General features: G+C 44.9%; 8 protein-coding genes and 1 long non-coding RNA gene across 15 annotated transcripts in view; 3 read left to right on the forward strand and 6 right to left on the reverse strand.

Annotated features, from left to right (window-relative positions):
- The window catches only part of LOC115079597, a 136,693-nt gene extending 125,864 nt beyond the window's left edge, over positions 1-10,829 (reverse strand). The window contains exon 1 of the long non-coding RNA XR_003853339.1: positions 10,682-10,829. This is a non-coding gene — a long non-coding RNA (uncharacterized LOC115079597). The remainder of the gene's footprint in view (positions 1-10,681) is intronic.
- A 1,147-nt stretch (positions 10,830-11,976) lies between these two features.
- NKX2-5 (NK2 homeobox 5) lies at positions 11,977-17,661 on the forward strand. Its single transcript, XM_029583265.1, has 2 exons — positions 11,977-12,352; positions 13,918-17,661. The coding sequence occupies exons 1-2, from the start codon at positions 12,076-12,078 to the stop codon at positions 14,505-14,507; spliced, it is 867 nt and encodes a 288-aa protein (XP_029439125.1). The 5' UTR covers positions 11,977-12,075; the 3' UTR covers positions 14,508-17,661.
- A 30,177-nt stretch (positions 17,662-47,838) lies between these two features.
- On the reverse strand, positions 47,839-52,262 carry BNIP1 (BCL2 interacting protein 1). 2 transcript variants are annotated; one of them, XM_029583960.1, is made up of 6 exons: positions 52,087-52,262; positions 51,609-51,701; positions 51,384-51,475; positions 50,375-50,473; positions 49,731-49,849; positions 47,839-49,320 (listed from the first exon to the last, which is right to left on the reverse strand). In XM_029583960.1, exons 1-6 carry the CDS (start codon positions 52,168-52,170, stop codon positions 49,124-49,126), a joined length of 684 nt encoding a protein of 227 aa, XP_029439820.1. In that variant the 5' UTR covers positions 52,171-52,262; the 3' UTR covers positions 47,839-49,123. The 2 variants fall into 2 exon arrangements, with proteins under 2 accessions (XP_029439820.1, XP_029439821.1); XM_029583961.1 differs by lacking the exon at positions 52,087-52,262 and adding an exon at positions 51,859-52,073.
- A 9,643-nt stretch (positions 52,263-61,905) lies between these two features.
- Positions 61,906-90,056, reverse strand: CREBRF (CREB3 regulatory factor). 2 transcript variants are annotated; one of them, XM_029583564.1, is made up of 9 exons: positions 89,833-90,056; positions 74,972-75,126; positions 74,323-74,448; positions 72,635-73,721; positions 68,233-68,427; positions 66,771-66,960; positions 66,458-66,531; positions 65,207-65,329; positions 61,906-63,328 (listed from the first exon to the last, which is right to left on the reverse strand). In XM_029583564.1, exons 2-9 carry the CDS (start codon positions 75,083-75,085, stop codon positions 63,213-63,215), a joined length of 2,025 nt encoding a protein of 674 aa, XP_029439424.1. In that variant the 5' UTR covers positions 75,086-75,126; positions 89,833-90,056; the 3' UTR covers positions 61,906-63,212. The 2 variants fall into 2 exon arrangements, with proteins under 2 accessions (XP_029439424.1, XP_029439425.1); XM_029583565.1 differs by lacking the exon at positions 89,833-90,056 and adding an exon at positions 88,809-89,207.
- A 5,844-nt stretch (positions 90,057-95,900) lies between these two features.
- ATP6V0E1 (ATPase H+ transporting V0 subunit e1) lies at positions 95,901-108,417 on the reverse strand. The gene is made up of 4 exons (XM_029583423.1): positions 108,231-108,417; positions 106,430-106,477; positions 98,036-98,166; positions 95,901-96,232 (listed from the first exon to the last, which is right to left on the reverse strand). The coding sequence occupies exons 1-3, from the start codon at positions 108,332-108,334 to the stop codon at positions 98,073-98,075; spliced, it is 246 nt and encodes an 81-aa protein (XP_029439283.1). The 5' UTR covers positions 108,335-108,417; the 3' UTR covers positions 95,901-96,232; positions 98,036-98,072.
- Positions 108,418-110,407: 1,990 nt separating this feature from the next.
- On the reverse strand, positions 110,408-117,449 carry RPL26L1 (ribosomal protein L26 like 1). Of its 2 annotated transcripts, none has more exons than XM_029583421.1 (4): positions 117,341-117,449; positions 116,212-116,384; positions 115,051-115,191; positions 110,408-110,581 (listed from the first exon to the last, which is right to left on the reverse strand). In XM_029583421.1, the coding sequence occupies exons 2-4, from the start codon at positions 116,377-116,379 to the stop codon at positions 110,453-110,455; spliced, it is 438 nt and encodes a 145-aa protein (XP_029439281.1). In that variant the 5' UTR covers positions 116,380-116,384; positions 117,341-117,449; the 3' UTR covers positions 110,408-110,452. The 2 variants fall into 2 exon arrangements, with proteins under 2 accessions (XP_029439281.1, XP_029439282.1); XM_029583422.1 differs by having other exon boundaries at positions 117,337-117,447.
- A 9,261-nt stretch (positions 117,450-126,710) lies between these two features.
- ERGIC1 (endoplasmic reticulum-golgi intermediate compartment 1) lies at positions 126,711-194,238 on the reverse strand. Of its 3 annotated transcripts, none has more exons than XM_029583328.1 (10): positions 194,092-194,238; positions 172,960-173,021; positions 163,874-163,946; positions 150,424-150,518; positions 148,511-148,635; positions 141,150-141,254; positions 138,875-138,935; positions 137,975-138,075; positions 135,864-135,986; positions 126,711-131,343 (listed from the first exon to the last, which is right to left on the reverse strand). In XM_029583328.1, exons 1-10 carry the CDS (start codon positions 194,109-194,111, stop codon positions 131,236-131,238), a joined length of 873 nt encoding a protein of 290 aa, XP_029439188.1. In that variant the 5' UTR covers positions 194,112-194,238; the 3' UTR covers positions 126,711-131,235. The 3 variants fall into 3 exon arrangements, with proteins under 3 accessions (XP_029439188.1, XP_029439187.1, XP_029439189.1); XM_029583327.1 differs by lacking the exon at positions 194,092-194,238 and adding an exon at positions 174,114-174,292; XM_029583329.1 differs by lacking the exon at positions 194,092-194,238 and adding an exon at positions 164,908-165,054.
- Positions 180,830-202,155, forward strand: LOC115079619. Of its 2 annotated transcripts, XM_029583325.1 has the most exons (4): positions 194,220-194,413; positions 197,568-197,639; positions 199,085-199,259; positions 200,096-202,155. In XM_029583325.1, the coding sequence occupies exon 4, from the start codon at positions 200,782-200,784 to the stop codon at positions 201,832-201,834; it is 1,053 nt and encodes a 350-aa protein (XP_029439185.1). In that variant the 5' UTR covers positions 194,220-194,413; positions 197,568-197,639; positions 199,085-199,259; positions 200,096-200,781; the 3' UTR covers positions 201,835-202,155. The 2 variants fall into 2 exon arrangements, with proteins under 2 accessions (XP_029439186.1, XP_029439185.1); XM_029583326.1 differs by lacking the exon at positions 194,220-194,413 and adding an exon at positions 180,830-181,905 and having other exon boundaries at positions 199,085-202,155.
- A 27,388-nt stretch (positions 202,156-229,543) lies between these two features.
- DUSP1 (dual specificity phosphatase 1) lies at positions 229,544-232,234 on the forward strand. The gene is made up of 4 exons (XM_029583827.1): positions 229,544-230,293; positions 230,515-230,654; positions 230,767-230,986; positions 231,352-232,234. The coding sequence occupies exons 1-4, from the start codon at positions 229,924-229,926 to the stop codon at positions 231,720-231,722; spliced, it is 1,101 nt and encodes a 366-aa protein (XP_029439687.1). The 5' UTR covers positions 229,544-229,923; the 3' UTR covers positions 231,723-232,234.
- Positions 232,235-288,358: the final 56,124 nt, after the last annotated feature.

The following is a 288,358-nucleotide window of genomic DNA, read 5'->3' on the forward strand; positions in this document are numbered from 1 at the left end:
GATCACTGTACTGATGGTATGATTGCAATGGACATTGGGAAGATAATTGATAATCGATTGTAGTATTGTTGTATATTTTGTTTGTTTGTGTTTTACGATTATGAATGTTACATTGTAAACCACCAAGAAATGATAATTGGCGGTCTAGACATTTTTAAATAAATAAACGCAGCTCATTGTGTATTGATTTCATTGCAAAGTGACTCACTTGCATATTTACATACTTAATCAAATGGGTAAAAAAGTAGTGGAATGGCTCGGATAGACACCCAGAAACCAGCACTCCTCTACATATATGTGTTACCAGTGCCTTCCGATTCCTTGCATTTATAGCTAAATTTTGGGGAAGGAGGACTTGGATACAGAATAATATTTCTCAGCCTTGTACACTCTGCAGAGGCCACTGAGCTGATGAGCTGTCAAGGGTCATAAAAAATGTCTTCTAGGTTTAGACTCACACTCTCCCCCTTCCCCCTCCCCACAACAGCAGTGCTTGAGCGTTGGCAGCTCAGCCGGCAGTCAGATGGGTGTATTTATAATTTGCTGTGACTGGGAGCTATAGGAATTTTTCCTCCCCTGGAACAAATGCAATCTCTCCCAGCACATAGCCCAGGAGAAATGGATGGGATTGTCCACCACAAAAAGGCCCAGTTGCTCAATTTGCATTTTAGAAAAAATGGTTGGATAGCAAATATATTGCTGCCCTACAGCCCCAAGGCTTTCACCCCTTCTTTATCAACTCTTGGATAATATGGGACCTGGAAGATAATACTGTTGATTACAGATGTGAGAATGAATATATAACAGTAATATAATATAACCATACATACGGGCCGATACAGTAAAATGCGCTGGAGAGCCGACGCTCCGAGACGAGCGCCCACTCTCCCGATGTGCACCCAGGCCACTCTCCTGGGCGCGGGATTTAGTATTCAAATGAGGGCCCATGGTAATAAGGAGGCGCTAGGGACACTAGCGCGTCCCTAGCACCTCCTTATTGGCAGAAGCAGCGGCTGTCAGCGGGTTTGACAGCCGACGCTTAATTTTACCGGTGTCGGTTCTCAAACCCACTGACAGCCACGGGTTCGGAAAACGGACGCCAGCAAAATTGAGCGTCCATCTTCCAACCCGCGAGCTGATTTTTTTTTTTTTTACGATTTTTTATTTTTTTTTATTTTTGGGGCCTCCGACTTATTATCGCTATGATATTAAGTCGGAGGGTGTACAGAAAAGCAGTTTTTTTCTGCTTTTCTGTACACTTTCCCTGTGCCTGCCAAAATTAACTTCTGCCTTTGGGCAGGCGTTAATTTCATGTTGCGGGCGCTATTAGTTTTGGGGGGGTGGCCACGCATTTTCCACACATTATTACCCCTTACTGTATAAGGGGTAAAAATAGCGTATCGAAAATGTGCGGCCAAACGGGGGCTAACGGTGCACTCGGTCAAGCGCACCATACTGCATCAGCCCGATAGTAAGTGGAGGAGTAGCTTAGTGGTTCCAGCAGCAGATGAGAGCCAGGGAAGCCCGAATAAATCCTCTTTCTCCTTCAGATACCCCATGTGATCTTGGGCAAGTCAAGTCACCCCTCCTTGCCTCAAGTACAAATTTCTTTTGATTGATGTATTTGTGGTAGGCAGTATAGCAAAATAAACTAAACTAAATTTAGATTGTAAGCCCTCTGGGAACAGGGACGCACCCTTCCTACCTGAATGTAATCCACTTTGAAATGGCTAACCAGTCACAAAGGGTGGAATATAAATTTAAAAAAATATAGAGGTCCATATTCATAATGAGTGTATTAATATGCATTAGTTATTTGTGTGGGAGGACTTTATGGTAATGTTTGGCAGTTAACATGTGCGATAACACTTTATCACATGTGATAAATAACTACATCTATTTTTACTTGAGAGAGAGAGAGAGGTGGATCACTTTTCTAGTTATAGCACTATAATAGGGTAGACTTCTAACCCAGGGTGAGGGATCAGGAGGTGGGGAAGGCTGGGGGTCAGAATACAGTGCACAAATGTACTTTTCTTTCAACTCTGAAGCACTCCAAATGATACCCAATCTTCACAGGTGTCTACTGTGCTGTTTTGTACCTGTGACGGTGTATCTAAAACTGACCCATCTCACTATATTGAGTCTCTCTCTCTCTCTCTCGGAAATTTGCCTAGCCATGCTCCCTTTTTCCTAACCCTCAAATATTCATTTAGCAGGCTAATTAGTGAGTTATTCCTCTAAATGTCTCAGAGTCTCTCTTAGTGTCTTGTAAATCCTGCATTAGGTTGTACAGGATTCTGTAGGCTTGAGTCCTTCTACCTGTCCAGTCTGCTAGATTATAGGGATGACCCCTTGCCTTGGTGACTTTTTGCATTTTTCTCAAAAGTAAATTTTCCTTTTGGTTATACTACACCCATTTATTCTTCCTTTATTATTTGGAACAGAACCTGTACCATACAGGATATTCAAGTCCAGACCACCATCCCAAATGGGACAAGTCCTTGTATTGCTAGTGAAATAGCCCAGAATAGGTGCATTGGTCAGGAGTTGGACGCCTTCAGCACACTCTCTAGCCTTCCTGCTTCAAAAGTAATGCACTTAGCAGGTAATTTTCTAAAGGATTTACAAGCCTAGAAGTAGCATATATTGCAGCAATTTTCAAAAGCCTATTTATCTGAGTAAACATTTTCAACCCAGTGAAATTTCAAAGCAGTTATGTGCATAAAAGTAACAATTTTATAGGCATAAAATCCAGTTTTATGTGCATAAATCTTTTTGAAAATTACTTCCTTACAGTTTATAAGTTTTTTTCAACCTATCTGGTGCAAAATCAATCAAATTCTTTCTTCCATTTCAACATCAAAATGTTTACAATATACAATGTTTAAAATGTACAATTGTGAGCTTTTGGACACGGATTGGTTCTTCACATTTTCAATAGTGTTAGAGATTCACCTCTCGCTTGCAATCCATTATCATATTGGATCCTATTTTCACAGGTTCTTTTGGAGGTAGATGAGGCTGGCCTTCTGCAAACATGGATTGAATCTGGATCTCAAATTATTTCTACAGATTTAGGGGGAAAGTATGTGCAGAGGCCTCTCAGCTAAGAAAGCTGGAGAAATCCGATGGTCTTGCTATGAAAGGGTTGTAGGGGTTCCAGTATATTATGTTGAAAAAATGTTTATTAGAAAGATGCGCACAAACTACACATAACAGTGTACAGAAACAGAATTTGTACCATTGCATAAGAAACAATAAAGAGCACTTTTTTCCCCCATGAAGGACCTTCCTGGACCCTATATGAAAGCCCCAACCTTATCATACAGGTCTTAACTAAGAAAGCAATATAAAAAAAACCCCCAATAAACACCCGCTGACAGGGTTCCTTGGAGTCGGAGCTCTCAGCTGGCCCCTATGTGAAGACCTGTATTGGAATTGCACAGATTCCCTAAATAAAATGGCTCCGTTTCTCAGCTTCTAAGACAATGAAAAGGAGGAGGAGGAGGTAACAGGGAAACTGGAGAGGTTTTATTCCGGTGCGTGCTTTTCCGCTAACCCTTTTCTTCGATTCTTGCTCCTATTTCGGGAAAGGCCGTGCAATAAAACGAGATGTGCCCGCCTAGCAGGGGTGTCCAACTGTGATAGCCCTAATATAGGGGAGATTGATTTCCAATCAGGGGAGGCCGTGCATGCAACGATATCTCCGGAGTCCTCATTAGGGAGCAGACGGGCTGGGCTCTTTGAAGATCAGAGCTGGATGCCCTTGATTTAGCTTTTTTTTTTTTTTTTTCCCCGGAGAGACTCCCAGGCTCGTTTGTATTTCTATCAGCACTTTCTTTCCTCGTCCCTGGTGCCAGGCAATAATGGGGGTGACCGGAGCTCTCCGTCTGCTCCCCTAATGCTCCTGGCGTCTCTCCTCGGGGCCAGGAGATAACATAACCCAGCGCTGATAACTTCCCCTCCCAGCAGGAAGGAAACGCTATCAAGTTCTGCTTCTCAGCGACAGCTTCGGGCCCGAAAAGGTAGATTGAGGCCTATCTTTCCGTTCATCGCCTCGGCAGAGCCTTGTGTGGGTTTTAGTTATTTTTGTATCGTGAGGGCTTGGTAGATAAGTGAGCGAGGAACTGTGCCTGTAGTTTTCTATTCGGGATGAACTGGCTTTGCGGGCCAAGGATTTCGTACTAAATTCTGGAGTTCCAGAGACATCGCAGGGGCTAGGGAGGGCTGAATGAAGGCGGGCAGCAGCCAGGAGAGATTTTCAATGCTGAAAAACCTCCTGTGCATAAGGATCAGACCAGACCTGGAAAAAAAACCCAATCTCTACATTGCCTTCGAGTTACCTTGCATGTTTTGCTTCAGAAGATGACCCCAGAGATATGGTCATGTAATAAAGGTGTTATTATATCAGGTCCCCAGATAATTCTGTACAGTGAAACTCTTATCGTCAGCACCATTCGCTTTCCCTTTCTGGGTGCTCTGGACACCTGATTTTCAGGGCATGGTGGTGGGGGCACTGGGGGCAAGAGGAGTCGGAGAGAGGCATTTTCTTTTTAAGATCCACGTAGTCCATGAAACATGCATGCAGAATTGTCCTCCCTGATCATGTCTTTTGTTTTGCACCCTCGCCAGACCCAGTATTTTTTTTTTCAGATCTAGGTATGCACAGGCTCCATTAGTTAATTAGAAATGAGTCCGTCCCTCCTAACCTGCCTAAAGCCTGAAGAACAACACAAGTCCAACCTGCTTCATACAGTAAAGAATGCCCAGCTTCATCCTGATCCGGGCTCCGTCTCCCTCTGATTAGATGGCCGTCTATCTCTGGGCACTGGCACAGGAGACGGATACGGGGAGGACCCCAGGTATGGGGCAAGGGTCATTCAAATTAATTATACAGCGTGTCGGTTTCATGTTTAAAGTCCACCTCGTTGGTCCTCAGATACTTTGTCATGAATTCTCCACCCCCCAGGACAGCAGGTGCACGGGTGGGCACGAATGGAAAAGAATCTTTTATTTAAGAAACAAAAGAACAGAACGGATTCCAGCGCTCTCCCAACGTAGTCGCTTGCTGCCATCATGGGGTTTTTTGTTTCCGTTTCGTGTTATTTGTACTTGGGAGCATCTCCCGTGGCCTGCACAGTTTAGGCCAGCGCACAGCTGGCCGCACAGCTGGCAGGTAATATGGACCTTTCCTGAGCTCCAAACCTGAGGTGGGAAACTGAACGCCAGCCAGGGGCGAGATGAGAGGATAATGTTCTCAGGGAGAGGTAAAATCTGCCCAGCCTTATCAAGGATCTGCCGGAGAGCTTTCATCGGGAACGAGGGATTAGCCCTCCCCCAGCCCCTGGAAAGACGAGTTCAATTAAAAGGAAGCCACTTTCGGATCGCCCTGAAGAAAGAGTCACTGCCAACAGGGAGCCCAGACCATTGAAATAAACTCAGGACTCCTCCTTCCCCTTATGTTAGTGTTATTTCCTTATTTATTTCGATTTAGACCCCGCTTTCCGGCACTTCAGAGCGGAGTACTGGAGGTATTTCCGTCCATATCGTTCCTCTAAAAAGGTCTCTCACAATGTACAAGAATTCCAGGGTTGGTTTTTTTTCCAGGGGTTACCAGAACTCTTTTTTTATCTGATAAACTTTTGTACCCATAAAACCCATTGAATTAAGTTCCATTTTCATAGAAAACGCAGTTCTCTCCGTTCCATAATCATAATCAGCCTTTCTACTAACCAGCAACTCTTCCTTCTCTTTCATACCTTGCGCAGTCAAAATGCAAAAGGTTGCACTGCATAATGACTTAATAATAAGTTCTCTCCGTACCATAATCATAATCAGCCTTTCTACTAACCAGCAACTCTTCCTTCCCTTTCCTACCTTGCGCAGTCAGAATGCAAAAGGTTGCACTGCATAATGACTTAATAATAAGTTCTCTCCGTACCATAATCATAATCAGCCTTTCTACTAACCAGCAACTCTTCCTTCTCTTTCCTACCTTGCGCAGTCTGCATATTGCATAATGACTTAATAATAAGTTCTCTTCGTACCATAATCATAATCAGCCTTTCCACTAACCAGCAACTCTTCCTTCCCTTTCCTACCTTGCGCAGTCTGCATATTGCATAATGACTTAATAAGGATCTTCAGAGCAGCCAGGAAGGAGTCGTTTCACTATCTGACTTCCCTGCTACTCATTAGCCCTTGCTGTAGGCAAGCTCCGAAATTGTTTTCAGCTAAAGAGAGTTTGGCCTTCCAGCAATTTATAGAAGAACTGGGGAAACTCGCAGCTTTTTTCCCTAGCACTCAAGCAAAGCCTTAATAGTTTATTTCTGGACTGCAAGGTTTTAATAATGCGCAGCAGTTAAGTGTTGGTGCTCAGCCTCCCGCAGCCCTCTCAGATAACCGCAAAATCACTCAGCTCAGTCGCACTTATGAACGTGATCCTTACTGATCGGGAAGGAGCGTCAAAATTGGTTGGAGTTGGCAAAGTGCAGAGGATATAATCTGTCCTTCCCTGTCCATTCGGGCGGAGCCCTCGAAAGTAGGCCCGAATGGAAGGGGAGGAGAGGCACAAATCACCATGCAAACCGGTGTGATATCGGTATAGAAAAACCAACAACTAGGTGCCCCAAACTTCAGGCTCTAGCCTGCCCTCCACATCAGAGCCACATAGATCCTATCCCAGAAGGGAAGGGGATATGGCTGAGGAGAATTCGGTGTCCACTTCCCCCAACTATGGCTCGGATTCATTTTGGGGGTCCAGTGCCAATGGAATCCAACCCTGGGGCTGTGGAGCTCTAATCTGGATCCTCACTGCCATTGAATGCCCCTTTCTTAGTGCAGGAGCAGGACCCGGAAGCAGAAGCCTCGCTGGACTTCAGGGCTCGCTCCATCAATCAGTTTGACAAAACGCAGACGCCCCCTCTCTTTAGCGGGTGTTTGCTTTTTCGCCAATTATTGCTACAGTGCAACTCTTTTGTTGATACAGTAGTTCTAAAAAGTGCTAATGTTCATTTATCAGCCCAGGACCTCCATTAGCTGTCAGTCTCTAAAAAAAAAAATCTAAACACAAAGCCAACGTCGCAGCCAAACCCCCATTTGTTTCTAAAATACAGTTCTAAAAGTGAGGTAGTGTTGAAGATAAAACCGAAGATAAGGATGTCTGTCTCCAATGAATGTCTCCGAAGGCATTAATGACTAAGCTTATCTTTCAATTTATCCTTATACCCTCTTCCAAAAAAAACACACCCTGCTTGATTGTAAGATAACAATTGTTCCTTCAATTAATATCTGGACATCTAGGCAGAAGTACAAAGCATAAACTATATCATATCCTTGATAGGTGTTGGTTGCCTATTGGAATAACTCAGGTAAATGGCCAGGTACCAAGGGCTGTGAATCACTAGACTTAATCAGCATAGGGAATTTCTAAAAATACCACCTAATCTCCTGCTTCAATTGATATTTGTATAAAATATTCTAGAGCAGATCCTGTTGGAAATGGTTGTTTATTGCTCTCAGTGCAGGAGGAGATGCCTAACCGTCCAGTCCTATTTTCTAAAGCAGGGGTGGCCAGCTCTGGTCTTTGACAGCCACAAATAGGCCGGGTTTTCAGGATATCCACAAAGAATGTGCATAACATAGATCTGCATACAATGGGAGCTGTGCATGCAAATCTGTCTCATGCATATTCATTGCGGATATCCTGAAAACCCGGCCTGTTTGTGGCTCTTGAGGATCTGGGTTGTCAGTCACCCCTGTTCTAAAGGTATTTCCTGTGGCACAGAGGGGACAAGCTGAATTAGGAATTAAAGTACAAAGCTGATTATGTTTATTTATTTATAAATATTTCTAGACCACCTTCCTGGTCTATGGATTGTCCAAAGTCCTTTACAAAGACAACATATGCAATCGTCAAAAATAGCAATAAAACACAAACTAGCAGCGCAACAATATCAAACAAACCATTATCTCTCCAATTCAGATTAGTCACTGACCACATCTAACCACACAGAGTTCTCCTTCCTCCCAAATGAATGGAGAACAATTAGGAGGGAGCAAGGAATCTGTAGGGGAAATCTGTTTTTGCTTTTCTCTAGGCTCAGCAGGCTCCTCTCTTGATAGAAAAACTGGTCCATCACATGTCTGCCTCAGGGAAACAGGTTTTATTGTTCTTTGCTTTTCACACCTCCGGCCTACAACACTTTCTTAAGAGTGTATTGGCTGCAGGTCTGTCCCTCCCTGTATTAGCAAGACACACTGACTGGTGCCTAGGTGCAGGGGATCTCCTAGCCCACTGGTATTCACTCCTAGCCCTCCAGGACCACAGACAGATTGAGTTTTCAGGATATCCCTAATGAATATGCAACAGATAGATTTGCATGAACACAGCCTCCATTGTGGCCTTCAGGGCTGGCAGCGAATACCACTGACCTATCAGGATCCTGTCCAGCCAGAAACAGGGCATGCAATACTATTTATTTATTAGCCTCTGTCCAGCCAATAAACAACATCAAACAGGAGCAACAATCCACGCAGAAAAGCAAAACAAGTTACTACATTGTGTATGGAAGTAGAAAGAGACTGCTCTGGGCAAATGGTCTGAGAGCACAGCAATGTAAGTACTGCACCTGGATATCAGAGACCTCTCCATAGTCGCCAGCAAACAAAAACACTTGCATTTTAGGTTTTGGAAGCTTTACAAAAAATCCTATCCCTCTGAGCACAGAAGTATTCCTTTAGTGTCTGGAAGTTAACATATTAATACAACTCAAATGTTTAACAAAAACTTGAAATTCAGTCACAGTTCCTCTCTTATTAAGCTGGTAATTGATTCATATTCACAATATTGAATATTTTGCTTACCCTACAAAGTATTTATTAGATCGGCTAGAAATTATTTAATTCTCCTCCTTATTTTATGGATGTAATTAACATAGTTACAAGTGTATTTTTTTCCCAGGTTCCAATACATTGAATGAGTTATTTTGGAGTCAGGTTACCGAATCCCATTTCTATTGTCAATGGCTTAATACAATTGGCAATCAGAGCTAATTTAAAGTTCAGCCTTTTTTTTCCAGTTTTCTCCTGGAACTCCTTAGAGATACATCACCCTATACATTAGCACAAGCACCTGCTTATGATATAATTGCAAGCTTTTATCTTTAGACACCAAATGAATGCCAAGAATGGGCCAGTCCTAACCAAGAGATTTGGGGAAGTTGTGACAATTTTATTGGCCTTTAAAAAAACAATGCATTTTTATACAAGGATTTGCTTTATGCTTTTTTTTTTGGGGGGGGGTGTCATCTGGGGAAGGATGGTGTGTATGACGGTCCAAAATCTCAGACAACAGTATCTGTGTGTTTTTAAATAATTGCATGACCTCCATAGTACTCTGTCGTTTCTGGGACCAGTAGGGCCACATCTTCTACCATTAATGCACCATCACAGTCCATTCATTTGCAAGAAAATGTTCATAACCATCTAAGAAGAAAGAACCCCAAACCACTAAATGCACTGTGGAGAAAACAACATTAGAAGAATTAGGTTGAGGAACAGGGCCGGCTATCCCCATAAACCGGACTCCAAACCATTTCTCAGCGGTTTCTTCATATTTTAGACAATGTATTGTCTAAAGAAAGAAACGATTTCAGCCATTTACCCTATACCTCTGAGCGATCATAAAAGTCAAACTGATCATGCAACATGCGTTTTAGGTATTTTCAGTTCTTCCATTCAGCAAGAGAATACATTTCCGGCTTTAAAGAAAAAGCGTGTTTGCGGATAATAGCGTTCCGGGCCCTGTAATGGCCGCATTTCCCCATTAAACAGTAATATTTCAAGCGTCTGTCCAGCTAATCTTTCCAAGTGTCATCGGAAGCTATGACAAGCCATCCAGTTCCCTAACAAACACCATCTTTCGTTTGCAGCAAGAATTTTAATTGAAACGGATGTTGCTAGCAGTCCCCGATTGTAGACAACACAAAGTGACTGACTCCGGTTTCAGTATCGCAAAATAATAAAAGAACAGCTCCGCGAATAGGTAAGTAGCAGTCTGGCCAGGTTTAGAAACGGAACCTATTTCCTAATTAAAACAACCAATGTCAGATGCACTCAAGCTGAGGCAATTGAAATTAAAAAATATATATATATATTGGAGCGTATTAAATGTAGCTTTCAAATTCGCGAAAATTCACGTTTTGCCTTTCCAGTGAAAGACAGATTTTTCTTATCGGGAATGGAAATCGTGTCTAAATAATTGTCAACGTGTATTAATAGGACTGATGAAATCTTAAGAATAAGGACTGTGCCATCTCAAAATCTGAGGCGTTCTGTACAAAACAGGTCAAGTCTAGGCTGCAGGATTTGAAGTGCCTGACAATTTTACAGGACTGCTGTCTGCTTATAACATCCATGCAAATCTACTGCATTAAGTTCAAATACTGACTCCGCTGTTCCTTCTTCCAGGTCGAAAAGCTGAGTATTAAATTGAGTGATAAACTGATTGATAATGCAAATTGAAAAATGCACAGTGCAATACAGTGGATTCTTTTATTTGCTAGAAAGATCATCCGTTTATTTTATAGCAATTTTTGTTATACCTCATGGGAACAAACAAACATCAATTTAAACAAGTGAATTCGTACAACAGACGTGAAAGCGGGCAGGAACTTACCCGGTCACCCGGGACCCGTGAGGCATCTCTGATCCCGGATTGCGTTAAGAGATCACTCGCTCCAAAAGTCATAGCTTCAGGTCGCCAAACGATCGCCCCCAGTAACCCCATTTCCCTCCAAATCTACAGTCTCCAACAACAAGACCCCCCCCCCCCCCCAAAAAAAAATAAAAATAAAACAAAAACAAAAACCTGGCTCTGAATTGGTATTTAGCGCACCCCCCGCTGTTTGTAACTATTTGCGCTGCTTACATCCTGGCAAGAGAGGGAATTCCTGCAGCTTCAGAAACCGCTCCTTTATTTGGGGCTTTTGCAGTATTTTACAATATTTGTTTTCCTTGAGATATTCAATATAAGATGCCTTTGGGCTAGAGTGGAGGGGATTGGCCTCTAGTGCTGTTCCTTTTTCATTAAGATGGCCAAGCTGTGTCAGTTCTTTTGCCGAAGAACGAGTTTATACAATTTGGTTGATATAAGATGTTGTCTGATCGGAATATCTGCGTCTCTTTTAAATTTTATTTAATGCAGTGTGAAACAATTACCCAACAAAACTCGAGTCCGTTTATATACATCACCTTGCACATTTTTAACAATAATACAATAAAAGAAACAAATTAATCTGTCCTGTTTAACTCATGTTCTAAACTGGTAGACTCAGAGCATGATAGGAAAGGAGACTTTTTGTAAGTGTTGGTGATCCCTTTCCAAATATTTAAGCAAACAAAACTAAATCAAAGTTTAATATTTATTTTCACACCTTCTGTTCCAGCAAAGGAACGGATGAAAGCCCCGCGCAGTTATATTATGCGCATTCATTATTCTAACATGTGAGGCATTTCTATCTGCAAACGACTTCATGCATTTTGTGTCTTTTCATTACGATTCAAGTTGCATGAAACTGACATTTTTATTTTTTTTTTGCTGGCTAACTTGCTTTCTCGAATCGCAGCTTGGATTTGGTCATTGACCTGAGGAGATCTGTCTTGGTGCACAAACGGAGGCTTCTCGTGGCTCATCGAAGCCTGTTCGGGAAATTGACTGGGAGGTAATAATAATAATAATAATAATTTGCTAACTAGAAAAGCAGCAGGACCGATCAGGGGAGCGACTGAAGGCGAAAGGCGACGCCGTCCCTTTAAATCCCTGGGGGCTGCCTTTTGGCTGGATGACCATATTAGGTGCCATGCAACTGTGAATCCCTGCGCACGTCACTGCCGTCCCGGCCAATGGGAGGCCGCAGTCCGGCCAACCTGCTTGGCCCCGCCTCGGGCTCTGCTCTACCTGCCAAGCCCCGCCCCCTTGCCTCTGGGTGCGCGTCCAGGCTATGCAGCCGCAGCAGGGGAGGCCTCGCACTGCCCATCCATGCAGCTCTCTGGCCCCCGGAGCGCCCCGCCATGTTCCCCAGCCCGGTGACCTCCACGCCTTTTTCCGTGAAGGACATCTTGAAGCTGGAGCAGCAGCAGCAGACGGCCCCAGCCGGGGCAGAGCTGGCCTCCTCGTGCATGCTGGCCACTTACCCGGGGACTGCTGCGATCCTGTCCGAGCTCAGCCAGGAGCTGGCCCGCTGTGAGAGCCCTCCCAAGGCCCCCCCGGCCAGTTTCAGCACTTCCCTGTATGGCAACAGCTGCACCCCAATGGACCCCCGAAAGGCCCCCAAAGTGGACAGGAAAGGTAACCGCGCATCTCTTTGTAACACTTTGCATTGCAGGATGATGATGAGGGAAAGCAGAAAGAAATGACTCACTGAGGCCTAAGGGAGATCACTGTCTCTTGCACCTAAGGGAGATCACTGTCTCTTGCACCTAAGGGAGATCACTGTCTCTTGCACCTAAGGGAGATCACTGTCTCTTGCACCTAAGGGAGATCACTGTCTCTTGCACCTAAGGGAGATCACTCGTTTGCACCTAAGGGAGATCACTGTCTCTTGCACCTAAGGGAGATCACTCGTTTGCACCTAAGGGAGATCACTGTCTCTTGCACCTAAGGGAGATCACTGTCCTTTGCACCTAAGGGAGATCACTCGTTTGCACCTAAGGGAGATCACTGTCTCTTGCACCTAAGGGAGATCACTCGTTTGCACCTAAGGGAGATCACTGTCTCTTGCACCTAAGGGAGATCACTCGTTTGCACCTAAGGGAGATCACTGTCTCTTGCACCTAAGGGAGATCACTGTCCTTTGCACCTAAGGGAGATCACTGTCTCTTGCACCTAAGGGAGATCACTCGTTTGCACCTAAGGGAGATCACTGTCTCTTGCACTAAGGGAGATCACTCGTTTGCACCTAAGGGAGATCACTGTCTTTTGCACCTAAGGGAGATCACTGTCTTTTGCACCTAAGGGAGATCACTCGTTTGCACCATTTCGTTTCTGTCATTACAAATTGGTGAACTGCCCTGGCAACCTGATTCACTAAGGGTTTTTGCCATGGACACAAAATGGGAGAAACATGAATCTGGCCCTAAAATGAAGGTTTCCCATCACATTCAAACACACTAATAATAATTACAAGTGCTGGCATACACGTAGGCTTCACTGCTGAATATTGCTCCATTCCATGCCTGTTATTAGAATATTCAGATGCTTAGTTTTTGCCTCTAAAAAAAACACCTTTCACTACTTGTTAATAACCGAGGGATAGATGTCCTGTCTTCTGATCCATGACAGGCCATGATCTTAAAAGCCTAATATTTACTGAAATGTAAAAGAAATGTTTGTTGTTTAAAACAAATCTTTCTACCAACGTCCAGCGTCTTCCAACCCAGGATGGATATTTCCCCGTCTGCTTCAAGTGTAGACATTCTTAGGGATGTGCATTCCCTCTTACTAAAGGGTCTTCATGTCTATATTTTATTTTGACGTTGTATTTTCTACCCATCAGCTTCTTCTGTTTGTTAATTATTATCAGGAAATTAAGATTAAAGAAGCGGTATTGAACGGCAAATTCGGATTCGGGCCCAGCACACTTTGGATGTGTGCAATTACTTAGCCGTGCAATTATAATCGAATCAGGAATTCAACGCTCCCATATTTATTTAGTTCAATCCCTGGATGCACCGCCATTTTACCGCATTACCCGTCCTAAATCAAACTACCCAGCAGTGCTTAGGAATTAACATTGAGTGGTTTTTCCTTAAGTCTTGCCCTTCCCTCCCTCTTTGGAAGAACCTCGGAGGCCGCCGCACGCGCAGGGATCGCGCAACCTTATTTTGATTGCTTTCGGTTTGCTTTGCTTTCAGACCTTTGCGCCCTGCAGAGACACCTGGAGCCGGAGAAGGGCGTCCCGGAGGGCTCGGAGCGGCCGAGGCCACGGAAGCGGCGGAAGCCCCGCGTGCTCTTCTCGCAGGCCCAGGTCTACGAGCTGGAGAGGCGCTTCAAGCAGCAGAAGTACCTCTCGGCCCCGGAGCGGGAGCACCTGGCCGGCGCCCTGAAGCTCAGCCCCACCCAGGTCAAGATCTGGTTCCAGAACCGCAGGTACAAGTGCAAACGGCAGCGGCAGGACCAGAGCCTGGAACTGGTGGCGCTGCCCCCGCCCCGGAGGATCGCGGTGCCGGTGCTGGTGAGGGACGGCAAACCGTGCCTGGGGGAGCCGGCGCCCTACAGCTCGGCCTACAACGTCAGCCTGAGCCCTTACCCTTACAGCGCCTACCCCGCCTACCCCGGCCCGGCCTGCAGCGCCAACTACAGCTGCAGCTACCCCTCCGGGCCAGGCGGGCAGCCTGCCCCCGCCGCCAGCCCCCTGGTGAACTTCGGGGCCGGGGAGCTGGGCTCCGGCCCCCTGCAGCAGGCCGCAGGTGGGGCCACTCTGCACGGGATCCGCGCTTGGTAAGAGCTGACCCCGGGGTGGAGGGGGGGGGGGGGGGAGAGACTGCAGCCGGGGAGAGGTCGGCTCCTCAGATTTCGCCCTGTTTTTTCCACGTAAGTTGAAACCTGCAATGACTTTTTGGTATTACACGGAAAAGAATTGCTTGAAGCAAAACCAATTACCTTAGCAATACTAATTAAAAAATGTGCATACTATGTACTTGTTTTTTTTTTTTTACTTAAAAAGTAGGATGAGGTTTCGGTCTATTGCATCAATGTGTTTTCTGTATGTTTGCACCCTGGCCAGTAAAAACAATTTCATCTAAAAAAAACAAACAAACAAACCTTCATAATCTGGAAGGATATGTTCCATTAACTTTGCTCAAATCTAATGCAAGTGCAGGCTTCGGTCCCAACCTTATTTTATAGGCTAGGACCTATTCCTTTTCAAGAAAATGTTATCTTATTTACAAACAAGGCGATACTTCCTAGAGAAAGGGAAATCAGTGCTCGGCTCTTTCCTATTCTCCTGGTAGGCATCTGTCGTTCGAATTTCACTTCCCCATTCAAAGCAGAACGTGATTTTCCTATAAAATAAACATTTGAGTCTACCCTCAATTTAACAGAATACTTTTAGGCATTTATTCATTCACAGATGTATTATTGGATTCGGTTAAATTATGCATTATTAGGAGAGAGAAAAAGTGGTTATTTAAATGCATTCTCTCTTCTGTGTATTTAAGACTTCCCTATGATGTACAAATTGGTGAAATGTGTTGTTGTTGTTTTTTTAATTAAAATGTGGCTTATCATTGACTTCTCATTTTCTTACATTGCGCTAGTTTTATCTTTCTATCTCGAAAAGAGGAATAATATCTGATTACAATGGATGTATAGGATGATGCCTTTTTATTCCTGAACTGACCGAAAATATTCTTTAAAACCCGTCCTTGTGCTTCATCCTTCCGGAAGAAGGACCTCGGTTTTATTGAGGGAGAAAACGGAAAGAACCAAGAAATAGTGGTGCGTTCAGGGGGGCGAAGAAGCGCAAGAAGTTATCCCTTGTAATCGCGCGGTAAAAGGGAGAAATGGGTGCCCCGCCAGCTTTTCACAGAGCTTCGCATTTTATGTGAAAAACTGGTGGGATTGTCCTTTTCTTCCCCCCGATAGTTTGCAATTTATCTAATGTGGGGCCAGGCTTTCAGGATCTCCCCGGTGAGCAGCGTGCACGAGGCAGAAGATTCGGGGCCTCCAATGTGCGCAAAGCCATCGCGGGGATCCTGACAATTAAATCGGCCCTCTTTGTCACAGTGGGGGACTCTTGCCTTAGACCCACAAACGAATAATCAGCAGATTTCCAAGTCGCACGTTAAGATGCGTTTTATCTTTCTGACCTTAACGCGTGGAGAGTTGGCCCCGCGTGCGATGCGGTAACTCTCCCCGAGCTTCATGGACTTTATAGTGAGGAGGAGAGAGATCCTAAAAGAAAACGGAAAGTGAAGGCGCAGACGCCCGGAGCTGCAGGACTCCCAGCTAGGGGAAGGGTCGGGGTATGGCAGCTTTCAAGCCCCTGCCGCATTTCTGAGCCGAGACATTTTGCAGGCAGACGCGCCGATCGCCGAGAGGAAGCAACATTTGCGAGCCTTGCGGTAACGCTGTGCGGATAAACCCATTGCCCGGACAGCTCAGGCAGGGCCCGGCCGTGCCCACTCTCCGAAGGCACTGACTGCAGGGAAACAACAAACATCGGTAATGCGCGGCCGTCACAACATCCTGCAAGTGGCCCAGATGCTATCACTTGTTGATAGGGCAATTAGAGCGGCTGCCTATCTGCCCCATCAGTAAACAGAGCAGGAGCCAGGGTGGCTGGGGCCCAGAGACCCAGGCTGAAGGGCTGGCAGCCTCGCTCCCCTCCCGGCCCCCGGGCCTAAGCGGGAAACCCCCAGAAGACCCGAATAAGGTGGGGGTTTTGCTTCTGCTCGTGCAACGAAAGCCTTTATTTGATAGTAATGCAGCTTCTCATTGGGGCTACCGTGGACATTTCCATGGCGCGCAAGGTTTGAGTCTCCAAGCCAACATTATTTGATTACAATAGTAGTAGGATCTCTCTATGCCCAAAAGCTCAACCGAAATTCCCCCACTCTACACATTCAATGAAATCTGCTCATATATGGTGTGGATCTGAGGGTCCCGGAGTGCCACAAACCGGGCTGGTTTGCAGGCTAAGCACAATGAAGATGTAGGAGGTATATTTGCATGCTGCAAACATTTATTTATTTATTGATTTAGATTCTTTTCTAAATAAATAAATATAAATAAATAAATAAACATCTCTCATGCATATGCATTGTGGATAGCCTGAAAACCACAGGACCCCAGTAGCCAACCCCAGCCTTATATATTATTATAATTCCACAGGAACAGGGACATTAAGCATGATGTCAAGAGGAATTACCAAACATGCATTATATATATTAGCAGGTCCTTACATCTTATCTCATAGGGCTCTGAGCACTGACACAGCACCATTTTGGTAGTCCTCTGGACCATCCCTATATCTCAGGGATGGCCAATTCCTAATCCTCAAGAGCCACAAACAGGGCTGGTTTTTAGGATATCCACAATGAATATGCATGAGATTGGATGGAATGCATGCAAATCTATCTCATGCAAATTCATTGTGAATATCCTGAAGGTTGTGGCTCTTGAGGACTGGAGTTGGCTACATATGATATATTTCTTCAGAAGTAGGACAGAATTCAAGAAGGCATGGGACTGACCCAGAGAATCCTTAGTGAAGAAGAAATGCAGGGGAGGGGGGGAGGCAGGTCAGCTGGGGGCTGTGGCAAAGTGATCCAGCAGTGCAGGGGCAGGCAACTCTGGCCCTAGAATGCCATGAGCCAGTCAGGATTCCAAGATATCCACACAGAATATGCTTGAGATATATTTGTATACCCTTGTCTCCTTTCCATGCAAATGCATCTCATGCATATTCATTGTGGATATCCTGAAAACCCGACAGACTTGTGGCACTCGAGGACTGGAGTTAGGGTAGGTTCGCATTAGGGGCTCATCATTTATTGCACTATTTTGTTATGTTGCTTTTATGTCTTGTTCATTTTCATGACCTGTTGTATTATCTTTTATAATATAAACCACTTTATGTCTCCTTTTTGGGGGAAAAAGGCAGTATAAGAAATAGGACCATGAATTAAAGTGGGCTGCCATAGGGTTCTTATCTAACCTCCTCGCTGGTTCCATAACTTGCTTTGACCTAACTTAATGCATTGCCTAAGGATTCATTTTGAATAAGTACTGAGTGTAGTTCTTCAAATCTAGTCAGAAATGTTTTGTTAAGTATCTTTTTGGATGATAGTTATTGCTGTTTATATACCAAAATATAGAACAAAAAGTTAGCTAAAACCTGCAGCATCTACCCACCAAATACTAAAGAAAAAAAGGATACCACCAAAGCTACTGATGCAATAAAGTAACACAAAATTTATCCATAGAAAAATGTTTTATTATCACTAAAGACATTTTAAATATTTTTTCATATTGATTCATTTTCTATGTACTTTATTGTAATGCTGGCTTTGGTGGTATCCTTTAGTCTATACCTAAATATGAAAGTATGCATTAACTTCATTTTTAAAGCTGTGAAATATGGCATCTCCGTTTCCTCTTTCTCTCATTCTCTCTGCATGCTCCTTCATGTCTTCTAATGTCATGTAGGCTGTTGAAGGGTGTCATAGACCTACCCTGATGCCTACATACAGATCTGTGTGGTGATGCAGGGGGTTACTTCTATAGTAAAATTGTAGATAAAATAAGGCCGTGTGTCATAAATCAGATTGGTAGTAGTTTTCCTACATATTTAAATACTTTTGGTCAAATAATGTCTTGAAAAATCAACCTGGCTCCTACTCATAGATAGGGCAGAGGCAATGAATCTGCAAATGGAATTTAGTGCTGTTGTAGTGAGATTATCCCCAAAATAAAATCTCTTGAGTCCTCTGATGTATTTATTGTCTTGTATTTAGTTACATAAACATATTGTGTTTGTTTTTTTTTTCATCATGTGTACAATAATTATAAACTTGATCCAAAAGAGTACTATCAATCACTTGGAATAAATATTGCTGATGACAAGTCATTGATAAACAAATTGACTCATTATTATGTTGTTCAGAACTGGCCATGGTGTTGGCTGTTACCTTCCATTTGGAAGAGGAAAGTCCGATTGAGTTAACAGTGTGTGTGTGTGTGTGTGTGTGTCAGTCCCTGTTTTATCATATTATATTTTAAAGAATTTTAACTTTATTGTGTTTGCATTTTACAAAAAATGTTATGATACTTTTAACCAAAACACAACTTAGAACTGAGAATAGACAAGTCATAATGATCAAACAAAATCAAACTGGAAGATTTGTGAAAGTTTTCCTTCAATGCAAAAATTGCTCCAGATTTATAAATAGTAAGACTTCAATATTTTCAACTGGAAAATATTTGTGCAAAACAACTTTTGCACTAGAGCTAAATTTTCATAAATCTACCAAAGTGTCTTCAAATAGATTGATGGTTTTCCCTTGCCAAATACACAATTTATCTTTTAGATAGGGATCATTGTTTGGGTTGTATCTCCCAATGCAGATCTGGGAGATTAGAGTTCGTTCTAATGCTTATTTGAAAGCAACATGAAAACTGCAGTCTTGGTTTCTTCATTAAAAAAAGTAAAAATGAAGTTTCCAAAATGCCTTGAGATGGGAGTTAAAAATTGACCTGAGTCACAACACCACCACAAATGGCCCATGGTTTATACACAACAAGGATGTAAATGACTTGAATGTTGCAAAACAGATCTATGCCAGATGCTATGGTTTTCTTTCTAGGAAATAAGATGCATTATTACTTTGCATTATAATGTATTTAATAATTTTTAAAAGTTTTAGCTCGTCTTTCCAAATAATTCTGAAAATGGCTTATGCCGTTATTAATATTCAGATACCGTAATTCATGCGAGTCTACAAACTGTGGCTGCCTGAGGTAAGGTGAGGAAAGAGTGATTGAACCTCATTGCTTTAACCATTAAGCCACTGTTTCTCCTGCTGAAATCCCCCTTTCACACTCCCAGCAGCTATGGACAGAAAGGACACCGTTTATGGGACAGCACTGCACTGTTTTGCAGTTCTGACTGTGAAGAGCCGTAGCCGCTCCTAAGAACTGGGGTAAATCCTCAAGGGCAGAAACCCCTTCTCTCTTCGAAGCTCGGCTCCATCCCGCCTTGGAGCTGCTACCAAGCCCTGAAAATCGGCATCCACGGAGGAGATTTTGGACGGGACACTTTCTGGCTCTGCTTTGGCTCCTGATTAATTTTATTTCTCAGGTACTAGACTTGCACCCTGGTTTCTTTACAGAGGGAGGCTCGGTCGCTGTTGCTTTTTAATGTATTTTCTTTTCTCTTGCACTGTAGCTTTCATAGAAACTAAAGTCTGTTTAATTGTGATCAGATTCACTATTTCATTGTATTTATATTCTAACACAAGAAGTTCCAATTTTCTGTCTATTTTCTTATGTGTTGACAGCTATATTTTTATAATTAATTTAGTCAAGTCAGAAAAATATGTTTTCCCGTTTTTCATCTGGAGTAGGAGATTTAATGCTGGTGTGTGTCAGGTAATATATTGGAGATGGGGTTGCAATTACATATTGTGGGTAATAGAAATGCATGGACGTATGCTTTATGTTACAACTGCCAGGAGAGCAGATTACCAAAGGAGATCTATTTGAGGGATACTTGAGAGAAGAAGCACTGATAAAGCAAAGACCATAGAAAGGATGAGGAGAGCCGGATGGAAACCTAGGAGTCTTCTATTATTATCAGATCTGTGCACTAAACCTGGCACTGACATTCCAGTCCTGAAGCCCTGGGAAAGCAACATTATAGGTTCACACCAGTGATGCTGTCCATCCCTTATAAGTGATGAAAAGGAGTTGATTTGTACAATGCAGCTAGCAGACACCGCAGGGTACTAATCAACTCGGAATTTTCAACACTTCTAAGGTCAATAATTGTTTAATGATGTCAGTTTTACAAGGAATACCTCTGCATGTGTCTGTAACCCTTAACCCCAACCCACCTCCCGAAAACTCACCCCCAGTCAAAGTGCCTCCTTACAATGGTCCCTATATTGAGCATCAGGCTGACTGTTATACTGAGTCTCCCTCCCCCACTACTGATCACTAGACTCTTACACCTACTGAGGAGCTGCAGCAAAGTTACACACACACTGGCTGAGGAAAATTAGGGGTTACACACATCAGCGCTGGAACGCCCATGCCCTGCTCCTTTTCTGGGAATGTTAACAATATATCAAAATTTATCATATAGTGACATATAATTTAATATTGTACATTTTATTTCAATTACAAAAAATATTTTAAGAAAGGTCTTTTCACAATAATTTACATATTGAATATACAAAGGAATACATATTTCCAAAAAACAATTAGATAAAAAAACATCCACACAGACATTAAAAATACTTATTAATTATCTCTCTCATAGTGAAATTATTGTTATCCATTGTTATTATTGAGAAAATTCTCTTTATCCTTCTTTGCAAGACTTTATAATACTCCTGACATGTTTCGCCTTCTCACAGGCTTCTCCTTTTCTGGGCATATGTACATTAATGTACATACACCCTTCCCAGCTATTTAAAATTTGCATAGCTCCCGTACAGCCCATTATGCATGTATGTGGCCATTTTGGGTCAAGGATTTTAAAATCTACCTCGTAGCACATACAAGACAAAGAGCTTGAGACAGGGCGAGGCTCACCTCCTCCCTCCCCCTACCTTCCATACAGCTAGGAAAGCACAGGTGATGGGGGCACTCTTGTCGCTTTCTTCCAGATGGGGCTAGAAGGGAGTATTCTCTATAACCAACAAGACACTTCACTTTGCTTAGCTCTGATGCCTCATCCTCAAACACACAGGCACAAAGAGGATTAGAAATCATTTTATGCATCTCCTGGGCCCCACTTGCCTTCATCGTGCCTTGATTTTGCAGTCACAAGATGCCCAGTCCCTCCTCTCTGACCGAATATTTCATAGGATTCCCTTCCATACTAAACACTGGCCTTGCCTGGCCACACACACTCCTCCAAGGTCAATGCACGGAGTAATGGATGGCACCTGGCATTAGAGCCCACAGCACAGTACAGAGTGTGAATCCTTCAGAGCCAGATCGAAGAGCACAAATCTGATGACCTCCAGGAACTTATAGCTCCATTCTCGCTGCCGCTATCTCTGATCCCCAGCAGATGAAAATCTACCTTGTCAGCCCTTCATGCCTTTATAATCAGCCTTTGCCTGCCCTACCCAGCCTGGCTGTCTGGTATTAATGTCACTGTGCTGCAGATATTATGCAATTACAAAGGCCCAGGGTAACTCTCCCTCCCATGTTTACCAGGATAATCCTGGATTTTTACAATCTACACGGGCTGCATTTTTATGTTTGCCTGAATTATCATCATTCGCTCGGGCAAACAGTTAAAACGCTGAAGGGCCAAAACGGGTCTTATTCCTGCTGAGCTCTCTGGCTCCTTCTAGTGGTCTCATTGGGGCACTGCTGCCTTACGATTGTGAAGGGAGGGCTCTAGCAGCAAAAAGGAGAGGGAAGGAGAGAAGTGAAGATGAGGAGAGGAGAGGGGAGAAAGTGCCAGTGATTAGCTGAAAAAACCCTGCTCGGTCCTGCTCACCGCAACACCAGTTGCCTTCTCTTTGTCGCCGTGGTTGCAATTTGCAGCCAAGGGAATAACATTATTTTACAAAAAAAAAAAGGTAGTTTTGATTACAAAGGATATATAGTGCTACAGTGTCCCTCTATAAACCTTCAGCTGTGCATTTCACAATAGCCTAATTGGGTTATTTGAGTTGCAATACTGCTTTAGGAACATAGCTGCATCCTTCAACATTTGCAATTCAATTAAAAAAATACCTTATGACCAAAAATCATATTGACAATTTTATAGGGGAAAGGCCCTGAAATAATATAGAACCACTGAGCACAAAATTCCAGTTTTTGGACTCCTATGTCCTTCCTATCAAACTTACAGATGAGGACTTTTCTTTGGGGAAATTAGCACTGAGATTGGAGATTTACCTTCAAAGGCAGAAGAGGGTCCGCTCAAGCAGATTTGCGGTTTGGTTTATTTTCCATGTTCCAGATGGCAGCTCTTTAATTCTCCCAGTGAGATAGATACAGCTGTCCAGCACTCCAGCTGAGACCAAGGTGGTTCAACTCATTCCATCAGCTCTGCTCTTTCATCCTCAAACCAGGAGGCCATGGTGATGGAATATAAGCGACAGGAGTCAAGTTAAGGTTGAGCTACAGGTGTCCAGGCCTGGTGGGATAATGAACAAGAATTCCTACTTGCCCACTAACTCCCTCTAGAAATGGCAGATTTCTTGGTGCAGTGTTTAAAGATCAACAGCTACTCCCAAGCACAGAAAAGAGAAATGAGATTTCTAAGACAGACTTTTCTTTCTCCTTGCTTGCCCTCAATGTATATATAAAACCAGAACCTCTGGGAGAATGAAAAAAACCTTACAAGTGTAAGTTCTAAATTCTCAATTTTGCTGATCCAGGGATTTCAAGGAAGACCCAGTCAAAAGTGGGCATTTCATGCTCTCTGTCTTGAGACATTAGTTGCATTTGACTTTAGAAAGCGGTACTGCTATAAAGTGAGGAAATTAGCAGAAAAATAAAAGGAGTAGTTGCAAGGGTTAAAACTCTGCATGAGAGTTGGAGATTTTTTAAAAATACCATCTTGGAAGCCCAGATAAAATGTATTACAAAAGTAGAAAAGAAAAGGTCAGAAGGCGGCCAAAGGATAACCAGTATGGCTCTGAAGAAAAAGGCTATTAGAGTTAAAAACAGAATTTCAAGTCCTAATGACAAAAACAGGAAAGAGCACAAGCACTGGCAAATTATAAAGCAGGCCAAGAGAGAGTCTGAGGAGAGACTCGCCAAGGAGGCAAGAACTGGTAATTAAAATGTTTCAAGTACATCAAAAGCAGAAAGCCTGGGAATGAAGCAGTGGGAACATTAGATGACCAGGAGATAAATATAAGGAAGAAAAGACAGATGAATTCTTTGCTTGATCTTTTCTGTAGGGACTCCTAGCAGAGCCCGTCTTTGTAGGTGATGATTCAGAGAACTGAAACAAATTACTGCGAATCTGGAAGAGGTGATAAATAATAAATCACCAGGATCTGATGGTATTTACCGCAGAGATCGCGAGGAGCTCACATTGAAATTGCAGATCCTTTACTGTTAATGTGTAACCTATCGTTAAAAAAGCCACAGTAGCTGAAGGCTGGCGTGTGGCCAATGTAATGTTAGTTTTTAAAAAGGGCTCCAGGAAACTTTACTGGTGAGTTTGATGCTGGTGCTAGGTAAAATGGGAGAAGCTATTCTTAAATAAAAGTTATTGGGCATAGCCTAAAGGGAAAGAATCAACATGGTTTCAGCATATGGAAGTCTTGTCTTACAATCTATTATTTTTGAAGGTATAAACAAGCATTTAGAAAAAGGTGAGCCAGCTGCTATGGTGACTTCCCCTCCTGGTGTTTTGTGAATATCATAATCGTGGCAGTGCAGGCACCAGCAGCTAAGAGCACTGCTTTCTTATACCTCCAGGGATGGGAAGGGGGGAGGAGCAGTCACGAATGACTGGCTCCAGGGCTTGGGGCTACTCAGGGCCAGCGGAAGCACTAGGCAAGCCAGGTCCGGGCCTAGGGCACTGACCATTAGGTGGCACGAGCAGCAGGTCGGAGTCGGGGCTGCGACGGGGGGAGGGCGGAGCAAGGCAGAAGGTGCCCCCTTGCACCAGCCCTGGGCTACGAGACGGGCCCAGAACTCCGAGAGGTGGTCCAGGTCCCCATCCCTGCTTCTGAGTACCAGCAGAGCCACGATTCCCTGTGGGGGACATTTACATGACTTAGTAACTGGTGGCAGATAAAGACGAAAGGGGCCCATCCAACTTTACAAATAGATGAAATGGTTTTAAAATGCAAAAACATTTTCCATTAAAAATAAACATTTTCCAATCATTCTCATGTGTGGCTTTCTTTTCTGGTCGTTCTCCTTTTCACCATTTCTCCTCTTTTATTACTTTCTGTTCCTCCACCGTTCTTTCCCTTCATCTCATCCTCTCACCTGTTTGCACACCTCCAGTCTGTCCATTCCTTCTCTCTTTCTCTTCTCAGTTTGATCCCTCCTGAAGTCTTCTCTCAGCTTCTCATCCCTTCCACTAATCTCCCCCCCAGCCTCATCCCGTCTCCTGTCTTCCCACCCAGAGTCTCCGTCCTCCTACCCAATCCCAGTTCTCTGCTCTGCTCTACGGCCGCCTCCTTCCTGCTGTGAGCCAGGTGCACCTTGCAGGGTAGCAGCAGCCAGGTTGGGCTCAGTGGGGTGAGCTGAGCTGGACTTGGCAACAGGAGAGGGACATAAGGAGCTAAGGCTTGCCTTGCTTGGTCAAACCAAGGTCCATCAAGTGCAGCCTCCTGGCTCCAGCCATGAGCAATCCAGTTTAAGTACCCGGCAGATCCAGCACCTGCTGCCAGGTCAGACTTGGGGAACGGTGAGGAGAGAAGTGATGGCAAAGAGCAGCCCGGCAGCAGAAGGAAAGAAAGCAGGGGGCAGGAGGGGTGAGCAAGGCACAGTTTGCAGGAATCCCAGATCCAGGGGCAAATTTCACAGTAGGACTTGCATTCTGCAGCAGTGGCAGTGGCCATGGAATTGCAGAATATTGGGGGCCATTCAGGTCAGGGCCAGCACCTGCCATCTTCCACGCCAAGAGAAAAAGGAAACAAAATTGCAAAGGGTTCCAGGTCTGGGACCTGGCGTGACCTGGCAGAAAATCACCAAAGCCAAGCCTTCCTTGTCAGGCCGAAGCAATAGCAATGTGCTAAAAACGTGGGCCCAAACTGGACACAACCATGCTAGAAAGGATGCACTAGGGATAAATAGTGCATCCCTGGCGTGCCCATGGCAGCGAGCGCCCAGGAGAAGTGGCTGAGCAGGGGTTAGGAAACTGGACGCTCATTAATTGAGCACCCATTTTCCTAAGCTGACCACCGGCAAGACTTTTTTTTTTTTTAGGTTATTCCTTTTTTTTTTGGTTCCTCCGACTTAACAGTGCCAGAATATTAAGTTGGAGGGAGTACAGAAAAGCAGTATTTTCTTTGGGGGATCCTGAAGACTTAACACCAACTCCAGGGCTGGCATTTATTTTTGAGGGTAAAAATGTGCGCGTTAGGTGCACAATTATTTTGTACATAAGGGGGCAATAGCTAACAGCCTCATCAACGTGGCATTTACATGCGATGAGCACTGTTAGCTACGCGCTGGTTTGGCTGCACGTTTTGGACGCACTAATCCCCTTATTGCATAAGGGGTCATGTCCACATGTCCAAAACACCCTGGGTTAACCTGTGTGCTAGCCTGAGCGCGTGATATTGCATAGACCTGTTAGTGTGCTATAACCAAGAGTTGCTATAGAGGGGAGTGTTCGAAAGAGGGACTGCTCCATCATACATCAGGGAAGGCAAATAATTCAAAGTTGATCTGCTCTTGCAGAGGTGGGTTTCAGGTTGAGTGGGTGACGGTGGTGGAGGGATTTTGTTTTATCCTATTTCATCCTCTTGGGTTGGTACTTTTGAGACTCACTAACAGAATAATAGCGAATGAGCCTCCAGGCTGCACTGTAATACAGGACAGTTAGTCTGTACACTATTCAGAGGGATGGGGACGGTATGGGTGACTGCTGTCATGGGGATTTGTCTCCACAGTGTGAAAGAGAGCAATAACTGAGCCCATTAGTAAGCACATCAACAATGGCCCCTCTGACAAGAACCCAAAGCACTGAATACATCTGAAAAGGAAATATAATACTAGAGAACGTTTAAAGACGACAGAATTGTTTTCGCTTACCTAAACATTCGTATTTAGTAATCTAATACAGCCTGCCAAAAATCAATGCACAATGTGTAATACAACTAGATTAAAGTGCCGCTCCTGCTGAATTGGGTTATTTCTTTGACTTCTGACCTTGACTGCTTATGTTAAATGTTACTATAACAGCTTCCATTTCCCCCGTCTGTAGCTGCTGCCTCCGGGCCCTACCATGTGGCCCGCTCACCTTCAATGAGGCAGGTTGATGGATCCGCTGGGGATGAGAGGTCAAGTTTATGTTGATTTACAGGTGTCAGAAGTTTATTGATCTAATGAACAAAGTCTCTGAAAGGTCAACGTAATCCTCCTGGGAATGACAAAAAATCCCTCTACAGATGTTCCAGATGTAACCAGATAAGGTGAAGTTTGTGTTACAGAGAATGTTAACAACTAGAAGAGCAGGTGCTGAGGGGAGAACGAAGGGGCTGGGGAGAGCCAAATACTATTCCGACTCTCATCAGGAATCAATGAGGGGCCATGGTACTCAGTGCAGAATCAGAGGTCCAGGAACGAGCCCTTTCTGCCCACTTTTCAAGGTGCATCCCTCAGGCTCCCTTCTTCTTATGAGTCTGAGAGGCTTTCTAGCTCCAAAATGCATTTCAGTAATTGTCTGTAAAATACAACTAGAATGTAAGTCAAGGATGTAATTATCCCAGAGATAATTACAAGGCCAAAGGCCATCCCGGCTGGTCAGCAGTTAGCACCCTGGATTCACCTGCTCCATGGACCGCAGGTGCCACTGAAGGAGCTCCCCATGCCCACTCTGGGATCACCTCGGCCTCCAACTCATAAGGAGCAACAGAGTCAGGCCTGGGTTTTTAGCTCCTAGCTCAAAGCACAAACACTTTTGGAAAAGGATATGCAAAGCCACGGCTGACAGGCCTGCTCATTTTCCTATAGGAGTGCGCACGCGTGCAGCAGACAGTACACACACTAAAGCCATGTAGTCACACGTCACATGCATATGACTGCAGCCAGATGGCCTTTCCAATACTGGGCGCTTTGCAGCATCTGCTGAGCAGGGAAACAAATTGAAAGAAACATCCTGTAACCTTCTCAGAAACATCTGCTTGTTTCTAAGATACAGCACACCAAGCATTAGGCCTGCTACAGATTACAGAGTTTCCTGGAAGGATTTTAATCAGAGGCAGGGCCGGTGCTTCCCTTAGGCAAACTAGACCCGTCACTTGGGGCACCAACATTTTGGAGGCAGCAAAATCCCCCAAGCACAAGGTGCAAAAGTGTGCTGTGCTAGAGCCAGTACTGAAGAAGGGAGCGCTGTGCTAGAGCCGGTACTGAAGAAGGGAGCGCTGTGCTAGAGCCAGTACTGAAGAAGGGAGCGCTGTGCTAGAGCCAGTACTGAAGAAGGGAGCGCTGTGCTAGAGCCGGTACTGAAGAAGGGAGCGCTGTGCTAGAGCCGGTACTGAAGAAGGGAGCGCTGTGCTAGAGCCGGTACTGAAGAAGGGAGCGCTGTGCTAGAGCCAGTACTGAAGAAGGGAGCGCTGTGCTAGAGCCAGTACTGAAGAAGGGAGCGCTGTGCTAGAGCCGGTACTGAAGAAGGGAGCGCTGTGCTAGAGCCGGTACTGAAGAAGGGAGTGCTGTGCTAGAGCCGGTACTGAAGAAGGGAGCGCTGTGCTAGAGCTATTCTAATACTGAAGAAGGGAGCGCTGTGCTAGAGCCAGTACTGAAGAAGGGAGCGCTGTGCTAGAGCCGGTACTGAAGAAGGGAGCGCTGTGCTAGAACTATTCTAATACTGAAGAAGGGAGCGCTGTGCTAGAGCCGGTACTGAAGAAGGGAGTGCTGTGCTAGAGCTATTCTAATACTGAAGAAGGGAGCGCTGTGCTAGAGCCGGTACTGAAGAAGGGAGCGCTGTGCTAGAGCCAGTACTGAAGAAGGGAGTGCTGTGCTAGAGCCGGTACTGAAGAAGGGAGCGCTGTGCTAGAGCTATTCTAATACTGAAGAAGGGAGCGCTGTGCTAGAGCTATTCTAATACTGAAGAAGGGAGCGCTGTGCTAGAGCCAGTACTGAAGAAGGGAGCGCTGTGCTAGAGCCGGTACTGAAGAAGGGAGTGCTGTGCTAGAACTATTCTAATACTGAAGAAGGGAGCGCTGTGCTAGAGCCGGTACTGAAGAAGGGAGTGCTGTGCTAGAGCTATTCTAATACTGAAGAAGGGAGCGCTGTGCTAGAGCCGGTACTGAAGAAGGGAGCGCTGTGCTAGAGCCGGTACTGAAGAAGAGAGCGCTGGGCTAGAGCTATTCTAATACTGAAGAAGGGAGCGCTGTGCAAGAACCACTGCCACAGGTAAGAGGAAATGTTGTGTTGGAGCTGCCACCAATAAATACTTGGGGAAGGGGGGGGGGGGGTGCATGACCAAAGGTTTGCCTAGGGCAGTGGTTCTCAACCTTTTTTCTGTCGGGACACACCTGACAGATGATTCTCACATGCGTGACACACTGACCCATGATCGTCACGGGGCTAGATGTAAAAGTTCAGTTTGCATCCACGGGAACCCCCCTGACCCACAATAATGGATGTAAAGCAGAATTATGACATTCCCCATACAACTCACCCTACAAAAAAGATATTCTGGTTTTGGTGACATCTCAGTAACAGTAACTCAAACTCCTTCTACTTCCAGGCTCAATAGCCCTACTTATGAAAAGACAGCAGTTTACCACCAATGCATGTCCTCTTGAGAAAACACAACAAATAAGACTGATACAAACGCTTACATGCTAGTAAAATATTTCATCTCGGTAACAGACACAGAACCGACCTAACATACTCCCAGGATCTGTAGTATTGCACATAAACTAATCCACACACATTTACACCTGTATTATGGAATACACTCAAACAGGAGCAACCCTATCTATGAAAAGGCAACAATATAAATATTAAATCAGGCCCTAAAAACCAATACACCTCTTATTAGGAAAGCAGAACTAGCAAGCAGCTATAGATCCCCAAACAGAAATAATTGTAAAACTATACTAATAAGCAGAATAAATGTTTCAAAACAGCTATGAACAGAATAACATCCAACAATTAAAAACTATTAAAAACTATTAAAAAATTCTCCAAACACCAATAAAATATTTCAAAAAAAGCAGACACATCACATAATATTAAATAATTAAAATGGCAGTCAATCAAGAAAAATAAACTTAAAAAGCCACCTTTACTTACCCCCTCCAGCAGCTCTCCTGCTCCTCTTTCATGCAGGCCGTAGCACACAGCAGAAGCAGCAGTAGAGGCTAAGCTCTATACTCATGGTCCTCTTCCTTAGTGGCAATAATATTACAAATCCCCGCCACTCTATTGTATTACCTTAGGCGAAAAATACCTTCCTTGACCTTCATAATAGGCATCATTGTGCGGCAACACGTACCATTTATCACTCTGCCTTATTTTTAATCATTGGTCAGTCCCTTTTTTTTACTATTTTGTAGTGCAAATCATAAAGTGCTCCGTGCTTTTTTTGTGCTTTTTTTTTTTTTAAATCCATTTCATTCCACATATAGCTTTTCCTTTTCCCACATTTCTTAAAATCAATGAGAGTATAATAAGATCACTTAACTTGTAAATCCAATATTCTGCATGTTGTTGCCCAAATTTCTTCACATCCGATATTATATAGCAATGTGGCTCTGATTCACACCGCTATACTGTGTCTGTGCCCGACACTGTACAATGTTTCGGACGTAGTTGTCCTTCCTCAAGGGCGATTTTCTATGCTCCGTTTTTCTCCATTATGGCTCTCAGCGTTTTTTTACCTTCTCTTCCCTTAGTGCCCATGACTCACACACACACCCCATACCAGTCATGCCCCCATGACCAGTTTCTGTCTCTCACACACTAATCATCTCCCAGTCTTTGACACACACACCGGTCACCTTCCTGAACAGTTTCTCTCATGCCATACACACACACAGGCTTCCCACTCCCGTGTTCTACTTACATATACGGGCTTCTCACTCTCATAATCACTTTCTCTGTCTCACACACACTCACCAGTCTCCCATGCTTGTTCTCTCCACATGCACAGGCTTCTCATTTCTATAATCACTTTCTTTCTCTCTCTCTCTCACACACACACACACCAGTCACCTGATCTCTCTCATGCATACACACACACAGGCTTCCCACTCCCATGTTCTTTCAGATATACAGGCTTCTCACTCCCATGCTGTGTCTCACACACACCCAGGTTTCTCACTCCCATGCTCACTCTCTTCACATGCACAGGCTTCTCATTCCCATAATCACTTTCTCTCTGTTACACACACATACATACACACACATACACACACACCAGTCTCTCTCTCATTTCCATGCTCGCTCTCCACTGCACAGGCTTCTCATTCCCTGAATCACATTCTTTCTCTCATATTCACACAGACCAGTCTCTTTCTCTCACACACCCCGTCACCTTACCAACCAGTCTCTCGCTCTCATGCATGCACACACACACAGGCTTCACACTCCCATGTTCTTTCAGATATACAGGCTTCTCACTCCCATGCTGTGTCTCACACACACCCAGGTTTCTCACTCCCATGCTCACTCTCTTCACATGCACAGGCTTCTCATTCCCATAATCACTTTCTCTGTTACACACACATACATACACACACACATACATATACACACACACACACACCAGTCACCTGATCTCTCTCATGCATACACACACACAGGCTTCCCACTCCCATGTTCTTTCAGATATACAGGCTTCTCACTCCCATGCTGTGTCTCACACACACCCAGGTTCTCACTCCCATGCTCACTCTCTTCACATGCACAGGCTTCTCATTCCCATAATCACTTTCTCTCTGTTACACACACACCAGTCTCTCTCTCATTTCCATGCTCGCTCTCCACTGCACAGGCTTCTCATTCCCTGAATCACATTCTTTCTCTCATATTCACACACACAGTCTCTTTCTCTCACACACCCCGTCACCTTACCAACCAGTCTCTCGCTCTCATGCATGCACACACACACAGGCTTCCCACTCCCATGCTCTTTCTCTCACATAATCAGACTTCTCACTCCCATGCTTTCCCACATACCCAGACTTCTCACTTCCATGCTTTTTCTCTCTCACACACACACACACATCAGTCATTAATGTCTCCCACTCTCACATACCCATCAGTCACCTCCCTGAGCAGTCACTTTCCTTGTCTCTCACATTTACACCACATCAGCTCTCTGACCAGTTTCTCTCACTCACACACCTGCTCTCACTCACACGCAGGCTGGCTGCTTCTTTCTCTCACTCACTCACTTCCTTCCCACCCCCCGGAGCACAAATGGAAACTGCAGCAGCCTCCTCCTCCTCCTCCTCCAGCCCCCGCAGGCCAAGAAAGTAGAACCCATCGGCCGCGGGAGGCTCCTGCTGCTCTCTCTCTCCTTTCTTGATTTCCGGCTGCTTCCATTGCCCGGGGGCCGATGACGCTGCTGCTGCCGCTTTATCACGCGGCACGGGCCGGCTCTTTCTCCTTCCCGCGCACGACTTCCTGTTCCGGGTCACGGGGGGGGGGGGGGGGCCGCGGGAAGAAGAAAAGGCCCAGCCACGAGTGCCACAGCTTCCTCTAGCCCCGCTGCCGTTCCCGCTGGGCTTGAACGCGCTGACAGCCCGGCGGCAACGGCAGCGGGAGAGACCCGGAGCACGCGACCCACTACCCGGAGCACGCGACCCACTACCTGGAGCACGCGACCCACTAGTGCGTCGCGTGCTCCGGTTGAGAACCGCTGGCCTAGGGCACCAAATACTCTTGCACCAGTCCTGATCAGATTTGCCTCCAAAGCAGAGCACAACCTTTGGGGGTCAGCAGCAGACATGCCCCAAAATGCACGTGGAAAGGTGGCGCAGTGAGGACAAGACGTGAATAATTATTGCGGGTTGCATGGTCCCCGAACTCCCATATGCTCTTTCTTTCATCCCTGGTCTGAACTGGACCTCCTTGGTTTATTTACACACTACTAACACTGGATACGTGCAAACATTTCACACACGCATGAAACAAAGCAACAAACAGGCTTTACCCTATATAACGACAGGAAGAAGATCACCTCCCGTCGCCCCATCCGCAGTACTTTCGACTTTCCAATTCTAGGGCTTCTGAATTCAAGCATTGATGCTGTGATCCAGTCTAGAACTTATCCTTGGCTCATTCTTCACTGACAAGATGAAGGCAGCAGAGCTCTGGAAAGCGCCTCACAAATCATTAAGTTAGTCCAATAAAGAAAAGATCCCCTCCACATCTCATTTGTTGACCTTTAAAGTCTTTCTATCCAAGTGGCCTACCAGGATAATCGCAGGCTATTCATAGTGGTAGGAGGACTCCTACCACTATGAATGGTAAATAGGTAGATTGAATAGGTAAATAGAATGAATAGGTAGACGTCCTCCTACCACTATGAATGGTAAATAGGTAGATTGAATAGGTAAATAGAATGAATAGGTAGACGTCCTCCTACCACTATGAATCATCCTAGTGGTAGGAGGACGTCTGGTTTACAGCGCCACCTGGTGGCTCTTCAGCGCAGTGACTGGAACATCACTGTTGGTAACCTAAATGGCTTTTAAAACCAAAAGGCGCAGGGAAAGCAGTTCTATTTATTTTAATAACTTGTTGAGAAGCAATGAATGATTGCTCAGAAAGAAAAGAAAAAGCTTCTCAATCTCAATAAATGAAACTTTTGCTACATCTTCTACATTTTCGTCACATAAAAATGTGAACTTTTAGCTAAAAGATTAATGTATTGAGAAGCTTTGTTTCTTTTCTAAATATCTCGCCATGCTTCCCCCTCTTTTAGCCTTGGTTCCATAGGAAGAAAGGGCTTCTCAGATTGTACTGGGGTCTGTGTGTGTCTCCCCCACCCTGTATAACATTTGGACGGATTGACCTAACTCAACCGAACTTGGGCTGGAGCTAGGCTGGGGTGGGGGTGACGTAGACCATTCCAGTTTTCAAACGGAAATGTTGTTACAAGAAATGCACTGGCACTAGACCCGAGGGGCCAGAGAGAACGCTGCTCCTAGTTGTTGGCAGGTTTACATTCTTAGTGGCATTTCTTGAAACGTAGCCTTCCCGGAAGCACCCAAAGCCGTGAAATCTGAAGAAAAAGGGGGTTCAACATTCACCTGGAGCTGGGACCTTCAACAGGGCACAGAATGTGGAAAAACCTTTCACTAGATCTGGCCCCCAAATGCTGCTTCCACTCAGAAGCATAAGCTCTAGGAAGCAGGGAGCTTGCGACTCAGGCCTAGGCTGAAATTAGCACAAGAAAGCTGCCTCAGGTCCTGTACACCTCAGTGACCTGCCAGCTCACCTGGGACTTGCAAGTAAGGAAAGCTCTGGAGAAAGCTGCTTCCTTTGCCGGTGGTGAATTAAGACTGAGACAAAGATGGTGTTTTACAGAAACACCGCACACACATTCTGGAAAGTTCCGGTGAGAACACGACACTTCTCGCTCCGCTTCCACGGTGTGTGGGGGGGATTGGATTCAGCTGTCTGCCAACACTGGGCCCCGGCCTTTACAATCCTGGGTACTGATAGGCAGACATAAGAGAAAAAGCACGGGACTGCTTCTACAGCCAAAAGCAGCAGTATCTGAATTATCAGGAAGGCCGCTCACCCCGTAAAAGTGTTGCCAGCAGTAATTTTGTTATGGGTGTGACAGCTGCTTGGGTTTGATTGTTAATATTACTACCCTTAACAGAAACTTGCTGGGCAGACTGGCTGAGCCATTGAGTCTGTTTCTGCCGTCATTCCTATGTTACTATGAAACCTCTCCCAGTGGAACGAAACCTTCCGTGCCCCGTATTCCTTTCCCCTCTCTCGCTTGTTCTATATTTACAGCTTGTGAGCGCCGAGCCTGCCTTGTCTCAGCTTATCTCAGGGACATGGGTCTCATTCCAGTCACCTCACTGAGGCAGACAGCAGCGCGCTCTCTCTCAGCCTGTCACACACCCTGCTTTCACCCATTCTACTACAGAAACTCACCTTTCTAAAGTCTGTATCCAGAAGTAAACCTCACACACAGGGTTTTGGCCTGCCAGTGTCCTCCTACTCCCGTCAGCATCCAGCTCAGTCACATCTGGCCTTGTAGCCCTATGGATCCATGAGCGTTCATTTATTCATCTACTTACAGAGGAATTTTCCACACCATAAATAAAACTATCAAATGGTTTATAATAAAAACATCCATAAAACTATACAAAATAAACAAAGAACAAACATAATCACCTTTTGCACTGCTTAAACCCTTTACCCCTGCAACTCCCTGCTCCCCCACCTCAAGCACTAGTAAACAGGAAAGCCTTAGCATTTTTGATAGCTCCGACTGCTCTACACTTGGTAACATATTCCATAGCTGTGGAGCTCTGCTGGTAAAAGCTCTTTCATTTGCAAAGACCCAGGGGGTTTTCCCCCCTTTTATACACCATCTAGCTCAGCCACTGCAGTGACGGTACTGGACCAGAACCTCATGTGCATGCAGCCTAATTCTGGCCACTAGGTGTCACCAGACTCCCTCCCTCAGGGGCCGAGAGTTCTGCATCTCTGGCCTGCTTGGGGGCTGAAGCCAGACCTGGGAATGGAGCCCCGGTCTTCTGCAGCATGCGACAACACCACGGAGTCACTGGCCCAGCAGCACCCATGAAGCCAGCAGTCATTTTCTCACAGGTGACAGGTCTGGCATAGGATCAATACTGGGACTCAACTGTTTATTGTAGCATAGTAATGATGGCAGAAAAGGAGCAGCTGGCTCATCCAGTCTGCCCAGCAAGCTTCTTTGCTCTATGCAGTTATGATGAGGGTAGTAATATTTACAGTCAAAACCATGGCCGCAAGTATATCATTTGTCGCGCTCGAAGTATATCATTTGCTCGAAGTATATCATTTGCTCGAAGTATATCATTTGTCGCGCTCGAAGGAGCGCGACAAAGGGGCCTGCCCCTTTGAGCGCCCCTTCGAGCAGCCCCCTGCAGACAGCCCAGAAGGACATAGATGTGTGCTCCCTGCACCCTCGGACATCTCTAAGCAGTACCACCGCACGGCTTCCTCGGAATGAACAGTGAAACCCCCGGACGACCAGCCCAAGCAACACCAGGCTAAACAAAAGTCCCTTCCCATAGTGAGGGATCCTTCCTCTAAATGTTTGATGGTGTCCACCAACTTCTCACATGACTATGATAATAGCTGGTTCATCCATTATCCTCCTAACAGCAAGTAACCTAATTGGTTATATTGAAACCAATGTGAACCCTCATAAGTAAGCCAGCATCCATCCTGCTTCACGTTCTTCCAGCTCTCTCCCAACAAGCACCATACTGCACCCAGCCAGTGTCATCTCAGCAAGCTCTCAACAAGCATCCATCCTGCAAGCATTCAACAAGTGCTCAGCAAACAAACAAACATCCTGCAAGCATTCAGCAAGCAACCATCCTGCAAGCATTCAGCTAACAACCATCCTGCAAGCATTCAGCTAACAACCATCCTGCAAGCATTCAGCAAGCAACCATCCTGCAAGCATTCAGCAAGCAACCATCCTGCAAGCATTCAGCTAACAACCTTCCTGCAAGCATTCAGCTAACACCATCCTGCAAGCATTCAGCAAGCAACCATACTACAAGCATTCAGCAAGCAACCATCCTGAACAAGCAACCATCCTGAGCAAACAACACTCAAGCAACAGCAAAACAACTACTCTCAGCACTCTACATTAAAACAAAGACTCACAAAGACTGCCTTCGCCCCTCGGTCCATCAACAGCACTAACGCAGCACCACTACAACACAAGCACTACACGTAAAATGTTCCCCACCTTCCCAATACCTATTTTACAACACAGCCCTGTCAGCAATAGGAAAACCGAACAGATCATTCATACTACAACACAAACGACAGGCGCTACACCGAAACCTTAAATCATTCACCCCATTTTGATAACACCCATCACCCAACTCTTAGGCCTCACTGTATTCTCACTTTCACTATTCAATGCACAATCTCTGTCCAAGAAATCTCTAATCCTCAACGACTATCTCCTTGATACCAAACCAGATATATGTGCTATAACAGAAACATGGCTCAAACCCACGGACACAGCAATTATAAACCAACTTCCCACATCAAACTACGACATCTTCTCCATCCCCCGACTGAAAAAAAGAGGAGGAGGACTCTATTTGCATCAAAAAAAGACCTCGGGTTCATCCAGCACCCATACAACTCAGACTCTAAACTAGAAATGGGTCTCTTCACCTCGGAACACTACAAATCCTACTCGTCTACGCCCCTCCGGGCCTCCTTGAGACAGACCCCTCCCCCTAGTAGAGGAAATCACAACCCTCATCAAACTGGACGCTCCAGCAATTATCCTAGGAGATTTTAATCTGCATGTGGACAATCCTACCCCATCATCCAGCTGTGAATCCTTTCTCTCTGCCCTCTCAGCCCTGGGTTTCAAACAACTAGTTACCAAACCCACACACAAAGCAGGCCACACGCTGGATCTTATCTTTATTAACCCAGGCATCAAACATTCTTCACGCCTCAAAAGCAAGAAGGTCCCTTGGTCTGATCACTCACTTATCTCAACCGCATTCTCATTGAACAAACCCTCCACCTCCAAAGGGCCCTCACCATCTTTCCCATACAGAAGATCCTGCTCTACAGAAGACCTCAGCTCCCACCTAGCCTCTCAACTTCCATCCATTGATCTCTCAAACCCGAACACAGCTCTCCGCTCTTGGAAAGCCATCACAGATTCCATAGCCGACAAGCTATGTCCGCTAGCAACCAAAAAATCACTCCCAAACGCCTCCAAAAGACAACCATGGTTCACGGAAGAACTAAGAAAGCTAAAACAAAATCTAAGACAGAAAGAGAGCGACTGGCGCAAATCCCCAAGCACCAATACACGATCCATCTACAAAGCCACCCTCCATCAATCAAGTCAACTACCTCTAAATCCAAAAGGGACTACTATGCATCCAAGATTCACCACTTAATCTTCGACGCAAAAGCCCTCTTCGCCTATGTCTCCAATCTCACCCAAATCATCCCACAGGAGATTCCCAACGACCTAGCACAACCCAAAGCTGAAGAACTTGCTCTTCATTTTCACAACAAAGTCAACAGCCTTCTAACTCATCTGCCTTCTAATCCCACCGACCCTGCTCTTTACCAGTCTCTTCAACAATCATCCCTCAACAACAATGGTCTGGAAACACTTGAAACCCATCTCTATCTTAGAGATACAAACTCTTATAAGAAGAATGAAACCTTCCTCCCATCCTTTGGATACTATCCCCACCAAACTGCTCCTGGCCATCCCTGACTCCATCGCTAAAACCTTGTCGGACATCATAAACTGCTCACTCTCCCAAGGACTATATCCTGACGACCTCAAATTGGCCTCCATCAAACCTCTACTCAAGAAACCCAAACTTGGATCCTAAAGACCCCAACAACTTCCGTCCTATCGCCAATCTCCCATTCATAAGCCAAGATTCTAGAAAAAGTTGTCAATACTCAACTCTCCGAATACATAGAAGAAAACAAATCCTATTCCAATCACAATACGGATTTCGCAAGTCACTGAACACAGAATCCCTCCTCATCTCCATGTCTGACTTCATATTAATGGGCCTTGACAAAGGCCAATCCTTCCTCTTAATTCTACTGGACCTATCAGCCGCCTTTGATACGGTCAATCATTCCATTCTCACTTCCATTCTGGCTTCTATAGGTATCTCAGGCACAGCTCTCTCATGGTTTAAATCTTTTCTCTCCAACAGAGGCTTCAAGGTTAAGATACAGAACAAAGAATCTTCACGAATGGACGCATCCATAGGTGTCCCCCAGGGCTCCTCACTGTCACCTACACTCTTTAACATTTATCTTTTACCTATCTGCCAACTCCTCTCCAACCTTAACCTCAAACATTTCCTCTACGCCGACGACATCCAGATCGTGATACCCATTAAAGAATCTTACACAAAAAACATTGGTTCACTGGGAAAACTGTCTCTTCGAAATTAAACATCTCCTGGCTAACCTAAACCTAGTTTTAAACTCCTCTAAAACAGAACTGCTTCTCATCTCCCCAGATAATAATGCCATCTCTAATCCTCCAACTATCCCAACTACTACACAGGTGAGAGATCTAGGAGTATTAATTGATAACCGGATGAACCTTAAAGCTTACATCAACAGAACCACCAAGGACTGTTTCCACAAACTCCAAGTTCTGAAAAGAATTAGACCACTCTTCCACACTCAGGACTTCAGAACCATTCTACAAGCTATCATTTTTTCTAAGATCGATTACTGTAACTCTATCCTTCTGGGCCTACCTTCCTCCTATACTAGGACCCCTCCAGATGTTACAAAACGCGTGCGGCAAGATTACTGACAAACTCCAGGAGGAGGGACCATATATCTCCAATCCTAAAAGATCTCCACTGGTTGCCTGTTCACTTTAGAATCCTCTACAAATCTCTTTCCATAATATACAAAACCATCCATCAACACACCCCACTCGACTTACAAGTCCCATTCCAAATTTATAACTCCTCCAGACCAACAAGAGACACACTCAGAGGATCTCTTCAAGTGCCCCCAGCCAAAACTACCAAACACATTACCTTGAGAGATCGGGCCTTTTCAACAGCCGGCCCCCTTCTATGGAACTCCATCCCACCGGACCTTAGACAGGAGCCCAGCCTCCCAACCTTCAGGAAGAGACTTAAGACCTGGCTGTTTAAAAAAGCTTTCCCGGACACCGATTAATTCTATTCAGCCAGATTCTACCACTTCCACATGTAAAAATGTTATTACTAATGTAAATACCTATACCTAATGTTATTCTCTTTCTTTTCTTCTCTCCTCCCAGTTCTATTACCTTGTTATTTGTAACTGCTTCCTTCTACACAAATAGGTTATTGAATTGTTTACTGTACACCCCTGTTATATGTAAACCGGCATGATGTGTTTGCAACATGAATGCCGGTATATAAAAATTTTAAATAAATAAAATAAAATAAAATATCACAGGGGGAGGGAGGCAGGGGCTAGCACTATAGGTTAGGGATGACATAGAATCTAACAGGTAAAGATCCTATATGAGTCTAAATACACTGTCAAGCTGCAAGCTTTCACTTGGATATTTATTTATTTATTTATTTAAAGTTTTTTTTATACCGATTTTCCTGCATAAAATGCATATCAAACCGGTTTACAATGAAACAGAATGAGCAGGAAGTAAAATTCCTTAGTCTAATACATTTAAACGTCAATAATGAAATAATTTTAAACAAAAATATGAACTATTCTTCTTGACAGTGCTATTGAAAAGCTGCATGTATTCAGATTTATTTTTTTTTTTTTTAAATCTCTGTTTTTATAGATGATTATGTGTGTGAGTACTCTGGCATGTATGTTGTCTGTGAATAATTTTTATTCATTTGTATGATATTCTTTAGATTTTGCTGTATAAACATTTGAACTACAAATATAAGCTGATTTGTATTTTACTGTTGGTATAAACTGGTACGCAAGTTGTTTAAATAATGAAAAAAAATGTAATGAGTGTGTTTAGGTTCACTTAAAATTGATTATATACTTACCTTTATTGTTTGACGAGATAATTAAAATCTCCCATTATTACTGTACTGTCTCATTTCTGTTAGCATTTTATCGTCTGTCTGTTCATTGTGGCTTTACTTCTCCCCATCCCATATGGCATTTCTGTTCACCCAGATTCCGCAGTGTATTTAGACTCATAGGATCCCTAACCTATAGTGCCAGCCCCTACCTCCCTTCCCCTGGCAGCCAAGGCATGATCCATCTCTTCTCCCAAGACAAGCATTGATGATTGCAGACAGCAGGGAGTTTTTCTCCTTAACTTTAGGATTCCTGGATAGAAAACCTTCATTGCTGCTGAAGCCTCATCCATCCTAGTCTGGCCTTTCACAGAAACGGAGTACAGATGTTCCAACAGCCTTCAGACCCTCTGGCAAAAGAAAAGGTTCATGGCTCTTGTCAACAAGTCAGGCTCAGGAAGCAGCACTCACTCTGCAATCCGGAACAGCTGAATGGAATCTTTCAGCAATGACATCACTCGGAAGCCATAGGATGGCGCTCAAACGCAAGCCCGCGACCCGCAGCAAACGCAGAACGAGGTCATCAACACAACACCTTCCTCAAAGGCATGCAAACTGCTACCAAGAATTAGGGCACCACTTCCAAAAATCCAGGGACAAAAAAAAGTCTGAGGGTTTGCTTTTTTCTCTGGCCCATGATGCTTTTTTTTTTTTTTTTTAACTAAATGTACACTGTATGCATTAAACATTTCTGTGGGAAGAAGCTCCGGGGGTGATCCGGAAACTGTAGACCAGTCAGCCTGACTTCAGTGCCAGGAAAAATCATGGAAACTGTTCTAAAGATCAAAATCACAGAGCATATAGAAAGACATGGTTTAATGGGACACAGTCAGCACGGATTTACCCAAGGCAAGTCTTGCCTCACAAATTTTCTTTTTTTTTGAAGGGGTGAATAAACAAATGGACAAAGGTGAACTGGTAGATGTGGCATATTTGGATTTTCAGAAGGCGTTTGACAAAGTCCCTCATAAAAGGCTTCTAAGAAAACTAAAATGTCATAGGAGGTGATGTCCTTTTGTATATTTCAAGCTGGTTAAAAGACAGGAAACAGAGAGTAGGATTAAATGGTCAATTTTCTCAGTGGAGGGGAGTGGGCAGTGGAGTGCCTCAGGGATCTGTACTTGGATTGGTGCTTTTTAATATATTTGTAAATGATCTGGAAAGGAATATAATGAGTGAGGTGATCAAAGGAGACAGAATTATGCAGAGTAGTTACATCTCAAGCGGATTGTGATAAATTGCAGGAGGACCTTGTGAGACTGGAAGATTGGGTATCCAAATGGCAGATGAAATTTAATGTGGACAAGTGCAAGGTGATGCATATAGGGAAAAATAACCCATGCTATAATTACACGATGTTGGGTTCCACATTAGGAGTTACCTTCCAGGAGCTAGCCTTCATAGTGGATAATACATTGCTTTTTTAACTGCCACAGCACTCTGAACAGACAATTTCAAACAGAATGTTAGGAATTATTAGAAAGGGAATGGTGAATAAAACGGAAAATGTCATAATGCCTCTGTATCGCTCCATGGTGAGACCGCACCTTGAATACTGTGTACAATTCTGTTTGCCGCATCTCAAAAAAGATATAGTTGCACTGGAGAAGGTACAGAGAAGGGCAACCAAAATGATAAGGGGATGGAACAGCTCCCCTATGAGGAAATGCTGAAGAGGATAGGGCTGTTCAGTTTGGAGAAGAGACGGCTGAGGGGGAATATGATAGGACTTGAAGAGGTTAATGTAAATCAATTATTTACTCTCTCAGATAATAGAAAGACTAGTTTGCACTCCATGAAGTTAGCAAGTAGCTGATTTAAAACAAATTGGAGAAACTTCTTTTTCACTCAGTGCACAGTTAAGCTCTGGAATTCATTGCCAGAGGATGTGGTTATGGCTGTTAGTGTAGCTGGGTTTAGAAAAGGTTTGGATAAGTTCCTTGAGAAGAAGTCCATAAACTGATATCAATAAGCAAGAGTAGCTTGAGATCTATTTAATGTTTGGGTACTTGCCAGGTTCTTGTGGCCTGGTTTGGCCACTGTTGGACACAGGATGCTGGGCTTGATGGACCCTTGGTCTGACCCAGTATGGCAATTTCTTATGTTCTTATGAAAACTGCTGACTCAGTGAGTTCATAAAGAGATGTCATCAAATGTAAACATCAGAACTTGCTCTGTCTGCTAGATTTTTATTAAAAGCTTCACAGAAAGGTCTTGATTGCATAGCTAGGCAGTTACGCTGCTATTGCCTACCATCATTCATAAGAACATAAGTACCACCATGCTGGGTCAGAGCAAGGTCCATCAAGCCCAGCGTCCTGTCTCCGACAGTGACTAGTCTGGATCACAAGTACCTGACACGTTCCAAAATATAGATCTATTTCTTGTAACCCGCTCCCAGGGATGGCAATGGCGTTCTCTAGCGTTCCTGGCTAACAATGCTTTTTGAACTTTTCCTCCAGGAACTTGTCCAAACCTCTTAAACTCTGCTATGCTCGTCACCTTGATCACATCCTCTAGAAATAGTGCGCAACCAAGCTGTGAAATCCGAGTGTAAAAGTACTTTCTACGATTTGTTTTGAATCTGCCGGTTGTTAGTCTCATGTTGTTTTAGTATTATATGAAAGAGTAAATAACCATCCCGTTCCACCCCACTCATGATTGTATAAGCTCCTCTCCTGTCCCCTTCTCAGCCGTCTCTTTTCCAAGCTGAAGAACCCTCACGTGCGTAGTCTCTCATCATAGGAGAGATGCTCCATCCCTTTTATAAGTTGTCCCCCTCCTCTGCACCTTTTCTAGTTCATGATTAGCAGCCATGCGAAGGGCTGCTCTCTTGTATGTAACACATAGGCTTGGAGGGAGCAGAACTGAGAGCATACGGACCATCTGAAGCTCACTGCTGCTTATCACAATGTTTGCCAATTGTTATGTGAAAGATACTTCCTTAGGGATCAGACAACCTTCAGTCTCCCAGATGTTTCTCAATGCATTTTTTTTTTGTCCGTCTCCTTCTCTCCAGCAGTTGAGAACTGAATGATACAAAATGGCTTTATATGCGCAGGAAAGCCTTTAATTGAAAGCTAATTGCAGTTAATCCCAAGATGCAATTACCTCTCAAGAGTACAGATTTGTTTTACAACTGCAGCTGCTTCAAGATCTTTTTTCAGCGCCCACATCTGTAGATTTTGTTAGATATGAAAATATTTAAATGTAATGTGAGCTCTTGGGCTGAAAGAAATATCCAAATAGAATTATTAAAGCCCTCAGCAGCTGGCCACAGCCTTTCCTGCAGGGAAAGAAAGAAGCCTTTCAGCCCAAGAGGAGCGGGTGAGAAGAGGCAACTTCACGGTTTCAAAAAAGGGGGAAAAGCTAAGGTACTCCAAAGACGGAGAAACTGCTTTCTTCCTCCTCCGTGGGCTGTACAGGCAAGTGGAAGCTGTTTGTCGGCCACCGACCTGGAAGCTTTTTGAACTTGCTTCCCTTTCTGCATTGCAGCTGGAGGCCCTCACCTGGTGCCTTTATTTGAGCTCAGCCCCTGAGGGAGGGTCCACTTCCCGACAAATGCAAGTTTAAGAATTGCCACAGGACTCCCAGATCCTGAGCCACACAGCTCTTTTTCTAGCACCAAGATCGCCTCTGTAACACGCCTTACATTATGTGTACAGTACCGTGTACATTGCTGGTGCTTTATATGCAGTATTTCCCATGCATCACTTCTCTGCAAAGAGCAGAAAACCACTAAAGGTTTTAACCTATTAAAGGGCAGGTTTTATTTCTTTAGCTTTCAAAATTAGTGGCAGCTGTAATCACTTTGTTTTATAAGCAATCGGTAACATTTATGCAAGATGAATTGCTAACTGTAGCACTAGGCCATAAGCACATCATTTTTGTGCATAGGATTGCACTCCCGATGTACAAAAAACGTGGGTACAGATTAATGCACCTCCATGCACATCCCAGCTTAAGCAAGGCATTAGCTGTTACTAGAGGGGTGCATAGGCTTCACTCAGGTTTTCTTAACACTGGAGATGCGTAAACTTCCTGTGGCCCGGGTTACTCTCTGGGGATGTTGCGGTGCTGGGGTCTCCCACTCAGATCCTTTTTATGCACGTCCTATGTTCTTATGTCCCGTTTTGTGCTCACAACTTTTGAGTCAGCTACTGCTCCCACATCATTCTGTGTGCACGACTCTTAGCAGCACAACTTCTGCGCCAACTCAGGGTTTGCACACGCTAAGCACATTTGAGTAGATTTTTGTATTTTTTTTTTTAACTCCCAATGCATAAGCAGGCCAATGGCTTCCTGCAGCAGGAATTAATTCTTATTTTAGCATGCGAGCAAAGAAAACTTTGTACTCGTGCCATAGTACATCAGGCCCCGTGTTACTATGTTCATTTTATAACCAAATAGTAAGATGGTCAAGGCTTCTGATGCTAGGGGTCTATAAACTGTAAATGCAGATGTTTCTTTTCTGGCACTTAGGGGTTTAGGGAGGGAACTAAATATTTATCAGTGTTATCAGACTTTGAGCTGCATTCAATAAAAGTTTGACTCCAGTTTTCTTTGTTTTTACTTGCCTTTATTAAAAATTCACTGAATTCATGTAAAAAAAATAAAGAAACCAACCTCACAGCCCCTGCATGCTCTCTCCCTCCCAGCACAGCTCTAAATTTGCGGATCCCTCCAGGAATTTGGTGCTGCTTGCCACCCCGCCTTTTTCTGCTATTGGGCTACTTGGCAAGTGCACTGCACACAGCTGGTGCTTTTCGGTTGTAACTAAAACACCACATTTCCACATCAGGGTATTTTATGGGGGGGGGGGGGTGTTTCAGCTATCACCGAAAATCAGATGCCCTAAACACAGGAAATGGTGGCAGAAAAAGACCAATAAGCCCCATCAGACTCCTTGGTTATTTTTTTATACACTCCTAGGGATATCTCCCAGCTGCCAGCCATACAGCATGACCACCTGCAGGATATCACTCCTCATCTTCCTCAGATGTAGTCACCTTGGGTAGATGAGCATACTTGATCCCCTATTTAGTTCACACCCTTGCCATGTTAAATCACATTGGGCCTCCTAGATCCCATGCAACCTACCACACGGATCCAGCGCCATTGCCACAAAAACTTCTAGTCATCACTGTACGGACACTCTGCCGGACAGATGCCGTTTCTAGTTTAATTCTAGGTTCCCTGAGTAGCCTGCCAGACAGACCTAGCTGCTAGTTTATTCCCTAATCTTAGCCTGCTTCCACGGCCCGGGTTCACCTCCCACTTCAGCTGTTTTCTTCTTGGCTCTCTTTCATGCCCATTTTGTTTCTCCATGATGTCTGACCAGACGATACCAAGGGAATAAAACCGTGATCCAAGGCTTTCAGGTCTTACTATGAGGGAATGAGATGCAGAGAAGCAGCAGTTCTCCACTTGGAGAACATTTCCACCTATTCCTATTCCTTTACATGCCGATCCGAAATGTTCTTACCATCTTCTCACTACAGCTCTCTCTTCTTGGCCCAAAACACAGGAATGGCCATTGATCCAAACTAACTTCCGCTGGTCCATTGTTGCACGAGCTCGGCCGATCTCTAGGGAACTGTACTGTGCTGGTACCAACTTGGCTACCCCTGTAGTCTGCAGTGTCACAAGGCCAATGGACTATACTGGGTTTGAAAATGTGATATTGCGCATAAACACAATTATGTGATTAGCACATTTAAACACAAAATAGGTAATGAGTTGAAGAACCATGCAAATCAGCTATTACTTATGTTCACCCAGTTAATTTTCATCTGTTAAAAGCACACAAAATTGCGTTTTCATACATCTGAGTGGTGTACGTACGTTTCTTTTGTGCTGAAGTCTGTAATCCTGCCCAAACTTCAATGTACAAACATGAATGTAAATTCATTTGCATATAATGTAAACAATGAGAGTGTTAATTGCTCATTTCCACAATCTGCCTCTAGGCCAGGCTTCCATTCTCGCTTCACTCTGTCTCAGCCCGTGCCCTCTTCCAGACCTCCATCAGCACCTTTCCCATGCTGTGGTTCCCAAGTCCACCCTCTTGGAGTTTTAGATCACGAGCCCTAGTTCCAGTCCTTCCTTTCCACGGGAAAAAGTGTCTTTATGCATTAATACCTTTCCTATCTCCCCTGCCTCTCCCTTCAAATTCAGGGCTCATCTCATTTAGGTTTGGGTGCAGACCCTCCATGATTTTGGTGGCTTTTCTTTGGACCACCTCCATCTTGTCTATATCCTTTTCAAGTTACAGCCTCTGGAACTGGACTCTATATTAGAAACATGATGGCAGAAAAAGACCGCATGGCCCATCCATCCAAATAATTCAGCACTAGAATTCCCATCACCTCCTTAGAGATCCCCTGTATTAATCCCAGGCTTTCTGGCATTCAGATCCTGTTTTTGTCTCCACCACTTCCACTGGGAGGCCGTTCCATGCATTCACCACCCTCTCTGTACAGAAATATTTCCTACGATTACTCCTGAGTCTGCCCCCTTCCACCCTCATCTCATGATCCCTCATTCTAGATCCTTTGAATTGAAAGAGACTCCTCTCCTGTGCATGGAAACCTGAGATATTTGAATATCTTTATTATATTTCCCTATCTCACCTTTCCTCTAGGGTGTACATGTTTAGATCTTTAAGTCTCTCTCCATGTGCTTTAGAATGAAGACCACTGACCATGTCAGTAGCCTCCTCTGGCCCAACTCCATCCTGTTTATATCCATTTGTAGGTGCGATCTCCAGAACTGTACTCAGTATTCCCAGTGAGGTCTCACCAGGGACCTGTACAGGGGCAATATCACCTCCCTTTTTCTGCTGACCAGTCCTCTCCCTCTGCAGCCAAGCAGCTTTCTGGCTTTTACCATCGCTTTATCCACCTGTTTGGCCACCTTTAGATCATCAGATACAATCACCCCCAGATCCCGCTCTTCCTTTGTGCTTAGAAGAATTTCACCTCCAATACTGTGCCTTTCCCTTGGGTTGGTTTTTTTTTTACTTTTTCGCCCTTACCTTTTCCGCTACTTCTTTAGAAAGCCTATTAAAGATGAGGCTCCCCAACGCCCTGTACAGAAGTATTGTCACTTCCTTTTCCTCTGGTTTTGCCTCTCCCTACGCACCCAAGCAGCCCTCTGGCTCCAGCCATTGCCTTATCCCACTGTTTCACTATCTTGAGATAATCAGCCACCATCTCCCGCGTTCTCTCTCCTGCTTGGTGCACAGCAGCTTCTCACTCCCCGTTGTGTACTGTTTCCTTGGATTTATACATCCCAAATGCAAGACTGTGCACTTTTTGGGACTAAATCTTGACTGCCAAGCATTCTACCACAGCTTGAGGTTTTCCAGCTCACATCTCTTTCTTTCTGCTCCACTCTGCTGTAGCCCAATCTCCGAGACACTCCCCTAATCACCTTTCCCTGCTCAGAGTGAATTCTTTACCACTCCCCTCTGTCGTTTATCACTCAACCAGTTTCTAATTCAGTCCACCCATCGGCTGCTTAGTTATTGATGGGCCTCTGGGGACAGTATGAAAAGCCTTGCTGAGATCCGAGTACATCACACTTGCCCTTGCTCACATTTACTAGTCTTCTAAGCAAAGAAATTGATCAGATTTGTTTGTCATGATCTCCCTCTCACCATCAATGTCATACAAACCAGCTTGTAGTTTCCAAATTAGAGAGTGATGGGCAGTGAGATTCAAATTAATGTGAATTTGCTATTTGTTACTGAGACTGGGTTTTTTCTTTTCTCTTTTGTAAGGTTTGTGTTTTCTTTTATTATCCTGTGTATGGTTGTTTTACGATTGTGTGTGTGTTTTTTGTGAACTGCCTAGAATTGGTGATAGGTGGTCAAGCAATATTTTAAATAAATAAATAAATAATGAAAAGGGACTACATCTGCCCTTCTGCATAAAAGTGGGAACAGAGAGGAGGCTGGAAAGTACAGGCCTGGGTGGTAGGAAAATGAACGGAGACTGTACAGGACTTAGAATCCAGCAGAATGGATCTCCCAGAGGGAGAGCGTGTCAAACAAATCCAAACACGTTCGAGAGAACTAGAACGAGGTCATGCAAGAATGGCCCAGGACTCTGATTCTTCAGCCAATGAATGAAGAGGAGGAACACCTACTGCATTAATACCACAGCACTGACCGACTGCTACTGTGTCGCCCCAGCCAGGAAGAAATCCTCCAAACAAACTAACCCCCCAATGCAGATTTCTGCCCAACGCTAAATTGTATCCATCACACAGCACCCTCCCATCCCAGGTGCTGAGAGCCACGCAGAGGAGGAGCAGCCGCCCTGATAGGTCCAAGGTCTGAGGTGGGCAGCTCGGCCACTTCTCCTCTCCACACGAGCACCTGCTGGGATGGACTGCTGCCAGACCATGGGTCTCCTGGAGGCCATCACAGCATTAAAGGTTAAGAAAGGAATGGATTAAAGCATACATGGAAATCTTCTCTCCTTCGCTCTCTATTCCTTTCCCGCTGCTACGAGTTCAGCAAGGGGAGTAGAAGAGAGATGGTGAAGGGGAGACATCCACGATGGAAGTTTTTCGAGCACTTAAGCCTGATACATTTCCTGCTACACAATACAAGCTTGGCTAGACTTGTCATGCATCTTCTGTTAGTATTATTTATGTAAAACATTAGAAATATGTCCATCTGAAACATTATATAAATTACTATCTCTCCGCTCCCAATTCTTCTACGCCCCCGAGATCGATCCAGCATCTCCTGACCCCCATTCTGAGTTTCCCAAGGGCCTATCGCTCCATTTGTAGCAGCAGAGCATCTGCCGACCAAGGTCCAGAGTCTGAGGTATTAAGAGCTGCCCAGCTCCCGTAGGACCAGGCACCAATACCTTAAATCGGTTCGCACTGTCTGGAAAACGAACGGGGAAATGCAACGTTACAGTGATGGCAGGAGTCTCTTCTTAAGGATGTAGAGGACAGTGGACAGGAAGAGGGCAAGGGCCAGGAAAATAAGCAACTTGTCTGTCAGTTCCCTGCGGTTGTATTTTGTGATCAGTTTCCGCCCCAGCTGGATTGTCCCCGACATCGACTTAAACTCCTCATTGGCTTCAAGAATTGTTCTGGAGGAGGTGGCTGCAAGGAGAGAGAGTGAACGGTGTTTAGGGTAAGACGTGAGGACTTCCAGCATGCACAGGATCAGAATTCATATAAGGTGTAAAGCTATAGCCCCAGAACGGTGTGCGTAATAATATATACAAACCTAAAGAAAGGCATAGATGTGTTTCATTAAAGATTATTCTCTCTAGTGCTACGTCCTTCATCTTTCACCAGCTCCTGCCAAAATGCAGCAACTCTGAGCTACTGCCAAACTGACACCCGGAACAAGATATTGCATTGACCAAAACACCTCTGAACGCTCCTGGCTATCATCAGCTACCTTCATCCTGCAGATGCCAACCTGGTTTCTTACTGCAGGAAATATGCTTGGAACAGGGCGGCGGCGGCAACAAAGCTCCCTGCCCCTCCCCCACACATTTGGGTACCTAGTGTCTGTACGGTTTCCGCACTCTGCTGCACCTGCTGGGCCATCATCTTACTGACACTCATGAGGCTTTCCGTGATGGCACTGGCTGACTCAGCCAGGTTTTCTTTTGCTGTTTTCCTGCACGAGGGAAGGAAGGTGGGAAAAAGAGAAGGCATTCATTTATTTCAAGAAGAAATCAATATAACAGCATCCCTTTGGAGTAAAGCTCTGATGTCCACCCAGAACTATCAGGGGTAAAGAAAGGGTGCAAAACAAGCGCTGTTCTTAGGGCAGCCCTCCACTCTCCGAGAGCAGGATGATCTTTACAGGTAGCCAGCTGGCTTCCTGCTGAGAGCTGGATAAAGAAGACGGGGGATTTAAACCTCAAGTTCTGATTATTGCCGCTCCCAGTTCTCCTCACTCACTTTGAGCTAAAACCCCAAGAGAAGACTCTCTGGGCCATTTTGGCTTAGCTGCTCCCCATCGGGATGAGCATCTGACCCCTTCCATTGCTCAGAATTGAAATGTGTATTTCGGTGAGTTTTGTGTTTATTCCAACCCCCCCCCAGGGAACTGAGAAATCCTGCAAAGACCCAGCTGCAAAACACATCACAAGAAGCTGACTAAGTACAGCAGCAGAAGGCACTGCCATGCCCAGAGTACCTTTGTCTCACAGAATCACCTCCAAGCAGCTCATCCTTTTCAGAGTTGTCAATAGCAATCTTGCAAGCTAGGTTTGCTTTCCTCCAGAGTGTCTGATTGCTGAAATTTAAGATCAGATCGTTAGCACAGAGGCCCCAATATCTGCACCACATGAGGGGTCTCAACACAACACTGAAGATGAATGCACAAAGCAGGATGAGTAACCCGCTTCCAACGTCCTTTACTTTACAGACTTCTCATACTGAATTTAGAAAGAAAAGCTTGCAGGTCAGATACCTTTAGGAAAAGATTGTAATCCTGTACATTTGCATCTAACTGAATCTGCATCTGGGAGCAAGAAGAATTAGTACTTCTTTCCTGTTACTATTGCTGGAGTAACTTTTTTTCATTTATATTCTGCTTTTCATGACACTTCAAAATAGATTGTAAACTCCTACAGTACCTTAATGTAATCTAAGGGCCTGAGTTCCCATTCTGTGTCTATGGGAAAAATGCTTAGTAAAGGCAGTGGAGAGCGAAGTGATTTCTCCAAGTCATGATCATATAATGAGGATCAAAAATCATTTTGTTTTCCTTAAATCCAGAAAACCCTAACACACTGCACTGAGAAAAGCAATTAATTTAAAAACCTCAAAGGCAACACATAAAAGAAACACATGATTCAATATCTAGTTAGTAAAAGAAACATTGTTCTTACAGGTGTGCTAGTTTATACACAGATTTACTGATCAGTGCTGTTAGGTCTCAATTTGCTATGGAGGTTTATGGAGATAAATGATGTGGGAGAGAAGATGGCTGCCTTCTCATAAGCATTTCTACCTTTACTGCATTACTAAAAGCCTTAAGAACAGCTAAAAACAAGACAGCTGGAACTTCCTCCCTCAATTCTCAGATCCAACACCGGGACCTGAGAGAGAGGCGGTGCACAAACACTTTTCTGTTCCATGACTGCCAGGAGTCCAGGGAATGCCAGAGGATGCACTTCTGCAAACAGCTGCATATCACCCACCTGAGCATCTGTTTCTTGTGATTCTCCATGTCCTTCAATAGCACTTGTTTCTCTGATTCCTTATCCTGCTCTTTAGCCATCTGCTCTAGGTCCTTTAAGAGGAAAATAACCATAAATGAACACAGAAATGCTTTCCAGACTGGGACCCGTATTTATACAGATCCAGGATTCCAGCACTCATGGCAATTATGTGGCTTCGTAACTATGACAGCAGCCACCACTGACCTGTATTCTGAGCCTCAGGTGATGAAACTTCTCCTTCACTTTGGAATTTAATTCTGTAAGTGCGCTCATAGGCCCCGCACAATCCCGGATATCCTGCAAGGCATGTCAAACGCAAAAAGATGATGCAAACACTGTAAGAATGTGGAAGGCTAAAAACAAGCACCACCTTTGAAGTCTTTCAATAAACTACAATCTTTCCACCACAGGTCAGCACTTGCTAAGTGAATAAATACATTGAATTTCTTCATACCGATTCTTTTAAGAAGCAGCATTTTGAAGGGTGGAACATTATGTTTGAAGGAGTGATACAAAAAAGGTGACCTAAAAACCACATGTAAAAGGGATTTGCATGACAAGTTTGAGGGTCGAGAATGATGGAAGAGGGGGTAAGGGGACGCCAGGGGTCAGCGATGCTAGGTCCGGAGGGTGAAGGCAGAGGTAGAGAGGAGGTGCCGGGGTATGGGGAGCCTGCGCTAACCTGGATCAGCGCTTTGATCTCCAGGTCATATTTGACAATCTCCTGGTTGCAGACTCGTACGTGGACATCCTGGGTCGGCGCCATCTTGGCGGCTTCGCTACGGCGCCCGGGACGGGCCAAGGTAGCAGCGCGCAGCAGCTTCGCGCGGTCGCAGCGCCCCCTGGCGGTAGCGCCCTGATCAGGCGGAGAATTAACGGAGTGCTGTATTGCAAGACACTTTAAATAGGCTGCAAACTCATCAGACGAGCCGATGATTTCAAAATCATAAAGCTGCTCATACTTAACCATTTCTAGAGTGCAGAGAGCACGTTAATTTCTCCAAAGTTGCAATTTATTTAACCTGGGATCTCCAGTGACTGAATAGTTGCTCGGATTTAGAGCAATAAACTAGTGTGTGTCTGGCAGCTTGATTCAATTGGTTGGTTAGCTAACTTCCACCCATTTACAGTCCAAACACTACCTTCCTATACAAGCCAGTACAATTAAAGCAAGGGGTGGAGTGTGAGCTTACAATGACATTTTTTTACTTAAAACAATTCCCCCTAGGAGGACACAAATACCACATATGAGTATGACTGCCAGCCCCTCTCCAACAATAATTGTCTACCTATCGATATAATTTACTTCTATATAACAAAATGATGCGTGCCACAGACCCAGCTGGCACAATTTTTATATACCGGCCTATTCTGTTCTAGGCAGTAGTGCCCAACCCAACAAAATATCCCTTTTTAATCTAGAGATTGTCTGTCTATTCTGCTGCAAATAAGCCCTTAGTTTGATTCTAGAAATCCATTTTTTTTAAAGTTCTTATTAACCACTTGCCTGACCCAAATGGGCCACCTATGACCCACTAAGTTGATCGAAGAGTTTGACCTCTCTACCATCCATTTATGCCAGATAAATCTGGAAACTTCCTTAGAGCCTTTCTTTTTGGTAAATGAACAAATATTGAAGTCATGCCAACATGGGACTTCCATATTTGAGGAAGTGGGCTCTTGTCTTCAAAAGCTCATGCTTCAATAAATTGGTCAGTTATAAGATGATAGCAACCTCTTAGTCTGTAGTAGTAAAAATGACAAACATGGCTACCCATCTGGAATTTTTAGTCTTCCAATGGAAATGCATTGTGTAAGAGAAAGGTGAAGCATTAGGGCAGGGTTGGCCAACTCCAGCCAACAGTCACAAACAGGCCTCATTTTCAGGATACTCACAATGGCTATGCATGAGATAGATTTGCATACAGCGGAGGAAATGCATGCAAAACTTTCTCCTGCATATTCATTGTGGATATGCTGAAAACTAGATCTGTTTGTGGCTCTTGAGGACTAGAACTGGCTACCCTTGCATTATAGATTTTTTGTTTTTGGAACGAAAGTGAATGAGAGCTACTAAGGATATTTTGGACTGCATATATGTCTGTTTTAGGAGAGCAGTTGAGTTTCAGTACAGGGGTGTATTCTATGCATCCTGCTGCAGGGAAAGCATTTTTTTTCCTATGTAATGTACATCAGTAGGGCTCTTATTTTTCCTTATATTTTATAGTGTCTTTGTAGAATCTGTTGTATTGTTTTGTAGATATTAAACTATATTTTTAATGCTTGCTATTTTGGTTTACTACAGGGCTTTCTAAACTTGTCCTGGGGACTCAACTGCTAGCTGAGTTTTCAGGATATCCATAATGAATATGCATGAGATAAATTTGCATACATTTGAGCCATAGTATATGCAAATATCATGCATTTTCAGTGTGAATATGCTGAAAACCAGACTGGCTAGGGTGTCTGCAGGACAGATTTGGGAAGCTCTGGCTTAATACCTTTAGCTTCTCATAGTGGTACATATACCAAGCCATTTGCAAATAATGCTAAATCTAAATTTATAAAAAACACTTGATGGCCACTTCTACGGGGAATGTAAGAAAATGGCATGAAAGGACCAAGGCCCCAAGCTAAATACAGTCATGATAACATACACGGGGGGGGGGGAGGAAACAATCCATGTGTCATTTCTAGTCTAACACTCTCTAACCAAACTATCAGTTGAAGGATTGCTAGGTTGTTTGAAGCTCTTGGTTGTGACAAAAGTAATTTTGGATTGCATCAGAATAAAGAATTGACATCGACACATAGGCAGCAGCCAGTCATTACAGCATTTTTCCAATTTTTTTTTTTTATTTCACGACAAAAGATGTTGCATACATTGATAAGTGCTTGAACAGAAGTGCAAAGATTTGGGGGGTAACAGAAAACAACCAAAACAAATGAATTATGCTTGTTTGAAAGGAAATACAACAGCAGCCATTTGAACATTTTCACAGCGTTCATGCTTAGCATCTTGGTAAGAGACAGAGCCAGGCTGAGCGCTTTGGGTGAGCTCCGGTTGGACGTGATAAACCAGTATTGGCATGAAAAACATTCCCTGAGCAACAAGATGCCACCGTTCACTACAGCCTTTGACTTTTTGACTTACCAAAGTCTGTATGGTCATTAGCAATGACTTCAATTTTACCCGAAATGCTGCTGTCTACTGCTTGTCACTGTTTAATTTTGAACCGCCAGCAAGGATTACAAGCCAAGAATAAACAGAGCAGGATGCCAGACATGAAAGCTCCAAAGCAATACATGGACACAATTTTGCCTTTCAGTTCTTAAAAAAAATATCGAATAGCACAAGACAAAAACTTAATTCCTCCGTTAGTTACTAAATATTAAATCATTACAATCTTATGGAACAATTTGCAGTGTATTATCTACGTGTATGGCAAATTCTTGCTGTCTCACAATATCTCTCTAAGAGAGCACAGCATGGCAATTCCTTCTTCTCCATGCAAAAAGCTGAAGATGGTCAAGTTAGACAGGTGACCTGTTGTATCCCAACTATTGAGGTGATTAACTCTGTATTATCCCAAATTCTAAGGAAAGAGAGCATTAGAGTCTGTGGTCTCTTTTATATTCTTGAATGTTGTTTAAGGGTCACACAGATCTTTTTCTGCACTGTGGATACTTCACAGGGTCCTAAACGCAATATGTATAATCATATGTATAAAATCTTCATGCTGAAGCAATACAAAAGGAAATACTTGCACACGCAGGAGAGCATCCTATAGTGCCAGGGATTGCTGAGACGAAGGGAAGGGTATGGAGGCATGGCCGAGTGGTTAGAGCAGGGTTCAAATCCCCCTTCTCTCACCGATACTTCTTGCGTTAATGGGTGGCAAGAGATCACCAGTACCAAATTAGATTGTAAACCCTTTCCAAGGAAAGGACCTACGTACTGCATCAGAATTATAATGCACCTAGAACAAGTCTTTGGCAAGGTGAGACATAAAATCGAAAATTGTAAACTCTTTGATGAACAAGAGAGAGAGAACAATGCTGCAGCATTGCTGCTTGGCAATTTTCTCCACAGGTGAAGAATAACTGGAAAACCAAGATCCAGGGGTAGCGGGCCCATGTTTAAAACCTTATCACATGATGGTAAAAAAGATTCTAAGCCTTCACCCCTTTCTAACAGGAAGAGGAATTGTTCTTGACTGAAAGTTTTTATTATATGTGCATTCCCCTTTTACACTAACATAACTGTGAAATTTAGTGTCTATTAAATATTGTTAAAGGGTACAGGGGTAAGCTCCCCTTCTTCCGAAATTGTAACTTTCAAATTGTCTCCAAGGAATTTTAAATGAAAAAAACAAAACAAAGGAACAGGAAAGCCAGAAGAAAAAAAAAACCACCCTGGTTGCGAGCTGAGCCGCTCAGCGTATTTCTGGGAGCAGGAGCACAGGCCTCTAAACTTTGTTCAGCAGTGAGCTTCAGCATTACCTGCCAGGCCCCAAATCCCACTAACACAGAAGATGGAGGTGGTACAGGAATGAGAGGAGACAGAATGGGAAGATGGAGAACGGAGGACAAACATTCAACCCAACCCCTGTTTGAGTTGCTCAAGTTGAAAAGTCCAGCACTCCAAGCTGCTGGTTCCTTTTCAAGAGAATAAAAAGCAGGCAAGAGGTTTTGTGTTCAATAACCCACATTAGGCTGCAAGAGCCACACTTCCAGCCATTTATTCATTCCTAGAGCAGCTCAAAATAGAAAATGTTGTGGCCCTGCTGCAGGAAGTGGCACAAATGTTTTTTAGTACAATGTAACATAGAAACATAGAAGAGACGGCAGAAAAGGACCCTGCGGCCCATCCAGTCTGCCCAGCAAGCTCCCATACCTATCAGTTACTCAGATGGCCAAGGTCAGGGCTCTTGTTGGTTACTGTTTGAGTCCAATTTCCTTTCCCCCGCTGCCGTTGAAGCAGAGAGCAATGTTGGAGTTGAATCAGAAGTGCAGTATCAGGATTTTTGGTTAAGGGTAGTAACTGCCGCATCGAGCAAGTTACCCCCATGCTTATTTTTTTCCCCAGTGTCCTTGATGGTTGTTGTCTGAATCCAATTCCTCTTTTCCCCCTGCCGTTGAAGCAGGGAGCAATGAGGGAGTTGCATCAACACTATGAAGACTTATTTGTTAAGGGAGGTATCCACCACATCAGCAAGTTACCCCCCCCCCCCTCCTCCCCCTTGCCTTTAGGGATCTCCAGTATTTTATCCCACGCCCCTTTGAAATCTTTCACCATTTTTGTCTTCACCACCTCCTCCGGAAGGGCAGTCCAGGCATCCACCACCCTCTGCATGAAGAAATATTTTCCGACATTGATTCTGAGTCATTGGCCCTGGAGTTTCATTTCATGACTCCTAGTTCTAGTGGTTTCTTTGCCGCAGAAAAGGTTGGTTGTTGTTTGTGCATCATTAAAACCTTTCAGGTATCTGAAGGTCTGTATCCTATCTCCCCTGCACCTCCTCTCGTCCAGGGTGTACATATTTAGGTCATTCAACTTCTCCTCATAAGTCATTTGATGGAGACCACCCACCATTTTGGTCGCCTTTCTCTGTTCCCTTTTGAGATACTGGCTCCAGAACTGAACACAGTACTCCAGGTGAGGCCTCACCAAGGACCTGTACAAGAGGATTATCACTTCCCTTTTCTTACTAGATATTCCTCTCTCTCTGCAGCCCAGCATTCATCTAACTTTAGCTAGCTCCTTGGGACATTGCTTCTCTATCTTTAGGTTGCTAGACACTATCACCCCGAGATCCCTCTCTTGCTCCATGCTCAGCTGCACTTCACCCCCCAGTGCATACAGTTCTTTCGGATTACCACATCCCCAATGCATGACTCTACATTTCTTGGCATTAAAGCCCAGTTGCCATATCTTCTACAGCTCTTCAAGCTTCCTCAAATCACATCTCATTATCTCCACTCCTTTTGGCATGTCAACGCTGTTGCAGCTCTTAGTATCATCTGCAAATAGACAAGCTTTACCTTCTATACTGTCACTCACAGACATTGAACAGAACCGGTCCCAACATTGATCCCTGCAGCACTCAACTTAACACCATTCTCTCTTAGAGTAGTTTCCATTTACTTTCACACGCTGCCTTCTATCCATTGACCAGTTACAAAATCCTGGGTTTGAAATTGAGCTCCTATAATTCTACTCATAGTTAATTCTCTGTGAACACAATTTTAGAGATGTACCGAGCCTACTTTAATATACAGGACAAAAATGTATTACTTCTTCTAATGAAGTTTGCATCTAATTTTTTATTATTCAAAACCCTTTAAAAATCAAGCTGGATTGCACCGCTAGCAGCACTTGTAATTCTCTAGTTACAGGGAGAGGACGGACTTCTCGCTAAAGCTAGCAACTGGCTGCCCAACTAGTGCTAATCTTCCATTTTAAAATAACAGCACCTGCAGCAGTTACAACTCTTCCATGTAGCAGTGATCGCTCTAGTGTCTACAATCATAGGGCACTGGTCAGCAAAGGCCAGGCTTCTCTGTGTGCTAGCCCACACATCACCCCTCTTTTTAACTTTGAAGTTGGAATGAATCCATCCTGCAAAGCTTTGCTACAAGCTCTTAACACTGCGCACCTGCACTTCTGGGGACTGAAGGCTGCTACGCAATGGGGGTTCAGACAGGTAAAAAGCACATTCATCTTCAACACATGAGTGAAGAAACAGCTTTATTAGCAACAGGACATGGCAGGTGATGGCAAAGAACTTTGCAAATGAGAATATTTCCAGAAGTGCTCAGATCCTCATACCTGGTCCACACAGGAATATATTTCCTTTTCTTCAAACTGTCAGCTTGCTGTTTTATGTTAGATTGAAAAAGGCTTTTCCTAAGCAAGCTGAATCTTGCTTTATACATGACAATGGAAAGGGAAAAAAAAACAAACGAATTAAACCAAGACTAGATTATGATAAAACTCATAAAAGTCAAATAAAAGCATTAGTGAAGGGATGCAGGATATGTTTAATTTTTTTTCCTTTTATTTTCTTACACTTTCTCCCCAGCATTCTGAAAAACAATTTAAAACTGGTGCTGAAATACCTATACAGTACAAAATGATGCTCACCAAGGGCCTTGTTTAGAAAGGCGTTTCTTCAACTTTGTGCCTTTTCTGGCAACAAACCTTTAGCACACAGGATCGCTACAAGACAGATTATGAATCGGAGAGATTTGAGGTTCCTTCATGACACTTTTATCAGAGTTCTGACATTTCTTTCCAAAAGGTTACAGATTTTTCAAGGCTTCAGGGAGTCAAACAAAGTTGGTTTTCATTCTGAACATAAGTAAGGCACAATATAAATCCCTATCATTCTCTGACATGAAGGAAAGTGTGTGGGTCATACATGGTAGACTAGAATAAGCAATCCATCACACAGATTTCAAAAGTGTGGCACAGTCCAACGAGGGAAGCTAAACAGCATTGGTTACAGTGGGAATTAGAGCCAGGTTATTTAGTACATTAGAAAAAGAAGAGACAAAATTTGTGGCGAGGAGGGGGTAGCGTGAAAGAGGAAGGAACTAGAATCAAAAGTGTGGATTTCTTTTAAAGTTTCCCCAGACTAAAGTTAGCCCGTTGAAGCAAACACTTAGCAACGCGGTTATTGCCAGATCTCTTGGGACTTCATTCTCATCCGCATACCATGTATGAATGCTGAAACGCTTTTGGGCTCTGCTCATCCCTGCAGACTTCCCCTCCATGAATTTCCCAGAGGATGGGTAAAAAGCTGTTTGTTTGCTTGGCATCACTTTCAGCTTCTGCCACTATCTACCTCAGCCCCTGGCTGTAGCAGGGAAGGCCGGGCAATATCTGGAGTTATGGGCATGGTGATAACCAGAACCAAGAGAGCTGCAGTTTGGGGGGGTTGGTTGGTGCTGGGATGGTGCCTAGGCTTGGACTGTGCTTTCTGAACAAACAGAACAGCACATGCTGTACATTTTCACTACAAACAATAGTATTCCTGTCTCTGGGAGAGCATGGCTGGAAATGGAGGGATGAACAGAGCAGCCACAGTGAACTCTTCTCAGAAGTGTGTCTATAGTTCCATAGCAGAACATGTACATATTTTAGCCATAAATCTGTTCTGTGTGATAAGTATAGCAGATCTTTAATAACAATTGAGGAAGCAGAATATTACTGGCATCAAAGTACAACCATGTCCAGACGGTTTTTAAATGCCACAGAGTCCTCTGGTTAACATGTAAAGCTGCACAGCTTGCGTAAGTCATCTTTAGGGTAGAGTTAAACCAGCAGGGATTTAACTTTACGCCACATTTTACTGCCAGGTTTACATCAAGTATCGCTGCAGCATTCTGACCAGTCCAGAGTTAGCAGCAAATGGCAGGAATAATATAAAATGCAATTCTTTTTTTCTTTTAACAAAGTGCTTTTCTAGGAGATACATACATATATAAATAGGTACAAAATAAAGTGTCAACATTAAAAAGTTCAACTATTTAACTTAATGGTACATAGAAAAACACTGAAATGCGAGTGTGTAGAATCCACTAAACAGATTCAAAAGGATCATGAAATGCTGGCCCACCATGGGATTCTGGTTTCGCAGACCCCGTCAAGCACCGCGAGCCCTTCCAGGAAAGGGAGAGAGGAGAAGAGAAGGAAGCAGCATTTCCTCGGCCCTTCTGATCCCTGGGGAAATAAGCTCAGCAGGTGCTAAGTAGTTCTGGGTGATTTTCGGGTGCGTGGGCTCTGCCATGCACAGTGGGCACAGCCCCTCCCTTTTCAAGGTCACAAACAGTCACAAGTGCTTTTGGCTGCAACAGAGATGAATTGTTTGCTAAGAAAAGCACTGGAGCCTTCTATTCCTAGAAAAATGCTAGTTTTCAGGAACTGCATCAACCCAACCCTTAATAGTTGTAAAGATGAAGAACTACTGGGGGTTTTCTTCCTAACTTGCATAATCTAGACCCCAAATGCCTCCTGGCAGGCACCTGATCTCCCTCCTCTCTGTTAGTCTGCCTGCTGACGAGAGAAGGAAGAGGGATTCCCAGCACTACAGAGGGGCAGCAGAAGCCAGATCAGTGCCATGAGGAGACCCTAACCCCCTCCCCCCCTGCTCCTTCTACAATGTGTCCTGATGCTTCTTTCCCTTTTCCTATAATAAAAAGCCTGCAGTCTTCCTTGTGAGCAGCCTGGCTTCCGCTGTGCTGGGACGAGAATCCCCTGGGGTGCTCTACTCTACAAAGCACAGAGGTCTGATGCCTGCTAGCATCTGGGGGGGGGAGGAGGAGGAGAATAGAATTAGGCCCCCCCCCCCCCACTAAGGAGCATAAGCTATAGTGGAAAGCCCTGCTCTACCCTCTCACCCTGAGCCACAAACCAGCACCCAAGATGCTTAGGGGGAGGGGAGAGGGCATCTCTAACCTGAAAACAAACTGGCAGTGCTGCTTATGACATTGCCTGGGTTTTTCAGTTTCACAATCACTTGCAGCCTAACACTGTCAGAGGTTAGGACCCAAGGCAATGGGAGAGTATATTGGTGGCATCCCTGATTTTGTCCCGAGTGGGTCTCCCATAGAAGCAGTTTAGGAACAACTGCTCGGTGGTGCCAAAAGTAACCAGAGAGCAAGGGAATAAAGAACAGCGAGGACGGAGTTAATCCTGCCGGCAGTACATACCGACTGTTCAGACAGTTCTTCAACCCTCCTGCAGACCAGAATAGAGAAGGATGGAAAGAAGAAAGCAAACCAAGAAAAATACAGAGGGATGGGGAAAGAATAAAGCCCAGACATTAGGACAATGGAAAAAGCAGCAGCCGTGCTCTGGGAACCTGCTGCAGATTCACTGCAGCCCCAGGCCATAAATGTTCTGCTAGCCTCAGGACAAGAGAAGGTCAGACCGTACAACAAGAGGGAGGCGTTAAAAAAGTACACCACACACTAACTGGGGTCCAGGAAACCAGAGAAGGGGCATGCCCTAACCAAAAAAAGAAACTTTTTGGGACAAGAAGCAAAAGTTTCCCCTCTGGATTTTAACACTGACTGAAAAAGCAAACTCCTATGATGGGCTGAAGCACAAATTCAAATGTGTTTGTATTAAGAATCAGAGCAACTACATCACTAAAAAAACAAACCGGAAAAGAATTATACAGAAGACTGGAGAAACTAGTCTTGAAATACCTGTACAAAAATATAAAAATCTACAATATATATATATCTTTTTTGTTTTTTTATAGCCTATGTTGATCCTTGGAAATGTCAGAAGCACAATGATACATCAAATTGAAATAAAGTGGCAACAAAGGAATTAGAAGATCTGTAGCTCTCTCTTTACATACATATGTACATTACAATAAAAAATTAGTTTTTATAGTTTGGTTGTTTGGTGGAAGTATTCTACTACAAGCTAAAGAAAATTTTAAACTCTCAGTCAAAAAAAAAAAAAACACTAGAATAGTTTCCCTAAGTTCAAATATATTAAAATTTCCTACTATAACTTTGCAAAATAATGCTTTTTCTTTTTTTTTTTCTTTTTTTATTAGTAAACTCTACTTCGACACCAACTGATGTACTTTAGAAGCTGGCTAAAGGAAAAGAAAATAGTGTACTAGTCCTTTAGATAATTGGACCCCAAAGCAGAAATAAAAATTCACAGTTGAGTAAAACTCCCTACCCCTGACCCTTTTATTTTAAACTTATTTTTTCTTTTGTTTTTACATTCAGTACAGTATCTTTGTAAGCTGTGCAAAACCTTACGGAGACTGGCAGTTTGCCATGTATTAGTTGCATTTGTCTTTGGTACAAAAAAATAAAAACAAATCACAATAAAATGTGCAAGAACTTGATTTTTTCTTCCGGCCAAGTACCGAAGTTCTAAGGTTTTCAAAGAGATCTTTTGCTTTTTTTTTTATACAATACATAGACTCTGTGGCATATATCTACATTTCCAACATATTCCTATATACATTCAAAAATCTGTAGGAGTTGGAACAAATATGCTTAAACCCCATAATTTTACATTTTTTTTTTTTTTTTTTTTTTACCATTTATACATCTGGTCACCCCAGGGTTTTTATATATCATATCATACAAGAGACTTTCCTAGTTCAGAGCGACAGAACCTTCCCCCTTAATACAAGGCACAAAGATTAGACTTGGGTTTTTTCCTGACTTGCACAGACATTTATACACTGTTTTAAGCTCAGAAAATAAATTCCCCATCAGGCACAGCAGCTTTAATGCCACGTGTGCAATATCTAAGTGAAATTAATGGTAGCAAGAGAAAACTGCCTTCTTTAGGAACAAAATATTAATTCTAACTGTCCAAACCTCAAGAGCTACTGCAGCTGAAAAGTGAGTTAAGTTGTGTTCTCGTCATCCCATTCTCCTCAGAGCATAAGCAGCTGTAATGTTTGGCATTTTCTAAAAACTCTTTTTCACAAGCAAAATAGAATACGTTTTGCTTCCAAAACAAAAATAACTCGGAGACGCTGGTCCTAGAGGAGTTTTTGTGTGTTTTTAAACGCCTAGTTTCAGAAGCTGCATTAAAACTATCTCCTTTATGCCCTGACAATGTTGTAGTTAAGCATCTTTTAATATCATGCGTTAAGCTCACTAGTATTTGTTTGTCTGTTTTCTTAAACCAATGTAACCTAATTTTAAAATGTTTACATAATGCTAAATGAACATGCGGAACAGAATGAGATACACAGTGGTGAAAGTAACAGCACAGAAGGAACTCTGACCAGCCAGGGAGGCCAACGGCACCCATTAGGCCTTGGAGGTTGGGATTCGTAGTCCCACCAGGCCACCGGTGGGATCGCCGTCCGAGGTCTTCTCCAAAACCTGGTTCACAAATTCAGAGGTTTGCCCAGCCACCGGTAGCCCTGAGTGAGGGAAGGGAAAACAAGTTTAAGATGGGGGGTTTTTTCTCTTAGTTTCTGTTTTAAAAAGAAACAAAGCCAAATTATAACACGGTTCCCAGAAACAAAGCTCCTCGGGCCTTCATTAATACTAAGGACTGGCATTCAGTTTTATCTTGTGCTTTATTTACTTAGATGTCTGTGCACTAATCAGAGATGAATTTCCATTCCTGTATTCCACAGTACGGGGAACTGAGGCTCCACAAATGAGTTGGAGTGAGACCTGTTTACTGAAAAACTCAAATACATCTCAGCTCTGCACCTTACAGCAGGTTTGGAAAGCTCGTCACAGACGTACGGAGTTACTCCCAATAAAAAAAGTCTACCTACAACTCATTTGTTGATCCTAATTTTCTATGTATTCAAATGCAATAAATGGCAATTGATTTGTATAAAAAAGGAATTTACCAGTCGACATGACTCAGCCACATTGGAACATAGTTGTGCTTTGTAAATAAAGGAAGACAAAACACAGCCAAGCATGGGATGTAAACCGGGCACATTTCTACTCCCCTCTTTTATATCAGCTAAGAAAAATGAAGTTTCAGCTCTAATATGCACACGATTACACAGAGGTCTCTGGGACAAAGCCTAAAGTCTAATGGAAGTGGATTCAGGAAATCCAAGTTCTGTGCTCTTACCACTAGGCTGTGTCTAAAATCGGGTTCCGTGAGGTCCCAAACCCCTCCGGAGACGCACTCCAGGCAAAACACAGTCGCGCTGAGATGTGGCTGTGGCAAACTTTCCCACACTGAGTGCGTGGTGGCACGTCAGCGTGATCAGGTCTAAAAATAGCCCCTGCAACTACCAGCAGTGCATCCTCAACGCTGCCTCAAGCCCCCGGCCCCACTCACCCAACCCTGCCTACCAGGAAGTCAGGCCAATCAGCGTTTGGCCAACTTTCCTCACCAGCCCTGCTGGCTTATTTTTCTTTTTTAAAGGAACCACAGCAAGCAAGGAAAAGCTAAAAAATACTTCCCTGTCTCTGGATGCCAGGACGACGCTGAAGGTGATAAGGACCCAGAGGGGGATGTGGGAATGGAACCCCAGGCTGTGCCCCCCCCCCCCTCAATCTATAAAGGTCAAGCTAGCTCAGGGATCACCAACCCCCTGCTCTACCCAAGGGATAGCCTACGAAGGAACTTAACAGCTCGTGAATCTTTCCTGTTAGGAATCCTCTCTTCTTCCTACAATTTTTTTTTTTTTTTCTTTTTAAACAAAAATGCCAGACTGCAGGTTTGCACCCCTCCCATCTGCTGGAGTCGGAGAAAATACTGAGGGACTGCAGGTGGCGCTCTCGTTATGTAGCAGGGCCTCAAAGATTTGTTCTCTGCCGCCATCTGCTGGTAGGGATGCAAAAAATGTTCTTTGTATTATGAATGTATTATATGTTATTGTTCAATGTTCTTTGTAAAAAAACCCTGATCTGACTTCCCAGACCAGGGCTATCTTTTCGTTCCATGTAAACCGGACTGATTTGTATTGTGTACAGGAATTCCGGTATATAAAAATTAAAAATAAATAAAAATAAATAAATAAAAACCACTTGTCTGAACTGATCTGGGGAATGCACAGGAACTGGCTATATCCTTACAGAAATGGTGCTTAATGAAGTCATCAAGACTTAACATTAAAAAAGTCATTACAAAAAAAAACAAAAACCGACACACCTCTTAGCATTATAAAAGAGGTGGGAAACCCTTTAGAAAGTAGGGCTCATGAAGTGGAGCTTGATATGTGCCCAGAGTTGTGTTTCTTTTTCAGGAGTAGCTGGAGATGCCTTATTTGTCTCAGAGTGCACAAGAAAAGAAACCTCATCTCACCGGTGCAGGGTTTCCTTACCCAGAGTATCTTTGAGAAGCACGTCAAGTTTCTGTGCCATGTTGGTCCCCTGATCTTCTCTAGGACTCTGCACGCGACTGACAATTTCTTGTTTGATGGAGTTGATTACAAAGAGCAAGTTATCTGTAAAAATAAGATTCCAAAAGAGATTGTAGCAAATCATTCAAGCACCCATGCACACTTGTACATTTATAAACACTATGTGTCTAGAAAAAATATAACCACAGCTCTTAATGTAAACTAAAATTCACATACCTAGTGCTTTTCTCTGCCTTTTTTGTCAAGAGAACCCTTTGCAATCTAGCCCTGTATACAGGGAAATTACAAGACTGTCGTTCTGCATTGTACAGTAATGGGCCTGTACCAGTACAAGTTCTTCCCCCTTTTTAAATGTATTATTTAGAAATTAAACAAGACATCCTTGTAATAGAAATAATTAATTCAAGGCCTAAGGAAAAGAAACTACAAACAAGTAATTTGACCAATACTTTACAAAAAACGTAATCAATAGGGCCTAAAAATCTGCAATAGTGCGGAAATAGGAGGATGGGGGGAGAGAGAAATTGAGAAGAAAAAAAAAAAAAAGAAAAGGCTGGGAAATAGGAAGCAAGCAGCTTCACTGCACAACACAGAAGCAGCCAGGGCTTCATCTGCAGACCAAAAGGGAGTGGTGGTTGGCCATGGCCAAGTGTGAACTCACTCTCTCACAGTGAATCCAAGCCTCGTCTCAGGGTAAGGAGCTCTGCTTCCTCCAAGGGCTGGGAGTGATCCATGAAGCTGCCGATTCCTCAGGGGAGCCGGAACGGATCTATACTGCTAGCTCTGCTCTGCCAGATCTTAAGCCCTCGGTAATGGGACACAAAAAGGGGCTGAATTAGCACAAGTCTGAAAGTTGTGAGCAGGGTGGAAGCCTGGACAATTGGCATTACTGCTCACAACTTTCAGACTTGTGTTAATTCAGACCTTTGTTGTGTCTGTTCGTTGCAGCGTCTTCTTCAGTATCACCCCTTCCCCTTCTATTCCCTGCCATACAGGAGGAGAGGGGGAACTGGATTAGACAGCAGAGTGCTTTCTCTCTTCTCTGTGTGCTCCACCTCTGCCTGCTGACAGCAGATCCACCACAGATTTGTGCACTGTTTTGTATGCAGCCACTTGTTCGTGCCATTGGCTGAGGGTCCCCTGCCTTCAACACCCTCACTGCAGCAGCAAAGCCTTGCCCCTGGCTCTCTGCAGTACAAATATTTTGCTTACCATATTCAGTGTTCAGGCCCCACAACTTCACCTTGTTGGCTTCATACTGAGCTTTCTTCTTTAGTCTGCATGCCCTGCGAACAACGAATGAAATAAAGGTTACACTTCATGTTTACAAGCAGCAATCATTTCTCTCAGCAGAAAGCAGTCCGTTTTCAAATTAACCAGCTATATGGCTGGGAGAAAAGGAAGGGAAGACTTATTACTACTGCGGTAAAAGCCAGAACAAGGCACTAAAGCTGACAAAGAGGAAGTGGGACTAGAACCCACGTCCTCCCTACTCATCTCCAGCAGACGGGGGGAGAGCATCTACCTGGACGCAAGCTTGTTCTTTTCTTTTCGGGACCTCGGTCTGGCAGTTAAAGGAAGCTCGCTGACCGGCGTCAGGTCACTGATCACCTTATTCAGCTTCCTGAGTTCATTGCCGATCTGGAGAAGTTTTCGGGGATTAGGCGTCAGATCTTCTACATCAGTTCTGCGAGATTTTTTCACTGCGTATTTCCCTATTTCAATAAAGAAAGACTTCTTTTATAGGACATACTGAACTGTTAGGTACAAAGCAAAACTGAAAACTAATGTTCCTGCAGTTTGGCCCACAAGAATCGGACCCATTCTTTTCTGCACTTAAATCACAATGGATGCAGCTGGAAGACTGAGACATTGCATTTTAAGTTAAGTGTGTGAGTGAAGCCAGGATGAGAACTGGGAAGCCCTGACTCTGCACTTTCAATGTATTCAATAAAGATTTCTTTCAAAGGTAGCCCTTCTAGTGAAATCGGGGCAGGTTTTCCACCCGGGACAGTCTTCCTTCCAAAAAAGTCTTGTTGGTTTTCGGTTCTTCCTTTGGCCACTGCATCTTCTCACTAACTTGAGTGAAACAACCCACCCCCGTAAGATGATCATCTATTAGCTTCTACAAATTAAACTGCTCACAACAGAGCCTAGTGGAGGAGATCCAGGACAAAACCTGGCTCAGATTATAGGGGTAGGTGGAGGGCAATAAGGTTCTCTTAATCATTGCATATAGTCCTTGGGACACTGACTTGCTCCCATCTTTCCGCACATCAGAAATTATTTGTAACAGAGTAGTAATCCTCTGGCATGTCTAGCAGCTGGTGTTGCCCTAATATACCATGGTCTGCAAGCAATGTGCACGCTTCAACTCTAATCTTTGTACATTTCATCTGTCATTACACAAAGATCCCCTGAAAAAAGGAGAATTTTGAGAGGCATTATTGCATTTGTCAGTATTCAAGCACTAGAAAATAGAAGACCAATGCTGCTGACAAAGAAGAGAACAGCATGTTCTAGACCCTTCCATGACCATTCTGGTTCTGTGGAAAAATAATTGCACTGCAAGATTTTTTTTTTTTATTTTTTTTTTAACTCATTCCAAAGCATTTTACCTTGCCTTGTATTAAGTTTGAAACACAGTAGATATGGGGACAAATTCCAGCATTGGTCACAACTTAAATGACCAGACTGGTCTAAGCCTGGCTCATAGCAGATGATTTTTACACTTCTTCATACAGGAGATACTGGGCGTTAAGTCCATTTGAGGAATGGCACCATGCATCAGATACATAAACCATGACGTGATGTGTGACTTATCTGTGAGATAAGGGTATGGACAACGGAGGGGTGAAGAAATATACTTTTTCACGGGATGAACATATGAACAGATAGGAGAACTGCATCTTTTACCTTTTAAAATACATTCAAAGCACACACACACACACTAAAGCAGCAGAAACGCCCCGGGAGCGGCTTCTCACCGTGATGAAGCCCGTTCTTCTGGTACAAGTTACTTGGTAACGTCTCCCTGTTCCACTCGGAAGGCCTCAGCATTCTCTCCTGCTGCGATGGCAGCAGCTGCTCGCTGTACTCCCAAAAGTACCTTCTCTTGCCTCTCTTCCGCGAGGACACTGCCGTCATTTCCTTTAAGTCCTCCACCGAATCATTTTCATATCCTGAAGGCACAAGTAATATCTTTCAGCACTCAGGTCCTAAAAGCATGGCCACCACATGCCCTCTAGGCACGACCAGCATTGGCTATCAATGCCATTTTCTAACTATTTTCACCTGGAATAAAATATATCAGTGCAGTAGCAGCAAGAGTGGAGAAGCCTCACATGCCAAAGTGCAATCGTAAACAAAGAAATGAGGAAACAATTTAAATCCAAAAGCTTCTGCATGGTATCCTAGTGAAGTCCCTCCTGAAGAAGCCGACTTACGAATGCTAGAACCGATACAGTGCTATCAGCATAAAACGAAAAAAAGATGTTACTTCGAACTTGATATTTAGAAATCTCGTGATTGGATTAAAATTAATATTTTTGATGCAGTGCAAATTTCTTTGTTTACATAAGTTATATCAAGACACCATTCAAAGGAACCTTAATCTGCATTCAGCTCCCTCTAATAAATTCCTGCTAACCCTCACACGGGGCTTGCTATTTGCCAGCTGCAGAGTCCTCAGGCACATGAAGGCCACCTACTATTTTTTTTTTACTTATTTATATTCTGCATGTCAGAGTGGATTGCATTCAGGAACTGGAGGTATTTCCCTGTCCCCGGAGGGCTCACACCCTAAGTTCTGTGAAACAAAAAGGCAAGGGAGAGCAAACCGGCTTGCCCAAGGTCACAAGGAGCAGTAGTGTGATTTCAACCCTGGTTTCCTTGGCCCATAGCCCACTACGCTAACCACTAGGCTACTCCTCCCCTCCTATAAGTGAATGTCTAGGTTAATTTTATGGCAATTCCCTGGACACTGGGGGTCTGGTAGAAACAAGCATACGTTGGATGACCAATTACTGATTAAGGATGATGGCCCACATAGTGATGGGAGTGCTGAAGTTCTATCACTTAGCCACTAAAAGGTTACCAGTGGAATATGCTGTGTGCTGCCAGCTGCCAGGAGGGGAATCGGAGTATGGCCTGGGCCAGCCAGGGTTGGAGAAGCTGTGGAGGTGGGAAGCCCCAGTCGGCACTTGGTGATGACACCTCAAGGCCAGACTGCAGCCACATTACCACATTCTGGAGAGATCCACAGACTGTGGTGGGTGAGTGGGGAAGGGATATAAAATAGGGGGAACACACACACACACTAGGTAGTTGCAAGTGACTTTTTTTTTTAAAGTTTTGTTTTCAATTGCATTAAAAAGACATTCAAGAGCATGCAGTCTGTGCTTGTTGGCAAGCCCTTAAAAATCAAATGTTCCTCCATAACATGAATGTTTCCGAGAGAACTCGAGCACGTCTCTTAAATTCACTGGCACTCCTGCAGTCAACCCTGTCCAAAAAATACCCGACACGGAGTCACTTGGACTAACTTTACAAAGGATGAGACAAATTATAATATAGGTAAAGGGCACTGAAAACCAAACTATGCTACAGAACCTAATATGATGTGCTCCTCTTTAGTGTTAATAGCTTTGAGGGCCTGATGGAAAGATAGAGAATTCTGGAGAAAGAGAGATTTGCAAATATGTCTTTTTTTTTTTTTTTTTAATACAGGCTACAGGGATTCAGATGTGGAAACCTAGCCACATCTGAATCCCTCTGCTCTAAACCTTCTAAAAATAAGGAGTTTACATTCTTGTTAATCCTGAACTGAGAGTGGGAAAGGCTCTTAAGACGGAATGGGAGAGCTAAGAGTCCTCCACCTGCCTGAGCCGTGGAGAATGGACACCAGGTCTTTAGGTGGTGCATGACACCTGAGACATTACGTAACCTTTATCCACAGGTGGCTGATACCTGATGGAGACTCTCTCCCACATGGTGGGACTGCCCCCGGTACAATCATACGGGGTCTTGCAAATGAGCAGAACGGTGCTCAAGCTTTCAGTGGCCAATGATCCCAATGAAGCTTGCCTTGTGTCTATGTCCTTCCGATTTACTGGGGAAATCACTGAAACTATTATTTCACTTTCTTATTGCTGCTAGATGTGAATTAGTTGCTTCTTGATGTAATGTGACTGTCTTCTATGGATTCCTTTATGAAACATCTTTGCAGTAAGTTTTCCTATATAGAATACGATCCAATTAGACATGATATATTAACTTCCTATTTGAATATCTGAGACCCTATTCTCACTTGGCGTACTGTGCTCACCTAATACTGCAGGTCAGATTTTAGTTACATAGATTCACCTTCTCCTCATTTTACTGTGTAGGTACCATGGGAGAGGGGTTTGAGGAAAAAAAAAAAAGTGAACTGCATTAATTTTGATTATATGGTTGATTGTGGGTGCATCGCTGTAGAATGTGGATCGTGGTTGTACATTTGTTTTTCTTGATTCAGTTCAATAAAAAAAACTGAATTAAAAAAAGATATTAGTTAAGCTCCATGGATTTGTACCAAGGTTTAAAAAGTGATTGTTTATATATTAACCAAAAATAATGCCCTTCATGTATGGCGCCAGTACAAGACATGCTAGTTTGCTCATTAGCTGTAGTAATTATTTTCCATCAATGCACACCTTAGTCCAGGTCAAAGAGAACATCTTTATCCAATGGATGCCTGTTTTACACAAGTTATATAGGTACAAATACAGTACTGTATAAAGTCTAGACCAGGAATAGGAAACTCTGGTCCTGAAGTGCCAGAAACAAGTCTGCAAACATCTCATACATATTCACTAAGTGTCCTGAGAAGCAGGACCAGAGTTGCCTGTCCCTGGTCTAGATTCCCTTCCAAAACGTTCATGTTTTGTTGCCTTGTAGCCTGGAAGTAACATGCATTAAACCAGTATTTGTTCCATGCATCCACACTAAAAACAAACAAACATATTCCTTAGAAAATGAAATAGAAATGAAAACATGGAATAACTTGGTTGGATAAGTGTCAAGCCCCCTTTGTACTACTATAGCAATCCTAAATACTTAAAGCTCTGGTGTAACTAATCGCCTTCAAAAGCACTCGCCAAGTGAATTGGCCCCCACCTGGGTTGAACTGCATCAATTCACATGACGACAGGATACATTCAGCACTTCCTGTTGGTTCTCTCTGCTGGTTAATGCATTTCAAAGCAAAGGCCCAACCATGAGTCCCAAGTTGTGAAAAGGCAGAGATCTGGGGATGGGTATGTCCTTGAATATCTCTTAAAGGAGGGTCAAGACAATTAGTGACGGAAGGTGTATTCAACCTGCCTAGATCATGCTGTCCCTCCAAACTGACTGGCTGAGCAAGGAGGAGACTGATCGGGGAGGCAACCAAGAGGCCAATGGGAACTTTGAATGAGCTACATACAGGCTTCCTCGGAAGAGACTGCTCAAAGTGGGCATGTGACAATACTGCAAATGCCACAAATCTGGCCTGCAAGGTACTGTGACGAGAAGGAAGCTCGCTTAATTCCATCTGAACACTCAGGTGATACTGAAGCTATGTGGCAAAAGGTTTGTGGTCTGATTGGAAAAAGCGTTGTTTTGCGCCAACACAGCTCGTCACCCAGAGAACACCATCCCCACTGCGCAGTATATGGAGGTGACAGCGTTTCATGAGCAGGACTTGGGCACTTGTCGGGATAGATGGAACAATGGATTAAAGTACAGAAGTGTCCTTGAGGAAAATCTGATGCCCTCTGCAAGAAAGCTGAAACTGGGGTAGAATTTGCCTTTCTGTATAACTACCCAAAACTCACAGGCAAAGCTACACTGCAGCAGCCCAGTTAGAGCCCTGACCTCAATCCAATCGAAAATCTATAGGATGATTGGTGTCCAGCAATGCTCTGAGGACCTTGAAAGTTTTAACAGTTTTGTAAAGAAAATGTGCTAATACTGACAAATCTAGGTCTGCAAAGTTGGTGGAGACCTATCCAGACACACAGCTGCCACAAGTACTCCCACCAAGTACTGACTAGGCAGGGTAGAGGCTTATAGAATCGGATTTCAATTTTTTGCATGCGTATTTGCTGCCTCCCAATAAAACATTTTTGGTTTTAAGATGTGGAGTATGGTGTGTTGACTAGTGGGGGAAAGATCCATGCAAACCTGGCATGTTGAGAAATGTTCATGGTGCAGACGTTTGTATACACACACGCAAGCACATAATTTATACCTGACAGATATGCTCAGTTGCTAGCAGAAATGGATATCATAATACATCGCATTTTGCACACAGCCAGGACCACATCTTTGCTATGCTAACATTCCGCATTCGGCTGTACTTGAAGGTACCTGGTTCAGAGAAAGTGTCACTGATGTCGTCATCTTTATCATCCTCATAGTCTTCCTCCTCCTCCTCCTCTTCCTCCTCCTCGTTCTCCGAAAGTTCATGTTCGCTGCCAAAGCCCTCATCGTGATCTTCATCGTCAACCTCCTCCTCTTCCTCCTCCTCCTCCTCCTCTTGCTTGCACTTAACTGGCTGCTCCCCTGAACTGTCTGAGACAAAGAGAGAGTAATTGTGCTCTTCTTTCTTTTGCGTTGTGTCTAGCACGGAGGTGCTGGCAGTCAGGCTGCTTTCTTCAGCAGCCAGCCCCTGGCTCTCCTGAGCAGGGATAAGGATGTCCTTTGTTTCTTTAAAAGGCAAAATGGAAGAGCCCCGGCTCTGAAAGGCCTGTATGCCTTTCCTCTCCTGTCTCTTTCCTACTGTTCCACAGAAACACGAGGTTTCCTTCACCGCCTGTACAGGTACCTGGCTGACACACAGCCTGCCTTGTGGAAGCGGGTTAATCTTTACTTTTGCCTTTTTCACATAGTCCTTACACTCCACATGAACATTCACCTTTTCATTACTGTACAAGTTTGTTTTCATTGTCAACTGCGTGCTGGACGTGGGCTTACTTGCCCGCTGAACACAGTCCGGCAAAGGCCCCTCAGCATGGACGTTCTTTGAGGAGCAGACGGGTGCCGCTGCTCGACTCGCCGAGAGCTTTTTTCCTGGTAGGAATGGGGTCAAGGGGTTTGGTTTCATACTGAAGAAGGAATCGGGGCAATAGAGGGAGTCTGAGACAGACTGGGAGTCCTCACTGTTCAGCTGTGCCAGGGTTGGGGTTTTGCCAATGACTTCCTCATCTTGGTAAGGACTTGAAAAGTCATCCAGACCCAGGTAGTCCACTTCTTTTGTTCCCCAAATATCACAGCTGGTTAGTTTGGTGTACTTGGTTAAGTCTTCACAGTATGTGTCCCACTGCTCCCAGTTTGAAGTCAGGACTGTATCGTTCTCCAGAACCTCCGTGTAGGCCTCCAGGTTGTCAAGCTCTTTGCATTCCTCCATAGACAGGAAGTTATCTGTCGGGCTCTGCTGGTAGTTCATTTCCCTGTCCTGTAACAAAAAATCAAGAGAACTGGCTTGAGAACTTATATTGGTAAAGAATTAAAGAAAAATAGGGCCAACACAAAAAAGAATGGCATTTCTGATACCATAGTTGCCTATTTTTTCCTTTAACATATCTACTAAGAGTACACTTACTCTGCATCTCAGTTCCACTACAAGGTACTACCAAATGGTAGAATAGCTGGGAAACCCTAAGGCAGATGGAGCTGCAAGACAACAATGAAGTGGCCACTCGCGTTACTACACTGAACTGTGCTGTAACTCAGGAGTAGCCTGAAGCTAGAAGGGGGGATGGAAGTTTCACAGACATAACTGCAGTCTTGTACCACTATCTAATCTTAGGTACTATTGGACTTCATGGTTAAACAGGGATACTGTGCCTACAAATGCGAGTACTTCTGAATCTAATGAAGGAAGACTGACATCAGGAGAATCCTTGGCTCAAGAGTGGACTGCATAGGACCTACAACAGCAAGTATCACAATAAAGATGTCTCGTTTCATAGAAATATGCTTCTTTAAAACAAAATTAAGTGACATTTAAAAGCTATGCACTGCAGAAGAGAAAAGAGAAAGAAAACACTGCTTACCAGTTCATACATGAAGTCAGGATCCGAACTGTGTGCTAAGAGGTCTGTGCTGATCAGTGTCTGCTCCGAGAACGAGGGGCTCCGAAAGGCATCCCCAAAAGGAGGATCCATTCCGCTTACACAGGGCTGCAACACATGGATTCTTGTGAATAAACTGCTTCCTAAGCCTCTTCCCTGTGCCTTCTCCCCCCTAGATCAAAACATCAATGGGCCTTACTCATACAGGGGTTTCCCCCATTTTGTGCCTGGTGAGAATAAATCTTTACCTAAGGTGTTTAGGAAAATGAGTTCAGATTTCAAGTTCCACTATGTTTAGTTAGGATAAGTAATCCACTCAACAGTTTTTGGAAAACTGACTTCAAGGTTTCTCGAATGGGGTGTGAAAGAACCCAAGGGGTGAAGTGTGACAGCCAGCGAGTTTGTCATGTGTCATCTCACTGGGACAGAACACACTAGCTAGCTAAAACAAGAGAGCAAGCTTAATGCTCTACTTGTACCAGAAACGGGGACAATTTTGTAACTGGCTGCATCAGGCCACTGCCGTATTCCTTGCACATTATCGTGTGAAAAGGAAACCTAGGGCCTCAGCTGCGCACGTTTACGGACTTTTCTAATTAAGAAAGGTGGGGGCTCTCTCAACACTTCTCACCTGAGGCATCTCAAAGCCCAGGTCCCTCACGGTCAATTCCAAACTTCTCGCCTGTCTCCCCAGTCGCACTCTTTCCAGCTTCAGCACAGGATCTCCACTGGTCGAGCAATTCATACAGCAGGGCAGTGACAGCTAGCAGGGTTGCACGACGATTTCTAAGAGTCAGCAAGCATGGAAAAAAAAAAACAATTTTCAACCAAGTCGCACTGTGTAAAGCCTTTGCCCCTTCTCGGTACTTATTCTTTGAAAGATGTGGTGTCAAACAAGTTCAGGCAGATTTCCTTATTACCACCAACCAGCATTTTGAATTTCCTCCTTTCATTTTTGCCAATTTTTTAACGTGAGAATTTTTATTTCTTGGTTAGTTCCATTAGGATCTGGGACTAACACGATTTCTCCCATTATACTCAAAATGTGTACATCTAAGTGCTATCCCCAGACCTCACTTATCTCTGTTTCGCCAATACTGACTGCCTCAAAACCAGAAACACCCAAGGACCACATTAAAAGCAATATTGAATTAGATCCACAAAACTTATTCTAAGAAATGAGAATTTTATTAATTTCTGAAAAGCTTGAGAAGGAACAAGTTACATTCCTGTACATCTCAAGCAATTTTACCAAGACAGTCCTAACAGGAGGCTCTGCTATTTAAAATGAAGAGTGATGCAAAAATCTCTTAAAACTCCTCAGAAATTCTTCTACAAAAATAAGAAAAAAAAAACCACTTTCTGTCCAACAGCCTGCCATACTGTATACTGGGGAATATATGGTTTCTTTTAAAGAGCGTCTATGAAAGTCTGGCCACAGAGTTGCAAACACCACCTAATATGCAGAAACAGCCTATTCTCTAAATGTTGATATTACTGCTCAATACGGACATTAACAAGAAACCATTCAACGAAAGCAAAAGTAATCTGACACGACCCATGAAAAAAAAAGCAGCCAATGGTAAAATATAGGGAGGACAGCAAGCTTAGGAGGCAATAAGGCATCTGAAATGTGACTCATTGGGAATTGTTCTCCTCCAAAAGGATCCTTCTAGCATTACTTTTTTCTTTCACTTATTGTGCCTCTTAAATATAAAAACTAAGTGCTACCTTCTCACAACGTAACAGAAAGCATGTGAGCTTACCGTAAATAGTGTTCTCTGCAGATAGGATAAATTAGCCATGACTCATTGGGCAATGTCACACAATGGCGCTGAATGGACCCATCTAACTAACTCAAGAGTTTTTACTACTGAGCATGCATGGGAGTTCCTGTGCACTGCCTTATGAGCTCCTCAGTCCTTGTAGAACTCAGCTTTAGTCTACTCTACTCTGCAGGGAAGCGAGCGGACAATAAGAAATGCAAATTCAAAACTACCTATGGAGAACAGAGTTTACTTCCCATAAATATACTTTCTCTGAAGATAAGCAAGGCTAAATTAGCTACGATGCTTGGGGAATCCCAAGCGGAGAGTTGCAGATGTCTTTGACAGATCTCAGATGAGCTACTGATGTAGCCATGGTTCTGACCTGATAAGACTTGATAGAATCCGTAAGCTGTAGACCAGCCAGAATATAGTAGTGCACAATACAGTCCGCTAGCAATTAGAAATAGTACATTTGGCCATTTCTACACCCATTCTATTGGGATCATAGGACACAAATGGTTTAGAAGCCTAATAAGTAAGCTAGAGCCCTTTTGTACTCCAGTGTGAAGGGCCTTTTCTCCTTTATGTGCACAAGGTCTTAGAAAGAATGTACATAAAACACACTGGGTCAGACTAAAGGTTCATCAAGCCCAGTATCCTGTTTCTAATAGTAGCCAATCCAAGTCACAAGTACCTGGCAGGGATTCCAAAAACTCGACAGATTCCACACTGCTTATCCCAGGAATAAGCAGTGGACTTCCCCGTCCATCTTAATAATGGTTTATGGGCTTCTCTTCTAGGGAATTGTTTCAAGTCTTTTTTAAACCCAACTATGTTAATAGCTTCACCAAATGCTCTGGCAATGATTTCCAGAATTATGCATGGAGAAAAAAAATATTCTATTTCTCTTAAATATATCACCTAGTAAGTTAATTGCATGTCCCCCTAGTCTTTTTACTTTTTGAAAGATTAATTGAGTCACATTTACCATTTTCGGTCCACTCATTTGATAATCCTCTATCATATCCCCCCTCAGCCGTCTTCTCCAAGCTGAAGAGTCCTAACCCCTTTAGCCTTTCCTCATAGGGGAATCGTTCCATCCCTTTTTCATTTTGGTCGTCCTTCTCAGTACCTTTTTAATTCCGCTATATCTTTGAGATATGGTGACCAAAACTGCGCACACAGGCAAAATAAATCACTAGATCCAGATGAAAAGGAGAAACCAATTTAGGAAGAAACTTCGGGTGGATGCGGAGAACCAGCCTTGTGAAAGAGCTGAAAGTACAGTGATTGGGAAGCCAACACCTGAAATTCACCAATTCTTCTAGCTGAAGTGATAGCCAGGAGAAACACCACTTTCCACATGAGGAACTTCAGTGATGCTAATGGATTTTTAATGAGCTTTCATCAGTTGTGCCAAGATGACATTGAGGTCCCAAGGCATGGGGGATTTAAAAACTGTGGGCCTTCATAAATTTGGAAACCATGGGATAGAAATACACAACTATATTACTAAAACTTTTTTTTTCACCAAGGAGCTGAAACCCGATAAAGATAAGTAGTGAAGCAGATCCTTAGGATCCCGTCTGACACTACAAAGAAAAATGCTTTTTTTTTTTTTTTTTTTAAACATATGCTTTTCTAGTAGGCGGCTTCCGAGTCGAGATCACAATGTTCTCAACCTCTTTGGAGTGTGCCAGAGAGGAAACTTAATATCCATGCAGTCAGATTTGTGAGGTGTTCTGTTTGGATGAAAGAGATGACCTCCTTCCTGCATCAACTGACAATTTGATGAGATAGAAGAATTACACTTGTCTGGGGAGGATCAAATGTGTTCAGTCTTGGAGCACCTTTGGAACAGTACTCACCTTTAATGGAAGTGGTGGAAATGCTTAGATTAAATTTGCATCCCATTGTATGGGAAGTGTCGGGCACAAGCCTGAACTTGTTTGGAAGTATAGAACAAATTTACTTCCCTGTTGCTTTCTGAAGCGAAGTGATCAATGGATGGAAGACCCCAAAGATTGAACAGATCGACTGCCACTGATTGATCCACAGATCACTTGAGTAGGAAAGAGTCTTGCTAATGTGTTGGTGACTCAGGGAAGGTAAGCTGCTTGAAGTGAAGCTCTGTGCCTGATCTTCCATTCCCAGATCCTTTGGAATTCTTGGTAAAGTGCCCAGGACCCTGTGCATCCTTGTTTGCTCACATAGAACATTGCTATCCAATTGGCTCTTCAGGAGATGAGAATTCTGATCTAAACAAAGTGAGTGAATGCCTTTAATGCATGCTAGATGGTGCATAACTCCAATAAGTTGATTTAAAGATGTTTATTGGGGACCATGTCCCTCAAGTCCAAGAGGAATTGTATGCATACTCCACCCCTTGGTGGATGCATCGGTGATCAAAGATACTTGAAAGGGCCTTGCTTGAATGGAAGATCCTACCTCCAGGACTGCAGGATTGAGCCACCACAGAAGGGATGCTTTCATCTCCCTGGTTACTCTGAGTGGGAGAGGTTGAGTCAACTGATCCCATTGGAGACAAAGACCCCACTGGCAAGATGTCATCTTGAGCTTGAAGATGTTATAGCATGTCCTGGACCAATGCCTGGAGACAGAGGACCCTTTTGGATGGAAGAACCGCTTTTTCCTCCAGTGAGTATATCCAGATCTGATGAATTTGATCCCCTGGGTAGGAACAAGGATTTAGGATAATAAAATTATGAAACCCAGAGACTAAAGAAGCTGAATTGTCCTTTCAAGGAATCCAAAATGCCCTCCTGGGAAGGCTCCAGTGGTCCAGATACAGGAAGACATAGATCCCTTGGCCGCATAGGTGGGCCGCCAGTACCGCCAAACATTTTGTGAAGCCTCTCAGGGCCACTGAAAGCCCAAATGGAAGTACTTTATATTGGCTAAGTGTCTTATCCACTGTGTACCTGAGGAATTTCTAGTGTGAAGGGTGGATGAGAATGCGAGCATATGCATCCAAGTCAGAGCACATATTCTGTTCCCTGCTTGAATGAAGGTGAGAATGGTATGGAGTTTGTTCATCTTGAACTTCTTTCATAACAGACTTTTGTTCAGCTTTCACAAATCTAGGATGGGCCTTAATTAGTGACTTCTCATGGGAAGGAAATACTGGGAGTAGAAACCCTTGCCACATTCCTTGGCAGATACCAGTTCAATCACCCACTAACAGAGAAGCAACTGCATCTCAAGTCAAAGCTGAGCCATGTAACCGATCCAGACTGAAGGCTAAACACTGGGAAGATACTGGAGGTTTGCCCAAAGCCTTGTGCATTGATGGCACCAGATGCAACACAGATTACTTTCAATGCTTTCAGCATTGGCAATGGCATTTTTTCTTCAGCACTTCTGAGCGGGATGAGGCTTAGGAATGCAATGAAAAATGCGAAGATTCTGGTGGCCCATGTTTCTGTGCCTTTCAATGCTGGGACCAATGTGGATCTAGAATCTGATACCATGAGCAGCAGAACCTAAGCAAGGAGCTCCTGCTTGATTCTGCACCCGAGGAAGCTCTGCTCTGGGAAGAGGATCTGCTACACCTAATTCCACTGGACCTTGGGGAGACATCCAGCTACATAACAGCTTTTATAATTTGGGTCTAGGCATTTATAAGCAAACTGTATGGCCATCAGGGATCAACATTATCCAGTCACACACAATCTTTGAAACCACTGGGAGTGGTGGTCTTACCAGGCATCATTTATGACAATTCCAATTCTTTTTCCCCACAGTATCTCTGAAACATGCTGTTGAGGGGCTGCAGAGGCAGTAAAGGTAAATAAAGTTTAAAAAAGAAAGGAAGATGCCGACAGGCCAATGGAAACTGTTTTCAACAGAGACACAGAGGGTACACATCCATGCAATAGTGCAGAGGAAAAGAGAAAGCTGGTTCATGAGGCACTGCGCATGCATGGGAAGGAACTCTTGCACATGCTCAATAATAAAAACTCTGAGCTGGAGAGATGGACCTGTTCGGTGCTGTCGGATGACATAACCCCATGTGTCATGGCTAACTTAATCCTGCTTGTTGACAGGCACCCTTGTCCATTAATCATTTCATATTCTGTGCTGTAATTAGGCAGGACTGTTTCAAGATTGTAACTTCTGCCTTAGATACAGAAGAGCTTTATGTGAATGATTAGTGAGAGAGGACAGAAACTGCTGTGTCATGCAAGTAAAAAAAAATAAAAATATATCCTAGCTACCATCACTAGAGTAATATGGAGAAAATGCTTGGTTTCATGCCCTTCCATCCTTTTAACAGCAATATGATTGTTTTGTTCCTATTTCTGCTATTGATATCCTGTAGCTTTTCCTGCCGTATCAACTATTTATGGCCCCTGCTTGTACCCTGTATAAAGAGAAAAGAATGGAGCTAGCCTCATTATACACTGTGTGACAAAGCTGCACTCTTAGTTACAGTTTTACCAAGCGTTTTCTATAAAATGAACCAACAAACCATTTACGTTTATACATAATGAAACACTATATATAACACCGTTTTACAATGCATGAAAACTGGAGACAAAATTAGGCCATGTGAGAGCTACATTAAATAAAGTATACACTGTGAAACAGAAAATGCATTATCTTGACTTCTCAGAATTTATCAGTATGGTCTGCACAGGACTGTCACCCAGTTCAGTGACTCAGAAGTGAACCTCCACATTAGGATCAAACTGAATACTCTAATTAGCAAACACAGGGTCTAATCCATTCTTCTCATCATAACACATTATGATGGCTATTGAAATGGAAACTATCAAAGTACTACCCTAACCCTATAGTTGACATGTTTTAGATGTTATGTTGACCTATGACTGTCACTTTTGTAAACCGCTGTAATCTTTTGGAGCGACAGTATATAAAATTCCTAAATAAATATAAAAATATAACAGCAGGAAACAACCAAGTGGCACATCCAGCCTGCACAGTCATTCCTGCCCACACTGCTAATTTCCAGCCATATAAGCTTAGCCATTTGGAAGGATATGCTAAAATTTTACTCAATACCAAGTCAACTATTCCAATGACATAGCTATGAATTCTAGCTTGGAATCCATTGTCAACTGGACAGATGGCTCATAAAATCATTAGAAACAATACTTCTCAAAGACAAAGGAAGACTTAAAAAAAACAAACAAACCCCGACTACTTATTTTATCAAGATGCAGGCCAAAAAGGGAAGGTAAGTTGCCAAGAGCCATATGGGCAGCAAGAAAAATCCAAAAGATTTTGTTGCCAAGGTCAATTTAGCTGCAACAAGACAGAAATTTGCACCAAGGAATCAACCACCAGAATCAATGAGGTTCAGACTGGATTTCCCTATTAGTCAGGAGAAGAGACCAGAAATATTAAACAAACTGTGAAACCCAGTTTCATAAGCCAAACTTTTTCAAGTCTGCCATTCATCCAAATTTCCAAGCACTCTTTTTGGTGTTACAGCATAGTTCTATCCCACACTCGACAAGTAGCTATCTTCAACTTTGCTGCTCTCAGTTGCTTTGAAATGCAGTGGTTCTTAGCTCTGGCATTCAGTCTTCAAATATGTCTGGTTTTTCCATACACGTGATATTTGCATACATGCTCTAGGACTATGCTAATGTATGTATTTTGCCTGAAGTTGAGAAAACACTGTCATATAAAGATTCCACTACTGTATAAAACTACTTTTGGTAGATAACTGTCAACCTACATCCTTATACTAAGATCATAAATGGCTGGTCCAGGCATGATTTCATACATCATTACACCCCATTTAAAGATACCTTCATAAAACACTTGAACCTTCATGAATCTTCAAGCCAAGCCCGACCACAATGAAGCGCAAACTCTTGTTTTACAAATATCCTCATAATGCCTTTAACGAAGGCAAACCGCCTTAACTATTTTTATATTCTTTTCCAAACTTGCATTTGCTGGAATCTTAAAACTTCCATTAAAAAAAAAAAAGTCAATGCTATCCCTTGTACAAAGCTGAATACTCTTTGCGTGGTGTCACTAATACAGAAAGGAGTTTAGACAAAAAGTAGATGTTTACAGATGCGCCAATATAACTGAACAGCCAGTTCATTTTCCATAAATACAGGAGATGTTAACAAGGGACACTAACATGCCAAAAGTGCCAATTAAAAAAAAAAGTACTATTTGGGAGAAACCCGAGGATTTGCTTGGCATAGAATGGGGTGGGATGGGGAAGAGGAATGTAGGGCCTTTAACCATAATGGATTATATTGCTGGGGCATATTGAACTAAAGGTAGGGGAGCCAACATCTCACGTACATGGCACATCCCATTTCATGAAGACCTGTTCCAATACTGCAGCCCTATGGGCAATCCTCCACATCTCATAGCTACTCTGAGACAATGCCAAGCACCTAATGTGTCCCTCACACAGGAGGCCCATTTAACCAGGCAGGAATGAAAAAGCTGCAAAGAACCCAACAGCACCAGCTCAAGGAAACTCGACAAATGCCTGGGTACAGGAAAATCCTCCTATCAGGCCATGTTACGACAAGTTAGAGAGAGAGAAAGAGGCAGCTAGAGCCAGATAAAAAAAAAAAAAAAAAAGTGTGATGGGAATTTATTTTCATTTGTTTTACAGGGGGAATTTCCCACCACAGTGCTCATTCCCATCAATAGCTGTACTTGCTTCACTGACACTATTAATTATTCCAGGTAGCTCTGCTGGGGGAAGCCGCTTTCTCCTTTAAACAGCCACTCACGCTCTCCTTGGACTCGATCACGCAGCGAAGCCATGAAATGGTGTGTATGACATCATCATTTGTTGCTATGGAAATGAGACATGACTAAGTCACAAATTCTGTATTCTAACTTCACCACATAGCCAAAGAAGAAGCTCGAGAGACATAGGGGATGACCAGAAAGAGGAAAGTGCACGAGAGGTGACTGGCCCTGTGTGTGAATGTGAAAACGTACAGTTCTCTTCCAAGTGGAAATCTCGCCACATTTGCCAATTAAAAGCAAGTCACAGACTCTGGAACAGTGCTTGAATTTGAATAAAAACAAAAATTAAGTCAAGCTGTGCATGGCTATTTCTTATTACAAATTAAGAATTCTCTCTCCCAATGAGATGGAAGAGAAAGGAAAGGCAGGTGCAAAGCCACCGAAGGCACGGCACTGGCAAGGACCAGGAAAAGAGCAAGGCCGAGTCAGTCTCTCAGCAGTAATGGGGTGGGTATGGCAACTGTCAGTGACACACTTGTGAGGTGACAGAATAGAAAACAAACAAAAACATTAATGCACAAACCACTGCAGAATATGACATTTTACCGAGAAAATATTTTTCAGTTAACAATAAGGCTGACACACATGGCCAAATGCTGACATGTTCTCTCTTCTTCACAAGTGGCAATCATGCTTTCAAAAAAAAAAAAAAAGACACCCAGGAGCCGTTACCTCGGATGGCTGTCGGGTTATGAAAATGAACTATCCTCCAGTCAAATCCTTACGTTAACCTTCAGTTCTGCATTTCATATAAAACAACTGGCAGGAGGCAGCAGTTGTTCACTGCAGAAACATTCTGAGTCAGGACTTGAAACAATCCCAGTAATAAATATTTCACTTCTTCCTCAACATATTTACAAACTGCACTTAATACAGACGGTATTAACACGTGGCACAAACCCCACAGAGTGCCATTCTGCCAGACAAACACCACATCCCAAAACCTGTCTCCAGCCTGCACTGCACCTCCACACCATCCATCACCTTGCGGTGATGCCATTAGCAGGGCCCTGGCAAATGACTGGTTCTAGTATTTGTTGTACAATGCTGCAGTTTCCCCAAAATCGGAACAACATTCAATTAATTTGGTCAGTTATCATGGAAAAAGGGCCAGTTCATGACACTTTCCCATTCTATGTACTTTACCCATGTCAGAGTCATACAGTGAAAGTGGAGGTCAAACCTTTTGTTTAAAAACAAGAGTCTGCCTAGTGCCTGATTTCCAAAGTCACATTAATTCTCCGTAGAGAGAAAGAAGAGTTGAAAGGAGCCCAAAAGAGGAGGGCTTTATAATTACAGGCTCATCCGTCTTGCTCTTCATGCACAGGGTCAGAATGAGACAAGTCCCGCTGAAACTACAAAAGGTAACTGAAAAGCAGAACTTGGTGGCCTCAGTTATTCTGATAAGCAATGGAGGAATGTGCAGCAGACTATTTCTCATGGCTCTAGTGCAGTGATTCTGACAGCTGTACCTTGAGAAATCTCCCCTTCCTCCTCCAAACAAGTCTGGGTTTTAAGACAGCCACAAACATATTTATTAGAGGTTTGGTTAGTTTGCATGTTGTGATGAGCCCGAAAACCTGACATGCCTGGGGTTCTTTAGAACTAGATATGGGAATTGCTGTCTGACAGCAACGCAGCTGGTCACCCATATGTTAGGGTTCCAGATTAACCCTTTGTCCATGAGAAGTCAGTGTGACTGCCAATCTGTAGGTAAGGAACAAAAGATGAAGAGACATAAAAGGAAGTAATCAATTCTAAAACGAGCATTTTGGATGTGTCAGTTTGCCACAACATAAGAACATGCCATGCTGGGTCAGACCAAGGGTCCATCAAGCCCAGCATCCTGTTTCCAACAGAGGCCAATCCTGGCTACAAGTACCTGGCAAGTACCCAAAAACTAAGTATATCCCAATCTACTGATGCTAGTAATAGCAGTGGCTATTCCCTAAGTAAACTTGATTAAAAGCAGGTAATGGACTTCTCCTCCAAGAACTTATCCAATCCTTTTTTAAACACAGCTACACTAACTGCACTAACCACATCCTCTGGCAACAAATTCCAGAGTTTAACTGTGCGTTGAGTAAAAAAGAACTCTCTCAGATTAGTTTTAAATGTGCCACATGCTAACTTCATGGAGTGCCCCCTAGTCTATTATCCGAAAGAGTAAATAACTGATTCACATCTACCCGTTCTAGACCTCTCATGATTTTGTATGCCCAAAATGCATACATAACTGGGGTTGGGATCCAGATTCCAAAGATGGGAGAGGCCACTTGTAGTTCACAGAGGTTATTTTATTAATGAAACTAAGAGCCTTCTCCAGGTCAAGGAAGCTGCAGTAGGTGTTTTTAATGGACCTGGACAGTCAGAACCAGCCTGTATTTCACTTTGGTGTCATAAGCCAAGATTTTTTTCCCCCACCCAATTCAGCTTAGCCATGGCAGTAATAGTCCCTGGCCAGATAACAAAGCATATCTCCCTCCAGAACCTGGCTAATGTTGACTAGCCACTAAGTATTACTGTCAATTGATAGCTAAGTCTCCCCCCTGCCCCCCAGGAGCAGACAATGTTGCCTCTATACAGCCCTGGCCAGGCTGGGGAAGTCTCCCACACATCAAGGTACAGCAGTACCTCAGTCACCAGGCCACTTCACTGCACATTTAATAGAGCAATGACAGCAGAAAAGGACCAAACGGCCCATGAGTCTGCCCAGCAAGCTTAAGGTAGTATCTGTTGTACCGTGCTGGTTACCCCCATGTTTCTGCTAAGGGTAGTAACGGCCGCTCTGTGCAGTTAGCCCCAAGCCTTAGAAGGGTAATAATCCTCAAAACCAAGCAACTAGCAACATTTTTACTGGGTGAGGAGCTTTCTTGAAAATTCAGGCAGTGCTGACATGTTTTGCTTATGGACTTGGCCGTAGAAGCAGTCCTGTGCTTTTCCCCTTTTATCTGCGAGGCAGTACCCCAGACTATAAAAGTCAGGGCCCGTGTTGGTTGTCATCTGAATCCAATTCCCCTCCCCTCCCCCACCGCCTGCCATCGTGTTAGTTTCTCAGCAGTAATGGGGCAACATCACTCTTTATACAATAAAATAAAGACTGAAGGCAAATATGAGGCCCTGATATGTTAGCAGCCATAAATACCAGATGTTAGGATTTGTCTTGGATGTAAACTTTCAAGAGAATGTGGAAACTAATGAGCAACCCAGTTCCAAAGATGCTGGAGATGGGACAAAGCAGCAGTATAAGAGCTGCACCAGCTGAAGTGCCAGATAAGTTCAATGCGGAAGTTCAGAATTGTCTTGTTTCTTCCCAAGGCTCTCTACAAAGAAACTGAGCAGTAACCTGCAGCAAGAGAGCAAGCCAAAATAGCAAACTAAACATGATTTCTTCATTACAGTTATGATTTTCATGAGGCAGCATGACATATCCTTTAACAAATTCCTGGTATAAATAAATAAATAAATAAATAAATAAATAAATAAATAAAAGGATCTAAATGACCTCACAGTCTGACTTCAAATTACAATTATTAGGGGCTAATGTTATGACCCAAAGTAAAAACTTAGCAGAAGCAAAGGTAACAGTTCTGTAAAACTAAAATGAAATCTGCAGAGTTACAATAGATGGAAAGAAATAGAAAAACTAAATTTGTCTTGGCTACTCAACATGTGATACCTCAAATGTATTCTTTCAAACTTAACAGTAAAATAAAAGCAACCGCTTTCTCAACGGAGGAAACTCCTGTAGAATACATTGCTAAGGTGTCAGAAAAAATTACAGCTGGTTAGGTGCACCAGTGAAGAAACAGGAAATTAATATATGTGCTTATATCTGCCAACTTCCAAACTAAAGTTACCATGATTTCTGTACAGAAACATTCAGATAAAATAAAATATTGCAATATGGGCCAGACAGGGGAAAAGGAGACTATGAGGAGTTGATAGAAAAGGTAAATACAATCCTGACAAACCTTTACATCGGTATAATGGGGGAATCTGCAGAAGCCTCAGCTTAAAGATGTTAGAATTTAAAAATGCAAAGAGAATCAGTCAGGGAAAGAAAATTAAGAACCTATCCCAGTGAAAGCAAGGGGAAATGGCAAAGGTGAAAGAAATGAGAACGCAGCAAGGAGCAGTTTCATACAAGTTTCTCACACTCCCTTCGGGCCCTGTATTGTCTCCCCCTCAGAAATTATCTGCTGTGTGTGTATATAGATATATCAGAATGTATTAGCATCTCAGCAGTGAGCTTTAAATTAACAGCCACATCTAGAGGATAGGTGCTGCTTGTAAATTTAGTTTCAAAGCTTTGGATTCAGTAATCTGGCCAGATTGGCTTGATTTTTATCATCACTCTTCTCTTCCATTCAGAAGGATCAACCAATGAATTAAAAAATGCCAGGGCATCCTCAAGTCTCTCGCTGTCCCACTAAATCTGAATTTTACCCTAGAACAGAAAGTTTTACTCTTAGCTTCTCTCTCCCTCCTAATTCAGGACTTTTCAACTAGCTCCTAACCCCAAGAAGTGCTCTGAATTACAAGAGCCAAACCACAGAAATCTAATTCCCAGTTAGAACTTACACTTCTCCTCCAAGTTCAAGCCACACAAATCACTCCTTCATTCATAACAGAAAACAAAAGCAAATTATTTGGTGAGAAAGTATATTCTACTGCTTAAAGAAATGAGCTATGGGCTAGAAACTAAGGGATGCAAGTTCAGTTACTCTCTACCACCGATTCTGTGACTTGAGTTGATTTAATTACATGGACAATTCTTCAGATTTTTTTTTTAAGAAGAAAATCCTTAGTGTTAATTTGCATAAATAATTTAGATTCTCTTCTCAACATGTGGAAATGTCTACATAAATGGACTCTAAAGCCATAAGAGATAATCTACAGTCAATAAGAAGCCTCTTACATCGCACCTCAATTGCATATCCGTGCAGAGTGACTAGGTTTAGGTCTTGAATTGGACTTGGAGTAGCAGCAGACTGGAAATCAGGGCTCAAATCTCACCTCTCCCATTGACACTCCTTCTGACCTTGGGCAAGTGACATCACCGTCCACTGCCTCGTGTACAAAACTTGAGTGTAAGCTCTCTAGAGACAAAGAAATATCTACTGTACCTGAATGTAACTTGCCTTGTGCTTGAATTTGGAAAGGTGAGAAATTAAATCTTTAAATAAGTTTTAAAAAGCCCTTCTACTCTTCAGGTAGGAAGGGTTAAGGAGTGCTGCAGATTAAAAGCCTCACGGGTTTAAACTATCTTGCCATGTGAAAGACTGCTGTCTTATTCATTAAGCATAAAACCCTTTTTCATTAGGTACGACATTCACCAGCATTTTGATAATTATTTCATCTCAAACTCTCTTACAGCCTGAGGACTACACTCTTACTAGAACCATTACTAGTTATGTTAACATCACACTAGCACATGGATGTCTTTGAATCTCTTTAATTGACTGCTCCAATCATTCCTCCCTTTACTAAGTCAGCCTACCACTTAGAACCTATGCTCTTTGGGTTGGAAATTCGTTTGATATTGTATCTGCATGATTAATTGTTCCACCACATTGAAGTATCAATGTATTATGCTGTACAGCACATGCAAAATACATATATATTGCCTCTGTTCCAGAAGTGTGCAGGTACAAATATATTTTGGCCAGAGATAATTGACAAATATTGTTACTGCAACCTATTCACTCAGTAACCTGGTCTTCAGTCTCTACCGAAGCTAAAGGTCGGCAACAATGTTAAGCTCAGTGGTTAGAGCAGCAGGCTAGGAATCAGGGAAGTGAGGGTTCAAATCCCACTATTGATGCTTATGACCTTGGGCTAGTCACCTCACCCTCTACTGCCTCAGGTACAAACTTAGATTATAAACCCCTCGGGATAGGGAGATTCCTACAGTACCTTTGAAAAGCAGAATATGAAACAAATAAATAAGTTTGTACTGCTCTAGAGCTTTAGAAAATCCTGGAAACTGTGCCTGGGCAGTAGGTTGCAGGAGCCTTGGTGGGCTGTGTCAGTGAAGCTCTTTAAACTGAGACAAGGTAGTCTCAGATTGTACAAATCCCGAAGACAAACTTCTGCAGGGGATCCTCCACAGTTAGCCACAAAGGAAGGCATGCGCTCAAAACCCCCGTGCTGGGGCTGTGCATGGCCCGGGGGCCACATGAAATAAAGATAGGTTTGTAAACACGGTGCACCCCTTTTCCCTGGGATACAAGCTGCCGCGGTGCAGAGAGCACGAGCTGCCCTTAGAGCATCCCCAGCCCTAGTTCCGGACCCTTTCCAAGCGAGAAAAGGCGGCGACTGCCCCTGCCGAGCTCACACACCCCCCTCCTTCTCCTCCTCCTCCTCCTCACCCAGAAATCCAATATGGCCGCCACACAAACACACAGTGCAAAGCAACGGCCGCGGATCCCGCCCACTGCATGGCAGCCTCCAATCACATCGCTCCGAACGCACCGCCGCCCCTTCCCATTAGCCCCAGCTTTCTGTCACTCAGCCTACGTCAGAAGCCCAAGTTTCTCTTTTCGGTCAAGCTTCCTTGAGGCGACATATAAACAATCTTTGAAGGGCCCCCTATACGTTCGTGAGTGGGTGTGCGCCGGGGAGCCTGGGGCTACCGGGGGAGGGAGGCACGGGCGGGGGCTGCCGGGGAACAGAGACAACGCCTCGCAGGGCGGCAGCAGCGAGTGGGCAGCACGGACGCCCGGCCCACTGCTTACATAACCAGCAGCAGCAGCAGGGCCCGCCTGGCACCCGGGGGGGCAGCACAACCCAGCCCGCATGCAGGGAGGCCGAAGGCCGCCGCCGCCTGGCCCGAGCTCCGGAGGGAGCTGCACCCCACGCCCCAGCCGGCCAGAGGGCCCCAGCTCCAAGCGCCGCTAGCTGTAGCTCGCGAGCAGCGAGCAGGCGGCCGCCGCCTTACCTGCCGGCCGAAGTTGCGGGCCTCAGCCGCCCCACCGCCCAGTCTCCATGCTTCTTTCGGGTTTGTTTTGTTTATGTCCTTCCTGACGGGTTCCCGGAAAGCGCGTGACTCCCCCCTCACGTGGTGCCCGGTCCTCCAATCCCCTGCCTCGCTTCCGCCCGGCAGCCAATCACGGCGCGCTCGGACTGGGTGTCCGATTTCGGGAGCTGGGGAAGTCCTGGGAATATGCACGGGGGGGGGAGGAAAAAAAAAACCCCTCAGGAGGCTTTTAAAGGGCGGCAGTGACCACTGGGCATCCCGCTGGGGCACTGTTATTGCCGTGGGCTTGTAGCCGGAGCCTGAACGGCGCGGGGGAACCTGACATGAGCTCTGAATGAGTCCTGGTCGGGACACGTGGGTGCAGAAAGGAAAACATTTTTTTTAAATTATTATTTTGCAGCTCCGTAGGGCGAGGGCTTGGGCAGGGGGAGCGGAGCGGAGCCTGGGATGCTGCGTTCGCTAGAGCAGCGCGGGCTCAGGGGGGGGCGGGGTCCTCTGTCTAGCAATCCGCGCACTTCTCAGTTTGGGGTATTTTTCCATCCATGGAAGAATTTAGGGAGGAGCTTTTCCTGCACTGCTGCCTTTTTAATTATTGAGGGCACAAGATGCACTTATTGGGGGATCACAGAAGTGGTAAAATCCATGCTGACTTTGCACTATTCGAAATTGGGGACGTGATTTAATAACGTTTTATTTATTTTTCTCAGTCACAAAACGAAGAAAAATGCCACAGTAAAGCCCGAACCTTAGATGCATTCTAATTGCGCAATGTTTTGTTTTTTTTCATCCTATTTTTAGCTAGATCTTAGGGAAGTATATAATACTTGCATAATTATAACATTAGTGCGGGGAGGGAAAAGAATGTTGCATATTCAGGTCGCGATGTAATCACGCAGGTGACCGTGGGAGGGCAGGGTGGCTGCTGCAGACCACGTGGAAAACATGCGACTTGGTGCTGAGTGCAGCATGACTTAGGGGGAGGGAGATTGACGATCCACGTCCCTCGCCGTTTAGTGAGACAATACAGATATACAGGTACTAGTTTGTTTTTTAAATTTAGCTAGATTTTTTTTTTTTGGCAAGCAAATTATTATTATTTTTTATAATCATTACATAATCATGGGCATTAGTATATTCTTTTCTATCGGAGACAGAACTCTTGAATGTTTTCTACCAGTATTTTCAAACGCCATTGTATTCCTAGGACGCACTATAGGCAAAATGCTAGTGAGTCTTTCCCTGGGTGCAACGATAGTACACTTGACTGGCTCACCCTTTTTACAGAGAGCCATTTGGTCATCCTATAGTGAGCTCTTGGGTTTAGAAAATTAGAACTAGGTTAGTCCTGCTTGTTGTACAATTCAAAAAGCACAGCCTTTTTTTGTGACCACGTGCAGATCCTAAATTAATAAGTAATCAATGATGACTTTTTTTCAGGGCTGACCTTAGTTGGTGTGTACTGGGAGGAGTCCTTTCCTGCTGGAGATTCAGGTGAAGGGGAGGGAGGCTCTCTCGCCCAGAGAGCCATGAATTGCACAGCACTTAAGGCCTAACCTAACGCTGTACATTACTGAGCAGGTAATGACTGTTACAGTAACAACGTTCATGGGTATTAGGTTGGAAGTTTCAGCCATTCTCCAAGAGTAATAACTAGCAGCTAGGCTTCAGAGGGGGCTGAGTATCGATGCTTGGTTAGCTGGGCAAGAGAGAAAGGGTTAAAATAGGGAAAAACCATAATAGTGTAGCCCTCTCCCCCTATAAAACAGGAGTCCAACTTTTTGGAGGGCAAACAATTACTGTGTAACTGATTTACATATTCTTACCACCAAGAAAATCTGCACTGGTTTACTTTCTACTCCAGAAGTTATATTACCAATACACTTTCTGTCTTTGTGTTATCATTGGAGAGCCAATAAATGGCTTAAAGTTTAAAAATAAAGGGAATGGTATATTAGATATCAATTTTAGTATACATTGGATTAATTAATCTATGAATCAGCAACCAGATTCATGGTTATTTTTAGTTTGGTGATAAATGGCTACATTTTAAATACATATAAACCCTTCTTTCCTTGGGTAATCTTAAATCCCTCTCAAGTAAGCTTTGCTGTGCAGGATAAGGACTGTGGCAACATTAAGTGTCTGAGCTGTACAGTTTCAAGATCATTAATAATTGTAGATCTGTATTTTCTTACATTTATTTCAGAACAGGGATGCTCTACTAGCAGTAATTTATAGTCTATCACACATGTTATTTGGTCTGGACCCTGTTCCTAAGAGTCTTATAATCCACATCTTTACTCCATTATTACCAACTATTGGGGGTAAAGTGAGCATAAGGCTTTTTCTATGATTTAACGCAGGGGTGGCCAACTCCAGTCCTCTGCCAACCAAAACAGGCTAGGTTGTCAGGTTATCCATAATGAATATGCATGAGATCATGTGCATGCAAATGTATCTCATGCATATTTACTTAGCCTGGAAACCTGGCCTGTTTAAGGACTGGGGTTGGCCACCCCTGATCTAACTCTTGCTACCCTGTTATACCACTGTTAGAAAGACCTTGATCATGTGGTAGGGTGAAAACATGGCATTCATTGCTTTGTCACTTTGATAGCATTATAAAAGTACAAGTTCCTCAGCTTTACTCAATGGATATACATTTGATAAACTGTAACCCTACAATTATTTTTGCCTTTGGCAGGACAGAAATATTTACAAATAAATTAATGCCTTTTTCCTTTCTTATCATGAACCACTTCAGCTATTTGCACTGTATTTATTTGTATAGAGACCTAGGTTTATGACGCCAGTCCACACAGCAGCACCCATCTACACAAATTCATAGTGTTGCAACTCTCTAACTAATATTTTAAAACAAAATAACTGCAGTCAATTATTAAAGAGTTTGAGGCTACATAAGCACTGTCACACGCCCGTCTTTCCAGCCTGCATTCTGACTGTCCAGATTGAAGACTGCTCCTTTTGGCCAGGCATTTGCACTGGAGCAGCTTTGGAAAGGGATCCACATTTTCGGGAGACGCTGATGGAGCAGCATGATTATTCTTTCTGAATTGTAATTCAGTAGCCAAAGTTATTCTTCATCAACATTCATACTCAAGGCTTTTGCATTTCATGGAAACTTCGGTTTAGTGGATGGAAAATATTCCATCCCATTTATCTTTTTTTATTCTAATCACACCGTTCTCTGAAATCATTATTCTTTAAAGATTAAAGGACTAGCACCTACGGAAATTAAATTTCTCTTCTGATGGACTGGCCTGGTTGAAGAAGTGATTCATTCAGGACATTAAACTGGGTCTGTGGACTATGTTCTCCAGGAGGCTGTTCGTGTACTTCAGATCCCTTAGCAGCCAAATCCTGCACTGTTCTACAAGAGAGGTTGCCAACTCTGATCCTCGATAGCTACAGCCAGGCCAGATTTTTAGGATATATGTAATGAATATGCATGACATAGATTTGCCTACAAGTCTACATTGCAGATATCCTGAAAACCTGGCCTGGTTGTGACTCGGGGGCATCAGAGTTGTCCACCTCTGCTATAGAAGGTGTGGATGGCAGTGCCACACTTGGGATGGTCCTAAGTGAGAAGCTGAGGTACGGAGAAATACTGAACTCTTTGAACCAGGTCTCCATGTAAGCGAGTACCACCACCTACTTTTAAGATGGTCCCAGCAGTAGTAGTATAGATTAGTCCTTCAGTATTTTAGAAACATGACAGCAGAAAAAGATCACAGCCCATCCACACCAAGGTTTCAAACTCTACCACTCTCTCCAATAGCCCCTGTACTTATCCTTATGCTATCATGAAATCAGATGCTGTCCTTGTCTCCACCAAGACGCTGTTCCATGCATGCATCCACCCTTTCTGTAAAATAGTTCCTTAATTATTCCTGAGTCTACCCCCCTTCACCCTCATCCCATGTCCTTGTTCCAGTCTCCTTTCTTTTGAAAGAGGCTCACCCCCTGTGCATGGAAGCCTTGGAGGTACTTCAACGTCTACCCTCCCCTTTCCTCCAGGGGGTGCATGTTTAGATCTTTAAGTTTGTCCCCATTTGCTTTAGAACAAAGACCACTGCCCATTTTTCTACTGCAATCTCAGCCTTGGTGATATCATGCTGGTGTCTTACAGAGTTTGCACCCACCCCCTATCTCAGCTACAGGCCCCGGCCATAAACGGCCGCTGGAGCAGTTTGGTTACAGAGGAGAAAAATGACGGAACAAGGAAGGGAAGGGCCTAGGTAGGTGCACATGAAATAGCCTGGCCCCGCATACCTGCGAAAAAAAAGCCCCCGACGTTTTATATACCAAAGTAACTTTTATAGTTTTGCTGTAATAAGCCCTCTCTATATTTTGTTATAAAGAGGGAGCCATGTAACAGCAAGAAAACAAGAGCACTGTGTACAATTCTGGTCGCCGCATTTCAAAAAAGATATAATTACGATGGAGAAGGTACAGAGAAGGGCTACCAAAATGATAAGGGGAATGGAACAACTCCCCTATGAGGAAAGACTAAAGAGGTTAGGGCTGTTCAGCTTGGAGAAGAGACGACTGAGGGGGGATATGATAGAGGTGTTTAAAATCATGAGAGGTCTAGAACGGGTAGATGTGAATCGGTTATTTACTCTTTCGGATAGTAGAAAGACTAGGGGGCACTCCATGAAGTTAGCATGGGGCACATTTAAAACTAATCGGAGAAAGTTCTTTTTCACTCAACACACAATTAAACTCTGGAATTTGTTGCCAGAGAATGTGGTTCGTGCAGTTAGTATAGCTGTGTTTAAAAAGAGGATTGGATAAGTTCTTGGAGGTGAAGTCCATTACCTGCTATTAAGTTCACTTAGAGAATAGCCACTGCCATTAGCAATGGTTACATGGAATAGACTTAGTTTTTGGGTACTTGCCAGGTTCTTATGGCCTGGATTGGCCACTGTTGGAAACAGGATGCTGGGCTTGATGGACCCTTGGTCTGAACCAGTATGGCATTTTCTTATGTTCTTATTTACCATCAACCGCCAATGCAGGTGCAGCACTGGCACAGGGAACAGGTATTTCTCTAACAGGCTTACGTTTCAGAGATTGTGATGGCCCAGCGAGCTGAACCAATTTAATTCCCAGTGCAATTCCACTGACCCCAGCTGATCTCACTCTCCAGGTACTTCTTTGTGCCAAGACCGGGCTTTCGTGTATTCTGTTATTGCTTTTGCCTTTCCACAAAGAAACTTTTTTCTGTGTTGCTTCTAAGTCCTCCCCCTTTGAGCATCATACTGTGACCTCTTATTCTAGAGCACTCTTTCCTCAGAGAAATTTCATTCTAAAATGTATCTAACACCCATCCAAAAGAAATGGGACAGAGCTTGGAGATACCTGAATGTCTCCATTATATCCCCATCACTCTTATCCTTTATGTATACATTTTAGGTTCCTAAAGGTCCTTTCATATAGCTTTTGGTATAGAGCCTGCACTATTTTGATAGCCTGCACTCTAGCTCTCCTCTAGCCTATTTCAGTCCTCCACACTCGTGACCTGTACAGGGATATTACTGCTGTTTTCCTGATGGTCAGACTGATCCCTATGGCCCTGGTCATTGTTCTTTTTACATTTTTCAGTACTTTGAGGTCATGAGACAATCACCTCACAGGTACAGTCCTCGTGCATTTACAGGGTACAACCTAGAAAGCTGCTGTGATGATGTCCCAGCGCGTGAGGTTTATAAATCTTAACATGCCCTTTTGCCTGTGGAGGAAACTGCTGAAGTGGAGCAGAGCTTTCTGAGCCTCCACGGTATTCAGCTGTGATAGATAGGGCTTTGTAGGGACTTCCCTGCCACTACACATTCCTACTTGGAACACAGAAAGACCCAAAAGCTCACACTGGGGCCGAGAATGTAAATCAAAGAATGGCATTCAACTTACAGCAGCCCTCATGCCTTGCATGGGCACCTCCTCTACCACTATGAAGCTTTCCAAGAATGAAACTTGCGGAGAAATAACCACATGCTGCCCAGTTTTCTTTCTTCCGTTATTTCATAACTTTAATTTCAATCATCTTGCAACACACAAGGAAATGTACAGCTGGGCAAGAGAGATGAAGCAGCAGGAGCAGGCCCTCCCCATATCCCCGAAGGAGGAGAAAAACTACCATCACTGTGCAGCAGAGAACAGGAAGGCCCTTTCATGTTTGGCTAAGGCACGGCGACTCGTGTGAGAGAGATCTGCAGCAATATCGCTTAAAAGTACAATCTCATTAAGGCATCAGAGGAGGTTTACAGCACATGAACATCCATGTTAAGGCAACTTCAGAATGAGCCATCACATCGTGAAGAAATATCACCATTCCCTAGAACACAAGAGAAAACAGCAGTGGTCATCAGAAGGCCAGCAAACAGGCATCGGAGAGGTTTCAGTTTGAAGGATTATTTACAAGAAGTGGTGGACACCTTCCTTCATGGCACTGGATGACTGCACAGTGGGAGCTGAGTGGGTAATAGTACAGTTACAATCCATCTGTGAACGAGGACCTCCCCGGGATTTTCTAAAGCTCATGAATGGAGCTTTAGGGGACACTGCTATGCTGACTGTGACGTGGGAACTGCAAAGCTCAACAAATCAGACCACAACATATGCCAAAGCAGTGTTACGGTGAAACATTATTCATATGGAATAGATTGTGGAGGATGAGAAGGTTAAGGGATTAAAAATGTGAAATCCCACTGAGTCAGGCTCTTAATAAAACGTTAGGAGAATGTAGCCAGGTCGAGGCGATACGTTTACTATGTAAGGGAGGCCAGGGAAGCAGCCCGGGCTGAGGGGAATGTTGAAAACCCTTCCTCAGGGAAAGCTTTCTTCTCCTATAAAGAGACAAAAAAAAGGGAAGTGCTGTGTTTTTTTGGGATGAGTCAGGACATATCTGCTTGCAGGGTTAATGAGCTTGAGATCCTGCATTAAAACGGAAGAGCTTTCTAAACTCTGGCTACTCTTTCCACCGCAGCCCCGCGGCAGCAATCACAGGTATGCAAACTGGTGAGCGACTGGAAAGTATTCTCTTGGAAATAAATAATTCAGCGGCGAGCCGGGCAGAGTGAGGGTACTGTCAGCCCAGGCTAAAATCTACCAGCAGTTGGTGCTGGAGCAAAAGAGGGAGAGGCCCGCAGAGGCCAAGGGAGTGCTCACACGACAGGCTTATTCCAGGCTAAATGCTCAATGGAAAGGTCACTGCCACCACTGCCTGTGCTTACAAAGTGCAACATTAAACACCTCCCCTCTTTCTCCCTGAATTGCACCAAAACCATTAGACAGCTGGACACACTACATGGAATAAAGGCAGGGCCTTCTCGCTGATGTAACTGGAAATTCAGTTCTCTCTGCATGTCTAATTACACTAAACAAAACAATATGACGCAGTTAAAAACTCCTAAAGGAACAATTCAAGCTTCTGAGGCAGGCACTTGTCATGTTAAACAAACACAAGCCCAGCACCAGGGTTCTGACATTACCCTGGTTCTATTTCCAGGCTCCGCCGTCCCTACGGATCCTATAGAATGCATTTCAACCCAGCTGTCCCCCAAAAGACATCTAGACTCAAATATTCAAACAAGAAGGCTTTCTAAAGGTGCCTTTGGGTGAACTCTAGGGCCGCCTTCTGGCTGTAAGGCTTCAGGAGGAGGTCAAACATTTCCAAGCCCGATTATACTAGGGAGAACAATCCTCCTTGGAAGGGAGCAGGTTTTAAATGCCATGTACCTGAGCTGAGCAGGGCATCGATTCCCTGCAGACAGACACTAGTACAGGAGGATTTGTTCTCCTCCCATATACAACAGAGAAAGAAAGAGGCCAGCTCTTCAATGCATCTGTTTGCAGACATGCACAGAATGTTTTTAGAATGAAGAAAAGCATTTGCACACGGCCTTTACCCAAGCAGTGTGTCTGTGTATACTGCTTCCCAGCACAACAGTGAAAACATGATAAGAGTGCGAGCTCAGGGACTTGTCTTGTACAAATAGGAACAAAAACATAGGAGGACCCCATCTTCCAAGGAAGTTTCTCATGGGCAAATAGAGGAGAAGCCGCCGAGCGCAGCCGCTCCATAGTTTGCATTCTGTATTTTCCGTTGGATTCTCCTGTCCTGGTGCCATCTATTTACCTGGTGCGCAGGGAGCAGAGCAATGCGATATCTTCCTTTAGGGCCAGTGGTACTTCAGATACAAGATGACCTCATTATTCAGCTGCGGCCCAAAAAGCGGATTCAACTGAGCAAGGATGGCAATCAGCCAGCTGCAAGGAAAAAGAAAAAGCTTGGATGGGGAGGGCTTGCTGGATGCGTATTATGTTTTCTGGAACATACAGACACATGCATGTGTGTGTGTGTGTGTGTGTGTGTGTGGGGAGCACTAAGCTGGATTCTCAGCACCAGCAAGGGACTGCAGGGCACCAGTCACCGTGTCCTCGCAGGCTGGCTCTTCAGAGTCTCTTCTGCAAGGAAGTAAGATAGAAAACAAAGCCACTGTCCCAGTACTGGGCCCAGCCGAGGGTGCCGCTACCAACGGGCTCTGTCTAACTTGCCTCACTAAAACATTTCTGCCCGATTACAAGTTTTGCTTCACTGAGGACGTTATCTCTTTCTGCTTGGGAGTGTGATCGAGCCGTTTGGGTTTTTCTTCTACCCACCTACTCCTGTCTCAAAATCCAGACTATTGCCCTAGTGATCAGTGGTCCCTCACAAATAAGTGCAAAATGAACCCAGACTAAAATTAAAAGACATGGTTGGTCTGTTACAGATTAAAGGGAAACCGATTAGGAAGAATTGTCACTGGGTGGGGAAAATACTGCTTTGTACCAAGAAGAGGAGGGTAAGTGATTTAGGTCACATTTTTTGTCATCTGCATACAGAAAGTTCAGTAAATTGCAGGGGGAGCTTGATTAGTAGCAAGGTTTTCTAGCTAAGCAAAAGGTTTTACAAATGGAGCCCCACTAGATAAGTAAATAAAATGGTTAGATAAACCAAAGTGGCAAGCGAGCAATAGAAGAGGGATTCCGAGGGTGACGGCCACAGCAGGAGGAGGCTCCAGAAACATCGCAGCCACAGCACGCTCACTCTTATCCAGATGGATAACCTGGGTCCGTGTGAAGGAGGGCTGTGGTCAACTCCCTCGGGGAGGAGGCGGCAAGGCTGAAGAGCTTCCGGGAAATACTTATGGACCAAAAGAGGCCAGCTGGACCCGCCGGACTCCAGGATTCAGTCCTGGAAGAGAAGCTGAAACCATCTCGGGAACGAAAACCCCAAAGCCGCAAGCTCAACAACCATCGCATCTTGGAGACAGAGGGTAGCAATGGTCAGTGACTCGCTTCTGACCACACGTCATCCCAGGAAGTGCCAAGATCCAAGCCATTACAGGCCCTGGGACCACCAACTGAGGTTTCTCATCCCACTCATGAGAACGATACTGCAAGGTACCACAAAGAGTATCAAACGTGACTCCATGGCTCTGGGAGCGAAGGTAAAACAGCTCAGTCCTCTCAGTCCTAGGCAGCAGGGAAGGTTGCATTCTGGAGATGAATGAATGGTGTCGATGGCATCCTGGGACCATGGGATGATGTTTCAGAGCAGACTGGCAAACTTGTAGTGGAGGCTTTTACACAAGGATCGTTGGGTGAACAAAGAACTCAGATAAGTAAATATTTAAACCTTTATAGAAAAACGGGAGAAAGGGCGCAGTCTGGAAAGCTCTGAACACTACTAAAGTCCTGGATCTAGAGGCCGATTTGGATATAGTGGCGGTCATAGAGACCCAGGACTGGGCTCTGATCCACTCAGGAAGGAGGCAGCACTGTGGGTTACTCTGGGAAGAGGAACATCCCTGTATCCTGGGCTGATAATCAAAGCTCCTTTCCAGGCAGAAGAAAGAGAGATGTAACTGAAGATGTTCCCAAAACTGAAATCACTTATCAGTAGCACCTCTGCCGGACGTTGGTTGGGAGATCCTGGATGGTGGTGGTAAAGCTGGCGCTTATCAATGGGGAGAGTGTTTCTGATGTCAATCGGGGGGCTCCCCTGGGACCCGGGGATCACTAGATGGTGGGGTTCAGTATTAGAGCTCAGACAGTTGGGGGGTTCATTAAAAAGCAAGGGTCCTACACTGCAAGAAAAGTGACTTTGTTACGATGGGGGAGCAGCTCAAGGGAAACAGAAAAGCAGTCAGCAAAACTAAACGGCAACACAGCTCTGTGAGGAAGGCAGATACAAGGTAGGAAGAAAGGTGGCTTTCTAAAGAAGTAGCTGAAAAAGAAATACAAAAGCTTAGCATTCCTAAACTACAAGAAATGACAGACCAAAGTATCTGGAGAAGCTGAGCAAATCGTCTGGAAAGCAAAGGCAGGAATGGAAGAATAAATAGCGAGTTCGGTAAGAGAGCAACAAGATGTTTTAAGTTATATTGGGGACAGAAAGGAGTGCGAAAACAGGACTGTGGCACTGAAAAGTGAATACGGAGAGGCTGAAGAGGAGAAAGCAGAACTGCTCTGTGAATATTTCAGTTCAGTGTTCACCGAGGAAGGGCTGGGACCAGGGATAACTGCTACAAATAGCAATGGGTGGACCTCAATCAATTTTCAGAAGACATCACGAGGGGCTAGCAAAAGCAGAAGTAGATAAGCGATAGGACCCATCCAGTGGTATTTGGGACGTTCTGGCAGCTCCACTCTCGGACCCTTTTTAATGCTTCTTTAGAGCAGAGACAGAGCTCATTCCTCTTCACAACAGTGAAAGGAAGGTGGAGGCCGTTAGTCTGTTAATTAATGGACATGGTGCAGTTTTTGGAAGCCAATGGCAGCAGGGTTTTACCAGAGGTAAGTCTTGTCAGATGAATTTAATCAATTTCTTGCACTGGGTGACCAGAGAGTTAGCTTGGGGAGAACACTAGGTGTACTGCGCAGCTCAGGGATGGGCTCTAACGTGATCAATTAGATCAGGAACAGTCTACGTAAGAAAGGGTAGTGGTAAAGAGAGTTTGGGGTTACCCGAAGTGTTACCAGTCCTCGGTCCAAGTCCATTCAACATTTTTATCAGCAACACTGCCGAAGAGCGATTAGGAAAAGGTTTCCTTTTAGCAAATGATTGCAAAACCTACAACAGGGAAAGCCATACTGGAAGGTGCGGAAAACATGAAGGACTTTCTGAAGCTTGAGGACAGGTCTAGTTTGGCAGCCAAAATATGCAGGGTCATGCATTTAGTTTGCAAAAAACCAAGGCAGCGGTCCATTACAGGAGGTGATGTTTTGTGCACCAGAGTGGGATCTTGGGGTGATCATATCCGATGATCCTAAAGACAGCAAAAGCCAGTAAGGATGCTTGGGTGAGCGGGGAGAGGAACAGCAAACACAAAAATGGAGGCAATATAACTATGGAGACCGCACCTTCAAAAGGATACAAACAGGATGGAGTCATCCTTCAACCTCTAAAGGAGAAATGCACAGGAAGTTAGAAAGGATCTAGAACAAGGGTCATGGGATGAGGGTGAAAAGAGGTAGGTTCAGATTCCTGCGAAGGTGGCATGGGACAAGTACAGAGGATCTGCGAGGGAAAGGAAGGGACTATAAAGGGACTAAAAACCTTCCAGCACTGCAGGAGGAACCAAACACGTTCTCTGGCTCAGAGGGCACAGTTTCTTTAACTATGAATCATTTGTAAAGCTCCACAAAGAGCTAAACAGCTCCCGGCTTGCAAAGTTTTACCCTGTACATAAAAAGTCTAAAAATAGCTGCCAGATTTTGTCAGAGCACAGCCCCCAATGCCACTCCCTGGGCAGGAGATGAAAGCAATTGGATGGGGAAATGGCAAAAAAACGACAGCCCCAGGACCGGGAGCGCCATGGAAAATTCCACAGAAAGCAACCTCATTTCAGCCAGGGTCCCTGAGCCGAAAAACAAATCCTGAGCACACAAACATTTGGGAGCTGAATGACATTTTGCTAGGCTTTGTGCTTCTGAAAATGATCGACTAATTGAAGCAGATGCTGACCCGGAAGGACCAGGGCTTCTGCACTGCCAGTCCAGGGCCCTGGGGCCAATCTCATGCACTGCCTGCCTTTCACCACAGGAAGGAAATAAGGGGGCAAGAAAAAGCAGAATTTCAGTTCAGGGCATGGACTCCCTCATCTTCCCCACCTCCATCTGCTTGTGATATTCAGAACTATAATCCCAGCCCATCTAATCTTTCAGACGCTTTAAAGCAGCTCAGCCAAGCGCATTGTTTACCCGCGGCTGGACACGCGTCCACTACCCCTTATACAATAAGGGGGGGGGGGGGGTTAGTGCATCCGACCCTCCCCCCTGAAACCAAAACCGCTCATCACATATAATACAAGTCGATGAGGCTAGTAGTAATTTGCCCGGGACACAGAAAATAAAGTGTGCGCCCAATCCACACATTTTACGCTCAGAAATTAGCACCTGCCCAAGAGCAGGCAATTTCTGAGCAGCCAAAAAAAGAAAACACTGATTTTCTGCACATCCTCTGACTTCATATCGTGGCCATATGAAGTCGGAGGAACTAAAAGGTTAAAAACATTTTTTAAAGTGTGCTGGCAGTCAGGCTAGGAAGACCGACGCTCAAGCATCCATTTTCCAAACCCGCCGACAGCCACCTGTCCTGGGCTTCCGCTGCTAAGGAGGTGCTAGGGACGTGCTATTATCCCTAGGGCCTCCTTTTTAGAATGACCCCTCATTTAAATATGGTATGACATATTTAAATGAGAGGTGGCTGGGCACATGTTAGGAAAGGGGCGTTCAACAGTGAGCGCCTGTTTTCCGTGTGACCTTACTGTATCGGCCTGATTACACATAGTGCTACAGAGTAGTGCTCTGGATATTTTTTTTTTTTTTTTTTTTAATAAAATGCATAATGTCAGGAAAAAAAAAAAAAAGCTCCAGCAGTCATATAAATGGAAACCTTCGTCAATAACAAAGCAGTCATTCAACTGCTGTCTGCCAGTCAGTCAATGAGCAGCAGAAGGCCCAGACGTCTCCTCCTGGTCTCCTCTCTGACCTGTCACAGGATTGTTCTGGTATTACAAACACAGCACTACTTGTGTAAGATACATCAATCAGAAAACCCCACCTATAAAGCAAACCTAGCACTAAATAACAGAGGAAACATAATGGCTGTTCCAAGGTTTCTTCTGGACCCCCACCACCCAGTCGGTGACTCAGCTCAATCAACTTCTCTTACACGAGTTCTAGTATCAGTGCTACAAGAGGGTTCTCGCCGTCTCCGGACTCTCAAGGTTCCCAATGCGTGGCTGAAGCTGCTGCCAGTCTGCACTCACATTTTCTTGGGGTTTGTAAGAAGGGTTTTGTGTGCATGAGTGCGTGCTCATGTCATGCAAAGGAGGCGAGTACCTATTTACGGGCAATTCATGGAGCCGCGCTAGCAGGGAGATCAGGTTAGGGCGGGTTTTCAGCGCCTGGAACAGGGCAGGAGTTAGTGATCGGTTTTTTGATGCTTTTGTGGGTCAGCCAAGTGGCAGATAAACTGGTAGAGAGAAGGCAGCTTCTCGATGAGGCAGAATCGCCAATTTGCATTTCATGAAGGGGTTAGATATTGCTCTACCCACCTTCACATCAACTTCTGGACCACTAATTTATTTGTTTTTTTGAAAAAGAAAGGCTTTTGCTCAGAGAATCAATCACGAGCGTTCACAAGCAATTGGGTGTCTGCACAGATGTCTGCGCACTCTACCACATAGGGCCTTGAGCGTGCGTTACTGCGCACATTCTGGCGCATATCTAACATCCGCAACTGTTATTACATCCCGTGTTTCCGCTGGTTTTTGCCCTGCGCACCCAAAAAATCCATACAGAAAAATCAGCGCGGGTCTTATTACATCGGCCCCGATGTATTTTTCTGATTACATTTCAAAGTAGAAAAGCCCTAATTCCACCTACCCGCTCCTTGCATTTAAAAGGAATCTAGGAAAACAAGGAATGAGGAGGACACACAGTGGGAGGTATCTGCTGAGCTCTCTAGGCAGGAGTCCTCTTCCCAGTCACAATCTCTGTTCCTCTTTATGCGGGCATAGCCTGGGCCAAAACCAGTTGAAGACCCTACCTGCGGCATTCAAAAGTGTGCGCAGAAGTTATTTTGAATTTAGTTAGCTAGACAGTCTGCAGAAGAAAGATTGTGCAGCATCAACAGCTGATACAGCACTAGTGTGCCATCAGGCCATCTGCTTGAGCTGCCACAAGCCCGTTCCACTCTGTTTTACAACGCTGGAAAAGCCTCTCTTTCTGTTATGCCGCAGCACTGTGCGGGCATGCAGGAAACACCTCTCTCTCACAATATTCCTTATGTGTTCACTGGACAAATAAAAATAGTATTATGGGTTCAGCCGCTAGCATGTCTTAGAGCTTTATGATATGTGCCCGGTTTAAAATCAATCAGCTCTGTTTCAGGGTAAGCAGAAAACGGGGCCGAGCACACTAAAACCAGGGAAGCACAGGACAGGAGCAGGTTCCATCTGGTTGGTGCTGCAGCCCAGGCCAATCTGAACTGGAGAGGATGAGAGAAGAGGCAGTCGCTCACGACCGGCCTTGTTTACACAACATCTGTACTCTGACTTTTGTCCTTACATAGTTTCCATTACTCAAGGGCTTAATTTATTTAATTTCTGATTTATATTCCACATTTCATAACTGGTTAGCCACTTCAAAGTGGATTACATTCAGGGTCCATAAGTATCTCTCTGTCCCAGGAGGGTTTATAGTCTAAGGCCTAGGTTTATCAAAATGCTATAAATGCAGCGGAAATAGCACCAGCGATAAAAAAGGGGGCATGGTTAGAGACTCTGTAGAGACCAATAAGTAACTTTATTATTTATACCACTGTAAGAGGGGGCACTTAATGTGGGGTAGGTTTGGGGGGGCAGTTTTACATACACAGAGGTCCGAACAGCAAAGCTGACATCAGTGAAGATTTTCTGTCATTTGGAGCGAGTATTTGTACAGTGCACTCTCTACCTAGCTTGACTGAATAAATAATAAAGTTACATATTGGTCTCTGCAGAGGCTCGCGCTCTCTCTCATGTGCGATAAAAACCTTTTCTGTCAAACTCCTTCCACTTGCATAACTAATGCGACATTTCCATATTAGCACGCGGTGCGCTATGTAAGGCACATGTTAGGGCCTTAACACAAAATGATAAATGACCCTGGTCACAAGGAGTGTCTGCAAGATTTGAACCCTGGCTTCCCTGGTTCACAACCCGTTGCTATGTCTTGATGAGGATTTTTTGCACTCCACTTTGTAGCCTCTTAGGAAAGGTGGTTAATAGAGAGAATAATTCCTTGGTTCTCAGGTGGAACTCCTGTGCTCTGGATTTTCTTTCACTTTGAACTATTTTCTGTGGGAATTTTGAGTGAGTGAATAAATTCTCTAAAACCCTACTGTTAAGAGGCAGAGTAAGCAGGAGCAGGACAACAGGAAAGGGCTTTTTTATTCCCTATCTAAATGTGTTTTCTATTCCAATTCCTGGAGGCTGGCAGCTGAGCAGAAGCCAATGTAAAGGCAGCAAGACATCAGAGGAAAACCAATCAATCTTTCCTTTGTCTGCATTACAATTTAAGGCTTGGTGAGCTCAGTGACTTTCAGTTATTGGGGGTTGTTTCCTCACTGAAGTGTGAGCAGATGGTTTCTCCACCACTCACGGTGCTGATAGCTTAGCTCCATGTTCTCACATGTGTGTGTGGTCCTGGATTTCTAATTACCATCTCTCAGCAGAGAACAGCGGGATGGGAGGTAAAGCCAGGCCTGGATACAGATGACATGAACCAATTTGGCAACACACCATTTCTACCATAAAATGACCAGATTACAATACTTAAAATCTACAGGGAAGAGCACTGCATGACCTGCACTGACACTGCAGAGAAGAAACCTACATATACACCTATTCCAGAGCATGGATGGAAGTCTGACCCCCCATGTCATGGCTAGGATAAGGCACCCCCTTACCCCAGACATAAATTCTGACTATGGTCCTCCATCCTCATGGCAGTGCTCATTGCCCTCAGAAAGTACATCATCAGCCTTGACTCCTATCACCAGCTGACATAGGATAATCTTAGAAGGGACTGCATGCTGCTTCCTGGGACGGAGACAGCTTCACTGGCAGCTAAACAAGTCAGAAGAGTTGCAATGATCCAGGATGAAAAATGAAGCAATGATTCACGCTAACAAACCCATCTATATTTCCCATAATAATACTGGTGCAGCATGTGTCATACAAAGCACAGTCTGCTATAAGAAAGCATCTTATCTAAAATATTCTAGGAGGCAGTGAATGTGTTAGAAAGGTTCATCAAAGCCTCTGCAAACCCCTCAGGTGAAAACCCAATGAAAAGGGATCTCTTACAATTGGTAATTACTCTGCATCTACCTGATGTTTATCCAGCTACAGGGATTCTTGTTGCCATTTAGGTCCCTGCACACATTAATGCAGTAGGGCCAGAGCCAGCTAGAAAGTGAAGTAATATTTATACTTACAAAAGATAGCAGCACACAGCACAGGTCACCAGCATTGTATTAATGACACTGCGAGAGAGAAAAAAAAGGGCAAATAAAGTTTCAGAACTCCATCACACTCTACATGTCCTACAACCCATAGCGTTTCTAAAAACTGTCCTCTGCATGCAGGGCAATAATGAGTGTGCGCCCACTCCCTTAGTGCACGCCGATCCACCTCTCCGGGGAGCCCAATGCAAAATGCTAATGGGCTGCTGTGGTAAAAAGGAGATGCTAGGGGAAATTGCATGCCCTTAGTGCCTCCTCGGCAGCAGGCACCCGCGAGAGGTAGCTGTTGGTTGGTTAGCAAGACGGACACTCAATTTTAGAGCAACCCTTTTCCTAACCTTTTCCAGCACCCTGTTTTTGATTTTTTTTCAGAACATTCTAATTTTTTAGTTCCTCTGACTTAATATCGCCACGATATAAGTCAGAGGAAGTACAGAAAAGCAGTATTTTATGGACATGCGTCTAATCGTGGGTTGAGCTGTGCGCTGCAGCCAGCACATGGTACAGCATCAGCCTGTAAGATTTTGTGCAAAGAGCAAGGAATGGGAACAGCACCTACAGAACAGAGGGGAAAGGGACTAATCTAATGCTGGCAGGGCAGACCCAAATGGTTAGTGCTCAGAAATGAGAAGGGAACTTTCCAATCATTGGAACTATCTAGCACAGCATTGTGATCACTGATGATTCTTTAAAATTAACATTATGACAGTACAGCTAACATGGAAATTAATATAAACAGGTGTGAAAGTTGGAATATGCCAGTTAAAAAATAAATCTAGTGCAACACAGACCTCCCTTTTTACTGTTCCACTGTACTAGAGAACAGTAGCCACAGTAAGGAGCCTCTGAAACAGGACCTGACATAGGCACAACCCAAAGATACCAGGTATAACCTGTCCAAGGCTTCACACCATGTCGTTTGAACTGATCTGTGGCTGGATCCCTCCAGCACGCTGTGTGTATTTAAAAGTTACCAGTCACATGATGCTTACTTACTGCACAATAACTAACACTCAGACGGAAAAGGGAACTTCACCCTTCGACACTTTTTTTCTCTTGACCTTGGAATGTCACCAGAGTAGATGACAAAGACAGCACATTTGGAAATAACATCAATCTTTTATACAGCTGCAATCCATGCAACACACACACAACAGGTGCTGCACAACCCATCAGTTCCAAATGAACAAAACATTTTGTCATGACTTTTTAAGCTACAACTGAATCTTATTCTTATTGTCAGCTACTCAGCAGTTACTACAGATCCCAGGCAGTTTGTGAAACCAGCTTTATTCCAATCGGAAGCACCACGAGTGGTCAAGTTTAACAATTATCAGCCAGCAACATTCAGGGACCGTAAGAGGAAATGCAGCTCCCCATTCCAGATGTGCGGGATAGTCCCCAGAGACCGGAACTGGCCGCAGAGGATGCTGGCTCGGCCCGGTTTATGTAGCACAATCGGAGCTATTTATCCAAAATATTCACCTTTCCCCATGAGCTCCTCTCGAAACCGAATTCAGGTCAGCCCGGGCCAAGCGGGGAGGAAGCGAAGGGACTCCTGGCTCGTATCTGCCATCAGACTCCGGCTCTCCAGGACACGTCCGCACAGACGGCCAGGGTTAAGAGGGCTTCGAACTCGGAAATCCCGGCTCGCCCTCGCTTTAAGCGGGTTCACTACAATCACTGCCTCCCCACCCCTCTCGGCTGAACTGCGTCTGTACAGTGCTGCGTAGCTGCGATGGCGCGGCGGGAGCGCTCGGCCCCGGTAACTCACCCTCGGTTCGGGCCCTTGGGGATGAACCAGGGCACCAGCCCGCCCACGATGCCCCAGAAGACGGTCATGACGATGATGGGCACCAGCAGACCCGGGTAGGCCATGGCCGAACAGCGGGGCCGTCCTGCGAGCTCTCCCCGACGCCGCCAGCTGCCCCGAGCCCCGTCACGTGACGTGAGGGGGGGCGGCGCTTGGGCGTCTCCGGCCGTGACGCGCCCAGAGAACCGGAAATGCGTCGGCCTGGAAGCCGAGCCCAGCAGTGGGCGCGCGCCGCCAGGGTAAGCGCATTCGGACGCCTCAGGGAGCGCGCGAGCGAGCAGCAGCAGCAGCAGAGCTCCTAAGCGTCCCCGCACTCCCACAGCCGGGCTGAGGCTGGAGCAGGCACTGGGCTCGCTTCGCCGATACTATAAAGGCGCCGGCAGGCAGGGTAAAAGCCACTAAAGCAGATGGGGTGTGCTATAATACGAGTTTGTGCGTTTGCCCAACATAGAGGCCGATGCAATACAGTATAACCAACGCGCAGGGGGATTAGCGCCTATTTAATGCACGTCCAACGCTGAGTGAATGAGATAGCGCTCATCACATGCACATGGATGTGAATGAGCCTATTACTCATTCACTCCGCATCCAAAAAGAGAAATGGCGGCTGTTTTCATCATCGGCAGACAGGCACATTATGAAAACCGTCTTCAGCATCGTTTTCAGAAGGGGCAGCCGCGACATGTCACGATAGCAAGGAGAGGCTAAGGTCGTGCAAGCAACCCTAGGCACCTTCTTCACTATCACGACCCCCTAATTTACATATTGCATGGCACCCCCCTGATGAGCGCTATCTCATTCACTCCACTTTGGACATGAGTTAAATAGATGCTAATCCACCTATTACAGTAGAGGGTGGATTAGCAGATGGAAAAGCAGGAGCATGCAGGAGAGAGGTGCATGCTATTTAAATTAATTGCAGACTTCCACTGCTTCCTTATCTTCTTCTCAATGCTTCTTGCTCTCATCTGCTGCTGGTAAAGAGGGAAGGGGGCTCTGAATTGGACTGAAGGCTTTTGTGATGGCTGGGAGTTAGGTATATTTTGAGGGTAGATTAGTACAATTTTCTATTGGGACAGTCCACAGACTTCCCCCTGCCACCAAAACGAACACAATTCAGTCACTACTAGCACTGATGTTCACAAGCGTGGGGGCCTGTAATCTTACACAACTCACTGGTTCTGCAAGTTTACGTCATATTGAAGCTGGCAAAATGAGGCACGCAAAGGTAAAAAAGTACTACTTTCTTTCTGCTGATGGAAGCAGAAAAGAAGGGTGAGAACCATACAAAATTTGGTTTGCCACGAGGATTGAATAAAATTGAAAGTGTACCATGAAATAAAAAAGGTTGAGAAGCACTGCTTTGTCATAACAAGTCAGTAAGAAATACTTCCATCCTATCACAATCCCTTTATAATTTGGCTGCTTCAGAAACACATGCAGCCCCCTCTGCTCGTCTCGCAGCTTAAGATGAGGAAGGCGCATCATTAAATCTAGAACATCTTGCTACGTTAGTGCATTTAACACAGAGGTGTTGTGCTCCACTTTGGGTGAATTTCTTCTTCAAATAGTTCAGTAATGAATCAAGGTCTACAAGCAAGCTGTAAGCAAGGTTTTTTGGTTTTTTTGACTTCCTACATTTATGACTAGCTTTTGAGAGCTGTGCTCCCTTTAGGTACACCTGCCCATTGAAGGAAGTATGTAGCCTATTTGATGACCTTCATGTCCAAATAGTGAGCTGATGTAGCAGTTTAAAATGCCATTGCCTACAAGAGATGAAGTGTACCGATTGCTCATGGTGCATACAAGTCAAATCGCACGTTTGTACTGGACTGCTAATGCCAAGGTAGAAGCAGCAAGTGCTCAGACAGACTCCCCCCAGTCCACTTCATTCGTTGCTGTCATTGGGCAGCTGAGAGGTTTACAAATAATAAAATCATATTGCTTATAAAAGTAGATCAAAGCAATAAAATCAATATTGGGATGTTTGGCACTTCTAGGTCATGCTTTTTCAATATTTTATATATTCATTTTCTATTTGAAAATTACCTTCCCCAGCATTTAAATGTTTGTGCGAATTGGTAGGAAATCACTGCATCAGAGACAACGCCAAGCAAGCAGCACAACTGGAGAGAAAGTGAACAGTTTTTTTTTCTTTTATTGGTGCTGTACAGTAACCCACTTTATTCCTGCATCTTCTCAATGCTTTCCTCCTTGTATTTGCCCTTCTCCTTGCCAACCTGGCGAGACTTGGCTTTGCGTTCTAGGATCTTCTTGCGATCCTTGTCCAGTTTTAGCCTGGTGATTACTACCTAAAGCAAAAAGAAAGGAAGATAGCTTATAGCAAATGTCTACCTAAATCATGGTCAACGCGGCCTCACAGCAACACAGAGAGAAACCCTGATCCCATGCTCCTCTGTATTAGTCTGTTAGTTCATTTATTAACACTGTGCTTTGCACACACTTCAGTATGTACTGCTGAATATCTAGATTATACTGAAAAACTGACCTGTGTCAGGAAGTTAAACTCAACAGCTATATAATGCAGCAAAAAAAAAAAGGGAATCTCAGTGAGATAAGGTAGGGCTCAGAGGCCTCAAGAGACATGCGACTAATACTGCGGGCTGCGATTCTTTTTTTCGCTGCTTTATATATTGCACTGGGACTGTTTAGCTTCCTGACGTGGGGCAGTTTTTCCTGTATTGCCAGCTGCTTGTGCCTGGTGCTCCTTCTTGAAAGACTAGGCGATTGCTTTTTAAATCAATATACCTATAGGAAGAATAAATCATTTAAAAAGGTTACTTGCTGCTAACATATCACACAAATGCTGGCTTGTACTGGGATGAAAGGGCAGAGAGGGTTAGGGCCACTGTGAAATCTATTTTAACATCACTCCTATCTCCTGGGGCTACAAGGCAGTGGAAAAATCTGAAATTGTGGGCCCCAAAACATTTTAGGAAGCAGGGTACAATTTCTCTTCCCTTCCCTGGTAACGTTTTGTACTTTTACTCGTTTCGCTACATTTTGTTTTGCTTATTTAGTGCTTTTTGTATTTTTTTTTTCCTTATTTTGCTTTCATTTCCCCCTTCACCTTTTGCCCTTGGCCTCCATCCTCCTCTCATCACCTCTTCTCCCAGCTGGACTAGCCGTGCCAGTAGCAGAAGTGTCTTCATTCGGGCCAACAGCAGCAGCTCCTGGCAGGCTTGGGATAGCAGGAGGTGAATATTTCTAGCCCAGGAGAATTTGGGGCTATAAATGTTACTTTAAGTGACGTTGTACACCAGAAACCAGAGGGCAGTCAACTAAAGTCGCCAAATGGGCTAGCATGCTTCCTTCCTCGTATTCTGCCTAACAAAAGGACTAGTAGCCATGGGCAGAGTGTCACATCCTCACAGCTCTGCAGGGTGACGGGGTTTCTGAAGGTGTGGGTCCAAAGCTATGCGACTTGCCTCAATTGGGTTAGAAGGCAATGAGAACTCAGTTCTGTTAACTGAGCCCCCACTGCCAAACAAAAGGAAGTGAATTGCTGGCAGCGATTGTTTCACTGTCACTAGCCAACAGTTTACACACTGCCCTGCCACACCCCTAGGGGCCTAATTCCTCCAGGTCTTTTGCCACAGACAGACAATGTACGAAGGGGCGGAGTTATGGGCATACTTGTATCAAGGGGGGGGGGGGGTATTTTTAATCATTGTAAATCAGCAAAAACATGCGAGTAAAACTAAAAAAAAAGTTATGCAAATCATTTTTTGCACAAAGATCCTATTGTATGGACGAATCTTTTCTGCACATAAAGCAACTTGTGCCTTTAACGACTGAAAAGGTGTACCAGACAGGTATAAAATTTAAATAGTGCTTGGCCTCGGCCCGAATTAGCTTTGTGCATGTACAACTATCTATCATTCTGTAAGCTCTGGGGTAGGCACTTAGAGTAGCACAAATGTCACCATCAGACAGCACTCGTTATACACAGTTGGCTATCCCTGTCACCTCCTGCGCAAAGCCTGCCATTCACCCCCATACCTTTCTAGTCACTCAGCTCTGTAAGAACTGTCTTGTGCATATCCAGAGAAGCACGAGACAACAGCGATACAGGGTTGTACACATAGCAAGCACTGCATGAGGGTAGCAACTGTGCTCCTATAAATGCCTACTCCAAAGACAGCTTACACAGTTGTACATATAACAATTCTGCTGCAAAAATTGCCTTTCCACAAATGTGTGTGTGTAATGATAAACAGTGTACATACAGTAATACTGGGTTTCTGGGAGTCCTGGGGTACAGTCTCTCTAGATCGGGGATCCCATACTCAAGTACCCCAAAGCTTAGCTAATTTTTTTTTTAATGCTTTATCTTCTAGGTCAGGGATGGCCCAATGCATACCAACTGAATAGTGGAGGCATCGGTGTGCATTGGAGCAGCGAGTGCACCAGTGTTTTGTGTGCATCACACACTGAGCGCCTCAATAAGCCGTGCGTTGAATGCATTGACAGAAAATGTGTTGGGCAAGTCGATGCATCGCGAACGCTGATGCTACTTATGCCAACGCGCCTTGCTTAGAGGGTTTGTGCTTCTTCAGTGTGGGCCGTGATGGCTCCAATGATTGATGCAGCTTTGTCTTCGATGCTAGGAAGCTGGATGGCTCCTGAGTGGACAGGGAATTTTAGAGGAGCTCCTGCCCAACTCTTTTCCCAGCGAGGCAGATGAGGCTGCGTTAAGGTGCAAGGCGAGATTTACACAGTTCCTCTAGAATCTCGTGAGCACGGGGACACACGTTCTTCTGTTCAGGTCATGCTCCGATCTCAGGCATAGGTAACACTTTGTGGCTGACGAGGAGATCCTTCCTGTAGCTAGGGAAGATCTCGATGCTAGTACATGCATCCTTTTTAGATCCAGGGAGCATAGCCAGTCCCCCCTTTTATCTAAAGGGAGATCAAGCTGCCCAGGGAACCATCTTGAACTTTTCTTTTTTTAGACACTTGTTCAAGGCCCTTAGGTTTGGGATGGGACGGAGTTGTCTTGTTCTCTGAAATCAGGAAGCACCTGAATAACCCGCCCTCTTTGCCCTGGTGGCACAGTATTGGGTAAATAGTAATTTCTCCTCCAGTCTCTTTATGGACAGAAAATGATTGACACTCTCAGAAGTTGCTGATTGCCTGGGATGTGAACCGATTGTTCTTTAGTTGCGTATGTATGCTAGTTCTTACACTGACATGCATAGATTACGCAGTATCCTACTGCAAGGTATGTGGAGTGAATTTTAAATTGGATTACACAGATTGCAGCAGTTTTTCATCATGTAATATCTGCAGGCAGGCAGAACACTGATGGTTCCTTTATACCATCTGGTGGGGTGGTCAAACTCATACAACCCTGCATTTATATAGAAGATACTTATTTGGGCTCCTTTTCGCTTGGTTCATGTTTGAAGTGGATTTCTGATATATTAGGTGATGTTTGACAGTAAATATAAATACCACCCCTTTAAAAATCTATATCTTAAACATTTCAACCAGGTTCTCTTACTAATTTTTCTGTAAGTATTATTTACTGCAGGGCTTCCCCAACATGTCCTGAGGACCCCACAGCTTGTCGGGTTTTCAGGATATCCACAATGAATATACATGAGGTAGATTTGCACATCAGAGCCTCAGCATATGCATATTCATTGTAGGGATCCTGAAAACACAATTGGTTGTGGGGTGCCCAGACAGATTTGGGGAGCCCTGATTTACCCTGAGGATTGGTGCAAATTTAGACAAAGTCCTCTTGGGCAAGGACCTACCAACTACACCTGAATGAAACACCTTGAGCCTGGATCTAAAAGCGAGTAATTAAATCCAAATCTAATCCCACAAACATGTGTCCGTTCCCAGGACTCTGCAGCGTGTCCCAATTCCATCACCAGGAACCACGCACATCTGGCATGTGAAGAGAGAGCCCAGCTGGCACAGAATGCATCACCTCATGCCACCGACAGACCACAGGCCCCCAGTATGCCATTAGTTTACATTAGGAGATGCTTTTGATTTACTGCTGTTAATGCAACAATGCACATGCAAACTTAATACAAACCAAAATCAATGGTAAAAAAACCCCCAAAACCCCACACAGCTTTTAACTTCATTCATCAGCTAAACAAAAACTAAAGCGCAGTCAACCAGGCTGAAAAGCTACACATTCTACCCTCCTCTGCACAGCATTTATCACTGCCACACCAGTGTGTCCACGTCTCACATGCAAAGCCATCACTATTCCCACAGCACTTAGCTCTGCCACACCAGTGTGCCCACGTCTCACATACAAAGCCATCACTATTCCCACAACACTTAGCTCTGCCACACCAGAGTGCCCACGGATCACTATTCCCACAACACTGTGTCCGTTCGATAACAGATTCCAAGAGCTCAGCTCACCAATAGCGCATGTCTGAAGTCAGAATATAAATACCCGCTTGATGCCAGAGCACTAACACCGAACCTTTCAGCCATGCCCAACTGAATATATCAACACGAGAAGCCCTGGTGCAGGGGTGGCAAACTCTGGTCTTCAAGAACCACCAATAGGTCAGGTTTTCAGAATATCCGCAACTAATATACACGAGATAGATTTGCTTGCAAATGCCTTCCATGCACATTTATTCTGAATATTCTGTAAACCTTTCCCATTTGCAGCTCTTAAGGGTCGGAGTTGGCCATCCCTGCCCTCGTGCAAGAATCATACGGACGCCAGTCTGCCATTTATTGCACCAATAACCAGTAACCTCTTTCTGGTCCATACCTTGCTGGGGTGAATACCAACATGGACAGTGGTGCCATTGGCTTTATCACGCTGTACTCGTTCAATGTAGATGACGTACTTTTTTCTGTACACTTGCACTACTTTGCCGATCTGCTGACCTTTATAATGGCCCCGGACCACCTGCACAAAAAATTATACAACATCAGTAACTGTCTTCAGACTTGTCTATGCACATAAATAACCAGCTTTCTTGGACACGCAGAAGACAAAATGTCTCATCCGCTTCTGAGGTCAACAACCACATGAGCTGAAAACCGCTCCAATACAGATGAGTTTATGTCCTTCCCGGCAAAAAATCCTTTCTACACAGTGATATATGTAAAGGAAATGTCTCTGAGGGAAGACAGATGTTTAATACCCTCGCCTCCAAAGTTTCATTTATCTGTCTTTCTGTACAAGTAGGGTCATTCTGATATGTTAGAATAGGGGTGCTCAAACTGGTCCTTGGACCTCCCTTACACAGTTGGGTTTTCAGGATATATATATATAAAATATATTAAAAAGCAGCATTCAAGTACAGATCCCCAAGGCTCCACTGTTTACCTTTCTCTACTGAGAAAACTGACAAATTCTGTTTCTGATCTTTTAGCCAGTTTGAAATACACAAAAAGTTCACTGCCTCTTATTCTATGACTTTTTTAGGGGAGCAATATTCAACAGCTGAGTGGCTCAGCTAGCAGTCACGCCACTGAATATACCCGGCTAACTTTAGGACAGGTCAGTGACACAACTAGAGTTTGTCACATAAGTTAAATGGCTAACTCCACTCCTCCCTGGAATGACTCCTACTCATCTGTGACTTGTATGTCTTTAAAATTTGACGGGTTTTGCCATTTAGACGGATAACTGAAAAGTTATCTGTCTAAATAGCATTTAAATTTTGACCTCTTAATTTTCTTAAGAGTCTCTCATGAGGGACTTTGTCAATGTCTTCTAAAAAGCCAAATAAGCTAAATATGACTCACTGCTAGACTCTAAAACTGTAATGCTATTTTATCTGGAAATAAAACTATAATCATCTTAAAAGTGCAAGAATTTGTAGGTTACATCTGTGTCTGTTTTGAAGTTGCTCTTTCCCTAAAATGGAAAATCACTTCTTGGGGGAATGCTAGCCTCATTTAGATCATGAAACACACCTACCTGGACTTCATCATCCTTCCGAATGGGCATAGAGCGGACATTGTATTTCTGCCTCAACTCCTTCGACAAAGGAGAGGACATAGTCTTCCTGCGAATATGAGATGGCGCATTGAAGTGCCTCTTGCGGTTCTTGCTGCGATCAGAGGTAACAAATGGACTGAACTTCATGATGGCTGCAAAAAGAAGGCGGCATATATCGCATACATGAGATCAACTATAACCTTTCCATCTTCCCACTTCCCTTTCTCCAAAATACTTAGAAAAAAATAACACCAGTTGTATACCTCTGCTACCCTAATTTTGCCAATCTTCTCACTGTCAACAGGGCAGACAAGAAACACCTTGGGACAAAGTAGTCAGTTTTGATGTTTACATTTATTTATAGCTTTCTGCAGTGCATCACAGAACGCATCTATTACAAAACCATAGGAAATATCACAAATCCTTCCAGTCTAGGATAGGGGTCAGTATTTCTGTGGATTTAAGGCAAGGTGGCTCTGATTTGATGAGACACTAGATTTCTCCAAGGAGAAATGTCAATTCTACATCCCGTCTACTCGATGCCTTGACATCTATCCTACCCTTTGGTCACAATCTTAAAAAGAGAAGATGCACAGACCCGCCTGGTCTTCTCTCTACAGCCTTATCCGCTGCTGGAAAGACTTTTTCCACTTATCGCTTATTTACTTAACGCTTTTCCAAGCAGAAAGCTCAAAGCGCGTTATAACAGATGTAAGGTTTTCATCTGGAACAGAATACGGGAAATAAAGGCATCGAAGGGGAATCATCAGAAAGGGTTAAAGAATACAGGAAGCAAATATTTCAAAGGAGGTAATGGCACTGGCGCAGGGCCCGGGAGGTAATTGGTGAGGGCACACTGACCGGGGGTGGGGAGGAGGGCGGCAGATCCGGGCTCAGCGTCGCCCGGCCCCAGCTCCGCGGGTTCGGGACTCGACGCTCACCCCAGCGAGGCCCCGCACTTACACCCGCCACCCCCTCTTTACGCACTCCAAACTCGCCCGTCAGCCCATCCCGCCGTGGCAGAGGTGCCCCTTGCCGCGCCAAGCACACAAGAGCCGCGCCCGGCCCGAGATGGAAACGGATACTGCCTCCAGCGCTCCTTACCCACCAGCTCACTTCACTATGGCCGCCGGAAAAGAGGCCCGTAGCCCACTTCCGGCGGCGGACGTCAGCGCGGAGGGAGAGCGAGACGGCAAGAGAAGGGCTGGCAGGAGGTTGGGGGGGGGGGGGGGGGCAGCTCCGCTCCCGACGGCGCCACCTTGCGGCTCCAGCCCGGAAGTGCGGCTCAGTGCCTGGCAGACGCCCCCTCGAGGCTGCAGCTACAGGCCCGCCCGCACGCTCCCCGGAGTGAAATAAAAAGCAAAAATCACGTTTTGAGGCTTTTTTTTTTTTATTTTAGACCTTAGACTTAGCCAAGTATCGGCCTTGAAAAATATAACGCATCAGCCAAGATCATTTTATTTACGTACGTATAATGGGCGTCGTTTTTATTAAAGTAAGAATGCAGACTGCCAGGCATGGGGCTTGGAGTTGCTTAAAGAAGAAGCCCGAGAAGGCTTGGCAGTTTATATACTATGGCTTGTAGCTATCACAACCGATGGATACAGTAATTTAATAAGAGATCTGAGACTAAGTACCCCAGAGAAACGCATCAGGTCTGTTCCAAACCAGTTTCTGTTAAAGAAAGAGCTTGCTGCAGTGCTGCACAACTTCACATCTATATAATCAATTCCATGTAAAGAAAGAGCTTGCTGCAGTGCTGCACAACTTCACATCTATATAATCAATTCCATGTAAAGAAAGAGCTTGCTGCAGTGCCCCCTTCTGCACAACTTCACATCTATAAAATCAATTCCATGTAAAGAAAGAGCTTGCTGCAGTGCCCCCTTCTGCACAACTTCACATCTATATAATCAATTCCATGTAAAGAAAGAGCTTGCTGCAGTGCTGCACAACTTCACATCTATATAATCAATTCCATGTAAAGAAAGAGCTTGCTGCAGTGCTGCACAACTTCACATCTATATAATCAATTCCATGTAAAGAAAGAGCTTGCTGCAGTGCTGCACAACTTCACATCTATATAATCAATTCCATGTAAAGAAAGAGCTTGCTGCAGTGCTGCACGACTTCACATCTATATAATCAATTCCATGTAAAGAAAGAGCTTGCTGCAGTGCTGCACGACTTCACATCTATATAATCAATTCCATGTAAAGAAAGAGCTTGCTGCAGTGCTGCACAACTTCACATCTATATAATCAATTCCATGTAAAGAAAGAGCTTGCTGCAGTGCTGCACAACTTCACATCTATATAATCAATTCCATGTAAAGAAAGAGCTTGCTGCAGTGCCCCCTTCTGCACAACTTCACATATATATAATCAATTCCATGTAAAGAAAGAGCTTGCTGCAATGCCCCCTTCTGCACAACTTCACATCTATAAAATCAATTCCATGTAAAGAAAGAGCTTGCTGCAGTGCTGCACAACTTCACATCTATATAATCAATTCCATGTAAAGAAAGAGCTTGCTGCAGTGCTGCACAACTTCACATCTATATAATCAATTCCATGTAAAGAAAGAGCTTGCTGCAGTGCTGCACAACTTCACATCTATATAATCAATTCCATGTAAAGAAAGAGCTTGCTGCAGTGCCCCCTTCTGCACAACTTCACATATATATAATCAATTCCATGTAAAGAAAGAGCTTGCTGCAATGCCCCCTTCTGCACAACTTCACATCTATAAAATCAATTCCATGTAAAGAAAGAGCTTGCTGCAGTGCTGCACAACTTCACATCTATATAATCAATTCCATGTAAAGAAAGAGCTTGCTGCAGTGCTGCACAACTTCACATCTATATAATCAATTCCATGTAAAGAAAGAGCTTGCTGCAGTGCTGCACAACTTCACATCTATATAATCAATTCCATGTAAAGAAAGAGCTTGCTGCAGTGCTGCACAACTTCACATCTATATAATCAATTCCATGTAAAGAAAGAGCTTGCTGCAGTGCCCCCTTCTGCACAACTTCACATCTATAAAATCAATTCCATGTAAAGAAAGAGCTTGCTGCAGTGCCCCCTTCTGCACAACTTCACATCTATAAAATCAATTCCATGTAAAGAAAGAGCTTGCTGCAGTGCCCCCTTCTGCACAACTTCACATCTATATAATCAATTCCATGTAAAGAAAGAGCTTGCTGCAGTGCCCCCTTCTGCACAACTTCACATCTATAGAGTAAATGAAGTTCACACTTCATTTACTCTATCCCTTTTATATTTATTTTCTATATAATATTTATTACTATATTACTATGTTTAATTGGTTATCTATTCTATTTGTTCCATCATTATTGTTATTGGTCTATTGTTACCTGTTTTATTGTTCAATTGTTCTATGTAAAGCCCCCTACTCTTTTTGGGCATTTAAAAGTTGTATGTAAACCGGATTGATTTGTAGTTCCTACAAGAACTTCGGTCTATAAAAATTTAAAATAAGTAAAATAAATCTATAAAATCAATTCCATGTAAAGAAAGAGCTTCTAGGTGTCTCTCATCCTTCGCCAAGAGCAGCTCCTATTTCTTCATTTTCTCTTCCAAGGAATGATAAACAATGTATGTATTTTAAAAATTATATACCACATCTTGCATTGTAAGAGATTTACAGTATGTCATCCCTAAAATCAAAACAGATCAATACAAACCCGCCCAACATCTACTAATAGATGGAAAACTCCAAAACAAATTACCTAAATCAGTTCATTATCAGACGATATAAGAATGTAAGACTTGCCACACTGGGTCCGAGCATCAAGTCCAGTATCCTTTTTCCAACAGTGGCCAATCCATGTTGCCAGTATCTGGCAGGATCCCAACCGGTGGATAGAGCAGATGTTGCTAACAGCCAAGGATAAATAGTAGCTTTCTTTAACTTTGTCTGACTACTACCAGTGACCATTTAGTCCTACTCTGTTTTCTGTCTTTTGATCAGATTGCAATCCACAATAGTACATTGCCTCCTCTCCCATGGCTTTTTATTTTTCTCAGGAGTCTCTCATCGAGAACTTTGTCAAACACCTTCTGAAAATCCAAATATACTATATCCACTGCCTCATCATGATCCATGTGTTTATCAACCCCTTCAAAAAAAATTATAGCAGATTAGTGAGGCTAGACGTGAAAAGCTATACTGGCTATTCTCCATTAAACCATGCCTTTCTATATATTTTTTATTCTTTAGATTACTTTCTATGACTTTTCCCAAATCAACTGTAGAACCCTTTTTAAAGATTGACATCACATTGCTCACCCTCCACTCTTCAGTTACAATAGACTATTTTAATGATAGGTTACATAGTATTAGTAATAGATTCTTTTAGAACTCGGGGGTGTAAACCATCTGGTCCAGTGATTTGCTACTCTTTAATTTGTCAATCTGCACTATTACATCACCCAAGGTTACTGTGATTTGTTTCAGTTCTTCCCAGTCATCACCACTGAATACAGTTTCTGGCACAGGTATCTCCCCCACATTGCCTTCAGTAAATACTGAAGCAAAGAATTAATTTAGTCTTTCCACCATGTCCTTGTCTTCCCTAAGGGCCCGTTTAACCCCTCGCTCAGCTAACGGTTCAATCGATTCCCTCACAGGCTTCCTGCTTCAGCTACATTTTTAAAAGGTTTTATTATAAGTTGTTGTCTCTATGGCCTGCAGAATCTTTATCCTATTGGACTCTATGCCACCCCTAAGATAAAGCACCAGCTTCTTCTTTGTCCACCAAGTTGATCCATGCTATTATTGCAATATAATTTGTACTCTGGATTAGCACAGTCCCATTGGTTATCCTCTTTCCATCAACTCTTTGAACTGCCAATAGATCTACTTCTTCGTTCAGTGCTATACACTGCACGCTAAGTCTCCCCTCTTAGGTTTTAGACTTCTGGCATTGGCGTCACATTTCAAGGTGCTTTTGTATTTGTATAGACAACTTTCTTAGCAGTGGACAGGGATAATTTGGAATAATTTAACTCAATCTGTTGCATAGTAGGTTGACCAGGCTTCTTATCTGGTATATTCTTAATTAAATATCTCCAAATGCCAGTATAAATAAGTATGTTTTCAGCACCTTCCTGCATTTTGTTTTAGACAATTTTCTTTCCGAAGCCCCAAGGGTAACTCACTCCCTAATAAAGGCTACTAACTACAAATAACCTAAATCATTCAGGGCTTGTTTTTCCATCAGGTGAATTAGGTGGTTTCCTTGTGTGCCAAAACTGGGTGATAAGAGGAAGGGATAAGAACGCAAGAAACCTCCAGGTGCTGCCAATTGTTTAAGGCATGGCCCCTGCACGCATTTTCAAAACGTGGCAGCTATTACTTCCCGATTGCTGTTCTCAGGTATTGTGCCAGTCTGCAAATATAAAAATACTTGTGATTCTGTCACGGGGGTCGCTCATAGAGCTTGCCCTAGCAGCAGCGAGAGAGGAGGAGGGCCTAAGCTATTACCATCATGCAGGGAGGAGGGGAATGGGTGATATGTTAGCAATGGGATGGAGAAAGAATGGTGCAGGATGAGTGGAAGAGAGGGGGACAGAGAGAGAGGATGCTGGGCACTAAAGGGAGGAGGAAGAGAGATTGGGACGTGCGTGGCGAAGTCTTCCTGCACTGGTACGTCAGGCTCCTTCACTCGCCCTGTTTAAATCTCATCTAAAGACCCACCTTTTTGAGGCTGCCTTTAAATCTAAGGCCTGCTTGTCTGCTTTTACTCTCATTAAAACTTTCTTTTCTTTGACAATTGTCTTAGCTCATCATTGTTTGGCTTATTAGAGTCTAAGCTCTATTGAGCAGGCACTGTCACTTTTGTGTGTTTGTCGTGTAGTGGCTATAGAGTTGATCAATAGTAGTAGTGGAGAGAACGGGTGGGCTGTGCTGTGCTGACGGCGAGGAGAGAGGGGGAATGCTGTGGCACCAGTAGGGAGGGTACAAGACTGAAGTTGCCCCTAGGGTGCCTAATAGCCTCCTACGGCCTCTAATGGCAGTTCAAGCATAGATGATGCACAGTTTAGTTTAAAGTCTGGAATAAAACAGATGAAGTAATTGTCAACATTTGAAAGCTCTCATTAAAGATACAACTCAGTCTGGCTCATGGAATGTGTGACAGACACAGATGCAAAAAAAAACAAGGTTGTCTTTTAGGGAAACTCATAGGGGCTTTGCTCCTGAGAGTCCACTGGCAGCTCTGAAAATAGAAGAGGAAAAAAGTGTTTAAACATTTTTTTTATATTTGGCCCAGGCCTTTTCATTGGTAGCAGCAGGCGGGATGAATTTAGCCACCCTAGCTATTGCCCTGGCACCTGGACACTTACACTCTAAGGGGCTGAGGTAAGAAAGAGTTAAAAGTGGGAGCTGAAGACGCAAGCTCAATTTGTTTTATCTCAGGCTGCCACCAGCTAAGCATCTGCTAATGCATCCAGAGTTGGAAAATGCACACAAACAGGAAAGTGTGAGCAAAGAAAAGGCTTAGCACTCAGAAACACGAGGTCAATCACATTTAATGCACACATCATGTTCTCTATGTATTTAAGTGATTTATGTGTACAAAAGTGCTTTCTGCACAGGCTTAGCCTGGAAAGGAGAATGGGCTCACTGAGATCAGGAGAGGGCAGCATTACCTTACTCACCAGGTGAGGAATGGATTCCCTCCCACGTCTGAATCTTCTGGCAGCAGACTGGGACCAGGCGCTAGAGTCTTTAAGAACTGAAAACGGTTAGTTATCGGTTTTAGGTTCATATTCCAGTCTGTGCCTATGGAAAAGCAAACCTGGATTGTAATCGTGGCACAAAATTATTGTAAGAATGTTCCATGGATGGGCTCCTGCCCATAATTAGCATACTTTTTATAAAGGTATCATCTCAGCCCAGGCTATCACTGGCTGACATGAGATGACGTAGTAATCCCTGCTTTTTAGACCAGGGCTTCTCAAGCTGTCCTGGAGACCCCACGGCTAGTTGGGTTTTCAAGATATCCACAATGAATATGCATGATATAATTTGCATGCATTGGATAGTGTGCTACAATAGAGTACGGTGTTTCCCTTCCCAAACACACCCACCCACCCATGAGCTAGTGCTGTTCAGCTAAATATTTGAAGCCACCCTTGCCAAGACTGCAGCCTCAACCTTTTTGTACAGGTAATTTTTACAAAATTTGTGTATCCAAAGGGAGATAAATACAATTTAAAAAAATATAATAATTTTACTTGATAAATAATTGCTTGCATGGAAATACATGGATAAGAATATAAAATAAGGAAAGCAAAAAACAAGTCAGTAACAACTTACATGTACCTCCATCCATAATTAAACAGCATTATGGAGGAGTCAGAAAACACAAGGAGATTAAAGAGAAAAATAAGAATAAAGGAAAGTAGCTTAACATGTGACAGACTAAGTACTGCCAGACTGTATTTACAGACAGCATATGCCCCAATCCTAAATTAACACTGGCGATGAAGTGAGAGGGCTTCTGGAATCAAGAAATGCTCTTAATTGCTCAGGAGAAAAAAATCATTTTGATAGTTACAGCATTTACAAGGATAGCAGCGGGTGGAAGCGCATCCTAATGAAATAACCTCTTGTCTAAATACAAGAAAACCCTTTCTTCTTTCTTGAGTCGCTCATGCTAACTCTGGGAAAATCTGGACAGACTGACCCTGAAATAAAGAGGACAAATTTGTAATTACCTCATAACACTGCTCAGCTCCTGCAAAGATAAACAGGAAACTAGCACAGTAGAACACTCAGTTATTTCACGTGACAAATCCTCAAGAAAATCAGTTAAATTAGGAAATACAAATGAGGACTGAGCATTAGATATGGGGTTAGTTGCACCAGAAGAAACCAGAGAAAATACAATTTATTTATAGTGGCAGTTGGGCAGAATGAAATTTTAATACATCTACATTTTTTTTTTAAAGTCATGTCAGGGGTTTCTCTCATAACTTTAGGAGATGTAAGTTTAAGTGCCTAGTATAATTTGCAAGCTGCTCAATTCTTCTGGATAGCACATTGCAATCCCTAACAAAGGCGGTTTGAAAGGCCTGAATATCCTTAATTTTAGCTTCCATTGCAGAGACTTTATCATCATTAATGGCAATTTGACCAATCAAACATATCACTCATCTGCTCCAATCTTAGAAAGAATGTCAATCTTGGAGGAGCAAGCATGTAGAGATTTCCCAAAGCTTACAATCAGCTCCCACAGGGAATCCAGAGTCACAACCACTGGGCGTACAAGAACCGTTAGAGACCCGCTGATAAAAATGCATACATGTGCATTACAATATTTTAACAAATTGAGTACACAATGAATGTAATAATATAACACAGTAAATGTGATTTTTTTTGACCTGTAAAAGTACCTTCTAGGTACACCTGGCCAGAACCTACATCACTAAACATTTGTACGTATTTTTATGATTTAATGTAACCGAAACTTAATGGCACCTGTTAGAATGTACTATAGTACGCTTACTCCAACTTTACTTATGTGCCTACATGTAAACCATTGCGATGGTATATAACTTAGTGATGGTATAGAAAAGACTTTATTTATTTATTTATTTATTTAATCTTCCCGGGCGCTATTCCATGGAGAGCATGGCCACGGTTAACATCCATCTTATCCGAGGCTAGTGAATTCATGGGGAGAGTTTGAGGAGCGTCGGGGGGAGAGAATTTTGATGTTCTTCAAACGGCTGAGCCGAGCCTTGCTGTACTGATGCTGGTGTCACGCTAGCCCCCTCCAATGCGGTTGCTCCAGCAACGTTACTGCTAGGTGCTGTGGGGCTCCAAATTGAATCATGCCGCCGTGGCAGAGGTGGATGCTGGCCTAATGGGATCAAGGATGCCCGCCATGCTCCTTCACTGCAGACAGCATTGGGATCCTCAGCTCCTAGTTGTACAGTCGAGAGAGGTGTGGTAGATGTAAATTGACTGTTGGCCTACTGGACACAGGATTTCAGGAGGATAAACCCCTCACTCTGCCCTTGCGTTAAGAAGGCATTCTTAAAGAAAATCAATGAAGAAACCATAAGTAAGCCACAGCATGCTCTAGCGTGCTGCCATCTTGACTCTGTTGGGGAGATATTTTTAAAGGACCAGATTTATGCAGGTAAAAGTCAGCACTGAACAGGGAGCTCCCGGAGAACACACAGGCTCTGTGCTACTGCAGCAGGAAGGGAAATGCCAGCCTGGATGCCTGCTTCTATCTCCCATCAGGTTTCTATGTATGGTTGATGTTGCTTAGATTTGTACATTTGATTTTTTTTTTTGTTTAATAGAAAAAGATTCCTTTGCTTTGTGAAATTTATAATGTAATGTGACCACAAACCATTTCCCAATGATCACCACAGGTGAAGAAATTAACTAAAAGGCATGCATAATGCTCAGTGTTAAGGAAGAGAGGAAGGGGTGAATCTATTGACAGTGGCACGTAGGATCACTTTAGTCATTTCATGATAGTTATTGATTGAATAGAATGGAACTTGCAAATTAAGTCCTGTTTCATTGTATTACTTGGAAATACTTGTGATAACGTCTTAGTAACAAAACCATTTTATGCTCCTAAGTTGCTGTAATTAAACAGGAAGAAAGTAATGATCAGGCCTATACATTAATTTTTCCAGTACTTTTCAGCATTACTTGATTGAGAAGGATGCGATTATTTTTTTTTTACTAATGTAGCAGGTCAGTCAGGACCATGAGCACCTTCTCTCTCTCCCATGGGTCACTGCAGGTCAGCAGATATTATTCTGCCTCAGGATGGATGCACTTTCCCTCTTCATCCCATTTACATGACAATTTATGGGCACATTTTGGTTCATAATCAAACATTTTTTTGACAGATGACGCAGAAGTTATGTGGATAAATGCCAACTTTTTAATAGTTTGGGAACTTATCTGGTTAAAGTTTAGCCAGATCTCTCATCATCCAGGTACAATTGATCCAGATAATGCAGGGAGATTCTAGGCTGTTTCTGGGAAGTTAATTATCAGGTTAACTCCGCTATTCAGCCAACATATGGTTAAACCTGGTCATGCCTTAGAGCTGTCCTAAAGTTAGCCAGATACATTTATCTGGCTACCTTTAAGATAGCCATCTACACTCAATAGGCGGCTGCATCACTGAATATCACGCCCGCTCACTGAGTAGATATGGATCTCAGTTTGGTCATATAAATGTGTCCTGCATTAACATTATGCTCCAGCTGTAGAAACTGAGAGCACGAGTTGTTTTCAGGTCACCACTTCCTAGCCCATGCTAAACAGGTTCTTTTTCCTTTTCCAAAGACCATTCCTCCATCCATGATAGGGACTGGTCCCTGTTCATTCCTTCCCATGCAAGAATAGTAGAATAGTTTGGTACAGGAGGCTGCTGGATATAAAACAGCACTACAAACCACCTCACCAATCAGAAACAAAACATTTATTGAGGGAAAAACATGGTTTCAGCGATAACGCCTTTTGGGTTGGGATAGTCTCCCACTCAGGATCTCTACCATACTAGGACTACTGCCCTGGCTGCAGTACCAGCCTCATGACACCCCTGAAACATGCCTGCAGTCAGATTGATTAAACTCCAGTCGTTTATGACAGAAAATCACTTTACACAAGCTATTTCCTCTTAGGTTTTGCATATACAATTTATGGAAGAAAAAAAATCAGGAAAGGAAGAAAGCTTTATCATTTTGTTCTATTTAGAAAACTTTAAAAAACCCCCAAACATACATACATAGGATATAACATTGCAATTTAGACATGGGTCATGGCGGGAGATTTCTTCTATATAAAAACAATTTCATAAATCAAACCCCCTCTTTGAAGTCTGGTATACAAAAGTGCATGAAATCCATTTTAGCAGTAACAATGCAAGAGGTTAGGTTATGCTCAAAACCACCAACCTACAACAATTCTGGGGTGGAAGGAGGAGGTGGTGAAAGCAGGTGGTTTCCGAACACAAATCTGCAGCCAGTTATCCGAGTGAAAGTGTAGGCTCCAGGGCTTACAGCGGAGAGCACCACATTGTCCACGTATTTATTTGGAAAACGTATTTAGATTGTGTTGCTGCCTCTTCCCTGGCAACTCAAGGAAGCTGGAGTTCAGGTAAAGGAGACATTTCTCTTTCTCCAGCAGGATTACAATCTAAGGCCCTAGTCAAGCCTTGAGTTTGTAGCTGCTGTGACACAGCTGTAACACTTCTGGGATAGGCCTTGCTGGCGGGTGCACTGACAAAACGCTTCCACAAAGCTGTACCTGCATGGACGGGCATTTACTAAGGGCCTGCTCTGTCCAGCAGTGAAGACCTGTGCAGTGCATCTCTCAGACCTGGCTCAGATTAGGCCGTGTGATTGCAGACTTTTGCCAGAGGAATAAACTGTGAGGGAGGAAACCACTGCTTTTTTTTGGACATACTCTAACAAGTATACACAGACGGCTCAAATCAAACTCTGTACGCAGCCTGTCGGAAAATTAATTCACCAGCGAAGGCCAAACTGGCCCATAAAAAGGCTAGGCCATTTTGTCAGCAACCATATTTCCTCCAGGTGGCTATGTACAAAAAGTTTTAATTTGGTGCAAAGATAGAATGACCAAGGAATTCCATCTCGTGAAGGACAGCCAGAGTTAGCCCTGGGTTTTACCTCATCATATGCACGTGTGCCTATTGGTTCTAAGAGAAATTTCATCTGGTTCCCATACCCATAGGAAATAACACCTCAAAGCAGTAAAGTATTTTTACATGGAAGTAGAGGACTAGCCTGAAGAATTTCAATATAGGAAGCAGGAACAATGCCAAAACTTGCCTCTATATCCTAAAGGCGGGATTTTATACTCCTGTTGAATGGACAGAATCAGCTCTATATACGGTCCAAGCAGCTGCGAGTCTGCATTTTCTCACAGCAGTTTTAACAAAATGCAGGTATCAACCGAGGCCCCTATGTATTGTGAGTTTGATTATGTGCACATTCATCATGATTTAACAAGCCGTTGAGTGCACAAAAAAACGTGCACACAAATTAGCAATAGCTATTTCTCCCCAATGCAGAGACAGGCACAGGCTTAACTCAGGTTTTCTTAATGTTGGAAGAGAGACTCCTGGCCAGAGGTGGAGTAAAGCTTCTGAGGCTCGTGATGTCGGGGTCTTGTGCATAGGCTTTGTGCACTAATCGTGCTGCATGCTGTGTGTGCACAGAACACAAAGTGCAAAGAAAGCATAATTTAATGCACATTAAGCGTGTGTTTATGTGCCCCTTTTCAAGGTAGTGCACTTTTCTACAACTCCCACTACATTAGCATCACATAAGCTTTCTGCATCAGTAATTATCACCATATTTTTTAGCACATGAGGCAAAATAATGCACTGATGTTTAGCACATATTTATTACGTTTTATTATATCGGGACCTTAGATTGTAAGCCCTTTCTGGGCTAGGGACCTAGCTACTGGAGCAGAGCATATTTGCATTTCATCTCTTGCTTTCTCCAAACAGAAATAAAGGTTACACTGGGCTCTTGCTGTACCCTTAGCCGTGCACGGTCAGCAGAAAGTGATGTATTTCTACAGCAAACTGCCACTGCCAGGCCATGTAAATGGTGCACCGCTCTGCAATACTGACCAGAGGCTGCTTAGAAAAAGAGCAGATGAGACTGCAGAATCTAAGCAGGTGATGTCTCTCTGAAATGCCTACAGGCCCCCCTTCTGCCAAAGTGAAGCAAAAACCCCCCTCTCTCTCAGAAAGGGGAGAATGCCCCTAATAGGAGGCACATTTTACACGGGGTCAATGCCTTAGTACCATGAGCTTATTTCCTGGAAGTGAATACCTCATGTGCTTACTTTGTCTCCCAGCTCGGAGTCTGCATTGCTCCCATTCCTAACCAATGCACACACTGCAAAGCTTTTGGCACCGCAGATGGAATTTTCCCTAATACATAGCTTATTCGTTTTAAAAAACATCTTAAAAAAATGGATTGTTTAAGCATAGCAATTCCTTTCCTATGAAAAGATGCTGTGCGTCTGAATTTAAAACTCCCACTCTGTCTTCTTAATACATTGCAGGACTCCTGGTTAGAAAAACGGCAACAGCAGGTTCCAGACTGAGAACGCGCTCTCTAAGTTAAAGCAGGACTTGTACTGTTTATCAAATATTTACATACCCGAAACTGGGTTTTACCCGGGCTAGGGGACTTTTGAACACCGGTACAATCGGGTGTGGCATTTACATGCGTAACTGCTTTGAAAATGAGCTCCTTTGGCTTTACTTCTTTTAGTAATGGGTTTTAAAACAAAAACGGAATGGAATTTAGCTCAGGATTCGGCGATTCCTGCAGCCTCCAGTCAGTGAAGATCATGCTCAGTGGAAACCAAAAGTAAAACGATCTTCTTGCACCAGTCGAATCAGCAGACCTCTCTCAAAATTAGAGCGGGCAAAGAGCCTGACCCTTCATCAGCCACAGTCCAACAGAACCCTGTGTACGAAGGGTCAGTCCCTTCACTGCAGGCAAAGGTCTTTCATAAGAAGCAGAAGTAACAGCGCTATCTTCATGGGCTCCAAGTGCAATCTATGCTATTCTCTTCTGAGACTGAAACACGTTTTTGGCCAAAAGGGAATTCTGTCTGCAAGTGTGGACAGGCTAGCAAATTAAAGTACATTTTGAAAAGTACGCACATGTCCACACGTTCCCAGACCTGTAGCAGTTTATAGTATACACTCCTTGTAAAACGTTTCAGGCTGGGAAAGCAATATACCTTTGGGTATACAGCCAGCCATCAGTCCCTGTTCTTTACGGCTAAGCGCTGCACACCTCCCACAATACAAAAACAAAACAGAGCTTGCCAGACGTCTGGGGCGAAACAGAAAGCAGGGCAGCTCCATGTCAGGAGGAAACACACTTAGCCATTCTACCTCAAAGGACCGAGGAGTGGAGATATGATGGGGACATTCAAATAGCTGAGAAGTACAAAGAATGCACAAGAACCAAACATGTTTTCAATGGAAAGAAAATTCTAACACAAGAGGACGCAGTATGAGGTCCCGAAGCGGAAGACTCAGGAGCAACATCAGAAAATATTTCTGAGTCAGGAGAGGCGATGAAGATAAAAACAGTAACAAGTCAAAAAAGCAGAAAGAATCCCCAATTGTAAAGACCTAAGGGGAAAAGCAAGACACCTTGTAAAGGAAGGCCCTTCTGTTTCAGAGACAGCAGAAGTCCAAGCGCACAGATGCTGCGAGGCGGAAACTGATCCTCGCCACAGGGAGCATTCCCCATGCATGAACAGATTTCTCAAAATGTAAATTTATCTGTTCAACCCCAGCCCATATGATTTCAAATCCTAACCCCCCCCCCCCCCCCCATGAAAGGAAGACACTATCAGAACACTGACATTGTCTGTGGCTTTGAAAACCAAGGCAGGGGAAGTGATCGGGGTCAGAGGTCATCCATTCTGGGACCCTGGGCGCCATTACCGGAGCACACCAGCTCTACCAACAGTGCCCAACTCGAATCTTTGAGGGTAGCGATGGGAAAGGAGCCTGTGATCGGAGAGCCCACCCCGAGGGGCGCAAAGCGGGAGCATCAGTTCGGCACGTCAGGAGCTCACGTAGGAACTGGACTGGGCCGTAACCACGAGGATGCACTCTGACATACATACAGGAGCAATGAACATTTCCAAACCACACCCATTATTTGTCTAATAAAATGTATACATTGTACACAACTTGCCTGCAAAAATAATCGCCAGTTACCATTTCACCAAGGTAAATACCTCCTCTAAGAATGAGACCCAGTGCAAGATTTGGGGCATTCGAGGATTATTCCGACACAAGAATACCTACTTCATGGGTCTTTTTACACACAAAAAACACATTTATTCCCTCCATAAAAACAACACAGGTCTGCATTTGCTTCTCCTCCTTTTGGAGGTGGCACCGGTGCTCCCTGCTACTGCATTTTCCCTAGCTGGATCTTCCTCCAGGCCTCCGATGCTGTGAAGATGCAAGAGTCCAGAATCCCGGCCACGGTGAACGTCCCGCCAATGATGGCGCAGATCTGCAACACAAGAGCAGGACAGCTCAGCATGAGCCAGAAAATATGAAGAAAAAAAAAAATCTGAAGTGCTGCAGTGTTGTCCGCCGGCATCTATTAGGGGCCAGCGATCAATGCAAACGGTCACAAACATATATTTTCTTCTTGAAAAACTTTACAAAATGTTCTTTTAAATAAAAGGATGCGTTACCCTTCAGGGAATCCCAAAATGGGCTCTACAGTACCAAGGTGGTTTTCGATACCTTCTTTACGGACACTCCTTGTTGTTCAAATACTCTTTATCATTGTCATATTCTGTGCACAGGCAAGTAGTTTCCATAAAAAGGAGAGGAGATGCTATTTCATTGTTGCCCACCGCCTTGGACAGCTTGCTGTTAGTGCAGTAAGGAAGTTGTAATAAATAGATAAACAACAAGTTGTGCGCAGTGCTGCAAGCTGAAATTTGGGACCCTCAAGTAGAAATTTTGCAACAGACCCTAGCTGGTGGGGCGGGGGATGTTCTCCTTCTTACCCCTCATACCCTTTCCCCTCTCATCCATGTGACCTCCCCAGGGTCCCTTTCCCCAGGCCTTCATCTCCCTCATCCCAGAGGGCCTGGGCTGGTTACGGCCGCTAGCGACAGAGCAAGTTTAAATTAAAGGTGTGAAAACCCATCCTGAGGCCTCTCTGCAGGGGCAGGGCCAGTCTGTGGGCGCTGGGCGATAGGCCCCCACACTGAATTTTGATGTCTGTTCGCCTGCCTATGCTTCCAATGCTGCTGTGGCATGAAACTCTCTAACCACGGTGTGGGCTGGGGTTGCTGGTTGGTCCCTGCTGCTCTGCTCGAGGAGTATTTATGCCACTGGCTGCTCCTTAGTGTCCACCCATACATCAGCCGAGTCCCCACGTTCAGGCTGCTGCTTTGAGATCTCCTGCACGGGGATGCAAAGCTGGGCTTCATGCATGACAGCAGGGTCTCGCCTGTTAAATCACCCACCCTGGACATCCTCGGTGAAAAGTTAATCTTGTGCTGTGTTTCTACGGGACAGAGGGAACCTAGCTCTGCTTCAGTAAATAAGCAGAGGGCATACAGGAAAGGAAGCCATTGCTGATTGAAGAGAAGCTTGGAAGTAAATGTGAACTCTTCTCCCCCATCCCACGAGAGGAAATACAGGGCTTGGAAGGTGGAAAGAGAGAGCTCCCCGTTAGCCTGGGCTGGATCCCTACCTGCCAATCGTATGGTGCAAAGGGAAACGGAGATCAGCAAGGGAGGAAAGCTGACAGGGTGAAGAGGCCAGCCAGCCCTGCTGCTTTCAAAAGCAGACAAACCTGGCACACGTTTATTTCTCCGACTCGCTGCTAACAAAGAGGTCCCCCCTCAAAACACTTTTTTTTTTTCCCAATGAGCTGATCACTGAGTTCCTGATTGGAGTGCAAATAATGATAGAAAGAGAACCTCATTTTGAAAGCATTAAAAAAAGACTCTACTTGGGTGTCATCATTAATGCTCCTCAGAAAACCCTAAAACAAAACTACATTTAAAAATCTATTGCTTTATATACAGTATATACATTGCTGAAGTGGCAGACACAACAAAGGTAAATGGACCAGCCACAAGACAGAAAAGAGTCTGATAATAAGGTTTCAGATGCTACAGCCTGCAACGGCTTGTTAGAGCAGGAGGTGTTCTTACACTCATAAGAGCGTCATGTCATGCAATTGGATGAGAAGCTGAACTACGTTCACCCGAGAACGCTTTGGTGTGGAAGGTAAACCAGAGGGAGCCATGTAGTGGATTGTGAGAATTGCAGGCAACAGGAAAGCCTCTTCTGTTAAAGATGAAGTTGAAAAAGATCCAAGTAATGGCGACCAGTTCTTTACTCCGATTTAGCTGGCCAAACCATACATTGCTATTTAAAGGCTTTCAAAGAGAGCCTGAACACAGTGGGCCAGGCTCTTCTGTGTCCCATAGATTTAATCAACACTGCTAGTGTGAGAGAGTGAGCGTGCTCTCCTTACGTTTCTGCTCATCACTGGAGACCTTTTCACATGTAAAGCAACTGGCGGAGCCACTTAGCAGCACCGCACAATGCCTGCAGTTTTGGGATGATCTGAATGCACAATCAGAAAACTGCTGGGGAAAGGTCTGGGCTCCCAGTGCGTTCCTTCCGGTTAGAAGAACATTTCTCTGGTCCCCAGACGTTCACGGGGACAGTTTCCCTCTTGCCCGCGCTGCTCCTCGCACGGAAGTGGATGCGCAGACTGGCACGGTCTCCTCGTCTCAGCGGCTCCCGCTGGAAGAGCCTGGGAAGCCGCATGGCAGCGGTCAAGACTGGCAGAGCTGGGTAAAGAGGAGGCGAGGCCCTCAGTGCACGGCGGCAGCAGGTGCACCTTCCCCCGCTGACATCTGCTGCGTGGCAAGAGGCCAAAGCTCCTCCTTTAGCCTGGCCGCCTCAACGATGACCTCCCGCCCTCCCACCCATCTGCCACCGAGCAGCTAATCTCCTGCAGGAGCAGGGGCGCCTGCACTGCCACGGGGACGAGAGCCCGCTGGTCGCCCTGGAAACCGCGGTGCAGCGGAGAGAGAAGGGGGTCCTACCAGGAGAGTAATCCGCATGGGCCGAGGCTCTGACCTGCAGCAGCGTCTCACTCAGGCGGAGATGACAGAGCCCTCCCTCCCTGCCTCGGAGGCAGACAAACCACCAGCACCGAGGAGGCTCAGCAAACCGGCCCAGATCAATTTCACGCAAAGGAAAGGGCCTGATCCGTGCTCTGGCAGGTCGGCCTGCCCTCCTTCACATCGGGCCTTGTAGCGTCTTTTGCTGCTGAACAGCAGAACTAATCCATTCCAGGGGTGAAATGCCCTTCTGTGGTTAAGGATCGCAAACTCGCCGAGTCAGCAGCCTGGAAGCCTCCCTGTGTGATGCACACGAACCAAGAGAGGTGCTGAGCTCAAGGAGGTCATTTTCCCCACAGGACCTATGCATGCAACTGGGCTTTTGAAGGTTTCTACAATGTGTGTTTACTTTTACGCCGGTAAGAGAAAGTGGCAGATTCAGACCCCCAATATCTCCCAGGCCCTGTATGTTTGCCACCACCGTGCGGCTCTCTAACCGGGAAATCATCAATGGCTGGATACGGTCACATCACAGAGCTGAGCTCTGCACATACAGGACAGGATGGATGCAAGTCCAGCTGCGGCCCAGGTCGCCACAACGCCGGGGAGAATTCCAGAGGCCTCGCTGGTGGCAATTTCCTTGCTTCTCTGTCAGAAGTTTGGCCACTAACATTTGCTGCCATCAGCACTCAGTCAATAAAGAGACAGAAATGTTGCAATTGTAATCCAAACACATTACGTCAATGTCTGTTTAGACGAAGGCTGTGTACGTGCTGTATACATTTTAAGGTGAGAACGTAGCCAGCAAGGCCTCCGGTTTATCGTGGGCTTTCTGGGAGTTGTAATGCTCCATAGCAGTGCAAGGGAGCCGGGTAATCCGGACTTTAACAGAATGGCTCCAGTACCTGCCAGCCTATGCCATGTGCCCGAGTCTACCTGGTAGAATGAATTTTCAACGGGTACCGAACCAAAAATGCAGGTGCTCATCTGCTCTGTGGTCTGGTTACAAGTCCAATTAACAGACCCTAACATTCGAGCAGGCCAGGCAGCAAGGTCTGCTCCATTTGCCTCAGGTCTCAAACTGATTTGGAGGGATTTTCTGTCCTGATTCAGTGAATTTTGTTTTTTTTTATGACTTTTCAGTGCCGATTATAAAAAGATTGCACTGCTATGCCTAATAGTTCCAAACACTGTATTCAGAAGCCAGAAAGCAGGGGACAAGCACAGAGGCTCCTTGCTCGTGGGGAAGCCAGGGTAAAAATCAGAGCTTACATGGTAGGGAGAAAGGGCCAAGGAGTCTGTCTGCTGTGACGTTAAATGCTTCTGGGGCATAGCACGCTATTAGAAGCCTTCCATTGCGTCCACCCATGGTCCATTTGCCCCTTTCAAAAACTGCTTTCACCTGCTGAAAGGCTTCTACTGCTGACCGGTGATGCCCAGAAGTAATGCAGATACTAAAGCATTGCCTTTGAAATTCTGTGAAGGAGCAAGGCACACGCAGTCTCCCCACCGTGGAGACCACTCAAAGCTGGGCAGGAGGTCCCGTTTAGTCCGATGTCATTGGCCAGCCGGGACCCTGCTTCTCAGATTTTTTCTTTTTACCACAAAGACAGACCACCGAGGCAGCAATCCAAAGTGTCTATCTGCCTCTGATACCTGTATAATAATGTGTGAAAGACAGAAAGCCTTTCATCCCTGCGGTGTTATAAACCTTTTTCAGATCTTCCATAACCCACTAAAAAGCTATCGTGCTGAAACGTATACTACCCCCTCCAGAAGTCGCCATGCAGGCTTTCCCTGATTACCAAGAAGAGCAAACTCTGTATACAAGAAAAGCAGCAGAGACACAAGGCTCTCCACCTCAGTTTAATGCTGCTGCCTCTCTCGGGCTCTTGATTAAATATTTGCTTCTGCACCGGTAACTCACCGTGGTGATGAACCTGTACAAGGGCTGCCGCCTCTCTGTGTACTTGACGGTGATGGGACTCAGGTCGTAGCGAAACCAGATGGCAGGGATAATACGTCCTGTGTGGCTGTAGGCCACATACTCCTTCGGAGGGAACCAAGAAGGGGGAAAAAAAGGGCAGAAACATTAGAGAGGGATGCACGACACATTCTGGAGGCAGCTTCTGTAAAGCCCAGATCTCATCACCTGTCTTTATTTCAGTTGGCAAAGCTCGAGTGGGGTTAGTCAATTAGCAAAGAAACAATCACATACTGCAAAGGGGGATGGACAAGGATGCAACAGGAAATCAATCAATAGTAACTGACAGAACTATATCGGCCCAAATGCTGGACTTGCTCATTTTCTGCAGACTACTTTTGCCTGCGATTTACAGGGTAAGCTCTCTGATGCTGCCCCCACACTATTACCTGCTCTGTGCGAGATTGTGATATTCTAAACAGGAAGAGACATCCCACTGCATCCCTCCCAGTCAGCCTCCTATAAATCAGCCAAAAAGGGGGCAAAACTGAAATCCAGACAGCTGGACAGAGCAGAGCATGGGACCCGTTCACAACTCCCCCTCCCCGATGGCCTTCATTCTGGCCTGACACTGCAGGGTTAAGGTCACAGGGGGCAATGCGACAGTGCCACCGAGTCTGCTGCAGGGCAGGGCCCGAAATGAGCACATTGATTAGAAAAGAAAATATTATTTATATCACTTGTCTGACTGCAATGCAGGACGTGAATCTCAGAGGGTAGAAAAAGCAGCCAAACCGCAACTCCCCCTTCCCCCGCCTGTACTTTCATGGAAGCAGCACATGTACACTTTCAGATATTACATAGTCTCCTTATTAATGAGAACAAGTTCTCAGATTCACAGACAGCAACTGAAACAAGGGGCTGCCATTACATGTCTGAGAAACGCTTTCCACGAGTCCATGTTATGAGCAAGGCTCCTGGCACAGAAAGTCACATTCTATGGGGCTTGCCTGCAGTGCAAAACACACACACGGGAAAAGACGTTTGCATACATTGGATTTTTAAATTAAAGCTGTGTACGCAATCTTCTTTTAATATTATCCCTGATAAGCTGCTGGGGAGCGATGGTTGAAATGTCAGCTCTCTTAGCCAGTCCACATTCACTCACTGTTAAGTACTTTTAACATATATTAAACAATGCATCATTTAATCATCTGGCTCCTTTCAGGGACTGAGGTCCACCAATATCATCATACTTTACTTAATAAAAAAACTCAAAGATATTTGCACCTCATTAAGAGGATCATGATTGGTCTGCATGCCTAGTGTGTCACAGCTAAATCTGCTTAAATTTCCACACAACAAATAAACCTTTTGATTATGAATAAATTTACACTTAAATTTCTCTTGGTTCACGAAAGCTGGTGGCCTTTATTCTAAACCTGAGAAATGCAGCGTTTGGAACTCAGCTGCTTGATGACCGAGTAAACGCCACTGGGGTTGGGCCATATTGTTTAGTTCAGTGCCCATTTCTTGGGAAAACATAAAAGTTTACAACGAAAAAGTCATGAAGCGCTCCACGTGAAGGCACTGTCGCCTATATCTGCTGTGCTTCTTGCAGCCCCGGGCAGCAGAATGAAATCCTGCCCCTTTGGGGATAGACAGAAAGTTCCAGCAAATGTTAGAAAAAAAAAATGCCCTACCCATGGGATTGCATTGCTTTTCACTTGAGGCTTGCCTGGGTTGAAATGCTGCTCCCAGCAGTTTGTCTTCAGCCCATCACAGATCCCAGCAGACTGAAAGATATCCTTCCTGAAGGATTTCCCTATTCTTTTTAGTTAGCGTTAACTGTTTTACAGTCACTGTAACATCAAGAAGGAAAACCTTCGCGCCCCTCCCTGGACTCTGAAGAGAACAGTGGGGAACGAGTTTGAAAGCACGACAAAAATGTATTGCACAGCGATGGGAGCTGTGGAGGAAAAACAGCCAAATCCGCGTGAGCAGTGGCCATTTCTGTGTGTGATAAAGAACACAAATATCCCATTCCCCACAAGCAATGCCTGGAAAAGCCTATTCTTCCCCTTCCCCCCAGGACAGAGGCTGCCGGCACTCACCTTATTGCCTACTGTGTACTGGTAGGAGTAGCGCAGCCTCTCATTCACATCTTCATACACCGTGGGGACAATCTTTAATACATAGTCGTGGGAAGCCAGCGCTGTGCGGACAAAGGGTTCAATTAGTAATGCTAGCTCCCTTCCCCCACCATCCAGTACCAGGCACCTGCTGGCTGGCTGCCTCTCTAGAAAATGGGCTTTAAACTGGTCCAAAAAACGAAGCAAGCAATCCCCGTTCTCTGTACGAATGGGGGCAGCAAGACTATGCGCCTACGTCACTGAAAGTCTTCTCCTGTCCTGTGTCTGTGGTGGGAGGGAGGGAGAGCAGGATCAGAGTGAATCAGGTCCCTAGGATTAGGCGTGAAATGGCCAGGATCAAATCCCCCAGGCTCAGGCAGCCATTTCAGCATGACCATCGCTCATCTCATGCTAGTTTGCATTTTATAGTGCAGCTGCCTAATAACTCTTCTGGTATCCCCTGCAGTTTCTATTTATTTATTAATCTTGCCTGCAAAAGGTGCTGAATCTCTTTCATTCATGCACCGTAAGTCCGCAGCCTCATCTGGAGCAGGTTTATGGTGGGATGTCCCTCTCTGCAACTAAACCATAGTTTAGTTCCCGACTCAGAAGTAACATAGCCCTGCGGAAGAGCAGCGTGCCAGGCCCTGCTCTCACCGTAACACCCGCTGGTTGGCTCAGCAGCGGCCCTGCTCACATTCCTACGTTTGCTCAATCCAGTGACCAAGTCACCGTTGTGTCCTATTGAAAGAGAGGCAGGAAGGATGGAGAGGAACAAGAGAGAGTCCTACGCTGCCGGGTCCCATATCCCTTCACTATCTCTGAGCTAGTAACCACTTTGCTGTCATTTTACCCTCCCAGCAGTAAGAAAAGGGTGCGTACGGTTTGACGAGAGCCGCTCTGCTCCTCCCAATGCGTTGAATGCTCCATGAATATTGTGCACCTGGAAACCAAGAGAGAAAAGTCAGGAAGCACAGATGAGGCGTTTGCTGCTGCACCGCATGCAATGCCCATTCCATGTGCACGTTAAAGTCCCTTCATCAGGCACAGCACTTTGACAATTAATCTGTGTCCTAAAGCTCTGGGAAAAGAGAACCCACCATGTACTACAAGGTGCAAAGAAGGGGCAGAGGCAGTAACTGTGTGAGGCCTATGCCTTTTATAGCATCCTGACTTACTGTAAACCCACTTTACATTTATAATACACCCAAAGGCCGTCTCGGTAAACATATCCTGAGCTTTGCAGCTATTATGCACCAATGCAACCTCAGTTCTTCCAATGTGCCCAGAGCCCTGCCCCACTGAAATAGACTGGAAAGAAAGGAATTCGGACAAAATCTCCTGGGACCAGAAATTCCACTGAAACAGATTCCTACAGCAGGAAGGGATATGCAGCCGCTGCCCCATGAACACACACTGCTTGTGCTCTGCCGCACACACCATAGTAATGCCGTATTATGCGCTGTGCAGAGTCGCCCTCCCTACGCTATGTAAATGCAGGGATATGCAGCCGCTGCCCCATGAACACACACTGCTTGTGCTCTGCTGCAGACACCATAGTAATGCCGTATTATGTGCTGCGCAGAGTCACCCTCCCTACGCTATGTAAGTGCAGGGATATGCAGCCGCTGCCCCATGAACACACACTGCTTGTGCTCTGCCGCACACACCATAGTAATGCCGTATTATGTGCTGCACAGAGTCGCCCTCCCTACGCTATGTAAGTGCAGGGATATGCAGCCGCTGCCCCATGAATACACACTGCTTGTGCCTGCTGCACACACCATAGTAATGCCGTATTATGCGCTGTGCAGAGTCGCCCTCCCTACGCTATGTAAATGCAGGGATAAGCAGCCGCTGCCCCATGAACACACACTGCTTGTGCTCTGCTGCAGACACCATAGTAATGCCGTATTATGTGCTGCACTGAGTCGCCCTCCCTACGCTATGTAAGTGCAGGGATATGGAGCGTCTCATCATTAATTGTGGGACAGCAGGTAGCAGCCGTGCTCTGTACGCGATTGACTGGCTCCCATATTGCTCTGTGGGACAGTTATTGTCCCGCCCTCGGGGTGAGAGAAACCGGTGGCACCAGTTAACCCAGAAGGGTACAGTGGCAGGGGAAATAGAAAAGTATACAAGAACTGAGAGAGAGAGAGAAGGAAAGGGACGGAAACAATATCTGGCTCGTTCCCCATTTCCAGAGATCAGTAACCATTGCGCAGTTGTGGTTGGACCCCGTGGCGCGTCTCAGTCTCCGTTCCATATCCCAGGCATTACTCATGGTGATGGGAAGGATGCTGGCGCCATTCCCAAGTGTGGATCGCTTCTCTATCCGTGTCTAATCTCCCCACTCTCGTCAACAAGGCTAGAAATGGCCTGCTTCACCGATTTTACTGTTCAAAATGTTTTGGTTGGCTGCTCCTTTTCTAATATGAGCTTCTCCCTCTCCCCTCCCCCTTCCTTTATTAAAACCAATACAAAAACTTATCTGACAGCAGCAACAACCCATCATCAGCTAATGCCAGCTCTAGATTATAGACTTCTAGCACCATTGCCTTCAAACAGAGCACTATCTGTCCTTCCAGGCTCCTCCTTGGAAGGCACTGCCAATCTCCAAATCCTTCTGCACAGGTTGGGAAGCTTAAATCAAGGATCTCTTTCATCTCTCGGAGTGAAGTACCCGTTAATGGATTATGAAGGCCTGCACAATCCCGAACCCACGTCCCCTCTGTAGAGCGGCAACCTGCCACGAAATCAGAAACGCTAGAACTTGCCATAAGCTCCATCTCACTCTACCGACACCTACGGAGCTGTGCATCACAAACACCAGCGAGAAAACCTTCTCAGGATCAGTGCCAGTCTGGAACTACCTCCCCCCTTCCACATCAGACCAGCCCCGAGCATGCAGTGAAAGCTGCACGCCACAGTCTGTAAAAGACCATTTGATATGCAGCAGAATGACTCTGTAGCCCTGTGTTTTTATGCCTTATACAGTTAAATCTGATGTATTATCAAATGCATGCATCTCAACGCAGATTCTAACCTACTTTGAGCTCTATAGTTGGAACAGCTTGGGATAAACGATGGTCCCTCAAGGCCCGGCTCTTACCCCTGTTTACAGCAATCAGCAGTGCTTTCTGATTGGGGAACTCACCCACAGCGTATCGCCAAATGACAGTTTGTGGATGATGTGCGTCATGTCAGGGTTCTGAGGCTGCGCGGTGGCACTGTGCGTAGAAACGTGAAAGTTACCAGGAACCTAATGAGGAGGAGAGAGAGAAAAAAAAAGGACACACACATAGCTAAGGCAACCTGGAAAAAAAAAAGTGTTCAGGTGCTGAATTCAATGTAAAAACAACATCAAAAGTACTTCATCCTCAGCTCAGATGCAGACTTCAAACATTTCAACCTGAGGCAGCCTGCAGGAGGAATAGCGATGCTAATAGATCTGTCCAGGGAGAAGGCTTTCGTTTATTTTTTTGAAGCATGCACTTAAGCCATCTCCATTGTGGTTTGTCTGCTGCCATACTCTCAGCTGCTTTCACACCCCTTGCTGGATCTTTCAGACATGAGGCGACTCAGTAGTGCACTACCAGACGGAGAACAGGCCAATGCAATACCGTGTGCTGCAGCCAGCGCACAGCCGAACACGCGATTGGACGCGTGTCGATAACCCCCGGTCCAAAGCGAGTCGCTATTAACGCTCCGCACATGTAAAGCACATGCAGATGAGACTATTAACTAATCCCCGAGCCTGGCGTAGAAGGTCTGCTGCGCTCAACGGCGCATTGTGAAGAGCCAAAATTCCTGCTTTCCGTGATCTCGCCTACTGGTATTGTCACAATACTAAATAGGAGAGACCATTAAAAAATAAATAATAATCATTTCTGGGCATCTAACATACGGGGTCCAGGCTGTGTCTGTTGAGGTGGTAGCAGGAGAAACGGACGCTTGTATTGAGTGTCCGTTTCCTAACCGCTGACAGCCAGGTTTCTTAGGCACCCGATGCTGAGGAAGCGCTAGGGATGCACAATTTCCTCCTTTTTATCATGGCACTTCATTTTAATATAAAAATCAGGCATCCAGAAGAGGTGGATCAGCGCGCGTCAACAAAGCGGGTGCTCAGATCATGAGCGTCCATTTATACATGCGCCAACACTGCATGGGCGGTGCAAATCACTATTTTACAGATGCAGGGGAAGGCTCTTCAGCCTGAGGGGGATAGGACAGAGGTTTATGAAACCACGCGTGCTGTGGAACAGTTATGCACTCTTTCCAATACGCGTAGCTATGAGCTCCGCCTCTGAGATTGTTGATGCTCAGACTCTTGACATCCACATGATGTTCCTGTAACCTGGGACTCGTCACCTTCTACAGCCGCATTTCCCGTTGTGCTGCACCTCCGGGCTCTCTTCTCTTGCACCTTCAGCTGCCTCGATTCAAAGTCTGGATATTTCTACGCCAACGACATTCAGATTCTCACTACTTGTGATTTTGAATCTATTTCTCTTACTAAGTTTAATAACTGTCTCCGAGACTAAGAGGTTCTCCAGAAGTTTCAACTCCGTTTCCTTTCCCTATTAAGTCTGCTCAAATCAGAAATGTTACTACTACTTTGGGCAGTTATTTCGCCAATCATATTTCACATTTATTACAGAGTTCATATTTGGTTTTGCGTTTTATTCATCATCATAAAACTTTTTTTGATTCTTTGGATCTTAAGACTAACTCATCCACTCGTTTTATCTTCTCTTGACTACTGTAACACCCTTTTTCATAGTTTAACATTAGTCAAGTGATGGTATAGAATACTGCAGCCAAACTCATTTTTGGAAAAAAAAGGATGTTTGACTTTCTAGCTTGATCGTTCCTTACAAACTGGGCCAGTTACTGTGCACTTCTCAACAGGAATTGCTTGTTTTTACTGTTTCCTAGATACAGTATATTAGGTTAGAAAGTTCTAGAGAAATACATTTTTCTTATCTTGCATCTTGTCTTTGGAATTCTTTGCCTTTGTATATGCGTCTAGAGAAGAATTATTTCAAATTCAGGAAAACTCTGAAGACTTTTCTTTTTCTGTAAGCTTTTCCATCCAGTGAACTGTTTTATGTTTTAGTCAGTTCATTTGATGATTGTTATTTGAGTTTAAGTGTTTTAAACCACTTATGTTTCATTACTATTTTGTTCTTAATTTAGAGGGATTGTGATTTATGATTTACTTCTTTTTTTTAATGCATTTTATAATTTTTACTTTCTGGTTTCATTTGTTTTGCATTATTAGTTATTGTATTTTTTGTTTAATTTAGCGTTGCTTGAAATGTTCACTTGATTATGTTTTATTGTACATTACTTAGGTTACAATTGTAAGACAGATGATCAATCAAGTTTGTAGAAATAAATAAAACACTAAATACTAGGACTCGAGGACACTCCATGAATGTAACCGGTAGCAGATTTAAAACAAATTTTCAGTCAATGCATAATTAAGTTTTGTAATTTGTTGCTGGAAGGTATGCTCAAGGTCAATAATAGAGCAGAGCTGAAATTGGGTTTGGACAAGTTTCTGCAGGACAGGTACATTAATTATTATTTAGTAGGGAATCACCATCTCCTCCTTCTGGGAGCAAACAAGAATTGGACTTTCCTATTAAGATCTGCCAGGTACTTCCTAGTGATATGGACTGGATGCTGTTGGAGACAGGACGTGGGACTCAATGGACTGCTAGTCTGTCTGTCCCATTGTGTTTTTATGAGCCGTGGTCAGGACTGCTGTTTTAATTGTTTTTAGGGAAGGCATTCCCGGAGGCATGTTTAGGGTGAGGGAGGAAAACACAAACCTAGATTGGATTTTTAATCTACATATTTAAAAAAAAAAAAAAAAGTTACCCACAAAACAAATTGGTGCAGAGGCTGCAGATACTTGACTTTGCACCTAGGCAGAAAGTTTGAGATTTTCTCCTTTCTTGCACTATTAATGCGCTGTGATGGGGACCTTGCTTCTGACCCCGACATAATTAGTATGGTACAAGGACAGAATGACTCTCTGGGACGGGCTGTCGTCAGGGCTGCTCTGCACCAATATCCCAGCAGACTGGTATGGACACGCCCAGTAGCCACCAACAGCATTCAGGCTTCTCCTTACTGCTTAAATCTGAAAGCAATATTAAAATAAATCAATCAAACGCAAGCCCTCTTTTGGGGAGTGGGGAGGAGATGTCTCTTCTCAAGCGAAGCTCAGCGTTTCAATCAAGAATGACACTTGCAGAGAAAGTGTGCGGGACCAGGGGCTTCCCAAACCTGTCCTGTGACCCCAGAGCTAGTCGAGTTTTTACAATATCCACAACGAATATGCACAAGATACATTTGCATACATTGGAGAAAAAGCATAAGCAAAATGCGTCTCGTGCATATTCACCGTGGATATCCTGAATAGCTGACCGGCTGTGGGGGTCGGCAGGACAGGTTTGGGCAGCCCTGTGCTAGAGGGGGACACGGAGCCACATTAATAGTAGAAAACGTCTCTTTTAGCTCAACACATAGCCCCCTCAGTGCCTCTCCCTTTGGTGCAGGAGCTTCAGCCTCCTTGAATAAATCCCTGTACCTGTGCATGTAAGGAGGGGCCGTGTTAAGCTCCTGCCTGCATTCACGAAAACACAAAACCAGAACTAAAACGTCCAGAGACAGAATCTAAAATCAGCCTTCGTTGCTCCTCCTGTGCCCACACACACACACACACGTTCCTCACGCCTGCAAGCAAACCATCTCAGCTGACATATCTCCTGCCAGGGCAGCCTCAGGGTCCCAGTCACCATGGCAATGTGAAAGAGCCGGAGCACGGGGCCAACGTCACTGCTGGGTGATGCCATTATCCAAAAGCTGCTCCGGGTGTACTTAACAAGCCGAGCTCTAAAATCTGTTTAGTGCTGCTGTTTGAGTCGCACCAGTCTGCTCCCCTCTGTGACGACAGCTTTTTCCCTGCATGCATCCTGCTGAGGGGTTTTTCAGTGAGAGGGAGAGAGAGCACGAGCGAGTGTGAACGTCAAACTTTGTGGCAGCAGACAGGAGACACTGCCAGGCTCCGGGGCAGGACGGCACTACAGAGCCTTGTAGTTTTTGCAGGTGAACCTCAGATGGAAGAGAAAGCGAAGAGCACTGCCAGACCCCCAGGGGAAGGGGGTGGCCTGAAGGTAGCAAAGGCTAAGAAGCAGCCTGGCACATGCTTGGAAGACGAGGGTGTCTGTCATAGTATTACCGGGCTGCGGCCTTGAGATTGCAAACGATGCATCAAGGAGCAGAGGGGTGAGGATAGTTGCAGTGTAGCCCGGTGCTAGCAGACCGGGGCCTCAGATCAGAAGGGACCGATATGAGGGTCTAGAGGGGTAAAGGCAGGTGAATAGGCTGCACCGTGGCAGATCATTAGCAGGCTGGAACTGCATGATGAAACCCTACACACCGATGAGCTCCGATCAAGGCAATATTGGAAGGCTTTCAGCATGTGATCAAAGGTCGCGTTGTGTACGCACGGTCAGTGCAACAACATGCGAAGGCTGCGTCCTTACCTAGCACCCAAGGTGCTGCAAGGCCAATGTAACACAATGTAAAAAATAAAAACCACATAGCCCAGCAGTGTGAATATGAGCCTCTGTCTGCCACCCAAATCAATGCATCGACTTGACCCTCCCATCCGCTGTGGCAGGACATTACAGTTTATAATCAAGGAAGCTTAATCCATACTTATTGGCAAACATTTTTTTTCTCTAGAATAATAATAATTTAAAAAAAAAAACAAAACAAGCCACTCAAAATGGATGACTGCTCCCATAAAACAACTTGAACCTACACAGACATGGACGGCAGTTAGCTGTTACATACATCCCGACACCTGGATAAACTAGGAAAGCAATAGCTGTGTCTCTCTTAAGTAAGAGCGGTTAAGCGGACAGGAATATGTAGCCTGTGGGCTACTCCCTAAGGGGCAAATGCAGGTGCCACCCTTGTTTTGCCATTAATGTACCACATCAGACAGTCACAACAGGAGCATTACACAGCATATTATCAGGCTCCGGACGCGTTATGCACCCCATAGACAAACACCCCAGATCTGGCCTCAGATGGGAACGGCTGGAATTCCAGCTATGCGAAGTATTTCCAGAACCTTCCTGCTCACCAATTAGACCTCTATGAATTTGGGAACCAGAAGAGTGGCAATACACTTTCAACTTGTAGAGCTGCATTTCAATAGAGCAGCGTAAAAAGGTGGCTCAGTTATGGATTATAATTATATAATCTGTACATAGGACAGGCATTATGATATGGGGCTATGCATAATTTGATGCGTCATTTTAGGGCTGGTATCCACCTACAGGCACAACCATAGCACAAAATCAGGGCACTGCGATAAGGAAGAGAAACTAATGAAAGCCAGCATTTTTTTTAGGCATTAATCTCTACAGAGGACACAACTTTCGAGACCAGAGAACTCTTGTCCTCCAGGGGTAATTCCTGTTCGGCATGAGAGCCTTTTATGCAAATAAATAGCAATACACCCAGGGAAACTGGCCACCAGAACTGCCCTGCCTCGATCCACTTCACCTTACGTGGGGGCTGTAGCCACAGCTAGGGGAGGAGCTCCAGGGGGCATGTACCCTGCACAGATTGTATTTTTAGAGTATGCATGTTATTTTCCATAAAACATTTACACACACAATGTGCAGGATCTTTGTGCTTGGGCATACTTTCCCTTTGACATTTGATATAGTATCCACAGATACTGGCTTGGCACAAAAACAGAGTCTGTAAATTATCCCCTCAACTCAGTCTGCTGCAATACCCCCAATAACCTCCTTTAAATATACATTTGTTGAGTCCCCAACCATTAATGCAGAGGACTCTGTACTCTATGTTTAACTGGAAAAGTTTGCTCTTTAACAAAATTGTTAACTTTGCTATTATATGTATTCAAATAAAACACTGATCTGAGACATAATATTTGCATGCTGGGTTAGACCAAAGGTCCATCAAGCCCGGTATCCTGTTTCCAACAGTGGTCAACCCAGATCACAGGTACTTGGCAGGATCCCAGGGGGTAGAGAGATTCCAAGAATAAGCAGTGGATTTCTGCAACGCTACCTTAATAATAGTTTAAGGACTTTACCTCCAAGAATTTGTCCAAACATTTTTTTTTTTTAAATGCAGCTACACTAATAGTTTTCATCACGTCCTCTGGCAATGAATTGCCGAGCTTAGTTATGCATTGAGTGAAAAAAAATATTTTCTCTTATTAGTTTTAAATCTATTGCCCAGTAATTTCATTGTGCGTCCCCTGGACTTTGTACTCTTTTAAAGAGTAAACAGATTAACATTTATTTATTCCACTCCATTCATTTTATAGACCTCTCTCATATTCCCCCTCAGCCGTGCCTTCTCCAAGCTGAAGAATCCTAACCTCTTTAGCCTTTCCTCATAGGGGATTTGTTCCATCTCCTTTTCTAATTCTGCTATATCTTTTCTTGTGACCAGAACTGCACATAATACTTAAGATGAGGTTGCACCATGGATTGATACAGAGGCTTTATGATATTCTCTCTCGTTTTCTCCTTTCCTTTCCTAATAATCCCCAGCATTCTGTTTGCTTTCTTGGCGGCTGCTGCTGCTGCACACGGAGCAGAAGATTTCAACGCATCATCAACAATGATGCCTAGATCCTTTTCTTAAGTGATGACTCCTAATGTGGAGCCTTGCATAATTTGGGTTACTCTTTGGCCACATTAAATTTAATTTTCCATTTGCATGCCCAGTCTCCCAGATTTGCAGGGTCCTCTTGTAATTTCTTACAATCCTCCTGTGAATTATTAACTTTGAATAATTTTCTCAATCCACAACAGGACACTGCCCCCTATCCCATGACTTTTTAATTTCCTAAGAAGTCTCTCATGAGAAACTTTGTCAAATGCTTTCTGGAAATCCAGATCACTTTATCAACTCACTCACCTTTATCCACATATTTATTTATGTCCTCAAAAAAAATGCTGCAATTTGTGAGGCAAGATTTCCCTTGGCTTTGTCCCATTAAACTATGCCTATCTATATGTTCAGCAATTTTGTTCTTTTAAACTGTGCCATGCAAAACAGTAGAAACAGATGTCAGTCTCACTGGTTTGTAGTTTCCAGGATCACCCCTTGATCCCTTTTCAAAAACTGGCGTTACATTGGCAACTCTCCAGTCTTCAGGAACCATAGATGATTTTAAGGATAGGTTAGAAATCATCATCAGGTCCGCAATTTCATTTCTCAGTTCTTTCAGCACTCTGGGATGTATACCATCTGGCCCAGGTGATTTGCTACTCTTTATTTTGTCAATTTGCCCTAGTACATCTTCCAGGGACACTGAGATTTGATTCAGTTCTGCTGAATCTTCACCTGATGCGCCGAGGCCTAAATCTAAGTGAAATCAGTTTCACTGGGGGAGAGTGAGTCCCATGTGCAGCTGGAAGAGAGGTCGTGGGCTGCTTTTACCTTGTTTATACTGAACCGTCCCTCAAACCTGCAGCCTTCCCCGTCACGGAGAGGAATTTTCATGGAGTTATCAATGTGCCCGACTTCGTGTCTCCCCATCTCATCTTGGATGTCCAGTCCCACCACTACATGGAAGAGAGAGAGAGGTTACCAATCATATACTGTCCTGTCCTAGAAGCACATCCAGTAGAGCCCTGTCTTAGCACTATGGTCATCGATGACAGTTAGACCTGGGTACAATTGGATAAACATTTCATCAAAGAGCAGAACAATCAGAGTTTAACTCAAGGGGGTAAGGACAGACCTGCCACACTAGTGCCTTTTTCTTTTTTTTTAAGGCGATTTGATCCTACAAGTTCTGCAATCACTCTACAGAATAAAAGACAACACTAACGCCACGAGAACAGAGGTGTCTTATACAGTATAAGCTGTGCGGCATCTTGGATGAACCGAATAGTGTGCGCCTTTGATTTAGTTAGTAAGCAAAAGTGCCATCCTGACATCAGCTGCTGTTGTGGAATTGGTTATTCCAACGTACACAAATGACATGCCAGATACAATAGGCAATACATCCGCTTTGTCCACACAAAACTGGCTATCAGCGTTCCTCCTCCTGCACCTGAAGACCCATTCCTTAAACCTCCAACAGCAAACCGCCCACTCAGTCTCCTTCCCCTCCTCCCCAAATTCCTGCTCACACCACCCCAATATCATTCTCTCCACCCAGCACACTACTAATTCTAGCTTCCCCCTAACATCTCCCTCTCATTTTCTCCCCTTTTCCACCTGTTGTACCTCTGATGTCTAAGCCCATCCCTGTAAACATTAGGGCTCTGGCCGTGCCGAGAACAGAATGCAACGAGCACGGGAGGTAAAAGTCATCCCATTCCACACTCACAGGCCTCATGCATGGAAGCCAGAGAGGGCAGGGCCAAGGCTAACTCTGTCCCCATCTCACTGCCTTCTTTCCAGAATACAGGTTAAGCCCTGATGCTTGCAGCAGCAGTAGTGGCAGGCTGCTAGGGAACGAAATCAGATGACTGTGGTGAAGTGTGCCGGGGGGAGAGGGAATGGGACTGGAGAATTAGGCAGAAGCAAGACTGGTCAGGAACCTTGCCACCCCAGGCAAGGGGTGGCAAGGTAGCTGTGTATACAGCTAGGCCTGCTGATAGTCTAACAGGGCCAAAGTATGACAAGAGATGACAGCTGCGGTGTGACTGACTGATGGGGTTATATTGATGCCAGACCATGCTGTAACAGCCAAATAACAGCACAAATTCACTGTCTTTAAATCATAGGTAATGCAGCTATTCTATGAATGCAATGCGGTACAATAAACCAACCAGTGTCAGTAAAAAAAAAAAGACATTAAAAGTAAGATGGCAGAGTGTGCAACAGAGTCAGACTGAAGGACAAATCCCAGCACACGTCATAAGTTCCTGGTAGAGTTTATTATTTCCATAAAGTAAAATCAGTTTTGGCTGAACTCTGGACATGATCCAGTGCTTACGCGGTGTAACCAGAGCACAAGTCAAGGCTGCAGACATACATTAACCCATTATGAACATCTGTCTGCAGAGTCCACAGGAAGCTCAGAGGCGAAGCAATCTGCTGGAGTAATCACAGAAGAAACCCTTTCCTCAAACTGAAGACCACCTCTCGAGAAAGGTTGGAAGTTCCTGAGCAAAGGAAATTTGGATGCACCACTGGAGTAGCAGCTGTAGCCACTGAAGGCCGTAGCTCTGGGTACAGCTACATTTGTCCCCTTAACCCTCAGTAGGCTGCAGCAGGACTAGCCCTATGTAGGGATGGCTTAAATACCCACGACTGGATACAACAGCTAGTAAAAATGAGGCCTTGCAAGAGAAGATAAAGTGCAAGAAGACAGACACGACTTGATAGGAGATACTCACGGTCACAGTGTAAGTTCGGTAAACTGATGTTTAGACTCACATCTATTTTACCTCCGCTGTCCTTGTCTGGGTCATCTACATATAATTCGTTAACTCTGAAATACAAGAGAATTATTTGTCACTAATAAGCAGGTTATATGCCCGTTATCCCCTGCATCAGCACCCTGAGTGAGCCCGAACCCGTGAGATCATGAAGCCAAAGGCAGGGGTGGGCCCGGCGAGTACCTGGATGGGAGACGACCAGGCGCTGCAAACTGCAAGCACAAAGCACTGCACTGTCCTGCCAAGAACGTCACACAGTCACGTGGTGGGGCCAGGACTGCCTGAAGTCTGTGAAAAACAGACAAGGCACTTCCCACCATCACCCCTGTTACTTACTAACGGTGCTCTGGCTGCCCGGTTAAGGTAAAATAAAGCACAAATATTTATCTATGTAATGGAACTCAAACTCTGCTCCATGACGACACACAACAAGCTCTGCTCATGTGAACAGGAAACAGAAAAAAGCTACAGGTACCGACTTTTTCTTTTTACCACAATAGTTTACCAAAAACAAGAGTGGTTTTAAGAACACTGCGCTTGCATTGTTCAGACCTGCAGTCACTGCCAAGGACACCAGATGCCCGGGTTGCACTGGATGGCTTTATGAGCCTGACGTCACGCTCACCTGCCCTGGCTCTGTAGCAGGCCAGCTTTACCTAATCTGTTGGGAAATGACATTTTAGAAGGTACCAGGTCCTACCGTTCTCACACAGACTTTACTGTTCAGTAATTTCCCACAGTCACCGTCAGGCTTGCTCTCCAGCACCTTTGCTGCTAGGGTATTGCAGCCATCTACCTACCTTCTCAATCACACTGTCTCGAGCCTGCCTCCCTACGTCATACCATGACCCCGTGTCCCTGAATTTCTCTCTGGTAAAGAGCACATTCTTGCATTTCACTGAAGCCTATCCTCCCCATCTCTTATTTCCAATAAGTACATGTTGCGTGTCGGGCCTTGCACCAATCTAGTAGGCTCTCTCTGAACTACTTCCATCCTCTCAAAGCCCTTAACAAAGGTTTGACTTCCAGAACAGAAACCCAAGTGGAGCCTCACTAGTGATCTAAGCAAGGGCAATGTCATTCTCTGCTATTGCAACCAAGCATACAGTTGGCTTCTCTCGTCCTTTATTACTGTGCCTGGTTATCTTTAATTTTAAAAAGTCATAAGATTTCTCCTACTTTGCTTTCCTGGTTAATAGTTCTTGCCCTCTGCAGGTCAGATGTCGGGGCACAGAAGGTCTAAGGCACAGCCCCCACAATTTCCTGCAGAGGCCCAGGACCACCATCAGAAGCCATCCTGCCAGGGGCCAAAGAACCCAGGACGAGGCCTGGCATTAGGAGGGGGAAAAAAGTGTAGGATGGGGGGGGGGGGTGGAAAGGCACCTCAAAATTGGAATATCCCTAAAACTGGAAGGGCGAGCACCTGCCAGAAGGGGGGAGCGGGGGACACCATCCATAGGGGCCGATTCAATGGGCGCTCGTGTTCATCCACAGCCCCTGTAAGTTAGTGGCTGTGCTAAAAAGGAAACGCAAGGGAGACATTGTGCGTCCCTAGCACTCAAAAGCAGCGGGTGCTCTGGAGACGGTGGCTGCGTGCGGGTTAGGAGGAACCACCGACAGCAGGAGTTTTGGGGGGGGTTTCTTGAGCCCTTGGCTTGCGGTATGACACCAGCTCCGAGGCTGACATTAAGCTTTCCAGGTTAACGAATGTGCGTTGGGCGCCAGGGGGTTTGCTGCATTGGGGGCAATAGCCAATAGCCTCAGCTATATGACATTTAGATGTGAGGAGTGCTTCTAGCTAATTGCTTCTTTCAATGTGCGTTTTGGTCGCACTAATCCCCTTCTTGCATCAGGAGTTATTCTAGTGTGTCCAAGACGCTCGTTAAGCTGTGCACTAGACTGAGCTCACTATATTGCATCAGCCCCTCAGACTGCAGACTGTCCAAGCAGGTGAAACAACCTCCAGATGGACAGCAAGTTTTAGATGCGACCGGCGTGCACGCTAGCTCACTGATGAGGTCCATTCATTTCATATTAGCACAGCAGCAATGCCAGCAAGTCCCCTGCTGCAGGAAAAGAGGGGGCTTAGTGGTAGCAGAGTAGTCCGCGACACAAAATAGATGTTCCCAGCATCTGCACGCCAGCCCTCTGCCACGTGAGTTCACAATCCTGTTGACTTGAAACCTGGATTAAGAAGTCACTTGAACTTCAAGGTTGGGAGTTTCCCTTTTAAGTTTCTTTTTTGAAATTCTCTAGCTCTAAAACTAATACCAGGTAACAAGTTAATAATAGGCTGCTTAAGGTACTTACATAACTCCACGTGGCCGGTTACCTAGAATACTCGCTATTTGGGTACAGTATCAGTTTAGGTGGGGCACAGTTCAGACTGAGAAAGATAATGACTTGCGAGCACATGGGTCATCAAAAAAATAGCATTTCCAAAAGTGACCTGCTGAAGGACAGCAAATAAAAATAGCTATTAAATGCCCCAGCAAGTGCGACATACTCTATCTCCCTCTTCTCACGTCTAGCTTTATCCATATAAAAGTCTCACCACACACACCTATCTCCCAACTGTTGATAAGAGAGGAATTGGCATGAATTTCCAGTGGCGCTCTATTAGAGCATGGTCATCAGCCTTGGCACTCAGAACAAGATCAAACTAGACTGCTGCAATCTGAACTAAATATGTGTTGTTTACTGCCATATAAAACCATGGCGCAAAGCTACAAAACGTGAGGAGATAGTCAACTGCAGAGGATGTAACATGACCTAGTTTTGAAGAGAGACTTTTGGCGAGTCCAGGGTTCGAACTTCCATCCCACCGCACCTGCAGTATTTGTGGCCTTCTGTTTCCATTTGCAATGGGTACTACAAGCAGCAGAACTCAAACTAGGGCTATGGATAAGCAGGACAGCAGCCTGGGCAGAGAGATCCCTTAAAGCACAAGAAGCTCTCAGGGCTGTAGGGGAGCAGAGGCCCCAGACAGGACCAGTATCTCTACCATCACTTCAAGGACTCTACAGCTGCAAGAGGAGGAGAGGAGGCAGTAGAATAGTAGAAGGGAGGGACCTAACAAAGCAATGGGATGTGAGCAAAGTAAGCCCCAGCTGTAACTATACCAAGTTACACCACTCTTCGGAAGAAACGGTCCTCTGGAACACGGCACACGTGCACTCTGGAACGACAACGAGGACTCTGTTGGGGCCAGAGTTCACAACTTCCATAAAAACATCTTCAGGCCAAAAAGAGTGGCAGTGCCTCAGCTCAGCTGCTGTACATAAAGATCTGCCATACTGGGTCAGACCAAGGGTCCATCAAGCCCAGAATCATGCTTTGCACTGTTTGATGCAAGAATTACTTAGGTCAGGAGGAGATGTTTTGTCTACAGACTGACAAACCCAGCCTTTTGTCTTAATTTCACTTTCACCAATCAAAAAAAACAAACTCTTAGACACCACACACACAAAACGTTCTAAAATTAAGTTAATGACAAAGTCAAACTGCCATTGAAAATCTGAAGCACTCGGGGAAAAGCTTTTCATGATAGGTAAACATCTTTTTACATTGACTGATACCCTGCAGACGTAAAAACTGAAACACCAAAACACAAATGCACCACCAACTTATGCTCTGACGCAGAGAATGGTGGATTTGGATAATAATAGGAAACCATCAAGGCTACTGTAATGATCTCTCTGCTGGAGGTACATTGCTCGAGGCTGGATGCTGAGCAGGGCTAGAGTCAGTCTTCCACCTAGCCAGCCCCCTGGGTTCTGAGGGCCAGTAAGTCTGTGGCGGCAGTACATAGTGAGTCAATACTGCAGAGCAAAGCTGGGTATAGGAGATGGATGAGACAAAGCTTGGTAGAGCCTGAGGCAGGTAAAGTTTGCTACAGGAGCTGGACACACAAGGATGGGGCTGCGATGGACAGAGACAAGGTGAGGTAGTGAGCACAGCCAAGGAACGATATAAGAAAGGCAGAGCAAAAATAGGGCAGGAGCATGGACAGGATACTGGAACAGACAGGACTGGACAGGGTGTGACAAGAGCAGACCAACAAGGTAGACAAGGGTAACACAGAATAAATAACATATAAGCCTGAAGGCAACAAGGCTAAAGGCCACTCGATTATAGGACTGAAGGCCCCTAGGTGCAGAGAGGCCCGGAGGTCACAAGGCAAGGAAAGGAAAGCAGCCATGTAAGAAAGCCAAGAGCGACACAATGAGAAGGCAAGTTTACATTGAGAGGAGCACTGAACGCAGAAGGAGAAGTAAGCTATTGGGGTATATTCTTTAGTGTGTTTGTTTGTCTGTATTAAATAGCTAGTCAGAAGGTGGGAAAAAACCATGATTTTGTGTGTTTGTGAGATGTAAAAGGCTATTTTAGTCAAAAGATCTTCATTCAAATATTTCCCAATCCATGATGATTTAGAAAATATCATACGAATTTCCTAATCGTCAAAAAACAGTTGCACATCTTATAGGAAACAGAAAGTAGGATTAAATGGTCTGTTTTCACAGTGGAAAAAGGTAAACAGTGGAGTGCCTCAGGGATCTGTAACTGGACCAGTGCTTTTTAATATATTTATAAATGATTTGGAAAGGGGGACAACAAGTGAGGTGATCAGATTTGCAGATGGTGATAAACTGCAGGAGGACCTTGTGAGACTGGAAGATTGGGCGTCCAAATGGAGGATGACATTTAATGTGGACAAATGCAAAGTGATGCATATAGGGAAAAAAACAACCTTTGCTATAGTTACACAATTTAGGTTCTATCTTAAGAGCTAACACCCAGGAAAGAGATCCAAGTATCATAGTGGATAATACATTGAAACTGTTGGCTCAATGTGCTGCGGCAGTCAAAAAAGTAAACGGAATTTTAGGAATTATTAGGAAGGGAAAAGCAAATTAAAACGGAGGATGTCATAATGCCTCGGTATCTCTCCATGGTGAGACCGCACCTTGAATAATGTGTACAATTCTGGTCACCGCATCTCAAAAAGGGATATAGCTGCACTGGAGAAAGTGCAGAGAAGGGTGACCAAAATAAGGGGTATGATAGAGATCTACAAAATCAAAGGATTTGAATAGGTTAATGTAAACCAGTTATTTACTCTCTTAGATAGAAGGACTAGGGGGTGCTCCATGAAGTTATTAAGTAGCTCATTTAAAACAAATTGGCAATGAATTCCAGAGCTTAACTATGCGCTGAGAGAAAAAGAATTTTCTTCAGAGAATGTGGTTACAGCAGTTATATCTGGATTTAAAAAAAGAAGGTTTGGATAAGTTCCTAGAGGAAAAATCCATAACTGCTATTATTTTTATGTATTTATTTATATTCTTTTATATACCGAAGTATAGCTGAGTGCCTTCACCCCGGTTTACAGTGAAACAACTTCATACAGAGAACGAGTTATAAGTTGAAAGTAATTACAGATAATATAAATATAACATCTCGGCAAAAAGCAGAGTAGAACAAGTTATCAGTAGGCAATATATAACTTAATTAGAAAAAGGCTTGTTACAGAAATCAAGAAGTGGGATAAACCAAGATTTATCATATCAGTCTGTGAATGATTGCCTAAACAACCATGTTTTTAGTTCTTTTTTGAAGGTTTTGGGATCTCTGATAGAGCTTAGGTATTAATCAATAAGGAATATTAATCAATAAGGAATATTAGCTTGAGATCTATTTAATGTTTAGGTACTTGCCAGGTAATTGTGACTTGGATTGGCCACTGTTGGACACAGGATGCTGGGCTTGATAGACCCTTGGTCTGACCCAGTATGGAATATCTTATGTTCTTTTGAGGCTGGGTTAGATTGGGCTGGAGCTTAGTGGGGCAGACAGTGAGGAGGAGCTTAGCAAGGCTAGAGTCCAAGCTCACAGAAGACTCTGGTGAGTGGAAGCTGCAAGACAGGCCAAGTCAGAAGGCCATTAAGGAGCTCGATTGGGTAGCTTGGGCAGTGGTCACTGGAGGCCTCTGCAGGTAGGGAAGTTGTCATGGTAGTCAGAATCAGGGTACAATGAGGCTGCACAGCAGACAAAATCGTAAAAGCTAAACAGTTACCCACACCCAGCATACAGACTCACAAAATAGTGGAAGACCAAAAAGTCAAGTTATATAATTTCTCTTTTATTGCCACACACCTGAATCACAAAATCTGTTTACAGAGCTTCAGGCTGGGTGGGAATGCTATGATCTCAGCAGAGGTGTAATTGGTATTTGGTAACTGGGTCACAATATGAGTAATTGCCTTAATTAAGAGTCATAGTAGTCTCATGATGAAAGACGACGTCAATGCTGTAACCATCCTCTAGTGAGGTCATATTCCCTTCTTTTATCCTCTGTAATCATTAGTGTCTGCACCATTGGCGAGACCGATTACGCTGACATACCTTTTCATGTAGTAAGGACAGAGGCTCACTTAAAAATAAGGCCATGACTAAGGAAACGAAGGCTAAGCAGTAATAAGCTAAGCATATCCTTAGTGAGAAGATTCACGTTGAAAAGTGCAACTAACCTACTGAATGTAAAACTTATTTCTATAGTGATAAATATTCCGGTACAATAAATCCCTTCCACAAAATAGTTTACAATCTAAGTACCTGATTCACTAAGTCATGAGAAATTTAACTTTGCTTATTGATTTTTGCAGAACTTTTTTTTTCCTTTTTATTGATAACATTTTATAGTTTCCATTTTGTGCATTGCTAGACTTACTACACCAAGCCCTCGCCTTTTATGCATCAGGACAGATTTCCATCTGCTTCCGCCTCATAGCACCCGAGTCCATGGCCTTAGTGAAAAGTTCCATGATTTTTTTTTTTTGTCAGTAAATATTCCGATGGCTGGCAGGCCGGGGTGCCTGTGACGATAGTTACACGGTGCAAGTCAGATGGAAATGTTGTGGCGAGGGAGGCAGTTAAATCCATGGGTGGTGATCCTGACCAATGTGAAGATTTTGGAAAAATATTAAAATTAAGAGAAGCAACGAACCTCAAAAGATCTCCCACCGACTACTCACCAAGGAAAAGAACCTACTTTATTATGACCGTTAGAATTTCAGTGACATTACGTACTGAATTTGTCATTTCAATAAAGTTATGTGAACCTGAAGTGAAGAATTGCTGTTGGCGTCTCATACTTCCTCTGGCCGTATTCCAGTCCTGCTTAAAACACCCACATCTTTCAGCTTGGCTCTCTCACCTTTGACATTGTTTACGCTAACAGTTACGCGATTACTAGAAAATAGTTGTCTACGTGTGGCAACGAGATAGTAAACCCTATACAGCAGGGACGGTCTCTTATGTGTACAGTGCGCTGAACCTCTAGTAACGCTACAACTAGCAGTTGTCATCCAGGTTTGAATGATCAGCTCAGAAGGGTAGGAAAAATAAAACGCACATTAGATAAACAAGATACTGATACCTGTCTGTGTGACCCATTGTAGCCAACTCTAAGCGTAACTGTTTGTTACTTGCTTTGAGCTCTTGGTGGAAAAGCATGTCATAAACAAAAAGGTGATGGTGGAAGTTTCATGAGATTCGGAGTCTATTCTTAAAAGTACGTGGTAATGATCAGGAAGTACCTGCAAGACAATCCCATTCAATATTTTCCCCATTGCAGAAATAGAGATAAGATGAGCGTGCTGCCCAGGTGCTTAGAGAAGAAGGTATTTGAATGCATGTAGAAGCTCATCGCCTTGTGTAGAAAGTACTATAGAAAATTATGTAGACAATTGATGGAGCACAGTACTCTCATCCTATTACATTGCTGAAAAGTTCAATCAAAACAGATAAAAGTAAAAGTGTTTTAATCGATACTGGGAAGATATAGTTTACAATGATGGAATTTTCCGATGGCTGAGTAAGTATTCTCGGTATCCATACACTCAGGAATGAAATACCCTACTGGCCAAAGCACTATCAAGCATTCACCAGTTGTCTCTTGACCTGCCAACAACAATAAAAGCAAATGCATTTCCATTTTACCAAACGGCTTTGGGTACATTTTCATTTATTTGAGAGCCTGCTGGAAACTTCTGGATTGCCTCCAAATGTAATTTTTTTGGTGTTAAAGTCCTCTGTCTCCTCCCCAGCTCTTATTTCCTTCCACTAAGCATCACTGAGGCGGAGTGGCAGATACCCATTGCTTATTCTTGGGATAAGCAGCATGGAATCCGTCTCCCCTTTGGGAGTCCTGGATTGGCCACTGTTGGAAACGGGATACTGGGCTTGATGGACCATCACTCTGACCCAGTATGGCAAGCCTTGCGCCCTTATGAACTAAGAAGCACATTTCAGCTCTATCCTGCACCCTGCCCTTCCAGAGCCCTATGGACCACACATGGGATTCGATCATTTGATCAATCAGTTGTTAAGAGAGCTCCACAAATAAAGGCGCATGCGACTGCACTCTCTTTCAAAATTTTTGCTATTGTATGAAGGGCTTTGCATTATGCGCTCCCCATAAGGCAGGGGACCTTGGGCAGCCACCCCTTCAGCTCATAAGAAAAAACAAAACAAAAACCAAAACTTTAGCATGGAGACAATTTAGAACCTTTTAAGGTGATCCATTCCTCCATCGTCCCTGGAAGAAGTCCTACTACCTTCACAAGGTTACACAAATGCAAACAGCAATTAAAAAAAAAAAAAAGACTTTAGTGTAAAATGTTTATTTAATATGTTGGCAACTCCCCTGGAAACAGCCATTTAAGTACGTCAGCAATTCTGGACATCTTTTTTAAATTGTTCAACATCTTGGAACGTCTTTCTTTTAGACTGGCAAAGGAGTTCTAATCTCACCTTGATGCATGGTCTATAACTGGCAGCTGAAATCAGGTGAAACCAAACCTAGTTTCCTAAACAGAAGTACATGGCAGTAGCATGACAAAGTAAGTGCCATCATCAATTACGAGGCACTCCGCACATCCTAATCCCACACCCTCTTTCTGTGTCCTTCCCAAGGCTACAATCCCCAGAACTAGGTCAGTGCAAGATGCCCACTGAATCTGGCAGTAGGATCTCTTCTCCTTATGACTTCATGGTAGCCACAGAAGCCTCTGCTGTAGTGGGAAAGGTACTCGGACTGCATGCAAATGCTTCTCTTCCCCAAACAGCAGATTCCTGCAGGGCTTCAGAAACGTACAAGCACCAGCCGGGACTCTCAGCAATCATCTCCGGGTACTGGAGAATGGAGAAGGAAACCAGTTCCGCAGGCATCTGCCATCTTGCTGCTCCCCCCAAAGACCTTGAGATTGGGATGGGAGGAACATAAAGACACACCAGGAGAGACCAAAAAGCGTGAGTGGAAAGTGAAAAGCATGGGCTGAAGTCTTTTCCAAGTTAGGAAAGGGGTGGACATAGTACAGCATTCACCCCTCCACAAAAACCTCACAAAAAAGACTGATATTTTCATAACTAATGCAGGGTCATTGATTCCAAGCTGAAAAGTACATAAAAAAAAATACTACAGGATTTCCTAAATTAATGAGTCAAATACTAATAACTGCCTTGAATGGGTCTGCAGGATGATATCAGCCACTCCCAGGAAGTGCCACGAATTTCAGGTTCCACAACCAGAAGTAACTTCCTGCACGGTCAGTAGGGTAAATGTCTGTGGCATAGCTCAGAGCTTACTAAGGGCCTTCATGGAGAGCTATGACTTTCACGACAAAGGTATCAGCCAGACAGAGGACAACTCAAAAGACAATTAAAGCGGAAGCTCAGTGACATGGGGATAAGTCAGAGCAACTCAGCTTGAATTCCTTAGTAGGCCAGTTATGAGCCTGAGGAAGTGACCAAGGCAGGAAATAGGACGGTGGGATTTGTGCTAATGGGAGAAGTCATACAAATGGCACGGTTCCCACTCCCGATTTTCAGTATGTTCTATTGCAACTGGGAATTAGGGATTTCTTTTCACATTAATGTGTGGATTTCAGCTTCCCTCCTGCAATGTCCAAACTGCAGCAGCCACAGGGCCACAAGCAGCTCATCTTTTATATCTGGTGACCTTCCCAGCATCATGAATGCATCAGGCGTCCGTTTTCCAATACATTTTTTTTAAATGGCAGGGACAGAAAAGACTTTGTAAAAAAAAGATCTGTGCATTTCTTGCAATAGATTCTTTCAGAGACTTCCAGGTGAAGGCTGCTCAGTTTGCTGGTTGAAAATCCCTCTTTTTACCTGCTGACATTACTTTCTGGCTGGATCTCAGTGTGCAGTGCAATCCTCTGCGCCCGATGAATCACCCCAAGCTTTGCACACTGCTGAAAGTCACTTTTATCGACCTGTGGACCACGTCAAAGATAGGGTGAAAACAAATATTGCAAGAGAGCAGCAGGCATGGACACAAAGTCCTGCTCGGACTTTCAGAGCTCTAAGCTTTACCTTCTAGGAGCTCTGCCAAGTTTGTCAATGGGCTGGTGAGGAGCCAGCAGGGGGTGCAGCCCCTCAAGCCTAGCGGACTCACTACATTCCTACATCCAGACCTGTTAAACACAAACTCCTCGCACCTGAATGTGGTCTCTGCAGAAAAACCAAATTCCTACAAGAAACAATTCATTCATATACAAAAAGGTTTTTTGTTTTTTTTTTAAATTTGATAGCAAAACAAATGTTGGAACCTCCAAAACCTTTTTGATACCCTTTTCATTTATACAAAGATATTTTTTCAAGAAATACAAAAACTCACACACAAAGTTTCCTGGGAAATCTGACTAAGCTAAAACCACCATAAAAGTGTGATCTTAAAATAGTGCTGAAAGGTCCTGGCAGCTTCCCGGCAGCTTATCCTTCAGAGCTAGCTGAGGGGGGATGCTGAGGGTGGGGGTAGAAAACTCCATGTGCACCGAGTCTCCGCTGAGGACTCTGGCTCGGCTTCTTGCAGTTCCTCCAGGGTCACTCCCTGTGACCTTGGGCAAGCCATTTATCACCCATTGCCTCAGCTACCCCTCAGACTGTAAGCTCTTTCTACCTGAATACTAAGAATGCATTATTCGGAAAGACGGACTACAAATTTAAAATTAATACAACCCTAAGTGAACATACAATGCTCTTATCCCATGTCTGCCTATGGTTTGTGTTACCCTCATTGCTCAGTTTGTGAGTGCTGTCCTCCCTTTGTATCTCTCCCTTCCATCCAGCACCTGCTTCTCCATCTTCCTCATCCCATCTTATTTCTCTCTCGCCCACCCCTCCCCCAGCACCTCTGCTCTTGAGAGCCGCATTACCCTCTCGGGTACCTTCCCATCAGTGCTCCCAACCCCCCATCCTCCACTCTCACTGCAAAGTCCTGAAATAACTTGGCCCCCTGCAAAACCAGAACACGGGGCTCCTGGCTCCATGCAGCTATGGCTTCAGGAAGAGAAGCGGGCATGGCCTGGCTTAGCCCACGATAGCCAAACACCTGGCTGGTTAAGGTTCAGCCAGATCCATAGAGGCTGAGAGCGGGCTGATCTTCAGGAAAACCACTGTAATATGTAAATTAGCCATAAGCGGAGAGTCAGTTTATGTACACGAATGAATATTCACTGCGGTTGTGATAGTGAAGTGCCACAGTTTGGCACCCGGCTCCGCATCCTAAGCTCAATCAGAATGAACAGACGTGTCCTCCCCTAAAGTGACAGCAGACAGATACATTTAGAACAATTCCTGTCAAACAAAAAATATATATATATATATACATATACCTGCCACAACGCACGCTGAAGTGAGACGCACATCATCTGCAGTGCTCCCTTATTCACTCTGCACCACATTTTTAGAAACTTAGACTAAATTACTTTTAAGTGTCCTTAAGCAGTTCCCTGGACTCTCACTTCAATCCTTGTTTAGACATCCCGCAGGCAGGGTATATGAGGTGGGTGAGAATCAGTCCGAGAGACTCTTGCTGTGCCCAGACTGTAAGGGACCTGCCCGGATGTAACAACAAAAGGGCTCACAAGTGGAATTTGCAATTACTGCTTTTATGCCAGGTTTCCTTTGGAGCATTTCCCCCCCCTAGATTTCGCTTCTCCGCAGGGGATTTCAGGACCCTGAAGAACGTCCTCTGTTACAGAGAAAATAAATAAAAGAGTTATGGGCCACTGGCGCGCAGGGGCTAAGCTGTGAGTCAGCCATGTTGCAATACGATTTCTGTGGATTTGCTCAGCACATACAGAGCAGATGAATGTGCACGGAGCAGAAATGCCCCGGCACTTCCTCATACTGATCCTGCCACTTAGGAGGTGCGACGGAGAAGGAAGTTCTGGGCAAAACAGGTTAGCTACAAAAAAAAAAAAAAAGGGTATTTTAACTGAAAGATTAAGATCATTGGCACCAGTTCAATCTAAAAATACATCCTTGGAGAACGGCCAAGTCTGCTGCTCTCTAAACAAAAAAAAAAGAAGGAATAGCAGTTAAGATTGTCCTCTCATTGGTTCTTTTTTTGCTGTTTTTTTTTTTTTTTTTAATTAGTTTCTTTACTTGGGGTTCCAAGGAAATTAAAGATATTTACCTCCAAAATCCACTTTCAATTAATCTTTTCTTTTTACTCTAAAATATTTTTAAAAATTGCACCTGAAAATGAGTACTGTGCCCCCTGCAGTATGAAATGCTCTGGGATCCTACGGACCAAACCGATCCAGCAAAGCAGAGGTAATGCGCCACTCTCGCCAACATGGCCGCTCGCACATTAGCTTCAGGGAGGGAGGCGAGCGTCAAGAATTTAAAAAAAAAAAAGCTAGCTTGATAGTAACATTTCTAAATGATGACACATTATTCTCGTTTACTAAGCATGCTTCTGAAAATAGCACACATTATATGCAAAGCTTGCTTTTAAAAGTCCCAAATGTATAGAAGGCACCAGACTGACATCACCCATAACTGAAACCTATTATTTCAGAAGCAAAAATGGGTCAGACTTGCACCGTATGTTCCCCTCACTGGGAAGCACCAATCTCTGAGGCAGATTTGCACAGCACTGATCCTTGAGGGCTGGCACTAGATCCTAGAGTGGCATTTCCAGAAAGCCGGGAGCTAGCTTAAGGACGCTCCTCTAGCTCATGCCATTACCTTGGCCATTGTTAAAATCAGGCGCGTTTGAGGCCCTCAAGGATCAGAGCTGGTCACTCTGCGTACGGGATGGGTTCCCAGCTCGCTTTATGTTATGATGGCACTGCGACGTAAAGACCTGCCGTGAGAGCCAACTCGCGTCACACGGATCACCTAAAGGGCAGGTAGAGTTGTCAAATTTTCTGCAGCTACTAGAGCCTTGGCTTTGAGGGAGAAAAATCAGTTAACACCGCTAACGATGCCCATTCATGAGGCCCTCACGGAGGAGCATGCATTCAGTCACATGCAGACAGGGCTAACGGCAGCGCTACGGAACAATCAATAGCAAATGGAGCACTTTACTTACATTTCCGTGGTAATGAATCCTGTTAGCTCAGACAGGAACAGGAACATTATAAACAGGCAGCAGCACACAGAAACTGCAAGACAGGCAAGCAGGGATGAGTAAACCAGCAGCAGAGAACATTTTGTAGGCAGAAAAAGAGACTTTCCTTCTCTGTGCGGGCCCAAACCAAGACCTTTATCCCACTTAAAACCCATCCTGCTCATTTCAGCCCCTACTCCGCAGCATGCTGCTCTGTTTTATTTAAGATATGCTCACAGATCCCAGAATGCTTCAGAAAAGGCGGCTGTAAGACAAGCCCCAAAATGTACACAAACATCCCAAAAACATGAACAAAAGCAAAAGCAGCACGAGACAAAAAAAATTAAAAAAAAAAAAAAAAAAGTGTCCCATTTTCAATGGAGATCTGGAGATGCCAGAAACAATCTGCAACTTAAAGTATGCAAGCGACATCACCAAAGTTGCTATCTGTAAAAAGATCTGGGTGATATCCACCTAGAGTCTATGATTGTGCAGAATATAAACACATCTGGGGGATATTCTGATAGATTTCGTTTTACTACTTCAAGGGTCATTACATTCATTTTTAGGCTTCTTGGATTATTGCTATGATTCATACAGAGCGGGGGGGGGGGGGGGGGTAGGCAGTTCCCTACGATAAGGGGGGAGACAGCAAGAACTAGGAACAGGGCTGCAAGGTCCAGAGGACCATTACATTACAGATACACAATACGCAGGCAGGAGAACATAGAGTAGCAGACTCTTATTGTTTGCCATCAGCAGTAGGAGTCTGACAGTGCTTGCATATTTTTTATTTTACATACCACTGTGCATCTCTAATCTACAGTTACAAAATGCATACAACTCAGAGACCATAATTCCTCCATAGAAAAGAGAGCCAGTGCAATATTCTCACGGTGAAAGGAAGAGGCTTTAGTTTTCTTAGGAACTGAGCAACGTTTTGGCGGAAGGGGGAGCCTATTCCGAAAGGATGGGCCCCAGCTTAACTAAATTGGAACCAGGCTGTTGGCACTAACCTTTAAAAAAAGATGCAGAAGCTTTTAAACTAGAACATGGGGGAAAGCCAACAGTTGCTCAGCTGGGCATCTTCAAAGGTTACTAAAATAACAGGAGAGAGCATCCAGACAGAGAGGTTCCAATAAAAACAAAAGTAGTCCATGTGCCTATAAGTAAAGAACAGAGTTAAGATTCCAAATTATCGCTGTTAACTGCTAGGAAAGTTGCATATATGAATACAAAAAACATACCTTGAGATGTCTGTATGCTAATCCCAGAAGTTTAAAAAGTAAGACGGGAGAGTTTGAATGCATAGCCCTGCATGAAAAGGTAGACTTATTGGTATCTCAGAGACCTGGTGGAAGGAGGATAACCAATGGGACAGTGCTGTACCAGGGTACAAATAATACCACAATGGCAATGCCATCCCTATCATAAAGCACCAGCCCTCCTCCTCCAAGCTGAGGTGGAGGAGGAAGGCTGGCACAGAGTTCAACAGGATAAAGATCCTGCAGGAGACTAGATGCATAGTAGAATCTTTATGGGAGGAAATGCCTTGTATGATGGGGAAAGAGTACAGCGGTGGGGATACACTACCATCCACCTGGGCAAAAGGAACACAAGGATGACAAAATGTTAACAAAAATTAGGAAAGCTAACAAATTTGGCAACAAGATAATAAATTGGAGATTTCACATCAGGACTTGCTAGGGAGGTAAAGTTTCTAAATGCAATAAATGACTACTTCATGGAGCAGATCGTGCGGGAACAGACGAGGGGTGGGGAGTCATTTTAGAACCAATTCTTAGTGTAACACAGGATTTGGTGCAAGAATAGTGGGGTCACTCAGCAACAATGATTATAATGCAATCAACTTTGACTAAATGACAGGAAGGAGGACATTAAGTAAGTCAACTGCTCTAGCATTAGCTTTCAAAAAGGGAGATTTTGATAAAATGAAGAAAATAGTTAGAAAATAAAATTTAAGAAGTGCCATTATAAAAGGTTACGGATTTACATCAGGTATGGGCATGGTATTTTTAAACAATATTGGAAGCTCAGATCAGATGTATTCCATGCATTAGAAAAGGTGGAAGAAAGGCCAAAGAACTGCTGGTATGGCTAGAAGGAGAGGTAAGAGAGGCTATTTTACCTTATAGAACTTTCAAAAATTGGGAGAAAAAAAAGAAGATGCAACTGAAGAAAATAGGAAAAAGCAAACACACTGGCAAGTTAGAAGTAAAACATTGATAAGGGAGGCAAAACATTTGAAAAGAAGCTGTCTATAGAGGAAACGCTCACAATAAAACCTTTTTAAAATACATTTAGCATGAAGCCTGTGAGGGAGTCAGTTAGATCATTAGATGATCAAGGGGTTAAAAGGGCACTTAGGGAAGACAAAATTATGCGGAAAGACTGAATGAATTATTTGCTTAGGTGTTTACTGAAGAGGATTGTTGGGGAGATTCCTGTGCCAGAAACTGTATTCAATGGTGATGATTATGAAGAACTGAAACAAAATCATGGTGAACCTGGATGATCTAAAAAGGCAGCTTGAAAAACTAAAAAGAAGCAAATCACCTGGACCAGAGAGTTTATACCCAAGAGTTGTGAAAGAACTAAAAAAATTAAATTGCAAATCTATTAGTAACAATTGATAACATCATTAAAACTGTTTGCTGTACTTGAAGATTGGCGTGTGGGCAATGTGACACAGATCTTTAAAAAGGGCTTCGAAGGTGATTTGGGAAACTATAGATGGGTGAACTTGACTTCAGTGCTGGAAAAAACCATAGAAACCATTCTAAAGAACAAAGTCACACAACACATACATAGACATGATTTAATGGAGAATAGCCAGCATGGATTTACTCAAAGGAAGTCTTGCCTCACTATTCTCCTTCATTTTTTTGAAGGGGTTAATAAACATGTGGATAAAGGTGAACCGATAGATGTATTGTATTTTGATTTTCAGAAGGTGTTTGACAAAGTCCCTCATGAGAGGCTTCTAAGGAAACTAAAAAGTCATGGGATAGGAGACAATGTCCTTTTGTGGATTACAAACTGGTTAAAAGACAGGAAACAGAGAGTAGGATTAAATGGTCAATTTTCTCAGAAGAAAAAGGTAAATAGTGGAGTGCCTCAGATCTGAACTGGGACCGGTGCTTTTTAATATTTAAAAATGATCTGGAAAAGGGTACAAGGACTGACATGATCAAATTTGCAGAGGACACAAAATTATTCAAGGTAGTTAAGTCACAAGTGGATTGTGATAAATTGCAGGAGAGCCTTGCAAGACTGGAAGATTGGGCATCCAAATGGCAGATGAAATTTAATGTGGTTAAGTGCAAAGTGATGCATAAGGGAAAAATAACCCATGCTATAGTTACACAATGTTAGGTTCCATATTAGGTGCTACCACCCAAGAAAGTGATCTAGGTGTCATAGTGGATAACACATTGAAATCGTCGGCTCAGTGTGCTGCGGCAGTCAAAAAAGCAAATGGGAATTATTAGGAAGGGAATGGTGAATAAAACGGAAAATGTCATAATGCCTCTGTATCGCTCCATGGTGAGACCGCACCTTGAATTCTGTGTACAATTCTGGTCGCCGCATCTCAAAAAAGATATAATTGCGATGGAGAAGGTACAGAGAAGGGCAACCAAAATGATAAAGGGGATGGAACAGCTCCCCTATGAGGAAAGGCTAAAGAGGTTAGGGCTGTTCAGCTTGGAGAAGAGACGACTGAGGGGGGATATGATAGAGGTGTTTAAGATCATGAGAGGTCTAGAACGGGTAGATGTGAATCGGTTATTTACTCTTTCGGATAATAGAAAGACTAGGGGGCACTCCATGAAATTAGCGTGTGGCACATTTAAAACTAATCGGAGAAAGTTCTGTAATTCCTTGCCAGAAGATGTGGTAAACGTAGTTTATTATAGCTGTTTTTAAAGAACGGTTTGGACAAGTTCCTGGAGAAGTCCATAAAGTGTTATTAGCCAGGTAGACTTGGAGAAAGCCATTACTTATCCCTGGGTGTTAGCAGCATGGGATCTACCATTTGGGATCCTGCCAAGTACTTCTCAACTGGATTGGCCACTGTTGGAAACAGGATAGTGGACGTGATGGACCCTCGGTTTGACCCAGTATGGCAATTCTTATTTAAGTTTCTTGATCCCTTTTGCTAGTCCTATAAGTCTGAGACCAACACACAGCTAAATAATACAGGCAGCTGGACGAAAGGCGGGGTAAGCAGAACACAGGCCTGTACAACTGACACCTGCTCTAAGCAAACATTGCTCACTCACCAGCACTGTGACTCACTGAGCAGGAGGCAGTTATCAGAAGTATAAATCACTAACCAGCCATGACAACGCACTCCCATCTTCCCATACCACCCTGTACTCTAAACATAAGGGACCCTTCATCTATCTCCCTTCTCCTAAACACATACAGACCCAGAGTACATTATGTCCTGAAAGATATAAAGGCAAGACAGAGATAAAATAATGTCCCAAGAGCAATACGACGAGAGAAAGCAAGCATCCTGTTTGTATGAATTTCTCCTGAGACTGAGATCGGTCCGGCTTGAGCACGTAAAGATAACTTATTCTTAACAGAAACATGGGGGTAACCTACACGGAGCAGCAGTTACTGCCCTTATCAGGAACATGGGGGTAACCTACACGGAGCGGCAGTTACTGCCCTTATCAGGAACATGGGGGTAACCTGCACGGAGCAGCAGTTACTACCCTTAACAGAAACATGAGGGTAACCTGCACGGAGCGGCAGTTACTGCCCTTAACAGAAACATGGGAGTAACCTGCACGGAGCAGCAGTTACTGCCCTTAACAGAAACATGGGGGTAACCTGCACAGAGCGGCAGTTACTGCCCTTAACAGAAACATAGGGGTAACCTGCACAGAGCGGCAGTTACTACCCTTAACAGAAACATGGGGGTAACCTGCACAGAGCGGCAGTTACTGCCCTTAACAGAAACATGGGGGTAACCTGCACAGAGCGGCAGTTACTACCCTTAACAGAAACATGGGGGTAACCTGCACAGAGCGGCAGTTACTACCCTTAACAGAAACATGGGGGTAACCTGCACAGAGCGGCAGTTACTGCCCTTAACAGAAACATGGGGGTAACCTGCACGGAGCGGCAGTTACTGCCCTTAACAGAAACATGGGGGTAACCTGCACGGAGCAGCAGTTACTGCCCTTAACAGAAACATGGGGTAACCTGCACAGAGCGGCAGTTACTACCCTTAACAGAAACATGGGGGTAACCTGCACAGAGCGGCAGTTACTGCCCTTAACAGAAACATGGAGGTAACCTGCACAGAGCGGCAGTTACTGCCCTTAACAGAAACATGGGGGTAACCTGCACAGAGCGGCAGTTACTGCCCTTAACAGAAACATGGGGGTAACCTGCACGGAGCGGCAGTTACTGCCCTTAACAGAAACATGGGGGTAACCTGCATGGAGCGGCAGTTACTGCCCTTAACAGAAACATGGGGGTAACCTGCACGGAGCAGCAGTTACTGCCCTTAACAGAAACATGGGGGTAACCTGCACAGAGCGGCAGTTACTGCCCTTAACAGAAACATGGGGGTAACCTGCACAGAGTGGCAATTACCACCATAGGAAGCTTGCTGGGCAGACTGGATGGACCATTTGGCCTGTTTCTGCCATCATTACTATGAAGCAGGCTTTTGTAAGAAACATTGGCTGAAGTCGGGTTCTGCTTTTTATTTGGCGTTTCATGCTTAATTGAACACTTTAGTTACATTTTGTGTTTCTGACTACACATTTTACTGGACAAAAGGTGGATGACAGATGAGAGCGGGAGGAGGTTACTCAGGCACTTGCTGACACCTTATAACAACTTTTAAGCAGAAAGGCATGGAAATAGGGAGGTACTGTCCCCTTACTAAAGATGTGACAGCTCCCGAGAGAGGCGTTTTCTTTGGGTGCCTGATGCATCAGCTTAGAAGGGAGGGTAAGAAAAGAACCCCCCCCCCCCCAATAAAAATGGACGCTCTCTCGTCAAGTGAGCAGCAGCTGACGCACACAGGACCCGCAGCGGGTCACCATCAGGGCTCAGCTTAAACCAATCCTTTATCGCTGACCGTAGAGAGAGCGTGTGCAGGACACAGGCTAACAGCGGAGACTGTATGGACAGAAAAAAAGTGTTCAATTAGCATAAACTTCAGATTCTTTCCTGCAGATCCAAATTATCCTAAGTCTTAGGATCCCTAGAGAAGCACTAAATGGATGACATCCTCTTGACTGAGGTCTGGGAGGCAGGGAAAACCCTCTACGGTTGGACCTGTTCTTATAGTTTATGGCATATAAAATGGAGCCTGGCAAGGTACAAGCCTCTCTTCATCCTTTCCCTACCCAAAACGATGAGAGGTTCTCCCAGTGACCCTGCCAACCCAAGCATGGAAGAGCCCCACCCGGCTCTCCCAGCCAGAACGCCGCACGTTACTAGCAAGGCAGGCAGCAAACAGAGCAAGCCCACCATGGAGATCCTTCCTGACCCGGCTCCATGCCAGTCCTAAGGGAGGTTCGTCAGCCTAGCAGTGACTGCTCAGATTATATTTAAGCCCTGGGAACTCTTGCACCACCTGTGTTTCTGCTTTTTTTTGTTTAAAAGGCTTAGGAGCACAATAGAAAAGCTAGTTCTCACCTGCCTCAGGCGGTCTTGCCTCGTCATGGGTCTCACCCAGCTCCTGCCTCAAGCTAGAGATCTAGAGGGTTCTCAGAAGCCACGTCTTAGAGATATGGCTAGGAGTGAGGGTATCCAACTGCGAACACTGCTGTACAAAGTGAAGCCACACAATTATAAAAGGTTCCTTCCCTAGACAGGAATGATGTGGGACTGGAAGGTGGGAATGAACCAGCAGCCTAAAATAAAAAAGGCTCTGTATCCCACGACTAACAAAGGGTTAAGTTCATGCAGAATTGGGGGAAGAGCAAACTGCAAAACAATCCAAGATAACAAGATTGCTTAGCAATGGCGCTGGGTAGGAACACAAATGTTACTGAAACCATTTCTAGGTTAAGAGCATTGATTGTTTACTATATTGAGAGTTCAGCTGCCATTTAAAAGCAGTCAGAAAAACAAATTAAAAATAAAAAAACAACACAATCCATTTTTGTCTCTAATTCCCTGTGGGCAGGACCTCTGCTAGCACTCGGTGCCCTGTCTGGGTAAGGATCACCCCTGTAGGGCAGTAAGCAAACACACCCTGTTCAGAGAGGTCCTACCTAAGGAAACCATGAATTAATAAAAAGGGATCACAATTACACTAACAGGCCTCGAGCTACAGATAATCCACACTAAACCAGGAAAACAAAGAATCCTTAGCACCTGCTATCAGAAATCTTGGTTTGAGGTTTAATGCTGTTTTCTAAGGGGCTGAGTCACTGCAGCTGAGTCACTGCTAATTCAATGGCGGTGACCAAAGGAAGGGATATGATGCTACAGAACAGCCGATGACATGCTAAGCAAACTGGCAGAGTCAGAATGACCCAGCAGCAGAGTTACAGGTCAGAGAGGAAAAAAAAAACGAGCATAGGGCTGCATTAGCCATTGAGCCTGAGCTGTCTGCCATGGACGCTGCTGCTGCTGCAGTGGAGATGGCAGCCTCACTGGCCAAAAACCCATGCTAAGCTTAGCGGAGAAGGGATCAGAGTGGAAGAACAGAGGTTCTTCAGTAAATTCAGATTTGGCTCATGATTTACAGATTCAATCTGTAAATCATGAGCCAAAAGTGACTCGCACTTCAAAACTATTATAGATTTCTCAAAAATTGCCACAAAAAAAAATAACATCTCGGCCATGCACCACATTTCATACCTGTGTCTCTGTGGCTGAATCTACACCAAGCGCTCCCCCGAATCCAAGCTACTCCCTTTCTCTCCTCCAAAAGCACATCAAAAGCCCCTTATCCCTAAATCTGGATCCCTTCCATACCCGTGCCCAGCTGTGCCATGGGGGAACACAGCTGGATGAACTCATCTTGTAAGGAGGAACCTGAACACTCGATTCCTTAAAACGGAAGCCGTGTCCTTTCTCCTGCCTGAATAATTCTGGGTGCTCGGTTCCTTTCATTCTACTTAAAAAAACAAAAAAAACCTTGTGATTTGAGCTCCAGGCTTCAGCATCTCGATCTGAAATGCTTGGCATTTATTTTAACTTTCAGCACTTCAATAAAAACAGACAGTACAAGCACCCAACTTCCAAATGAAAGGGGAAAAGGGTTCTGCTAGTCTGACTCCCCCAAAATAAAAAAGGAGACCGGGAAGTTTTCAACTTCCAAACATTACAATGTTCAGCTGCCGCCACCCCCATCTCCACTTCCATTGCTGGCAACTTTGGCATTTTCTCAGCCCTGAAATGAAACCAGGCCTGGCAGAATGTGTGCAAACCTCTAAGCACATCACATCAGCCCAGAGCGGAGCAGGAGTGCCCTGCAGATGCACCAAGGTGAGAACGTGTGGCCACATCAAAGTCCTTACAGATAAAAACTGCTCATCCGAGAGCCCCTTACAGAGAACAGGATAAGAAACGGAGGGACAGCCCAGCTTGAATGGAAAGGACGAGCGAGGGAGGTGGCACCCAGGACGCGTCATGGCAGCGCGCTGCACAGGGAGGGGGCCCAAGAGACGCGAGAGGCTGCTTGTTATGTACAGCGGGACGCGTAGGAAACGCAAGCCTTACAGCAGAGCGTGGAGCGGTCACACGAAGAAGAACAGACGCAGGGTCCAAGGCCAAACCAGTACGCACATGGGGGCGGCTTGAGACCCACAATCCCCATCCGTTTTAAAGAAAGAGGAGGGAGGACTGTGCTAAGTCGGAGTTCAGGCATTCACACCACATTCTTCCAACATGCAGTGCAAACACGAAAGGAAATAAAAGATACAGGGATCCACTGTCTGAGGAATTGTGCAGCTCAGACCTGAAATAATGTAATGTACAGCAAAGCCAAACAGGAATCACAAGCAGAGCAATAGTGAGTGAGTGGTTTGCAGCCCAGCACGGGGGACCATGGTACTTACTGATGGCTCCGGTATAGGTTGGCTGCGTGAGGTCTTTTGGCACCTTGCGATAGATGTCAAACCTGAAATGGCAAAAGCAGGCAGCGTGAGGCAGGTGAATAAGTGCCAGGACGTCACCCCCCCTTCCCAGCTGCACTCAGCAACGCGCCCCAAACTCATAACTGAAACCCATTCGGCAGAACTGCGTACACCCACCTTCTGAGTGCACCTGCAAAGCAACAGAAGGAGAAAGAAAGACAAGGAGACCGCTCTATTACTCAGTCCTGCCCCCATTGACTAAGCATTTTCCCATAGGCACAGAGCAGGCCCTAGGATAAGTATTAGCTCTTCAGCCCAGTTCAAGCCAATGCTCTTAGTGGGGACGGAGCCCCTATTATTGCACACACACACTCTCGCTGTCATGTAAAGCAACGAAGCATGGACAAGAGGGCATCTCCATACTGGATCGCTGTGCCAGGGCACCATTCCATGGGGGAAAGTCTGTGTAATTTACTTGTCCGCTCTTATATCCTCAGGAAGAGCATCCCAAAGCTGTGATCCTGCCACAGAGAGAGAGAGAGAAGGTTCTCGTAGGCATCTCAGCTAAGCATATAGGTCATGCGGACAGCACACCCACAGACGCTTTGTAACTCTTCCATAGGGAGCTGTCCTGTGAATCAGTTTCACCATCTTAATCTGCCAATGAAGCGACTGCAAGTTCAGGGGTAAAGCGATCAGCGAGTTACTATTCTCACGCCTGCCTTTTCAATAACCTGAAGGGCCTTCAGTGGGATTGTAGTAATCTGACATAAAAGGGAATTACAATAATCCAAACCCGACAGCAGTACTGCTTGCAGTATTGTGTGGAAACATTCGTCAGATAAAGTAGGGCTTTCGTTGTTGCATCGGGCGCAGTTTTAAAGGAGAGGTTCTTACTGCCGTCACTTCAAAGTGCAGCACGATGTCAGGCTCTACTGGGACGACAACGGGAAAGGCGTGCAGCGGAGGCGGGAAAGAGATAATTCAAAAGGAAATGGACTCAGCATTATTAATTTACAGAGGTAAAGAGGGGGCAACAGGAGGTGACTGGGAGGGAACTTCCTACCCCCCTACCTCTCCTCCCTGACCCCTTGAAAGGCCCTACCTTTTTTTATGTTTTGTGTTTTTAAACTTACGCCAGCTCAGGAGCTGCCGGCACGCGATCCCCCGGTACAGTGGAAAATGGCCGCTGTACCGGCCGCCTCCAGCTCCGCCCCTTTTCTTCGGCCCGGCTCTCGTACGCGTAACGAGGGTTATGCACGCAGCGCGTGCAAGGCCCAGCCACACGCGTAGCCCTCATTTTTTACACGCGCTGGCCATTTAAAATCGGGTCGTTAATGTTTGGGTTCTTGCCAGGTTCTTGTGGCCTGGATTGGCCACAGTTGGAAACAGGATGCTGGGCTTGATGGACCCTTGGTCTGACCCAGCATGGCATATCTTATGGTTTTCCCAATGTTAAGCATTTGCCTGTCACTGACCATTCATTGCTTTATAGCTCTTTAGACAACTGAGACTTCCAGCAAAGCATCACTCAAGGATATCGATACAGAACCAAAAAAACAAAACAAAACACACCCTACTGGATCTCTGTGGACGATCTGTAGTCCCGCTGGCGAGCAGGCTGCAGATAAGTAATGTTACCAATAAGGCAGAATTCTGAGGGAAGCCTGCCTTGATCCAATACCAGCTGGATGACAAATGGTTAACTCTCACTTGCTGCATACGATTTCAGAAAGCAGCAAAATCTTTTTTTTAGCACTATTCCAGTCATGCCCAAATCCTTCAGATGAGACTATATATGAGACTATGGAGATCCCCCTCAGTATCATCTCCTTTTCTAACAGTTATCAGGTTCAAGCCATCGCTTGTAAGTCCTCATTAAGGGAGCTGTAACGGACACGGTGCCTCTCTTAGCACGGAGGATAAGTAAGCGATGGAAAAACGTTAACAACCAATGCTCTGCTGGGAGGAACAGAGGATAGGCAGATGAAGTGGCAGGCAAAATAAAACTGAATTAGAAATCTTTTGGCCAGTTTAAATCAACAGCCTTTGGGAGCTTGTGACCTTGGATAAGTCACTTCGCCTTCCATTGACTCGGGTATCAACTTAGCTTGTAAACCTTTGGGGATAGGGAAATATCTGAATGCAATCCACTTTCAAGCATCACGAGAGGCAGACTATAAATAAAAAAAAGCTGCTGGAACATCTGGAAAGTGTTTACATTCTTTCTGCATAAACCCAGAATCAGCAGAGTGGTGACCCAGAATTGCTGCTGACGTCATGGTCAGGGCAGAGGAAATAGCAGAGCTTCCTGCTCAGAGCCCACGAGTGCCCAAGGCTCTCGTTCATCACTGCTATAAACAAACAGAGGGCAGGCGAGAGCCACCAGGATCCCACACCACTGGACCATTCAGATACTATAAAAGGAAATCTGCGTGAAGCCAGTGAGAAGCCCAAGCAGCACCCACCACACAGCAAGGCCGGAAAGAGGCAGCATCTCCCCCTGATCCTGCTCAGACACAGAGCAGCTGCGTTTCACTTGCACTCTGCCAGGTTTTTAAAGCAGAAGATAAAGCGAACCTCACTTCAGAAGAGGTCACCCCAGCCAAACTGGCGGTTAGCGCTGCTGCCCGAGCTTTACACGGAGGGAACTGGAAGCAAAAGCAGATTTTTACCATAGGAAACCTATTTCCCCGAGTACTTGGTCTATGCAGCTGGTATTTCCTTTGTATGAATGATGTGATGTAAAATTTAGAAACATCTCATATTTTTTATCCATCCTTCACCAAACTCCCTGAACTTCTGGTCTCTCAAGGAGCAGGCAGAAGGTGGGAGAGAGCAGTTTCCTCCCGCTCATTTGGAACCAGGGCTGGGACCTTCACTCACAGCCGCCCAGGGATTGTTACTCAACACCGGTGAGAGTCCTGGGCCGGGGAAGCCCTCATTCCAGCCATTGGGTGACCCCCTCCACCGCTCCAGAAGCTCCGAGCTGGGATTTAAACCCAGATCCCACCGGGCCGGCCCTAGGGGGCGAACCTTCCTATGGAATAACTGTGTCCGAGCAACCCCTGGCAGGTGATCCTCCTCAGGAGCGCATCAAGAGAGTCCCCAAGGCGTCTCTGAACTCTGCCAAAAATTGTACACATGGTAGGACACAGAAAGGGCGCTGAACTGGCACAGGTTTGGAACTGGTGAGCAGCAGTGCCAACCTTCGAGGCTTCAGCCCTGCAGCTACTGCTCACAAGGGTCAAACCTGTGCTAATTTAAGCCTCCGTTTGCACTCTCGGTTAAGACTTTTTACACGATGCTCCACACCCTTAGCTCAGCGTTGCTGAAGTGGGTACCTGAGGTCACACTCAGCGTTAGTGCCAGAACCTGGGCCTCCCGCTTCCCACATCGCATTTCTTCTAACCATTCAGCTACCCCACTTCTTGGGGAGGAAAAATTCAAGTTAGCTTTTAACAGATCTTTTCCCCTTACGGGATCCCATCCCATCTCTTCAGGGCGTCGCTCTGAACCCCACCCAGCAGGTGCAACGAAGCCCCTTCCGCACACTGCCGTAAAAACATTCATCCAAACCGGGGGCCCTTGTTCTTTTACTGTGCGCACAGCCAGGTCTCCTGGGCGCTGATGCACTATGGTAATGAGCTGCCGCGCTACAGATCAATTGTGCGTCCCTAGCAGCGGGAGCCCAGGAGACCTGGCTGTGCGCACAGCCACGTCTCCTGGGCGCCGATGCACTATGGTAATGAGCTGCCGCGCTACAGATCAATTGTGCGTCCCTAGCAGCGGGAGCCCAGGAGACGTGGCTGTGCGCACAGCCACGGGTTAGGAAACAGAGTACCCTTTTCCTAAGCTGGCTGCCGTCAAGACGGTTTCTTCATGTAGCTGCTTTCTGTGGTTCCTCCTAGTTTGTATCACGACAACACTAAAAGTAAGAGCAGCCATAGAAAGCAGGATTTTTTGGGGGTTTTTTTTTTTAGTGAGCCCTTGGCGCACGGCAAGACTTAACGCCAGCTCCAGGGCTGGAGTTAAATTTTCCATGTTAAAAACTGCGCGTTGGGCGCACAGCAATTTTTTGCATGACAGGTAATAGCCTCACCTACATGGCATTTACATGTGAAGAGCGCTATTAACTACACATGAGTTTGGATGCGCTAATCCCCTTATTGCATCGGCTGTTAGCCTAGCTGGTAAAGCTGCGAGCTAGCCTGAGCGCACGACATTGCAGCAGCCCTAGAATGGCAGATAGCTCTCTGCTTTCAAAGTACTTAATACCTGTACTGCCTGCATGCAATAAAAATCAAATAGACTGACAAGGAAGGGAGCAGGGGGCAATAAGAAAGAGATTAACCCAGCAGAAGGGGGGTTAATACTCTGGCCCATTGTAACGTCGCCTGCCCCAGAAGCAGCAGGCATGCCCAGTTCTGGCACCGTCAGCCCTCCAGGGACTGCAGAGTGTGAGCGGAGCTCGGCACGGGAGGAGCTTTCCTTCTGAAATGTCTACCTTCGTTCTAGAGTTTCCATCTTGGACCGGTTTTTGTACTCCTGCTGTAACCCCTTCTCCAGGCTGCGTGCCATGGTACGAGGGCTGACCCAAGGAGCATCTTCAGTGACCCTCGCTGGCTGGCAGCTGCTGCCTTCCTCCCCAGGCCCAGTGCACTGTCCCTCCAGAATGCCCAGGCCAGACCCCCGTGGGAAGAGCCAGCCCCCTCTTTCAAGGACCTTGAAGCATGAATGGGTCAATGGTTGGATTTCTTGCGGTAATACGTCAGCTGAGGAAGACTTACAGACTAAATTGAAAACTTGCAGTCAGAAGTCATTTTTGTGCCCAAATTTCAAATGACTCATCTGCTTGGAGTTTGATTGTCAAGGCCTCAGGCCTTTAAAGGAAATACACAATTTATTCCCTCTGCAGGGAGAATTGCTAATTAGCTTTTGCAATACCAGTTCCAGGGAAGCAAGGTAAAAAGCACAGCATATACCAGAGATGGGAGCTGCCTGGCCGCATTCAAGGCCAACACTGACCCCCCCACCACCAGGTTTCACTAGTTTTGTCCTCAAAATTCCTTTCTGCGATGGGGGATAAACAAGAACAGAATGACGCGACTGGCCCAGTGCCCGAGTCCGGTCTTCCATTTCCCCTGGCCCGGGCAGTGTTCACAGCTCCTGGGGGAGGCAGAGAGAGGGAAGGAGTCCCAGCCATTGACTGGTGACAACCCTTAACAGACTTTCCAGGAAGCCCTGCTGCGTGGCCCCTGGATACATTAACTTGGGGGTGGCTGTGAGCCCCCCTAAAAAAAAGTGAGGGGGCAAAAAGAATCCAAAAAGAGGATGGGGAGAGATTAAATACTGCAGGAGCCCTGCAGGCCACGACTATGAATCGCCAAACTACAATACAGGACATAGGGAGAGCTCAGTACGATTACAGAAAACGTCAGGGCAACACTCAGCCTCAAGCTCCGCCACACAGTCGCCCGCAGTTGTCCCGTGGCTTCAGGAACAGGACCACAAGCACCAATGCACTTGCAGCAGGCAGCCTGGGTAGGAAAGGTTTCCAAACAGTCATCTTTCAGGGATATTACCAGCTGCCCACTTCTGTGTGGGACAGACCCTAATCCCAGGGATGAGCCATATCCCGCTGCAAGCACATCATGAAATTGTGTAGTCCTGAAGCACCAGAGCAATCCGGTTCCTGCTGAAAGATCTGCCACGTGCATCACGAGGCTGCCTCCACGCACAATCCTACCCTAAAGAGTTATTCCCTGCGTTTGTGGCTGGCACGCGGTAACCGATACAAGTAGAACAGGAAGCAAATGCTAGAAGGGACCCTAAGGTGAAGGAGGATATAACAACTCACAAGGTTGTGTTTCAGGGCTACTGAAAGAGGGAGCCAGGGCTGGCTTTAGGTGCAGGCAACGTAGGTACGGGCCTTGGGTGCCAAATTCTGAAGGCGCTCAAAAATGGAGACTTCTGGGGGCAAAATCTCCCACCCCTGCTCCATAATCTGAAATGAAACACCCAAGATGTACTTGATCACCAGATTATAAAGGTGACGTCAATTAGTTATTACCTTCACGTTTTTCAACTGAATCAAAAATTTTGAAGCTAAATCCCATTGCTATTTTATAGACCTTCCTAACATCCCGCGGTCTCTATGGGCATTTCTGCTCTTTTTCAAGCCGCTTAAGGGATCATCTTTAATCATAGGTCTTTAAAGTCCACTCATATTTTTCTATAAGATATACCCTCCGGCATTAATATGAAAGTAGTAATTTTGCAGTACTTCCCTTTCAGGGGTAGTTGGGGGGGGGGGGCGGGGGTGCAACCTTCTTGGTTGAGGCAGAGTACAGTTCGACGTGTCCACGTTTCGCGTCCAAAGCTGCCTCAGGAACTCCTCTGACTGGATATGATTTCTTCTTTATCTGACTGGGATATCCGCATTTACTCTTTAAAATATGAAACCGCGATCGGGTACATTGCATCGTCGCGGCGCGGGAGATGGTAATAATTAATTGACGTCACCTTTATAAATATTTATATCATTCGCCAATAAATGAAAATAAGAGTACTGCATAATATATTCCTTGATCACCATATGTCATGGTTCTGGCTGCTGATTTACCATCAGTCCTGCAAAGCTCTGCTCTCCTATAGGATGGGAGTTTTGGCCATGCCCTCAGTTGGCAGATCTGGCTGGCTAGCCAAGCAAGTCTCTGGTCCTCTCTGTACCTCGCTGGCTTAGGCTTCCTCGTTTAAGCGAGGAATCAGACTGGTTCACCTTGGTTTAGTGAACATACTGAGGACCTACGTCAGCTGCTTGGTTTTGATTGGCCAGTTTGTATTGGTCAGCTTTAAAATCAATACGGCATCCGGACCAGTTAAGAAATGAAGCTCGCGGAACAGCGTAACTCTGAGTCATCAATTCTTGAAGCAGCATGGAAGAAGGAATCGACGGATTTAAGAGGAATATCCCGAGGAAAGACTGTGGATGTCTGAAACGCGGTACATTGTTTGGTTCACATCGAATTGAACTTTTAGAATTTATAAATTGAGACGCTACTGAGAGCGGATCGTGTTACTAGTATGAACATACAGAGCTCATGGAACTGTGAGGTTAAAGGTTTAAAATCTGGAATTGAGGTGCACATTCTTCAGCTGTCTAAACATGATTTTTCTAAATTATTTTTGTATTAAAACATTAAATTGAGTGAATTATCACGCTGAGAATGGATGGAGGTTGGAGGGTTGATGATTAACGAATGATCATGTTATTACTGGATAGTAATGTTTAAATTGTATGAAACCTGCCACCTTTCTATAGTGGTGATTTAATCTATACAGCACAGGCTGCGGTTTTTTTAAAAAGATTTTTTTTTAAATTCGTTACTAGTTTTTTTTTAGGTAGTGTATACAGAGTTGATTATATTAGGCTTGCCTGAAGCCCTTCCACTCAAGGGGTTTGTATGCACTCCTGTGCGTGCTCTATAAATACATGGAGCACTAGTTGCCAGGGTCAGCGACCTGACATTTTTCTTTTGCATTAAAGTCGATGGTGAACTTAAAGATAGCAAACGGAATATTTCCTTCCGGAGAGATTTCCCTATGTCTGCACCTAAAAGAAACATCTCTAGGCTGCAAGCTGCACAATGTGCTGCCACCAGAATACAGATTTATTTAAAAAAACACCTCAAGCCACGCAGTTCTATTTTTGGTGTCTGGTGACAGCGTGTGCATCCCCCCCCCCCCCGAGGTGTCCCCATTCCACCACCGCACAGGCCTTCCCCAGCACCAGAGGCAGCAGCCGGGAGATTCATTCCTGGGATGCAATCCTCTCCACCTCCTACTCCAGGCTGCTCTTGCCAAGCTTCAGAGGGAGGGACAGCCTGACAGGCACAGGCAGCAAGAAGAGAAGAGGAAAGAGCTGAATACCCAAAGCAGAGCCAGGGGACCCCCACCCCCAGCCAGCCGGGTTTTCTGGATATCTACAGTGCATCTGCACGAGATGGAGGCCCTGCTCCCCGGGAGCAGGCTGCACAGGATCTTGCTGGGAGGGGGCTCAGCTTGCAATTCTCTCGTGCAGGTTTCATTTTATTTTTAGGATACGGAGAGGGCAAGTCAAAGAAAAAAAAAAAGAAAACCAAGGCATCTAGATTTGGAAAAAAAAAACGGTGCTTTTCTTTGGAAGCATGGATTTAATTTGTGTGGGGCTGACTAGCACCTGCCGGTCTCAGCCATCTCTCATCTTATGCTGCTGCTGCTGCAGGGAAACAGGACGGTAATGACTGCAGCCACTACGAGGATGGACACTGTTGCAACGTTTTTTGGACCCAGCAGTTTTCTCCTGCTGCTCATGGCTTCCTCCTCCAATCAGAACCAGGGCTAGTCGGGGGTATTGTACCCCCTATCTGATACTTACTTTAGTTCTGGACAGGAGGAGGTTGAGCATCAGGGTTGCTTCTCAGTCTCTTCACTTGGGGGTCACCCTTGCTTGATAACTGGGACTCTCCCCAGGGCTCAGCCTTCTGCTTGTGCAATGTCAGACTAAACAGAACGTGAAAGACGACCGACATCGGTGCACAGCACTTACTTCACCCCTTTAGAACAGTAGGGTAAGGCCAAAACGTGACCCAACGTGGAGCTCCCTGGGGCCTCAGCAGGAAAGGATTCGGGGGAAAGTGCCTCCTGTTCCCAGAGGTATCCAAAGGCTTCGTGTCGTCAAAGCAAACGCTCAAAGAGAAAGGAAGGTTCCTGCAGCGCCGTGAAACGTCAACATTCCCAGGTCTGTGCGGGAGTCGCTCCCCAGCCTTGCCTTATATTCTGCAGGCCTGTGTGCCCAGCTAATAGGCCGTGCCATCCCTAAGTTTGGATGTGTGATTCAGTCTGGCACACCGGCACGCTGCACACTGAATCACCACCACTTTGCAGGTAAAAAGGGGGATTTTTTAAATAAAAAGCATCCCACATCCCTATTTTTAATAATCTGTCATTTCACGACCAAGGAGCTGTATTATGAATTCATAAAATTGCTGACTAACACTGTATTACCAAAAAAAACCCCACACACACACACACACCAGTTTTCATTCCCAACACTTGTGAGTTTATGAAGAGCTTTCATGGACTGACATGAGGGGGCCTACAGTAATGGAAAAACAAGTAATCTTTGCATCAAACACCTCCAGGGGAGAAGGAAAAATATTTCCTCACTGTAACCTACAAAAGGACGGACAAGAAAAACTAACAAGGAAGTAAAAACGCACCAAGTTAATTCCAGTAAATTAAATTAAACCAAACCAATCTGAGCTAGGCTGTCTGCTCATGACAGCAGACAAGAAAAAGGGAGGAGAAAAGCCTGGTTAGAGGTAAGCACCAGGCGATGCAGAATAGGCTGCTAAGATTGGTGTTTGGCTGTCCTAGAAGGAGCAGCGGAAAACCTCTTAGTAAAATGACACAGGTTACCCATTAGAGAAAGGATTACCGTATGTTTAAGATCCTCACCCTGACGTACAAGGCTATTCAACGTAAGGGCGCAAGTTCTTTATTTATTTTATTTAAAATCATTTCTATACCATCGCAATGGTTTACATGTAGGCACATAAATTACGATGAATGCGTGAATGCGTACTATAGTACATTCTAACAGGTGCCAAAAAGGTTTGTTTACATCATATCATAAAAAGGCTCTCAATTGTTTAGTGATGTGGGACCTGACCATGTGTACCTGCAAGGTACTATTCACAGGTAAAAACCACATTCTCTGTGTTTTGCTATTACATTAGTTGTGAAATAAACTTATTAAAATATTATAATGCACATTTTGAGAATAGTGCTCTGTGCTGGTGGCTCCTCTGTCTATTCCTGTACATTTTCTATTCTCCGGTCTCTTTATAAAAGGCTTGTTTAAAAAGCCATGTTTTTAAACTTTTCTTAAATGTTTTGAGATCTCTTTGTAATCTGATCTCTAGGGGCATTGTGTTCCACTGTGTGGGGCCTGCTAGTGATAAGACCCTTTCTCTCACTTGGGTTAGACTCGCTGTCTTTACTGAGGGAATGGTTACGAGTGCTTTGTTTGCTGATCGAAGGTTCCTGTGTGGGATGTGTACCCGAAGTGCTGTGTTTAGCCAGTCTGATTTTTCATCATGTATTAGTTTCTGTATGGTACATAGGGCGTTGTATTTTATTCTGTGTTCAATAGGTAGCCCATTTAATTCTGCCAGGGTTTCAGTTATATGGTCTCTTCTTCTTTTTCCAGTTAGTATTCTAGCTGCTGTGTTTTGAAGTATTTGAAGTGGCCTTAATGTTGTATTCGGGAGTCCTAGTAAAAGGGCATTACAGTAGTCAGTGCTGGAGAAAACTAGTGCCTGAAGTTCTGTTCTAAAATCTGCAGGTGTTAGTAGTGGTTTTAGTTTTCTGAGGATCATGACTTTCGCATAGCCTTCTTTTACTTTTAGTGATATGTGCTGTTTTAGATTGATTTCTGGGTCCATTATTATTCCAAGGTTCGGTACTTTTTCAGCTAGTTCAAATTTTCTGGTTGTCTTTGAGTATTATTGGTGTTTAGATGATTTCGATATTTTTTCGTTCTAAGTGTAGAAATTATATTTTTTCAATGTTAATCAAGTTCCATTCGGTTTAGCATTTGTTTTATAATGTATAGTACATGTTAGCTAGGTTTAATGTTTTCTCTATTGTGTCATCGATTGGTAGAATTAGTTGAATATCGTCTGCATAAATGTAATGTAAGATTCCCAGTCCTGCTAGTAGATGGCATAAGGGCAGCATGTGTATGTTAAAGAGGATTGCGGACAAGGCTGATCCCTGTGGTACTCCTGTTTTGAGATTGAATTTTTCTGATAATACGTTGTTGATCTGAACTTGAAAGAACTTAATTTCCCCCACTGTACTGGCCCAAGGAAATCTACAGCCAAGTCACTGAGTTATCGCCATTGGTAGAGCTTCATCTGCGAGAGCAATTTGCCCAAGGCTCAGGAGATTTCCTGCACTCCAGAAGCCAGAGACAAAGGCTGTCCTAAACAGGGGGTAATGCACAAAGGCACAGACAGAACAGGATTTACCACTGTTCGGAGCAGCACAGGGGTAAGAACAGGATATACTGGAAATAAATTAACAAAACATCTACATTGTATTTAGAGAGGTGAACAAGAAAGGTGGGAGAGGCTGACAGCTACAATCAAAGGGGCATTTTTCTTAAGAAAGCATGCTGAAAGAAAGAAAGAAAGATTAATCTTTAAATGTCTTCTCAGATCACTGGTTGAGCTAAGCATTTGCCGAGAAGGCCAAGGTTCACAGCTTAGGGCAAGACCAGTGCCAAATGATCCAATTCCGGCCGACCCTCCGTGCAAAGTAACAACGTTTAACTTCCCTGTGCACGGAGGTTCAAGATTAGCCACTTCTGCCCACCTAACATGACCCAGCAAGACTAGAAAAGGCACCGAAAAGCACAGCACACACAGAGACGCAGGCACACACAGAGACGCAGGCACACGCGTCTTTGCTTGTATAACAGGGGATTTCAATTTCACACCCAGTGCTGAGTGGGGGCAGACAGGCAAAAAATAAAGCGAGAAGGCTGAAAGGATGGCAGGGTAACAGGGTCAGTGAGTCCAGCAGTATCTTGCGCCAGGGCTGCCTCTGCAGAAGAACGCAATGAGCCAGATCACCGGACGGCACCACCGGGCAAAGCAGCAGCAGAACCACAAGCCGGCATGGAGATGGCACACGTCCAAAAGCAAAGGCATGCTCGATGGGCACCCTGGCACCAAAATGGGCACTACTGGCGGCAAGCAAGCAAGAGCTCTCAGGGAGGCCTGGGAGAAAAAGAGAACAATTTGGTTTTGTTTAGAAACACGTTGTGGCATTTTATTTATAAGGTAAAGCCCAAAGCGAGCCTGTCCCGATCAGAGCTGCTCCTTAAGTCTTTGGGGACTGCAAACGCCCTTTTCTGCTGCACCGCTACACGAGGTGGGGAGACCCAGAGTACGGATGGGCCTGGGACCCAGTACCCGTTGCAGATTAGTTCATCAGCCCAAGCCAAGGATCTCAGACTCTTGGAAAGGGTCAATTTCATGAACTCTTAATGTACTACAGACAAAATAGGACAGGGTAGGTTTTGGGTTTTATTTTTAATTTTGCCTAGCTCACTGTCACCTCTGGAGAGTCTCTGAGCTCCAAGCACCTGACAGTACAGAGGTTACTGGAGGCCAATGTAAGTGGGTCTTCATTTTCAGCTGTGAGTCAACTTGGCCACAAATGTTACCTCAGGCACCTGTGCCATGGGCCTTATGTAGTCCTCATACATTCAGCCCGGTTGTTACAATTTTAGTCCTTGCTCCAATGGCGCTAGGCCAACTAAACAGGATCCTACACATTCCCCTCCCTATTTACTTCCTTGTTCTGATGTGTATAATGTGTAATCAGGTGGCTGAAAATTAAATATTAAATAAGTTCCCATCTGATTCTCAACCTAAGGCTTCCTAGTAACTCTTGGACCTTGCCAACTGCATAGGATTTTGTAAGCCCACATAACCTGGGGAACAATCCTGCTGCTACAGCCCAGCCATTATGGTACAACGGAGCTTCGGGTTCTTTATTATTTATGTAAAGGTTTTTCTATACTGCTATTTACAGTGGCACACAAAGCCACTCACAAATTTCTTTTCCAGCCACCTTTTAGGGAGTAAAGCACCTTCACATGAACACACCTGGATTACTAATCACATTTATATCTTTTCAATAAAAATGCCAAGTGATAAAGTCAGAAGATTGCACGCCAAAATGTTAAACTAGCCCATTTTATCCACTTTTAATCAAATAACGCAAAGCAATTAGGAAAAAAAAAAAATCACAAAACAACCTCCCACCCTCTATTTGGTTGCAAAAGAATAAATAGCCAAATAAGTGACACTGCAGAGAAAACCCCCAGACAATGAATCACATTCAAAATACTCAGCATTGGGCAAATTTGCAAAGAGCATTATAACCAGAACCGCCCAAATTAAAGCAGTAACTTAGCAGGAAGAGCCGTGGGAACGGTCCTTGCAGTGTGCTCAAGAGAACCGAAGGGCTATATCTATGGCTGCTCGTGTGATGTCCCCGTCATCCACCAAGAAGTTTTCCCTTCCAGTTACAAGTGCATGGGGAGATTTCACTGTAAGCAGTGCCACTACTAACCTGTTTCCCAACCTGGTCTCGTTCCTAGGTTCTCTGATATTATTTCTTATGCTTTACACGCTCATTTTCTGATGGCCACACTCCCTTCTTTTAAACGTCTCATGAGTCCATGGTTCTGGGTTGCCCGTCACTATCACTGTGATGCCCGCAGGGGGCTCAGATGAAGATTCACATGGCAGCGGTCATGCTTCATCTATATCAGCAGGACACACACGATTCTGATTAAAGCACCACAATGCACTACAGTTCTGAGACACCTTGCTAATCATAAAAAAGAAACAAATAGAATATATAAATCATCAGATACTTAAACGGGAAAAGTGCAAACATGGAAGCCTAATCTCGCCTCAGGAACACAGTATGTGGTTTGTTTCTTTTAAACAACTTCTTGTACACCGCTCTCTAGTAATATCATCCAAAGCGGTGAATAACCTCACCGAGAAGTCTTATGTAAAGCCTGCACAGGATCATTCAATAAATAGGCAATGCCCAAAACCATCAAGGAGTCATGGCTACTATCCATCAGAGCCAAGAATGCACAGAGAGCCACAGCGGGACAAACATAACCACCAGGAACAGATTTAAAATATACAATTTCATTGCAGAATTATTAAAAAAAACAACAAACCCAAGACATGCTGTTGGAACGCCAGAATAAAAATACAAAAAGTGTTAGCCCCCTTCCCAAATGTGGGGCAGGAGAGCGAGGCCATGGGTCTGTTTTCAAAATGTCTCCGGCTAGCTCCCGAGGCCGGCGCTCTTCCAACCGAAGGACGCCACGGGATCCGGCGGCGGTCGGAGCAGCTGGGGATTACTTCTGTCCCATCTGGACTTCTATGGCCTTACAGATGGGACAAGATGGGGAGGGAGGGGGGGGGGGGGGATTGGCAGAAGGGGCGAATCCAGTCCCTTCCTTTGGCTTGTTGCTTTGCTCCAATTAACAAAAACAAACCAAAGTGAACAAATGAAACAAACAAAAAAACAAAAAACACTAAACAAAAATCTTTTCTGTGCAGATGCCTAGAATTCATTACAAACCGTCAGAAACTTTCAACCTTCCTACACCAGGGCAGAGAACACCTTAAGGCATCAGGAAAGATCCAGGCCTTTAATTCCTGTCCAATCACCACACGGCCTTTATTCTGAGCATAGGAGGATTAGCGCCTTCATGGATTTAGTCCAATGAAACAGAAATAAAAGAATCTGCTAATGTTTCTGTACCGCATCCTGCTCCACAGCACAGAGGCTGCCACTGAATGAAGGGCAAGGCAACTGCACTTAACACAAAGAGGGTGATGGGGACCCTTAAGAAAAAAGGTACTTTAGAACATTAACACATGCCATACCGGGTCAGACCAAGGGTCCATCAAGCCCAGCATCCTCTGTCCAACAGAGGCCAAACCAGGCCACAAGTACCCAAACATTAAACAGATCTCAAGCTAATATTCCTTATTAATTAATAGCAAGTTAGGGATTTTTCCTCTTGGAATGTATCCAAACCTTTTTTAAACCCAGTACAGTAACTGCTGTAACCACATCCTCTGGCAATGAGTTCCAGAGCTTGACTATGCACTGAGTGAAAAATAATTTTCTCTGATTAGTTTTAAATGAGCTACTTGCCATCTTCATGGAGTGTCCCCTGGTCCTTCTATTATCTGAGAGAGTAAATAACCAATTTAAATTAACCTGTTCATGTCCTTTCATGATTTTGTAGACCTCTATCATATGCCCCCTCAGCCGTCTCTTCTCCAAGCTGAACAGCCCTAACCTCTTCGGCCTTTCCTCATAGGGGAGCTGTTCCATCCCCTTTATCATTTTAGTCGCCCTTCTCTGCACTTTCTCCAGTGCAACTATATCCTTTTTTAGATGCGACAAACAGAATTGTACACAGTATTCAAGGTGCGGTCTCACCATGGAGCGATACAGAGGCATTATGACATTTTCTGTTTTATTCACCATTCCCTGCCTAATAATTCCCAACATTCTATTTACTTTTTTGACTGCCACAGCACACTGAACAGACGATTTCAATGTGTGATCCACTATGACACCTAGATCTCTTTCCTGAGTTGTAGCCTCTAACATGGAACCTAACCGTGTAACCACAGCAAGGGTTATTTTTCCCTATATGCATCACCTTACACTTGTCCACGTTAATTTCATCTGCCATTGGGACGCCCAATCTTTCAGTCTTGCAAGGTCCTCCTACAATTTATCACAATAAGAACATAAGAACATGCCATACTGGGTCAGACCAAGGGTCCATCAAGCCCAGCATCCTGTTTCCAACAGTGGCCAATCCAGGCCACAAGAACCTGGCAAGTACCCAAAAACTAAGTCTATTCCATGTTACCGTTGCTAGTAATAGTAATCCTCTTGAGATTTAACAACTCTGCATAATTTTGTTTCATCCACAAATTTGATCACCTCACTCATCGTACCTCTTTACAGATCATTTACAAATATATTAAAAGCAAAGCACCAGTTTCAAGTACAGACCCCTGAGCACTCCACTGTTTACCCTTTTCCACCGTGAACAGACCATTTAATCCTACTCTGTTTCCTGTCTTTGAACCAGTTTGCAATCCACAAAAGGACATCGCCTCCTATCCCATGACTTTTTAGAAGCCTTTCATGAGGAAACTTTGTTGAATGCCTTCTGAAATCCAAATACAACACATCTACCGGTTCATCTTTGTCCACATGTTTATTAACTCCTTCAAAACTTAGATTGTAAAGCCCTCTGGGGATAGAAAAATACCTACAGTACCTGAATGTAAACCGGTTGTTGTGATATCTCGATTGAGATTGAATGTCAGTATATAAATAAATAAATAAATAAATAAATAAATAAAGTAGGAGATTTGTGAGGCAAGACTTCCCTTGGGTAAATCCATGCTTGCTGTGTCCTATTAAGCCATGTCTATCTAAATGTTTTGTGATTTTATTCTTTATAACAGTTTCATGATTTTTCCCGGCACTGAAGTCAGGCTCACCCGGATCACCCTGAAAAGCCCTTTTTAAATATCAGGGTTACCATGGCCAGTTTCCAGTCTTCAGGTACAATGGATGATTTTAATGATAAGTTACAAATTAATTATAATAGGTCTAAATTTCATTTTTGAGTTCCTTCAGAACCCTGGGGTGTACACCATCTGGTCCAGGTGATTTGCTACTCTTCAGTTTGTCGATCTGGCCTTCCACATCTTCCAGGTTCACCGTGATTTGGTTCAGTCCATCTGAATCTTCACCCTTGAAAGCTGTCTCCGGAATGGGTATCTCTCCAACATCCTCTTCAGTAAACACCGAAGCAAAGAAATAATTTAATCTTTCCGTGATTGCCTTATCTTCCCTAAGTGCCCCTTTAACCCCTCGATCATCTAACGGTCCAACTGACTCCCTTCACAGGCTTTCTGCTTCGGATATATTTTTTACTTTGAGTTTTTGCTTCTACGGCCAACTTCTTTTCAAATTCTCTCTTAGCCTGTCTTATCAATGTCTTACATTTAACTTGCCAATGTTTATGCTTTTTGCTTGTTTTCTTCACATGGATCCTTCTTCCAATTTTTGAATCAAGATCTTTTGGCTAAAATAGCTTCTTTCACCTCACTTTTTAAACATGCCAGCAATCATTTGGCCTTTCTTAATGTGCTTCTAGGATAGTATTTTTTAACCATGTCTATGCCTGTAGCACACTCTACCTTTGTAGCTGCACCTTTCAGTTTTTGTTTAACTATTTTTCTCATTTTGTCAAAGTTTCTCTTTTGAAAGTTTAGCACGAGAGCCATGGATTTACTGTCCACTTCCAGTCATTAATTCAAATTTGATCATATTAGGATCACTATTGCCAAGCAGCTCCACCAACGTTCTCTCTCTCACTAAATCCCGCACTCGACAGAATCAGATCTAAAATTGCCCCCTCTCTCGTCGGTTCTTGAACCAATTGCTCCATAAAACTGTCATTTATTCCATCCAGGAATTTTCTCTCTAGCATATCCCGATGATACATTTACCCAGGCAATATTGGATTAATTAAAATCTCCCATTATTACTTGGCTACTATATCCCGGAAGGTCTCATCTATATCCCTCTCTGTCTGCCACTCTGGCCTCCAGAGATCGGACTTGTTCTCCGAGAGCCAGGAGCTCTTTGCACCTGATGCACACACCCACCCACACCCACAATCTCTCACCGGCGGGTAAAGAATCATACACGGGACACTCTCTATGCAAAAGACTGGGAGGCCCCTCTCTTGCTGCTGGACTGCTGCTTTCATCTTAATTTTGTTCACTTCCTAGTTAAGTTTAGGTTGCTGTTGGCTAGGAATGCATACAATTAGGGTCCTTTAAATTTATTAGTGTATTTACAATTTATCTGGTAGTCATCTACAAAGGGGTGATTCAACTCTTGATAAGGCCTGGGGCAATCCTGTGTTCAAGTTAAAAGGCTGATTACATTTTTAATTTTTTTTTTTTTTTAATGTGAAAGTGTCACATACCTATAAATCAAAAGATGAGCAAGATCATAAAGATTGTTAAACTAAAATTGTTTGTCAACATTCCTGCTTTAAAAACAAGACTTTCTGGTTCTAAGATGAAAAATAATCTTGGAGAATGTGATTGAACTACATAGTTGCCTGTGGCTGCATCTGTTTCACATCTTATCTCCTCCACTACTCACGTGCAAAATACCAACAAGCAGTTCTCCTTTCATTTATACTGCAGGGATTTTTTTTTTTAATTAACTGAAAGCATAGGCTGGAACTTCACAAAATATTGTCAGACCCTGTGAAGCTCACTCCTGCCCTGCAGCACCTGCTGCTATTCCAATACACACACACAGCTCTGCCCACGCACCTCACTCCTGCCTTGCCACACCCCCTGCCATTCCAGTACTGAGACCCTCACACACAGCTCTGCCAATGCACCTCACTCCCGCCCTGCAGCACCTCCTGCTATTCCAGTACTGAGACCCTCACACACAGCTCTGCCAATGCACCTCACTCCTGCCCTGCAGCACCCTCTGCTACTCCAGGAACCACAGATTTTGAATCAGTTCAGTGGAGACTACTTCTGAAATCCTATCAGGAAGGCATATTATTTGCTTTAGAGACTCTACCATCACACTTTCACTGCCACGTAGGAAGGCTGTTAAACATGCCAAGTGGCATGCAAGTTCTTTGCAAACAATCAAGTCGCACAATAGAGTGCCTTAACACATGCACTACCAGATTAATACATTTAAACAGGAAATAAAAATATTCTCAATATAAGGCATCCTATGTAAAATTGTATGATCGCTGGTGAAAATTCACAGAAAAACATCCACTGGTATCTCCATCACCTTTCCACACAAAGTCCTGTACCAGGCTTCCTATCAACAAAATCCATATTTACAGAAGAAATCAATTACAATGGGAACCTGCCTACAGACTGACAGGCAGGTACTGACATGTAGCTATACTGTACAACACAGACCATCTCACTGGCCAGCCCTCTGCAGCATTATTTGACGCAAAAACAAAAACATTGGACTGGCATCCATGGCAGGTTATAATCCACTAGTGACTTTATAGACTGAAGGAGCGCTATGAAGGACAAACACTGCCTGTTTTTGTCAAATCCTATTTCTGATGCCAGGTATCAGTCTCCAGGTTATAGTACACGACTTCACTTTTAGACAAGTTCCAATCCCACTTCTCCCACCCAGTAACTATGTAGCAAAAGTAAGCCACCTTATCTTCCTATGCTTAGCATGCAACTACAGAGTATTGTGAGGTCAGTTTCTCTTGTGCATTACTGTGTATACCAAAAAGTACTATAATGATTAATATAATTAAATTGGGATTACATGGAAAAGATTTCACATTAACAATAGAAAACACTATAACTTTTTAGTACCGCTTTATGTTCTTGCTGAAAGACTTAAGAGATATTGCATTAACAGAGAATTAGTCTTGCCTGCCCCTCTAATAAAGAGCCAGAGGGTCAAAAGTTATAAATAAGGACAATTGGTCATTGGATAATACCTCTCTCATTAAACTTAAGTCAATCTCCACTTCTCAGGCACATTCAAGTCTCTGATCTTTACAGTTCCTGGAAAAGAGGGAATTTATATCTTGTTCCTCCTCTCCCCTGAAAGGTTGCTGGCTCCCCCACGGAAACAGAACTTATAGTCTAAGAATTAGTAAACTGTTGCCCTCGAATCTCGAAGCATGGTAACCAATAGGTTACACTTTAACACACAGTTTGCGTATCACAATCTCCATGAAACAGCAAACCCAGAACTGTATTACAGTCATTTAAAATGCTCCTGTTACAGCAAACTTGCTTCCTAGAACCCACTTTTTGGACAATAAGACCTACAAGCAGCATGCAAATGTGAAGGGGTTTTCAGTCCTCCTTAGAGGAACCAAAAGTGATTTTGTAACACTCTGTTACCATGCCAGATATTACCAGGTTTCAGCACTGTCGCTAGCAATACAAGCATATTCAGTTAGACACCAATTCTCTTTTCTCGAGTTCAGTGTCAAGTCAGTGAGAATCATACCAGGGAGATTTCCAAGCTAACAGTTTTGAAAAAGTGACGGACTGAAGTGCAGATACTGGGTGGTGATACACAGCTGCTCATTCAGCCACAATGTGCTGCTGTTCTGTTGAAACATGTGTCTTTGACAAGGCAGTTCTTGGTGGTGTGTATGTGTGCGTATACTTTGTGCTACATAACATTTTAGTTTTTGTGGGGCATCAGAACAGGATGCAACAGGAAAGTTACTGAAAAACTACTATGCTGCTTCCAATGTAGCTTATTTCTCCATGATAGTATAGTATGCAGGTGTGGCCAAAGGCAGAGCCAAATATGGACAAGAAGAAACACTACAGTTTAAAATCATTTTTAGCAGGTCAGCATTCAGACCCCAGGAGCGGTGAAGTCATGGCCACTGCTAAAGGAGGATGCCTAGCTGCCAGATTCCGGGCTCATGGTTGCAGTGTGTTCTGGAAGGAGGCCTAGTCCATGGCTCCTGGCCCAAGACCACTACTGCAATGACCAGACTAGGTATATGGGGTGGATGATATAAGATATACAAATGATTTAAAATATATTTACTACACAAAGAACAGCATGAGCCATGCTAGGTGAAACACACTTATGGCAAGGACACTTCTTGGAGTAACTAATAAATCATACATCTCAGAAATCGACACTCCTTCTACAAACTGCCTTTTTCAGTGACGGGCTGAGAATTTAGAAAGAACATAGAATAGTATACGAGCCTATAGTGTGAGAGATGCGATCTAGTGCAGTGGTTCTCAACCCACTCCTCAGAATATCCCCAGGAAACATGAGACATTTGTATAGATTGCCTTCATTTACAGAAATATGATCTCATGCACATTCGTTACCGATAACCTGCAAACCAGAAAGGTCCTCAAGGGCCAGAATGAGAGGTACAGAGACAGGGATCAGGGGCACTACAGTTCAACCCCCCTCCTGCCAGTATCTTAATATACCCATCCTCCCCCCGCCCTGGGTTCTCCCATCTCCCCTCAGAGGCTGCATGCAGTGGACTTGTGCAATCGGCCACGTTTGAAGTGATGTTGCTGCAGCACAAGACACACCACACACGCCTCTCACACATACTCAGCCTGCAAGGTCCTGCAGAGCTGAGCTGCAGGTCTAAAGCTGGAATGAAGTCACATCAGAACAGCACAGATGTGGCCAGGTGGGATCCTACCCCAAAAGGGCACCACAGAGACGTGGGTCACCCCAGCCAAGCCCCTTGGCCGTTTGCGCTCTGGCACGGAAAGTTTTAAGCAGGAGCGCAAGTTAGCGACAAGAAAAGGAAAGGAATGTTTTCTGCAGCAGCCACGGGTGCAAGGCTGGAGAAGCGCAGGTGACGGGGCCGGGGCCCCCACTCACCTCCTCAGGTCGAAGGGCATGATGACGAAGGGGGGGAGGGGCGGGGGTAATCCCAGCGGCCACAGCCTGCGCTCCCCACGCTCCGCTGCGCCTGCCTCTCTTCAAGCCTGCCGGCTAGACCCAGCGGAAGCGACGTCACCTTAGGACGCTTTGCAAGAGGGGATTGGACGCCGAGCCGGAAGTCCGGGCTCTGGTTTCCGGGACCGATTTAAAGGGACCGCGGGAAAGCCACGTTGGGGTTTCGGATGAGGGATCGCGGTTGTTGCGAACGTTTCCACTGTCAGACAGGGAAGCTTAATTTACAAAGTTTAAAATACCGCAGGTTTGTCAAATAAGTGAGAGCCCCTCTGTCAGAAGGAGGAAGGACAGGGTTTGGGCAAATCTGTTCGTTTCTCCCGTGTGAGGACGTTAAGTGGGATTTCAGCTTTACCCCTCTCTTTGTAGCATGAACCGGAGATTCCGCATCTGGCACAGTAAATGGATGGGTTTCTTGTCATTAGAATTATGCTTCTTTCTTACGGAATTATCAGTAACTAATAATTCCTAGCAGGTCGGGCCTTACAGAGCCACATTATAAACCGGGCTTTTCTTTCAATTACTTCCCTTAGTCGTACAGAAAACAAAAGATGCACGTTTAAGTGGGGGGTGGGGGGGCGGAATTCGAATAAGGAAAGAATTTTTTAAAATTATAATCATGTCTAGTTTTATTATTTCATACCATCTTTTTCTAGTGTGAAAGAAATTTAACAAAAAATGTTATAAAAAGTTTGATCTTAAATTAACGTACTGGGCATTTATTGATTCCTACAATATCCGTACTGATGTCGTACTAATGCCTCTTGTGATCAGCAGGACTTGCGAGTCCAATATTGGCAGAAGTGATTTTCTTTAAAAACAAACAAAAAAGTACCAAATCGGAGCCAGCTAGGACCCCCACCTTCCACTAGCTGCAATAGGGAAAAGGAAGCAAGTTCAAAACGCTGGAGAAGGTACAGAGAAGGGCTACCAAAATGATAAGGGGAATGGAACAACTCCCCTATGAGGAAAGACTAAAGAGGTTAGGACTTTTCAGCTTGGAGAAGAGACGACTGAGGGGGGATATGATAGAGGTGTTTAAAATCATGAGAGGTCTAGAACGGGGAGATGTGAATCGGTTATTTACTCTTTCGGATAGTAGAAAGACTAGGGGACACTCCATGAAGTTAGCATGGGGCACATTTAAAACTAATCGGAGAAAGTTCTTTTTCACTCAACGCACAATTAAACTCTGGAATTTGTTGCCAGAGGATGTGGTTAGTGCAGTTAGTGTAGCTGTGTTTAAAAAAGGATTGGATAAGTTCTTGGAGGAGAAGTCCATTACCTGCTATTAAGTTCACTTAGAGAATAGCCACTGCCATTAGCAATGGTAACAAGGAATAGACTTAGTGTTTGGGTACTTGCCAGGTTCTTATGGCCTGGATTGGCCACTGTTGGAAACAGGATGCTGGGCTTGATGGACACTTGGTCTGACCCAGTATGGCATATTCTTATGTTCTTATGTGGTGCCCTGCTGTATGCATTTCTTCCCTGGACTCTGATAGGCAAGCTGGTTCAGAAGATTGCAAGTCAAACCAACTCTGTCTTTTGAGTGGCTTAGGATTGGACTCAAAGGCCATAATACACTGATCTCCAAAGACATCTGGTAGGCAGTCTCTTCAAGCTACCATCTCAGATGGATCTGTTATATCAGGGGCCCATTCTGCACGAGGATCTAGGTTGATTCTGTCTTACGGATTGGCCATTGAAGGGGCTCAGTTGTTGAAGTGGGGTTTTTCGCCTGCGGTAATTTTTACTCTTCTTCAGGCCCAGAAATGTTCTACTTCTGTACCCATGTTAGAGTTTGAGGGTCTTTGAGGTCTGGTGTTCTTAGTAAGTACTCAACCACTCAAGGTGGATATTCCTTTGATTTAGGAATTTTACAAGATGGTTTGCGTAAGGATTTGGCCCTTACCACCTTGAAGATTCAAGTTGCAGCCCTGGAGTGTTAGAGGGAGAGTCAATGGAGGGCCTTTGTCTTCCCATCCGGATGCTTCCTGTTTCTTGCAGGGAGTTAAGCATTTTCACCCTTCCAGTGCCTTTGTGGGACCTTAACTTGGTCCTTGAGTTTTTGGCAGGTCCGGCTTTTTGACCGCTGCATGCTCTTTCCTTGTGGCTGCTTACCTTGAAGACAGTTTTTCTGGTAGTAATCTATTCGGCACATTAGGTCTGTGAGCTACAAGCTGTTTCCCCATGAGCCTTTTCTCTGTATGATGCCATATGCGGATCATCTTCAGATTGTGCTCTCCTTTTTGCCCAAAGTGGTTTTGGAGTTTCGTTTGAATCACTCCATTTCGCTGCCTGCCTTGGACAGGGACAGAGATGAAGATGAGTACCACCTTTTGCATTCCTTGGAAGTCAAGCATCATTTAAGAACATAAGAACATAAGAAATTGCCATGCTGGGTCAGACCAAGGGTCCATCAAGCCCAGCATCCTGTCTCCAACAGAGGCCAAACCAGGCCACAAGAACCTGGCAATTACCCAAACACCTAGAAGATCCCATGCTACTGATGCAATTAATAGCAGTGACTATTCCCTAAGTAAACTTGATTAATAGCAGTTAATGGACTTCTCTTCCAAGAACTTATCCAAACCTTTTTTGAACCCAGCTACACTAACTGCACTAACCACATCCTCTGGCAACAAATTCCAGAGATTTATTGTGCGTTGAGTGAAAAAGAATTTTCTCCGATTAGTCTTAAATGTGCTACTTGCTAACTTCATGGAATGCCCCCTAGTCCTTCTATTATTCGAAAGTGTAAATAACCGAGTCACATCTACTCGTTCAAGACCTCTCATGATCTTAAAGACCTCTATGATATCCCCCCTCAGCCGTCTCTTCTCCAAGCTGAACAGCCCTAACCTCTTCAGCCTTTCCTCATAGGGGAGCTGTTCCATCCCCTTTATCATTTTGGTTGCCCTTCTCTGTACCTTCTCCATTGCAACTATATCTTTTTTGAGATACGGCGACCAGAATTGTACACAGTATTCAAGGTGTGGTCTCACCATGGAGCGATATAGAGGCATTATGACATTTTCCGTTTTATTAACCATTCCCTTCCTAATAATTCCTAACATTTTATTTGCTTTTTTGACTGCTGCAGCACACTGAGCTGACGATTTCAATGTATTATCTACTATGACGCCTAGATCTCTTTCTTGGGTGGTAGCTCCTAATATGGAACCTAACATCGTGTAACTACAGCTAGGGTTATTTTTCCCTATATGCAACACCTTGCACTTGTCCACATTAAATTTCATCTGCCATTTGGATGCCCAATCTTCCAGTCTTGCAAGGTCCTCCTGTAATGTATCACAGTCTGCTTGTGATTTAACTACACTGAATAATTTTGTATCATCTGCAAATTTGATAACGTCACTCATCGTATTCCTTTCCAGATCATTTACTGCATTTGGAGATGACTAAGTCTGTTCAGAAGTCTGATCGCCTGTTTCTGCTCCATGGTGGAGGTAAGCAGGCAGCACCAACAGTGCGGGCAGAGATTGCCCGCTGAGTTAAGGAAGTCATTACAGGAGCCTATGTGGCTGTTGAGGTTGCTTTGTGGTATTGTGGGTGGAACTTCATTTGTTGTTGCCTGCTGAAATTTGCCAAGCAGAGACATGGTCATCTTTGCACACCTTTTCCAAGCATTACCGCTTGGATGTTAGGGCTAGAGCGGATGCCGCATTTGTGCAGGCGATATTGACTGGACCGCTGGCAGCCTGACGCCCTTTCCGAGATTAGCTTTGGTACATCCCACTCATTGGGATTGACATGCCCGAATGCTGAGGAAGGAGAAATTACTACAATTCTGATAGTTTCCTTTCCTCTAGTAAGGGTTGCCTGTTGCTAATAATGTTCAAGTATAATCAGTTTTGTCCACTGTTTGCATTTCCAGAGAATACTGGTGGGCTGATGTCGGGATGGGGCTATATAGCCATGATGACAGCTTTTGCTCTGTCTCCATCTGCTGGCAGAGGTGCATAACCCACTTATTGGGAATGACCTGCCTTTACTAAAGGAAAGGAAATTATCAGATAAGTAGTAAATTATCCGTCATTTGGGAATACTAACTGCCAGGAAATGCTCTACCATTTACAAAAGCTTTTTCCTTACTCCAGTCCTCATCAGGGACACAATGTGCAGTTCAAGCACATATTTCCTGCTTTCTGTCTCTCAGATTCCATTGGAGTAGAGTCTTAAGTCCTATAACGCTGCCTCCAGTACAACTCACTGTGCTAATAAGGAGCTTCCTTTTGATTTTTAAGGATATTGTATAAATAATGCTAAAAGTCTTTAGGGAATGTATCAGCTGATTCTTTGAGAATGTGATACTCTCATCCTGCTAATGACTGCAGATCTTAAATCTTCCTGTCACAGTTAAGCACTTCTTATCCATATCACTCAAGAGAGGAGGAGGAGGAGGAAAGGGTTAAAATAGACACAGGAAGCAGCTGCTCAACACACACTAAGCTTCCTTAGATCCTGTTCTTTTGCCTTGGATGCTGGCTACTGGAAAGAGCAGTAGTGATTGCTATTGATGAGACAGATAAACAGCAGGGTATGTGCTATAGGTCAGTAGAGTGTTCGTTATACAGCAGTTATGGGTATATTATGATGACTGTACCACTAGGATAAATACATGGTGGTGTTGGAAGTGTAACCTATGGTTAGATGTGCAACAAAGTGAGATGCTTCAGCTGCTGAACTGAATGCCAAGACCCCAAATTATCTGTAAGTCCTTGCATAAACAACTCTGATGAAACTTACGTTTAGAAATAAATGCACAGGCTTGTGTGTGGCGACAGAAGTTCTGTGCTACCAGGAAGTCACAAGTCCCCACACTGTGCCTGCTCAATCCTCTACATGCTTAGCCAATCGTATGCTACCACACCTCATTCATTTTGTTTTTTAGGTGTGAAAATACAGAAGAAACATCCAGCCAACCTTTCAGCTACATGGCCAAGGGATTTTGGCAGCAGCTGCCATGTAATTATCTCATAGAAACGAGACTGGAAAAACAGACCTGGATTCAGAGGCTTAAGTGCTTCACTGATAAACCAGGTCTGGGGATGTCACAAAACCCTGAGGTATCAATACTTGTCATATAACCAGAAAATATGTCAAGTGTTGCTGCTCTTTTGTAAAGCCAAGTGCTTTGTGTCTTTTTGGTTGTCTGCCATGGCTGCTAGAGCTTGCCTGACTGCAGTAGCGGTGTGATCAGATCACTGCCTGGCTGAAATTTTCCATGTGGCTTTTACTTATCTGTATATTTATTGCTTTCACTGGTGATCTGTCAGGTGTGTTCAGCCCGTTGTAGGCCCAGCTGGGGTCTAGTGCTCTCCAGTATGAACTGCCAGCTGTAGCGGTGCACTGTAAGCGGGAGCCGTTTAGCATGTGCTCATTATTATTCATCAGCTTATGCCAATAATCCTTATAGCTCCTTTATGAGTCAGGAAGGATTTTAGCTCTGGCACTCAGCCTTCTGGATCCTTATCTTGGTAAATAATTACAGATCTGGCTCCGGAGTCCTTTGCAGGGTTTTATTTTTCACATAATAGTTTTTATAACCATTTGCTCTCCAGCGACTGAAGACACGTATCATGTCAAGCTGGATGGCAGTAATCTAAAGTTCCCCCACATGCTGCCTGTCCCAGCACCATCCTGCAGACCGTATTTCAGGGGCTGATCAAGGAGGTAGTGGCCAGGTCCAGTCAGTACCAAAAAGATAATAAACCCAATCAGTTCACAAGTAATTAATGAAAAATAGAAAAAATGTGGCTCGCTTGAACAAAATAAAGTGCACCTTGCTCTCCATCCACAATTCCTTACAGTGTGGTGAGCACTGAGATTTTAAAGTTTTTATTTGCAACAATAAAATAAGAAAAACTATAGAAATAAAAATAAAAATTCATTTTTACCAAAGGAATCATGATTATAATTATGACTACTCCACTGTGCGGTATTTTGGGTGAAGAAACAGGAGTGAGCAACAAGGAATCAAATCTACTCTTTGGGATCTGCACTATCGGAGACAGGATGCTGGGCTCGATGGACGTCTGGTCCGACCCTGGGACCAACAACGTGAAAAAAATCTGGGTGTTACAGGGCCAATTAGGCCCCTGAAGAATTGAACCCCTGACTGACCTATATAAATTGTGAATATGCACATTCAGGATTTGTTAAGCCTTTTGGCTTCTCTTTTCTGTTAAACTTTGTCTTATATGAAAAACTAAACTACTGAATTTTGTGTGCTAGTGATGAGTCTCCGGGGCCCTCAGGAAACCTATAGGCCACCTTCCGCTGACATTTGTGAGCCAACATCTGGCAGGGCCCCTCTGCCCTAGGGCTGGAATACATGGGGAAAGGAAAGGTACCCAGCCTGATTTATGGCTGCATACTGGCAGGAAAAGTCAAAGAATATAAAGCATCTCACAAGACCAACGCCTCAGTATTGGTGGTAACCAAAGACGTTCGATAACATGCCATACTCCAGTGCACTGAGTCCTAAGAGTTATGGACTGCTCTACAGCTCCGATTCATGGGATGACCTCAGGGACGTGAACAGATTTGGTTTTATATTCTAAATACGCTGAGCTTTCTCAACAACGGATGCCGTTAGAGGAGGTGAGCTCATCTGAGGTGCGTTTTTCGGAGGAGATCGTGGTCCCTGCGACGGAGGGTGGTGCAATGGCGTCCACCCCGCTGGGAGGAGGGCAATCCCCCGAGAGCCTGAGAATGGACAGAGGAGGGGGATCTATCCTGGAGATACCACCCGAGATATCCAGAGGTATGGATGAAATTAATATTGTTATCCAATCGGCACCCTTTCCAGTTTTAAAACCTTTGGAAAGGCCTCAAAATATTACCCTAGAATCTTTGTGGCTTGCAATATCAACATTACAAACCTCCTTAATGACAATTTCGGAAGGATTTAAGATAACTCAAGACTCAATATTTAATGTGAAAAAGATTATGGTTGGCCAAACTGAGAGAATAACTTATATTGAAGGGAAAATAAAGAAAGTAGAGGAAGTCCAAAACTCTATAATTAAAGGAGAAGTAATTATGAACAGAAGAATGGAGACGTTTGAGAACGAACTGAGAAATACAAATATCAGAATTATAAACTTCCCGAAGTGCAAACTGATTTCTGCTAAAGAGCAATTTAAAAGTTACCTGAAAGACATAATGAAAATGTCAAATGAAGATATGCCTGTTATAAATAAAGCTTATTTTGTGTCAGTACTTAAAACAAATACAGAAAATCAGATGGAAACGGAAGAAGTAAGGTTAAATATTACGGAGTTTTTGGAGACCTCACAACAATATCAAGTTGAAGGAAGAGGTACCCTGCTGGTCAAATTTATGTCTTCAATGGACAGAGATATAGTAATGAAAAAATTTCTCCAACACAGGACAGAGTTATATTTAGATCAAAAAATGTGGATGTACCCAGATGTTTCGAAAGAAACTCAGAGGAAAAGGAAGAAATTCCTGTCTTTGTTGCCCCAAGCAAGATCACATGGGGCTCAAATAATATTGAGATTTCCCTGTAAATGTGTGATGAGAGTGGAAGGTCAGAGATATGTTTTTTATGACCCTGACCAATTGGGAAATTTTATACAAACACACCACTGGACCTTGGACACAGGACAGAATTAATTCAGCTATAGAATATAGTGCAGCCTAACTTTCAGTAGTTTTTGAAAATATTGTTTGGTTAATATTGCTCTAAACTTAAAAAATGGATCTTCTCTTACTAGTATAAAAGTGAAAAACAGCAATATATATATTATTTCCATTTGTTTAGTTAATATCCCTTTTGGATTAGCATTTTACTGAAAGTAGAACTGTAAAAGAAGGAAAATGTTTAATTTACATTATATGTTCAAGATTACTGTATTACTTGACATTTATGTGAAATGTTTGAATAATTTGAAAATTCAATAAAAACAAAATTTAAAAAAAAAAAAAAAAAAAAAACAAAAAAAAAACTTTGTCTTATATGAAAAACTAAACTACTGAATTTTGTGTGCTAGTGATGAGTCTCCGGGGCCCTCAGGAAACCTATAGGCCACCTTCCGCTGACATTTGTGAGCCAACATCTGGCAGGGCCCCTCTGCCCTAGGGCTGGAATACATGGGGAAAGGAAAGGTACCCAGCCTGATTTATGGCTGCATACTGGCAGGAAAAGTCAAAGAATATAAAGCATCTCACAAGACCAACGCCTCAGTATTGGTGGTAACCAAAGACGTTCGATAACATGCCATACTCCAGTGCACTGAGTCCTAAGAGTTATGGACTGCTCTACAGCTCCGATTCATGGGATGACCTCAGGGACGTGAACAGATTTGGTTTTATATTCTAAATAAATATATATATTTTTTCTCTGGTTTTGATTTACTTGTTCTATTCATACACTTTCTTGTATCTTATCTTCTATTACATTTATACTTTATTCTTATGTGTACTGCAAGTTTTATTAGTCCTAGATTATTATATATACTCAATTTACTGGGATAATAAATGTGAAAATCAGTTAAGTACAGTGTGAAGATAGTTTCTGGTTGTCTGTGGGGATCAAGAAAGAGCCAGCTAGGGATCTCACCCACCCCCTGGCCATTATACCCAGCATGGTGATTCTTACGTTCTTAATCACTGCCAGATTTGTCTGTTCAGATTGGTAACTAAGATGCCAGTTGACACAATGGTTCTAGTCACCTGGATACTTGTCCACTAAAACCATCAATTCCTTGCATATCAGACACCAAGTAGATTGTAATAATGTTTGGTCATTGCTGACCTGGCACAGACTTCTGATCCAGCAGTCTAAAGGTGAAAGTTTTAGTATCCTTGTAGTGTGCTCTGTGCCCAGAATGCCTGTATCTGCTTATAATGGGTTCAAAAGTTAAACTAAAGCACACATTTATTTATTCATTCATTCATTCTTGATATCCCACAATTCATGCATATCAAAGTAGGTGACAATACATTTTGAATACCACAAAATAAAGTCAGCAACCCATTGTCACTTCCAACATCTTCTACCCCGCTTCATCTTAATATAAACTTCAAAACAAACAGAATCCCAGCCACTAACTCCACTCATAACCAACCAGAAGCAAAGGCACAAGGAAACAGCCAAGCTTTTGCCATGTTGTAAACTTTAGTTAATTAGTCTCTTCATGAATTCAAGCAGGAGCTCATTCCACATTCCCAGAGCATAACAGCTAAATGTCACTAAAAGCCAAATTCATTGAGGGCATAGACTAAGAGGATCTGAAAGTCCAAGAGGACTTATGCCCGTTTAAGATAGTCTGTAAATGTTGCATCCCCAATCAATGCAAACAATTATATACTATTGTCAAAATATTACATTTCAGCATGTACGTAAATGTTCAGCCAGGCCCAGAGTACCTAAGATAGCCAGCTAGGTTGCCACTGAACATTTCCTATAAATCTAGCTAGATAAAACTAAACCAGCTAGATTTAGGATTGCTATTTGACTATTTAGGATTAGGCAGCTAACTATAGCTGACTAATGCTGAAAATCAGTGCTATCCAGTTAAGTCCTCCCCTACCCAGGGACATCTCTGGGGCCACTCACTTTTTGTATGGCTAAATCTAACCACCTAGTGCAGTGATGGCCAACTTCAGTCCTCAAGAGCCACAAACAGGCCTGGTTTTCAGGTTATCCACAATGAATATGCAGGAGATAAATTTGCATGCACTACCTCCAATATAAACAAATCAATCTCCTGCATATTCACTGTGGATATCTTGCAAACCAGGTCTGTTCGTGGCTCTTGAGCACTAGAGTTGGTCATCCCTGAGCTAGTGAATCTAGGCAGCTAGATTTAGGTTCTCAGTAGATTGAAATTTTAACTCCATGGGATCTAATTATGTAGCTACTTAACTCCATAATTAGGAAAATAGAACCCATTAAGAATTGGCCCCAGTGGATTTTGACTTTTAAAGAGGTATTTCAGCTTCAATCACTGAAAAAGTCGGGGAAGTTAAAATATTCTCTGAGGCTAAAATGGAGTATTAATCACTCTCAGAGAAATGAACCTGAATGAAAAGATGTTTTCTCCAAGCCAGCCCCTTGGCTCAGTGACAGGTGATGTGCATGGCCATGTAGGGAAGATGGGTTAGGTTTCTGATCCTCTGCCACCTGGGGCTGAGGAAGTACTCGCAGCCCCTATGGGGAGGGAAGTCCCCGCCATCGCGTAGTGATCAGACTCGGTGTCCACATTACTGGGTTACAAATGGAGCCCTGCCGCATGACTCTTCGCTGAGAACCAGGCAGGAGCAGGCGTGCTCTTTTTAAAAGAGTGGAGACTGCTGTATTTTAGCACAATGTACTCGGGACAGCCTTTCAGCATCATCCACATTTTAAGATGCCAACTTTGAGCCAGTTGTGAAGTAGGAGCCACTATTTCAGGTCACTTGACACGTGGCATGTCTGCAGCACAATACCGCTTAGCTTATGTTGTCCTGGTTGCAGCCAATTATTGATATGGGGATTTTCCTAGCATAGTTGTTGAAAGAAGGTGGTAGATTTCCTTCAGCAAGGTGTAAATATTTATTAGAGCATGGCTTTTCTTTAGTGCCTACCTTATCGTAAGGTGTGTCTGTTGTGGAATGCTAGAATCTCTCAAGGCTTGTGTTGCCTGTGTGGTGTGTGCTGGAAATATTTCCCAAGGGTGCATATACCTGGGTGTTTTCTGTTGTTTACGTGTAGTAGTCAAGGTATGCATTCATTGTGTGCTATAAGGAAGCACAGCAGAAAAATAGAACTAGAAAAAAAATATATAATCTTTTATAAGTCACAACATTTAAAGGGGACTCCTGAGAGGACCCCAATATAACTCTGGCTGATCATCCTGCTCATCTGTGCCTGACACCTCTGCTCTTCAAGACGTGTGCCACACCACCCATTCACATGCGTTCTAATGATGGAAGAAAACTGATGGCTTTATTTATTTATTTCAACCATTTTATATGAGCTCAGGGCAAATAATAAAAGGCAACCACATTAAATACATTAAAATAAATTTACCTAATATAACAAAACAAATATAAATGAAAACAGGAAACAAACACCTCATTAAATGTACAGTCAAAAACCAGGCTTTACAATGTTTTCTGAAAGATAAATAGTTGAACATTAGTCTAAAGTTTGACATTTTTTCTCAATACAAGACTGTGTTCAGAATCCAGGTTTCTAAAAACTTGACTCAAAAAATGTTTGTTTGTTTTTGGTTTTTTTACAGGAAGTTTATTCTTCTCAGTTTGGCCAGGGTCAAAATAGTTTTGTCTCCCTAGTGGTGACCGATGGCAGGATGTTAACTCCCCCATATTCTACAGATTCTCAATCTCAGCTCATGGCTCAGATCTCAACCAAGGTGCCCTCCACAATTTATACAAAGCCGGTAATATGAGCAATCTCACAAACAGCCCCAAAGATGATCTTACATCAGGGGACATGCCACTAACTCACAGTAGAAAATAAAACAGATGAACAACAGCGTGAACCTGAAATAAACTGGAGCTGATTTGTCATTTCCCGTTACACCATGAGGATGTGACGTTTGGGTAATCGGGGACATCTCTTCTGTGCCCTGCCACAGGTTCCCATGCTCTTAAGCCACTCCCAGCCTCCCTGGACTCCTGTAAGCAGTAAGCCAGTTATGCAAATGCAACACCCTGGGACGTTTTGTTAGGTTTGCCCATGGGTTAGCCCTCAGAATGCAGAAGTCACTAAATCTCAAGCCTTTAACCATCAAGGCTCAGCTGGGGCATGAAAAGAGGAAGGGGAAAGCAGCAGACACGCCTCTTACATCACATGTACAGACTGAGAACAGTTGACGTTGATTACTGTATCTGAATTTATTTTTTTTCTGGTTTTTGCATGCCTGCTTTATTTAGATTATGACAGAAACAGAAAGTCCCAGATTCATGCATCTGAGGATCACTGCAATGGGTTGGTGATAACAGTAATGGGGTTAGCAGGTTGAACTCTGTGCTGCCCCCCAAGCTAACTTTACCCGGCTAACTCCCAGTCATGCCCCCTGAAGGCCCCTAACTTACCCGGTGACATTCTAGCCCCCTAACTTAGGAGCCAGGGTAATTTGGTAAGCCAAGGTTGGTAGAAGGAATGATGGGTGATGCTAACTCTCCTGGGAGATTCCTGGAGACAGCTTGGCAAGGAAGTCTGCAGGTCCACAAAGAGCAAGCTTTCCTCATGGCCGTTTTCTTACGAAGAGGGATTCATTTCTGCAGAGCTTCCTGCCTGAGAAAAAAAAAAGAAATCTATATATCACACTTTGAAGTGAAGGTTGTGATGTTTGTAAATGACGGGAAGGGGAAATCTGTGAGGAGTGCATTTGCTTCCTTGCCCTGCAGACGCCCACGGGTGCTGCCGGCGCAGCTTTCTGGAGCCTGCTTTCCCTGGCTAGAAAGGAGCTGCAGCACTGTGGATAGCCCTTTCTCAGCGGAAACCTGATTATCTGGCAAATAATTAAAGAGGAATTTAATTAAAGTAGAATTGGAACCGGAAAGCCAAAATTAATTTACCGCTTTCATTCCCCTTACACCCAGTCCAGAGGAATCTTTTTTTGAGTTTGTGGCCTGGCAGTTCTCTCCTGCTCTTTTGCCCTGTGTTTTCCCCTTCTTGTTGTATGTACGCCCCCCTCCCTGCTCAGCCAAGCCATTGCAATGATAGCCCCTATGGAGCCCGGCTAACGTGGACCCCCCGAGCCTGAATCTGCTTTCCGCCCTCACACACTCCCAGCACCACCCCTCCAGCCCCAGCCTGGGGAGCAGGAGTCAGCTCTGGGGCAGAACACGGCTCTTCAGACCCCATGGAGCCCGGCTAACGTGGACCCCCCGAGCCTGAATCTGCTTTCCACCCTCACACACTCCCAGCACCACCCCTCCAGCCCCAGCCTGGGGAGCAGGAGTCAGCTCGGGGGCAGAACGCGGCTCTTCAGACCCCATGGAGCCCGGCTAACGTGGACCCCCCGAGCCTGAATCTGCTTTCCGCCCTCACACACTCCCAGCACCACCCCTCCAACCCCAGCCTGGGGAGCAGGAGTCAGCTCTGGGGCAGAACGCGGCTCTTCGGACCACAGCCTGCAGCACGGGCTCAGTCCCCCTAGAAAATTCTTCTTCTTTGGAGTTGGGGTTTGGGTTTTTTTAGTTCTGCATTACGTCAGGAAACTGCATTTATCAATTTGATAATCCTGTAACAAGGTTGTCATCTTCTTTGCAACCTCTGCCTCCTGGGAACAAGTGCTGAAAGTGTTTCACCACTGCACTGACTAAGAGATGACCCAGGGTTAAGCAGAAGAAATGTGCTGAACTAATTTCCTCTTTTGTTTGAAATTCAGGTACAATAGGAAATACCGGGATGCCCTGGTGACCAGGGGTGGCCATTTCTGCTCCTCAGGAGACACGCACTGTTCTGGGTTTTTAGCATGTCCACAATGAATATGCTGCCTCCGTTGTATGCTAATCTATCTCATGCATATTCGTTGCCGATCTCCTGAAAACCTGGCCCATTTGTGGCTTCTGAAAGCCAGAACTGGCCACCTCTAGTCCTCCACTGGTACCATCTCTTTCTCTTTCTCTCTCTCTCCTTGTGTTTCAAGGTAAGAGAATTACAAATTACGAGCTGGCAATCGCGCTGGACCATTAATCCTGAGAGTCTCGGGTCCATCCCACAGCGCTGCCAAAGATCCTTACTCAGCTCCTGCCTCCCATATAAGTGCACATTATTTCCCAGTTCTTCAAATGAATAAACAAATTATAAGCAAAAACTTTAAACGTGGAGATTTTCATGACAAGAAGTAATCTATTTTACAGGCAATAGCCAACTAGTGAGTTATCAGTCTTTGCCAGTCATCTTCTGGGTATGTCTATGCTAGTTATAACACTCAGAGCACCCCAATTTCTCTCACTCTGTTTCTCTTCCTTTTCTCTATTAATTCATGTATTTAAAATTATTTATATCCCATACTTTCTCAGAATCAAGTCAGGTAACTAGTTACATTCATAAACATCACTTACAATATAGACAGATGTCTGGTCCTAGATGACCCTAGCCAACAAGTTGCCCTTATACAAACATGCACACCATCCAGACAAGATACCCAGTCATGAAGCAGGTCCTTCAAATGCCAGGTTTTAACAGCAAGGTTTGGAACTGTTGCTTACAGGCCTGAGACCATCTGAGGTTCTCTTCCTTAGACGGTCTAGTAGGGTGTTCCAAAACAATGGACCTTGGAACTTGTCACTGGTTTCTGTCAAATGGGCCAGCCATGTTGAATGCAAAGCTTGCATTAGTTGGTAAATTTGTTGCATTGTGCAGACCACGAAGAGGAATTACTTCTGAAGAGTTATGAATTAAGGTCACCTTCTATATTCTCCTCCAATGCACTGGAGGCCAGTGAAGCACCTGATGAACAGAACACACGCGATGCTGATGCTGTAATACTCACCTTCTCTCTAAGCTCTTTGAATAAAGTCTTTTGTTTTGCCAACCTTGCTCTGTGCCATCATGAGATATCCTTACAGTTTTGCCTCTTATCGTCATGTAAAACAGATTTGCTTAAGGCAGATGTGTGATGTTAAGGCAGGATGGCAAGGGACAGAGTGCATTAGGTAACTTGGTTTAGAAAACTGGGCCAGTCAGTATCTGATGAGACAATGCTGGGTCAGTTAGCAACCCTGGAAAGCAAATACATAAGAACATAAGAAGTTGCCATACTGGGTCAGACCGAGGGTCCATCAAGCCCAGCATCCTGTGTCCAACAGTGGCCAATCCAAGTCACAAGTACCTGGCAGTACCCAAACATTAAGTAGACACCATGCTACTGATGCCAGTAATAGCAGTGACTATTCCCTAAGTCAACAATTACAGTGCATCATTTAGCAGTTATAGAGAGTGAGTGACTGACCCTCAGCAGTCAGACAGCAAGTGAAAGTGGTAGTTAGCCATTACCCTATTGTCTTCTTAAATGAGAATGAGGATGAGTGAAATCAGAGGTACTGTCACCCAGATCCAAATAGAGGGCTTTATTTACTAAAGCTGCTCCCCATTCTATGTCTTGGGGAGAAGCACATAAAATAAGGCCCTTAGATTGAGGACATAGAAATGAATGCAATTCGCTTTGACGTGACTGACCAGTCAGGGAAGGTGGAATATACATTTAAAAATATTAAAATTAAATGGTTGGTGGTGCATCCCCTTTCTCCTCCATACATTCTCTCCCCTCCCTCCATGCATTCTCTCTTCCCTTCCCTTCTCCTCCCACTCCATCTATTCTCTCTTCTTCTCCCTTCCCCCTCTATCCTGCAGCTTTTTTTTCTCCATCCTCATGTCCCCATTCCTTTTTCCCTCTACCTACCCCCATGCCATACTACCCCACTCCCTATACTCTTTCCCCTATTCTATGTAGGTCTTCTTCCTGCTCCCTCCCACCACCCTATCCCCCATCTCTCTCCTCTCCCTGCTAACCACCACCCCATATGATGTAGATTTTCATCTCATGCCATCTACCACCCTATGTATTGTAAGTTTCCTCTCCCTTCCATCCCATTATCAACCATGTAAGGTTCCCTCTCCTGTTCCCCCAAACTCTTGCAGCACCTCATGTACAGTCTGCCCCTGCATCACTGCATATAGGCCTTTCTCGGCTCCTACCATCCTTCAATGTCAAATTAAAAAAAAAAAAAAAGGTCAAATAATATGTAGATCTCCCCTCTCCTGAATCCTAGTATTTTCAATCTGTCCCTCCTCTCTTGGTGGCTCTAGGTCCAGTCCACTACTGGCTAGCACTATCCAGCAGGACAACAAGCACTTAATGGTACCTCAGCTTCCACTGCGGAGGTAGGAGCCTCGAGATTATGTGATCTGGTGTTTTTATGGTGAGATTGGCCTCATGCAACAGAGGAAGTGAGCTGCATGCTATTATTTTATGTATTTATTTGTTTATTTAGGCATTTTGTATACTGTCGTTCCAACAGAAGATCACAACGGTTTACAAAATCAACATTCATAGGTCGACACAACATTTAAAACATGTTAATTAGGGGCTAAGACTAGTCTGTGATACACGTTCCATGTCAATAACCTTCAGGCATTAGTACATTTCTTAATCCAATCAGTGGTGGCAGCCCAGCTCCAAGGGCTATGCTGGCGGTGCCAAGGTGCCCCTTGTCTCTTGGCACCCTGTGCGCCCACCCCCTGTGAAAACCGAGCACTAAAGCCTGAATGCATGTTACTGACACTGTTTATGTTGCATTTAATCTAATCTGGTTTCCTGCTCTTGCTCAGTAATGTCAGAGTTCACTTTACGGGCACATGCGGGAGGCACGTACACAACAGGCCCTGGGGCTCGCAGCGCTCCTGCTGTTTCCCCGCGGGACGTTAGAAAAGGCTAAGCCCACACTAAGGAAAAGATCAGCTTCTTCCTATTTTTAATCAACGTCGCAGCCTGGCAGACGGGCAGAGGTTCCAGAAGAAGAAGCAGTCTGCTGTTCTGAATGCAGGGCAGCAAGGCGACCCCCCCCCCCCCCCTCAGCTCTGCTCCCTCCCTCCCACTTTCTAACTCTCAGCTTCTGACTCATCCCTTCTTTTCCATTGTCCCTTTGTCATCTGATTTCAAAAGCTTTCTTTGGTCGCCTCCCAGCAGAACCCAACAGGAAGACTGATTGGACGGATTGCTCTGCTTTACATCGTGTTTCGTGCCTCTGAGAACTGGATATCTTCTACATTTTATTTTTAATTTTTATATACCGAGGTTCTTGTATGAAATACAAATCACTCCGGTTTACATAAAACATTGAAATGCCCAAAAGGGAGGGGCTTTACATATAACAATAGAACAAATATATACATATTATATTATACATCTTATACATTATATACATCTTCCCGCACTCTGCCACTGCTGTAATGATAACATTTTGGGGTGCTGTGCCTTCTTCTCTGGATATCCACTGTTTGGGATGCTTCTTTAGGGAAAAAAAACATAAAACAAACACATTTTAGCTTACAATAGCAATGTGAGGGCATTTCCAGATAAGCGATCTGCTTCACCTGGAGCCCTCAGCACTGGTACATGTTCTGTCCATTGGGGATTATTGCTTGAATGAATCCAGCAGGCCTCCTTTCTAATAATTATTTGTGTATATATTATGTACCTGTTTACTAATAATAAGCATGTCATATTCATTTGTATAAACAATTGCATGTTTCATATATCTGCTGTCATCATTTTTTCCGTGTGCTGGATGAGAGGCAACCCTTCCTAGGAGCCATATTTGTCCTGGTGAAGACTGGAATCTTGGAAAGTTTGTATTTATTTATCTTCATTTGTTAATCGCTTTACAGATTTAAAAAAAAGAAAAAATTGCACTTTACAAGAAAGGTGTCATAGTATCCTCGATTTCCAGGTCTCACATGCTCATTCTCCAGATGCCACCTTTGAAACAATCTGTGTTCATCAGCTCAGTGCAAACTGGGCTATCGAAAGCAAGACAGAATAAATGGTCAATATAAGATCTCACCTACAGTTTCTACATATACAGACTGGATGCTGCAGCTTGATATCAAAACAGCACCATTTGGTAGCTGAACTGAAGAAGAGCAGAGCTAAGCCGAATTACACAACGGACTTTCAACCTGTTCTAGACATATTCTGTTAGGAGCTGAGTGATTTGGGATATTGCCTTTCAAAAGGGGACTCTAGGAATGCCCTGTGAATGAGAAGCGATCCTTTGCTGCAGTGACTAGCGCATGCCACACGGTGCCAGGGATTTATCAGAAGCAGAGCTTATCCTGGAGAATAAATGTATTTATTCCACCTTTCTTAACACCCAAAGCGGATAACAGCATATAAAACAGTCTTTTACACATACCATAAATAACAAAGAATACAAAACATAAAAAATAATCCGCAGAAGAAACGTGAACAGGCCAATGCTCAGCTGGGCCTACATGTAAAGACTGGGTTGTGGGTACATGTTTGTGTGTTCTCCTGATTTAACAAGGGGTCTAGAACACAGAAAAGTGCACACAGCTTGCTTCCTTGTTATTACTCCCCAGTGCAGACAGGTGCCTCGGTATAACTCCTGGGTTTTTTCACTGCTGTAAATTTAACTCCCGCTCAGAGGCTAATATTAGTCTGTGAGATGAACCTAGAGGTTGGGGGTCCTGCACAGAGATCAGGCTTTGCGAACATTACATGTTGTAGGTGCATGAAGCATGTGTTTGTGTACACAATTTTTTTTTTAAACTCCCCATGCATTAGCATACCTTACCTTTAGCTTACTGTAGTAGGAGTCAACCCTTTTTGAGTGTGTGAATAATGAAAATGTGTGTTGAAGTTCAGAGGACATTTCTCTCTCACGTTTTATCGCACTGCTTCAAGGAAGGATTCCCACATCAGGTCTGCGCTGGGCTGCTGACGTTTTTTTTTATTGTGTTCTCAGTGATCGGTCATGGATTTTGCTCCATAGTAAGTAAGAGCCTGATTATACCAGTTAGTTTCTCAATTTTTCACAATTTTTAAAAATCTCTTTCTAGCATTTACTTCTTTATTAAGACACCAGTGCTAACAAATCCTGATCCAACCTATTCAACTGGTCAATTTGAGGTCTCTGCATATGTAAAACTGTTTTCCCATCAAAACAGGATCTTGGGGGGGGATTGATAGTTTCCTCCTTTTCCTTTTGGTTCCCAGCTCAGTCAGAAGCGGGGCTTGGAGCCTTCACTGGAGAAGGCCTCTTCTCCCCTCACCTAGCCCACTTACTGCAGCCACAATCCTCAGCTGGATACCCATGCACCAGGACTCTTTGTGCAACCCTGCAATCATGAGCCCAAATCCAGGCACTAGGAGGCTGATTTACTAAGGCTTTTCTCCCTTTCTGTGTCTAGGTGTCATAGGTGCATGATGACTTGGATCCCTCCCAGGGACAGTGAGTGTTACCTCTGCAGCATCTCCGGCCCCAGATGGTCTGGGGAATGGAAGAATAAAACCCACTGTGCCACCAGGCCGGCCCCCCAAACAGGGAGTCTCCTATCACGGCATACATACAGTCATCTCATGGCCTGATGTAATGGCATTAGGACATGTATTTGTTTATTTTATATTCCGCACAGGATCCTGACGTAGGGAGATGGGAGAATGAACAAAATGTTATTATTAGCTGGTTGTAACTGGGATAGGTGAGATATGAGAAGATATCAGTGTCACTTTAGGGACTAGAACTGATAAATACCAGAGCTGTAACCTCCTCCCTGAACTGTTCTGTCTTGTACTGTACGGGAAGCAAGTTCACGTCCCGCTGCCATCTACCAGATTACAGGTGAGAAGCCCATCATTGTCATCTCTGTTGTTTATCACTCCAAAGTCCTTCCACCAGGTTCTGGGCCTTATCTTCTGGCCATTGGGATACTGATAGCACTTTGCATATTATAAAATGCTAATTTTGCTTCCAACTAATGACTGAAAATGACCAAGAAAAAAATGTCATCTATAATTAAAAAAAGAAATTCATGAATACATCATTTAGTTCATTTCTTTTATACTGCCTATATTGATACAACTATGCTAAGTGGTTTACAAATAACACACACATTGCATTAATCATGGTAAGGCAGGAAACTGTTCAAACGTGCCTGAAAGAAACGATTACCAGAAATTCAGTAAGTGAAAAGGAATTTAGTTGACCTAACATAGTGACAAGAAAATACCAGCAAAATGAGCAATCTCCAAGCTTCAAGACTCAACAGATTCACAAGCAGATTGTGATAAATTGCAGGAGGACCTTGCAAGACTAGAAGATTGGGCATCCAAATGGCAGATGAAATTTAATGTGGACAAGTGCAAGGTGTTGCATATAAGAAAAAATAACCCTTGCTGTAGTTACATGATGTTAGGCTCCATATTAGGAGCTACCACCCAGGATAAAGATCTAGGCATCATAGTGGATAATACTTTAAAATCGTCTGCTCAGTGTGCTGCAGCAGTCAAAAAAGCAAATAATGTTAGGAATTATTAGGAAGGGAATGGTTAATAAAACGGAAAATGTCGTAATGCCTCTATATCGCTCCATGGTGAGACCGCACCTTGAATACTGTGTACAATTCTGGTCGCCGTATCTCAAAAAAGATATAGTTGCACTGGAGAAGGTACAGAGAAGGGCAACCAAAATGATAAAGGGGATGGAACAGCTCACCTATGAGGAAAGGCTAAAGAGGTTAGGGATGTTCAGCTTGGAGAAGAGACAGCTAAGGGGGATATGATAGAAGTCTTTAAAATCATGAGAGGTCTAGAATGGGTAGATGTGAATCGGTTATTTTTTGGATAATAGAAGGACTAGGGGGCACTCCATGAAGTTAGCAAGTAGCACATTTAAAACAAATCAGAGAAAATTCTTTTTCACTCAATGCACAATTAAGCTCTGGAATTTGTTGCCAGACGATGTGGTTAGTACAGTTAGTGTAGCTGGATTCAAAAAAGGTTTGGATAAGTTCTTGGAGGAGAAGTCCATTAACTGTTATTAATCGAGTTGACTTAGAGAACACCCTCTGCTATTACTAGCATCAGTAGCATGGGATCTTCTTGGTGATTGAGTACTTGCCAGGTACTTGTGGCCTGGTTTGGCCACTGTTGGAAACAGGATGCTGGGCTTGATGAACCCTTGGTCTGACCCAGTATAGCAATTTCTTATGTTCTTATGTATGATAAAGAAAGGAGATAACTGATCATTGAACATCTCATGTGATGCAGGTTTCACCAAGTTTATCACATGCGCTAAGAAAGTTTAGCATTACTTTAGCTGTTCTATTTTATATCATCATTGGTCTGGGATATTTCTGTTAGAAATCTCAAACCTGGAAGAGATCTGTGATGTGAAAACCACCAACATACTTTTGTGTCATACCGCAAGTTCCATTCTCAATGACACCAAACTGAATACTCCCCAGGACTATATCCTCATGGATTTCACACACAACCTCACAGATTTTGTACTGTTTGTCACCCAACTGCACACTCCCTCATAAGGGTTTATATTCATCACCAAGCTGGGTGCTTTGCAGTACTACAGCCTCCTGGGTTGCACACTCACTGTTAATGGTCTTATCCTCAAGTTATAGAAAAGTGCCTGAGGCAGATTATTAAACCCTGATATTATAGGGAGGAGCCCAAGAATCTAAAGTGGATTTTTCATCCTTGAGGTTATGGAAATATTTAAACAGCAAAGAAATATAACAAAGAAAAGAGAATTGAATGTGAATAATTAAGATTTTATAGCTCTATTTTTTCTCCTTGTTTTGGAGTTTGACTCTGTTATCCAAGGTGTGTCTACAGAGATACCATAAAATAGAAAATAATTAAACAAGACTGTGACTGTTCTGAAGAGTGTAATTATTGGGATTACTCTCTGTCAAAGAAATGATGCACAGAAATAAAAAAGTTAACAAAACAATGAGGTGTTATCCCTGTGCTATTTTGCATAAACTCTCAGAATAGGAACAAGTGATGTGTCATTTAATTCATTTGTAGCATTTTCTAAAATGTGTATTTCAGTTTCTTATCTGTGTGCTGTGAGCACAGCAGGCCTGGAGGTGAGTAGGGTTTTCTGAAGTGAGGGCATATACCTGCTGCATTAGGACAATAAATAGTCATGAGCTGCTACAAGTCAGAGAATGCCACATGTGGAGCTGAGACATGAGAAGCAAAAGTCTTCTGATACTATCCAGATATCCCCAAAGTTGTGCTGGTAGAGTGGAATACCGCATGCATGGAAATACATGTTCCCGAGGCCAATAGTATCTCACAAGCATTAGAATTATTGCCATAGAAACATGGACTATAAAAACCTACATGATAGTTAGCGGGCCCAGGTCACCCGGGATAGGGCCAGAGGGTCTCCAGAGGAAGAAGTAAGACGTTCAGATTACTTCTCTTTGTAAACGGTGGAGTACTGGCAAGATTTTTCTTCGGAAGGTACAGCTCATGGTCCCTTATTTCTTCCTGGGGCTTGTTCAGCTGAAGGAGGACAACGGAAATGTTTAGCTGGAAATGCAATGAAGCTGTTAGGAAAGACTTTTAATGAATGCCCCGAGGGGAAGTTAGAAGCTGAACGCACATCTGCCGCTAATCACAGTCCTCCGTGCTCAGTGCACCAGCCATGCCAGATCCTAAGTAAGGTGATGTCAAATCCATGGAAAGAGGAAAGCAGCAAAGTTCAGCATTCATTCTGCAAAGCACGTACACCCTGTACAGAAAAACAGTTACCTGTTAACAATTAAACAGAATTATTTTCATTTGGAAGGTTTTGTTTGCCTTGTAGTAAATGTACATGGACTGGAGATGGACCAAAATCCCAGGCCAGCCAGTGATACCAGGGTACTTGTGCTGGGCTCTGACAAGAACCACTGTGCACGTCTCTTACGCAGAGGAAGAGGGTGAATAAATATGAAGGCAAGGTCCTGGGGAGTGGAGAATGAAGGTTCATGGAAGCACTGGAGCCTCAGCTGGAGCAGATTCCAATTGAAAGCTACAGTCAAACCGAAGGAGAAAGCAATCACTATTTTGCATCAAGATCCTAAAGCCTGCTCAGTAACTGAGACTTTGCCATTGAGCGAATGATGCAGGAAAACCAGGCCATGATGCAGAAAATCCAGGCTTTTTCTGGATGTCTTCCATATGATCTCACATCCTGGTCGAGAACAGGGCTGCTTAATGGCAAATGCCCGGCTGATTGGCTGTGTATGGTGGCCTGAAAGAGCAGTTATCTGTTCTCCTTTTGTTTTTTAAGCAATATGGTTGCAACTCAAGTCAGTAAACTGAAATTTCAACAACTGACCACAACCATTTAGTCACCTTCCAGCTACTAATTCCAGTCCAGGGAAGGAACATCTCCACATCCAGTTGCTGGCAATACAACCTATCCGTTAAGGCAAATGTCTGTATGGCACTTTATCTTCTTATCCAGCAGGAATTATAACCATTTTATTGGAACTGAAGCAATATATGAGTCCCATATTATGTAAAAGACCATTTGTGATCTTACTGGTTTCTAAGCTGAGTCTTAAAATCCATGTGCAATTGATCTAACATTTCCATTCTCCACCTTGTGATTTCTACTTCCTCTTATTCCAGTCATTTTGTCAAAATACATCATTAACCACACTTTAGTGAAAAACAGCTTATGATAATATTTTTACCAGTCCTCTCTCCCCTGTAATAAGAACATGATAGTATTAGAGAGGTAGGTAGGGGCTCATTTACAAACTTCAACCCTCTTCAGGTCAGGACTAGGGCTAAATTGTGGTGCACTGAGCTGGAGTGCAAATCGTACCACTGAAAGTTTTTATAGTGCCGAGGTAAGATAATGATTCACAATTTATAAATAGTGCCGGCCTTGACTTCAGCCCCGAGAGCTAGAGCTGGGTGGGAGAAGGATGTTTTCCGAACAAGAGAAGTGACTGCTAGAAAACCTACAAAATCATCTCAAAGGGACAACCTGAGAAACATTTCCAAAAAACTAGGTGACCCAATTCCCTCCTCATTCTCTTCCCAGCTGCTTTTCCCTTGAGATGATGCATTTGGAAAGCAAAAGCCTCAAGACAGAATGTCCTTTTTTTTGTGTGTGTGAATCATTAACCCTCCCCTGGCAAATCCCTGTCATACTATTAGAATACGTGTGCCTTCTTTTTACTATGGAAATGAATAAAGGCACATAAACTTCAGAGCTAAAGTAGCACTGGCACTGGAAAATATCCTTTTTTAAATAAAACTCCTCCTTACAGCCTAATTAAGCTTGAATTTTGTTTTTCTTCTGCATGAAAACAAGACTCCAGAAAGAATAGGACCCCTTGCCAGCTATACCCTGAAATATAACTGAAACCTAATAAGGAGGACATAGGGCAGAAAGCTACAGCACAATGAGGTTTGCAGTTAGGCAAATTAATTAACATCTCCCTTTTTTCTGATTTCTGTTTAGCTCCTGAGAAGATATAAATATGTAAATTCATTTTTTTTCCTGAAGTCTCTTTCTTTGGCACACACACAGCCGGGGTACTGTTGTGCTGCTCTGGACTGGAATCCCCACCTCCCAATGCTGACACCAAGCTGGTTAGTCTATCCTAGGGCACGCCACTGCCCGGTGACCCTCAGGTTTTTAGGATATCCACAATAAATATGCATGAATACATTTGCATGCATTGGAGACTCAGCATATGCAATTTTTTTTGTCATACATATTCATTATGAATATCCTGAAAATCCAACTGGCTGTGGGATCATGAAGACAGTTTTGAAAAGCCCTAGTAGTAAGTACAAATACATAACAGTAAGCCCAACAGTGGACTCAGGGAAGCAGAGTTTTAAAAGCAGGCCCTGTGTAGCCACACTAAACACTACACAGATTTTATTTTAAAAAGAGTGAAAAGATAAGAAATAAAATATCCTAGCACAAAAAAAGAAGCTGAACTAGGAAGAAGAACACAAGCGAAGAGCGGTGTAGCCCAGAGAGAGTCCTGGTGCCTTAAAAGCAAACCAGTTTCATCCCTAAAAGGTTCAAACGTGTGGATGCTGTGCCTGAAGATGTAGGGAACAGTGCGAGGCAGTTTCAGCCGGGAGCTGGCATTCCTGCAGGAGCAGTGCCCATGGCTCCGAGCTCGGGAGGCGGAGACATTCCAGGGCGCTGACGTCAGCACTAGATTCCAGCTGCGCCGCCCCCGCCGCACCGCAGGCGCTGCAGCTCGGCTCCGAAGTGATAAACAGGCAGAGGAAGGGGCACTTTGGGTTTGCCTGGGGGGGGGGGCAGGCCGGCTGCACAGCTAATTCATTACAGAAGCATTTCTGGCCGCTTAAAGCCATTGACAGTCTCCTCCCACACAAAGGTACATACAATGCAATATATACCTGGCTTTTTAATGTCCTAAAGTGACACTTTAGGATGACCAGAGACAAGTCTGCAGCATTTTCTCTCAGAATAGGCCCTTTCCTGATCCCTACGAGCACATTTGTTACCACAAAATGTAAAGGCCCCCCTGGAAGCTTTCAGAGGATTCTCTTCTGCAGAGAGGGGGTGACAGATAAAGCCAAATCAGCAGCAACCTGAAGAATCCAGCAGTTTTCCAGGTGTGAATTCTCCCTCTGTGGGAGACGCGCCCAGGTCCTGATTCTCTGAAGGGGACTTTGCTCTCTCTGGCTTGATTTCCAGTTTAGCAAGTCGCTGTCTTTTCTTTTGTTCCTCTTTCTTCTCAGGGTATTTTTCTCCCCTCTCTTTTCTCTGAACATTCTCTCTCTCCTCAGACTTCCTTCTTTCCTCTTCTCCAGCTTCCTCCAGTGCTCTCTTCTCTCACCCACTACCTTCTGTGCTCTTTACTACCTTCTCATCTCTCACCCCCTCACCTTCTCCCTCATTCCTCTTGAAATCTCTCTTCCCCCTCTTTCTCCTGGGCATTGCCACCTCTCCTCTCTTCTCCAGAACTCCCTCCTTTCCCCCGGTCACTCCTGCCTACCCCCCTAACTTCCAGCACTAATCCCCCCTCCCCCCTCCAAAGTGATCTCTACCCTTCCCCATCTCCCCCACCCACTTCTTGGCAATGGAGAGAGAGGATCCCTGGCCAGCTGCCCCTTTCCTGCAGCACATGGCCTGCTCTCTCTTCTCCTGTAAGGAGAGGGGGGGGGGGGGGCTTGCTGGTCAGCTGTGCCGCCCATAACAACAGAGGCAGCTCATCAGAGGGTCCTGAGGATTGCCTGAGAGGGCCCTCTACGGAGCTGGGAGCAGAGCGAGCCAGATCCGCCCCTTAATAGCCCAGGGATTGGTTTATGGTGCCCCCTGACCCACAGCCCCCATGCCTTTAAGGTGCAAAATACTCGGATCACTGAAAAGCAGATCTGCAGAACAGGCCCCATGTGCCTCGTGACCCCCCTGCTGGGGGCGAAACGTGGGTGCAGAAATCCTCTCCAAAACACAGTCCTGGAGCAAAGAATATTTTAAGATTCCTACTGTGGTGTGGTTTGAGTATCAGCCCCCCCCCCCCCCCCGGGCCCTCAGTAACTGGGAGGAAGGGACAGAGGTGCGCCTTGATTTTCTCACCATTCACAGTCACAGCTGGAATGGCTGAAGGTGCCTTGAACTGGGAGCCCCCCACCCCCATTCCTGGACATGCAAGCCCCGGTATGCCCAGCCCCCAAAGAGCATTGATGGTGACCGGAGGGAGTGGGCCGGGCCATGTGAGAGAGCCTCAATCTTTGGCGCTTTCGCTGGCTTTGGCCTCCGGTATTCGGGCCGATACAGTACAGTGCGCTCTGGTGGAGCGCACTCTTAGCCCGGGTGTGGACGCGCTAGCTTTACCCCTTATACAGTAAGGGGTAATAGCGCATCGAAAACGCGCGTCCAACCCCCCCCCCCCCCCCAAGATTAATAGCGCCCGCAACATGCAAATGGCCATATTAGTTATTCCCGTGCGATTCAGAAAGTAAAATGTGCAGCCAAGCCGCACACTTTACTTTCAGAAATTAGCGCCTGTCCAAAGATATCATGGCGATATTAAGTCAGAGGTCCCAAAAATAAAAATTTTTTTTTAATGTGCCCGCGGGTCGGAAGACGAACGCTCAATTATGCTGGCATCTGTTTTCCGAACCCATGGCTTTCAGCGGGCTTGAGAACCAACGCCAGCAAAATTGAGCATCGGCTGTCAAACCCGCTGACAGCCGCTGCTCCTAAATCGCTGATACTAAATCGCGCGCACAGGAGAGTGGCCTGTGCGCGCATCGGGAGAGCGGGCGCTCGCCGGCTCTCCCACACTTTTTTCTGTATCGGCCTGCATGTGATTCATTAAGAAATGAGACCGGTGGTGTTTTTGTGCCTTAGGTAGAAAGCACAGCTTCAGACAGACTTCATGCTAATGAGTTAGTTTTTAGCATTTTTACTTTCCTACGCTCCTTCTTACTGGTAATGTGATTTAAATGGCTTTTTTTTTTTTTTTGCATGATTCATTTTGGGCAAATAGATCTCACTCAGCTGCACAAACCACCTTTTCCACAAACTGTCACAATGCCTTCCTGGCTTCTGATTCATTTCTCTCTAACCTCACTGACAGTCTGATGCCTGGCTCTGTGTGACAAGTGTTGTGGGAACGTAACCTTCGTATTGCAAGAGCCAGGCTTTGAAATAAAGGTTAAGAAAAGGCGGTAGATATCTTTTTACTGCATTACCTGACTATATGGGTGACTAGCAGTAGAGGGTATAGCTCCCTCCATAAGTAGGATGAAGAGGGCTATAGCCTTTGGAAATGTCACTGATATATTAAGGTGCTCCAGAAAAAGATAACACCTACAATCCATTTCTTGACGTTGTATTTCTGTGTATCTCAGAGGACTAACAGGGCAATCACACTACTTTATCCCAAAGTTGAACGTTTCCCCTATTCTCAAAGCATTGCCCTGGCTACCAGAACTTTTTTGAATACATTACAAAACTTTAGCCATTCTAGACAATGCACTCAATAGTGGCTGTCCATAGACAGTCATAGACCAACAAGAAATCTGAGGTCGGAAGGCCAATGTTTATCAGATATTCCACCCCATAAAGTGACTCGTCTTGCTGAATCCAGATTAAATGCTAGCCATAGCTGAAGCAATGATCTGGAATCAACTTCCAGCTGCCATTCATAAATAAACAGGTCTGCTATAAAACATTTAAAAAGGATCTCAAAACCCATCTGTTCTAACTAGCATATGGTTAACACAGTTTTCTTTCTAGCAGTTACACAGACATGACAAGAACAGAAAGATATTGGATTAGGCAGCAGTTTCACTGTTTATCTTAGTTAACAGAATGTTTTTGGTATATATTTTTATGTTTGCTTATTTTATATATGATGAATGTAAACATTGTAAGCCGCCCAGAACTCAGGATTGTATGGCCTAGAAATATTTTAAATAAATACATTTATTTATTTATTTGTTTTTGGTTTTTTATATACCGATCTTCTTACATTGGATGCAAATCAAACCGGTTTACAGTGAAACATTAGAATTTGCCTAAGAGCATTACATAGAACAAAGAACATAGAACATAGAGCAACTTAAAATGCTTGAGAGCATTTAAATAAAAGCTAATGAGAGGCACTCTCTCTATCATATTATGTCCTTGTCACAAGGCAGAAAGATTCTCTGATACATTCCAACATGGGTATATCTAGGGCAAGTGCATATAGTGCTACACATTCATTTGAGGCAAAATAAGTTAATTCTTCTATGGCTTTTTGGCCTTATTCTATTTTCTCTGGGCCAGAAGTGCACAAGCCTGATCCTGGAAGGTCACAGATGGTGGGCTGGGCAAACTAGATGGGCCATATGTTTCTTAAGAGATTCACAATAAATATTAATCAGGCTTATCTGCAACAAATTTGTTCTGAGAACCAGGTTAATTGGCATAACTCGGTTACCCAGAAAACTGGACCATGAGGATCAGAATAGTGCAATCTGAGCAATAATCCTGGAGCTGAGGCACCTTGTCAGGATCTGGCAGACGTTTAGAGGCCTGCCTTAGAAGGGAGGGTTATGGGCACACAGCAGGATCACAAAAGTAATCATTCTCTTTCAAGTCATTTTTACCTCCCAAGCTTACAGAGAGGGCAGGTCATTCCTATATTCCAGTTTGGTTAATGTCAGGCTGCTGCCACATCAACGTCTACTTAAAGTAATCAGAGTTTTCATGCTGGGGTAAAGTAGTGTGGGTGTCATGATAGCACAAATAAAGGTTAACACAAACACTGGACTAAAAATACATTTCTGACTAGCTTTGGAGAGTTACACTCTCTTCTTTAGGTCAAAGCAGAATGCGCAGGTAAATGCAAAGGATGGTGCCCAGAATATATCATAGACTGCAGCACTATTTCACTTTATATTATTATCGTATTGCAACCTGTGATATTTCCAGTGTAACATCTTTTGCATTAACCTGCTCATTCTGCTTTGGTCTGAACAATGCAGTGTAGCTCTCCAAAGCTAGTCAGAACAATGCTGAATTAGTCCAATCTAAAGTTTTTTGTTTACGTTTTTTATGCATTTAAGAGTAAGAAAACCCAATTCTGTCAATATTCAAAAGGATATAAATTGTATAGAGTTGGTCCAGAGGACAGCTACTAAAATGGTCAACAGTGCTCATCCTGCTGTTCTGTTGCCAGGTTCTTATGGCCTGGATTGGCCACTGTTGGACACAGGATGCTGGCCTTGATGGACCCTTGGTCTGACCCAGTATGGCATGTTCTTATGTTCTTGAATACAGCTTTCCTTGAGCAAAGTTCAACTCAAAAGAAAATAAAGCGTATGGGGACACACCTAAAGATTTAAACATGTATGCCCTAGCAGAATGGAAGGGAAGGGGTGATATGAGACAGATATTTAAATGCTCCCAATGCACAAGCTTCTTTCAACAGCAAGAAGCCTCTAGAACAAGAGGTCATAGGATGAGGGTGAAAGGGGATAGGATCAGGAGTAATCCGAGGGACACATGGAACAGCCTCCCTATGGCGGTGGTGGAGATGGGGCAGTGTAGGAATGCACAGGAGAGCTCTGGGCGAGGGGAAGGGATTGTAAAGCTGAGCAGGAGGATATGGATGGGCTGTATGATCTTTATCTGTCATCGTGATCGTTGTTTCCATCATTCTAAATATAGTGCGTCATTAGGAAGAAATGATTACTTCTATAGATCAAGGTGCTCTTTCTGCTGCAGTTGTGAAGAAAAGAAGTGAATAGATGCGTTTAACAGATTATATTGCATCCATTATTCAAGACGCCTCTAGAATGTGCTGCTTATTATTCTTCCACTGTAAGAGCCTGGGATGCTTGGGAAGCAGTTCATGGAGCTGATTAGTAATTACAAAATGATTATCTCCTTTAACAATGGATTTATGAGGTGCCAGTAATGATTTTATTGCACCCAGCTAATATTCCTCGGAAAGGCTGACTGGATAAGCAGTACATAAGAATTGACATACTGGGTCAGAGCAAGGGTCTATCAAACCCAGTATCCTGCCTCCAACAGTGACCAAGTCAAGTCACAAGTACCTGGCAAGTACCCAAACATTAAATACATCTAAGGTTACTATTGTTTATTAATTAATAGCAGTTTATGGATTTTTCCTCCAGGAACTTATCCAAACCTTTTTTAAACCCAGTTACACTAACTGCTGTAACCACATCCCCTGGCAGTGAATTCCAGAGCTTAACTATGCACCGAGTGAAGAAGAATTTTCTTCTATTCATTTTAAATGAGCTACTTGCTAACTTCATGGAGTTCCCCCTAGTACTTCTATTATCTGAGAAGGTAAATAACCAATTTACTTTCATGATTTTGTAGACCTCTATCATATCCCCCCTCAGCCGTCTCTTCTCCAAGCTGAACAGCCCTAACCTCTTTAGCCTTTCCTCATAGGGGAGCTGTTCCATCCCCTTTATCATTTTGGTAGCCCTTCTCTGTACCTTCTCCATCGCAATTATATCTTTTTTGAGATGTGGCGACCAGAATTGTACACAGTATTCAAGGTGCGGTCTCACCATGGAGCGATACAGAGACATTATGACATTTTCCGTTTTATTAACCATTCCCGTCCTAATGATTCCTAACATTTTTTGCTTTTTTGATCGCCACAGCACACTGGACTGACAATTTCAATGTGTTATCCACTATAACACCTAGATCTCTTTCCTGGATGGTAACTCCTAACACTGTGTAAAGAACCTAACTTCTGTGTGCACTAATTTTTAGCTATGTTTGCTTCTCATTTCCGAGGCTTTATAATGCCACAGTCCTCTCTGGGGTGGAGGTTTACTGGAGCATGTAACTCTCTTCACAAATTGTTTCTATGATTAAATGAGACTGAAACCACTTTGAAAGCCATTTTATTTTTTAATATACTGTGCAGGGTTACCTTACAATACATCTAAATCTGGTCTGAAACTGGTTTTCAAGACATTTGTGGAGAAAACGAAATGCAAACAGTACTAAAGAACTATTCTTATTCTAAGGTCCACGATACAAAGGCACAGAACAGCAAGCAACCTTTTCCAAAATGGCACCCGTTAGCAGCAGCAGCCTGGATCAGTCCCAGGACTCCTCCAACGCCCAGTGCTGGGCTGTGAGCACTACGGCCCCGCCTTCCCTTCTCGTGCATTCCTGCGGTAGGTCTTACAAATGGCTTTCAACATTATTCTACAGCTCACTGTATCCTAATCAGGATTTGCAATCATGATAGGGTTTGAAGGCTTCCAATGTCAGTTCTTGGAAAGGGGTGAGGTTCGAGCGCATTTAGCACATAGTTAAACAGCATAACTAAGCTATGACATCAACACCAGGTTTGAAACACTTGTGTTTAATAGATGTGCAGGCTGGAACTATTTAAGTATCGTCAAGGAAACACAGTCCGTGTCAAGGTCATTGTCTGATAGACCTGAGTCCCCCTGTTCATGCACCCACCCCAGAAAAGAGAGTGCCACACAGAGCCTCAGGGTCCTACACTTCACCCATGGGTGAGTAACTGGCACATCATGCTAAGGCTAGGGCCTCATCACCAGGCACCACCAGAGCCAGTGCAGCCGTGAGTCACCCAGGTGCACATTCCAAGCTACCGCACATTTTCCTACAACCCGAGGGCTGTACAAGGCAAACATGAAAGATTTCGTTTTCTCAAATGACTCATGTGTTTTCTCTTGCCCCCCTGTTATGCCATAAAGCTATCACATTGCTCCTGTCACATGAGGATCACATCAGGCTGCTGTCACAAATGAGGCGTCACCGATGTATTGATTTAAAAAAAACCAACCCAACCCAAGGTATCATATTACCCAGCTGGCTGGTGGAAAGGGGTAGGAGTTAGGGGGAAGAACTGAGAGAATGGAGGGAACAAGAGCGAACCAATGGAGGGGAGAGGATGTGAGAGAGAGGAAAGAAGACAGGGAGAGAGGAGAGATGATGAATTAAAAACAGAGGGGAAAAAACTGGAGACAGGCACTGTAGAGGGAGGAGAGAGGCTGGGGGTCGCTCGGGGAAACGCGGCTTTTCATGAAGTTACCCTTTACTTCCTGGTCTACAGGAAGATGTGAAGGTGCTGGTTAAGAGCATTATAGACAGGCGGGCTATACATTCCTAAATAAATAAGTATATAACAGCGGGGCCAGTATGTACACGCAGGGAAGAAATCATCCCCACTTCCCACCCCCCCCCGGGTTTTCCTTCCTAGCATTCATTCTCTCTGGTACCCCCCAGACTTCGCCCTTCCCCACCAGTCTCCTGACTGAGACAAGCTCATACCTGCCCTGCTTTAGCAGGCAGCATCCAGGAGCCAGGGCTTGGGATGAGCCTGCGGGCGTAATCCATGACAGGCACAGTAAAAGGGCCAGGCACCCATCCTTAGGACAAAGACGCTGCTGAAACAAGGAATTCAGCCTCTATTAAAAAGGAAGGTCTAATCAAAGAGCCGGGGGCCAGACAGTCCCCACAATCGGCAGGGGAAGGTCACAGAAGGGAGGGTCTCTCTCTTCCCTGGGGATATTTCATCATCCCAGACTGGCATAGCCTTCCCAAAGGCTGCCCAGAGCACACAGAGATGAGTCACTCCTCAATCCCCCTCCAAAGGCTGCTTTTGTAATTATCCCTATTCATTTTGTTCTGCTAGGGCCCCTATACACGTATCATATAAAGTTACTCAGGGATAGTGCCTGGGAGGTGAATGCTCTTCCGTATTCATTTCAAGATCACGTCATGGGAGTTGTCTCTCATTTTGCTTTACTTATGACCTAATTTTCTTTAATAGTAATTTTCTATATATACCTAGCAGGAACCTAGGAAGCAAATCTGTTGGACTGATGAAATATGAGAGCTTGAGTGCAGTGACCTGTTATGTAAAAGCTGGAGGAATCCATATGGGTGGGGTGCATCTCTCGCTAGTGCAGCAGGCGTTACTCTTAACCATTCTGGTGACCTGTTATGTAAAAGCTGGAGGAATATGGGTGGCGTACATCTCTCGCTAGTGCAGCAGGCGTTACTCTTAACCATTCTGGCCAACAACTTGACTTGGAATTCTTTCACAACTTGGCCTGGATGACAAATGAACCATGAATAAGCCAGTGATCTTTCAGTAAACAGAAAAAAAACCCCAGAAAAATAACTGTTATGAAAATGTGTGCAAATTCAGAGACAATATCATAAATGAAATACAGGTAATAAAAGGAGAAATTCGGTGGGATTTCATGATGGTGTCGTCATTTCCTGTAAAACTCATGAAATTTAGATAAAGTGTTGTCGCTGCCATAACAGAGAGAGAATATTACTTCATTTCATGATGTGAAGCCGCAGGGAGGAAGGCTCAGAGGAAGCCTGAAAAAAAGAATCTTCTTTGCTGAGCTGTATTTATTTATTTTAGACTAGGCTCACGCCTTTCCATCAGGTTCAGGAGGGCTCTCTGCAAGCTCCCATTCTGTGTGGATGGGGAAAAGCGCGGGGGTATACACACAGTGCAGTGCAGAGTAAATGAAGGCCTGCGTTTCAGTGTTTGCTTAGGCGTAGGAAACGTTGTAGGACTAGAGAAGCGAGAATGGATGCCAGTGAAGGCCGAATCCGTGAGCAGAGTGAGCGCCTTACTCCTTGTGGTGGCTCTGTGCATAATTACAAGCTTTGCTGATAAGACATGGGGAAGGGGGCTAGGCATTAGAATATGGGTCTTGTAAGAACCACAGAGGAAAATGGGATTTAAACACAGAAATATGGTAAAGAGACGCGGGAGAGCAGAGGTTGGTTTGTTGGAATTTGTATCCACACCTTACTGTGGTAGAGAACCGGGGAGAGAGAAGACTGGGCAGGTTGGATGGGCCAGATGGCCTTTATCTGTCTTCATGTCACATGGATTCCGGGCCTCGCTCACCGGGCATTTTTCCCGTACACACCAAATGGGAGAAAAGCCTTAGTAAACCAGGCCCAGAGAGAGCGCGTGCAGCCGAGCTGACGTGTTACGTCACCGGCACGCCGCACCCATCTGCCTGCCCCACCACGCACATAACATAGCAGCATTAACTCTAATACCAAAACACCCTTACAAGCCTGGAGAAAACAGGCCACAGCTTCCAATAATATCTGTCACCAGCAGCTTTTGCATTGTTGTTATATTATTTTTATTACTATTATTCACCCTTTCCCTCTCATTGGTCTGCGCATGGGACAGTTGCGTTGTGCTGTCCCCATCGTATTCCTGGCCTGGGTCTTTTATTCTTGTTTACCTTGTCCTCCCACCTTTCCTGGTCACCTGCTATTCGTGGTCGGAGCACTTGGAGCTGTTTGACCCTAATTAAAGGTTATACCCGCCACCACCAGCCCAGGCGCCCCCTTTCCCCTTGCCATTCCTTGCTGCCCTGACAATACCCCAGCCCTGCTTTGCTCTACTATTCAGCCACTTAGCAACTATTTCTGGGCAGGCAGGATTCAGAAATTCTTGCTGGCTCCCTTCTTCTGTCCTGGGGCTGCAGCTGCTAATGGTATTTCCTTCCTCCCTGCCTGTCCCGTTTTTTTTTTTTATCTCCTCCACGGTCCCCTTACCTCTCCTGACCAACCGAGCCTGGCAATGCTTTCTCTCTTACCTCCTCCTCAGGATGTGTCCCACCCTGCATTGCCCTGGGACCTGGGGGGGGGGGGGCTAGATACCACCGTGTCCTGCTGCTTCTGGGGGGTCAGTCCCCACCGCAGGTGTCAGGAAACGAGGGGGGACATTCATGGGGCTGAATACCGGGTTCTGAAATCATTCGGAGCAGCGCTCCCTGTTAAGCCTGAATTGTTTCCAAAACGCATTGACTGTAAAATAAATACCTAAGCTGCTGGCGCAGGTGCTGCCTCGGAGAGGCGGCTAATGAAAGGCAGGCAGCCCGCCCAGCTGTTTACGTTCGGAGCTCCCAACATCTGCACGGCGATCCCGAAGGAAAGGCGAACGCCTCCTCTCCCCCCCCCCCAAAAAAAAGCCCAAACTCCGCATTCCTGCCCGGAGACTCACAGCGCATTGCTTCATGCCCGCTGCGGCTCCGCGCTCCCCGGGAACATTGTGTGCAGGGCGCTCCCGGGAGCGGCTGCAGGCCCCGGGTTACATCACTCCCTCGCCTGCCTTGGCAGCGCCTTTTTGTTTGTTTGCTTGCAGTTTGACTTCTGCTGCTAGGGCTGCTGACGTGGACGCTGCCGGCGCGAACCTCCAGGGGGCTCCGGCGCCGCGAGCCCGTGACGTCACCGGCCGCCCCACGTGGTGCGGCCCCATTCACAAAACGCCTGCCCCGGCCGCGTATAAGAGGCTCCGGCTGCGCGCGGCGAGGGGAGAAAGACACCAGGCAGAGCGGACGGGCTTCGGTGCCGGGGCGCAAATAAAACAATAAAACGAAAGATCGACGCGTGAGGAAGCATCGAAGCCCAATCACTGAAGCCGACTCCAGCCTCGGAACAAAGGTCAGAGGCGCAGGGGAGAAAGTGACCCCGAACAAAGAAGCAGCAAGGGATCGCAGGCGCGCAAGAGCCTTGCTTTCATTCTTTTTTGCTTAAATACTTCTTGCGCTAGTTTTCCCTTCCTTTATTTTTGTAAAGAGGCCGAGTCCTCCCGGATTGTGCATTCGTTTCGGGGTCCCGGACTCGTCTCGCAGTAGATCCCCTGCCTACACAAAGGCCGCTGGCAGGCTCACTATGGTCAATATGGAGGTCTGTGCCATGGATTGCAGCGCTTTGAAAGGACTTTTGGAAGAGAGGGCGGCTCAGTGCCTGCTCCTGGACTGCCGATCCTTTTTCTCCTTCAATTCCTCGCACATCCTGAACTCCAGCAACGTCCGGTTCAGCACCATCGTGAAGCGGCGGGCCAAGGGGGCCATGAGCCTGGAGCACATCGTCCCCAACGAGGAGCTGCGCGGCCGGCTGCGGGCAGGGCTCTTCCAGGCCGTGGTGCTGCTGGACGAGCGGAGCTGGGAGCTGGAGCCCAGCAAGAAGGACTGCACCCTGCTGCTGGCCGTGAGCACCCTGTGCAGGGAGGCCAGGGGCAGCAGGCTCTACTTCCTGAAAGGTACCTGTCAAAGCACCACTGGGCTGGATCGAGTAGGATCCCAGTGTACAACCCCGGGAGAATTGTCCCTGTCAGCAAGCGCTCTGTCCCCTTATTTCGGATTTCAGTTCGTAGTAACGAGAATAAACCATTGAAACTAGTTGTGATCTGGGGGCTAAGCCAGAATGATGTAGTCTGGGATCGTACTAATTACAGATTTCGTTTCCTTTTGTCCCTTCCAGGTGGTTATGAAGCTTTTTCCTGCGAATATCCCGAGTTCTGCAGTAAACCAGCCAGCCCCACGGGCCTGAGCTTGCCGCTGAGTGCCAGCAGCGTGCCCGGCAGTGCCGATTCTTCCTGTGGCACCCCTCTGTATGACCAGGTCAGTGCCTTCACCACCCGCCTTTCGCCAGGACATGAAGGCTAACACGGCTTTTAACAAGGCAACTCAAGAATGCTTTCTTTCTTTCTATTTTTTTCTTCGATTATTCTAGGGTGGTCCAGTGGAAATCCTTCCTTTCCTGTACCTGGGCAGTGCCTACCATGCGTCCAGGAAGGACATGTTGGATGCCTTGGGGATAACAGCCCTGATCAATGTCTCGGCAAACTGCCCCAACCATTTCGAGGGACACTATCAGTACAAAAGCATCCCCGTAGAGGACAATCACAAAGCCGACATCAGCTCCTGGTTCAACGAAGCCATTGATTTTATAGGTAATTTTATTTCCATCTTCTCCTCTGTGGTATTATTTCTTCCGTAGAAGTGCTCTGCTAAAATATATTCCTGTATCCTGCATTAAATTAGATTTATAAATTGTCAAAGCAACCTGTAAATGTATGGAATTATTTCATATGTTTGACTACTGATAAAGATCATTACCCTTGCTGTATTTGCCATAAAAATGAACATTTTGTCAGATTCTCCTCTGAGAAAAGTGCTTGGATTAGAATTTGCTTCAGCTTCTAAGAACTAGCGAGGTGTCCTGTCCAGAATTGCAGCTGTTTTGGGTATTTTGCTAAGATGACATATACAAAGCCCTCGGTGCCTGCTTTAACCATGACTTGCCAATTTTTTTCAGACTCTATGAAAAATGCTGGAGGAAGGGTATTCGTTCATTGCCAGGCTGGCATCTCCCGCTCTGCCACCATCTGCCTGGCGTACCTCATGAGGACCAACCGGGTGAGGCTGGACGAAGCCTTCGAGTTTGTGAAGCAGAGAAGAAGCATCATCTCCCCAAACTTCAGCTTCATGGGGCAACTCCTGCAGTTCGAGTCTCAGGTGCTGGCACCATCTTGCTCTGCAGAAGCTGGCAGCCCCGCCATCTCTGTGCTGGACCGAGGAACCTCCACCACCACCGTCTTCAACTTTCCGGTTTCCATCCCCGTCCATTCCGCAGCAAACACTTTAAGCTTCCTACAGAATCCCCTCACTACGTCTCCCAGCTGCTGAAGGACACACAAAAACTGAGATCCCTTCATTCATAAGTGCAATAATGCTGGAGACAGAACCCACCCAGAATCCAGCAACGTTTCCTGTCTCAGATCTGTTTGGTTAAGAGATTTCAGTCTTAAAAGAGGACCCTCAGTATCTCCAGTACTGATAATGCCCTCTTCCAACTCTAAAGAGCTCCTTGTCGTATATTTATTTTCCTGTTGTATTCCGAAGCTGTGCTCTGCCTTGGCAAGCATGAAATTTCACTTTTACGGAAGTAAAAAATACCTCAGTATTTTCTGGTACTGTATTCCCCTAAATGTATTTGAAAGAGAACAGGCTCTGTTTTCTTAGCACTGACCCCAGAGCACTTAAGCCCAAGTGCTTTCTTGAGTTGCCAACTGTTGTATATTTGCTGATTATTTATAATCCGAAATAATATATTTCTTCTCAGGAGAGAAGACATTGTTTTGCTACGTGACTATGACTTTTTATACAAGATGGAATAAATTATGATATTTGTAATGAAACGTGTTCTCTTGCAATCTCCGTACTTTGGTGCTGTATTGGAGTTTTTGAGTTTGTCCTTTCTCTCATAATATTGAAGCCCAGTGTCCAATTCACCTTTCCTTCCTGGGTCGAGCTCTGCTGCCTCTTTATCCCTTACCGTGCCTGACATCGGCAGATCTGGGTTTTCATTTTCTGCTTTTTACCATTACTCCAGGCGTTTGTTAAATTATAGGACTGAAGAGTTACAGTATTTCAAATTTACCTAATAGGAGATATGGGAAATAGTTTAGGGGGACACCTTTCTTAAACTAATTAATGTTTAAAGAGACTATTGAGGTCCTCTCCTTGGACGTCTTCCTTTTAGATTATTCCAGAACGTTGCAATATATTATCATGGAGAACTGTAAAGAGCCCACGACTTTGTGATGTTTCATTGTGATAACACGAGAGGACTAACACAGAAATCCCATCTGTTACAAAAACACTCAGACCCTTTCGATATATCCCAGCGATACCCATGAAACATTTCACTTCACATACTTATTCCTCTGATATTTCACAGGTGGGATAATGCCATAAAATGATCATTGTGATAGGTCTCTTGTGATCCATTCATAAGCAGAGGGTATTTGTTTTCCTATACGAATTGTTACCATGTTAGCTGGCCCCTCTGACAATATCTTTGTATGTATATCTAATTCTTTTTATCATTTTGATAGGAGGTTTAATTCTCCCACTCTGACCAGGGTCCCAGTGGTTTCATATCCCCAGCGGGTGTCATATGGCAGGGTATTATCTCTCCATATTGTCTAGGTTCTCAGTCTCCACCATCCTCAGCTGCCCTTAGTCAAAAAGAGAGCAAGAAGCTATGTTTTTGCACCATTATGTAGAGCGATTTCCTAAAAAGTGACCAACACCTTTTTTAAAAGGGGGAGGAAAGAATAGGACAGCATCTTAGGTATTGCCATAGAATACTGCAGTATGAGAAATCCATGTCCGACACCTCAGCCTATCTGAAGTCATGGGGATTGCTGTCCCCGCTGCTATATTTTAATTTCTGATTGGCTGCAAAGTAGAAGCCTACTCTCTTTCTTCTCAAAACATAGTGGCTGCTACAGTAGCCTTGCTGGATCCTCTCTACTAAAATTGAGGGAGGTATATTTAATTTTGAAAGTGGAACACCCATTATTACTAAATGATTTGCTGGGTGAGATGGGTGGCTCAGTGACTGTGCTATGCACTGCCCTTATGAAGACCTGGTTCAATACCCAGCTACAGTCTTCTGCTGCCTGGGTGGGCTGGGGCTGGAGATATTGCAGTCCCTGGGGCATGAAGAGAGAGTCAGTCATAGTCATCGCTCAGTGACTACAACAAGTGGCTGGATATAGGGTCTTGACCTGCAGTAGTTTGGATGGTTCCCATCTGAGGACGGTCTCTGAAATGATTGGACTAAGGAAACTGGGAGGAGATACAGAATAGGGGAAACAATCCCCAGGTAATTGCAAACAAAGGCTCCTGCCCCAGATCTCAGCCCTGGGTCCGACTGAGCTGGAAGCCCAAAGGAGCAAGATGAAAGTGCCAGGTAGCTCCTGTTGCCAGAGAATGTGGTTCGTGCAGTTAGTATAGCTGTGTTTAAAAAAGGATTGGATAAGTTCTTGGAGGAGAAGTCCATTACCTGCTATTAATCAATTATACTTAGGGAATAGCCACTGCCATTAGCAATGGTTACATGGAATAGACTTAGTTTTTGGGTACTTGCCAGGTTCTTGTGGCCTGGATTGGCCACTGTTGGAAACAGGATGCTGGGCTTGATGGACCCTTGGTCTGACCCCATATGGCATGTTCTTATGTTCTTAAGTTGTCCCTGCACCTTTTTGTTTATAGGTGCAGGAGATGCTTCTCTTCCACAGTCCAGTACTAAAAGCAAGGTGGGAAAAATGAGCAGAATTTTTTTCCCATGTCATGGACCAATCCGTTTCAGGATTTGTTGACAGGAAGGTCATAAGGTGGTGTATGATGAGCACAGAAGCTTGAATCCAGGCTGTGAGTGTTAGCCCTGTTTATTCTTTAATTTGCTTGCTTTTCAGGAATTATTTTTAAAAAGGCAAACCCAGGACTGCATCATGGCTGAGTGGCAATGTTCTGAAGGAGATCCAGGTTCAAGTTCTGGGACCCGGCTCTTGCTCCTCAGGTTGATGGAGGCGGCATTCACATCTCCTGGGAAAGGGAGAGCGAGCCCCAACTATTAAGCAAGGTTGATGTCCGCTGGTTGGCTCAAGAGCACACCTATGTCCTGCCCTGTCCCTACCTCGGTCTGAAGATGATCACTATGGGGGTTAGGCTTGGATGGAAGGCAGAATAAAACGGGGGTAAACTCGGGTAGCTGCAAAGGAAGCAGATTCTGACGGTGAGGTGGAAAAGTAGCAGGCGCAATGATTCTGCTATTCCACCATGGCATGGGGAGTTCTTCCAGAAATCAGACATAGCGCTGTGACCTCAGATCCTTGTGAGACAAAGGTGAGGCCATGGCCAGTAGCAAAAAAAGAAGAATAGGGACCTGTTACTGGTGCAAGGGTTTATTCCTTTTTCCAAAAACTGGCAACGTGAGACATCAGGTATCTGAAGAACGGACTTTGAGGTCTTGAAAGTTTTTCTGTAACATCTCTGGTTAATCCTTATGTGGGTACAATAAAAGGTGGCACAGTCTACAAATAATTCAGTGTAGGAATTAAAGCAAGTCATGAGGTTTAAAAGCCAGCTTCATGGCTCACTGGTACTGCTGGAAACCTACGTCAATTCCTGAGCTCATCAGGCTGATCAGAACTGGGGGTCTTAACCATCACACCACCATGACTTCTAGGGGTTCACATACTGGGTTTTGGAGAGACCTGTGGGCTGAACTGGGGTGGCGAGGATCCAATAAACCCCCAAGCAGTTGTGAATGAAGGTTCATGATTCCATAGCCTGATAGAGACTTGTTCCAATTGACATGGGAAGGCCAAGGAACAGGAGGAAACTGCTGCGACAACAAATAGCGCCACCATATAGTGCTATCTACCACGTGGCATCACACATCCTGCACAACCACAGTGAAGCAGGACAAATCCCTACCATGCACTGTAAAGCAGTACTAATGGCAGCGATAGACGCCTACTCTAGCTACTTCCTGACTGATTTCTGTGTTGCCACCATGCTTCAGTGTGTTTGCACATTTCTCAGTATGGGTTAAGGAAGTGCGGTTGAATATTTGTTGAAGCCAAGAATGACTGGAAGATTTACATAGTAACACACATAGTAACATAGTAATGACAGCAGAAAAATATGGTCCGTCCAGTCTGCCCAGCAAGTTTCTTATGCTAGCAACTGCCGCTCCATGCAGGTTACCCCCAAGCCTCATGTTAAATGTAGTAACTGCCGCTCCATGCAGGTTACCCCCAAGCCTCATGTTAAATGAAGTAACTGCCGCTTCATGCAGGTTACCCCAAGCCTCATGTTAAATGTAGTAACTGCCGCTCCATGCAGGTTACCCCAAGCCTCATGTTAAATGTAGTAACTGCTGCTCCATGCAGGTTACCCCCAAACCTTATGTTAAATGTAGTAACTGCCGCTCCATGCAGGTTACCTCAAGCCTCATGTTAAATGTAGTAACTGCCGCTCCATGCAGGTTACCCCCAAGCCTCATGTTAAATGTAGTAACTGCCGCTCCATGCAGGTTACCCCCAAGCCTCATGTTAAATGTAGTAACTGCCGCTCCATGCAGGTTACCCCCAAGCCTCATGTTAAATGAAGTAACTGCCGCTCCATGCAGGTTACCCCAAGCCTCATGTTAAATGAAGTAACTGCCGCTCCATGCAGGTTACTCCAAGCCTCATGTTAAATGAAGTAACTGCTGCTCCATGCAGGTTACCCCAAACTTATGTTAAATGTAGTAACTGCCGCTCCATGCCGGTTACCCCCAATCCTCATGTTAAATGAAGTAACTGCCGCTCCATGCAGGTTACCCCCAAGCCTCATGTTAAATGAAGTAACTGCCGCTCCATGCAGGTTACCCCCAAACCTTATGTTAAATGTAGTAACTGCCGCTCCATGCAGGTTATCCCCAAGCCTTGTGTTAAATGAAGTAACTGCCGCTCCATGCAGGTTACCCCCATGCCTTCTGTTAAGGCTGTTAGCAACATTTTTACAGGGTGAGCAGCCTTCCTGATAATTCATACAATGCTGCTGCTTGAACGTGCTTTGCTTTTAGACTTGGCCATAGAAGCAGTCCTGCACTTTTCTCTAATGTCTGACCATAAAAGACAGTGTTAGCTGTCATCTGAATCCAATTCCCTTTTTTTTTCTCTCCCTCCCTTCACCATCAAAGTGGAGAGCGAAGCTGCAGTTCCATCAAAATCACGAAAGCTAATTTGTTAAGGGGAGTAATCCCCACGCCTTCTGTTAGGGAAGCAGCTGCCGCTGCTTGCAGGTTATCCCCGTGCACCTTTTTCTTCATTCCACCTCCAGACTTTAGGGATCCACAGTGTTTATCCCAGGCCTTTTTTAATGTGTTTACTGTTTTCGTAATCCGTTTACTGTTTTCTTTTGATGGCCAAGGCAGTGGGGACTTCGAAGTGACCCAAATTGGCCACTGTTAGAGACAGGGTGCTGGGCTCGACCCAGCATAGCACATGTGTTGCCATGATCTTCCTTCCCCTGTGCAGGTACAAACACTTTCCTTTTTTCTTGGTAAGGTACTGAGGCATGTTATCTTATTACACAACTGACCTTTTTGTACAGTGGCTGGGAGCATTTCAGAGTAGCAAAGTAACCTTATCCCAAAAATGAATAGGGCAAGAATTCACCTCAATGCTAAAAACCACAATGAGATCTGCAGTGGAAATCTACCACGTGGCAGATAACCCCAAAAGATTTCCACGTCTGGACAGGCAGCAGAGAGTCAGTGCAGAGCTGGCTTGGTGCTGTAGTGCGACTCAACGCCACTTCCACCATTTATTTACTGTGTAACCCTCACCAGGCCCCCATACTTACACCTCTGTGCTTTGCTTAATCTTCATTCCATTTGCCTTGTGCCAACAAACATCTGATTTCCACCTGAGATGTGGCCACAGATTCTGGCTTTTTGTATTTGAAATATATTTTGTGCTCTGTAAAAGCTGAGCTCTCCATTCAAAGCTTTCAACCTGTCTGTGGTCTCAACTCCCACTCACTTCCTCCCATCATCTCCTCTCCTTGGGTTGTCCTGCTACAGCCATGATTGCCCACCCAGCCTTCCTAGATTGTGGCAGTTCTCGGGATTATATTTTTGGTAAATTTATGCAGGCATATGATGCATACGGTATCACATACTTAAAGATGATATCATACAAAAACATGCCTTGATTTCAAGTCTAACATGGATAAGAAACAGACATATTGTAGTTAAACACCTCTTAATCTGAGCAATTTAAATCTAGATTTGTATTTCGGTGCCAGTAGGAACCCAGATTTCAGTTCATTTCTCATTTGAGGCATGTGTTAAATGCTCAGTAATAGCTATTTAGGATATATTGTGTCTCCATAACTCTCTATAGGAATAAATCTCCAGAAAAAGACCATAGTGAGTCTTGCAGCATGGATTAAAGGATTAATTAACGGTTTATGGCTGTTTAGTACACTGTCTGCTTCCCCCATAGCCCAATAAGCAGTGGAATGAGAGCAAAGCCAAAATCAGGAACAAGATCGATCTGATTGAACCTGTGATGAGCAGGTTCCCTCCAATCTGGAGGAACTGGACTGATTTATAAACCTAGAGAAGAACAGAGGATATCTGTAGGTTCTGTGCAATAATAACTGGTGGTACATCAGCTCTCCTTGAGTGCTGCGTGTTGATATATTATGCACTGGTTCTCATAATTAACTCACACCTCTTCAGCTAACTCGGTTATGCTATTAACTTAGGTGGAGTAATGAATCCAAGAGACAAATGGGTGAATTTTCAGAGTGAGATATGTGCACAAGTTGGGCCAGCGTGCGCCGAGTGTATTTTAAAAGCTGCCTGAGTGCACACATATCTCCCATTGTGCACACAAGTAAAACGTTTCTGAAAAGGGGCGTAGAGTGGGTGTGGTCTGGGGCCTGGCCAAGAAATGTGTGCATAAATATTTCCGCCATGTAAATCTACTCCTGCTATGGATGGCATGTAACGCTTAAAATACATTTAGGGAAGTTAGCAGAGTTTTAAGGGTCAGGGCTCACAGGGGGAAGGAAGTATTAAATTAGGGGGGAGTTTGCAGGTTCCTAAACTAGGAGAACTGGGAACAAACTGGGAAAATGGCGAATGGCATTTTCGCGCATCCCTTGTAAAATTCCCCCACTTATGTGGTAGCGACGGCATTTGTGCACACGTGTGCCTGTCCATTTAAAACTGAGCGCACGTGTACGCGCACTGGGCGCGGGCTGACGAATGCGTGCACCTGTTTAAAAGTTGCTGTCTAGGTGTTCAGCATGTGATAAGTTGTACAAGTGGTTTTACTTTTAAAACAGGGTTCAGGAAATAACCTCTCTAGTTCATGAAAAACTCGGAGGGGGGTGGGGGCCTAGAGGAATGAAAGCCTCTTTAACCCCCATTGCAGTATATGGAGCTGGACGAACCATTTTAAGGGAGAAAAAAGAAAATGTGACTTTATTGGGGGGGGGGGGGGGAAGAGACCCCCGAATGCCAGTTGGGTCTCCCTTGTGTGACCTGGAGCTAGATGACAATAAAATCGCCCTAACCACAGACCTCTCCTGCAGCAAGGCCTGCGGATGGTGCTTGGTTCATTGCATAAGCTGAGGCCGCGTTCACACCTGCCACATCCTCTCTCACAGCTCTTATCTGCATTATTATTATTCCAAACTCATTTTTATCAGAATCAGCTGAAATCGGAAGCCCCTGCTGTGGGCTGAGATAAGACTTCTTTGTTTAATAAAACAAAAAAAAAAAAAAGGGAGAGATTAAATTTCTGAGCATTTTTTTTTTTAAATCTGGAGAGAGCAATTCAGAAATATTTTTAAATAAATAAATCTGTTAACTGGAATTGAAAAAAACCATGGAAATGAATTGTAAACAAGATTCTGAGGTGCATCCTGTCATTTGGGAACTGGTAAAGCAGAATTCTCTAAATCCTTTATTAGCCTGGCCAGTGACAAGGGACCAATGGCCACCATTATTATTAAATGCAAGCAAAAATGCAAATTCCAGAAATAGATACCAGCAGATCAGATCCCAGTACAACATAAAGTGAAAAGTCTTCAGAGGGGCAGCCGTGTTAGTCTGGGATAGGAAAAGTGCATCTGAACTCTGTCCTGGAAAGCTCATGCTTTAATAAGTTGCTTAGTGTATAAGGTGCCGTGCCATTCCTGTCATTTTTACTGGACATATACAAATCTTGTTGGGGGAGGGGATTTCTATGTATTGTCACATACAGCAAAAACATCCTTACCAGGAAGGCACCATCTAACCCGGGTCAAGCCTGACAGGCTGATCCAGTTCTGGTTTTCTTGAACGTCCTCCCAATACATGTGTTAGGGTTTGTGAGTATGTGGGCTCTGGGCCGAGGTAAGAGACGGTACCGCCCTCGGGGAGAGCCCCGTGAGCCTCACTGTCGGGAGGCGAGGTCTCAGCTGTAGGATGCATGGAACAGCAGATACGGGAGAGAGAGAGAGAAGAGCAACACTGCCCGCTGGCAGTGTATCTGGAGAGTCACACAGACACAGAGGTGCCACAGGGTCTGTGGAGTGGGGTACACCGATGAGGGTTCCTCAGTAGAGATGATACAGCAATGGTCAGCAGAGTGGGCTACACCGATGAGGGTTCCTCAGTAGAGATGATACGGCAGTGGTCCGCAGGGTGGGGTACACCAATGAGGGTTCCTCAGTAGAGATGATACGGTAGTGGTCCGCAGGGCGGGCTACACCGATGAGGGTTCCTCAGTAGAGATGATATGGTAATGGTCCGCAGGGCGGGCTACACCGATGAGGGTTCCTCAGTAGAGATGATACGGCAGTGGTCCGCAGGGCGGGGTACACCAATGAGGGTTCCTCAGTAGAGATGATACGGTAGTGGTCCGCAGGGCGGGCTACACCGATGAGGGTTCCTCAGTAGAGATGATACGGCAGTGGTCCGCAGGGCGGGGTACACCAATGAGGGTTCCTCAGTAGAGATGATACGGTAGTGGTCCGCAGGGCGGGCTACACCGATGAGGGTTCCTCAGTAGAGATGATACGGCAGTGGTCCGCAGGGCGGGGTACACCAATGAGGGTTCCTCAGTAGAGATGATACGGTAGTGGTCCGCAGGGCGGGCTACACCGATGAGGGTTCCTCAGTAGAGATGATATGGTAATGGTCCGCAGGGCGGGCTACACCGATGAGGGTTCCTCAGTAGAGATGATACGGCAGTGGTCCGCAGGGCGGGGTACACCAATGAGGGTTCCTCAGTAGAGATGATACGGTAGTGGTCCGCAGGGTGGGGTACACCAATGAGGGTTCCTCAGTAGAGATGATACGGTAGTGGTCTGCAAGCGGACACAGTAGAAGTAGTGATGGTTCCAATGGAAGCCCTGGGGATCGGGGCAGGCAGCGGTCTTAGGCGCAAGGCCCTCTGAGGAGCGGATAGCCAGAGACGAGGAAAGGGCCCCCAAGGAGCAGGTACCTGAGACGTCTCACGTCAAGGAAGCAGGAGCTGGAACGGAAGTCTGTAGAGAGCGAAGCAGATTCAGCAATGAGGGAACTCGTTGCCAAGTCTTAGGCAGACAGGGCCAGCCAGCTTAAGAGTCCACGATGAACGACGTCATCCGGCGGGGGACGCACCCCCGAGGTTCTCGCCATGACGTGCATAAGACTGGCCCGAGAGCGCGCATGCGCGCCTAAGGAACTCTGAGGGCAAGATGGCGGTCTGCAGTGTCCACGCCGTCTAGGGAGGCCCGGGAAGAGGGGCGGGCAGGCCGGTGATAGCTGGCGGAGGCTGCGAGTCTACGCAATGGAGTCAGTGATGTGAGGCAAGAGGTGAGCAACAGCGGTGGCAGCCGACTGTGACCGACAGACGTAACAACATGCTAAGATTGCTAGTTCTGTTTCTTTTATTTGTTTGTTTTTTCATTAAAAAGTTCCAGTGAATAGAAATGTCTAAAATCCAGGATGGATCTGAAAGTCAAAATCCAAAAGCAGACTCCCTTACGTACAAGGGCAGAAACCCCCCCTGGTCAGGACGGCCTGGCAGGGGATTTACTGTCTTACAACAGCTGCCTGCAGACGTTGCCAGTTGCTAGGGGTAATCTGTCACTTGAAGCTGATTATGTAAGTGTAATTAGAGTTGCAATCCCCATGGCAACCAGTGGGAGTTTCCCTTTGCTGAGGAAGGCAGTGATGTTCCTTCCTCTTGCTGACAAAGGTCTTTGGGGGAAGGGGAAGTTTCCCTGTTACTAGGGCGGGGAGAGTAACAGAGAAACAGTCCCAGGCAGGAGCAGTGGCCGCCTCTCGGCCTGCTTTCCGCTCCTTTTCGTGGCACAGGGTGGCAGAGGAGCCGTGACCCCTCCTCCTGGTGGGCTCGCGTCCCACAGGTGTCCTGACGCACGGGGGGGGGGGGGGGGGGGGGGGGCGATCTGGCCCTGCACCTGGGAAGAGGAAAGCACTGCCCTCGCTCGATGGAGGTTAAATTGAGCGAGCACATTCACCTCCCAGGTCTGCGCACGGGGTCCGGCTGCGCCTCGCTCGTGCCGGGTGTGTGTGTGGGCAGTGACCCCCCCCCAAAATAGGCACATTCTGACTAGGCCCGGGCACAGGATTCACCCCCCCGGTGGGTGGAATTAGAAACCAGGTCTGCACTTCGTCCTCATTCAGGCTGATGCGAATATCGTGCGCGCAGGTTAACCCGCCGCGTGGGGCGCGCGTTTCGCATGCGTTGTCCACAACCCCAGATGCGCTAGGGGAATCGGCGCGTGGCTAAAGGCGCTCGTCGCGTGCGAACGCCACGTTATGAGGGCTCGTAGCCGCTGGTAACCCCCACATCCCCCCGACGTAAAAAAGAAAACGTGTGCCCATCGCGCACATTTTAACCCTCACACATTAACACCGGCCGCGGAGGCGGCGTTACGTCTTGTGGCGCCCCCAAGCCTGGACAGAAATGGAGAAAATGCTGCTTTTCTGTGGTTCCTGTGACTTAATGTCACTGCCACGCTAAGTCAGAAAGCAGCAGCGTGAACGGAAAAGAAAAGTCTTGACGGAGGTCAGGATAGGAAGCTCACTTTACGGGTGTCCATTTCGGGTTAGGGGACCGGACATCTCATGACCCTGTCATATCATTGCCTCTCCTGCGTCAGGCGCAGTGGGGCATGAAATCAAACCCCACACCCCCCATCTCACTCTGTCGCAAATCTCCAAACCCCCTTTCAACTTGGAGCTCTTTTCCTGTCGCTCCCTGTGAGCGAGCGGCGTTAATCCAGAATCTTCTATGCTCCATTCCTTTTACAGGTTTCCTCTGTCTTTCGTTATGAAATCTGAGTACCTCATTCACTTAATAAATATCTAGCAGCTTCATTCCTAACCCTGTCTCGTCGTTTACGTCCTTTAACCGATCCTGAAATTTCATTTCTGCTAAGCTGTTGTGCATAACCGGTGTTTCTCATCCATAGAAAGTGCTCAGGCTGTCGTTGCTTCACTCCTGTTAAGTGAGGCTCCTGCTTTCCCTCTGAATGCTTGGTGGTTAGCTCCTCAGATTTATTGGAGCAGATGTAATTCATTGTCACTGTCATAACCGAGATAATTGAAATGCAAAATTTGCTCAAGAACATAGCTGAGAATGTATTTAAGAACCTCTTATCTCGCGCCAGCCTCCCGGGTCAGACTGGCTGCCCAAGCGATGTCCGAACTAAAATCAACAGTGAAACATATACAGCAGTGAACACCCTAAAAAAGCCAGCCCCGTAAGTCACCACATGCAGCCAGCAACACCAGCCTTTAAACAGAAAAAGCCCAACATTGTAAATGTTTTTTTATCAAAGCTTAAATAAGTCATTTCTGACCTAATGGGAATTTATTCCAAACTGCAAAGACTACGACAATTACACTTCTAAAGGACCATTTCCCCTTACAGACCATTGTCTTTATTTTGTTTGTGGATATTCTGAGGTTATAGTGACAAGTTTTTACAAAGTTGGGGTAATTGATGAACTGATTTGTCTGAAGCTGAGTTTCAGTTCTGTGTAATACAGCGGTCATCGGCACAAAGTAATGTAAATGTATGAATGTGCAGCAATCCAAAGCAAGTCCAGGATCAAGTCATCAGCCTGCGTAGTACACAATGTGCATCATAAACTCCTTACTTCTGTAACTTTCTTTCCATTATCAATCGATTTTTGTGGGGTTTTTTGTACAAACTTTGGATGAACTTTGTTAAGTGTTGAGGGTACCCTCTCTTCTCCTAGGTTTACCATCATTTATTGCGTTGCTTTTACAAATGTTTTTTCAAAATCTATAAAGGCTAAATGCATTTCCAGATTAAATTTGCTCATTTTTTAAGCATATTTTATAGTATACAAGCAGCTATGTTTTTGGTTTTCCACCTGTACTTCTGTCCATCTTTTGGTGACGCTGCTGTCACAGATAGGGAGTAGGGGGCTGGAAACACATTCTGGAGCTCAGTCTCCATCATCTGAAGGTAAGACAAATGTGTCGCTTATGGCCTGAGCAGTTGGGCGTGAGGGATCCCAAGCTCTGCCAGTTAAAGATAAGGGGGAGGCAGAGACAGCCGCCGAGGTGTGGATTGTGAGGAGGGAGAGAGAGGGATTGTTGGTGGTGAGACAGGGGAGGGGAAAAGGATGTTGGGGGGGAAATGAGGAAAAAGGATTAGTAGGAGAAGAAAGTTTGAAGAGGGGAGAGAACATGGGGATCATGCAAGAGTGCGTGGGTGGATGGCAGCTTGTGCAATGGTGTGAAAGAGAGTGAGGGGTGTGAAAGAGAGTGAGGGGTGTGAAAGAGAGTGAGGGGTGTGAAAGAGAGTGAGGGGGTGAAAAAGTGCCCATCACCTCTCCCCAGCACACATCCATACACCCACCCATTCCCACACACACCTGCTTCCTGAACTCACACCATCACCGGCCTCACCCGGACCAACTATAAGCCACACACACACACACACACACACACACCCATTCCCACACACACACACACACACCTGCCCCCTGAACTCACACCATCACCAGCCTCACCCGGACCAACTATAAGCCACACACACACACACAGAACCAGAGCAATTGTAGCGCACACATGCAAATCACGGAGTTATGCAATATGTTATTTTAAGTTGCCAAGCAATTATAGATTTGTCCTATTATTTGATTGCAAAAATGTTATCTATACATGAGCATCCTCATCTGAAATTGTTTGTTTCTGAGATTGCTGAGAGTCTTTTATTTAAGATCTCGCTGTATATTTTGTAACTGATTTCCTTTCTGAAAAAGATGGATTACTCTAGCCCCCCTCTTATTCCACTGGGATTTTATATCGCTTCCAAGAAAGATTTAATACATGCAGAGATATTGGAGGTAAATTCCTGTATATTTCCACAATTCCATATTTCTGCTATCTAGTCCCATGGCTTTTCTGTTTGTCCTACGTCTTTCATACTCAGTAAATCTACATCTGCATCACATACAGTATCCCCTATATTTCTGTTTGAAGCATTTCTCAGAAACATTTCCAGAGTTGTATTCATGGCTCCCCTGTATTACATGTCTCTGCTTGATCTCTTTCAGAACAATTTAGATGTTTATACGTCAAGGTTTGTCTGCTGGGCATATCCTCATAAATCGATCCCAGGATCCTTGATGTGTCTTTCTTATTACATTCTGTGCAATGTTCCTTTTCATTTTGTGTACGTCTTTTGCTTCATCTGGCTGCGTCTGGCTTTCATTATTGTACGCTACTCATTTTTCTTTTACACTTTTTTCTGTACTTCATCATTTCAGATTTTTAAACCTTTCTTCCGTGCAAATGTACTTTTCTTCCCAACTCTTCCTAAGCTCTCTGCTTTCCTGTCTCTGTTATATTTTCCCATTCTTTATCTATATCATCACTAAAGATGAACGGTAAGTACTATTTTAGTCTGTTTTCAAACAGTATTTTAATGCTTTTCTGGCAACCAATAAGACTTTATAAACTTCTTCTCTTCCATTTTTCTGTTTAACTTTTTGTATTTTTTCCATCTCGTCAGTATTGCTATTTTTGAAACCACAGGATACTTGTCCGAATGGATGTCATTGTCTGTGCAGAGCTTCCTGTCTCTAACCTGGGAGGATATTTCTTATTGACAGTATTTGATAATATAGTCAATGAGTGATGTAAATCCTCCAACATTTCAAGTGAACGTATGTACTGTATAGCTTTTTCTTTTTTTCCATAGTATTTGTTCTTTTAAGATTGTTAAATGTTGAAATTCCCTTAGATCATCAGCATACATTTCTATTACATGGGGAACAGGTAGATTCCCAACTCTAGCAATCAAGATCTCCAGCTGTAATTAAATAATCTCTTTTATTATATGCAGTCACTTATTCTTGTTGTGCCAGTTTACCGATCTTTCCCTTCTTCGAGGCTAAATACTCCAATTCTTACAAAGCCAATTCAGTGGTTTATACAAACTTTTTATCCTGTTTTTCCGATTTTAGTCTATGAAGTCAGTGACTCCAGTGCCTGCTCTAACAGTTGGATCTGCTCCACTCTATAGTTTGATGTCCCTTTTGCATGTTTATGTTTTATTTCTGAGTCTTATAATCACTGCTGAGTTATTTTGTTTTTCCTCAAACATTTTTATGAGCTCAGTTCTTTCAGTCTAACATTCCACATTGCAATTTTAGATAAATCTGGAATCCTAGTTCCTTTATCCTCTCTTTTCCACTTTTCAATTAAGAGTGTGCACAGACATGTTTTTCATTCTTTTTTATTTTTCATTTTGCTTTTGATGTTGTTTTGCTTCATTTGTCTTCTTTTTGTTTATTTAAAATGAACACAAATGAAAATAGCAGCAGAACAGAGTCAGAGAGCTAGCAAGGAGTGCAGAACTCCCAGTCCAATACCCCTGAGGAGAACTGAAGGACAGGGTGCCAACCTGGTCCAGAGGAGTTCGGGCAGCAAGCGGTGACCTATAACGTAACCCCCTTTTTCATTAAGAAGCAAACTAACAGGCTTGGAAGAATGTGATTGTGTATGTAGCACATGGATTTCTGTGGATGGGCTACAGTTCCTGTGTCAGTGACACCCATAGGTACATTTTCAGTGCATGGCCATAGAATCTATGGGATGACAAAGCCTGTGATGGGAATAAGGAGGAAACAGAAAAAGGGAGGGTCAGAGGAAGGGACCAGGAGAGCGAGAGGTCAGAAGGGGTAACCCAGAATGGTGAGAGATCAGAGAGAATTGCAGATGTAGAGCAGCAAGGGACCAGGGAGAGATGCGGATAGACGCAGAACAGCAAAGCACCAGATAGAGATGCAGGACATAGTGAGGATGCAACACAGCAATTGAAACCTGTGAGGGCCCCCCACTAACCCAGCGATCAGGTGGACAGCAGGAGCAAAGAATTTAACAGACATGTGAGGCAGAGGAGTGAGCTAAAAAGATCCCAGCATGAGATCTTGGAATAGTGACAGTAAATAAAACAGAAAGCTTATGGAGCTGCCACTGGAGGTATGGGAGAAACTCCGTGCAAAGAGTGACATAACCAGCCAGGGGGAGATCAGGGTATTGGGACTGCTGTTCTTGCCACTGGGCTGTGCCTCCACTGCCACAAAATCTGGGAAAACCTTTTCATAATTTGGCTGCATAACTACCCAACCAATCGGTAATCTTTCCTCCCCTGACAACGGGAGAGAGCTCTAAGGCCCAAGCAGGCTCACATCCAGCAGCCATCAGTCACCGTGCTAGGCTGCAGCAGTGGTAAATAGGGCGGCACATTACACTTTTGGGGCATAAAAGAAAGCAATGAAAAGATGGGGAAAGTCGAAAGGTCTGAAAGGCGACTCCAAGGGTGCAATGACAACCGTCGTACTGACGGCATTGGCACAGATGCTGTCAGCTTTGCAGGGGGGGTGGCTGGAGCGGCAGAAATCCTGCTAATGTGCTTTGGGGGCTTTAGAGAGTCCTCCTGACTGCCTTAGTGTTCAATTGTTAAAACGTGGAGCGGCAGGGGGGGCGGGGGTGCATGGTCGGATTACAGAAGTAGGGAAGTACTGATGAAACTGTTGGACCTGCGGTCCATAAAACACTGACTTTTCACATTTCTTCTTTTAAAGGAGCGGCAACAGGGCCAGTGGTCAGTGGCAAAGATGTAGGCGGCAGTGACGTGGCATGGATAAACCACTGATCGTAGCATCACGAGGAACAAAGTATTAACAATTGCTTGCACAGAGCAGAGGGGAGTGGTCTGGTGAGGGCCACAATATGGGGGAAATACATACAAATATATATTTTCCCAGACCATGGTCCAGGTGGTCAGGGCTTTTTGGGGGAGGGTATTTAAGGTTAGCAAAGTAACGAGATAGTGCCAAAAAGTAGGAGCACAACTGATGGCCCAGCGCTAGCAGAAGGAGATGTGCTGCCATTGGACAATCATAGTGAGGCAGGTGGAGAAGAGAGCAGAGGGGAGCACAGGGGGATTATTCAGGGCACGAGGCACTGGGGCTACACATTCAGCCGAGGCTGCTGGGGGCAGGGCTCATTCTTTAGGCACTAGGATGGGACGTCATTTTGCGTTTCTGGTTCCTCAAGGTAGAAGGTGAGGAGACCATGGGACACATCTCTTTAAGATGGTATCTCTGGCCAAGGAACGAGCAGAAATCAACAAACCTAGCTTTGGAAATCAGAGTGATTTAGGAGCTGTGTGAGAGGAGAACAATACGCCACTGACTATGTATTCTTTTGTTATGGCAATGGGCACATCGACAAAAATGGTGAGCATTGCGGGTCACTCCTTGATAATCTAGGCCAGAAGAGTGGCCACGAGATTAGGTGGTAAATCATTGGGCATAAAATCAACAGAAAATAGCTGTAAAGTAGAAATATGGTTGGCCTGGTGAGAAGCCAGAAACAAGAAAGACTTAGTGAAAAGAAGCAAAGAAGGAAGTAGCCGAGTATGTGAGGGACTGGAAGTTGCATAGACAACACAGGTTATTCAAGTCAGATGGGGCCACCTCACAGATATTTATTTATTTTATTTTATTTATTTATTGGGTTTTATATACCGTCACTCGGATTCCATCGTAACGGTTTACAACAATAAATAATGTACATCAAAAACAATAAAATCAGCTTAATAAAAACTAAAACAGTTCTAAAAAACATAGACTTACAAATCAACCTCCTAAATCTAATAAATTCATTTTATAAAATAATCAGAATACACATCAAACTGCTACCCCCATCCTCCTGTCTCCTAAAATGCACTGCTATGTTAAAACTCTAAAAATACATAAACAGTAAAATCAGAGCATAAATACATAAAACAGTAAAAACAGAGCATAAAAACAATCTTTAAGGCTGGCTAGAATACGCCTCCTTAAAAAGCCATGTTTTCAATACTCTCTTAAACCGTTTAAAATTAGCCTCTGCCGGGAGCATATGCCATAATTTCGGACCTGCCAGTGCGAGAGCTCTCTCTCTCACCTGGTTTAACCGAGCTGGATGCACTGAAGGCATCGTGAATAGTCCTTTATTGGCCGAACGCAGGTTTCTCTGTGGACCGTGTAATTTAATAGCTGCGTTAAGCCAGTCCACATGGCATCCATAGATCAGCTTGTGTAAGATGCAAAGTGATTTAAATTTGACTCTATATTCTATAGGTAACCAGTGTAAATTAATTAAAGTTGGCGTAATATGCTCGCTTTTCTTTTTTCCAGTCAAAATATAGGGTTAGACATTTTCAGTTTAGATCTACAGCCAGCAATTGGAGCCGTTACAGAATCCTAGGCAGGGGTAGGGGGTGTCGGGCCCCAGTAAGGTTTTATTGGTGCCTCTGAGGTCAATATTCAAAAGTTATCTGTTTAAATGGCAGAGCTGGCATAGCGAGAGACTTCAATTCTAGCTGCACAAGTCCGGGGTGTTCCGGGGTGGGCGGGAGACGTTTCCGGGTTAATCTACGTGGCTGATCGTGGTGCTGACCTGTCCTAAAGTTAGCTGGACAGGTGTGAGACGCTGTGCCAGGGCGGCCAGTGCTGTTTTGTAAGATGGAAGCAGGAGTCCTTACCTGCCCTGCCCGGACCTGCTCACCTGCTTTGCATTGTTGTTATTCAGAGCATACTTTAAATGCTCTTCCTTATAAGCCAAACCACGGAACTGTCCAGCTGTTAAAGTCGCTGGCGTGCCAGCTGTGAACGTGGCCTGAATGTGCTCCTGAGGTCCCGGCCAATCGGATTCCTTGCTCTGGTCTCCCCTGCCTACTCCATAATTGGCTTTATTTTGCCGTCCTGGCGAGCCTTTTCTTCTCTGTTTTTTTATTTCCTTGACAATTTACACTGCAAATTCCAGAAGGGCTGACTTATGGAAACTGGGGGGTAAGTTGTGGCAGGGTTCGTCCCCCTCCTTCAGGCCTTCACTTGGAATGTCAGTAGGCCGACTCCTTCTGGAGATCCTACACAAGTGATTTATCAGGGGCTTTAAAGGGCTGATTTAGACCCTCACATCTGCTCCTTGTTATCTCTGCTGTGCTGCCATTTCTACATATTTCAGTCTTCAGCTAGGAAAAACAAAACATCAGCTTTTTATTTCTCCTGTCCTGAGGCATTACATGCTTCTGCTGGGCGTTGATACCTCTAGAAATCACCGTGGCAACCTGCTCTCCTTCGTCATTTTTATAAGCCACTAAAAGCACAGAAAGGGGGTTTTTTTCTTGAAGAAGTAAGATTTTTTTTTTTTAAATTGGTTTATAGTTGCAAATGAACAGAAAATTCCCCCACACTCCTCAATCAAACTGCTACTGCTAGAATACAACAGTTGGCATCTTCCAAGATGCCAACACGTTACCTGTTTCGAAACAAATTCTACTTTAGGGGCCTCTTCTTGAACGTAGCTCAAAAACGGAAGACTTTTGAGGCTTCTAGAAAGACTGTCTGGAACTTTCTAAGATAAGATATTGGCTTTTTGTCTGCTTTTTTAATAAGTATTTTTATTGCATTTATAAAAAAATTGAAAAAAGGTGTGATTGAGAGCCCGGGCCACTGGCATTGTAGACCCTGTCAGTCTTACAGTGCTACAAAGGTCTCATGAGTTGTATTCCAGCAATTACAATTTGAGTAGTGTGGGGGAATTTTCTGTTGATTTGTTGTTTAATATTCTACCCATTTTGGGTTTTTTTTAATATAATTATAACTGCAAAACCACTATCCTCCCTGGGAACAAATGATTAAGTTCTTATAGTCACAAAATGCTAGAAAGTTCATGCAGAAGATGAGGTTGGTACTACTCTTGGACCCATAGTTCGGGTTCAGATTTCTCATTTGACCTTCAAGGGGTCATCGTAACACAGTAAATGAAGGCAGAAAAAGACCCAAGTCGTCCATTCAGTCTGCCCAGCAAACTTTTATTTATTTATTCTATCAATTTATTTATTTTTATTCTGTTAAGGGTAGTAGCTTCCCCTCTGTGCAGGTTACCCCCTATGTTTCTGTTAAGGACAGTAACTACCGCTCCATGCAGGATACCCCCATGTTTCTGTTAAGGACAGTAACTGCCACTCCATGCAGGTTACCCCCATGTTTCTGTTAAGGGAAGTTACTTCCACTCTCTGCAGGTTACCCCCATGTTTCTGTTAAGGGCAGTAACTGCCGCTCCATGCAGGTTACCCCCATGTTTCTGTTAAGGACAGTAACTGTCACTCCATGCAGGTTACCCCCATGTTTCTGTTAAGGGAAGTTACTTCCACTCTCTGCAGGTTACCCCCATGTTTCTGTTAAGGGCAGTAACTGCCGCTCCATGCAGGTTACCCCCATGTTTCTGTTAAGGGCAGTAACTGCCGCTCCATGCAGGTTACCCCCATGTTTCTGTTAAGGGCAGTAACTGCCGCTCCATGCAGGTTACCCCCATGTTTCTGTTAAGGGCAGTAACTGCCGCTCCATGCAGGTTACCCCCATGTTTCTGTTAAGGGCAGTAACTGCCGCTCCATGCAGGTTACCCCCATGTTTCTGTTAAGGGCAGTAACTACCGCTCCATGCAGGTTACCCCCATGTTTCTGTTAAGGGCAGTAACTGCCGCTCTGTGTAGGTTACCCCAATGTATTCTGTTAAGGGCAGTAACTGCCGCTCCATGCAGGTTACCCCCATGTTTCTGTTAAGGGTAGTAACTACCGCTCCATGCAGGTTACCCCCATGTTTCTGTTAAGGGCAGTAACTACCGCTCCGTGCAGGTTACCCCCATGTTTCTGTTAAGGGCAGTAACTACCGCTCCATGCAGGTTACCCCCATGTTTCTGTTAAGGGTAGTAACTACCGCTCCATGCAGGTTACCCCCATGTTTCTGTTAAGGGCAGTAACTACCGCTCCATGCAGGTTACCCCCATGTTTCTGTTAAGGGTAGTAACTACCGCTCCATGCAGGTTACCCCCATGTTTCTGTTAAGGGTAGTAACTGCCGCTCCGTGCAGGTTACCCCCATGTTTCTGTTAAGGGTAGTAACTGCCGCTCCGTGCAGGTTACCCCCATGTTTCTGTTAAGGGTGGTAACTGCCGCTCCATGCAGGTTACCCCCATGTTTCTGTTAAGGGCGGTAACTGCCGCTCCGTGCAGGTTACCCCCATGTTTCTGTTAAGGGCAGTAACTGCCACTCCGTGCAGGTTACCCCCATGTTTCTGTTAAGGGCAGTAACTGCCGCTCTGTGTAGGTTATCCCAATGCAGATTATCCCTTATCTTCATTTCCATCCTTTAGCCACTAGGAAATCATTATAGGTCTCATCTTAACTACCTCTTCTGGGAGGGCAGATCAGCATTTTGAATAGTTTTATTCTTTGTCCTGCCAAACAAATACATGGGGTAACTAAGCAGATTCCAATATAGTAAAGACTGAGATAGGGTCCGTATCCTCTTCCTGGCAGAAAGGAACCCATATCAGAGCTTCCAGTGTTGGCCCAGAAGATGACAGTAATGCAAAGGTTGTTTGTAGATAAGCACCACAGGTCACCCAGTTAATCCTGATCACTGTATCACCACCAGTCATCTCCCTCCCTTACTACTGCTTTTCATTTCTATACAAATAAGAGGCAGGAGATCTTACAAGCTATATAAACAAACATACAGGACAAAAGAGATTTTGGAAACGTCATTCATTAAGAAAATGGTTAAAACCAACAAGGCTGTGATCAGGAGAATCGTGGACTTAAGACTGAAAAGCAGCCTCAAAAAGGGGGGGTTGAACATGGCAGGGGTGGCCACAAACAGGCCTGATTTTCAGGATATCCAGAATGAATATGCATGAGATAGATTTGCATATAATGGAGGGAGTGCATGCAAATCTCTTTCATGCATATTCATTGTGGACATTCTGAAAATCTGGCCTGTTTATGGCTCTTGAGGACTGGACTTGGTTGCCCCTGGAATATGGCCAGCGAAAGAGAGAGAGAGAACATGGCGCATGGACTCAGGAAGTCTGTTCCTTGTTCTTACCATCGTCCTCTGTAACTGCCCCAGGCAATACTTGAATTCTGTTCATGTTTTGGTTACTCTGTCATCGCTGCTGGTGACCATCTCAGGCATCACCTGCTCTCAGTAAAGCAGGGCTTCTCAGCCCAGTCCTCGGGACACAGCCAGCCAGTCAGATTTTCAGGATTTATCTGCATACAATGGGTGCAGGCAAATCTCTCTCATGCATATTCATTGCGGCTATCCTGAAAACCCGACTGGCTGGCTGTGTCCTGAGAACTGACTAACACGGTAAGCGCCTATGACGGTGACAAGGAGCCGCTGGGATCCTTCTGTAGTGGCTCTGGGCAAGATATGGTCCTGGCAGGATGGACTGTTAATTTATTCTCTTCAGACTGAACTGAGCATAAAAAAAGCAGTGACAAGGATTGCGAGCAACAGACAGCAAATAATCTCTTTTGTCAATAGAAAACATTTCAGCAGTGCCATGGACCAGACAACTGCTATGGGCACAAATGTTTCACTCCAGAATACACAACGTTCCAGAAAAATTAAATCTCGCTGTCATTATGGAGATAATTTGTGGCGTTATCAGAGCCCATCTGATGGACCTCAGAACCTTTGTTTGACTGAGCCCAGGAGCTAAATCAGTCTTTGCTTGAAATACCGCTTTAATGCAAATAAACAAATAAATAAAAAATACAGCTTCCAAGTTAATATGAAAAGGATCATGGGTCTCTGGACCTGCTGATCTGGCTGAGTTTCCACTGCCAATGCCCTGGGCTGGGCCTGTGCTCAGCTTTTGGCTGGCCATTTTTTTTTTTTTAATTAAAAATATGTTTGTCTGAGCCTCCCACAGGATGTCAGTTGGGAGTTTTCTTGCACCACAGATTTTGAAAGCTAAGCAAAACAGCTCCAGCCACCCGCAGGCCCCCCAAAAGAAAGTTATTGCGAGGAGGACAGAAATAGCCGGTGTTGGATGTCAACACACAACTCCGACCCGCTTGCACAATACATGCAGAGTTGCTGTGAAGTTCCTCCTGCTGATTCCCAGAGAGAACTGGCAATGCTGGATCACATTTTCCTGCATTCTCTGGCAGCAAAATCCCCTCTGTTCCTCTGGAATGTGCCCAGCCAAGCCAACACCAAGCTGGGCCTGCTGGGAGCGCGCTGTCAGGTCCTAGCCGCATGAAACGTCTTTGGACATTTATGGTATCGCGCTGCGGGATTGAGAGGCCATTGGCTATGTGGGACGTCCATTTGCCCCGACAGCCCGGCTGGGGCAGTGATTTAATGATACCATTAAAGTTATTTTTGTAGCTCTGGGCCGGATCCCAAATATAGTCTGCCTCTGTGTCTGATGTAACAAGACCCTTCTGTTGGGGATGTGGAAATTTAAAAAATGTGAAACGCATGGTTCTGGTTACAAGACAACAACAGAGAATTAGCAGGGGAGCCATCAGCTGAGGGATTTAATAATAGCTCTCACGACAGAGCTCCAGGAAGAGTTAGCAGACCGCCACATATCACAACACGGTAGATGACGGCAGAAAAAGGGCTGACCGCCCCATCCAGCCTGCCCAGTTCTTTCTGCCTGTAGGATATTGCTCCCTATCCAAGGCAGGATTTATTGACGTCCTCTGTTGCACCTGTTCAGAACCAGCTATGCGAGTGCCTGCATTTCCACCTAACATTTCATATTCCCCACTTTCATTATGTGCCTCCAGCTCGTGCTTACAGGATCGCTTTGCTTTTTGCAAAGAAGGATCCTCTGTGTTCATCCTGTTGCACTTCTCCCTCCAGGGACTTTTAGTTTCCTCTCACTGAGCTTCTGCTGCAGACTATGCAGCGGTTTGGAGGTAAAGGTGGGCATCTGTTTTGCGGTGACGTTAAAAAAAAAATTCAAAAAAAAGCACTCGTTTTCAAGGGGAGGAGGGTGGCTCGCACCGGACGGCAGGGAGAGGCACGCGCTCCATCGAAGGTTTGGAGGAGACAGGATGACACCAAATCGGGCCCAGATCCTGCGACTTCTTTCTTGCTTTTTGGACATCATCGCTATTGCACCCCCATCAGGGATCATTCCCGTTGGTTTCTGCGCCCTAGATGCAGAGCCCTGCATTTTTTGTTATTGAAATTTAGCAGCCGAGCAGTTTACCACTCTGCCAATGTTCCCAGGTCCCAATCCTGCTACGCACCAGCTTTCCTTAGAAGAAGGAGATAATATGAATCTCCAAGGGGCAACGTCAGGAAATATTTCTTCCCAGAAAGTGTGGTAGATGCGTGCAACGCCCTCCCGGAAGAGGCCGTGAAGACAAGAACAACCGTAGAATCGAAAAGGGCACGGGATGAATCAGAAGATCCCGAATAGCTAAAGGATGGACATGAAGGAAAGGGGTGACCTGCACGGAGCGGCAGTCACTATTGGGAAGAAAAGGAAAAGCTTATTGGGCTGCGTGGACGGAGCACTGGGTCTTTTGTACCCTATGTAATGCCACATCCCACTACCCTGGGCCTCCCACTCAAGCAGTCCCTCCCCCATGCTGAGATCCAGCTCTCCCCCATCACTGAATCAGAGAAAGTAATCGGCTGTGGCTCAGCACTCAGCAGGCAGCAATGCGTATTCGTGGCTCAGACACCATGAACCACTTCTTACACAAGTGCTTGCAGCCATTAGGAACCGGCAGTCCGGTTGCTTTTTTAAGCGACAGATGATAGCACGGCCCAATCTAAAAAAAACCCACTGTATCGGCTTAGGTGAGGCAAGGCAGTAGAAACCGAACCTGAACACGCTGGTGAAAACAGCTGCAGACAAACAAAAGAGAAAGCAGTAGTTTTGCTTTTTTGTTGAGCCCTTGGTGCATGGCAGCTCCGGGGCTGGCGTTAAATTTTCTGTATTAAAAAGTGTGCATCGGGCGCCCAGCGATATTTTGCATGGGGGTAATAGCCAATAGCCTCATCTCCATGGCATTTCCATGTGATGAGCGCTATTAGCCATGTCTTTGTTTGGCCGAGCGTTTTTGGACGCGGTAATCCAAATACTGCATCGGGAGCTATTCTAGCACGTCCAAAATGTGCGTCAAGATGTGAGCTAGGCAGCTCGCACTACATTGCATCGGCCCCTGTGTGTTTTAACAGCTGCGTGATGCTGGGTGGGAGAATCCTATAGTACAGATACTTTCATCTGACAGCGACTACAGGAGAAGGAGGAAGTAAGGGCCCTGAGCACATGGCTGCTTCTCTGGGGTAGAGTGAATCTCAGCTTTGCAAACAAACCCAATACGCCAACCCTGTAAAGCAGCCTCTGATATGCATGAACCTGAGGGCAGCTTCCTTTCTGGCTCATTTTGTGCTGACCTGATGAAGGGAGCAAATCTTTTGAAAGCTCATTACAAATGTCTGAAGTTATCCAGAAAATCCCTTCACCCGTTGCCTTTGTTTTTACCTTAAGAAGCCTTGTGACAGGGGACAGGACAGCAAGGTGGAAGGCAATTTCGTCTCCTTGACTGCAGGTCTGGAGCTGACTTCAGAGGGGGTTACTGAGGCCAGGATTACCTTCTCATGTCAAAGCCATCTTCTCAGCTTCACTCTGCTGCTTCCTTTTCTCAGATAGCTTTATACTGGGATTTCAAAGCTGAAGATCAAAGATTTCAGGCACTTGGTTCTGATGCATAATCTCCAGCGATGAAAGGGAGGCAGCGCTAGTATTCTGTGGAGTTTGGAAAGCCAGCAGTGCTGGCACCTTTCCAGCTCTTATCCCAGATTTCTTTTAGGGGGACAGACCTTAGTAATATGTTTGCTGTTCTCCCCAGGGCACAGACATGAGAAATGATTCAATAACAAACAGTTGTCTATGAATTCTTTGTGATAAAGTTTATGATTTGGGGATTTTCCATTCTGCTTCCTCATTTTTTTGAAAGCTGATGAGGTGTTAGCAGTGTTTAATCACTAGTTGGAAGGAAGTAACAGGGACACAAGAACTCACGGCACAGGTGAGGCAGGTAACAGGGACACAAGAACTCACGGCACAGGTGAGGCAGGTAACAGGGGCACAAGAACTCACGGCACAGGTGAGGCAGGTAACAGGGACACAAGAACTCACGGCACAGGTGAGGCAGGAAACAGGGACACAAGAACTCACGGCACAGGTGAGGCAGGTAACAGGGACACAAGAACTCACGGCACAGGTGAGGCAGGTAAGAGGGACACAAGAACTCACGGCACAGGTGAGGCAGGAAACAGGGACACAAGAACTCACGGCACAGGTGAGGCAGGAAACAGGGACACAAGAACTCACGGCACAGGTGAGGCAGGAAACAGGGACACAAGAACTCACGGCACAGGTGAGGCAGGTAACAGGGGCACAGGAACTCACGGCACAGGTGAGGCAGGTAAGAGGGACACAAGAACTCACGGCACATGTGAGGCAGGTAACAGGGACACAAGAACTCACGGCACAGGTGAGGCAGGAAACAGGGACACAAGAACTCACGGCACAGGTGAGGCAGGTAAGAGGGACAAAAGAACTCACGGCACAGGTGAGGCAGGAAACAGGGACACAAGAACTCACGGCACAGGTGAGGCAGGTAAGAGGGACACAAGAACTCACGGCACAGGTGAGGCAGGTAAGAGGGACACAAGAACTCACGGCACAGGTGAGGCAGGTAACAGGGACACAAGAACTCACGGCACAGGTGAGGCAGGTAAGAGGGACACAAGAACTCACGGCACAGGTGAGGCAGGAAACAGGGACACAAGAACTCACGGCACAGGTGAGGCAGGAAACAGGGACACAAGAACTCACGGCACAGGTGTGGCAGGAAACAGGGACACAAGAACTCACGGCACAGGTGAGGCAGGAAACAGGGACACAAGAACTCACGGCACAGGTGAGGCAGGTAACAGGGACACAAGAAATCACGGCACAGGTGAGGCAGGTAACAGGGGCACAAGAACTCACGGCACAGGTGAGGCAGGAAACAGGGGCACAAGAACTCACGGCACAGGTGAGGCAGGTAACAGGGGCACAAGAACTCACGGCACAGGTGAGGCAGGTAACAGGGGCACAAGAACTCACGGCACAGGTGAGGCAGGTAACAGGGACACAAGAACTCACGGCACAGGTGAGGCAGGTAACAGGGGCACAAGAACTCACGGCACAGGTGAGGCAGGTAACAGGGGCAAAAGAACTCACGGCACAGGTGAGGCAGGTAACAGGGACACAAGAACTCACGGCACAGGTGAGGCAGGTAAGAGGGGCACAAGAACTCACGGCACAGGTGAGGCAGGTAAGAGGGGCACAAGAACTCACGGCACAGGTGAGGCAGGTAACAGGGGCACAAGAACTCACGGCACAGGTGAGGCAGGAAACAGGGGCACAAGAACTCACGGCACAGGTGAGGCAGGTAACAGGGGCACAAGAACTCACGGCACAGGTGAGGCAGGAAACAGGGGCACAAGAACTCACGGCACAGGTGAGGCAGGTAACAGGGACACAAGAACTCACGGCACAGGTGAGGCAGGAAACAGGGACACAAGAACTCACGGCACAGGTGAGGCAGGTAACAGGGACACAAGAACTCACGGCACAGGTGAGGCAGGTAAGAGGGGCACAAGAACTCACGGCACAGGTGAGGCAGGTAACAGGGGCACAAGAACTCACGGCACAGGTGAGGCAGGTAACAGGGACACAAGAACTCATGGCACAGGTGAGGCAGGAAACAGGGACACAAGAACTCACGGCACAGGTGAGGCAGGAAACAGGGACACAAGAACTCACGGCACAGATGAGGCAGGTAACAGGGACACAAGAACTCACGGCACAGGTGAGGCAGGTAAGAGGGGCACAAGAACTCACGGCACAGGTGAGGCAGGTAACAGGGGCACAAGAACTCACGGCACAGGTGAGGCAGGTAACAGGGACACAAGAACTCATGGCACAGGTGAGGCAGGTAACAGGGACACAAGAACTCACGGCACAGGTGAGGCAGGTAACAGGGGCAGAAGAACTCACGGCGCAGGTAACAGGGGCACAAGAACTCATGGCACAGGTGAGGCAGGTAACAGGGACACAAGAACTCACGGCACAGGTGAGGCAGGTAACAGGGACACAAGAACTCACGGCACAGGTGAGGCAGGAAACAGGGACACAAGAACTCACGGCACAGGTGAGGCAGGTAACAGGGGCACAAGAACTCACGGCACAGGTGAGGCAGGTAACAGGGACACAAGAACTCACGGCACAGGTGAGGCAGGTAACAGGGACACAAGAACTCACGGCACAGGTGAGGCAGGTAACAGGGACACAAGAACTCACGGCACAGGTGAGGCAGGTAACAGGGGCACAAGAACTCACGGCACAGGTGAGGCAGGTAACAGGGGCACAAGAACTCACGGCACAGGTGAGGCAGGAAACAGGGGCACAAGAACTCACGGCACAGGTGAGGCAGGAAACAGGGACACAAGAACTCACGGCACAGGTGAGGCAGGTAACAGGGGCACAAGAACTCACGGCACAGGTGAGGCAGGTAACAGGGGCACAAGAACTCACGGCACAGGTGAGGCAGGTAACAGGGACACAAGAACTCACGGCACAGGTGAGGCAGGTAACAGGGGCACAAGAACTCACGGCACAGATGAGGCAGGTAACAGGGACACAAGAACTCACGGCACAGGTGAGGCAGGAAACAGGGACACAAGAACTCACGGCACAGGTGAGGCAGGTAACAGGGACACAAGAACTCACGGCACAGGTGAGGCAGGTAACAGGGACACAAGAACTCACGGCACAGGTGAGGCAGGTAACAGGGACACAAGAACTCACGGCACAGGTGAGGCAGGTAACAGGGGCACAAGAACTCACGGCACAGGTGAGGCAGGAAACAGGGACACAAGAACTCACGGCACAGGTGAGGCAGGAAACAGGGACACAAGAACTCACGGCACAGGTGAGGCAGGTAAGAGGGACACAAGAACTCACGGCACAGGTGAGGCAGGTAACAGGGGCACAAGAACTCACGGCACAGGTGAGGCAGGAAACAGGGACACAAGAACTCACGGCACAGGTGAGGCAGGTAAGAGGGACACAAGAACTCACGGCACAGGTGAGGCAGGTAACAGGGGCACAAGAACTCACGGCACAGGTGAGGCAGGAAACAGGGACACAAGAACTCACGGCACAGGTGAGGCAGGTAACAGGGGCACAAGAACTCACGGCACAGGTGAGGCAGGAAACAGGGACACAAGAACTCACGGCACAGGTGAGGCAGGAAACAGGGACACAAGAACTCACGGCACAGGTGAGGCAGGTAACAGGGACACAAGAACTCATGGCACAGGTGAGGCAGGTAAGAGGGACACAAGAACTCACGGCACAGGTGAGGCAGGAAACAGGGACACAAGAACTCACGGCACAGGTGAGGCAGGTAAGAGGGACACAAGAACTCACGGCACAGGTGAGGCAGGTAACAGGGACACAAGAACTCACGGCACAGGTGAGGCAGGTAACAGGGGCACAAGAACTCACGGCACAAGTGAGGCAGGAAACAGGGACACAAGAACTCACGGCACAGGTGAGGCAGGAAACAGGGACACAAGAACTCACGGCACAGGTGAGGCAGGTAACAGGGACACAAGAACTCACGGCACAGGTGAGGCAGGTAACAGGGACACAAGAACTCACGGCACAGGTGAGGCAGGTAACAGGGACACAAGAACTCACGGCACAGGTGAGGCAGGTAACAGGGACACAAGAACTCACAGCACAGGTGAGCCAGGTAACAGGGATGGAAGAGCTCAGCACAGCTGAGGCAAGTAACAGAGACACTAGGGTTTGTGGTACAGGTGAGGTAGGTAACATGGAGAAAAGAGCTCACAGTACAGGTGAAATAGGTACCAGGGACATTAGGACCCATGACACAGGTGATAGATGCCAGGGACAGTAGGGTTCATGGCCCAGGCGAGGCAGGTGACAGACATTTGCTTAGGGAATTCTTCATGCTGACTGATTTACAGATATTTATCTCAGCTCTACATGCGCTCCATTTTTCTCCCTCGTGAGGAGATACTTGGTGGCAGCTGCTCACTCATTGGCAGCCTGTCAGAAGCAGAAGGTGACCCTGACTGCCCTTGGGAAGAGGCCCTCAACCACCTTCACCAGTGGCTCGGGATGGTGGGGTGAACCCTATTTAGACTTGGGGAACTCTGCCAATAAACAAGGTGCAGAAAAGGATCTCTTTCTGCAGCGACAGCATATCCTGTTTCACAACAGTCTGACGCATCTTCCCCAGTGTCTCAAGCAAACAGGATGCCAGGCAAGGCGGGCACTGTGCGCTGAGGTGGAAATCTGATGTACACTTGGGCCTTGTGCAATCTATGGGAAACTCGTCACGCCACACCGTGGGCCGGGAGACGGCGAGGGGCAGCCGTAAAGTCAGCATCTAAGTTAGCAAAGTCAAACTTATTTTCATAGGTTCTGGCTGCAGATCAGGACAGACTGAGAGCGTTACGGTGCCACTGAGCTCTGCACTGCACACCGTGCGCCCTCCTGAGCTCTCTACCTTGTGAAAATGGCCGGCACCAGCACCACTTTCATCCTCATGTTTGCGGGCTAGAATGCTTTGGGAGTTCTGATATCATTTAATTGCATCTGACCAAAGGAAAGTGCCACCCTGAGAATGCAGCTCGGAGAAAAGTCAGTTCTCCTTTAAGGACTGTTCGGGCTGCTCATCTTCAGATCCTAAAGCAAAGCAGCTTGGCAGCTGAAACCGGAACATCCATTTCAGACTGGATTAATAACTAAAGATCATTCAGCAGGACTAACCAGACCCAATGACCTCGTTACACCCACAAGAGACCTGAAACAGAGTTTATGGGGGTCTGCAGAAACGTTTTTCACCAATATATAATGAAATCCTGCACCCCCAGGGAGTGCTCTACCCTCCTCATTTCCAACACCCATGCAAAAAAGTACCTCAAGGTTAATATTTTACATTCTGGTTGTTTTTTTTTGGCTAGTAGATATCTTGTGTCCTGTTGGCCTACTTGCCAGGGTGAAACTTCATTTGACGAGTGTGATAGGTGACCTCCATGTCCTGCCCTGAATGTGATGTCACCTCTTGCCCTGAGATTGTGATAGGTGACCTCCATGTCCTGCCCTGAATGTGATGTCACCTCCTGCCCTGAGATTGTGATAGGTGACCTCCATGTCCTGCCCTGAATGTGATGTCACCTCCTGCCCTGAGATTGTGATAGGTTACCTCCATATTCTGGCTTGAGTGTGATATCCAGTTTGCATTTCCACTGACTGTGCTCTACTGATGTAGAAACAATTTCACTTTACCAAAGTTTCAATTCCAGTTTATCTCTTACTGACATCTTCATTTTAGGCTCTTAGGTAGAAAGATTAAATCCAGAACCTCCAGGGTAGCATTCTCTGAAATGCTCCCTGTTCCACGTGCAGGTCACCAGAGGCAGGCAGAGCTCCGGAGTCTCAATGCGTGGATGAGACGATGGTGCAAGGAAGAGGGAGTCAGTTTTGTAAGGAACTGGGGAACCTTTTGGGGAAGGGGGAGGCTTTTCCAAAGGGACAGGCTTCACCTTAACCAGGATGGAACCAGGCTGCTGGTGCTAATCTTTAAAAAGGAGATAGAGCAGCTTTTAAACTAGAACAAAGGGGAAAGCCAACAGTCGCTCAGCAGCGCATGGTTCGGAGAGAGGTATCTTCAAAGGATACTAATGATACATTAGAATTAGGGCATCCTGACAGTGAGGTTCCAATAATTAGAAAAGTAGTCCAAGTGCCTGTAACTAAAAACTCACCTGAGCTAAAAAATTCTAACTTATCCCTATCAATTAAAAAGCAGAATAAAAATACAATCAAAAAACAAACTTTGAAATGTTTGTATGCTAATGCCAGAAGTCTAAGAAGTAAGATGGGGAGAATTAGAATGTATAGCAGTGAATGATGACATAGACTTAATTGGCATCTCAGAGACATGGTGGAAAGAGGACAACCAATGGGACAGTGCTATACCGGGGTACAAATTATATCGCAATGACAGAGAGGAGCAGTCGGGAGGAGGTGTGGCGCTTTATGTCCGGGATGGCATAGAGTCCAACAGGATAAACATCCTGCATGAGACTAAATACAAAATTGAATCTTTATGGGTAGAAATCCCTTGTGTGTCAGGGAAGACTATAGTGATAGGGGTATACTACCGTCCACCTGGTCAAGATGGTGAGACGGACAGTGAAATGCTAAGAGAAATTAGGGAAGTTAACCAAACTGGTAGTGAGGTAATAATGGGAGATTTAAATTACCCCAGTATTGATTGGGTAAGTGAAACATCAGGGCATGCTAGAGAGATAAAGTTCCTGGATGGAATAAATGACAGTTTTATGGAGCAATTGGTTCAGAAACTGATGAGAGAGGGAGCAATTTTAGATCTAATTTTTAGTAGGATTTGGTGAGAGAGGTAATGGTAGTGGGGCCACTTAACAATAGTGATCATAACATGATCAAATTTGAACTAATGAATGGAAGGGGGACAATATGTAAATCTACAGCTCTAACACTACATTTTCAAAAAGGAAACTTTGATAAAATGAGGAAAATAGTTAGAAAAAAACTGAAAGGTGCTGCTTGAAAGGTTAAAAGTGTATAACAGGCATGGACATTGTTTAAAAATACAATATTAGAAGTGCAGTCCAGATCTATTCCACACATTAAGAAAGGTGGAAGGAAGGCCAAATGATTACCGGCATGGTTAAAAGGTGAGGTGAAAGAGGCTATTTTAGAAAAAGAAAAAAAAAAATCCTTCAAAAATTGGAAGAAGGATCCACGTGAAGAAAACAAGGAAAAAGCATAAACATTGGCAAGTTAAATGTAAGACATGGATAAGAGAGGCTAAGAGAGAATTTGAAATGAAGTTGGCCATAGAGGCAAAAACTCATAATAAAAACTTTTTAAAGTATATCCAAATCAGGAAACCTGCGAGGGAGCCTGTTGGACCGTTAGATGACCAAGAGGTTAAAGGGGCTCTTAGGGAAGATAAGGCCATTGCAGAAAGTCTAAATTAATTCTTTGCTTCTGTGTTTGCTTCTGGAAGACTACGACTGATCCCAGACAAAAAGAAATTTGAAAAGGAGCTAAAAACATGACCCTTCAAAAACGCATACAATCTAACCTTACTCAGTTAGAAGAAAGAAACTAAACAATTACATTCTCAATTAATTCCCACTCAGATGATCTCAACCTAAAGTGAAGAATGATTATTTATGCATACTCTTCGACATGAACTATGCTTTTTACTCCCCATGTCATCTACTATTCCTCTTTCAAGTATCGACCCTGAGTCATGAATGCACTGATCCGATCCTATGAATGCATAGACCCATATTATGAATGTCTCTTGTGAACCGTTGTGACCTTTATTAGGAATGACGGTATGTAAAATGCTTAAATAAATACATTTCATTCACTAAAGAGAATGGACAGGAATGCTCCAAGATCTGCAAGAAACTATTGTTTATTCCAGAGCTGGCGGGAGAGGAAAAGGTAGAGGCAGACCCTAGCCAAGCTTCCTTTCCTGTTTGTGCTTCTTGCAGGGAGCAGATGACGTGAAGAGAAGGTCTCAGGAAGGGACTCTGTGCTTCTCACATTCCATTCGTAGCTGAGCCTGGAGCCGGCCTGGCTGCAGGAAGCTCCCGTGCAGGCCCTGTGGTCATCCTGGCACAGCCCCTTGCAAACTGGATGCTACCTGCCAGGCGAATTAGAATGGGGATGGAGAGGTCATGCCCCCCCCCCCCTTAGCTACTAGTTTCAGAAGGCAGCAGAGGCCGCCCACACTCTGTTCAGGAGCCCCCTGACCCCCAGCAGCTGCATCTGTTTGGGCTCCTCCAACATGTCTCTCCATCTAGAGCTCAGCAAGCTGTCAACCATGGCGGTGTCTGCTTCCTCCTCCCCTTCCCCCGTGCCCTTGATAAATCCCAGCATTCCTTTCCCAGGTGCCCTGCAGCCGAGGGGGATGCACTGTCTGCGGGAACCTTCCAGCTAAGCAGAACACACCCTCCCTCGTCAGGAGGACCCAAGAGAGCCCTGGCCCCCAAGGTGAGCACAATCTTCAACCATAGGGAAATGAGCAGGAGAGACCGGAAGGGGCGTCCAACCAACACAAATTAGGGTCGGCTGGGTGGGTTGGATTCTGTCTCTTTAGGTCCGGAGGTCTCCTGGGAGACATCCAGGATTCTTGCAAGAGAAATGGTTGAGGAATTTTCAGGACTTTGGGGTTTGTTTGTTTCTGGTTGTTTTTTATGTTCCCCATGGAAACGTTTGCTGTCGCCTTCTGGAACAAATGCAGTGGCTGGAGAAAAGGTTCCAGCCCAGAACAAGATGCTTTTTTTTTAATTTTAAATTTTGCATTTTCAGATATATTACATCATTTACTTAAAGAATAGAGAATTTATACATCTTGTTTTCAGAGGTAACACAGCTAACATAATGGTAAAGTATGTTATAAACATTCTTAACATAAATCTCTCAATGTGTAAGGTAATTTCGGAACCAAGATATTTACAGGAACTATGGAGCCCAATCAACTTTTCAATCTTCATAAGAAATGAACCTCACTATCCCATTATCCTTTTTACACACTTCCAGATTTCCCATCTAGAAAGCCCCTAAGCTGTTCCGGCTCCAGAAATATATATGTCTCTTCCTGATAGTTCAATATACATCTACACAGGTATTTCAGAGTCATAGTAGCTCCCCCCAATTTATCACTTCCAATCTCATCTGCAAAAAGACTTTCCTGCGCTCTTGGGTGGATCGAACAATATCAGGAAAGCTCCAGACATTCTGTCCATGATATTTAGTCTTCCTATTTCTGAAAAAGAATTCTAATCCCATATTTCTGTCGTGTTCAAAAGCAAATGATATCAGCATTGTCCCCCTTATTTTAATCTCAGTTTGAGAAGATAATTCAGGAATGTTCATAGATTGTTGTTCCCTTGCTTCTATGCCTCCTGTATTCAAAGGTTTTCGTGAAATGAAAAAAGCTTTTGGTAATCACTGGCATCCCCTGCTTTGGGATTTTAAGAACTTTTAAATGATTCAGCCGGCGATATTTTTTTCAGAACAGGGAAATTAACTACTCTCAGATTTAAAAATCTGAGGGAGTTTTCAATTCTCTCAAACTTCTTTTTCCATAATATTTTCAGACTTAATTAAATTTGTTTGAGTTTTCTCCATCAATGTTACTTTCATTTCAACTTTTTCAATCTTCTCTTGTTGTTGAAGGACAATCTTCTTAGTATTCACTCCTTTTTTACTTATCTCTAGAAATGCCTTAGTTAACGATGAAATCGCAGACTCTATAGATATTAATGCATTCCAGACAGCATCTAGAGTCACAACTGGTGGCTTCCTAATAGTAAACATAGTTCCTGGAATAATATTTAATACTTCTGTTGGCGTGTTAACCTCGTTGTTATATTCCGGTGGAGCCATAAGGGGGGTCCTAGGAGAGAGAATTATATCTCCTACCGGAGTTCTCTCACCTTTTTCCGACACAATTTCCCCGCCTTCAGCGTCCGGATCTGGGGTCGCCGGCCCAATCCCTCCTTCTCTTGAAGGACTCGACCGCTTTTCTCCGTCCATTCCTCTCAGTCATCGGGGGCGGGGATGGCATCGTCAGGGCCCCCGGACTCAGCGATATCGTTTCGGCCACTGAGAAAGACCCGAGCTCCAGGATCTCTCCCACAGCGGCCCTCACTTCCGGTGCTTTGGGAGTCGACGCAAAGAAGCTCTCTATTTTTGCCTGTTGGACGCTATCTTCTTTTTCAGGAACAATGTTCTTAAGCTTCGCTTTCCGCTCAACTAGGTACAAAGTTTATAGAGAGAGCTCCTTCATGGCGTCTTACTGGTTGGCCATCTTGGTCATTTGTGGATGTTTTTTTGTGTGGAGAGAACAAGACTGGGCACTTGCCCTCATAATAAATAACATTTATTTATTGTATTAAATGCTTCCTTACTTTATTCACAATGGAATATATAGATGCCAGCTAAGCAGGTCCCGACAAGATAAATCAGAAATGTAGTCTAGCTGGATCATTAAGATCAGATGGGAGATTCTGCACCAAGAAAGGAGAGGTTGAAATGATCAAACACTTTGGATAGTTTCTGGTTAATAAAAGCAAAGTATCCCCCTCCTATAATGCCCTAAAAAGGAACTATATGTAACACTGGGATCATTTCTTCAATCTAATCTTGTGCTTCTACAGTTAACCCCATAAAAGCAAGTCACAGGAAACAGAAATATGCTTCCAATAGGGGCTAAAGACCCTAAGAGCCTGAACTCTACTGACAAGACCCTCCACCAAGAGGCACCACCCACCAGAAGTCAGGAATGTCTGTCCCAGATTCGGTATCAGCAGTTGCTGGCCTGGTCCTGAATCAGCAAGGGATGGCCACCTAATACTAAAGGAACAGGGCATAAGGAAAACCAGGACTGGCGCGGAAGGAGAGAGCATAGAGTCAGGGCTGTTGCCAGCCTGCCTGGGCCTCTGCTTGGCTGTGCTCCTCTGTTTACACAGACTCTGCCGTCAATGCCTTCACTTCAAAGCTGGAATGAAAAGTTTGGATAAAATGAGTCACCCTGGCTGCGCAGGATCAGGGATAAGAAGGCAGAGCCAGCTCTATTGTTATCCAGGAGGAAGAGGGCCTGGCAGCAGTCCAGGTTCATCTCAGGCACGGGCAGGAAAGACGTTTCCGCTCCGCCCTCTCAGTTCAAGCCCATGCATGGGAAAGGGAAACACAGCCATTTCTTCGTAGACCTGTGGACTCCTCTCCCAGGTTGTGCTTGTGGAAATAATCGTCAAGGCCCGATTAAAGCTTTTTTTTTTTTTCTACAGACACAGACTGGGAGGAATGTAGGCTCCCAGTGCACGAGATCCTATAAATACCAGTGAATCAATTTCAGTGCGGCTTCCTGATAGGACAAGAACCAGAACCAGCAGCTCCAGTCTCTGAGCACTAGAAGGGGCTTATTACTAGTCTTTCAATCGACAGCCTGAACCCTAAGTACACAAACACAGGCAATCAGACTTTCATTTGTAATTATAGGTCATCTCTGCTTGGTTAGTTAGTGGGGGACCCCTAGTGGTTGGGTTAGGGTATTACTAGGCAGGAATCTCGAGAGAGATTCTTTGTGACTCTGCCTGGAAAAGCATGGACAGAGGGTGGCAGTAGGAAATTCAGCATGGAGCAGGTAGAAGCTGAATAGGTCCCTGGCAGGGCTGCCACAGGCTCCTAAGGAGGATCAGGAGCTCCTAACAAATGTGACTTGCTGCCTTGGAAGATACCTACATGCCTCTAATCAGGAGCGTGAGTGAAAGGAATCCTTTGCTGAGGATGAGGTAGCCACACACCAGATTGGGATCTGGGTGTAATTTAAGCCTCTGGAAAGGTGAAAGGTCATTCCTCAGAAGAGAAATGGGGGAGCAGCAAACCACTGAAGGAAGCCCAGAACTTATTCTTTGCCAAAGAGGTGCCACATCAGGTGTCCCAGCTTTGATGTGTTATTGGCTGATTTTATTGATTTGTATTTTGGTGAGAGCACATGGCTGTTATTGAGAATGCATCCGTCCACATGCATGGTGAAACTTGGAAACCACTGAACAGATTTTCCTGCAATTTGGCGTGGGGGATGGGAACTACAATGTGTTACGATTTCTGTTTGAAGCAGTGCAAAATTACAAATGCATGGTATTTTTTAGTTTCGAACTCCCGTGACCATTCATTTGCTGAGAGGAAGGAAAAGGTGCCTTTGTCTCATGCTTCTAGCATGCACTTTTCAGTTTGTTTGCTGTGATGTTTGACGTTCTGATTGTACATTTTTGCTGTGGAAAAACTTGGTTTGGAATAGCAGAATACAAACATTTCACATAAAAGAATAAAAATCCCCTTTGCACTACAGACTCCTCGGGACACTGAGAAGGGGCTCCCATATGAAGTTTCTTCTATTGTAGTTCTGTGCTCTGGAAAATCTTCTAAAAGGCTTTTGCCTTCTCACCGGCACCCCTGCTTATGCACAGAGGAGAACGAACGGACTTTTCCACCTGAGATCACTACAACATCTGCATGCCATATCCCATAGCTGCCTAAGGAATATAACCTGACAATATGTATTTATTCATTGAGCTGCAAGCATTTAATATTCTGCTTTTTGCCAGAAATGGTCTCCAAACAGATTACAGCCAACGTAAGGATATACAGATTCATCAAATGAAGTAATAGTTGAAACTGAAGGTCATTACAATGGCTTAAGATGGGAACTTATTCTTTCTAATGAGTTATTTAAGAAATAGCTCTACCTTGATTTTCTTCTGGAAAGTGAGGTAGTTTGGTTCCAGATGGATGGGCAGTGCTACCTCCCTTCTAGATCTTGGGGGCATAGCAGCTGAAAGCCAATCCATTATATTATTCTTTGTCCTGCTGTTAGAAGTCCCCAGTAAAGAGAGCACCTTCCCAATTGCTTACCCTGTGGAGGAATATTGAGACTCTGCAGGCTAGGCCACACCACAGACATAAAAGGAAGTGTGTGGGTCACTCACGCTAAGGCCCACTGGTACCAGCACAGATGGTTTGGGTCTGCATCAATTAGATTGGCAGAAACGCCTCAAGCAGGGGTTAGTGAGTGACCATGAGCTGGAAAAAAAAAAAAAGTACAAACTGCAAAGAGAAAAAGAAATGAAAATTCAAAACGCTTTCTAATATTTTGGGATGGCAGATGTATTAGTTCTGTATAAATATCCATGCCCACAGTGTCACCAAAAAAGGAACCAGAAAAGAAAAAATACCAGTGGAAAAATCCAGAAATCTTTGTTTAAAACAATCCTGCACAACCAGAAGCCCTCAGGGACAACTAGCGGTGTTGTCTGGTGATGTGATGGGCAGAGGCATCAGTTCCATGTGTACTGCGGGATTTGTGGATGCTTGAGCACTCCCCAATGTCAGATCTAAGTGCTGCCCAACCTCTCCAATCACCCAGATGTGTGGACGCAGTCTTGAGAAAAGCGACCAAAATGGTGTGAGGTCTGTACGGAACACCAGACAAGATAAGAGTGAAGGAACTTAATATGTCTACCCTGGAAGAGAGAGGGGATATGACACAGGCATTCAAATACCTGAAAGGAATTTAATGATGCACACAAATCAAATATTCCCCAATAGAAAAGAAGCTGCAAAATTAGGGGGTCACAATGTGAAACTCCAAGGCGGAAGACTCAGGAACAATGTCAGGAAATATTTCTTCATGGAAAAGGTGGTGGATGCTTGGAATGCCCTCCTGGAAGAGGTGGTGAAGATGAGAACGGTGACGGAATTCAAAAGGGCATGGGAGAAACACGGAGGATCCCTGCTGCGTAGCGAACAGAAATGAGAAATGGGGTAACTTTACTATTACACCTAAAGTTTACATTTCAGCTTGGGGGCAATCTACATGGAGCAGCAGTTGCTACCACTCTTAAAAACAAAATAAACTTGCTGGGTAGAGCAGGTGGACCATTTTGCTGTTTATCTGCCATTATTCACTACGTCACTATGTTAGCTGAGAGGATAGGAGTCATGGGAGGCAAATCTGAAATGTGTGTGTGTGTGTGTGTGTGTGTGGAGGGGGTGCTGAAGAACCCACAGAGCTGGTGCCGATGGTGCTGGAAGAATGATTAGACAGCGGTCACAGATTCTAGCTGGGTCTCTGCTGCACTACATAGCAAAGCTGCACTGTACGGCTGTGCCAGGGTGCTGCGCTGTGCACCACCAGGCCTTCTGAAGCAGGTCAAAGTTATCCCATGGGCCTCTTCTCCATGTGACATCCATGAGGGCACCCGAATGTCAGGAGAAGGCAAGTGAGACTAGTCTTGTTTGAATAACACTTTGGGCCTCACTTTGGGCAGTGAAGAACACCCAAGAATTCTAATCTCCCCCCTTCCCTTCCCATTCAGGTGCAGAATCAGTAGCTTAAACTTGAGACCCTCTTACAGAAGCTGTGGGTGCAAGGAGCCCGAGTGTCGACAGTGCTGCTCCATCAGTCTGCTTTGGCATAACCGGGACCATGTCAGGTCCATAACAATCAGCCCAAGTCACCAGTTATATCCCAGTCGTGCAATATTGATTCAAAGACCTCACTATCATTCTCTTTACTCCTCTATCCACGTTAGAATGAGTGAATTAATCGGGGCGGCGGCAGCAGGTCAGCAATCACCACTCTGTTGCCTTCGGTTTCTTCGCGTCAGCTTTCCAGATTATCAGCAGCAAGCAGAGGGTGCCCTCTGGTGGCTGAAATCAGTTTCACTGCCTGGAAATGTTACATCCTCTTCCCCAGTCTCTAAGCTCTGAGATTTCTGGGACGTTTAAGAGCTCCAGTGAGTTGTCTCTGAAAGAAAGGGATGGTATGTGCCTCTTTTCCTGTGAGGGTGCTGACCTCACCCGGAGGCGAAGGGAGAGTTTGGAGGTGTGCCCTGGTGAAACGGTCCCAGTGCAAGAATCTGTCCAGATGGTTACCTTTATTTTACGTTCACTTCATTCGACGCATTGTCTTTCCATAAAATGAAAGTGGTTAACAAGGCTAAATACATGTCTCATCACAATAATTAGGGAAAACAGATAACAGCATAAAACAAACAACAGGTAAATGGCCACTCCTCGCAGAGGAAGAGTCATGAGATAGTCCTTGCTCCCTTGCTACTGGCTTCTCTAGCAACTTGTAAGAAGCAAACTTTCAGGCCGATGCAATACCGTACACTGTGGCCAGTGCATGGCTTAACAAGCAATTGGACGTGTGTTTTGGATGTGCGTCCAAAACGCCCGATGCACTAGAAGGATTAGCACGTCCAAAAAGCGCAACCAATCGAGCGCATAGCTAATAGCACTCATCATATATAAATTCCAAGGGCTATTAGCCAATCTCCGCGATTCAAAATATTTCCCGCTTGGCCAATGCACCCATTGCAACGTGGATAATTTATGTATTGTTATCTTCTAAATGATAATCCTGCCAAATCTGATAAATAAAAGTCCTGGAGGCCACAGGACTAGGTAAGGCAAGGCTGGAAGGCCCAAAGGCCGAAGAGCAATATAAGGTAGAACAGGGTCAAGCAGGGAGCCAAGTAGACAAGGCATCAGGTATTGCAAGACGCAGGGCTAAATAGGCCAAGCCCTGCTGAGGCATGAGCCCATGGAGAGTACAGCTAGAGCGAGAGCAGTGTAGCTCCATGGGGACCTCTGGTGGCAGGGAGGCTGCATAGCAGGCTGAATCCTAACACATAGGATCACACATCATGGCCACGAGCAAGGCAACACCTCCACGGGAGAACATTTTTCACCAGGCCGCTGTGCCGGAGGCCTCTGGCCACACCCTGCCCCGCCCCCTCCCCTTTTTCGAAGCCCCGGGACAGACGTGTCGCCGGGCCTTTATAAAATAGGCCCGGCGCGCGTAGGGCTTTGAAAATCTGCCCCTTGGTGTCTTTCAAAGATGCATCATTCTGAACCATGCGCTTCTAAGCAACTGTTAGCCTTCTCCATCATCTAGTTTAAAGGCTGTGCTATCTCCTTTTTAAAGGTTAGTGCCATCAGCCTGGTTCCACTCTGGTTAAAGTGGAGCCCGTCCTTTTGGGAAATGTCTCCCCTTCCCCAAAATGATGCTTGACTAATTTTGAAAAGACTTTTTTAATATAACGATGGTGGGATCAGTTTTGGAACCTTTATCAATATTCATCAATTGTTTATGTAAACCTTTTGTATGTTAGAGACAGCACTCACATGTTGCAACTTCTACGAGATGTGGTATTTGAGGAAGACATGTGGCTAGTTACACTGGACATTGTATCTCTTCATACTCTAATTCCACATAAGGCTTTACAGACTATTTTGGAAGTCTTGAGACATCGTCCAATGTTATGTATATTTCGTTGTAACCCACCCCTAAATTTGGAGGGGCGGGATAAACATACTTTTAAGTAAATAAATAAATAATACTCCCACAGAATTTATAATGGAGATTGTTACATTGGCCCTCTGCAGAATTATTTCTGTTTTCAAAATGATTGCTTCCTGCAGATTAATGGGGGCAACTACGGCCCCTGGTTTGGCCAATATTTATGTTGCACATTTTGAAAATAATTTCAAATATAACAGCGTTTGGATGTCTAAACGGATTTGCTGACATTGCTACATCGATGATGTATTGTGCAAATTCTCATCCCTATTCAAAAAACCCTCCATGAAACCATCCTCCTCTGGGAATCCTGCCTAGTCGCTATCAACTCCCTATTAACCAATCTCCACCTTGCACTTAATACTACCAAAACTGAATTACTCTTCATATCCAAGCAACCTCTACATGCCTCCCCCTCCACACCTACCCCCTCCACCCTCACCTACGCCCTACCCCCCTCTGTAAGAGACCTGGGAGTCACCCTTGACCAACACCTCAGCTTCAAACCACACGTCAAGTCCCTGCTCAAAGCAGGCTTCTACAAACTCCAGATCCTTAAAAAACTCAAGCCTCTACTCCACACACAAGACTTCCGTCTAGTCCTACAGTCCACAATATTTTCCAAAGTGGACTATTGCAATGCCCTATTGCTAGGTCTCCCACAATCCACTACCAAACCACTACAAACATTACAAAACGCCATGGCAAGAATCCTTACTAACACACGCAAAAGAGAGCATATTACCCCCATCCTTGCACAACTGCATTGGCTGCCCATCCATTTCCGCTCTCAATACAAAACCCTTACCATACTGCACAACACTCTCTACAAAAGTAACCCCGCCTGGCTCAAAAAAAATGCCCCACTTTCACACTGCCCATCGCCACACAAGATCCTCCCATACAGGCGCCCTACACACGCCCCCCTTAAAAACAGCACATCTCTCCACCACCAGGGAAAGAGCCTTCACCATCGCAGGCCCTGCCCTCTGGAACTCCCTCCCGACACATCTCCGCCTTGAACCCTCCCTGACCAACTTCAAAAAAGGCATCAAGACCTGGCTCTTCAGACAGGCCTACCCTGAAACCAACCCCCCGTAAACTTTCCCCTTGAAGTATCCTCCCCCCTCCCACCACATTCCACCCTCCCCCCCCCCCACCGCATCCCATTGCATGCCCACCTGGAATTATCGTTCCCATGCCGCCTATTAGACTGCTCCTCGCGCATTCTGTTGTAAATAAGTTACTATGTATAGAATTTAGAAGTAAATAAGTGTCTATGTATAGAATTCAGAATGTAAGTAAATTAATATGTATAACCCCCCCTTAGTTATCACACCCCCGCAGCCCCCTTGCTGTAAACTTCTCCACCATACCTATGGCTACGTTCCTTTACTTTTCACAGCTTCTTTACCTTCCTCCCCTTTCCTTTCCCCCCACACCTACCCCGTATTTTCTAGCCTGCTCCCACACCCGCGCCCTGTTTTTTGTAACTTTCCTCCTTTCGCAAGTTTTACTGTAAACCGGCGTGATGTGCCCGCACGAACACCGGTATATAAAAGCTGTTAAATAAATAAATAAATAAATAAATATTGTTATCTGTCAAGGAACCGAGGATTTGCTTGTGGAGTTTCATCATTGGAGTTGCAGGGTGTTTGATTTTGTTTTATGTAATTTGTGGAGGCCCGGGTGACTGAAGGATACCTGAAGGAGCAGCTGCTAAGGTTCCGGTGGTAGAGAATGATAGATCTTGAGCCAAATTTTGAACTAGAGGATGCACTGACTGACCCTCCACTGAAGACAGAGCCAGAGATAAAATAAGACTCCATCAGCTTGCTGGAGGCCGAGCCTTAGGATGATGTCATTGGTGAAACCTGTGATAAAATGGACTACATTCCTCTACTGGACGATGTGGAAGCCAGGAACAGAAGAGCAAACTCCATGATGGCCACCCTAGTGGAAGGGACTGCGGATTCTAAGCAAGCGGTGCTAGAGAATGGTGACCATGAAATTGGGGAGATTGATGCCACTGATCCTATACTTTGGAATGTATTTCCTGAAGTGTTGAGTGCACTGTTTAACCCATGATTGGACACGGGTTTTGGACGCACATCCACCACCCCTTCCAAATGCAATTTGATATGCTCTCTGATCCAAAAAAAAAAAAATGTGTACCCAACCTGCACATTTTTGTGTTCAGTAATTAACGCCTGCCCAGAGCAGGCATTAACTATTGAGCAGCCCAAAAAAGTGTACAGAAAAGCAGAAACTGATATTAAGTCAGAGGAACAGAAAGAACGGAATGTGTCTGTTCTTTTGTACGTCACTTAGATTTATGTTAAGTGATTCACAAATTTTTAATAAAGATAAAGATAGTTTTGTTTCTTTTTATGATTTTACACTAATGTAATGTGTTTTATTCCATTTTGTTATTTTATTGTACATATCAGTTTGTGTTATTTTGTCATGTTTTATTTTTATGACTTTGAATAATATTTATTGGAAAATTGGTATATACATTTTGAAATTAAGTTACATGATAGGAATTTTAGAAATAAATAAAAACAGAGGAAAAAAAAGTCAGGAAAAAGCTATATCTTATCTCCTCCCTCCCCACTCAGATCTTATAACCTGCCCAATATGGTATTGTAAAATCCACAGGACAGACTTTGAGCCATGGCCCATACGTCCACTAATTCAGCATTTGAACTTGAGCTTATGTATTTATTATGGAGACATGATAATGACTTGTGTATTCTCTAGGACTCTGCTCACTCAGTATATAACACACACACACATGCAGTGTCACATGGTTGCATGTTCCTTGAGGCCACAAAACAACCTTGTAACAGGAAAACATCCTGTGTGGGGCCAGATGTTCTCAGCATTTTTCCCATACACAAAATGGGAAGAATTCTTCAATAGCTCTGCAACATGTGCCGGGATACCCTCTGCCCGAGGTCAGTAGACAAAACTGCCAGGCCTCACGCCTTCTGCCTCTCCTTCAGCTCCATTTTCCAGCCTTGGAGCGGAGATAAGCTTTCTCAAAACACTATAATGTTTTCCACTTCTGAACTCCCTGCTCAGGGTAAATAGGTCCTGTCCGAAGAAACAGGGTTAACTTTCTTAGCCTTTCAAAGCTGTGCTTGTGCCTGGGACGAGGGGCAGACTCAGATTCATATTCTGGGGACTGGGTGAGACATCCCCTTCCCCTGAAGGAGGCACCCACAGGGTGCACTGGCTGGGAGTAGTGGAGGGGGGGTGGGAATAGGATCCCGAAGCAGGTCCTGCCGCACGGGGCTGCACTGGATCCCTGAATGAGTTCCGCATCTGCCATGACCAAGAGTGCTGCAGTCAGGAGTAACACCTGCCCTCCCCACCCAAACGCACCCCACCACCCACAAAGACCGACCAGGGATCCCGGAGGGGGTGCAAACTCAGGGCCCAGTGTAATAGAACAGGAGTACATACCCTGTGCTATATTTGTTAGCACCTGCTGAAAACTTAATTCTGGATGCAGAAAGCTAATGGTATCCTCATGCTTCAGGAGTTTGAAGAAAGCAGGCAAACCTCAAAATATTTGCACAAAAAAAAATGAATAGCGTGCATGAATCTCGTATACTGCTCACAAAGCACCAACCAAAAAGCAGGGGCCCAAAACGGGCTTTCTGCAAATAAACCTGAGGCTCCCAAAAAGTGTACTCTCAGAGCATACACTTTGTGTTCTGTTCACCGGCTGTTTGCAGAAAACCCGATTAAAGCAAGATTCGTGCCATTCAGAACTCCTGCACCAGGAAGTCCAAGTTCAGGCCGAGAAGCTTTACTCCCCCTCTGCCCAGGAGTTACATTTCTAACGACCTCTTGACCTACCCAGGCTGCAGTCCTAGGCTCCCTCAGGGGTGGGGGGGGGAGAGCTGATGCCTTGACGAACAAGAGATTTGCAAGGAGGATCCCATTCTTCATCCCATGCCACATCAGGAGCAGGTCCAGATGTGGCACAGCCCGCGCTGCCATTCAGCAGGGATCCGGGGGCGGACCTGGACCTCGCCTCCTGCAGGGACGCGAAGTGGGCCGAGAGCCACCGCTGGGAGTGGGCCCGGACCCCCTCCTCCCCGAGCTCTGCCCAGCAAAGCGCGAACCTGCCCCGGCCATTGGCTCCTTCCTTGCAGCGTTCACAGTGCGCGTCCTAAGCAGCGATTTCAAACGGGATCGGGCGGGACTTTCCAGTTTTGCAAGAAGAAAACAGCCAAAGGCTTTCAGTCACTGTCAGAGAAAGTGGGTGCAAGCAGAGCCCCCGATCTGTCATCCACCCCTCCTGGGACTGAGACCCGAACCGAACCCTCATCCACCCCTCCTGGGACTGAGACCCGAACCGAACCCTCATCCACCCCTCCTGGGACTGATCCGGAACCCGATCCCTCATCCACCCCTCCTGGGGCTGAGACCTGGAACCCCGATCCCTCATCCACTCCTCCTGGGACTGAGATCCGATCCGGAACCCGATCCCTCATCCACTCCTCCTGGGACTGAGACCCGGAACCCCGATCCCTCATCCACTCCTCCTGGGACTGAGACCCGGAACCCCGATCTCTCCCCTCTCCTCTGTTTCCTACCCGCAGCCTCTTGCATCTCCCCCTCCCCCCCCGGCGAGCAGATCGGAGCTATGGGCAACGAGGAATCGTTTCCTCTGAAGAGCCACCGGGCACCTGCGCTGAGAGGAAGGCAGGGCCAGCGGCGGGGGAGCGACGGCCAGAACTGTAAGTGCCCCCGGCTCCGGCTGGGCTTTCTTCTCGGGCTCTGGGAGTTGGGGGTTGCGCCTAATTGGGTCTCTGTGTATAGTGCTGCATATAGTGCTGCAGGGCAGCGATAAAGGTCTGGGGCAGGGCTCGCCTGGGGTCCCGTCTGTAGCCACCCCTGGCCCGTGCACGAGGATTGCCCTGAGCCCCGGGGGTCGCGTAAGGCGGCGCTGGCAGCAGAGGGGACGCGTGGTGGGGGGTGAGGAGTGGTTGGCAGCCCGGAGGGGCGGAGGCAGCCGGGCCCAGCCCTCATTGGTTTGCTTTGAAAGATGCAGCCTGAGAGCTCAGTGCCCGCCCCTCTAAGCCCTGGAGACCCAGGCCTGCTGGACCCTCCCCATTCTCGGCAGAGGTCTCAGTTTTCCACGTTTGCTTAAAAATAAATAAAAAGCCCTGCTTCAGAGCTCCCCGGACGATTCGCTGCCTGAATCCTGTTTCCTTTTAAATAATAATAATAAGAATAATCCCAGTAGAAGCCTCTCCTGCAGGTTACACGTGGTGCTCTCTCTCTCTCTTCCTTCGAATTGAGGAAGAGAGAGAGAAAAAGAGGAGAGGAGAGAAGAAGAAAGAGAGTAGGCAGAGCTAGGAAATAGGGGAGAGGATAAGGGGAGTCCAAGAGAGCTCCGAGCGAAGAGAGAAGCCTAATAGGAAGAGGAAGAAGAAAAAGAGAGAGAAGAGGAAACAGCAAGACAGGAGAGCTTCTCTGAGAGGAGAGAGAGAGAGAGCCTCAACTCTTCCTCTTGCTCTCTCTCTCCCTCCCCCTCTCTCCCTCTCTCTCCCTCTCTTGCTCTCTCTCTCTCTCTCTCCCTCTCTTTCTCTCTCTCCCTCTCTCTCATGGAAGGCTAATACGCTCCATCTCTTCAGTCCGGACACCCCAGCTTTATTTAGACAAACAGTACGGGGCTGGGATTACGATTTTGGTACAGGATGGAGGGGGCTGGAGGGGGGGGGGGTGTCTTCTTACAGCCAGAGGAGCCCTCCTCTCCTTGCCCATGGAGTATCAGAGGGAGCTGGGAGCACTGATAAAATCTCACTAGATTGGGTGCTGCTAAGTACTGGCAGGCACTCAGTCTGGACCAGGGTTTGCTTACAGCTGCTCTGATTCTTTAGGACATTTGATCTTTCCACTTATTCAGTTATATTTATCTGATTTATTGATTACACATGACTCAAAATAATATCAAAGCGTGGTACAGTTAAAGTATTAACATTGGGTTAGACGGATCTTTTGTTACATGGTGGTAACCCCAGAACACATTCCTTGTACTGGGAAACAGCGGATAATGGGTTTTTTTCCCCCATCTTCTGTATGGACTGGGAATAGCCCCATGGCAGGCATTAGCTGACTTTCTGCTTTTCCTGACTCTTGTTTGCAAATAATCTTCCATTTCTTGGCCGACTTTCGTCTTTAAGCAAACGCTAGCTGGTTGTGAATAGGCCTGGGCAGCACTGAATCCTTTTTACAGGGTATGTAAGAGGATACAGTGGCGAGGAGAGGAGCAGGAGGCGAAACCAGTGGGCAGGGCATCACCCCACTGCCGCTGACTGGGTGAGATTTTGCATAGTTTCTGGTTATATCATGCAAAAAGCAAAAAATATTTTCTGCATTACATCTGGGAAGCCAAACTGTCTCTGGAAATTGATTTGTAAAGTGTGTTGGGATTTTGTTTGGGTGAAAGGTGAGATGTAATCTTCTATTTGTTGCTATTGCAAAATAAGATCCCACAATGTGGAAAGGGATGTGAGACTGGAGCTGTGTTTTCCTCTGCTTTCTGCTTCTGGGGATTTTCTAGGCATCCTCACTATCTTGTCTCCATCCTACCCATTTAAGTCTTCCCCCATTATTTTATAGACACTGCCATGGTGCAGCATTCCCACCCCTAAAAATAATGAAAGCTACTTATGGGTTTGCTAGCAGTATTAGATATAGACAGCACTGTGCAGATACAGTCCCTGTCCCATGCCATTTACAATCTAGTCAGTATTTGCATATGAACATTTTTAATAGTACAATATTGGTCATTTAAACACCTCAGCCTTTCCTTCCAGTGCTGTGCACAGATTCATATACATAGAAACATAGAAACATAGAAATGACGGCAGAAGAAGACCAACCGGTCCATCCAGTCTGCCCAGCAAGCTTCACACATTTGTTCTCATACTTAACTGTTTCTCTTGGCTCTTAGTAACCTTATGTTCTAATTCCCTTTTCACCCCCACCATTAATGTAGAGAGCAGTGCTGGAGCTGCTTCCAAGTGAAATATTAAGTTTGATTAGTTGGGTAAGCGGCAGCATAGCTCTCTGCCATGAAGCAGAGGGCAATGCTGGAAATGTGTGAAGTATCAGTTTTTCTTTTCCCCTGTCATTGAAGCAAGGAGTCATGCACCGAAAGTGAAGAATGCCTTGAAAGTCACATTAACTATCATCAAATATTGAAAAGCCTAATAATTGGTAATACCTATAAGCCCATGAACCCATCCCTGTTTTTTTTTTCTTTTTTTCTTTTCTTTTTTTTAATTGGGAGATGGATGCCCTTCATCCTTCTACTCTGTGAAGGTGGACACCTACCACCGACCACTGGCATCCCGCTCCGTTAATGCCTCTGTGGCTACTGCCGCTCCATGCAGACTCCATGCAGACTCTTCCTGTCTGTTCTGTTTGCCCTTTAAAGTAGCACATTCAGATCCAAAAGATACTGCACTAGATCTCCCTAAAGGAGAAGACTAAGAGCAGTTAAGGTTCAATGCAAAAAAAGTGTAGTCAGGGTGGGGATCAGTAAATGGTAGGTGGGGGTGTGAGGGAGATACAGATGAGCAGCAGCCTGGATAGGACATTGGGCTAATCATGTCTAATGGATTGGAGGGGAGGAGTAGCCGAGTGGTTAAAGCAGCAGACTATGGACCAGGGAAGCCAGGATTCAAATCCCGCTGCCACTCCTTGTGACCTTGGGCAAGTCACTTTACCCTCCATTGCCTCAGGCGCAACGTGAGGCCCTGATTCATCCAGGCAGTTCCCCAAGGGCACCGAATGAGAGAAATGCCTTGGTGAATGAGGCTCCCAGATTGTGAGCCCTCTGGGACAGAGAAAACCGCTGAGAAGTGGAAAATAAATAAGGATTGTAGTATAGTAAAACAGTCTGATAGGATGCTGGGGTGCCTAGAAGGAGCAGAAAAAAGGAGGTGCTGCTGATGCCTCTGTACAGGTCCTTGGGGTCCCGCTCTGAAAGGATAGAAAGGGCTGTAGGCAGTGCAGAGAAAGGCGACCAACACGCTGCAGAGTCCGCACCAAAAGCTCCATGAGATAAAATGAAAGGACCTATACCCCAGAGAGAGAGAGACAGAGACATTCAAAGAGGTTTGCTTTGGTGCTACATTTATCTTTAAACTTTATCAGTGGAAAGGATGCTCCAGAACAAGCAATACAAGGAAATATTTCTTCAGGGATAGGGTGGTGGATGGAGGTGCTGGAGGCAAACAAGAGTAACAGAACTCAAGAAAGCCTGGGAGAGGCACAGAAGATCCCTGTCCAAGGGATGGTGAAGGGGGAAGCCATGGCACCGCACCAATAGTGAAACTAGACAAAGCAGATGGGCCGTCTGCGTCACTGTGTCACGGCTTCTGGGCTGTGCACGAGATACTCCACACTTACAGGCTCCAGCACAGTCCAGCATTCAGCTGCACTGTATTTCCATCAGACTGACTTCTCTTTTCCTGTCATACCAGACAGTTAACCCTGCTCCAACTCTAGGCCTTCAGTGACTCGCTTCCCAAGCATTTATGTATTTATTTACTTGTTTATTTAAAATATTTCCAGTCCACCTATAATAATAAGAATTAGGCAAGGCGAATTCCAACATAAAATAATCATAAAACACACTAAACACAAAACAACTGAACAAACGTGAATGGCCGTGGCTGGGATGATATTTTTCTGGGATACTTTAGCTGAATTCAGGATGGAAAGGCAGAGCATTCTTCGAGGGTCTCAGAGAGAGAGAGAGAGAGGGTGATGGCAAGCTCAGCTTGCTTCTTGTTGTAAAATGGAGAAAGAACTTCCCAGTCTAAAGCAGGGAATGGCCAGTGAGGAATCCCCAATAATGCAACAGTCCTGACCTATTGGATGGAAGGTTCCTGTCCTTGCGGTGTAACCAGGTTAATCAGTAACGTGTACGCTGTGCATGCAGAAGACCATAATTGCACCAAATACCCACTGTTAGCAGATAAACCTCCTCTCTGCCTAAGTCCATGGCAGTTACAGGGTGGGGAGCCACCTTGGGTTACACTGCAGGTGCACAAACACTGTAATCACACTGCATTTCAGTCTCACTGGGCTTCAGTCTCACTGCACTTCAGTCTCACTGGGCTTCAGTCTCACTGGGCTTCAGTCTCACTGCACTTCAGTCTCACTGGGCTTCAGTCTCACTGGGCTTCAGTCTCACTGTACTTCAGTCTCACTGGGCTTCAGTCTCACTGTACTTCAGTGTCACTGCACTTCAGTCTCACTGTACTTCAGTCTCACTGTACTTCAGTCTCACTGGGCTTCAGTCTCACTGTACTTCAGTGTCACTGCACTTCAGTGTCACTGCACTTCAGTCTCACTGGGCTTCAGTCTCACTGTACTTCAGTCTCACTGCGCTTCAGTCTCACTGCACTTCAGTCTCACTGGGCTTCAGTCTCACTGCACTTCAGTCTCACTGCACTTCAGTCTCCCTGGACTTGTGATGTTTAATACCTGGCTGAACTAGCGTCGCTGCCACCATATCTCTGTAAGGTCATAGGATTTCCTAATGTGTGTGTGACACGACAGTATAATTACAGTGCAGCTAGGCACCACACAGCACGCCTGCAGCGTTGTCAGGGACAGTAGAGCCGAGGTGCTGTTGGGAACCATATCTGCAGGTAAGTGCTGACAATGTGCACCTTCCATGCAGATGACGGGCTTCGGATTGCATCCCATTCTTTTAGAGATTGGGATTCTTGCAGTATTTAAGGGGGAAATGTGCATGTGAGGATGTCTCAGGGCTGCTTGCAGGACACAGACACCCTCTCCCACAGTTTGCAGAGGGTAGCGAGGGGCAGGAGGAGGGGCAGGTTGATATACATATATATATGTTTATGTTCAATGTTCAATGTTAATTAATATGTTCAATGTTCAATGTAAACCGCTAAATGAAGCGATAGTTCTTGTTTCTTGTAAACCGGGGTGATATGTATTTTATACAGGAACCTCCGGTATATAAACCCTATAAATAAATAAAATAAATACTCATTATTACTGAATTCATACTTTTTTCCCTGGGGGTTAGGGAGCATCAAAATTAATACTCATAGATGTGCTAAGAAAACTGGTTCTTGAAACTAGAAGTCCATTTTTATTACTATTAATAGGCATATTCCTGGAGATATCCCTGAATTCAGTGCAATGGTTGAGATGCTCCAGTGACCCAGCAGCACAGGGTCTGTTGTGGACACTTCTGGTTTCAGAGATCTTCTCAGCTCCTGGCTGCAAAGAAGTGGAAAGTCATTTGAATCTGTTTTCAGAACTTGCCATGTTGGATTTGTTTTGTCCTTTTGTCTGGATACCTTTTGCTCCCTTTTTCTTTTATGAAGTTATGATATGTGAGTTTGTAAATGGGAGCGCTTTCATATGCAGCTCTTGGGTTCTTGCTGGTATATATGCTGCACAAGTGCAGAAGTATCTCCATGACAGGAATGAGCCTCACAGGTGCAGAGGTATCTCCATGACAGGAATGAGCCTCACAGGTGCAGAAGTATCTCCATGACAGGAATGAGCCTCACAGGTGCAGAAGGTTCTCCATGACAGGAATGAGCCTCCCAGATGCAGAAGGTTCTCCATGACAGGAATGAGCCTCACAGGTGCAGAAGGTTCTCCATGACAGGAATGAGCCTCACAGGTGTAGAAGGTTCTCCATGACAGGAATGAGCCTCACAGGTGCAGAAGTATCTCCATGACAGGAATGAGCCTCACTTGTAAGCCAGAGTATGTAGCGTACGGTCTCAGTCTCTCAAATATACTGCTTGTGCTCGTCTTAAGACCTGCATTGTGCCTCCTTCTGGAGCACATAGGGTGTACGATGTCCGGAAGTTCTTTCTGACTAAGCCGATGGTGCCCAATATGATTGGGACTATTCCTGCTGCATTCTCTTGGTCTCCGATTGCATTTCTTGGTAGCTGAGATATTGCATCTCTTTCCATACATTCTATAGCATAGTTGATTAGTACTGACAATTCTCTCAGCAGTGCTGTTCTTGTGCTTTTCTCCTTTAAAACGATGTCCTGTTTGAGCTTTTGGAGTGGGAATGTCCCAGGTGATCACACTTTTTATTCTTTGTCATTTCAGCTTTTTTATGTTCTAGACTTTACACATTTTCAGTGCATGAACCATGCCATCTTGTTGTGTTTCTCTTTATGCCTTCTGACATCAGCACATCACATCCAGCAATAAGATGTGTAACCATTTATCAGTCTTTTCTTTGCTTGTCTGTAGTCCATTGTCCTGTATTGCAGTTATCAATTTCTTATCTTTATATTTAAATTCACCTTTAGCCATTCCTGGGTCATGTTTTGATCTACATGTGGTGTTGGGATTGTATGCAAGCATGAGTGACTTTCAGTGTTCATGTTCTGCAGTTTTCCTTTTATGGTGTATCCATAGCATGTAGTCGTATGTTAATACACATATATTTGTATATGTGCAGCCTGAATGTGGCTCCATATGTGACTGCACTTTTACTGCTTCGGTTTCTCGTAATAATAGTAACATAGTAATGATGGCAGAAAAAGACCAATTGGTCCATCCAGTCTGCCCAGCAAGCTTCTTATGGTAGTATCTGCCACACCGTGCAGGTTACCCCCATGTTTCTCTTAAGGGAGCACCTGCCACTCCACTGTTTGCTTTTTTGACTGCTGCAGCACACTGAGCTGACGATTTCAATGTGTTATCCACTATGACGCCTAGATCTCTTTCCTGGGTGGTAGCTCCTAATATGGAACCTAACATCGTGTAACTACGGCAAGGGTTATTTTTCCCTATATGCAACACCTTGCACTTATCCACATTAAATTTCATCTACCTTTGGAATAGCTCCTTTTAATTTGGCTCTTATTATCTCCCTTTTGAAAAAGGAAATGTGATATAAACACTAGCCAAAAAATATTTTCTTTACAGTTATGTAAATGAAATTTTTCAGTTGGCAAGGCCTATTCCAAACCACGGCAGAGAGAGCAGCTGGAGTGTCCTGGTCTACAAGCAAATTCACGGTGAAAATATACAAATGGAGTTGCCCAGGTTAATAAACTCAGATATAGGAGAAAAGGATTAAACAGCAGCAGAAAAAAACCACCATCTAAAAGTACACGTTAAGAGAGGGAAATATATTAAAAAGTAAGCAGGAGAAAAAGATTTAACAGGAGAACACAAAAACTTCTAAAGTGCTCAGGAAGAGAGGAAGAGATCTAATATATTGAAACAAATCACTTAGCAGAGTGCAGTGAAAGTGTGCCTCCATCTGCTTAGGACTGCTTCTAATTAATATACATCTGGCCAGGTCCAGGTTTAATTAATATTCACCACTAGAGGGCAGACTCCCATTATTAACTCAGCCTCCTCTGTGGAACATTTAATTCTCTCACTGTGCAAAGGCCTAACATGCTTCATAGCAGAAAAGCCAATATCAGACATGTTCTAAGATATATATATATATATATATAGATATATCTCTCTATCTATCTATCTATATATATCTATATCTATCTATCTATCTATCTATATATATTATATATTCTTTCTATTAAATATAGACATTATGAGTTGCTGAGCATCATGGTGTTAATTTCCCAAATCTACAGATAAAAGCCCTGTCCCTCTAGGCACAGAGAAGAGATCCTATGTAAGCCTGCTGTCACAGGAGCAGTGTATGACTGATGGCACAGAGAGACTGTCAGGTGTAGAGTGCACTCACAGGAGCAGTGTATGACTGATGGCACAGAGAGACTGTCGGGTGTAGAGTGCACTCACAGGAGCAGTGTATGACCGATGGCACAGAGAGACTGTCGGGTGTAGAGTGCACTCACAGGAGCAGTGTATGACTGATGGCACAGAGAGACTGTCAGGTGTAGAGTGCACTCACAGGAGCAGTGTATGACTGATGGCACAGAGAGACTGTCAGGTGTAGAGTGCACTCACAGGAGCAGTGTATGACTGATGGCACAGAGAGACTGTCGGGTGTAGAGTGCACTCACAGGAGCAGTGTATGACTGATGGCACAGAGAGACTGTCGGGTGTAGAGTGCACTCACAGGAGCAGTGTATGACCGATGGCACAGAGAGACTGTCGGGTGTAGAGTGCACTCACAGGAGCAGTGTATGACCGATGGCACAGAGAGACTGTCGGGTGTAGAGTGCACTCACAGGAGCAGTGTGTGACCGATGGCACAGAGAGACTGTCGGGTGTAGAGTGCACTCACAGGAGCAGTGTATGACCGATGGCACAGAGAGACTGTCGGGTGTAGAGTGCACTCACAGGAGCAGTGTGTGACCGATGGCACAGAGAGACTGTCGGGTGTAGAGTGCACTCACAGGAGCAGTGTATGACTGATGGCACAGAGAGACTGTCGGGTGTAGAGTGCACTCACAGGAGCAGTGTATGACTGATGGCACAGAGAGACTGTCGGGTGTAGAGTGCACTCACAGGAGCAGTGTATGACTGATGGCACAGAGAGACTGTCAGGTGTAGAGTGCACTCACAGGAGCAGTGTATGACTGATGGCACAGAGAGACTGTCAGGTGTAGAGTGCACTCACAGGAGCAGTGTATGACTGATGGCACAGAGAGGTGCAGAGTGCACTCACAGGAGCAGTGTATGACTGATGGCACAGAGAGGTGCAGAGTGCACTCACAGGAGCAGTGTATGACTGATGGCACAGAGAGAATGTCGGGTGTAGAGTGCACTCACAGGAGCAGTGTATGACTGATGGCACAGAGAGACTGTCGGGTGTAGAGTGCACTCACAGGAGCAGTGTATGACTGATGGCACAGAGAGAATGTCGGGTGTAGAGTGCACTCACAGGAGCAGTGTATGACTGATGGCACAGAGAGACTGTCGGGTGTAGAGTGCACTCACAGGAGCAGTGTATGACTGTGAGAGGGGTCCCTGCCAGAGGCAGAGTCTTGTGTTCTGTCTGTCAGCTGCTGTTTGACTCCAGGTGTTCCCTTTTCCTCAGACAGATGTGATAGTATGAGATAAACGTGGCTATTCCCTCCTGCATTGGCTGAAAGCTTAAACATGGCAAGCTGTGTGACTGATTTTGCTTTTCTTTTAATCTGAGAAGGAAACAGTCATTTATTGCTTGATTGATTGATTCATTTCAGTTTTTATGTGTCACCCTACCTAGAATGCCCTGCCACAACCAAGTGAAAAGATGAGCAAACCGGAAGCGAGGCTGGAAAAGAGAGGGAGAAGAAGGAGAGCACAAAATGAGGTCTGCTGAGAATGAGGAGCAGGCTGGGAGGTGCCCCCGCAGTGGCCACAATTCCAGTAGCCTCCTCAGACTGCCCCGAGAAGGCAATCCCCCTCTAAACGTGCTGGGGGGTAGGAAACTGGGGGCAGAAGCAGGTGAAACAGGATCTAACAGGGAGCCTGAGTGCATGGGGGAAGGGTGAGGGTGAATGTTGGGGTGAGAGAGGGGAGTCTGATATGGCCTCAAGTGACTCTGCCTTCTCCTGACTCAGTATAGTCTGAGCCTGTCTCTAGCCTCAGGTATTTCTCACTTTTCTATACTCGGAATTGCCAATTAAATTGTATATGGCAGTGCAAGCCCCAGCAAGCTGGGATTAAAGCAATCACCAGTACCCCGTAGCGTGCAGCTCCGGATCTCGTTCTGCAGCTTGTGGAGCTCCTCTCCTACAGCTCACACATCAGATTGGGTCTGCGGCTTGGGGAGGGGAGAAGGCAGGAATATATTTTGTGTCTGACCTGGTTCCTTTCCAGCATCAGTTTCTGAGTCCATTCATTCCTTCAGTCCCTGTATGACAAGGACATCTCATTGTAGGAGTCTCACTGCAGACTTTGCATCTTTTATTACTTACCCGAGTTGCTGTCTTCAGTGAGAGATTTGCTTTTCCATTGCTGGACAGACTAAGGGGTGGGGAGGCCGTGTGTTAGATACAGAGGACACCACATTCCCAACAATAAGTAATGATGATAGATGAGGATCGTGTGGTCCATCTATGCAGCTTGAGATTCTCCCTCTCTGGTTTTCTACCACTGTGGGTAGATGAGCCTATAACCATATAACGTCCCAGAACACCAGCTCCCCTGTATTTTACTGATCTCTCAACCCTTTTCCCCATCACTGACCTCTCTATCTGCCTCCACCTTTGCTGGTCAGACATTTCAGGCCTGGTCACGTTCCTTGAAATTTCTTCCCGTGGTCCCTACGTTGGAAGGCTGTGCTCCCTCGTGTTTCTTCCTTAGAAATAGGCTTTCCCTGAGAATATCCCACTCCGTTGCCGTTAGCCCAGCTGCTGGTCATCTTTTTCACATCTTCCAGCCTGTGGACTCAGGATTTGGGTCACTGCTGCAGCCAGACAGATGTTACTAGGGCCACACTGCAAATAATGGGAATGGGGGACGCAGCGACGAACCTGTCGGAAGGAGCTGGCACTGAGTTGCACATAAGGAGTTTAGATGCTCATTTATCCAATGTGGAA

The sequence above is a fragment of the Rhinatrema bivittatum genome, chromosome 18 (assembly GCF_901001135.1).
Source record: "Rhinatrema bivittatum chromosome 18, aRhiBiv1.1, whole genome shotgun sequence".
Lineage (NCBI taxonomy): Eukaryota > Metazoa > Chordata > Amphibia > Gymnophiona > Rhinatrematidae > Rhinatrema > Rhinatrema bivittatum.

Bases quoted from the DNA above. Each gene is read 5' to 3' on its own strand.
- NKX2-5 (XM_029583265.1), top strand. From the start codon at position 12,076: ATGTTCCCCAGCCCGGTGACCTCCACGCCTTTTTCCGTGAAGGACATC. The intron at 12,353-13,917 runs GTAACCGCGCAT...CTTTGCTTTCAG, and splicing joins CCCCAAAGTGGACAGGAAAG to ACCTTTGCGCCCTGCAGAGA.
- BNIP1 (XM_029583960.1), bottom strand. From the start codon at position 52,170: ATGGCGCCGACCCAGGATGTCCACGTACGAGTCTGCAACCAGGAGATT. The intron at 50,474-51,383 runs GTGGGTGATATG...CTTAAATTTCAG, and splicing joins CACAAGAAACAGATGCTCAG to CAATCAGACACTCTGGAGGA. The intron at 49,850-50,374 runs GTACTCTGGGCA...TCCCTCGTGCAG, and splicing joins GGTGATTCTGTGAGACAAAG to GAAAACAGCAAAAGAAAACC.
- CREBRF (XM_029583564.1), bottom strand. From the start codon at position 75,085: ATGAATTGCTCGACCAGTGGAGATCCTGTGCTGAAGCTGGAAAGAGTG. The intron at 74,449-74,971 runs GTGAGAAGTGTT...CATGTGTTGCAG, and splicing joins TGGGCTTTGAGATGCCTCAG to CCCTGTGTAAGCGGAATGGA. The intron at 63,329-65,206 runs GTAAGGAAACCC...TCCCTCACTCAG, and splicing joins GCTTCTCAAAGATACTCTGG to GGCTACCGGTGGCTGGGCAA.
- ATP6V0E1 (XM_029583423.1), bottom strand. From the start codon at position 108,334: ATGGCCTACCCGGGTCTGCTGGTGCCCATCATCGTCATGACCGTCTTC. The intron at 106,478-108,230 runs GTGAGTTACCGG...TCTCTCTCGCAG, and splicing joins CCCAAGGGCCCGAACCGAGG to TGTCATTAATACAATGCTGG. The intron at 98,167-106,429 runs GTAAGTATAAAT...TTTTCCTTGCAG, and splicing joins GCTGTGTGCTGCTATCTTTT to CTGGCTGATTGCCATCCTTG.
- RPL26L1 (XM_029583421.1), bottom strand. From the start codon at position 116,379: ATGAAGTTCAGTCCATTTGTTACCTCTGATCGCAGCAAGAACCGCAAG. The intron at 115,192-116,211 runs GTAGGTGTGTTT...TTTTTTGTGCAG, and splicing joins GGAAGGATGATGAAGTCCAG to GTGGTCCGGGGCCATTATAA. The intron at 110,582-115,050 runs GTATGGACCAGA...TTTTTGCTTTAG, and splicing joins TTGGTATTCACCCCAGCAAG to GTAGTAATCACCAGGCTAAA.
- ERGIC1 (XM_029583327.1), bottom strand. From the start codon at position 174,277: ATGAGGGCTACGCGTGTGGCTGGGCCTTGCACGCGCTGCGTGCATAAC. The intron at 150,519-163,873 runs GTAAGTAAAGTG...CTTGTATTTCAG, and splicing joins GGATTCATTACCACGGAAAT to AGTTAACGAATTATATGTAG. The intron at 138,076-138,874 runs GTACGCACCCTT...TTGTCCGCACAG, and splicing joins AGAGCGGCTCTCGTCAAACC to CGCTGGCTTCCCACGACTAT.
- LOC115079619 (XM_029583326.1), top strand. From the start codon at position 200,782: ATGCCGTTAGAGGAGGTGAGCTCATCTGAGGTGCGTTTTTCGGAGGAG.
- DUSP1 (XM_029583827.1), top strand. From the start codon at position 229,924: ATGGTCAATATGGAGGTCTGTGCCATGGATTGCAGCGCTTTGAAAGGA. The intron at 230,294-230,514 runs GTACCTGTCAAA...TGTCCCTTCCAG, and splicing joins CAGGCTCTACTTCCTGAAAG to GTGGTTATGAAGCTTTTTCC. The intron at 230,987-231,351 runs GTAATTTTATTT...AATTTTTTTCAG, and splicing joins CGAAGCCATTGATTTTATAG to ACTCTATGAAAAATGCTGGA.